The sequence below is a fragment of the Lacerta agilis genome, chromosome 8 (assembly GCF_009819535.1).
Source record: "Lacerta agilis isolate rLacAgi1 chromosome 8, rLacAgi1.pri, whole genome shotgun sequence".
Lineage (NCBI taxonomy): Eukaryota > Metazoa > Chordata > Lepidosauria > Squamata > Lacertidae > Lacerta > Lacerta agilis.
In genome coordinates, this window is record NC_046319.1 from 55139702 (window position 1) to 55428059 (window position 288358).

Sequence of the window (288358 nt, forward strand, 5' to 3'; positions counted from 1 at the left end):
CTCATAATAAGTGGGCTTAAATAAGGCCGCTGCCACCACCCCAGCCAGAATCTCACCTTTCCTTCCTGGAGCTCTGGGTAAAATCAGGGCCAGCCCTGGCATTAGGCAGAGTGAGGCAGCTGCCTCAGGAGGCAGGAAGTGGCAAAGAGGATGGCATGCCTCCTTAGCTAGTGCACTGCCCCATTGACAGTGCTGTGGTGAGATTCAGTGGCCAGGCAAGCCAGCTTCCATGTGTGGAATGGAGGAGCCACACCCTGTCTTTGCCTCAGGCAGCAAAAAGTCTTGGGGTGCCTTCCTTCCCCACACCTCAATGCAAGGTAGGTCAGGCTGGAAGAGAAAGGCTGGCTTGAGTTTGCCCAACAACCTTGATTGAGTTACAGGTGGGTAGCCGTGTTGGTCTGCCTTAGTCGAAACAAAATAGAAAATTCTTTCCAGTAGCACCTTAGAGACCAACTGAGTTTGTTCTTGGTATGAGCTTTCGTGTGCATGCTCATACCAAGAACAAACTCAGTTGGTCTCTAAGGTGCTATTGGAAAGAATTTTCTATTTTGTTTCAAGCTTGATTGACTGATTGCATTTCTATCCCACCCCTCCTCCAAGGAGCTCACGGTAGCGTACAGTTTTCTCTTCCTCTCCATTTTTATTCTCACGACAACTCCTGGCAGGTATGCTAGGCTGAGAGAGAGTGACCTGAAGTCACCCAGTGAGCTTCCTGGCAGAGTGGGGATTTGAACCCTCCTCTTCGCCAAGTCTTAATTCAACTCTAACCAATACAGTACTCTACATTGACTCTCTTGATGGCTGTGTGGGGATTTTGTCTAAGTCCAACATGCTGCCCAGACTGCCACCTCCGAAGTATCTGGATTTGGCAGTACAAGGTTGCTTGGAGTCTCCTGCCCTTCTCCAAGCTAAGGGTTAAAGTCACAATGCTTGGAGTTGTTCCTCTCCAGCCTACACCCTGCAGGGTCATTTTGCTGTTGTTCCTCTGGATACAACAATGTTATCTGTATTTTCTTTTGAGCTAGCAAATTGTCCTGTTGGTTAAACATTACAGAAGAGGAGGAGAGAGGAACAGCTCCAATCATTTATTTCCTTGTTTGCCAAAGAAGGTACTTCTTCACTCCAGGCAGAATAATGAGCTTATGGAATTCACTGCCACAAGTTGAGCTGCCAGGTATGGAGATGAGAAAAGGCCTTGGAGGCATTTGTAAGAGGAAAGGACTTTCACTAGAGCAGCCGTTACCAAGCTGGTGCCCTCCAGATGTGTTGGACTACAACTCCCATCAGTCTCAGCCACCACAGCTGTGCCGATGGGGTGAGAGTTGGGACTCTCAACATTCCTGCCAAGTGAAGAGCAGGGACGAGTCCCAAGGGCCAGGTAGGAAGGTCTGGAGGGCCACCCTGTTCCTGCTCCAGCAACATACAACAGAGGGAGTGACCATGTGTCGTTCATGTTCTGTGCCTGGGGGTGGCCGCACATCCTGTTACTGTGCACAGCAGCCACCCTGGCCCCTGCCTTTGCATGTGCTCAGTAAGTATAGGAAGGGTGCATTTGCAGCACGTACCAATGTAGTTGAATGTTAAAACCTGGATTAAAACATGCTCCTTGTGCACTGACAAAACAGGCAGCTCTTCCCCAGGGCTGGGTTTTGCATATAATTTGCATTAATACATTAACAGTAGTCTCCAGTCGCACGTAGCTTTGCTCAAAAATCACCTCTCCCGCATAGGTTTCATTGGCAAAAAAGGAAGCTTTCTGCCTGGGTATGTTTCCACATACTTCACTGTGCTCGTTCTGCCTCTCCCTTCCCTCCCATGTCTTTACTGTTCTGTTACCCCTACCCCATCCTTTTCCTGTTGTTGCTGTCCTGAAGGTGGGCAGTTAGATTGTAATCTCCTTGGGGCAGGAACCTGTCAAAACACAGCCTCCTCCAACCTGCTTCCCCCTAGATGTTTTGGACAGCAACATCCATCAGCCCCGGACAGCGATACATTATTTAATTGTTAATTATCTATTTGGCGATTGCGAATTGCTAACCCAAATGTAGAAGCAGCTCAAGTCCACCCTTCCATAAATCTCAAGAAAGGTATTTCGATAACTGAATACATCTGAGCTCTCGAATATTGTCCTCACTTCTCCAATCTTCCCTCTGTGTGTAACTGATGCTCTCCTGCATACTCATACTCTTTGGCATTTCATAAATGAAAATAGGGACACATTTCTGGCCCCATTGCTTCCCTGATCCCTTTCATTACGCATTGCTGAAGGCACTGTTGTCTGCTGCAGGCATTGTGCATTGCCTCTGCAACAGCCTCATCTCACACTGATTTTTTAAAAAACCAGGAAGTTTTTTCATCCATTCGGTTATTGATATGCAATCATTGTCTTACAACCTGTTATTGAAGAGATTCACAAGCTTGTAAAATGGCGGCATCTAATGTCCACACATTCATTGTCCGTGCACGAGCATTTACGTTCATGCGTTCTAGAGATAAAAATATAACCTCCTCCATCACCCTCAGCAACTCAGGTATTTAATTTCTATAGATCTGGGGGTAGGATTGAAGAATGGCAAGTCTGGAAACAACTCACACCAAAAACATTTTAATAATGTGTTTGTTTGCTTATAGCCCAAAAGGCTCTCAGGGCAGCTGACAAGATCAGTAGTGAGACAGTCTCTGCCTTCAGGTTCACCAACAAAAGCACATGGCACACAAAGAAAGGGGGATGGGATGGGAGGAGGAAAAAAGCAAGCTCAAGGACCAGTTTTTAAAGTTAGTCTTCTGGCAAATACTGACTGGGATGGAACAGTTCCGATAGCCAGATGGAATCTGCCACTAACTGACAGCTGAGCGGGGAGCAAAGGCAGCTGTTCTCTCAGGAATTGCCCTGCTTCTTTCCTCTCCCTCTGCTCTGCAGCCTGATGGAATGGCTGCTAGTGCCTTTAGGTGACAACAACCTTCACCTGCCTTTTGGCTTACCCCCCCCCCCAACTAGAAATAGGATTTACCAGAGACAGAGGCCAGAAAAGAGGGATTGCCCCTGATAAATAGGGACAGTTGCCCCATGTGGACCCACCACCAGGAATGTTTTCTGCATATACCCCAGCCCACTTTCAGCAGACAACTTGCCTTCTTCCTGCCTTCATGATGTGCAAAGGAGATGTTCCCAGAGGATAAGGACATCAGAAAAGCATGGCTATAGGATCAGACCAGAGGCCCAACTTGTCTAGCATCCTCTTCTCACAGTAGCCAGCCAGATGCTGACGGAAAGCCCAAAAGCAGAACCTGAGCTCAAGAAGCCTCTCTCCACTGATGCTGGGTCTTGCCTATGCCTCCTTAGGGTGCCTGTGTGTCCTGTTGAGGAGAATCCTCAGTTTGAAGGCCAGTCTGTCCAAATTAAGTTTAAAGAGCCCTAAGAAGGGACAGCAGTTGAAGTCAGCCATCTACAATTTGTACCTGGACAGCAGACTGAGCAGCCACACATGTCTCATGAGGAAACCACTAAGGTGAGATATACAGTAGTTAAATTAATGTGGGGAACTGTGGGCCATCTCTTCTCGTGTGTGCAGGCTCCTGGGGGTGCATGCCAGTTGTGGGAGGGGCCAGGGACAAACATGGGCGGAGAAATGGACCTTTGAACAGTAGGTTCAATACATTTTGGCACCTGAGGTGAACCATAAAATGTGCTCTTCCTGACCAGGAATGAAGGGGTGAGTGAAGATCTGCATCTGGGAGGAGACCAGCAGCACATCCTATTCGCCAAGAGGCTGGGGTGGAGGGTGCTGCTGAGGAGACAACAAACCCAGCCTCCCAGGAGTGTGCCACAGTTGTCATTGCGATGGGGGGCAGCAGCAGCAGCAACAACAACAACAGGCAATGCATTCCTTGGAAGCTGGACCAGCTGCCCCTGTGGATCTTGATGCCTAAGGTGGTCACCTCACTATGCCTCATAGGTAGGCTGGTCCTGAGTAGGCTACATCCCTGCCACACAAGTCAAAAGTTTTTACACTCACCCCCACCCCCTCTCCATTCTGCTTCCACGCTTGCAAGAAGCCTTATCACACTTCAAGGATACATTCCAGGCGGGCAAAAGCAGGGTCAGTGAGAGGGATGTTATGGGGAGAGTCTTGAGGGCCAGAGAGATAGAGATAGAGAGACTCAGAGAACAGCATTTGGCCCCTGGGACGAATGTTCCTCACCCCTGACTGAAATTATAGTAATTTCTGCATTTCCACCTATACATATGAATTAGATTCTGTTAAGTAGCCACCCAATTCCTGTTATTCTGCGTGGCTGTAATTTTCCAGTGCTAAAGCTCATGTTTTAAAATACAGGGAATCCTTCCTAGCGTAAGGCTATTACCACCCTGTTCTTCATTCACCAGGCCTTCGATGGCCCACTAGCTCCGTTCTCATGTGATCATTCCTCTTCTCCCTGCAATCTCACTCCCAGGGTCACAGCATGCAACGCAGCCTCCGTATTTATAGTACTGGCTCTCCCTGCTGGAATAGAAGATACCAGATGGGGCCTCCCTTTAGCACATGCTCTGTGCCTAATGGAAGCAGCCACCCCCTGGGCTGCAGCGAGGTTGGTTCTGTCCGTGATGCTTGTCGCCAGCTTTTTTATTTATTTACTTTCTGTGTGCTGTTAGATGCCCAATAAACTCAGATTATCTGGGCATCATACAATGAATGCAACACAAGATAAAAGGAAAGGGCAAAAATACAATCGAATAGGGACACAAGAACAAATTAAAACGGTGCTGAAAATTAATGGCAAGTGGCAATTCTACCATCTGAAACATTTCCAGAGACTGTCCAGAATTCTTTGAGGAAAAGAATGTGCTTCTGATGTGCTTTAAAAATCTAGTGTGTACACAGCCTATAGGTATGTGTCCACACAAATAAAATAGCTGCCCTGGCACCCCCAAAACACCATAAACATCTGTTCTAAAATTAGTTAAATCTGGGCTGCAGAGGTGGTCAGGAGTCTTAGTCTCATCAAACTGAGAGGCAGGCCAACAGCCTGTGGGGAACATGCTGCAGATGTGGTGCCACCACTCACCACTGATTTCCCTGGTCCTCATGCATTTGATCTTTGGGCAAGTGCTTCTGCAAAAAACAGATTCAAATTTTCATTTTGTGGGGTTTCTTTTCTCCCTAGAAAATACTCCTTTGCCCACTTCTTGTGCAAATTCGCATTGGATTTTCCTGCGTCACAGGGAACAATAATGAATCGAAGTGAGTTTGGTTGGTGACTCAGTAGTGTGGTCTACACAGAAACAGGCATCATTTAAGGGAATATGTCAAAAGACAGGGAAGTGCTGTGGATCTATGCCTTTGTTCCTCAGGTTCAATCCCTGTGGCATCTCTGAGTAGGGATAGGGAAGGTTCAGATCCTGGAGAGTCACTGCCAGTATCTCAATGGCACAGCACTAAATGGACCAATGGTCTAATCTCAGTATTCAGTATGTCTGACTCTTCGTGACCCCATGGACCAGAGCACACCAAGCATGCCTGTCTTTCACTGCCTCCCGCAGTTTGGTCAGACTCATATTGGTAGCTTCAAGAACACTTTCCAACCATCTGTCGCCCCCTTCTCCTTGTGCCCTCAATCTTTCCCAACATCAGGGTCTTTTCTAGGGAGCCTTCTCTTCTCATGAGGTGGCCAAAGTGTTGGAGCCTCAGCTTCAGGACCTGTCCTTCCAGTGAGCACTCAGGGATGACCCCTCCAGCACCATAATTCAAAAGCATCAATTCTTCGCCGATCAGCCTTCTTCTCTTTACTACTATACACACACACACACACACACACACACACACATTCTAATTAACATTTCAAAATATTCATTCAAACAACCTTAAATCAATGACTTCCCTTCTTCTCTTTCTGTGGTTCATTTTGCATACCATCCATCCCTGCATATTTTACATGAACGAAACCATTCAGTAATCCATTGTTACATCCATCAAAACTTATTTTCACTGTTGGATTTATCTTAATGCTACCAGGGGGCACTTCTTACAAAGCCAGTTTTATTGTAAGTGTCGGTAATTGAGTCATAACAAAACTTAACTGAAAAAAACACACATAAATGTTGAGCAATGTTTGTAGGGTGTGGGCAGGCAGGCAGGAAGGCACGCGTGTGTACACACACACACACACACACACACACACACACACGGCTAGTCTCTATAAGCGCATCAATTCCCCCCCAAGCAAATTGTGTGCCCTTGAAGCCTCTCAAGGTTCCTTCTTCCCAGCCAGCTGGAAAAAAGCAGAGGCTTCTATCTCTGCCAGGGCGCTTCCTTCAGATGGTTGTATCTAGTAGCCACCAGCCATTAACCACCATTAAACAAGCACTGTGGCCCATTGAAGGAACATTGTTTACAATTTGCTGGACTCCCATAGCCAAAGACCAATTATTCTGTAGACAGGGCTCCCCTAAACTGAGCAATCTTTATAATTTATGACAGCTGTGGGGGGCTCTGGGGGGCTGGAGGGAAGAGGGCCCAGCCTTTCACCTCCACTTTTCTCCAGCCTGGCCTCGCAGTGCCCATGAGTTGTAGCCATCTGTTTGAATGGCAGTTGGTCGGCTAGCAAGGAAGTCTGAGCAGTTGGTTGCCACCCAGTTCCTAGTGGGCAAATGTCCACCTGACAGAATCTACCACCCTAATTGGCACTAATTGGCATTCCTTGTGACAGACTTGGCTTTGCGGAACAGACGCCTCAGGGCAGTGCCAGGCAGTCTCCATCCTCATGTGTGAACGCAAATTGGCCAAGCGAAAAGGTAAGGCAGGAGGGGGGGGCTCATTCACACTTTTGCTTGATCCGTATTTTGATCGCATTGTGCACCAATTAATCTTCACGGGTCTGAGAGCGCTTCTTGTTGTTCCGTGGCTGTGCCTTGGAAAAATCTGATCTTACCTGCTGAATCAGAAGCTGTGGTTAAACAAAAGCTCTCTTTGGATTTTCCGCACATCTGGTAAGATCCAATTCAGTAGGTAAGATCTGATTTTTGCAAGGAACAGCTGCAGAATCACAAGAAAAATTCTTGGACCCTGGGGAATTAATCAGTATGCAATAAAATGAAAATAAGGCTCCAGTAAAAGTGTGGATGAGACAAGTGAGAGTTCTTAAGGGCTGCCCCCAAATCCGGGTTGCCCATACAGAGATTGAAGCCTCTGACACTCGAGAAGCAAAGTCCCAATTGATAAGTTGCCGGTTGACAATAAGTAAAAGAAGGCATGTATTTTTCTTTTTCCCTTGCATCACAAACCGGTAGAACTCATTGCCACAAGATGCTGAAAAGGCCACTGCCCTTCTTTTAAAGTACAGAATATATAAAAATACATGGAGGTAATGTCTGTTGGTGGCTACCAGCCATAACAAGATGCATACTTGTAAATTCAGAGGCAATTGAGAAGGGGTGGGGGGAAGAAAGGCTATCATTCTTGCACTTGCTGTGTGCAAACATCCTCCTCTATGGACAGTGTGGTTCTTAATAGCACCTTATAATGCTTAGTCTCAAAAGTACATTTTCTCATAATTTCCTCATTCATACAGTGGTTAAGTATCTGCCTGTCACGTGAGAGACTTGGGCTTGATTCCCCAGTGGGGATCCATTTAATTTTGAGAGCCGGTGTAGTGTAGGGGTTAGAGTGCTGGACTAGGACCTGGGAGACCAGAGTTCAAACCCTCACTCAGCTGTAAAACTCATTGGGTGACCTTGGGCCAGTCACAGTCTCTCACCCTAACCTACCATGCAGATTGTTGTAACTTACAACCATTTGTAAGGATAAAAAAATGGAGATGAGAAGAATCATCTAAGTCACCTTGAGCATCTTGGGGGAAAGGTGGGGGTATAAGTGTGTGTGTGTGTGTTTATTAATTCCTTACATCAGCCCTCCCAGGCAGGCCGGTGTTGTGATCCCTACCTTGCAGAAAGAGCAGGGGTGCTGTGGTGGAGGAGAGCGGCTTGCTTTTGTGAGATTCGAATCTGGGATGTCTGGCTCACGCTCTGCACTGCTATCTTACATTGACTCTTTTCTCCCTTCACTAGAGTTCACCGTAGAAATGACTTCATATTTATTTTCTCTCCCAAGGATATGAGGAGGATATGAGGAGTGGACTTGGTGCTGGAACCTGTTGGGCAACTTTCTTTTGCGTCTCCAGCAGAAGAAGAAGAAAGGAGCAAAGGGGAGGAAGAAAACAAGCACAGAGACACCTATGAGAGTGCAGGCCTCTTACAGCCCTAGCCCGTTCCTTTGCTACCCTCATCTTCATCTTCATCTTCATCTTCCTCCCCCTCCCCATTCTTAATCCACCTTCCTAATTTGAGGTCAAGAAAAAGGAAAAAACACCCTGAGCAACAACAGGTAACTTCCTTTATATTCAGGGACAATGTCAGGAATTTGTCCAGCTATAACAACCAGATCATGAGGTCCAGAAACTTGTTCCTTAAAAGAAATGAAAGCTGTAATTCTCACTCCTTATTCCTTTTAGGCTTATGTTCCTAGCGTTACTGTGTTTTGTTCTCTTGCAAATCTCCCTGGAAATGGTTACTAATGATGCTATATTTGTGGAGTTTTGAATGTCTATTTTGTACAATTTTTGCTTGTAATGCTTTTTTGTGTTTTGTTTTGTTTCAGATTGTAATTTGTTTTTCCTGTTAATGTTGCTGCTCTAAGCGTGGATCTTTCTTGCAGTTTGTTTTTGGCCTTTATCTGTGATGTTTTATTTTGATATTTTGTAATGTTCTGTTTGACATTGTGAGTTACGTTGCAAAGGATTTGGAGATTTGTTTATTTTGTTATTTAAACATGAAGCGGTCTAGAAATGTACACTGGAGGGAAATCTGCAAAATAAGTCAATGTCTGCTTCTGCCGTGCGCTGTGACTGCTGGGAAATGTCTTATTTGGTTATTTTGAGACAGCAAGCTCTGCTTTCCCCTTCTGTTTCCATTCTCCAGGAGACTGTTAAAGGCCAGACCTGTACTGTGTCTCTTTGCCCTCTGCATCTCAAAAAGTAGCAAAGGTGCGACTCCTCTGATGCATCTGGGGCTCAGCTCTGGTGCTCAGCTCAAGAGGCCACAGTGGGTTAGGGCTGCCAATTATTTCGCCAGCTCCTGCTCTTTCGTTGCCTCTAATATATTCAAAACAGTATGCCAGGCTGTTTCTTTCAGCCTGGTCAGTTGGCAACTCAAGTCGCAGCACGCACCTTCTCTTCCTGCTGCTCACCAAAACCCTGGACTTAGAAGGACCCCCTTGGCTTGGCATGGTGTGCATGTGTGAAATCAGATCTACACCCAACTTCCCAAATCCAGTTTATCTGCCTCCTCCTGGCCTGGCGAGGGTGGCTTGTTTTGGAAGGCAAGTGCTGCAGTCTGAAGAACCGCTGCTGGCTGAAGGCCCCCCGCCCCTATTTGCATAGCTCCTAGACAGACATGCGCCTCTGTTTTTGCACCGCGTTGTGACCTTCCCCCCTCCCCATTTTTCAAGGCAACACCCAGGGGACCCGCCAAGGCCACACAAAGGCCCTTCCTCTCAGCTGAGCTCCTTGCTTCAGCGCAGTTGCCATAGCAACCCAGGAGGGAACAGGCCTGCTCATCTCCAAGGCCCTGCAATCTCAAACTGTGTTTAGAGAGGGGGATATTTCAGAGGCCTTGGCCACAGGGAGATGCTGACCTTGGCCCATTCACACATTATTTCCTGAACTTGGAGGCAACGTAGCAAAGTATAAACAGTTCATCATCATTTGTGTACGGCAGCTTGGTTGCCGACACTTCCAACGGTGGAGGCAGAACATAGCCATCATATAGCTGATGAAAGCCTTATTTTCCATGAATTTGTCTAAATCTCTTTTAAAGCTATCCAATTTGGTGGCCATCACAAGAGTAGCGTTCTTCTGCCATTGCTGCATCTTGTGGGAATGAATTCCATGGTTTAACTATTTGCTGTGTCCATTAGGAGATGATAATCTTCCTGTTTTGATTTGCGTGGCTCAAGCTGCTGTTACGGGCACAAGAGCTGGTCAGAATGATTCTTCCCCTGGTTAGTTGGCAACTCTGGGAGGCACATGCTTAATCAGATGGCTACCCTGCAATAAACAAGTGGAGCCCTGAGCCTTTCACCCAAGGAGCTGCCACTTTTAAACTTGGCAAATTACGGGCTGCCACTCCACCCTCCAACTTGAGAGAGCAAAACAAATAGGACGTCAAGGGGCCTATATAGTGACCACGGTATAATCATTGGTGTCTGGTCGCATTGTTTTAATTATTTTAATTATGGAAATGCAGAGTTGGTTAAACAGGCCACAAATGCACAGCAGCCATTATAATCTTTTATTATACCACAGAGCAATTGCATTTTCCAAAGTGGTGGCTCAGGAACATAATTGTTTGTGTAAACTCCTTACAATACAGCGGCACTTCCTTTTGTAGCTAATACATATGTTATGGTTAAAGGACCTTCCTTTTGGTTTATTTCAGTGCATTCCCCTCTGCACTAGGTCATAATGCCTCAGCAGAAGTTGTCAAATTGCTCTCCACAACCTCAGTTCCTTCTACAGCCATTAATCTATCATCAAGAGGCAGCCTTCTTAATGGCATGCCATCCAAAGGGCATTGGAGTTAGTTGACACACATGAAAGTGCACTCAGGTACATTATACAGGTTGGGCATGTATCCTAGTTTACAGAGGATAGTCCTCTACAGTGGTACCCCGCAAGACGAATGCCTTGCACAACGAAAAACTCGCAAAATGAAAGGGTTTTGCGAGTTTTTAGTTGACTCGCGAGATGAATTCGTCTATGGCTGTTTTTCGCAAGACGAATTTGTCTGGCGAGGTACCACTGTAAGCCGGCACCAGGCCGCGCCACGTTTTAAGCTGTTTGCTCGCTGTGATCTTGGATGGGGGGGCGCGATCCGACCTGCCTCTCCCGACTGGAGCCGCGCGGCGCCGCGTTTTGAGGCTGCAGCGAGCGAACAGCGCTGCTGTTCGCTCGCTGCAGCCTTAAAACGCGGCGCCGCGCGGCTCCGGTGCCGGTCGGAAGGGGCCCCCGGACTTCCCCCCCATAGGAACGCATTAATTAAATTTTAATGCGTTCCTATGGGAAACGGTGCCTCGCAAGACGAAAAGTCTTGCGGAACTAATTAATTTCGTCTTGCGAGGCACCACTGTATTTGAAGACTCATAGAATCATTGAGTTGGAATAAAGCCCTCTTGTAGCATCCAGTCTCTACTGAAGAAGAACCCACCATTTCCGAAGGTACCTCCACTATTCCACTCTCAAAGAGCTCATAATCACATACCAACTGGAATTTCTTCCTCATGTTTAGTCTACATTGCTTTTATTGTAATTTAAATCCATCGGTTCAGGTCCTACCCTCCGGAACAAAAGAAAACATATTTGTGTCTTCTTGTACACGGCAGCCCATCAAGCAGACTGAGATGGCACAAAAGTCATATGCACACAGTCTTCCTTAATATGCTGAGAAGCATTGGGCACTTTTCTATTTAAATTATAGCAATGGCTTCTACATATACGTATATGTTGGCATATGCAATGTTCATTAAGGGGAAGGGTCGTAGCTCAGTGGAAGAGCCTCGTCTTTGTCTGCAGAAGGTCCCAGGTTCAATCTGTGGTACCTGCAGGCAGGGCTGGGAATATCCTGTCTGAAATCCTGGAAATCTACTAGACAGTGTGGGTGAATGATTCCATGTGGTTGGAATTGACAGCGATTAGAAAGAAGGGCATAAACTCTGGGCAAGTGGTTCAAACCCCCGTCAGACCCCAAAGACTGGCACTGCCAGGAAGCATTGGCAGACTCCCCATGTGATGGACCCAGGCATAGAGTGGCCATGTGCCCTATTTTACAGTCTTCTATTTAGAGGTGTCCTCTATTTAACAGGCTATCCAGTCCATGCCTGAGATTAAGGGCTCATCCAGCCTTCCTTTTGTGCTATATTTCTAGGCACAGGCCTGCACCTTAAAGTCTGAGTGGAAACTCACTCTTCAATGCTGAATCAGAGCAAACGGCAATCTGTTAAAGGCTGAGTTTTCATGGGGAAAGTACCAGGGGGTGGGGGAGCACTCAGACACAGCACTTTAAAGCATGGACCGGTCCCTAGAAAGCACAGGGGGAAAGGTAAGTGTGGATGAGCCCTAAGATAAAGAACACAAAACACAAGGGCACCATCTTCCCCACTAGGGTGATGCAGGAACATAGAAACTCCCTTATCTTGAGTCAGACCAATGATATTGGCAGCTCAGTACACTGAGTGGTAGTGGCTTTCCAGAAGGTTTTCCCAGCCCTACCAGGAGATGGTGGGAATTGAACTTGGGAGTCTTCTGTTGCCCCACCACTGAAATCTGGCGCAGTATTTATATTTAAATTACAACATTTCTTTAGAAATTAGGACATGCACATATAAATTAGTATATGTAAACTTTATCAGTGTCCATGATTGCTTTCCTTTTTGGTGATGCACAATGGGTCACCCTTTGCGTGGTTGTGATCTGTAACAAGGCAGATGCAGAGATGTCAATTTATTTTAATGCCAAGGAAAGGGAGGAGCTGTTCATGCGCTGCAGCCCTTTTAAATGTGCTAAAAAGGTTTCATGCTGAGATGTATAGAGACGGTACCAGCCTGTCAGTTAATGGAAGCGAAATAAGAAGCAGCGCCCTAACGGGCAGGACTTTTCCAACTGCAGTTGCTAAGAGTACTGGCCCCATGGCCCATGCCCCCAGCCCACTGCCCACCCTGCTTACCTTTGCCCTGGCTGGGTGGGATTGGTATGTGAGGAGCCAGATGAGCAGAAGAGATGTCTCAGCAGCAGGGATAGCCACTATGTGTGCATTCCGCCATGCGCTAATGCCCACACAATAGGAGAGTGTTAATGTAGCTCTCGTCATTTGCCAGTTCACTGGACACCACTCAGTCACTGTCTGGGCTCGCTATCAGATCTGGATACCTGCCAAAAGCTAGGTTTGCGGGAGGGGGAGATTCAGAATTTGGGGGTGGGGATGGTCGGGGTTTAAGGAGACTGGGTCATAAGCACAGTTAAAACCACATGGACACCTTCCTCTGTGATGGACTTCCTGGACTGAGGGATGCAGAGGGGAGTCAGAGAGAAAAGTCAATCACTTTCAGTTCCCCATCCCTAAGTCCTGATGGTAAGGCCAAGCAAACATATTGGGAAAAATCACATCTGTGAAATGGGGCTACCAATGACCTGCTTTCTAGGATTGCTGTGAGACTGAACGCAGTCAAGACTGCAAAAGTATTTTGGAAATGATTACGGGTTTATGCTAAAAAAAAAAAAAACTATCCACAGATTAATAGTGAGAGATCTACACGTGAGACTCAATGGCATGTAAAAAACCATCATGTTTATTGTGGCATGAGGCCACTCGAGGGGCCTCCTCTGCTGCCACTTCATCATCATGTTTGCTTCCTGTCTGACGCGAGGAAAGAAGTGACGTGGCTTGCCACAGGGAGTCGTGGAGGTCACAGGCAGCAAAATAGGAAGCAAAAACTTCCCAGGAAAACACCTGCAGCAGGCAAGGTGGGGTCAAAGTGATGCATCTTGGCCCAGACAAAGGAGATTCCTAGGAAATGGAGGCCTGCTCTAGGCTGCTCCAGGGAGTAACCCAGGGATTCATTAGGCTATTGTTTTGATTCATTTATTGCACCTTCATTGTGTAATTCTTTTGTATTAGGAAGTGTTGCTGTTATTTCTTAATCCTCTGCTATTGCTGTGAGCCACTTTGAGCTCAACTTGGCTGAAAAAGCAGCATACAAATACAGTGGTGCCCCGCTAGACGAAAATAATTCGTTCTGCGAGTATTTTCGTCTAGCGAGTTTTTCGTCTAGCGAGGCATTCGTCTAGCGGGGCACCACTGTATTAAACTACTAGTGTTGCTGCTTGCTAACCACACCTACTCTTGGCTTCATGTAAATGAAGGATTCTAATATGGCACTAAGGGACGCAGGTGGTGCTGTGGGTTAAACCACTGAGCCTAGGGCTTGCTGATCAGAAGGTCGGCGGTTCAAATCCCTGCAATGGGGTGAGCTCCCGTTGCTTGGTCCCAGCTCCTGCCCACCTAGCAGTTTGAAAGCACATTAAAAGTGCAAATAGATAAATAGGTACGTTTCCGTGCGCTGCTCTGGTTTGCCAGAAGCGGCTTTGTCATGCTGGCCACATGACCCAGAAGCTGTACGCCGGCTCCCTCGGCCAGTAACGTGAGATGAGCGCCGCAACCCCAGAGTCGGATGTGACTGGACCTAATGGTCAGGGGTCCTTTTACCTTTAATCTGGCACTACAAATTCTCCAATGAGGGCTGTGTGATGATAGCATAATTTTTTATGTATATAGTAAGAAATTAAATAGCAAAAAAGGGCAATTATGGGTCCCCCTCAACTCCTCACAAGACCACCTTTAGCCATTGGTGGTGGAAAACAGATACCTTATTTACAGAAAGATATTGCATGTACAAAACCTGGCTGTGTCCTCACAACCACAACTGTGCAAGCCTTGCAAGTCAGCACACAAAACCCACTGGCCTGTAGAAATTTTCACCAGCCTGTACCACGGATGTTGTTACAGGATGGAGTAGGGGATCTGAGCATCAGATCTTTGTTATGGGCCCTCCCCACTTTAAAGGGCTCCTTCAGGTGCCCTTTTTATGGTGCATTCATGATTATTTGTGCTCATGATGCATTGAAACAGTCTCATGTGATCCCACTTTAAAAACTATTCACATCTGCAAAAGATTTGGGGGCAGTTATAGTGCTTCATTTCCAATCAGTGCATATCCTTGAATTTCCTGCCCAAATCCCACACCTTTGCATAGCACATGTGTTCTGGTGTGGTGCTGTGGTTTTTTTGTTTGTTTGTTTGTTCCACTTCTGTTGTGTTCTAGCCCCCCTGGACCCATCTGGACCTCACAAATGTGGTAGCATTGGGGAAGCATCACAAAACAACTAATAAAGCAGAATAAATCCGCTACTAACTCACTAGTATTGTCTCAAGCACATGTTGTAGAATACACTCACCACCAAAGAGCAGTCTGCAGGAGCCCTTAAAATGGTTTAGAAACATACACACACAACTGTGCTTCTAGGGTGTCTGGGTGCATTGCGAGACCCGAGTCACCCAAAATCTTAATTTTCCAGAGACATCTATTCATAAAAAAACAGCCAATGGCCATTTTATGAAAATATGTGCCAGGTAAAAGGTGCCAGGAAAGTTTCCTTTAAGAAATTAGCCATGCCATTGTTTTATATTGGCTGTTTGTGGCTCATCAATACAGCATGGAAGGTGGGGAGGGGGGGGGAGCCTGCTGAAGTGCACTGCAGTCCATGAAAGCTTAAGCCATCATCTTCAAGGTGCCACAATGCTTTCTTGTTCTTTTCTCTTTACAATGCTTCCTCCACCTGGCAACCTGGAGAAGATTCTTACTCACTGCAGGTACCCAGGCAAACTGCCCAATGTTCATTTAAATGATGCCCTGCACAGGAGAATGTCCAAGTCAGGTGGACCATCCTGCTTGGGATTGGAGTGCCAGTTCAATTGTCCATCCCAGGTGTTAAAATGGCTTGAAGAGCTGGGAGAACTGGGGGAACATTTGGTGCCTTGGTTGTTTTGAACTGGCTTCACAGAGAGTTTTAGGAGCAGAGGCTTGGGAGGTGTCAAGTAGACAGCTGTGCTTTGTCTCGCTGGACTCTGGTATTGCGTTGACTCTGCCTTGAGACTAGGACCACTCATGGACATACGCTGGGAGATGTAGTTTGCAAAGATCTCTCTAACACCTATCTGTACCCTTTAAAAACTACAGTTCCCAGGATTCTTTGGGGGGTGGGGAGCCCCAACTGCTAAAGTGGTATAAAAGGTAAGAGTAAAGGGGTCCCTGACCATTAGGTCCAGTTGTGTCCAACTCTGGCGTTGCAGTGCTCATCTTGCTTTACTGGCCGAGGGAATCGGCGTACAGCTTGCGGGTCATGTGGCCAGCATGACTAAGCCGCTTCTGACGAACCAGAGCAGCACACGGAAACGCCGTTTACCTTCCCGCCGGAGTGGTACCTATTTATCTACTTGCACTTTGACGTGCTTTCGAACTGCTAGGTGGGCAGGAGCTGGGACCGAACAACAGGAGCTCACCCCATCACGGGGATTCGAACCGCCGACCTTCTGATCAGCAAGTCAGCACAAGGCTCTAGCAGTTGGCTCTTGTTTAACTGCACAGGCTGCTCCCAGGTAGGAAAGAAGAAGCAGAGGGGGAAAGCAAAGATGTTCCAATCATTTTATTAGAGCTACAAATAACACAGAGCCAGGCAGGGCCCAGGGAGAAAGAACAGTATCAAATGAGAAGCATCGTCCTTAGCAGAAAAGGTTGAATCATGAAATCCAAGGAATTACCAAAGAATCCAGGCAAGCAAATTAGGTGGGTACAGCAGGCTCCTTTGGAGTCCACCTTGAAGCTGAAACGGGAAAAAGAAGAAAAAGCCAAGTCAGTTCCAACTGTTGCCAACTGTGCCAGTATTTCCCCCCATATCCGCCCTGGTTTGGCATAATGTTGGAGCCTTTAAACGACAACGGTTGCTTTGAGAATCACGACACTAAAAAAAAAGGAACAAAAGTCTGGAATTTTAGCTTCACTCAAAGAGAATTTGAAGGTATGAACAGTAGTTCCTTCACAAAATAGCTTGAATCTGTATTAAGTGCAATTCAGGGGCGACAGGGTCCTACCTTCAGCCCCTCCCTCCTGCATCAATGTGAGAATCTCCTTTAAAGTGGGCTTCCTGCACATCATGGTCTGATCCATCCCTGCCAAGCCCTTCCTCAAGCTCTCTTGTACCTGGCCCAATCCGGGTCAGGGAGGGACCTGAATGCAAAGATGGTTCCTCCAGGCAGAGAGAGCAGGCTTGCAAAAGAAACGGCTCACTGTCCCTTTAAGCCCCCATCCTCTGTCTGATGGAGCTCCCATGAATGGGGAATTGAGTGAGCCAGTGGCAGCTGTTCTGCTTGGAACGGCCTGAGACATTTCCTTTGTGCTGCGGACATGTGGTCCTGCAGTGCTGAGCGGGAGGGAGGGGCTCCACTAGGAGAGCACTGGGGTTATGCCGCCTTTCGTGTGTAGATGCACCTACGCGTTAAATGCGCAGGCACTGCTGCCCTTTTTAAATTTTTCACTTTTCTGGAAATAGGTGCCTTTGCAAATGCCCACTCGTGCATTTGTACGTATGCAGCTTTGTATGTAAGCAACATGTGTATCTTGAGGGGGTTTCAGGAATGCGTTTGCAGCTGTATCAATGTAGACACACGGATGCACACAAATACACCCAGCGGCTGGTTCCTATTAACAGAAGTGCTGTGTTTGGAAAGAGACCAGGAGTCCTTAACAAACTCCAATCCCGAGATACGATGCTGATTAATAACTATCATTCTTGTTGGTAGCACAGGAAATGCTGGGGCTCAGAAGTCTCTGCTGTTCCTCATTATTATGGCTGATCCCACACATCTCCTCTTCTCTCGCTTATGGCAGTGGTCAGTGCCCTAATCCTCCTGGATGTGATGATTCCTTTGGATATCCTTAGGCAGCTTTCAAAAGTACTGTGGCAGGCATAAGGACTAGAAACTTGATTCTCATGAAGCTGGATTCTACACACAAGGCCACCTTTAGTACTTTGTTGTTGTTGCTCTCTGACAGCAGTGTAGCAGATATCCAGCCCTGCTTGTAATGTAGTTTATGCTGATAGGGATCAATACATATAATCCCCTCCCAGCTTTCTCATGCACTCCTCCACTTTTCAGTGTATCCCTGGCTCTTTTCTAGGCTTGGTCTTCCAGGCACAGCTAGGAATGTCAGTCTCTGGAGTCACACTGCAGCTGCCAGTGCCCCAGAGGCAGGGTAGAATTTCAGGCTGGGGGACAAGCTACATGAGCCTCGCCTTCTCCTCAAGTGCCTGATCCAGGATTTTACAGCATTTCTCACAGATGAGGAGGAAGGACATTACGTCAGCGGCTGTGCACTCTCACACACGCTGCTAAACGTAGCAGTTCCTGCTGGAAGGGCAGTTCACAACCCTTGCGATCACAGCATTTAACCCTGCCTTAGTCCAAGCCAGATTCTGGCTGTTACGAACGGCAAAATATATACACGCCCCACTTCTAAGACTGAACTCACAATTCAGTTATTACTGGCTAAAATGAGAGGTGCCAAAGCCTGAAGCTGCCAAGTGCCCAATTTCTAAAAACGTGAAAAAGGAAGGTGCACTCTGTACATGCTCAGAGGCTTTCAAATGGGGCTTGCACAAAATAATTTCTCAATGAGTTGTGCTGCAGGTTTACAAGCGGTGGCAACGGGGAAGTGTTTGGGTGTTCCACCTTAGGCAGCAAAATTACTTGCATCAGCCCTGCCTGAAAACGTAGAAAGAGCAACAAGAAGACTCGAAGTTAAACTGAAATCAGCTTAAAATCTCATGATTTCCCAAACTTCTCTGGATTTTATAAGGTATCTTAAAGGTGGATTCATTAACACTTTCCACATGTCCTGAATAATGCTGTTCACTCCATACTGCTGTGTACTTTGCCAGGGTGTCAGCAAGCAGGCTTTGGGGGGGAAATGCTTATCACCTAGGATTTGAGCAAATATTTGCTTCTCTGCAGGAGCCAGGATATGCAGCTCCTGTCTGCAGCCTCTGCATGAACAAGCAGTGGCACAGAGGGCCTGCTATTATTTGAGAGACCAGAGTAGATCAGAATACAGACTAACTAGAGAGCCTAGGAGTCCCCGTTTCATAGAACCATAGAATCATAGAGTTGGAAGGACCCCAATGAATCATCTAGTCTACCCCCTGCAATGCAGGAATCACAGGTGTCACTGCTTATGGTTTTGGGGGGGAGGGGGGCATTGGCTGCTGAGCTTGGAAGCTTCATTTACAGTGTTCCAGCCCTGGGACTTGAGGAAAACAGCACAAATGATACCTCTGAGCATGTGTAGAGTACCTTTCCTTTATTGCTAGTTCCCATAAGGCAGGAAATTGACAAAAAAAGAGCCTACTAGGTTTGAAGGAATTGCTGTTAAGGTCCTGATCCACAAGAGGTCTCTGGCCTGAATCTCACATCTGCCCCAAACACAGCAGGTGACCTTTAACCCAGTTATTTCTTAGCTGCATTTCTGCAATATGGGGGTAATACTGACCTACCTTGCAGGGTGGTCGTTCATGATGAATAAAACCATGCATGCAAAGCTTTCTGAACTTTCTTATTGTGTCACTATCGGGGCCCCTCTGCTTCAGCATTCAGCCTCCCTTTAGGGGGGGTCACGGCCCACTTCAATTTCCTTTCATTCATTCGTGGTCTTGAGGCCACAGCTGCTGTTGGGTGGAGAAGGGGGCACAGGAAAGCTCTCTCCCAGCAGACAAGGAAGAGGGGCCTGGCTGGTTGGTGGCTTCCGACGGGGGCGGAGGAAGCCGAGGAAGGAAACGGAAGCTGCTTTCCTCGAGGCTGACGCGCTTTGGCATGGCTGAGCCAGAAATGCGCTCACAGCTCAGTTGCGCCAAGCATTGCAGCCCCTTGAGTCCCCCTTCCTGACCGGAAGCCAGGAACAGAGAGCTGGGCTGGCCTCTGCTTCTGAGGGGCATGTCTGCACTGGCCTGCATTTTGCCATCCCAGGCTTGCGGGGTGAGTCACCCTCTGAGTCACCAAGGCATCTCACCCAGTCCCTGCTTAGCGTAAAGAGGGGCGGGGGGGGGGGGGGAGCGAGAAACTGTTGACACAGTAAATAAAACAAGATTGGCACACTCTGAACTGGACGGACAACCGTCAGGAAAGACGGGGTCAAAACAAGGAGTGGATTCCCGGGCAGAGAAGCTGGACTCCTTGTTCACATGCACTATGGGCCACAAGGGTCTCTAACATAGGTGGTGCTCTCTTCCGCTCAGTGTGGTTGTGGAAGCTGCTGCCCAGAGCGAGGGGGGAGGTGAGGCAGTGGCTACTCCTTCCTGGATCCGTCCTGCTCGGTGCTGTGCCAGGCTGCACTGAGGATGCCTCCCCACTTCTATCCTCACCCAGATAGAGAAACAAGCTAAGCAGCGCCCCCACCCCTCTACTTCTAACGCTTCCCTCCTGCCCAGCGGGCAACTGGTGATGCCCAGAGGGAGGGAGGATGCACAGCGCTGCTCCTCCTTGCCATTGCAGATCACTTGCTGGCCTGAGCGGGCAAGCGGAAGATGCCAGCTGGGATAACTTCCACCACCGCTGCCGCTCTCTCTCCTGCTTAAGAGGATTATGTACTTTGAACTTAGGGAAAACACAGGCATGGTGTAAAGTGCCTGATGAAGCCACTCTCTGTACACATCAGAAAAACACTTAGGAAGTCCCCAGCTCAGTCATAATAAGCATCCTAGATGATCTTAGGCAAGCCACCATCTCTATTCCACAACTGCTCCACTTTGGGGGTGTTCTCTTGACACCAACTGGTCATCCTTTGGTGCCAGGCGAATACAATTGGGGGGGGGGCATTTGGGCAGCACATGATATTATTAAATCTGTTTTTAATATGCTTTTGTAATTGCAATGTTGTTTTGTTGTTGTTGTTCAGTCGTTCAGTCGTGTCCGACTCTTCATGACCCCATGGACCAGAGCACGCAAGGCACGCCTATCCTTCACTGCCTCCCGCAGTTTGGCCAAACTCATGTTAGTAGCTTCGAGAACACTGTCCAACCATCTCATCCTCTGTCGTCCCCTTCTCCTTGTGCCCTCCATCTTTCCCAACATCAGGGTCTTTTCTAGGGAGTCTTCTCTTCTCATGAGGTGGCCAAAGTACTGGAGCCTCAGCTTCAGGATCTGTCCTTCTAGTGAGCACTCAGGGCTGATTTCTTTGAGAATGGATAGGTTTGATCTTCTTGCAGTCCATGGGACTCAGTCTCAAGAGTCTCCTCCAGCACCATAATTCAAAAGCATCAATTCTTCGGCGATCAGCCTTCTTGATGGTCCAGCTCTCACTTCCGTACATTACTACTGGGAAAACCATGTTGTTTACTGGCTTGTAAATCACTCCAGAAATTTTCCGTGGGAAGTAATATACAGTATACATGGAATAACCCTAGCCCTAACCCTGGTTTCATTCCCCATGTCTGTAACAGAATAGCAAAGACCAAGTTTGTTCAGAGTTGTTGTGACTGAGGCAGCCTTCCTCAATGTGGTGCCTTTCAAGTGTCTTTGGACTAACTCCCATCAGCCTCAGCCAGCATGGCCAATGAGCAGGGATAATCGTAGCTGTAGTTCAGCAGCATCTGCAGGACCACAGGCTTCCCACCCCAGCTGCACACACACACTATTGCCTTTTAAAGACCTTTTGAAGCATATCCTTTTCCTCTAAGAATTCTGGGCACTGTCGTTCCTTAAGGCTGCTAAGAGTTGGAACTCTGTGAGGAGTAAACTACAGTACCCAGAATTCATTGAGGGTAAGAATGCTCTTCAAAAGTGCTTTAAAGGTTTTGTGTGTATGTAGCTTTACTATTTTAAGCAGGACAGAATCAGAACAACTGCTGGGGTGGGTGGAACTTGGGAGTCCAACAGCACCTGAGGATCCTCACGGGCTCCTCAGCCCTGCATTAGATTTTTAAAAATAGGCTACTTAAACAAGTAAACATGGATTTAATATGTAGTTTATTAGCAGCTGCAAAATTATCGCCTGCTGACCCTTGCCCTGAAAATTCTCCATTAGAGCTCAGTGCACTCACCAAGCTACAATCTCCAGGAAGCTTTGGGGAAGTCACGGCATTAAATTAAATTGACAGAAGTGCTCTGAAAGGTATAGGGCGATATGGCAAAAGCAACAGAGGGAAGTTGACTGGTTGATGGGATGTGAAGAGTGGAGGGCCCAGTTTCCTCCTAGCAAGTTCCCTCATTGCTGCTGTTTACACTGCAGAGCCTATTCCCCACACCCTGATGTAACCAGTTTGCTAGAGCCATTCCTTACTCTCTCCCAAAATCTGCAGGACCAAACAAGAGGGAGAGGGCAGGGCAGAGAGAGGATACCCGCCAAAGGCGCTGTAATGATTTTAGGATGAGGACAGCGGCAAAGGAAGTGGGGAATAAATCAAAGCGCTGCATTGGCACAGGACCCTTACAGGCAGGAAACTGATGAGAGGGGAAGGAAGAGGGACAGATTGGGGTCAGGAAAGCAGCTTGAAACATTCCAAGGTCAGCAGGAAGGCCTGGGAATCCAAGCGGAGATGGGGAAGAGGAAGTAATGAGGAGGAATGGGCCAGGGGGCCAGCAGGCCCTTATCTCCCTGAGCCACGCATGTGCTCCAGGTTAGCGGGGTGGGGGGATGAAGCTGAAGGGCTGGCAATGGACCAAGGCAAGCTCCACAAGGGCAGGCAGGAGGCTGTCACTTAATATAAGATGTGGGTAATGAAAGCCATTTAAGAGCATATATAAAAACATAAGATGAGCCTGCTGGATCAGGCCAAGGGCCCATCTAGTCCAGCATCCTGTTCTCACAGGGGCCAACTAAGTGCTTATGGGAAGCCTGCAATCAAGACATGAGCACAGCAGCCACTCTGCCCATCTGCGACCCCCTGCAATTAGTAGTCAGAGGCACAGAGGCAGACTTGCTTTGGGTCTTTCCGAACTAGCAACCAGGTCATGGGTTCTTGCCCATAAGCCTACAAGGATGTTCTGTTCACAACAGTCAAAGGAGCACAGATGCATGGACAGGAAAAGAAAAATTCTGAGCGAACCACTTTTTAATATCAATTTTTAATTTGTGCTCATGTGCCTTTTTGTTTAGGCACTATTTCACCCCCAAAATCTTGGCTTGCTTGTTTGTTTTTAAAAAGTAGGCACAAAAGTATTAGCAGATATTTTTAAAAGTGGGGGAGGGACATGCTTCAAAAATGATGCCAACCTTGGGGCAATGTTTTTAAAAATATTTTAAAATTTTTATGTTTCCTTTAAGTGCTGTTGCATGGATATTTGAATACTTAATATGTGTGCGTGCAGAACAGATGCTTTAGGGCAAACTAAACAATCAATTTTAAAATTAGGCAAAAATAAATTATCATGCTGACAAAATGGTGCTGAATGGAACCTTATGGGTTGTGGAAGTGGTCTGTGGATTTTCCTGGATTCGGAAAATCTAAGTAACTACCACCCAGTGGCCAATCTCCCCTTCTTGGGCAAGGTTCTTGAGCGGGTGGTCTGATTGGAGGAAACTGATTTTCTAGATCCATTTCAATCAGGGTTTAGGCCTGGTTTGGGCACAGAAACTGATTTGATTGCCCGTACGACAACCTCTGTCAAAAAGAGAGAGGCGAAATGTGTCCCTGTTGATTCTTCTCAACTTCTCAGAGGCTTTCTGTACCATCGACCATGGTATTCTCCTGGAGCGGCTGTTTGAATTAGGGGTGGGTGGCAACAGTGAGGGGTGTGGCCTAGGGAAAAGAGGTGCAGCCTTTGCAGTCTCCCAAGGGCAAGAAGGAGAGAACATGGGATCACAGCAAGCTTTCTCCAACCAAGTTCCTGGGATAGCTCAGCTCTTAATCTCAGGGTTGTGGGTTTGAGCCCCACTTTGGGGAAAAGACTCCTGCATTGCAGGGGGTTGGACAAGATCATGGGTAGGCAAACTAAGGCCCAGGGCCTGGATCTGGCCCAATCGCCTTCTAAATCAGGCCCATGGACGGTCTGGGAATCAGCGTGTTTTTATATGAGTAGAATGTGTCCTTTTATTTAAAATGCATCTCTGGGTTATTTGTGGGGCCTGCCTGGTGTTTTTACAGGAGTAGAATGTGTCCTTTTATTTAAAATGCATCTCTGGGTTATTTGTGGGGCCTGCCTGGTGTTTTTACAGGAGTAGAATGTTTGCTTTTATTTAAAATGCATCTCTGGGTTATTGTGGGGCACAGAAATTCGTTCACCCCCAAAAAAATATAGTCCAGCCCCCCACAAGGTCTGAGGGACAGTGGACTGGCCCCCTGCTGAAAAGTTTGCTGACCCCTGGACAAGATGATCCCTGTGGTGGCTTCCAACTCTTCTGGGATTCTGTTCTACCTAGCTCTGTTCTGCCTACACAGACTGGCAGCAGCTCTTCAGGATTTCAGGTAGAGGTCTCTTCCAGCCCTACCTGGGACCTTCTGCATGTAAAGCAGATGCTCTGCTACTGAGCTGCAGCCCATACATGGCCTGTTTGCGGGGGGGGGGGGCATGTTCCCTGCCTGTGTCCCTATCTCCACCAGGCCTGAGGTAACCCACTCTTGCAGTAAACTGATACTTTCATGCACTGCTTTGGGGGGCTTCTCGAGGGGGGCATGTGAGCGGCAGCTGCTACCACATGGGGTGTCTCGGTGGCTGCTTTGGTCTGATCTGGCAGGGCTCTGCTTCTGCGTCGTGGACCTCTCCCACCAGCCACAGTGAGGGAAAACACGCCTTTCAGCCTGCTGCCTGTTAGCCAGCGTGGAAGCTGAGGCCCAGGCCTCTCTCCCCTCCGCCAGGCCTGTGCATCTGTGTGAGAGAGCAGCAAGGCCAGCCGCACCTGCTCTGCCTTTGCTCCCTCCCTCCATCAGCTCCCAGCAGGTGCAGCTGCAAGGGAGGAATGATCAAACATAGCAATGGTGGGTGGCACAAGTGTAAAATAACAGTGTGGCAAAAGTGGTGTTGGTGGGGAGAGGGGAGAGGGGAGGGAAGGGGAGAGGAAGGAGGTCCGGCTGAGCATAATGCAGCCATTCATAAGTTGCGACAGTAAGCATGCAGGGTCTAACAGCTGCTGGCGCATGGCGCATGGCATGGTAATAACTTGCAAGGGACTCCCTGAATTGCTCCAGGGTGGCTTGAGAAGGAGGAGACTGGGGGCAGGGGTTGGGGTTGGATGGTGATGTTTATGCTCCTGTTTAGTTCGACTTTTTAATGTAAAGTGTTTGTTTTTGTATTCTGAAACTATTATGAGCTGCCTTGAAAGAGCTTTTTGGCCCTGAAAGAGGGCATTAAAAAAAAAAAGAAATAAAAGAAAGTATACTCTCTCTCTCTGTTTTAGAATATGCACAGAATTGTAGGGAAAGGTCTATGGAACTGCAGGTTTGGTTTTGAGAACAATAGAGATTGAAAGAGAAGAGGAAAGAAGGTTTTTAGAAATATTTCTGAATGTTTTAAATTGCTGATTTTAACTGTTTTATTATTTTTGTAAACCACTTTGAGTTGTGTTCTTTTAAACAACCAGAAGTACCGGTATGTAAATTTTGTTTAAAAGTAAATAAAAAGCCTGCCAATTTTTGTTGCCAAATCTTCTGAAAAATGAACCGATAGTTGAGCGGATGTGCATAATTTTGGGTTGGATGCCAGGAAGCGTGTGTATCTGACAAATATCTGGCCCATTACAAAGCACGCCTTCCCTGAAGGGTCCAGGAAGAGACTCACCTGCAAACTCCAGAATGCCCCCTTGTGTTTCATACAAACTCTCATCACCAGATGCTTTGCTCAGCATCACAAAGACAGAATAAATCCGATCTTCTTGCCAATGCTTGATTATGGCCAAAAAGGTAGGAGGAACTTTAAAAAGGAAACGTGCAAAACTCATCCTTCATGCCGTTCTATAAACCACAGCTGTTGGGGGCGGATGGGAAGTGATTTCACAAAAGGTAAGAGGGGTCTCTGCCCTGGCAGATTCACAAAAATACAAATGCCAGCTCTCTCACTTTCATTCATTTTTTAATGTTTGTGTGGGTTGTTTTCTTTGAGGTTGTTTTTAATGGTTTGAATCGAGATGTTATTGTGGTTTTACATCCTCTATCTGCCTATCTGCCTTGTTAATTCCTGTAATTATGGAGCAGAACGCGAATGTTCTAAGTAGTTGGGTAGGTCTGTGCATATTCTTGATTGTTCATATACAAAGGAAGGGCCCCTTTGCACCTTCACGGCAGCCAGCAGGTGGAAGAGGTGGCTCTGTCCCCTTTGACCTCCTAGTTCTCCCAGGCAATTTACACCAGAGATTTCTCTGGCACCATCTGTTCCCTGGTGTGTGTTATAATTGAATTTGGAGGCCTTCGCTACTTACCTCTGAGTGCATGGCCCTGGGGCCAGAGTTCAGAAGTTCAGCTACAGGAAGTGGCGTTCTCTCTTTCCCAGGTAATAATGGTTCAGGTACTGCCAGCGCTTTTTCCATCTGCAAAAGAGATATCACCCTAGATCAGGGCTAGGTTGCCAAATGATGGGGAGAGACTGTCTTGTCCTGCTCCTAGTGCCTTTGCCAGGGCTTGTCTCCCTACTGTGAAAAACTCCAGCGGCTGTAAAAAGGCCCAGGAGCAGAGTCCAATAGAAATGTTGACAACCTTATCCCTATAGATGAGGTAATTAAACAGAAATTTGAGGGTAATAGGCACTATGCATGGTGTGTGTGGTGAACGATCCTGATTTGGGACTTTTTTTTTGCCTATATAAGCTTTGGATACCTTCTAGCAACAGAAATCAAGTGAATTAAACTAGTCCCAAGCAGAGCTGATAAGCTGGGCCAGGCTTCGTCAACCTCGGTCCTCCAACTCCCATGATCCCTAACTAGCAGGACCAGTGGTCAGGGATGATGGGAATTGTAGTCTCAAAACATCATAGAGGGCCAAGGTTGAGGAAGTCTGAGCTGGGCCATGGGTAGGCAAACTAAGGCCCGGGGGCCAGATCCGGCCCAATCACCTTATAAATCCGGCCTGCGGACGGTCCAGGAATCAGCATGTTTTTACATGAGTAGAATGTGTCCTTTTATTTAAAATCCATCTCTGGGTTATTTGTGGGGCATAGGAATTCATTCACCCCCCCCCAAAAAAATATAGTCCGCCCCCTCCACATGTCTGAGGGACAGTGGACTGGCCTCCTGTTGAAAATTTTTTGCTGCTCCCTGGCTATGGGCACCTGACAGCCAAGTATGTTTGGCAAGTGAAACTGCATTGAATGTGTTATAATATTGCAATCCAAGTCAAATGTGTGAGAGGGGAGATGGTGGAAAGGAAGGTGTCCCTGGTGCAGGAGGGAAGGATGAAGTGGGAAAAGAAAAAATAGCCCCAAATTATTCTGTTAAGGAACAAAGCTGAACCAGTTATTCTCCCACATCCCGTTGGTTGAGCACCAGAGCTGCTATATGAGCTCCGCTTATTTTCTGCCTGTCCTTTAGAAGGTGTTTTGATATTCAAAGTCAGTGGTGTGCCTGAGTACCGTAATTTAATTATTTGAGTGAAGACTGAGTAATCACGTATTCTGGAGAAAGTGACTAGTAATGTAGGTTACAAGGTTCAGTCCTCAGCCAGGAATAGAATGGATTACGCAAGCGCAAGAGAAGACGGGTGAGGCCCAAGGGATTAACACCGAGACCCGCAAGTGGTGAGAATGAAGCCACCTTTGAATGGCTGTTGCTGGGAATCCAGAACTGGAAAGAGCGGCACAAAGGCTGCCTTTTCATGACATGCTGATGGCCTCTTAATTCGGTTTGTGCTTAAACCGACACACAGTTAAGTCCCACCTACCCAAATGAGCATTTAGAGATTTTTTCTTCCCAAACTTGCTTGGGATCACTGCCATGGCTGCAGCTGTCCCTAGGTAAGTGGTCAGTTCACACAAGAATTTCTTCATGTGGTTGTATTCCTCAAGGACACTGATCACATGGAGATAATGTGTGTCCTTCTTAAAATTGTTTGTGTGCATGAACTGCCCCTTAGATCCAAAATGGACTTTGGACTGGGGCACACCTTTATGCTCATCCCTTGAAATAACTGCAGGGTTAAATGGTTGTTTGCATGAATCGGCCATCACACAGGTTCACCCCAGATAGGATTGCCTGGGGCTTGGCTCTTACAATTTTAACTGAGTATGTCCATGAGCCCCCCTATGCCACAGAAACAGGGAACCTGAGGACCAAATTTCCTGAGGGCCACATGACAGTGGGAGCAGGGCATTGGCAGAATAATGGGTGTGACTCTTAACTTTGTACAGTACTGCATTCCTGCCATGCAAAAGCAAGTAGCTTGTACACTGACACCGCCGCTATATCTAGGCAAGCAAAGGGCATGATCAGAGTTGAAGGACACATTCCAGCCAGGCAAAGCTACTTGAGGAGGGTGCAGAGCAGGGCCCGTGGCCTAGGAAGAGTGCCAAGGACCAGATAGAGAAGCCTGGAGGGTCACATTTGACCCCCAGTCCTGCATTTCCCCACCCCTGCCTTAAAGATAAAGCTTGTTGTGAACCTATTACCACCCATCTTGACATCTCTTTGCTTCCTTTCCTACCGAAATAGTGCCCCCCAAATTGCAAGCAGGTGCTTTTAAACTAATGGGTTTCAGTCTCGGACCAGGATCAATCACGGAGCCGTTCACCCAAGGAAGAAACAGAAGAGCTGCTTCTTGGTTGCTGGATGGGCTTCCCTCCCTTTCTCTCACGGAGCTGAAGGCAGTTTAACGAATTCAGTTTCATAACAGGAGAAAGCTTGGAGGTTGTTAAGTATTTATAGGAAGCGTCAGGAGCTGGCTTAGCGAAGTTCCCTCTCTGTTTATGAGTCTCCCCCTCAAGTCCATCTGCTCTCCTTGAGCCACGCCTGGTGCGGTAATTCGGTAAAGAGCCATCTGCTCTCGGCAGGCGATCTGTTTGCTCTTGCGTTGCTTTGTGGTGGAAATGGCAGCGGCTGCTGTGGCTACGCCTGTTCCCTTCCTAGGCTGAAGAGTCCCGGTGTCTCTTCCCTGTGTGCTGCTCCGTGTCCCAAGGCACACGGCACTGCACGGCTTGCTGAGTTTGATGGAGCGAAGCAGGTGCGCATGGGCCTGGCGCTGAAGGACCAGGCTAAAATATGCAGGCGGCTTTATTGCGGTCCAGCGGCACGTGCTGCCAGGCAAGCTCCAAATCTTAGCATACAAATGTACATCTCCCCACAACCTGCAAAGCCCATTTTCACCTTTAGATGTCAGGCCTTTTGCACATTTTTCAGGGGCTCCCAGGGCCTCTTTTTAAAGCGTACACCTAGAATTGCCAAGTGTGAATTTCATTGGATGCCTGTGAATTCTGGTGTTATGAGAAAGGGAGAAAAACTTCCCTCTCCCCGTGACATGCATATTTTTTATAAACGTCTACCATGCCACCTCTTACTTGCATTTTCTCTAGACTGAAAAGTCCCAAATGCTGCCACTTTCCCAAGTGGCAAGCAGTACCTTTGGGCAGCATGAATGGCAGAAGAGTGAGAGACAGATGAATGGGATCCCTCAGGGAAGTTCTCCCTCGATCACTGGCCAGGCAAGAGACTCTCTGCCTGTGGAATGCTGAAAAGAAGAAGCAGCTCTTCCTTCTCAGCCCTGGCTGTGCTATGTGGTCTCCCCTTCCCAGTGCCCCTCTCCTCACTGCCTGCTGCTGCTATTTCAAAGGCAGGTGGCTGTTCACATCTCCCGCTTTGATCTGCTCCCTTCCTTCTAACCTGGAGGGACCACCTGCTCGCTCCTTCATAAAGCTGCTGTTAGTCTTCCTGCTGGCCCAGACTTGGGGGCCTCCCCATCAAGAAAGAGGAAAATTCTCCAATTAATGTCATTTACCTGCCTCAGGAGCTTGACTCCACATGCTCTGTCTGCATGCTGCTGAATCAGCAGGGAGCTAGCACCTCCGGTTGGCTAGCAGGAGCCCCCTGAGGCCTGTTTGGCCTGAAAAGGGATTTTTGGCATCCTCTTGAGGTTTACCATCAGCCACAGCAATTAAGTGGTACCTCCAAGTGCTGCAGCACTATACCTTTGAGGACTAGATGCTGGAGAAAAGCCATAGACACTTGCCTGCTTTGTGGGCTTCCACAGGGCTCACCTGGCCAGCCACTGTTCTTGGTAACCTTCCTAGATAGCTCAGTTGGTTAGAGTGTGGTGCTGACAGCACCAAGGTTACAGGTTCGATCCTCGTATGGGACAGTTGCATATTCCTACATTGCATGGGGTTGGACTAGATGATCCTCAGGGTCCCTTCCAACCCTACAATTCTATGATTCCTTTGTGCTGCATCTGCCTAACCACAAGCTTAACATGTGTCAACAGTGTAATGTAGCAGTAAAAAAAGTTAATGCTAATTCTAGGCTGCATCAAGACGTATAGTGTCCAGATCAAGGGAAGTGATTGTTCCACTCTATTCTGCCTTTGTTAGACCACACGTAGAGTACTGTGTCCAGTTCTGGGCATCACAATTTAAGAAGTATATTGAGAAGTTGGAAGGTGTGCAGAGGAGGGTGACCAAGACGATCAAGGGTCTGGAAAGCTAGCCTTATGAGGAACGGTTGAAGGAGCTGGGTATGTTTAGGCTGGAAAAGAGGGAGACGAGGCGAGATACGACAGCCATCTACAAATATCTAAAGGGCTGTCACATAAAAGATGGAGCAAGCTTGTTTTCTCCTCTGGAGGCCAAGACACGAACTAGGGGCTTCATGTTACAAGAAAGGAGATTCTGACTAAACATATGGAAAAACTTCCTGAAAGTAAGAGCCGTTTGACATTGGAATGGACTCCCTTGGAAGGTGGTGGGCTCTCTTTTCTTGGAGGTTTTTGGCCATCTGATCAAGTTGAAACTCCTACATTGCAGGGGATGAACTAGATGACCCTCTGAGTCCCTTCCAACTCTACAATTCTGTGAATCCATGATTTTATAAGGCAGAAAGTCCACATGGCACCCCTTCCCCAGGTTGCTATACTCCTAGGATCGGTGCTTTCTTTTCTGGGGGGGACGCATACGCGTATCCCTTAACATTTTGTGAATCTAAGTTTGGCCTTATTGAGGGGTAGTATTTCAATATGAGTTGGAAAATGAGAGTACCCCTAAACATTTACTTAGAAAAAAGCACTGCCTAGGAGACTCACCTGAAGTCTCCAGGTTTGCCTCCCAACCACCTGGTGGCAAAGGGAGGTCTTTAATCTCCAGGTGGGCAAGAACACCTTCCTAACCTAGACTCCCTAAGTAGGTGAGAAGGAATTATCCCTTCACTTCAACTGAACCTGGGAACACCCCTTAATTTCCAACTGGTGACATATTTGCTCATTTGTCACATTTTGTGTTTTTTTGTTTTGATGTGGCATGCTTAATACCACCCATGCCCCCAGGTCTCAGGTATTGGGTCCTAACAGCTCAGGATCCAGGATGCTCCTGACGTGACAATCTTAACCCAGCTGCAATAACCTCCACGCTGGCTACTTTGAGGCGCAGCCTCGTGGGGGTGTACTCCTGTGGCAGAGCATGCGACTCAATCTGAGGGTCATGGGTTTGAGCCCCACATTGGGCAAAACATTCCTGCATTGCTGGGGTGGATGAATGACCCTGGTGGCCCCTTCCAACTCCACAATTCTACAGCTCTATGAATGGGAGGCAGTTTTTTATTTTTTGCAAGGCACCCAGGAGAAAATCCTGGCAGGTGGCGTGCCTTGGGTCAGGTTGTTCCACCTCCCACCCGGAGGCTCTTGCCCTGCCCCTGCCACCTCTGGGCTGCCAATGGGCCACCAGGCTCTCTGGGTACCTCTCTTCAGCTTTCTTTCTCTCTCCTCCTCCTGCACCCCATCCTCTTTCTGGACCTGGCAGCTTCTCAAGGCTCCATGAAAGGCGGGACAGATGGAGACAGAGGAGCAGAGGAGCTCATCTGGGACAAGGAAGCATGAAAGCAGCAGCAGCAGCAGGAAAAAGAGGCCAAGGCTCCTGTTGGGGGGGGGAGATAGAGGAGCATAGGAAAAAGCGGAGAAAAGGGGGAGACCCAAAAAATAAGAGAGCAGCAAAAGGGCGGGGGCAAGGGAGGGGTGTGGTAGTGTGGACTGAAAGCCAGAGCAAGAAGGGGCAGAAAAGCACTTAGAAAGACCAGAGGAGAAGGCTGAGAAGGAAGTGGGGGGCCACCTGGCTTTTCCCTTGGGCTCCCCAGCCCTGCCAACCGCCAGTCAGGCCGGACACCTGCCAATGGGGGCTTTCTTATTAGCTCATTTTCTTTCCATCCATTTTTGAATTGTGGTGGCAAAGGGATCAGGAATGATCAAACAAACCAATACCTCCTCACACTGGCCCTCGTACTCATCTAAGGGGACAAGCACCTCTCACTCTCCTGGGTGAAAAAAGGGGGGGGGTGAATGAAAGAAAGAAAGAAAGAAAGAAAGAAAGAAAGAAAGAAAGAAAGAAAGAAAGAAAGGGATAAGAATGGGGGAATAAGGGGGGAGGAATTCGGTGGGATGGGAACAGACATGCCAGGCAGACTTTGAAGGCAAGGTGCAAACTCACTTCAATATATTCTGACAGGCTGGTTAAAAAAGCATTTCCTGTTGATTAAGCATCAGGCTTCTAATGGTTTGATCAATCAATTTAAACGTCAGTTTGCACATGATCAACACATCATGTCTTTTTTTTTAATGTGGAAAGAATGTTGAATAAAGTCATGGCTGATAGTAATCTAGAAGAAAAGGCCATTCCGAATACTTTTGGAAGATGAACAAAGGTGCCTGCCTATAATCCTCAGGGCTACCTATTGAAATTGGCTCCCAGAGACCAGTGGATTCACTTTCATTGCTTGATCTGCCAATTAAGCTTGGCTCCCACTTCTATTTACCTGAAATACAGACCTGTCAATCCATAATTTGAGGAGCCCTTCTGAGCCCTGGGAATGACATTTCTGTTTGCTTGTTTGTAAAATGCTAAATCTCTGGACGACCGATATGCTAAAATGAAATGTGAGATGCACATTTACAGCATAATTCAATGTTTTAATTCCTTGTTTTCTCCTGCACTCTTTTTCATGGGAAGGAGGAGGAGAATACATCTGATCCTTCAGAATGATCTCTGATTATCTCCTTTCCACAGTGAAACCCCCATGAAAGATAGAGTCCATTCAGCACTTCAGGCTGAAACCTCAGCCAGGGGCCAGGAAATGTACAAAGCACAGTGCAATGCAATCTCTCATTTGAAGACTGGCTGTGCTTTACTAATATCTCTGTTTGCTTGTGGGCACATATGTCTGGACTGACTCCTATATGTGCTCTTCTTTCAGGAGGTTTCAGTTCTTTCCCATGGGAGGACACAGAGATGCAACACCTCCTCCTCCAATCTGGAGGCAACAGGATCAGTCCAGCAAATACAAAACTTCTCCCAGGTAACCATCCTGGCAGAATATTAAAAGGCAAGCCTTGCTCTGGCCAATGACACATGAGCTAGGAGCATGACATCACCAGGACAAACACTCATTGGCTTAAAGACCATGGAAGGCAGGATGCGGTTACCCAGCAACTGCTAACAGCTAATTAACACTTTAGTGGGATGGCAGGCATTAAAACAGGCAAGGAGAGAGGGATGGGTTTATTTCTTGCAATGGAGCGACTGCCAGGAGTATGAGACCCACAAAAATGGTGTGTTGGAGGGGGGAGCATGTCTGTCTTTTTTCTGTGACACTGCTTGTATCTGAAAGAGCCTTCCCTCAAGTCCTGTCCACCTTGGGTTTTAAATACTCAGAAAAGATCGTTTTTGTACACCTTTCCTGCTCTGTCACAAATAAAATCTCTCATCTGCTTGTTGCATTTAATCTCTAAAGGGGTAGCATTTCAGGGGGTGGGGTGTGTGTGTGTGTGTGTGTGTGTGTGTGTGTTTGTCTCTCTGTGTGTTGCTAGCAGAGAGATCACAGTACTAAACGGGATCGGAAGGGAATTATTTGACCAGCACAGACTTCCCTAAGCTGGTGCCCTCTAGATATTTTGGACCACAACACCCAGTTGCAATGGATGTGCTGGCTGGGGCTGATGGAAGATGTAGTCCTAAACATCTGGAGGGTGCCAGGTTATGGAGCACTGGACTAGCTGCTTGCCCCCTTTGACTGTTTCCCAGAACAAGTGATACAGGAGTCATTTCAACAAGTGGGCAACTTGAAAGCCATGCTGCTGCCACCAAACTCATCCCGGGAGAAATGTAACCCTGATGGGAATGAATGATGCAGGCTGGTGGCCAAGTGCTCAGTTACAATGCTCCCCTGTGCTCCATACTCACATGAGATTGTGCCTGTATTGGCCTGCATTTGGCCAGTGAACGGACTCCACTTCTGAAACACCAGTGTTCCCAGGGAGGATCAAGAGTTGCTTGTGGGGGGTGTGCCACGCACTGCCAGCTGGGTAGCGCCTCTGGGGGCTGATCCAGTAATCCTGCAGGCTGCGGTGGCTGGAGTAGTGAGCAGGGTGCAGGCTGACCAGCCTCTTCCAGGGCATATCCACTATGACCCGGCGAGGAGAAGGCGCCCGTGGCCTCCTGCAGCAACAAGAATGGGAGAGAGACTCAGAAGAGGCCAAATGCTTTCTTCAGTTAGGCGTTGCTGAGAAGCATTAATTAAATTGCTATCACTTACATAGAATACAGGGTTGCATCCAGCTTAGTTTTACTCTGAGTACTCCTGTTGAATTAATGGGCCAGGCTTGGTCCTGTTCATTAATTTCAATTACCCTACCTGGTAGGCCCCATTCTAGGAGACTGTGGCCAAGTGAGCTGTGTGCTTCCTTGCTCAGTCTGTGGCGTGGCTCCCTGGGAATGGGCAGTCCTCCCTCTTCTCTCGTTTCTTAAGGTTCTCTCTCTTTTATTTTATTTTTAATATAATTGTTATTAAATTTTCTGTTTTACACTTTACAATGTTCATTTAAACAACCTTAAAATGTCAGTGACTTCCCTTCTTCTCTTTCCATGGTTCATTTTGCACATCATAAATCCCTGCATATTTTACATATTTTACATAAACTAAACCAGGGGTGGTCAACTTGCAAGAGACGGCGATCTACTCGCAGAGTTAAAAACTGGCAGTGATCTACCCCCTGTTTTGGAGGCTTCAGGGCAAAGATGTAGAGTTTTTTTTAAGGGGAGCCAAAGTTGCTGAGCTTCTTTGGGGGGAGCCAGTGATCTACCAGTGATCTACCACAGACGTCCAGTGATCTACCAGTAGATCACGATCTACCTGTTGGACATGCCTGAACTAAACCATTCTGTTTTCCATTATTACATCCAACAACACTTGTTTACACTGTTGAATTTATCTTAATGCTGCCAACGTTTTCAAGTGTACACAATTTCCCCCCATATATTTGATAAACATTTCCCAATCTTCTTTAAATGTATGTTCTTCTTGTTCTCCTATTCTATATGTTAGGTCTGCAAGCTGCACATATTCTGTCAGTTTAAGTTGCCATTCTTCTTTAATTGGGACCTCGCTCGTTTTCCATTTTTGGGCTAACAAAACATGGGCCGCAGTGGTGGCATACATAAATAACCTTTTTTGACACCTGGGAATTTCCGTCTGAATTATCCCCAACAAAAAGGACTCTAGTTTTTTTTTTTTAAGTACTTCTAAACATTCCCCCCCCCAATTCGTTCTCTCTCGTTAAACCAGACAGCCCATCAAACAGGGAACTCTTTCAAATACAGAGGACTAGATAGTTCACTTGATTAAATCATGGTGCTGATAATGCCAGCATTGCAAGTTTGATCCCCATATGAGACGGCTGCATATTCCTGCTCTTGCCAGGGTTGGATTAGATGATCCTCAGGGTCCCTTCCAACTCTATGATTCTATGACTGTCTTCTGTAAAGTAGGGCACTTGGCCACCAGACTTCACACACAATGAAACTGCCACAGAGGCATCATGTGCAATGGCCACAGCGCTCCAAGGACAAATCTCATATGTAAGGGAGGACAGGGGTGGTGGCAGCAGCAGCAGCAATGGGGAAATCTGGTCCCTCTGACTATACACCGGTTTCATTGCTAGAAATATTTTTGTCAAAAGAATATTGTGCCTGCCCAAGGTGGCATTTTCATACCTATCAGTTTAAGGGAGGAAATGAAATAATGTCATTTAAAGAAGAATAGTATATATCTCCCCAGAGTGGGGAAGGCTGTGCCTGGGTGACCTTCAAGGCCTCTCCTGCTCTCCCTTCTTAGAGGTCTTTCTCTTTAAACTGGACTTGGTTCGTCCTTCAAAGAGGGGACACTTTAAAATAGCAGACTGACCTCTGTAAAACGGCAACCTTGTCAACAGTCCCTACTTATACACAGACTGCCTGGACCACTAAATTACTACAGCCAGCCCAGAACAAGGGGGAAAGGGCAGCGAGAGAGCAAGCAAATTGGGCACTTGGCATGGCGCGCGGGGCGGGGCCCCGGCTTTGGGGGCGGGGCCAGCCGGGCAAGACACTCTGCAGGGCCTCTGAGGAGTCTGCCTGCCTCCTCCCACTCAGCCGCCCGTGGACCGTTTGGGGCAGTGTGGAGTGTGCAGGCGCCTAAGCCACTGCGTCACTCCCAGAAGAGACGCGTGGCTCGGGCATGCTGCAGGCCCCGCAGTGAATGCCACCCGGTATTTTGTCACCCCCCCCTCAGTGGTGACTCCCTGGGCGGACCGCTCCCACCGCACCCCCTACCCCCACCCCTGGGAAAGGCTTCTCTCCAAAGATGCCCTGGTACTTCTCATTTTAGAAATTCGCTACAATGCTCCAGATTCTGTAACGTATTTGTTTCTATCCTTGAAAATGTATAAAGGCAACTTTGTGGGGGCAGGTGGATAGTAGTGGCTGGAAGAGCCCTCAAGGTGGTGGCTCACCAAAGATGCTAGAAATACTGGTTTTAAAACAATGGCAATAAATTAATATCAAAATAGCACAGTAGTATAAAGATGCACAGTCAGTCACAAGTCCAAGGGACAATTTGACCAGGGGGAACAATTCCAATCACCCTGAAGGCCTATTGGAATAAGATGTTAAACGTAAGAACCTAAGGAGAGCCCTCTGGATCAGGCCAATGGCCCATCTAGCCCTGCATCCTTTCTCACAGCAGCCAGCCAGATGCCTGTGGGAATTCAAGCACTAAAGTATTCACCCCTCCTGCGGTTTCCGGCAACTGGTATTCAGAAGCATTGCTGCCTCCAGTTGTGAGGGCAGAGCACAGCCATCACGGCCAGTAACCATCCATGTTCGTTATCATCTGTTTTTCTTTTCTTTTCTTTAAGTTAACAGGGAAGGGTGGGCTTCCCATGCAAGGCTGGTCCAAAACATTTGGCTGCTGTTAACTCTTCTCAAACAGTCTGAAAATCCAGCCTCTGACTGAATATGGCTGTTCTACTAAGCAAAGGCACTTCTGCCTTCTCCTGTATTAAATCTCAGCTTACCCTCCCATGTTTTGCTGTGTCTGCAGCAGGGACCTTGTTTATTTTCTCCACCTAAGACCTCCCTAACCTGGCTCTCCCCAGAAGCTTTGGGCTACATACAACTCCCACCACCCCTAAGCAAAACAGTAGTCCAATACAACTGGTGGTGGTTGTAGGTACAGCTAAAAATTCAAAATAGGCTTAGGAGAAAGAAAAAGGCTGGCCAGGGACTTTTTCTGGCTATTAGGTCCAAGGCAAAAGACTCCAGCGAGGGTGTTTTGTGGAGTCCGCCCCACCTTGTTCTGATTGGTGGGTGTTTGTCCAGCCACCCTCCCCCTGCCCCAATGATAAGTATAGCAAGGATACATACCGAGCAAGGATATAATTCACCACAAAGAGGGCTGTTTCAGGAAACATCATTTTCCTGCTTATCTGCTGGTGGTTCTTGAGATACAACCAAACCTCCTATCCTTCAATGACTCCCAAGTCCAGGTTGTAACCTATCTTTAAATGCACTGGATAGGACTTCAAGAATAGCCGCTGCCTCTGGGGTCTGGCCTCGTGCTGTTTGAAAGGCTATACTCCCTCAGGTCTCAGGCCCCACATCCAGGAGAGAGGAATCTACCCAGCTCTTGAAGGCAGAGGAGCCCTGAGAAGTGTATGATGTGTATCACCATCAGTGCGGATATAGCTAAGTTCACTCTGTTTATCTGAGCAAGGAGAAGTTCCAGGGGACATAGCCCTCCTCTGCTGTTGCTCCAGACCTCAGCAACCGGTGTTCAGGCACCTAGAGTTGCCTGATCCCCAAGTCTGGCCACCAGTCTCCAGGTTTGCCTGGCCTGTCCAGGTGGCAGGTTGAGGGCTTGAATGGTGGGAGAGAGTGCCTTTAATCTTCTTTTTTTAAAAAAATACTAATAAGGCCCAGGCATGCAGCTTGCAAGCTTCAGCCCAGCATGAGCTGGCTGCAAATTGTTCCATACAGTGAGTGCATGGTGGTGGTGGTGGGGAGTCTTCTCTCCTCCACTCCTCTCTTCCAATTAAACTCCCAGGTCCTGCCATATGACTTCACCAGGAGATGCCCCAATGACATCACCAGGGACTGCCCCTTGGTGTCAGGTCAGATCTGGGCCCTGAAATCTTTGGATCTGGGATGCTCTTGACCTGGCAATGCTATCTATACCTGAAGATGCCAAAGAGCCACTGTGACTAGTAGCCGCTGATAATTCTCCCCATTAAACTGGCACAGCTGATTCATTCATCCCCAGATTCTATTCCTCTGAACCAGGAAGTTCATGGCTGAAATCTCACAGCTACTGTATGAACTCAATGGGTATCCTTAGGCCAGACCCTGATTTTTCAGCCTCAGCCTCCCAGCAGCAATATGATGGTGATTAATTCAGTAGTAGTAGTAGTAGTAGTAGTAGTAATGACTACCTTATATGGCTGTGATGAGATAATGTAGGCCAAGTGCTTTGAACACTCAAAATGTACTATAATGCCAAGTATTATTACTTTTCTGCCCATGTGGCTGCATAATGAGACTTGAGAAGAATGCTCCAGATTCCTTTTCCAAGGTCACTTCAGGCTTGTGGGATCTACTGTGTTTTTTACTTAGAAGATCCACCAACTGTATCCTTGGTGTAATACATGTAACACACTAAGCATTAAAGAATTATGAGCCCAGAAATCATCCCATAAGTGAATGGAGTTCAAAGCCCACTCCTGGTTCTGCTTTCTTGATTTCAGCAGCTTTGGCACGCAGTGGAGGGGGGATTTTGTTCCTAGCACTGCTGCCAGAAATTCTTACCAATCTGTTTCAAATCACCCAGAGATTTCCCAGAAGATCCATGCTCTGCCTAAAGCATTGCTTGGGTTGCTTGTGCAGCTGAGAAAACTGACCTTGCCGGAGCACTCCAGCACCTCTCCCACTGCTCAAAGAATGTGTGAGGGGGGGTCTCCTGGTCCCTCCTTCCCTGAACATGCGAGGGGTTGTCTCCTGGTCCCTCTTTCCCTGCTGTCCCCTCCTTCCACAACCAGGTGCCTGTCTCTCCCTACTCTCAGATGCATGCAGGCTGGCTCCTAGTCCTAGCCACCCCAGGTTGGGCACAGGTGCAGGATTAGCAGTAATTGGCTGCACTTTGAGGTCCATAACCTCCCTCTGATTACCTGCAGCAAACTTGCACCTGCCATTCAGCCACTAATCCACGGGATTAGAGGGACCCCAGCAGATGGCTGGCAGCCAAAGATGCCCCGTTTACTTCTCCAGCAGTTCCCTCTCCATGGGAAGATGACGATGCCCAGTCTTTATTGAGCATTTATTCTGATTCGTTCGAAGGAGCGTCGCATGACAATGAGCAGCCATATTGCAGTCATCCTCTACAATTCTATGATTTGTTCATCCCATGCATTTCCTCATCACTTTCTAAACTGCAAAAAGTCCTTTTTTAAAAAGTGGATTTGTTTTGCCAGGTTGAGAGGATGTTTTAACCCATCCTAATTGCACAAACCTAAAAATAAAGCGAGATGAGCACCGCAACCCCAGAGTCGTCCGTGACTGGACCTAATGGTCAGGAGTCCCTTTACCTTTAAAAGTTCCAGTAGGGACAAAATATTGAGTCTGGTGGCACTCTGGGCCTGTGCTTGGCCCTGTATCTCATAATGAACACTCAACACCAAATTATTTGCCTTCTGCTGGGGTCCCCGCCATCCCAATGCTCTGCAACTACCCCCCCCAACCTTCCCCAACCTGGTGCCCTGCAGATGTTTGTGACAACAACCCAGCAATGCTGGATGGGGCTGATGGGAGTTGTAGTCTGAAACATCTGGAGGGCACCAGGTTGGGGAAGGTTACACTTGAACTCCTTGGCTCCTTGACTGCCCTGTCCAGCTCCTCACACCGGGACTGCTTTCATCTTCCCCAACACTTGCTCAGCTTTTCCTTTGGCCCCTGCCTGGTTTGGTGCACTGCTAAGAAAATGAAAGACTCCTCCTTTCCTTGGCAGCACTGCCCCGAACGCCCCCTCCTAGCACCAAAAGTGCAGTTCCAGGCAGCTTTGCAGGGAGCCTGACGCTGCAGATCCTTCTTCCTTCGGCATTTACACATTTTGGGACCCTCTGAAGTTATCTGGTAATGAAAATGAAACTGGGGAATTCCCCAAAGGGAGCCCCCCCCCAACCCCTCATCCAGAGGCAGCCGCAAAAGCTGGAACTGGGGCAGTTTTCAGTAAAAACAGCTGAGCAACTGAAGGGAAAAAACCCAGTAAAAGGAAACTGGAGACCAAGCAGAAGAGGAAGGGGAAAACCCCTTTTTCGGAAACCCAGCGATCAAGTTGCATTTCCTCTTCTGTGTTGCAGGGAATCCTCTTGCGCAGCACAGCCTCCAAGGGCAGGACCACCGTGGCCAGGCTTTGTTCATGCCAGACAGGTCTCAATCCCATCGTCCAATTTTCAGGAATAACAGTTATGATTACTCCATACATGCTAGGCCTCAGGATGCTGGGTCTGAGCTCTGGGCATGGCTTGGCCACTGCTGAAACAGCCTTGAAGTCTGTGATAAAGGACCCTGGTACCCTAGTTTTCACATGTGTAGGAATCTTCTTCTGTGAGGGAACATTTCATTAGATGATCCTGTAACCTGCAGAATTACCTGAGACACTGACTTCCTTAGTCCAGGTAACAAACCCTCGCTTGCAGTGGGGCAGTCCAGGGCTTTGCCACATTTGAGGATTGTTTTGCTCTTAATTCACTTTTTTACCATTTGCAAAAAGGAAATTGTACAGTTTTTGCAGTTTTCAGGTTTTGTAGAAATCTGAGGGATCAAATACACACACACACCACACACACACACCACACCACACACACACAGAAACGTTCTTGACATGCCTTGACTAGCATGCTTGGAAAAGAAGTGAAAGCAATGATAAATTCTCAGCACACTCTTGTCTGACTGTGTCCCAATATATCTGGTGTAGATATTTTTAATCTGGTTTGCTTGTGTCATTTTCTGGTTTTGTGCGATTTGGAGGGAATTAATCCACCCACCCCAAAACTGAAACAAATTGTCTGTGACCCTGAGTGGTGTGGTTTGGAGCCCAATTTCCCTCAATTTAGTGGATTATTTCCACATCCCCAAATTCACAGAGGGAAAGAATCAAGACTGGTGTTGTTTGAAGACAACGTCATAAAATTCAGACTGGTCTCACACGGTCCTTAACCAAGCATTTTGTGTACGGACTGTTTTGAAATTTGAGTTTTTCCATGGCTGTCTCCCCTTTATTTATCAGGAATATCTCTGCCTCCAACTCTACCTCTAACCCCATCTCCATGGAAACCGCTCCTACCTGATTTGCGATGGAACCATTGCACAGATGAAATTATGTTAACAATTTGTACTTTTATGTTTAAAATGAGTATTTATTTACATAAATCATATACATTTTAACAAGGTAACACCCCAGCGGAAGTGGCAGCGATTTACTATTTTTTGTGAGTTTTTCTTAACAGAAAAGGACAAGTGCAAAGATGGAAATGTGCTGTGTCCATACTACAATAAGGCAGACATAGTCGAGAAAAACCAGTGACTAGGGGCAGACAAACTGGAAGGAGTTGGAGTGAAAATGCCTGCACTGGGAAAACCAATGCAAGGGTTATGTGTTTTACAATGTGGGCTACATCCATGGGGCAGCCACAGGGACGAAACAAGGTCGGAAAAGGCCACGGTTGGAAAAAGGTTGGGAAACACTGGTTTAAACAGAAGTTTGGTGGCCACCTGTCATGCATGATCTAGATCAGTGTTTTTCAACCTTTTTTGGGCAAAGGCACACTTGTTTCATGAAAAAAATCACGAGGCACACCACCATTAGAAAATGTTAAAAATTTTAACTCTGTGCCTATATTGACTATATATAAAGTAATTCTCTTGAATTTTTCAATTTTTCCCACGGCACACCAGGCAACATCTCGCGGCACACTAGTGTGCCACGGAACAGTGGTTGAAAAACACTGATCTAGATGAGATTCCTGCATTGCAGGAGGTTGAACTAGATGGCCCTTTTGGTCCCTACCAACTCTCTGATTCTATGAGTCTATGAAAGAACAGGGCCATCCATGGTGGCAGGGAGAGCATTCAAAGGCTCACTTCAACTTGGGAGATTTTACCTCCTGTCAAGCCACAGACCTTTGAGGAGAGGCCTTTCCTTTGTGGGACTGGCTCTTCTGATCCACCCGTCTCCAGGAGAAGCTGTCCATTTCTGTCCTTGATGTTGTGAGATTCCTGTCCTGATGGGCGTGACAGCCACATGCCTGTTGTTCTCACCTCGAGCTGGCTGTATAGGGGATGTGCCTTTGAGCTGAACACCGCAGGGACTGGGAACACCATGTCCATGAGCCCAGAAAGAGGCCAAAACCTCAGAGAAAGAGAATGTGCCCGGCCGAAGAGCGAGCCTCGAGTTCCTTGGAGCAGCTGCCTGTCTCAGTTTCCCACCTCCATCCCCTGGGAGCCAAGGAGGTCCAAGGCCCTGAGTAAGAAGGCCATCTTTGCATTGCGAGCTTGGCTTTATTTCTAGGTTTGAACCAAAGAAGCTGGCCAGGGGACAGAAGAGACTTGGATGCCAGCGGCTCAGCTGAATTCAGAGGATGATCTGTGCAGGAGCCAGTCGAAATGGGTGGAGAGAACAGCAAGAGGCAGGTCGGTGCAAGGCAGCCTTCTCCAACCTTGCGCTCTCCAGATGTTTTGGACTACAATGTCCATCAACCTCAGCCAAGTGCCTGATGCTCTTTGGCCCTCAGGTGTCAGGATTGGGAAAGACCTTTCCTTGTCAGCTGGATTATAAAGTGCTGTCACAAGGCTAGGCAGACCAGGATAAAGAAGCTTCTGGTGGTCCTTATATCCCTGCCTGATCACTGGGATCTTCCAGGGATCCTGTTAATGGTCCGCCTTGGCTCAGATACACAGCTTGTATTCAGAAGGAGCAGCGCAGTCCATACTGGGGGCCCGATGCTGTGGAACTCCCTCCCAGCTGACATCAGACAGACCCCATCCTGGCACTTGACAAAGTCCTTTCTATGCTGGTAGGAAGTTTAAGTGAGTTGCGCTAAGTTTTTACCTATGATTTTGTTTGTTTGTTCCAAACAACGTATTATCCGATTGGGGAATTATTTCAGTAATTATTCTGAAGAAGAAGAAGAAGAGTTTGGATTTGATATCCCGCTTTTCACTACCCGAAGGAGTCTCAAAGCGGCTAACATTCTCCTTTCCCTTCCTCCCCCACAACAAACACTCTGTGAGGTGAGTGGGGCTGAGAGACTTCAGAGAAGTGTGACTAGCCCAAGGTCACCCAGCAGCTGCATGTGGAGGAGCGGAGATGCGAACCCGGTTCCCCAGATAACGAGTCTACCGCTCTTAACCACTACACCACACTGGCTCTCACTGCAAACCTCTTTGTGATCTATAGGGGAAAGCATTTGATAAATATTGGCAGAACCGTGCTTGTTTGTTTGTAAATATAATTATATACCACTGCATCCTAAAGATATATCACAGCAACAGGAAAACATACACCAAACCGCAACGAGTTAAAAGCTAAAAAAACAAATTCAGAACAAACACCAACAGACCATTTGGAAGGCATTGTTAGTACCATTAACAGCAGCAGTAATATATCAGGGTATTTGCACATTTCTGCAGCCCACCCTTGGTGTGGCACCGAAAACAAGCGAGCGAGCAACTGTCTTCCTGAAAAAGGGCCACGTTATACAGGTGCCTGTTGTGTTGCGCAAAGGATGGTCTGCTTCCCTCCGTGTGGCCCAGAATGGCATGTGTTGTGCAAGAGAGAAAGGGAGAGATGGAGAGTTGTGAATGGAGCTCCTGGCCCACTATGCCCCCCCCCTCTCATGCAGAAAAGCCACATCCCCAGCCTCATATAACCATGGTTTCCGCAGCTAGAGCAGTTCCTGCCCGGAATATCAACAAGGCTGCTGGGTGTGTGTGTATGCGCTGGGTCTGGGGAGGAGAATATCTCCTCCGGCGGCTCATGCTGTGAGCTGCCTGCTCTTTCAATACTTCTCCACATCCTCCCTGCCCCCCCCCCCGCCCATTTCAGACATTTTTCTCTCTGCTCTGCTGCACAGGAAGATGTGCCCAGCCTGACAAATGAGACGGCCGCCCCCCACCCCTCCCTCACACATACCCAATGCCGGAGAATGAATACGAGGCAGGCAGGATTCCTGCAGTCAATGGGTCTGCAAACTGCCAATCACCGATTGCGGCCAGCCAGGGACAGGACACCTCATGGCAGCTTGGGCGGGTTTGTGTGTGTGTGTGTGCATGGCAATTGTCATGTGTGGCGATCAGAAGGCAAAGGGGCCAGGCAGCCTCTGAACGTATCACACCCAGGACCTCTTCTGTACAAAAAATGGGTTGCAGGAGCCAAAAACAGAGTCTGCTCCCCTCTTCTGAGAGGGCCCTCCATACAGCCAGCCCGGCCTTGCGATGCCAATATCTGTCCCACAGGTGCATTTCGTTTCTTCAAGCTTTGTGAAATTGCCTGAATCTGACTATTGTTAGGATCGCCTGCCTGCGTGGCTCTCATTCCTGTCTTTTGTGGTGGGTGGGAGACGAGAGAGACAGAGAGGAGAGAGACAGAGAGAGAGAGAGATGCTAGTTATTTTGGAGAGTGAAAAAAAGGTGTGGGAAGAAACATCAGGCCCATGGGGTGCCCCCTTTGCCCCACTGCACCCTGTGGCCAAACAGGTTTGGCAGGTTCCTGTTGTGGCCCTGCAAGGTGTGCAGAAAAACAGCCAAGTCATTGCTTTCATCTTCCCTTTTCATCTTGTTTCAACTATTGTCATTCGTGCCAGGTGACCAGCGTATTCTACTCCCTTACTCAGGATACATGCACATGGAAACAACAGGTCTGCACCTACAGGACAGGGTGCAGAGTCATGATGACAAACATTTCACAGCAACATCACGAGAGACCCCCCAACGCCCCTGAGCCTGCTTAAGCTGCCTGCCTGCCCAGCGCAGGTACAGTAAACTGTTAAATCAAGATGATTCGAAATTGCCAAGGGGAATAGAAACAGCATTTAAATCATTAATCTTAAACCAAGTTCCCTTTTTGTAATTCATACATTTCCAGAATGTATGTAAGCGGACATAATAAATGGTCGATAAAACAACGAAAACCTTGTGGAGGTGTGCTCCTACCAGGACACATTGAGTTTTTGCAGATTTTCCATGAATCCTTTGGCAACAAACCACCACTCTCAGGATTCTGGAAACTGTAGCTTACCCTTCACAGAGCTACAATACCCAGTACCACTTAACCAACTTCAGTTCCCAGAATTCTTGGGAGAAATGTATGGTGTGTGTGAGAGAGTAAGCACAATGATGCATCACCTGAAAATAACAGCATAGTCTTCCCTTATCTGTGTGTGGCACCGTTCCCCTCATTTTTTTCTGATGTCAAATTTAGATTGTAAGGACCTTGGGCCAGAGACCTACCAGGGCCTGTTTCATGTACAGCATGATGCATACAGCTGGGGCATAGCTGTCACTTTCCCTTTTTTGCGGGAAATTCCCTTATTCCAGTGCTGTTTCCCATTGCAAAAAAAGGGAAAGTTGACAGATATGGCCATTTCCCAATGCAAAAAAGGGAAAGTTGAAAGCTATGGCTGTTTCCCCAATGCAAAAAAAAAAAAGGAAGGTTGACAGCTCTGAGCTGGGGTAATATGACTACCAGCGAACAGAGCCTAGAATTCAGGAGCACACTCCAGACCATTGGTTACACAACGACAAGCCCTGTGTCTTCTGCACAACAGTTTATATAGCTGCTTGGCCAGCATTTCTCAAATTAACTTGTTTCTTTTTAGTTCTGTGTACTCTTAGCAACAGTACACCAAGCAAAGTTGCTTCCTTGTAGAGTGGCTGGCTGGCCACTTATGCTTGCTTAAAAAAAGAGGGAGAGCATCACAAAAAGAGAGGGCACATTTGCATAACACACACACACACACACACACACACACACACACACACACACATCAGCTTTGGACTGGATAGTCCTTCAGACAGAGGATGCCTTTGTGAGGCCAATGCCAGGGAGCCCAAGAAAAAGTGCAGGAGGTGAGATGGTTAGGTGCGAGAACAACGTGTGAGTAAGTGGGAGCATGCAGCATCTGCTTCCATGACAAGAAAAAAACCACACAACCTTTGTGCAGGAGTATTATCCACACTGGCGGAGGGTTTTGGAATGGGTGCAGGAAACGGCTAATGTGATACAACATTTCAGGGAGTCAAGCAAAATCAGAAACTTCCTGAATCTTCCTGAACCCAAACAGAACACGAAGCCATTATTTGGAAGTTTCTGTTGAACTGGAATACTAGAACAAAAAACACCACAAACCTGTAAATAATAAGAACTTTAAAACTGTCAGTTTGTTATTTAAAATAAAGGTACAGATCAAATAAACTGGTGTGATGGTATACTCACTCACCCAGGCAGAATGAATCATGGCCAGTTGTCTGAAAGGATCTTTACTCTGCCAGGGTTGGTCTTGGCATCTGTTCAAACGTCCTCTTAAAGAGCTGAGAAGGAGGCAGCAGTCAAAAAGATAGCTGGTTGTGTTTAGGGTGAAATCCACTGTTATTATACAGAAGGCACTAAAAAACACATTTGCTAGTCAGTGGTCTAGTTATTTTTACTTAATGCATGCCTTATAATGCTTATAGATTATGGCTGACACGTAGTTCTATCCAGTTACACCCGTTAGGTTTCTCCACCCCATTTTGCAAACTGCACTACGGTGTGAATCATATTCAAGATTTCTCACACGAACCAGGACTCTGCAGATGCTCTTCCCAGCTCACCACTATCAAGCACCTTCTAAAATCTGTCAAGAGCCAGCAGCTTCCTCTGGAGCTTGGAGAGGAGTGGAGCCTTTCCATCAGGGCCACCTCAGGACATTTTTGCTGCCTGAGGCAAAGGCCAAAATGGCACCTCTCAACCTACAAATACAGTAGCTAGTGTGGTGTAGTGGTTAGAGGACTTGGGAGACTATGGTTCTAATCCTCACACAGCCATGTAGCTCACTGGGTGACCTTCAGCCAATCACCACCTCTCAGACTAACCTACCTCACAGGGTTGTTGTGTGGATTAAATGAGGAGTGGAAGAGCCATGTATGCCACCTTGAGCTACTTGGAGGAAAAGGTAGGATTTAAATGCAATAAATGATAGCAACAACAATAACAGCATCATTTAAAAAAAAAAAACCATTTTCAATGGCACAACGACTATCTGTGACTTTCCACCCTGAAGGTAAAAATTGCTTTGATGACGATGGCAGTTGTAGATTACTGGCTGCCATGTTAGGTCTGCTTTCCTTTGGAACAGTGTAAAAAGAAAAAGAAAACTGGTGGCTTAACTGTGCCAACTGCACATTTGTTATACCAGCCTTCCTGGTGCTTCTCAGATCCCATCATCCCTAGCCACTGGCTGTGCTGGCAGGGGATGATGGGAGCTGCAGTCCAACAACATTTCAGTGGGCCACAGATTCCCCATCCCCCTTGCATCAGCCCCAGCCAGCACAGCTCTCTAGTATCTGGAAAGCTTGGGAAACAATGTGCAAATTCAGACATCAGCAGTGCATGCAGAGTGCAACAGTGACAGCACTAAGCGAGGTTGGCCACTGGTAGAACACTGATCCTTGCCGGATCCAAGCCAGGCTCACTTACTCCAGCAAGGCAATTCCTCTGTTTGCCAAGTAAAGAAAAAGGTGACTTGAGTTTGGACTGCCAGCACTCAGGAAGATGGAAATATTGGTAGAAGTCCATTTCTAGTGCCCACACATCCTTACCCATGGGGGTGATGAGTAGGTTCCCCATGTCAGGAGCATCCCAGACCCTGAGATTTCAGGGCTCAAACCTGATCCCTAGGAGCAGCAGTCCCTGGTGATGTCACTGGGGGACAGGCCCCAGTTCTTCCTCTCATCACTGAATCTTAGAGATGGGGGTTAATTGGGAAAGGGGAGAGCAGAGAAGAGCAGCGATCCCTTCCCCAGAAAGTCTATGCAATAATTTGCCGCTGGCTCCTGCCATACTGAAGCTTGAAAGCTGCAGACACAGTCTTCTTAATGTTGTTACAGGCACTCTCACCCACATGGAGATTCAAGGCCTCCCCTTGCCACCTGGAGTGGGGCAGGCAAACCTGGAGACTTCAGGTCAGCCCTGGAGGACTGGCAACCCGAGTTTTAAGGGAACATTTCCCACAGGGGTTCCTCTGTGAGAATCGTTCCAAAAAGCCCTTCCAATACGTGGGCATCACACAGAGAGGGGTGAATAGACTTCTTGAGAAATCGCACAGCCTCTGCCTGCGACCCAAACGTTTGCTCGGAGGAAACTTCTTAAGGAGAGGCAAAGGGCAGAGTTCCCCACAGGAGCTGCCGGTGGCCATGGTGACTCTGAAAGGGATTTGCTTTGCAGAGGAAGCTGAAGTATCGCTCAGATGGGGCAGCCCCCCACCCCTGCCCTCGCACCCTGCAAGCGCCAAGACAGTGGGCCCAGCCAGGAGTCACTTTCGGTCAACTCCCAGGGTGAAGCAGGTTGTTTGTGGAAAGAGGTTTTCCCAGCCAAGGAGGAAATGGAGCAGAGGATGGGAAGCACCCTTGCTTTGCAGGGTTGTGGAGTTTTCTGAGCATTCAGAAGAGAAGAAAGAGGAAATGTGAAAGGCTGATGGTGGCTGGGATGGTGGGGGGTGGGCAAGCTAATGCCTGGCATCCAAGATTTGACAAAGGCATCGGGAAGTCCAGCGTGCTGACTGTTCCCATCCCGTCCCACCACTCAGCTCACGGAAAGAGGCAAACGCAAGCCAGGGAGCCAGCTTAGTGGGGTCAGCTGCCAGCTTCTTCAGAGGGCAGAGGAAGTCACCAGTGGGAAAAAATCTGATGCTCTGAGTTGAGGACAGGACTTCTCAAAGGGCAGCAGCACATTCAAGATAGACAAGTTTGCTATTATGGCCTAATCCCGGGATTCCCAATGTGGCACCACAATACACTTGGTGGCCACCAAGCCTCCCTGCCCCTCCCAATTGTATAGTTTTATTTTGGGGAGTAGGGGGTGCACAGTAGGGTTTGAACCTTTGAACTGTGCCTGAGAATGAACCAGGGCCATGTTCTCATAGCAGGGGTTGGGCAGCTGCAGCCCTCCAAATGTGGTTGGACTACAACTCCCATTCTCCTTGACCACTGGCCATGCTGATGGGAGCTGGAGTCCAACAGCATTTGGAGGGCCACAGGGGTTCCCCAGCCCTGGTTTAAGCCTCCCCCCGTTGATATGTCCTGTACATTTTGTACATGTAATGTACATGGAAGATTCTGTCACTGCTGCCTTTAAAGACCAAGCATGGTTGACACTGGGGTGGTGGGGGTGGTGGGAGGTCTCTTAGTTCAACTCGCACAGATTCTCTAGCGTGCAAACCATTATTTTCTCAGCCTCCCATCTTCAGTTGTCCCAGTGGTGGCTGATGCCCATTGGGACTGGAAGGGAGGGAGGCCAAATGCTACTTTTGCCCCCTCCCTGCTGACTTCTACAAGGGCAATGCTGAGAGTAAGGAGGAGGAAGGGGACAGCCAGTGGCTCTCTGACAAGCAGGGAGGACCATGGGTCAGGGGCAGAGCATACCAAAGGTCCCAGGTTCAATCCGTGGCACAATTTCCAGGTGGGGGTTGGGAATGTTCTCTGCGTGAAATATTGGAGAGCTGCTGCCTGCCAGTGTAGTCTATACTGAGCTACATGGACCAAGGGTCTGACTCTTGTGTCCCTATGCCCACCCAGGCATCAAATGCATGGACAAGGGTTTCAGGAAAGGATTCCTAGTCAATCCAAAGACCAGGCTGATTTGGCGTCCATTTGGGGACTGAGGAATACTTGAAAGACAAGCAAAAAGATTCTGCCCTTGCCCAGTTCCCTTCGGATGGTTGAGCTCTGGGCATAGCTGTCAACTTTCCCCCCTTTTTAAGGGAAATTCCCTTATTCCAAATAGGATTCCTCGCAAGAAAAGGGGAAAATTGACAGCTATGGCTCTGGGAGGACCTGGCTTGGCCCTGCTTTGCTCCATGTGGGCCCTGCCCTTTTGCCCCAAACGTGACCCATGCTGAAGGCTCCCTCCGTCTTTCTTTGCAAGCTGCAGAGACTGTGGGTTCCCCACCCCTCCATGACGACACCTGAGGTGAAAGGAAGCCACGGCGCCTGCCCTATAATCTCCCAAGAGAGGATCAGTGGCTCAGATTATGCTGGCTGGGAAATGGGGTTGATTGAGACGGAGAGAAGAGAGGTGCGTTAGTCACTTTTGAGTCAACCCCACTTGGTTGGATTCCCAGGCCATGAGTCGGATTTGGCCTCCTCCAGGGTGGGGGATAAGTCTCAGGGATCACCTGCCGTTTGCCCTGCATTTCATAACGAAAGCAGAAAAGGAGAGTGAGTGTCTGGGAACCAAGGAAGAAGGAAGTAAGGGAAATGGAATTCCAGGGCAGCCTTGTGCAACCTGATGCCCTCCAGGCATTCTAAACTACAACTCCCATCAGCCCCAGTCAGCACTGTGAAAGTATGTGGAATAGCAGGGGTTGCCTTGGAACCAGATTAGGTGGTATCCTAAGGGGGTGCAGTTGCTGGAAAGACAGACCGTCCGCCCAATTTGCCTCCCCCCCCCCCGTTATATCACAATGGCCAACTTTTGACTGCCGCCCCCCCCATCTCCCGCCTTTCAGCCTCGCTGTTTGTCAGTGATGGGGTTGCAGGGTCAGGAGAATGCACAATGCTGTTACATTGCACCCCTGCCAACCTGGTGTCTTCCAGGTGTCCTTGCACAAAGTAAGTGTCACTCTCCGCCTGCATTTGTCTCTGGCCCCGCCCAGCAGTGGCATCTGGCCCTTGGAAGGTTGCTCAGGAGGGAATGTGGCCCTTAGGCCAAAGTGAGTTCCCCAACCCTGTGGTGTAAGGCTGCTGCCTAGATTGTGGTTCGGAATGTATGGACTGGGCAAAGAAAGGCTTTGAAAGCTGTTTCGTTTCTCCTGGGCTGTGTTGTGTTTTTTCCCTATATTTCCCAGGGAAATTCAATCTGGTTAAACTTTCCTCACCCTGTTGCCCTTCCCCTTTAGCAGGTTGGGCAATGTGAAGAAGGGAAATGAGTCAGCAGCCTGCGTCCCACAGACCGGGCTGCTGCTGAGTCAGCTTGCATGCCGTCTTGGTGAAAGTTGAAGAAGAAAAGGAGAGACCTCCTGATCTGGGCGGGCAGGGTGTGAAAAAGCCAAGGTGAGCAAAGCTCAGTTGCTTGCTGTGATGATGTTCTCAGTCTTCTACTTATGAGATAGACTGCAACTGAATAGGAGGGCTCCATTTAGCAAGCATTGGTAACAGCTGTCAACACTGGCGCCAACTCCAGGGAGCTCTGGGTGTGTGGGCACCCACATTTTTTGATGTGGGTGCCTGACCTCCACCCCTGCCGCTGCTGCCCATCAGTCACCTGGTTTTACCTCTGGTGCTCCGGTGCTGTGGCAGCGACACTGGACAGGGGCCTGTGCCTCCGCTGAGGGGCCTCTATTGAGGCCCATTGAAGTTACATATGTGCTTCTGGGGTGTGTCTGTGGCCACAGCAGGCCTCAACAGAGGCCCCACGATGGAGACGCAGGCCACAGCCTAGGGCCAGGGCACGTGCAACATGATGTTTCGTTGCACCAATGTCATGATGGGTGGTGTGGTGTGGCATGCGCATGCTGGTCACCCACAGTGTGGCTGGCTGTCGATGGACCACCACTTCTTCGTTTGACCTTTTAAAGCTACCTAAGCTTTGTGGCCAGGACCAACCCACACAAGAGGGAACTCCACAGGCGGGGGCGTAGCAAGGGGGGCGGGCTGCCCCGTGTTCCATAATGGAGGGTGACAAATTATCAAGGAAAAGTTTTTCATTGGGTGATTCCAAAGCCTGGAACCATGAGGGAAAACAAAGTCCCATTCTCCGCGCCAATCATAATCTTTATTAATGTCCATCATGTTTCCCTTGAGTCGCCTTCTCCCCTTCCATTAAAAGCCCCAGACATTTTCATTGCAGAAAGGTGCTTGGTCACTGTAATTTCATTCTAAATATTCCATTATAATTTGTCTCTCTCCCCTGCCCCATTATTTCATGCAACGCAGCCCCTAGAGAGATCGCCGCCCTGTCCCTGACTGCGCTTCTGTCTGGAGCGGATGCCGCTGGTGATATATAATATTTCCTAGAGCTTTGTGTCCGAGAGCCTTGTTGAGCATCACGCCGCTAAGCCCTTTCCCTTGTTGAGTCCTGTTGCATTTAGACAAAAGAAAATTAACTGGGAGCAACAGAGACTGCTTGGATCAAGGGCTTTTCTGGGTCAGAGGACCAGAAGAGCAAAGCAGGCAGGAGGGAAAGAAGAGAGAGTGTGTGTGTGTTTTGTCAGGCAAGCAGGGAAGAGAATGTGGAAATGTCTCCTCCAAAGGAGAGCCTAAAGGTGCGCGGATTCTCCAGTGTAAAGTGGGAGGGAAACAGGGATCTGAATTAAAGGCTTAGGGCCTGTTTGTTTAACTGAGAAACACGATTTATTCACAGGGGATAATAAGCAGCACCGGGCTCAGATCACAAGTCCCCTGAGCTGGGTTCAACAACCGGAGAATGCGCACAGACCAGATGAGCCAGTCGAGGGCGTGGAGCAGGACCCAAAAGGCAGGATGCACCTGGTCTCCTCTCCAATGGACTGGGTGGACGCGGAGCCTGTTTAAGGAAGGCAGACAGCACTGGGCAACCCATCCCTGCCGCTTCACAAACACTTGAACCCGTTTTTCTAAAATGGAACTTCCACACCAAACCAAGGATCTCGCTAAGTCAGCCTTAGGCAACTTGATGCCCTCCAGATGTTCTAGGCTGCAACTTCTATCAGCCCCAGCCAGTGTGGCTGGTGGGAGTTCAAGTCCATAACATCTCGTAGGGTTGCCACCTGTCCTGTATAATTCAGGATTGCCTCGTATTTCAATGTAAAATGCTATGTCCTGCGTTGATATCTGTCCAGGATACCGCTGGTGTTTTCACAGTTGCTGTGGTTCCTGAGGTTGTTGTTTTTAACTCTCCACTTTATTCCGCAAGTTGCCTAGAGGCAACTAATAAATAAAATAATAATAATAATAATAATAATAATAATAATAATAATAATGGCAATCGCAACTGCCCTGCATGATAAGTCGTGCATGCCAGAATTCCAGTCTTTGCTACGCAGCTTTGAAAGACCCAGGAGCCAACTGCCCTCCCTCCAGGTAATCTGATTGCCCTCCTGCTCCCCATTCATCATCCCATGATGTTCAGGAACTAGCTTTGGCACTCTGCACAAGCTCAGGGACACTGTCGTTCTCTGCACAGGCCGGGATGTATTATTCATCTTGTATGGCTCCCGCAGCCATTCCCTGGTTCAAAGGAGGCATTGGAATCTAGGGTCACACTTCTGCCCCAGTGCTGCACATCCTCTGCCAGCCCAGGTCTCACCTGAAATCACAAGTGTTCCAGGACCCCTTTCCCACTCCCCACCCCCTCCTCTTCATGAGGGAATCTTTCGCCTCTCTATCTCTGTCTCTCTCGTTGCCTCCCCCCTCCCCTATTTACATGATGGAGAAAGAGGGGTGGGATATTGGCGGCCATGACGACAGTCGTTCCCATGGGGACCGCGGTAACCTTTTTTCCTCCGGTTTCTATGGCAACCATTCAGGGGCTTAGAAAGCTCGGTTGTCCGCTATCCCCCTACCCTCCCTAACAAATAGGGCATCAATACGCGGATGCAGAAATGGCGGCTGCGCTTGGGAGCAGGGCCTCGCCTGGCACGGATGTTTGGGCCTTGTAGCCAGAGTCAGATTCTAAAAGGAAATCAGAGAGGGAGGCCATCGCTGCTTAGCAGGGCAGGAAGGTTCGGGCAGCTTGGTGCATGCCAAAAAAAACGAACCAGTCGATCTGTACTCCCTCACTCATTTGAGCATTCTGGGAATTTTGCAAGCAATGCAGCGCAGATGGATGCCATTCTTGCAGTTGCATTCTTGCAACGTGGTGCTTCAATAATGCTTTCTTACATGTTCATGAGCTGTGCGCTACATTGAGAGTGAGCTTCTACTGATATATTATTCTATAATTTGTTAAAAGCAAGAAAGAGTGCTCGTGGCACTTGAAAGATCTGTTTAATCTTTCAGGCGCCACAACCTTCTTTTTAACATACTTAACTGAAAATATTTTCAACCTGCCCTTCATAGCAGGCAATTCCATCGTGGGCTACAAAAGAACCCCGTTTAAAAAAACAGAAAACATCCATTCGCGTAATCGTGGCAAATGAGAGCAGATAAAGATGGAAGGCAGAACGGCAGTGCCAAGACTGGTTTCTCTGCAACAGGGTGATGTGGCTCCACCTCCAGAAATTATGTGTTGCTATTCATCTTCTTAATGTGTTAATTGCCAGCCAGCCACACTCTCATATCCCCCCCCCCCCGTTTCAAGAGGGCAAATCGGGGCACCTCCACATCCCACTGACCCCGTCATTTGCCCATTCGCCGCCCCCTCCCCCTCCTACCTTTGTTCACTGGTCTCTGCCTCTGCCTCGGCCCCCTTGGGAGATGCTGCACTGACTGGTGCAGCCTAGGGCAGGGGTCTGCAACCTTTAAGACCAAAGGAGCCACTTGGACCCGTTTCCGAAGGGGAAAAAAAAACTGGGAGCCGCAAAACCATTGCGACATTTAAAACAAATATAACACTGCATTTTATTTTTAAAAATCCGATTTAAATTTAAAAAAATCCGATTTAAATTTAAAAAATCCGATTTAAATTTAAAAAATCCGATTTAAATTTAAAAAATCCGATTTAAATTTAAAAAATCCATTAAAAAAAATCATTCATTTTTATCCACCCTGGGGACCACTACCAGGTCACAGCTTGATCCAAGGTGGGTTGCAACAGCATACAAATATTTGATTTGTTATTGTTTTTTTAAAAAAATGAGTCCTCAACTGCACACTTGTGTTAAATGTTTGTCCCATGTCTTATTGAAGACTGCTGGCTTTTACAATAATCTGAGTGTCTTTTACCCTTAATATTCCAGACCAGAGGCTATGTTCACCTCTTCCAACCTCCTCTCTTGCTAAATAAAGCACAGAATTGCACCAGAGAAGCCTGTGATGTTTGTGCTGACTTGCATACAGGTGGCTGTAGTAGTTCGTAGTGTTCAAACCTTTTTAGGGGAGTTCCCTGCCCCCTTAATGACAATGGAGATAGATTTTGCACATGAACACAGATCCAAGTTAGGACTCCTCTCTTCCACGCCAACAGGTGCTTTGTCAAGGCTCCCCTAACACACACTCAGGACAGAGCTGCCCCGCTGTTCAAGGCCAGGTGATCCTGGTTACGCCCCTGAGCAGCGCCCTCAGCCTCCGGAGGGTGGGCCGCCGGCCAGCTGGAGGGCGGTCGCTGCTAGCTGGAGAAGTGGGCGGGCGTATCCGCCCCGGAGCCGCGGCAGCCATGTAAAAGAGCCGCATGCGGCTCCGGAGCCGCAGGTTGCTGACCCCCGGCCTAGGGCAAGGCTGCCCTGTTTATGTACGAAACAACAGTGGCTTGGATCTGATTAGCCCCAGAATGGAAAGTGAGAGAGGTCCCTAGTAAGGAAGATTGGCAATTTAAGATGATAGAATATGCAGAATTAGCAGGTCTTACAAGTTGAATAAGAGAAGAAGAAGAAGAAGAAGAAGAAGAAGAAGAAGAAGAAGAAGAAGAAGAAGAAGAAGAAGAAGAACAACAACAACAACAACAACAACAACAACAACAACAGGTATTTAAAGAGGTATTTTTGTCGAGTATATTGAAAATAATTGTGCAGTTAAAAACGCTGTTCTGGATAGCTCACTGCAGAGAGCATTTAATGGGCATGGAATTATAATTTGATTAGGGTAGCAAAGAACTCTGGCAAACTCGCCCTCATTTCCATGGATGTGTGTTCAGGATTGCACACCCCTAACCCTAATAAACACAAGCCAAGAGCCACCTGCTCTTTCACTGAAATGTCAACACAAAGTCCAAAAGCCTCTCCTTGAAACCCAAAGAGAAACTTCTTGTGTGCTCATGTCTGCCATGCCGAGCCAGGCAGGATCCACTTGCAGGCTGGTGGCTCCAGTAGCTACAGCTGGGCCTTTTTGCTGACTGAGTGACAGGAAAGCAACATTTAGACTGCACCTGAACTGCTTTCCCCATTGCTCCTGTGAGCTATTTTTAGCTGGCTGGCAGGAAGGTAGGAGTAGAGAGGCTAGACTGCGAGATGCCTGCGCTGTTGTGCCACTCTGTGACGCTTGGAGCAACACTGCAGTGCCACCTTCATGCCTCTGTTCCAAGAGAAGGGAAGGGCTGGGAACCCAACAATTGTAGAGACGTGGCAGAAAGAGGGTTGCCAAAATCTCAACCCGCTACTGTGCTTTTAGTTGCCACTCTTTCTGCAAATCTTATCAAGCAATAAGAGCTGCATGCTGAGCAAAGCTTCAGCTGTTGATTTCGACATATTGCCGACCCTCCACACACCCCGTCTAGTGGCTTTGCAATCTGAGGTGGAAAGGGCCCACTCACTTGTTGCCTGCTGCATTCCTCTCCTACCCTGTCTTTGCTCACTTAGAGCCTGTTTAGGCTGGCAGAATGTGAACTGGACTTGGCAAGACTGGCTGTAATGGGTCAGGCTCCCTTATGGGGGCCACACCACAAAGACACACACTAGAGAATAGTGCAGGGAGGTGGCCTATCTGCCTATGATTTGCCCCCTACTACCTTAGTGGTTGGGATGTGGGTGGCACTGTGGTCTAAACCACTGAGCCTAGGGCTTGCCGATTAGAAGGTCGGCGGTTCGAATCCCCGTGATGGGGTGAGCTCCCGTTGTTCGGTCCCAGCTCCTGCCAACCTAGCAGTTCGAAAGCACCTCAAAGTGCAAGTAGATAAATAGGTACCGCTCCAGTGGGAATGTAAACGGCGTTTCCATGCGCTGCTCTGGTTCATCAGAAGCGGCTTAGTCATGCTGGCCACATGACCCGGAAGCTGTCTGCGGACAAACACCGGCTCCCTCGGTCTATAGAGCGAGATGAGCGCTGCAACTCCAGAGTCGTTCGCGACTGGACCTAACGGTCAGGGGTACCTTTACCTTTACCTTTAACCTTAGTGGTTAGTCTAATCTGCAGTAATAGCGCAGGATATTCACAAATATTCTAGTCCAGGGGTCCCCAAACTAAGGCCCGGGGGCTGGATGCGGCCCAATTGCCTTCTAAATGTGGCCCACGGACGGTCTGGAAATCAGTGTGTTTTTATATGAGTAGAATGTGTGCTTTTATTTAAAATGCATCTCTGGGTTATTTGTGGGGCATAGGAATTAGTTCCCCCCCCAAAAAAAAATATAGTCCGGCCCCCCACAAGGTCTGACGGACAGTGGACCAGCCCCCTGCTGAAAAAGTTTGCTGACCCCTGTTTTTGTCACTTTAATAAGCAGTGCAGTTCTCCAAGAGAAGAAAACAGAGGTGGGAGGGATGGAGAATCAGGAAGGATGGGAACCAGAATGCGTGTTGACAAGAAAGTAGGGAACTGGCAAGAAAGACTGGAAGGTCGTGGCCCAGAAAGCCCAGGGAGGAGTGGAGTCAAAGGTGCTGTCCACATCAACCCTAGAACCCAAATCTCCCATCCCATGGCCTCTAGCCGGGGGGGGGGGGCATGGTGGCTAGATGGAGAGCCCGTCCCAGGCCTCTGGGTATTGAGCGGGTTTTTCAGCTGGGATAGCTCAGTTGGTAGGACATAATCTCAGGGTTGTGGGTTTGAGCCCCAACATTGGGGGAAAGATTCCTGCATCACAGCAGGTTGGACTAGATGACCCCTGACCCCCATGGCCCCTTCCAACTCTACAATTCTATGATTCCAGGAGTAGATGTGGATCCCAAAGCAAGTCTCACCCCGCCCCAATCTCTTGATGGAAACAAAGCTCTGTCAGCAAAGAGCCAGTTGGTGATAGTCTTGGAACAGAAATGAATTCTGCCTTGGGAAGGCCCCTTTGGCATAGGTGTTTTATGAATGGATGGATTGATGATCTAGCACAAGCTATAGTGCAAGTGCAGAATTGATGCAGCCCTAGCGTTTGAGGAGTACAGGCTGCCCTCCTTAAAAGCCTCTCCTTACAGCAGCCCCCACCGCATAACAGAGTACCCTCCAGATGTTTTAGACTACAACTCCCATCAACCCCTTCTGATGCCATCAATGCACAAGTCGGATGATTTTGCTGCATCAGGTCAGCCAGGCAGGCAGAGTCATGTAGCAGATGGAGCTACATCACCCTGGTTTCAGAACCTTCGACTGGTCCAGTCAAAATTATATTGGATCATCCTACAAAGATACGGAATGTTTTGGGGATTTTTTTTGTGAGGTGCGTTTGTGTGTCTAAGGCTTGCAATTCATTTCCAGCTCACAGTTCAATACAGTTGATATTAAACCTTCTTCCCCCCCCAAGCAGAGACTATAAAATAACTCTTCCCTCTGGGTTTTCCCACAGCCTGTCCCTACGCTGCAAATCCAAGCATGTGGGGCCACGTTCAGGAAGAGAGAAAAAAATCCCAGATGTGGCGAGCATAGAGTTGAAGAACGAGTCTGCTCACTCGAACGGAGAGGAGACAAGGAACTTTTCTCCCCCAAACCTTGGCCTAGCACCAGGGATCCTGATAAAAGCTTTAATTACAAATTCAGAAGCTCTCTCTCTTGTCTGGGAAAAGATGCCTGCAGCAAGAGGGGAAATCCTTGGACAGAAACTGGCAGCCAGCTCCTGTGAGTGCCTGTGGGGTTTGCCATCATGAGGCCGACGTGCCAGATCAAGTGCAAGGTGGGCTGACAAGTCCCTCTGGAAATGAGGCGCAGCAAGCAGCCACCAAGAGAGGCTGCTCCCATCCAGACACAGGTAGCATCGCAAGTCCAGAGGGTGAGTGGGCAACCAGAGGGCACAGCCCTCCCAGCAGTGGGCAGTGAATTCAGCACTGAATCCACATCTTGTTACCTGGAGGCTCAGCCCCTTAGTGTTGCCGGGTGGGGAACTTCAGGAGCCGGATGCAGCCCTCCAGGCCTTTCAATCTGGCCCAATCTCAACCTCTCCAGGTTGCACCCCTAACTATCCCTGCTTCGCAGGCCTGGCTTAAAAGTGTCCTCAAACCCCTGCATTTTACAGAGGCGGCCTGACTCGCCTCCACTAGAAGCCAGGCACACAGTTCTGCTGGACCCATGGTGTAGAACGCTCTCCCAGCAGGTTCAGCAGGCAGCCTCGCTTTTGACTTCAAGGTGTCTAAATTCCATTCTATGCCAACAGGTCTATGCAGCTGTTTATTTTATTTAGCCAGTCACTTTAATAAATATTTGCATTGTTTTTAATGACATTTTATAGAATTTTGTAGGGTTGGGAGGGACCACAAGGGTCATCTAGTCCAACCTCCTGCAGTGATGGAATATTTTGTCCATTTTTGGACTCTAACCCATGACCCTGGTGTTAAGAGTCTCATGTTCTACCAATGGAGCTATTTGTAGGCTGCCCTGAATTTTTATGACATGGCAGCATGGAAATCGTTGTATAAATACATAAAATATCAATAGAGGTGTGTGTGTGTGTGTGTGTGTGTGTGTGTGTTTGTGTGTGTGTGTAGAAATTAGCCTGTTGTCCAGCACACTGTATATACTCATAGACACCCTCTTCCCCACATATCCATCTGCTCAGTTCTGAGCATTGAAAACAAATCAGGGGAGCTCAGTCCTGATGAGCTGAGCACCAGTGGAAGCCCACTGCTTCCCCTTCTCTGCTGGATTGCTTGACGATGAGGGAAAGGAAGTGATGACAACTTTCGCATGCCTGCCACCTGTCACTTCTAAACCCAACCTTAGCCCTTGGCTGATCTGGAATGATACATTCACAAATATTTAACTGCTCTGTAGCAAACTGTCAGCAGTAGCATATGGACAATAGGGAGAAGGGGATAATGCAGGGTGGATGGAACTAGGATCCCAGGAATTCCCCCTGCGTTCACTGCATTTCCCTGGGCTCTGTGTGCAGAGGGGGCTTTCCTCCAGGCTCAGCCAAAGTCATTTTGATGCCAGAGGCAGCATAGCAAGTGATGCCTGCTCTCCCCCCTTCTCCTTCCCCACTGCAAAGTCAATGTGCACCGTACCAAAGGCAAGCTGTTTTGGCATTTGAGGCAGAAAATTCCACAAGCACCCCTTGCTGGCAGTAAGAAAACAACAATAATACAATCAATAACAATCAATCAGCTGCCTAATAGCAGAGGTGGTTGTGGCTTCTCACATGGTGTAGTATTGCCCATATTTCCTTCCTCCAACCCCACCTTTTCCCACTGCCATTCTCCCTGCACTGCCCAACTATTCCTTCTCTGCTCTTCATTGCCTTTGGGGAACACACCCCATTTCTCTGTGCTGTTGCAGGTTTGACAGAATGATGCCACCTTCATGACTCTGTCTCCTAGCAGAGGCAGGAGCAGTGCTCTGGTGCCCACTAGTGCCTGCATCCAGGAGCAACTTTCGACTGGCAGGAATAGCTGGGCCAGTCCGGGCACCTCTGTCTGCCCGTAACTCTTCCCCACCACCTGCCTGTGTGCAAGGAGAACATCCCAGGGAATTGGGACGCTGAGGCAGAATTGTGGGACAACACCCCCAAGGTTCCAATGACAAAGATCCCTTTTCCTTTTGTTAAATAGAGGTATGTCATTTTTAAATGCTCATATCAGGTTTTTAAACAGACCAAGCTTCCTGAAGCTGGTGTCTCTCCCCCCCCCCCGATATTTCACACTACAATCCCTATCAGCCACAGTTTTGGGAAGCCTGGACTAGATATTGCTGTGGTCCCACACATACACACTGCCTAGTTTTCTCTTGAAAACACATACACCCATACAGAAAAGTAGACGGCTTTTGCCTTCACGCCCTGGCTACCTCAAAAATAGTGCACAAAAAGAATATTGAAACAATCCTATATATAACCACATCAAAGTTGCTTTTCTTTTTCTTTTTCTGGCAGAGGTTTATCCATGTTCATGTGAGCAAAGGGGGAGATGCCTATGAACTGAGAGCAAGGGGGAACTCCATGTGCTCCAAATCCAGAATGAATTCTATGAACTCTTTTAGTTAAATCGGAACAAGAAGAAGAGTGAGATGTTCAGCATAAACTTCTGGAATGATAAAAGGAACCAAACTGGGCAGGGTGAGCGAGTTCTGATTCACACGTACATGGATATTACACGAGTTCTCTACACTTCGTGTTCTGCTGCGCCGCACTGCACCCAACTACAAGCAAAATGACCATGATTGAAATAATTATCTCTTGAGGTACTAAATCTGGGACCGACTATCCATGCATTTGAAGAAGAGGAAGAGTTTGGATTTGATATCCCGCTTTATCACTACCCGAAGGAGTCTCAAAGCGGCTAACATTCTCCTTTCCCTTCCTCCCCCACAACAAACACTCTGTGAGGTGAGTGGGGCTGAGAGACTTCAGAGAAGTGTGACTAGCCCAAGGTCACCCAGCAGCTGCATGTGGAGGAGCGGAGACGCGAACCCGGTTCCTCAGATTACGAGTCTACCGCTCTTAACCACTACACCACACTGGCTGCTTGGTCGAGGGATGGACACAGGTGTGCAAATCAAGCCCACCCATGAGAAACTTCTTTCCAAAATAACACTGTCCTCAAAAAACCACCACCCTGTAAACAGGCACTAACTTTTTCTCTTGGTGAAGGAGTGCTGCTAGTTCAGGAATTGGCTTTCCATGTCAGGATCCAGTCCTCAAGTGTTTCAAAGTAATAACAGAGATGAGCGTGGCTCTGGGCGCATGGCATCTCAGCCATCACCAAGAAACCCAAGCATGCCTCACAATCCATCTGGATGCGGGAGAAGGGCTTCCACACACAGAGCGGGCAGTTTCTAGGTAGTAATGTTTATTTTGGCCCAGGCTGGCGGATGGCATGAAGAACTCCAATGAAGCAGCTGAAAGTGTTGAAGGGCCTCAATGTTGGATCGCAAGTGTGTCTGCCACAAGCTGTTTGTTTTAAAAGCAAAAACAGGACACTGCTAAATGTTCAGGACACTTTTGGGAAGTTACGTATCTCTTACCACACTTTTAAACTGGCAATCCTCCCAGCAAAGTTGTGTAGACTTTTCACCTGCAAATTTTCAGTGGACCAGGCTTGCCTCCATCCTCATTAATAGGTGGCAAGGTTCAGCCTCAGAAACGCCGTCAGCAGCAGGCTGCAAGCTGAGCAATGAGTGTGGCAATTGAATTGCTTCTGAGCATGCACGGAGTCCGATTCCCTTGCCAAAGAGGCTAACCAGCTGTGCCTGCCCATTCACACCTGGGATTGGAGGACAGTGTTTCCCCACAGGCTTGAGCCCAGCACCTGTTATGATAGAAGTGAACCATTTGCGATGGCAGAGCAGAGGAACTAGGCTGGCATCATTATGGAAAAACAGTGTGCTCAATGTTTGAGAGCCCCATCCCTCTGCTTTATAGGCATTTCCTTCCTGGCCTGGCATAGCAGCAAAGCTTAAAAGCTGCAATAGGAAGCTACCAACAAGTACATCTACCTCAGTACTGTTTACACTGACTGGCAGCTGCTCGCCAAGGAACTCCCCAAAATTAATTTTGCCTGTAGATTTATATACATTGCACCATCACTTGAGACAGCTGATGTCACGGGGAGAGTAACAAAGCCTACTCCTATGCACATTTACAAAGAAGCAAGCTTGACTAGGTTCAATGGCACCTACTCCCAAGAAAGTGAATACGGGAAGCTGCCTTATACAGACTCAGACTGTTGGGTCCATCTAGCTGGGTATTATCTGGGTATTATGCTCCAGGATTTCAGGTAGCGAATTTCTCACAGCTCTGGAGATGCTGGGGACTGAACCAGCAGATGCTCTGTCACTGAGCTCTGGCTCTTTCTCCACCCTCCTGCTTGGCCTGCTGGGGCAAGTGTGAAAGGCCAGCCCAAGGAAAGTGCTGAGGGCAACCAGCCAGCTCCCTTCTTGGAAGGGCAGTCTTCTCTGTGGAGCAAACATGTCTATTAAATATTTTAATCTGTGGGCTAAGACTTTTCTTATTTCATTTGCAATAATCTTGCTAGGGACAGATGGTGCCCTGGTGGCCTAGATAGCCAGCGGGAGTCCTCTGAGCTGCAGTGGGAAAGGGGCTTTGCGAAGCAGAAGCACCAGCACCAAGTCTTCCTCCTCCTCCTCCCAATCCCTTGGAACAAGGCAGGGACTCGTGGAAGCCTGAGGTGGGGCTGAAAAGAACTCTTGTCTTGTGAGATTTCTGACGAAGCAGGAGCAGGCAACAACAGGAACGAATGGGGCAATGGCCGAGCAGCTGGATCTATACGCAAAACCAGGTTGAAGATCCAGGCACAGCAAGGAAGAGGCTCCAGTTTTACTTGCACCGGCTGAAAGCATCACCCACTAGCTGTTGGCCTGATAACTTTGCGCATCTACAGTAGGTGAAGGCAAGAGGGAACCAGCCAAGCAGCAGCCTCCAGGCCAAAGACAGCCGGATGGGAAGCATCAAAGGACACAAAGTGGTGGTGGTGGGGACACAAAGAGGAAAAGGTGGGAGAGGGGGGAGGATGTTCCCACACCAGCTCTTCACAGCATTGGTCAGTTATCCCCAGTCCTCGGCTTAACAAGCAAGTTGTTAACCAACTATTGTCCAGTGGTGAATATCCCTCTTTTGGGGAAGGTGCTCAAAAAGGTGAAGGCAGTTCAGCTTCAGACATGCCCGGAGGGAACGGATGACTTGGAGCTATTCCAGTTTGGCTTCAAGACTGGCCATGGCACTAAAATTGCCTTGGTCACCCTAATTAATGACATTTAATTAATTTGTTGGGAGAGAGATGGGGGAATGCAGCCCTGCTGGTTCTCCTTGTTCTCTTGGTGGCTTTTGATACTGACCGCAGTATCCTTTTGAAGCATCACACTTTCAGAAAGAAGTTAAGGGAGGCTCTGGGAGTTGACCTGGGGTGTTCCCGCTGGGTTCTTTCTTGTCCCTCATGTCCTTTGACATCTATATGAAGCCTTTGGGAGCTCTCATCAGGAGATCTGAAATACCATTAATATGCAGATGACACCCATCTCTCTCTGTGTTCTATCTGAATCAGGAGAGGTGATTGAGGTGTTAGAAGAATGCTTGGAGGTGGCGATGAGCTGGATTTGGGCCAATACAATAAAGCTGAATCCTGGAAAGACAGAGGTTTTACGTGCCCCAAGTTCTCACGTCCAAGTGGTGGGGAGATGACCCACTCTGGAAAGATCTACCTCTCCATTCCTGTGCAAAGACTAACCACAACTGCTTTCTAGTCCCTCTATTGCTCTTGAATGCTGTACCTCAAGGATGAAGGTAATTATGTTTGAAGGCCATGCAACACCCCACTCCCCTGCTTTTTGGAAAGTAAGCATCAGACAGGAGCCCCAGGGAGTGGAGGTGTAACTGCTGTTTAAAGAAGGGCTGCTTGCCACTTCAGTTGGCAAAATATGCAGCGAAAACAACAGCCCCCTTGCTTCTGGGATAGAAAATGGTGAGAGCCCTAGCAACAAGTCACCAAAGAGAGAGACATTGCAGCAACTGCCACCTGGTGGCCATTTGCTCCTGCTGTGCAAGCCACGCTCTGTACGGAAAGCGCCAATCCAATCAGACTGGAGGGTCATGGCAGCCTGCCGCTGGTTGGCCTTGTAGGCCTTTGCTTGCGCCGTGCACCTGCTGCTGGCAGATGCAGCTCCCTCTGGAACTGCAAAAAGTGTGCCACCGCAAACAAAAACAATGAAAGCGAATTTGGCCTATCCTGTGGGTAGCAGAGAAAGGCGATGGCATACGGGTGGGGGGGGGGGAAGAGGCTGTAGCTCTGAGGATGGAGAGGCACAGTATGCCGACTGATGGGGCCTCCTTTAGCTGTCCAGCTTGTCTGTGCCCAGCAACTGCTAAGAGCAGGCTTCCCATCAGTGCTAGCCAGCCCAAAACAGCTGGAGGGTTCCAGGTTTGGAAAACTTGTATTAGTCCCTGGCAACTCTAGAAGCCATTTCCATGTGCCACCTACACATTCAGGAACTTAGCACTGAGAATGTGCACACACCATTTTTCTCCATTCATTTGCTTTGCACCAATTGCAGGGGGTTGGACTAGATGACCCTGGGAGTCCCTTCCAACTCTACAATTCTACGATTCGAGTTGTAATCCTACAAACCTGCTTCAGTTCTCACCGCAATAATCTTTTATTAGCTCCACATGCCCTGCCCTTTCTAATTGCTTTCTTTCTTCCTAAAGATCATCTTAACGCCCCCCCCCCACGCCCCCATAAAATCCTTAATCAGTTTAGTGGTCCTTTTCTCTAGCTCCTCGAGTTTCATTACATTTGGGCAGGCAACTGTCATGCTTGCTAATATTACTGCACAAAGAGCCACAAATGTCCAGGGTGCTAGATAAGGGAGAAAAACTCCCAAGCATTAAGAGGGTTTATCCCAACAATTTCAAACTGCTTCAACTTCCATTGATTCAGTAATCCTCACAACTGCCTTGCAAGGCGGGCCAGCAGTACTTCATACTGCAGACTGGGGCCCATGGAGGGTGGGGAGCTGAGGAAAGAAGAGTGGCCTAAGTCCACCTACCAAGTTTGTAGCAGAGGCAAGATTTGAACAGGGGACTTTTGCTTGGCTAACAGGTCAGGCTTTTCGCCACTTCTCTAGACCAGCTCTGAGATTTAAACCAAGGACCTGCTGCTTTGCTCTTGCTACTGGACAAACCAGGCTGACAACAGCTGGGAGTATAAAAATAAGATATTTACCTCATCGTATCAGTTATCAAAGAAAAACAAAACAAAACAAAAGGACAAAAAGCAGTGTAAAAAAACGAACATACAAAGCTCAGGGCCGGCCTGACTGCTGCACACTGCCGTCCAAGCACCGCCCTCCTGCGCCCTTGTGGTGGCAGCCTCCTTCTCAAACAGGGAGGAGCAGGTGCCCGGGGCGGCAGAAGCATCTCCGGCTCCTCCTGACAAAGTGGCAGAGTTGGTTTGCCTGCTTGTGCGAGGCTTTCAGTTGAGCTTCTGATCAGTGTCTCTGGTGGCGGAGTACGAGTAAGCTTTGCCCAGCACCAGCCGGTCCCGCAGGAGCTTGAAGAAGGCATAGTAGTTGCTGAAGAGGATCAGAGCCAGTGAGATGGTCTGGTGCCACTTCTCTGACACGATCAGCGAGTAGAGCTGATAGAAGATGACGGCTCCTTCGAGGAGAATCAGGATGTTTAAGATCCGCAGGGGTTTGCTGAAAAAGAACTGGACAGCCCAGAGACGGGTGAGGCATCGGCGATTTCCTGGGAACTGCCCAGGCTGGCCTTCCCCAACCTGGTGCCCTTCCAGACTCCCAAGTTCCCATAATCCTTATGGACTCCAAGCTCCCATAATCTTGACCACTGGCTGTGCTGACTGGGCCTGATGGGAGCTGTAGTCCAAAATATCTGGAGGGCACCAAGTTGATGAAGGCTGGCCTAGACTTTTGTCTGCAAGACAACTGGAACCTTGCTTTTTTGTTAAAACAATTCAATCTATTTAAGTGTATTCTAAAATAAATGCAGGTGTGCACATTTGAATCTGGAGACTACCTTCCAACCTTTATTGCAGTGATTCTCAAACAGTTCATCAGGGGTTCAGCAATGGTGGACAAATGTCCTTAACTCCAGCCACTACTGATCATTCCCTGTAACCTGCAGCCATAGAAGAGTGTTGGGTGTTTTATAGGGTGACCCTCTATCCACAGGAGACAAATTGTGCTGGTATTAACTTTTGAAGCCCTAAAGGGGATGTGAACAGGTTGTCTTCACCTTATGAGCTTGCCAGAGCATTAATACTGGCCTCAGACGCCCTTCTCTCTCCCTTCTTTGGTGCCTGGGCAACTGGCAGTGGGTACAGACACAGCCTTCCTTGGTTGAGGTTAAGACACACTCCCTCTCTCTCCATCTTGAATTCTCCATGCTGAATTTTCTGTTCTTTGAATTAAACAGGCATCAGTTTAATTTCAGGGTATCAGTTCTTCTATGCTAGCTGTTGCACTGCTACGATTTCTCCTTGGTATAGTAACATTTTTTTCTTATTCTTTCTTTCTTTCTTTCTTTCTTTCCCTTCCTTCCTTCCTTCCTTCCTTCCTTCCTTCCTTCCTTCCTTTCCCTTCCTTCCTTCCTTCCTTCCTTCCTTCCTTCCTTCCTTCCTATTGACTCCTCTTCAGACATTCTTCTTTCCACATTATGTGAGCAGGCTGGGGCAGGGGAATCAGAGGGAAATGTGCCAGTTCCTCCACCACCCTAGTATCTGTGCTCGCGCCAAGAGGCTGGACAGTAAACTGTACTCAGAGAGGCTTCCTGGGTATTTCAGAACTCTGGAAAAACAAGCCTCTGTGTGCACTGGGGACCTGCTGATTCACAGAGGGTGAAAAAAACAGAAAGACAATCACGGGATGCAAATAACCAAGGAAAAAAAGTATCAAATACTCAGCCATGACTAATCCCTAAAACAAGGGAAAGGTATAATAGTATAATAAAAACCCTCAAAACCCTCAGTTGAGTAGTGTGTGTGTGTGTGTGTGTGTGTATGTATATGTATATGTATATGTGTGTATATATATATATATATATATATATATATATATATATATATATGTCTAATTTCACTAAGTTGTTTGGGGACCCTCACCCCATTTTTTGGAGTTGAGTTGAGTTAAGTTTGAGTTATTTCTTTATCTCTTTATTATACTATTATACCTTTCCCTTGTTTTAGGGATTAGTCACGGCTGAGTATTTGATACTTTTTTCCCTTCATTCACAGAGGGTGGCAGGAATGGCCATGAGAGCACAGCTTAGCGCCCTCATCCCTGCAGACCCCTTCACATGCTTACTTAGGCCAGAAAGAAATGCCTGAAGAGCCATGGTGGCTATGTTCTATGTTGGAGGTGGCATGACTCCAAATACCAGTTGCTGAGAATCACTGGTAAGGAAAAGTGCTGTTGTGCTCAAGTTCTGCTGGTGGGTTTCTCACAGGCAACTGGTTGGCCTTTGGTCTGATCTAGCAGCAAGGTCCTTCATATGTTCTTAAAAGCACCGGTCTGGCAACCAGGCAAATTTATGCATTTGTGCCTGCTCCCTAAAGATCTGTAGAGTTCTGGCAGCACAATGTGGCTCCTTTAGATAGCCCACCAGACAGAATGCATAAGAGTGCCAACACAGCATAGCGATTAGTGTGTCTATGCTCAAAACTCTTTGATCCAATCACTCTCTCTGTCTCAGATTAGCCTACCTCACATAGGGGTTGCTGTGAGGATAAACGGGAAGAGGTTCTACCTTGAACCGCACACCACTGGGCTCCTTAGAAGGATGTCAGCTCACTCAGTCATGCATTCATCATTCTGTATTGGAAAAGAGCAAAAGCTTACATGAAACCGGAAGTGGGAGACATCTGAAGGCACAGCCACGTTGTAGTGGCCGACGGCTTTATAAACATTTTTGCTGTGTTTCACTAGCACCCCTTGGGGCCACATGCATTCCTCGGTCCACCTGAAAAATAAATTAAGAGGCACCTGAGATGGGAGGAGAGAGATGGGAAAACTTCATAGACTCAGTCCCACTGTGTGTAATGGTGAATAGTCCCAAGAAAGCACTCAGAGAAATGCAGAGCAAGTCACTGGTGTTTTGGACTATAATTCCTACCAGTCAGTAAACAAGGGCACCAGCTTAGAGAAGGCTGTTCTAACCCATCTACCCAGACATGAAATTGCAGACATGAGCTACTCCTGATAGTGCTATTTCAGGTGTGGGCGTGCACGTTGTGTGTGGAGAACATCTTCCTAGGGCTGCCAGCTATTTACTTTTATGCAAAAGGTGTTGAAATCTCTTATCATCAACCTCCCTTTTAAAGCCTTTGAAGCCAGAGTCCAACAAGGACTATGCCTGCCACAAAAGCTCCCCAGGCTAAGGAATGGCAGGCTTTGAGTACCAGAGCTGGGGGTCAATGAACAGTGGAGATCTGCTGCCTTCATGCACGGCTGGTTGGGCTCAAAGTAATATCTGGTAGCTTGACAAAAATAGGAAAAAAGGCACCCATATGCACAGGATTTGGGCCAGATCAAATGCTGGCAACCCAATATTTTCACCCTACCTGCTTCTGCTATTGCTTCATGTGACCAGGTATGCCACAATGAAAAGGGAAGCACTAATTTTTACTAGTGTGTGTATGTTTCTGTCTTTTGATCTGATTCAGCTTCTGATACACACCTTAAAGAAGGCATGGATGGAAGAGCAAAGGGGCAGTTGTCCAAGGATACCCAATGGTGTCAACCGGTGCCTTTCAAGCGGTGTTCTTTAGAAACCGATTAAGGCTCAGTGAGAGCAGGAACTCACACAAGAGGCAGCTTGCTCATCACACCCTCTCAGTTTACTCAGACCAATGTTGAGGTTGCACATAAGCTACCTGCATCCTGCCCCAGGATGCAGGTAGCTACCTACCAGCCCCAGACATGTTTTTAGAAAGAGTATGGGAGCCACGATCAGAAATCTGCTTACTGATGCTGTAGCACGTTGGAGCAGAGTGCGGGGTCAACCTTCTGCCAGCAGCCCAGGTGGGCTGCAGCCTTGTGGAGGAGGTCACAGTAGCGGGCAGGCAGCAAATGCTGCATGAGGATGACAGAGGTGCTTATGGAGACCAAGAGGAACAGCTCACACGACCATCGCTTGTCGTAATATTGGGTATTCTGTAGGAAAGCAAGGTGGGAGAGACAGCATGCACAGATGTTAGACGGAGGCATGGCATCTTTAGAGCTGGCCTTTCACCTCCACAAAATAAACCAATCCAATCCGCATGCACCAAGAGAACTGCTTTTGTAGGTGCAAGGCAGTAAGACTGTGAGAATGTTCTACAGCAGGGATGGCCAACTCCTGGGCCACTCTATTTCACAGGTGGTGGCAGAGGAGGCCAGAATGTACAAAATTTCAAAGAGTTGCTAGCTATTGACACCATTTGCTGCCTTTGCCTAAACAAAACACACTCATGCAAATCATCTGTGTCCCAACAGGAACGAAGACCACACATGTACAAAAACAGAAACCCCAACTTCTGAAAAGCTGCCAAACCTGACTACCTGCTTTAAAGAAGAGCAAGTAAATAACGGGAAATTCAAAGGCAACAATATCCACTTTTGTTTCCTTCCAGGTTGCCACCCATAAAAGAAATGTTTGTGTTAATTTATGTGCTTGTTTCTTACATTGTCTGTTTTGTCAGTATTTCATTGTGTGTAGAAACTAGCTTGCTGTACAAAGGTAAAATTTGCATTTATTGCTCGCCCACTTTTGCCTCTGGCCCCGGCCACCACTGGCACGAAGCCTCTGAAAGGTTCCTCAGAAGGAAGTGCGGTCCCTGGGTTGAAAAAGTCCCCCCTCAATTAGATTTTGTGCTGCAGAGTCAACTCACCAATTGTTCACATACCTTCACAAACCAGACGGGCACAAAGGCCACATAGTATGCGCTGAGCATGGAGCTCACCAGCACCTCCTTCATGCGCCAGTTGAAGTCCATCTTCAAGTACTCCACCTCGTTGCGGATCAGGTCCGGGGAGAGACAACAGGCGTGGGTGGGCATGGCTTCCATGCCATACAACTGCCGGGTGTGCTGCTTCCAGGTCTCCTTCAGAACAGATAGGTAATCCTTGCCCCTCGAGCTGACCTCACCTGTGTCACGGGGGCCAATGTTGGCCACTTGGGAGAAGAGGCCAGTCTTGCGGAAGTCGCAGTTCAGCTGCAGGAAGGGGACGTACATGCCAAACCTGGGAAGGACAGAAAGAGAGGGGCCCTGAAATTTCTCACTGTTATTATTTCTTTGCCCAAGGCAAACCAAAGCAACTTATAATCATATGAGAAGGGTTTTCTGGTACTTACGGATAGCACAAGAACAAGAGGTTGAGGAGTGAGTATGTCCTGAAGAGGTGGATTATGGATCGGCACAAACTCCAACCTGCCCCAGTAAGGACAGCAAAACGAGTGATCACCAGGAAAACAGAGCGTGGAAGAGAAACTTTGCCAGTATGAGAAGCCTGGGAGGAGGAAGAGGAAGATAAGATGGGTTTGGCTTGCTGGATCAGGCCAAAGGCCCATGTAGTCCAGCATTATGTTTCAACATTGGCAGCCAGATGCCTGTGAGAAGCCCACAAGCAGGACACAAGTTCAGCAGCACTCTCATGTTCCCCAGTTGGAATTTCAAGGCATCCCACCTCCAATACTGAAGGCCATCGTCATGACTAGCAGCCACTGATAGCCTTATTCTCAATGAATTTGTCCAATTCTCTTTTAAAGTCTCCCAAAGTGGCAAACATCACCCCATCTCGTGGGCATATATTCCCTCTCCCTTTTGGGAAAAATCAGCAGTGCTTCAGAATTCCCAGTTCCAGGGTTGCAGACTCTAAGAATATTCACTAAGTCTCAATGAATTCAAAGGGACTTAGTTCTGAATAAACATGCTTGGGATTGCACTGTTATGTGCCTTAAGCCAAACATCCACCAAGGACTGCTTTACTCCATCTGTGGTCTCTCTGAACCCATTAAGACAGTCAAGGAAGGCCATGCTTTACAGACTGGGGTGAAAGGACATAGTGGGTCTTGTTTTTTTGGAACTCCCTCGCTACAGAAGCTCACCAGTGCTAATCCCTGCTTGCTTGTGGGAAGCCAGTCAGGGGCGTACCCAGGATCAAAACTAGGGGGGGGGGCAAGCCATGGTCATTCAGGTTGTGACATTTCAGCACAGAAAAGGTGAATGAAACCAAAATTTTAAGAAAATTATATATAATTATAGCAGTGCTTTATTACAGTAGTTATTACAATGATTTGCTTGAAAAAAATTTTTTTATTCTAGTTACATGTCTTATACTAATATCATTTTTCTTGGATTTGAAGAAAACTTGTTCAAAACTTTCGTTTCAATCCAGACCCCATCCACATCCATTATTAAAAAAATAAAGGAAAAACGCACAGATTACCTGAACAGCTGGCAGCAGGCTGGGGAATGGGCAGCTGCTGCAAATGGCGCTGAGCCAGCTGAGGCCAGCCCTCTTCCTGCTCTCAGCCATGCAGAGCTGCATCCCCCATATGTTGTTGCACTCCAGCTCCCATCATCCCTAATCACAGGCCACACTGGCTGGGGCTGATGGAAGCTGGGGGGTTTTGCGCCCTAGGCGAGATCACCTTCTGGTGCCCCCCATCGTTCTGCATACTTCGCGCATGCGCAGGAGCACTCCATTGCGTCATGTGCACGCACAGAAGCAGTGCTCTACTTACAGACTTTTCGGGGTGCAAACAGCACCCCGGAATGGGTTGTGTCCATAAGTAGAGGTACCACTGTATTTAAAATATTTATGCACCTGCCCTTACATTCAAAATTCCCAAGACAGTTTATAAGAACTAATACAAATTATTTTAAAAACTGTAATAGGCAGTACTGAAAACGATCTATGTGCAGGGGGTTAGGCAGAGGTTAATAAAGCCTGGGGAGATAAAAAGGTCTTTAGAAGGTAAAGGATGGATGAGTAAAAGCTTATTTATTTGGCACAGAGAGCATTGCCATACTCAACTGTGAAATAAGCAGTGATGCTCCTTCCCTGCCTGCTCCACAGAGCTGTGAGTGCCATGCAGCCTGCTCTGTGCCCACTAGGCCAACCTGTTGCAGCGATGGACTCTGTTTTGTTAGCAGTGAAGTTTCACCTGCCAGTCTGGTGGGCCTCTGTAGTGTGGTCTAGTGGTTAGAGGATCAAGATGAGCAGTGTTCAAAGCCACTCATAGACCCAGTCTCTTAGCTTAACCCAGGGGTCAGCAAACATTTTCAGCAGCAAACTGTCCCTCAGACCTTGTGGGGGGCCAGATTATATTTTGGAAAAAAAAAATCAACTAATTCCTATGCCCCACAAATAATCCAGAGATGCATTTTAAATAAAAACACACATTCTACTCATGTAAAAACAACAGGCAGACCCCACAAATAACATAGAGATGCATTTTAAATAAAAGGACACATTCTACTCATGTAAAAACACGCTGATTCCCAGACCGTCTGTGGGCCAGATTTAAAGGCGATTGGGCCAGATCCAGCCCTGGGCCTTATTTTGCCTACCCATGGCCTAACCTCTTCTGTAGGCCAGTTGCACAGATAATGGGGGAAAGAGAAATGTATGGGGAAAGATGAGATAGAAACCTAACAAATTACTAAATGCATAGGATGGGAAGGGTGAACTCTCATCCTTGGCCTCAGGCAGCAAAATGTCCTTCACTAGCCCTCAGGGGAACAGCTCAGCTGGTAGAGTAGGAGACTTTCAATCTCAGGCTTGTGGGCTTGAGCCCCATGCTGGATAAAAGATTTCTTCGTTGCAGGGGGGTACTTGGACCAACTCTACAATTCCATGAAATGCACAAGCCCCATTGATTGTTACCACCACCCCAGTTTTCACCAAAGAAGCTTCCTTACTGCTTTCAGAAAGCAGTAGCCAAGGGAAGTGTCATTGACTGGGTCCCCTCTCTGGGTCTCTGCCTGGGGGCCAAGGAGATGGGAAAGGGGAATGAAGGGGCAGCAGACGACAGGCTGAAGACAATAAAAGGCAAGAAAGCGACAAAGGAATGAGGGGAGGGGAGAAAAGAAAAGTTGAGTGAGGAAAATGGCAATGGTGCAAGAAAGGAGGTAAAGTATGATGGGTGGAGTGGAGAAGGCTGAAGGAAATATATCTGGGGCTGGGGTGGAAGAAATGGAAAGGACGCAAAGAGGAGCAGGAAAGGAGGAAGGGAAAGGGACAGAAAGCGAAAGAGAATCAGGAGGTGGCTGAAGGAGACCGGCAGCGCAAAAGGAAGGGAATATGAGGAGCGAGGGGAGAGAAAAGGGGCAAGAAGGGGAAGGGGTGAAGGCATGCAGGCACCCGATGGAGGGGCAAGGGGGGGAGAGAAAGAGAGAGAGAGAGAGAGAGACGGAGACGGCCGGGCGGGGAGGGAGGGAGGCTGAGGGAGGCGCGAGAGGGAAGAGCGAAGCCTGACGCAGCAGCAGCTCAGTGAACAGGAGCTGCCTTGGGCAAGGGGGGGGGCAAAGGGAGGAACTTGGGTGGCGGGGACAGCAGCCTCCTCCTTCTCCACTGCCTCCCCTTCTTCTCCGCTCCTCTCCTCATGCCTAAATGGACGCACCGGGCAGCCCAGGCTGAGGCTCCTCTCGCCCAGCGCCAATCATTTTTGCTTCTGGGGGGGCAGCTGGCTTCTAGGGGGGGGCAGCTGCCCCCGCCTGCCCCCCTCTCGGTACGCCCATGAAGCCAGTAATAGACATATCCACTGGAATGAATGGAGGCTGCCACAGAGCACAGCTGCTCTTTACATAATAAAGAAAAGCTGACAACAAGTACAGGCTTAAATACAGGAAGCGAGTAACCCCCCAGATAGGGTGGGGGGCTCCAGGCCTCTACCTCCTTCACCTCCTTCACGATAGCACCAATCAACCTCCTTCCCAGAACAATGCTTGTCACTGCCAGGACGTTGAAGTCGATGAGATGAAAATTCTGTAGGAAGAAGCAGAAACAGAAAAAGAGGACCTGATTGGTCCACAAGCTTATAGAAAAATGAAAATGGAGAGGCTTCCATGGGCCACTGGGAAACATATGAGTAGTTATAGCAGAAAAAAAGAACCCACCAAAGCTCCAACTTCATGAAGACTAAGGGAAGGTTCACTCACTCCCAAATTTACTGCTTCTTTGAGCTGAATCCCACCTGTTGTTGGTTTTTTTTTTGCCTTAATTCTAACTCATACAGGTGAATGTTCTATGACCACAGAACTGGAGAGGTTTGCCTCACAATACCAACAGCATTAGGATACTGCCCGCCACCACCCGCAGTCAAGGAACCTTTGTGGACCTGCCTAATCTGAAAGAGGTTGGGAGTACAATCCTAGAATTCACAGAACGAACCTGACCTTCTTGGCTATTCAATGCAAAGTGTGTTCCATGATGCTTCTGGGCACTGGCAAATGCCTGATCAGATCTCTGAAGCCAGCTTTGCTACTAGTCATAAATATGAAATGAAGCAGCTGTTTTCAGTTTCTGATTATTTAATGCACATCTTTTACAGCAAAACTTGTCCTGTCAATAGGTGTCACTGTAGAGCCCTGTTCAAGGAAGCGGTGCAAGGTCTTCCTCTTTATGAAAACTTTTAGAGAATAATAAAAAAGCTTCAGTGTTATTTTGCATATATATGTCTATACTTTTCTTGACCTTATCAATGTGATTTTGTGATCTTGCAAGTGAGCAGCAAGATATCAAGATACTCACCAACGAGGTATGGGATGGAGGGTGTGATGGTGGGTACCACCACACTGTTTTGTAGATGTTGATGTAGTGGACAAAGAGGGCGACAAGGTGGCAGAAGAAGAGCTGTAGTTCAAACAAGATGCTCCTCTCAATGGGCAGCTCTGGGATCTTGCAGTGCTGGAGGGGAACCACTGTCTGGGTTGCCAGAGGAGGACTGGAAAGGCCCGTCCCTGAGCCACTCCTACAGGGGAAGAGGGGCAGAAGGAAAAAAGACAGCTCAGAAAAACGTCCGAATGCGAGCATTCAGATCCATCCACCTAACAATTAGGCCTGAAATTGCTAACATGAATGTTCCACTTTTTGTACCAATGTATTGCGTTCTCCAAATTTCCCCTCCTCTGTGCCATAAGCGCCCCCCACTCCATGCCCCCTACTCCATGCGTCTTGCCTTCCCTTCAATGCCACTATGGTGCACTTTCCCAAGGCAAGAAAGGGTGATGTGCCTGCATTGCCAAGGTCTTAGAGCAATAATAATAATGATACTATTAAGTTCTGTAAATCATTTGCAACGCCTTTTTGAAACTCATGGAAGCTCAAGACAAAATAATTAAAAACAACAGAATCAGTCAGAGCAGCATACAGTATCCCAGACTGGACTATTGTAATGCTTTCTGCAAAGGGGTACTTCTAAAGGGAGCCTGAAACTTCCAGAAATTCAGCCACCAGATTGCTTGTGGGCATAGGTGGCGTCTGCAGTAGTTACACATTCAACACGGAATTTAGAGCACCAGTAGCCATAAATTGCTGGATTGTAACTACCACCATCCATGAGCACTGACCACACACACAGGCTGGGGTTGATAAGGAGTTGGAAGTCTAACAACATCTCAAGCACCAGAGAAAGATGCCTCAGCCCTGGCTTAGATGCACAGCATTAGAAGGCTGCCCTGCAGCTATATAAGCACGGCCAGGCTCTTAAGGCATCAGCCTCCTCATTCTCTAGCCTCCCACTAAGGTCAGTCAGGCTGGTGGGTGCCATGTAGACCTCCAGTTTCATATGGCAAAAATTCTCATATTGCACAACAAAGGGGTTTAGAGTAGGGCCTGATCTAAATGGGACGCAGTGAAAGTGCTCTCACTGGGAGTTGTGGTCTCCATGAAATCCCAAGCATTTGCAGTGCTTTTTCAAAGCTGACAGTATTTCATACTTGAAAAACCCTAACAGTCCTGCAAGTTAGGTCAGTATTGCTACCAACATACTGTAGGTGGAGGCAGTGGTTGATGGATACAGCTAGCGTATTTGTGGCTGGGTTGAGATTTGACTCAGCATTTCCCTTTTAGAGAAAGGGTCATAGCTCAGCGCTAGAGCATCTGCTTTGTTGTACAGAAGGTCCCAGGGTTTGATCCCTGGCATCTCCAGGTAGTGCTGGGAGAGACCTGTCTGAAATTCTGGAGAGCTGCTGTCAGCCAGTGCAGACAGCACTGAGCTGGTTGGACCAATGCTCTTACTTGGTTTATGGCAGTTTCCTATCAACTTTTCTAAGCCACTGTATACAGGAGAAAAGAAGTAGCTAAGTTTGATGAGCTGTACTGGGTCAACTCTGGGTGCTGGAGAAGCAAGAGAGAATTCAGATAGGACAGAACTCTTTATCAGACAGAATGATCCAACAGTCTCTGGAGGTTCATGCCCACCTGGTACGGGAGCGCACGCTGGTGACTGAAGAACTGGTGGAATGGCCAGCGCCCCCAGTGGCTCCAGTTTCACAGAGAGGATTGCGGCAGTAGGACGTCCGGTTAGGGCCCCTTCTTCCCCCTGCCATAACCACCGATAGTCAAAGAGGGTTGAACTCTCTCATCAAACGATTACTTTGGTTTGAAGAACTGGAAATGCTAGGTCTGGGTAGTCATAGCAATTCCTTAGGTATCTGCAAAACATCATAGAGTTCTAAAATTTCCAGAGGAATTTGGTACACACACTGACACCAACCCTTAGTGTGTGAACCCTTAGGCTTCACAAAGATTCTCCTAGTAATCATTACAACAGCCCTGAAAGGTGGATCAGTAACATTACTCATATATTGCGGATGATACCCAACTCTAACCCTCTTTCAATCAAATCAGAACCAGTGAAGGCGGTGAAGGTCCTGTGTGAGTGCCTGGAGGCGGTTGGAGGATGGATGGCGATTAACAGATTGAGGTTGAATCCTGACAAGACAGAAGTACTGTTTTGGGGGGATAGGGGGCGGGTGGGTGTGGGGGACTCCCTGGTCCTGAATGGGGCAACTGTGCCCCTGAAGGACCAGGTGCGCAGCCTGGGAGTCATTTTGGACTCACAGCTGTCCATGGAGGCACAGGTTAATTTGTGTCCAGGGCGGCTGTCTACCAGCTTCATCTGGTACGCAGGCTGAGACCCTACCTGCTCGCAGACTGTCTTGCCAGAGTGGTACATGCTCTAGTTATCTCCCGCTTGGACTACTGCAATGCGCTCTATGTGGGGCTACCTTTGAAGGTGACCCAGAAACTGCAATTAATCCAGAATGCAGCAGCTAGACTGGTGACTGGGAGTGGCTGCCGGGACCACATAACACCAGTCCTGAGAGGTCTACATTGGCTCCCAGTATGTTTCTGAGCACAATTCAAAGTGTTGGTGCTGACCTTTAAAGCCCTAAATGGCCTTGGTCCTGTATACCTGAAGGAGCGTCTCCACCCCCATCGTTCAGCCCGGACACTGAGATCCAGCGCCGAGGGCCTTCTGGCGGTTCCCTCACTGCGAGAAGCAAAGCTACAGGGAACCAGGCAGAGGGCCTTCTCGGTAGTGGCGCCCGCCCTGTGGAACACCCTCCCATCAGAGGTCAAGGAGATAAACAACTACCTGACATTCAGAAAATACCTGAAGGCAGTCCTGTTTAGGGAAGTGTTTATCTGTGATATTTTAATGTATTTTAATATTTGTTGGAAGCCGCCCAGAGTGGCTGGGGAGACCCAGCCAGATTGGCGGGGTACAAATAATAAATTATTATTATTATTATTATTATTATTATTATTATTATTATTATTATTATTGCAGATTCAGGGCTGAGAGTCAGTGGCACACCCAAAATTGCTTAGTGTCTTCATAATAGAGGAAAGACTGGAAGGAGGAGCTTGAGCTTTATGTTACACCAACACTCTTCACGTATACCGGCAATCATTTCAATAGCTAGTTCTAGTATAACTAAGCCCTTTAGAAATATTAGGATGTCTTCATGTAAAAGAGCACATGCCATGGGGATCCACGGCGGCCAAACAGGTGCTCTACTGTAGTGTGTCCCCTTCTCACAGACGTGTCTGCCTGCCTGTCTATTAGAACACAAATATTTTTAGCGTGCACAATGCACTCCCTAGGAATGAGAAGCTGGTGTCTAGACATCAGAGCTGTGTCTAAAAATTCAATGTTGGCTCCTAAGAATATCACTTTCTTTTCCTAGCCCTAGTTATTATGGAAGGGAAGGTTGAGCAAAAGCGGCAGTGGTGTAATGGAGGACGTTTCTTGATCCTGGGCTCAAATCCTCGCTCAACCATTGAAACAAACAGTGATCTTGAACTAGACCCTATTGGGTAACCTATTTCACAGAATGGTTGTGAGAATACAATGGGAGAAAGGGTGGTTATGGTGGAGGAGGAGGGAAAAGATGTATGCATGCTGCCTTGAGTTCCTTGGGTGGGGAAATGTGATATAAAAATGACAATAAATATAATCCATTTCCAAGTACTTTCCCATTTGTAAGAAAAATCACGAAAGCAGCTTAGAATTTTAAAATAATTAGCGCAGTACAAAAGTGTCCGTGGCAATAAACATTTACAACAATTACAGTAAAGTAATTTTAATGCTCAGCAGTGATACAATGAAACAAAACGTCCATGAAAAAAGCTTTCTAAAAGCACAATGAGATGAAACATATTTTTGCTGCTTGCCAAAAGGTAGGCACAGATGGAGCCAACCAAACCTCCTTTTAAGACAGCATTTGATACTCTTGTGTCATCAACCCACCTGCCATACCCTTAGTGACAGAAGACCTCAGCAAAATACTCATCATTGTTTTCTGAGGGCACTCTACAAGCCCCCCTCCCCAGATCCACTTGGCATCTGGGCAGATTTCGCCCCTACTACAAGCTAACACCCAATGTTGTCATTCCATTCTTTGAGAGGAAGTTACAGAAGAGCACCCAGGGACACACTGGGAGAGAGGCTAACTCTACTTTCTAGTAACCCCTAGCCATTAAGAACCAAGCCCTCTCCTACCTATGTAGCCCCACCCTGAACTCCACTCTTTGGTGACATCAAGAGTATGGAAATGCAGTGGGCACTGGTTTCTATTTATGGAAGGAATAAAAGAGGGAGGGTCACAGTTTTTGGTGAAAATGTGCTTTTGCGTGCAGAAGTCCCAATTTCAACCTCTGGCATTTCCAGAGAGGGCTGGGAACGGCCTCTGCCTGAAGTCCTAGAGAGCCTCTGTCTGTCAGTGTATATCAGTGTTTCCCAACCGGGGGCCATAGAGCCCCCTGGGGGACCCCAGGATTTCTCAAGGGGGGCACAGGTGAAAATCACATAAATGGGAGAGACACAGCATGAGGCTAGGAGGCCACAGAGGGATGTGAGAATTGAAGAAAAAAAATCCTGATTGGCTGGCTATCTGCCTGGCCAATCACAAGTGGGTAAGAGGGAGACCCACCAGGGCCTAGAGCTCCTTTTTGCCATGTGTGCTTTCTTGGAGCAGTTCTGGTTTGTTTCCAGCAGAAGAGGGTGATCGCTGAGGCTCCTGTTTTGACCAATAGAGTCTGCGATCCAAAAACCCCAGGTCAGGTAAGTGCGATGGTTGAGTGGCAATGGGTAGGGCTGGGAGAGCTGGAGCTGCTTGTTGCTGCCGTCAGTGCTGTGCCCAGTGGCAGCCTGAGCCTGACTCTGCATGGTGCAAGCCACCCCAGTGCCTAGCTGAGTGGGGTCGTCTGGTGCTACTGACTTGCATCTTGTAAATACTGTAACTAAGTGTCTACTGAGTTCAGTTGGCCTTACTCCCAGGTAAGGGTGTGGGGGGGCTATAGTGTTTTATCTAGGCAGCCAGGGCTCCTTCAGATGATAAGATACTTTTGCACCAGGTCAGGGAGAGCCACTTGCTTTTTAAAATTCTCCCATATATACAGAACTCCCTGTGCACCTTTCCTACATTGCAGGGGGTTGCACTAGAAAGATGATCCTTGGGGTCCCTTCCAGTTCCATGATTCTATGTTTTTCTGCTTCAACAATATTTCATTATGTTCCTACCATTTTATGTAATTGTATTTTGTATAAATTAGAACATGTTTTGTTTATAATTTTTATATTTATAAACAAAACATTTAAATAGCTACCTTTCTGCCAGTAGGACGGGAGAAGGGGATAGCCAGGATTTTTGTTAGGGCTCAAGCTTTTGTTGGGGGGAGGGCAGAACTTCAGATTTGCATTGATTTTTACTTATTGGGGGGGGCAACTGCCCCCTGCCTCGTCTTGGCTATGCCTATGAGGGGTCATAGGAAGGAAACAAGGTCAGAACGGGGCCACGGTTAGAAAAAGGTTGGGAAACACTGGTGTACACCACTGGGCTTCAACTGGTGCATAAGGACCCACTGGTGGGTTATGGCCTGGCCTAAGTCATACTTATTCTATTTATAGATGTATTCATATACTATCTTTTATATGCTGAAATATAAGGGTGGGGTACAGCAATAAGACTTCATTGGAGCAGTGCAAAATAATCATTAAAATGACCGGCAAGTCAAAAACAGCTTCCAATAGCTGCATTACGACTAAGTAGTCTTAAAAAGACACCTAAAAATCAAAAGGAAGTATGCTTGCTGAATCTCTGCTGGAAGAGTGTTCTGCAGCATGGGACCAACAATGCAAAACGCCTGACTTCTAATGGAGGCCAATTGGGCCTCTGTAACATGGTGAATGGCAGCAGCAGCAGCAACACTATCCCTGTACAAATTGGTAGCATAAAATGAAAATGTGGGTTCTCAAACACAGGGACTGAAGAGGTTGAGAGCTATTGGTGTCAATATAACAAGAGCTGGATGGACAAACAGAATCAAAGACGTAGAATTGGATGGTACCCCAAAGGTTATCTAGCCCCCAGCAATGCAGAAATCACAATGAAAGAATCCCTGACAGATGGCTATCCAACCTGGAGAGTCCACCATCTTCTGAGGTTGCCCATTTAACAGTAGTTTGAGACTCAGAACTAGGTAGCTCCAGTGTGTTCCTAATGTTATACATCAGGTCTGTGCAACCAGTGATTCTCCAAGCCAAACTCAGCCCACAAGCCATGTATTGTTGCCTGCCAGGAGATCACATGCACCCACATGCACCCCAGACAGGCATCAAACCCTCGAGGTTTTATCACACCCCTCATTTGATAGCTGCACACAGCTAAGGAGCTGGGTTTGGCTTGGTGGGCCAAAGCTTATGTGCAGGCCTGTCAGTTAGTGTAGACAACACTAAGTTAGGCGGACCAGCTTCTGGCTCTGCCTAAGGCATCTTCGTGTGACAATAACAATAAACTAACAGCTGCTGCTGACAAGCAGGGACAGTTTGGCAATTACCCTGAACAGCACCTGGCTTGTGCTGGCAACACGGGACAAAATGGCAAAGAGCAGCAGGTCTAAAATAAGAAAGAATCAGAGGAGTGTACAAAGAAAAGTAAAATGTTTGAGAGGTGAGGGGGGGGGGAGAGCAATGGGAGCCCCTGCCAATAAAGGGACAGACCTCCTGGTCCCTGTAAACACACAAGACCAAAACTTCGAGTAACCACTGTAAAGGAGAGAGAAAGCAGGAGAAATGCTTGTGTCATTTTCCTTCTCCCTTTTGTGCTAAGCCATTTAGTTCTTAAAAGACCGAGGACAGGGTCCAGGGCAGGTGACAGGTCTTATCTCGAACACTTGTAAGCCACAAGGGGGAACCTCCCCCGCCTCCCCACCCAGCTAAAGAACGAGCGTAAAAAACTAAGAAACACAGATTCTGGGGGTGGGGCGGGGAAGTTCAGGCTATGTGGGGGGTCGGCACCCAGGGGGCGCAGATGGGCCGGGCGTCAAGGGGGCGAGAGGGGGCCGCGCGCGGCGGGAGGGAAGCCTGCGGACATCCCCCTCCTTCTCCCCGCCGCCTTACCCATCTCCCGCAGGCGGAGCTCGGTCGGAACCGGGTGGCGGCGGCAGCACCACAAGCAGCGAGGAAGAAGATGGCGGGCGGAGCCTCGCGTTCTCTACTAGGGAAGACGACGGCATCCGACGAAGGACAAAAGGGGAGGTGGGGAAAAAGCATTGGCGGAGGGGGCGGAGTCAGTCACGTGGCTCGTTGGGCGGGAAGAGCGGCGGGGGCCTCAGGCCGCGTCTTACTTGGGCGGCGGATAACGCGCGGGTTGATGAAGGGAGGCGGCCCTTCAAGCGCGCAAAGAGCCGCTGTCAGTTCAGATAATGGTTAAATGTCCGTCTCTAGGAGCCCGGCGCCAGCCACGTGGGGCTGGACTACAACTCCCATCATGCCTCATCGCTGGCCGCTGGTGAAACACTTCTGATGAAGCCCGGAGACCAGTTCGCCCCTGCGGGGATCCCAATGGGCGACTGCTGGAAGCCCTCAAGTACCAGCCACACACATGCGCGCACCCCGCTTTCCCCCGGGGCTGTTGTGTACTCGCCACATGCTACGTGTGTGAGGCAAGGATGTGCATGGACCTCTAGCTGCCACTGGCCAACACGGACAAAAGCCACGTATGATAGGAGTTGAAGCCCAGTATCGAGTCACCGCTCCTGGCTTACTGCCACCGACTGCGGGATCTCCTCAGCCGAACCTACATGCCAGAGCTATTGTGGGGCTTAACTGTGGAGCGGGAGAATAACGGACACCACCTTGATCTCCTCTGTGGAATACTGATGCAACAGTCAACCTGGTCCCTACTGCCCACTAGTGGGCGTTTCAGGATTCCAGGTGGGCGGTAGGGGTTCTAGTTACTGCAGCACTGGTGGGCGGTAAGGAAATTCTGCCATCAAGTAAGATGCATGATGTGCATGTTCAAAAGCACATCAAAGTGCAAGTAGATAAATAAGTACTGCTCCAGCGGGAAGGTAAATGGTGTTTCCGTGCGCTGCTCTGGTTCACCAGAAGCGGCTTAGTCATGCTGGCCACGACCCGGAAGCTGTCTGTGGACAAAACGCCGGCTCCCTCGGCTTATAGAGCGAGATGAGCACCACAACCCCAGTCATCTGTGACTGGACCTAATGGTCAGGGGTCCCTTTACCTTTACTTAAGATGCATTAGTGGGTGGTAGGTAGAAAAAGGTTTACTACCCCTGATCTAAAGAGTACTTCACACTTGTATTTTTCTCAGGCCTTTTAAAACCCCCACCCTAGTGCTGACAATTAAGATTGTACTGTACACTCCACTGACTCAACACCCTTCCCCTCATGTCATCTAAGCACACACACAGAGTGGGTTTTTTTGGGGGGGGGGGTACAAAATAATGCCCCCCCTTTTTTGCTGCCCGGTTGTGAGATGTGAGAATGGAAAGTGCCTCGAACCTCAATAACAGAATATGCCACGTAAAAGCTGGCTGAAGAGAAACCACAATAGAAAAACGGTTGAGTTGGTGGTCAGACAGTCAGAGCAGCTTCAGTACCCCTCATCCTGTTGCTTTTGCAAGCAAGCACTTCCTTCTAGATGTGCAAACCAGGCAAGCTTATATTCTATATAAGGAAATAGTCTAAAATGGTTAGTGTAGATTGGCTATGTATTAGAAATGTGTCTTTCTCTGATAGATTGTAAGCCAAGCCTCTAAGGAGGGGCGGCAGCTAGGGCATAAATATTGAGCACACCTTGTGCTCGAAGCTCTTCGCACCACCTTGGTCGGGGAGCCCGCCTTTGCAAACGCGTTACAATAAAGAGGAAGTGGTAAGCCTTACTTCGGTGTCTCCTTGTCTAATTGCAAGTCCACGTAAGGGACTTCTCACAATTTTGGCGCCCAACGTGGGGCCCTCGACGGTCTGCGCGGCGGGGTACTGGAAGAGGGTCAGCCGGCACTCCGGTCTTTTCGGAGAGATCCGCTGTCCGGACCCCGTGGTGACAGATTCCGAGGGCTGAACGACGGAGAACCGACTTAAGTGTACTAGGAGAACTAGCGGTCTGGGACCGCTGCAGTCAGGGACTGCCTTGCCCTGCAGGGACGCCTGCCAGTTCACCAGCCAAAGGGAAAGAGTGGCACTGAGCTGAAAGGGGTGAGTATTGAGAGGGTGTGAGAAACACCAGGGTGAGTGAGTGTGCTGTCTCTGAGGTGAAAGAGAGGTTCCATACGGACGCGTGTGTGTGGACCGGGGCCCGGGACCCGGCGAGAGGATTAGCTTGCGGTACCGTCCTCCCGCGAGGGAAACGGCCAGGCGATTCCGTGCGGTTGTGTGAGTGCCTGAGAGACGTTATCATGGGAAAGGCACAAAGTACTTGTAGGAGGACTTCGGAAGCGAAGGATAAAGATCCCATTGACCCCAATAGTCCTCTGGGGCAGGTATTATTGCAGTGGGATGAGAGAGAAATTAAACCCTATAGCCGGGGGCTGTCCAAAGTAGTACTTTTGCCGGGTAATATGGCCAGAATATCCTATAGGGCCAGGAGGAGAATATCGCTGGAATCCTAATGTTCCGGCCCATAGAGAACAGGAAATGATTCTGGAAGGGATCAAGGGAGCGGTGCCACAGAGCATCAATTTGACTAAAGCGTTTGAGGTAAATCAACAGAAAGAGGAGTCCCCTGGTGACTTTGTACAAAGGATTAGGGACCATCTGACTAAATACTCCGGAGTAGCACCGGATTCGCCAGCCTTTGACAATCTGCTAAAAATGCAGTTTGTCACCAAGGCATGGCCAGACATCCAGAAAAAGTTGCAGAAGATGAATTGGCAGGATGCAACCATAAGTGAATTAGTAAGGAACGGCACAACAGGTCTTTGTAAATAGGAACGTAGTAAAGCAGAAACAGAAATGTCAGATGATGGTGACAGCATTACAGAAGGTAGGAGAAGAGTCTAAGGGGATTGAGACTCGCCAGACCTCGACGGGGAGAGGAGGAAATACAGTGGGGAGAAGAGGACAGGCAACGATGGGAGGAGATAAAAAGAACTTTGATGGCAAGCCCAGTCCTGGCACTACCGAATTTGCAAAAGCCTTTCCATTTATATGTGACAGTAGCATCTCAGACAGCAGTGGGGGTGTTGGCCCAGAAGAGAGGGGGCCGATACCAGCCCGTGGCATATTTAAGCAGAACCTTGGAGCCGGCTGGGTAAGGAATGGCCTTCTCTATTGGGAGAAGATGGGAGAGCTGATCACTCTCCAGCGTGGTGCCAGTACCCAATGATAAGAGGTTCGTTGGGGAACCCACACGCATAGGTTGCGATGTCAGTAATCAGTGGTAAGAGGTCCACTGATGAAAACAGCGCATAGGTAGGAGGAAAAGGGAAAAAGGGAGGTAGCGTTTGGTTTGGTGTGAAAGGACTGAATAATTGGGAAATTTAGCTGTGTGATGAAGTGGTGTGTGATGAATGTGGATGACTAAAGAACACACACAAAAAAAAGGGTTGGTGAAAAGCACTACATGGGACATAATGGGTTTGGGGTTGCTCTACAGCAAATACTCCATTTGAAGGTACTATTGGAAATAGGTTCCAAAATAATGGCTGAGGTTATCTTTTGAGTTGTTGCAGAGTGCTGTGTTACCCAGAAGCACAGGCCAAATGTAGGTGTGTGTAATGGTGAGGGTTGCAGGGTAGCAACCTCCCCCCCACCTTTTGTTGTTTTATGCTGGTCCCTTTCTCGTTTCTGGTCGTTGCACCACAACGGGGCAACTCCCTTGTACTTCCTTATTTGCTACTGCATCTTTTCTGGATTTATTCAAGGAATTCTGAAAAGTGTGCCTGCGAAGAGGCAGGGGTTTTAGAGAACGTAAGACCTTTAAGGTCCTTTAGAGTCATGGTTTTTTTTGAAGATATAACTACACAGTCCTATACTCTCCTTTTTTTACCTATGTAGCTCTCTCTGGAGGAATTGGTGTTGAAACTCTCTTCCTCTTTAGCAAAAAGGCTGAGAGAAAGAGGGCTGTGTGGGTGTTTTTGCAAACGGTCGCTTTTTAGTGTGTGTTGCATCGAGGCTTGTGTTTTCTCCAACTGGATTGGAGGGGGCTGTGGGAAACCACAACTTTTTCTTCCCCTTCTTTGCCTAACTTTGTCATCTGTGGTCTTCAGACTTTTATTCTGTTTCCCTCCAATAAGTAACCCTCCTAGCCTTTTGAAAGTGGGTGATTTAGAGTATTTGCATTTCATGCTGCTCAGCCTGGCAAAAGGGGGGGGGGGCAAAGGGCAAAGCAAAGGTAGCCCCGAGTCCAGGCATTTGCATTGAAAGGCAATCCTGCTATCCTGAGAGTTAAGGTACGTTGTAAAAGGGTGTGGGTTACAGGTAATTATTGCTAAGTAATTGAATTATGGTGCTGGAGAGGACTCTCGAGAGTCCTATGGACTGCAAGAAGATCAAGCCTGTCCATTCTGGGGGAGGTAAGCCTTGGATTGATCACTGGAAGGACAGATCCTGAGGCTGAGGCTCCAGTGCTTTGGCTACCTCATGAGAGGAGAGGACTCCCTGGAGGAGACCCTGATGTTGGAAAAGATTGAGGGAAGATGGAGAGACAATAGAGAGTGGAGCTCTCCCTAGCACTTGGTCGGCCCAGAAGTGTGAAGTGATGGCTCTGACTCGGGCGCTGGAATTGGCTGAGGGTCTGGATGTGACTATCTGGACTGACTCCAGATATGTATGGGGAGTAGTGCACACCTTTGGCAGGACATGGAGGGAAAGAGGCTTCATAAAAGCGGATGGGAAACAGATTGAGCATGTTGCTTTACTCGAGCGGCTACTAGAGTCCCTGATGGGGCCCCGGAAGATAGGCATTGTGCATATCCTAGCTCATACCAAGGGACACAGCCCAGAGGAACAGGGAAATGCGTGGGCTGACCTCCGAGCGCGAGAAGCGGCGGAGGGAGAACCAAGAGAGGAAGTAATTAGGCAGTGTGTTTTGCAGATACCAGTGGTGGATCCGCAGGATTTGAAGGATCTAGTGTTCACTCCAAAAGAAAAAGAGTACATGGAGAAGGAGGGATGGAAAAGGAAAGGAGATGGTTGGGAAACCCCAGAGAGACAGATGGTTCTCCCTAAATCAGCAATGTTGAATGTTTTAGAGAAAATACACGAGGGGAGCCATCTAGGCACTGAAGGGATGGTGAACTTGGTGAAACCCCTGTATTGGAGTCGGGATATGTGGCCCATGGCACACGCCATTGCATGGAAATGTCTGATATGCCAAAAAGTTAACAAGGCAAGGGCAAGGAAAACTGAGAGGGGCGGACGGCCCCTGGCGGTGTGGCCTTTCCAGAGAGTACAGGTAGATTTTACCGAGTTGCCAGAAAGAGGGGGGCAGAAATATTTGTTGGTGTTCAAAGATCATCTCACAGGATGGGTTGAAGCCTTTCCCAGTCGCAGAGCCACAGCTCAGGTGGTTGGCAAAGCCATTCTGGAACACATCCTTCCCCGCTATGGAATAGTAGAGGCAATAGACTCAGATAGGGGGACTCACTTCACCCAAATGGCAATGCAGGAGGTGATGAAAGCTGTAGGGATCACGTGGAATTTTCACACCCCCTGGCACCCTGAGAGTAGCGGAAAAGTGGAACGGGCAAATGGGGAAATAAAGAAGCACTTGACCAAGTTGTATCTAGAAAATGGGCTGCCCTGGACAAAGAACCTTCCATTGGCATTATTAAGAATGAGGGTGGCCCCCCGGAAAGACACCGGCCTGTCCCCGTTTGAAATGATGATAGGTCACCCTTATTTGGCTGCCCTAGGAAGCCCTCAGATTGAATTCAGGGACCAGTTTACTAGGAAATATCTGCAGTCGCTGTCCCAGTCTCTGTTATCTTTCCACAGACAAGGCATACTAGCACAGCGGCCCCCGCTCTGGGAGCAACAGCATAATTTCCAACCTGGGGATCTGGTCCTGATAAAGGCTTGGCGGACGGAGAAACTCAGCCCGAGTTGGGAGGGCCCATACCAGGTCCTGCTCACAACTGAATCAGCAGTGCGGACCAGAGAACATGGATGGACCCATTACCACCGGGTAAAAAGAGCTCCACCTGAAAGTTGGACGGCAACGACTAGTCCAGACAACCCGCTGAAAGTGACACTCACTAAATCAGGAACCAGGATCCAGCAGGACACACCGAGACTGTAAAGCAAATGTGTTTGTTCTGTACTTGTGTGTGCTTTTTCGAATGCTGTTGCTGTCAACATTGTGAGGGGTGTGTGCTGTGTGTGCATTGTACAGAAGAGTGTAGCATGGTCCTCATTGAAGACTTAATACTCCAACATTGTGAGGTAAAATTAGGAGAAGAAGTAAGGTGTAAGTTAGTAGAAACCCCCACGGTCAGGCAGGCCCTTAGTTATTCGAATACAGACCATGAGGGGCAGCTTAAAAATAATAGTAATTCTGATAATAGGATGTGCCCCCTCATGGGCTGCCCAGTCGGAACCTCAATGTACTGAATGCATCCAAACAACCCGAACAGGCAATAAGGTCACGCAAACTCTGATGTATTATAACGTTGCCCCAGAGTGTGTTCAGCAATTAAGTCCCTGTGTTCACAACCAAACGCAATACTATAGATGCAAGGTGAAAGGGAACAAGACGGAATGCTACGAGCCTTAGCAGTAGGACCTATAACGTCTAGTATATATGTGTATGGGTATAAAGGTGGAACCGCCAACAAAGCCAGTGAGAGGAGTAACATGTTTTCATTGGCCCAGAACCGACAGGGATACATAGCACACAATATAACAAGAGGAGAGGGTAAGATCATGGTTTGTTTTGATGCCTGTACTGCAATAGATAAGGGACAGGGACCAAATGGGGGAGCCGGAGTCTGGTGTGGAAGTCATGGATGGGAGCAATCCTATTTACAAGAAAGGAAACACCTGTTCAGGCACATAAAGGGAGGAAATGTGGGGGCTGGAAGAGGCACCTATAATTATTGGTACACAGAGGGGGTTAATACGCAGCCCACTTATAGAGGACCAGGGGGGGATAAACCTCACCCGAGGGATAGCCTCTACCGATTGCCCATCAGGAAAATGCAACCCTGTATGCCTATGGGCAAAGGAGATGCCCTCCACCTCGCCTAAACTTGTGCATGTAGGCATAGGAATAGATGGGACCGGGAAGGATCCTTATGGATATCTCATCATACAGATACACACAACTAAGGTAACGAGACAACCCATATCAGTATTCGAGAACTTTGAGGAAGAAATACAACACTTAAATACTCTTCCCCTACCCCCTAAGGCTCATAACATGTTTTTGAGTCTGGCGGAGACCATTGCCAAAGAATTGACGATCACAAATTGTTTCGTATGTGGGGGAACGAACATGGGGGATCAATGGCCCTGGGTGGCCCATGAGGTAAACTATACAGAGGTATATAGGTCTCAGTAAGATATACTGAAGCACCTACCGAAGAAGAAGGAGAGTGTCATGAATTATTATGTGAGTTCAAGACAAGATACAAGAAGGAGGGCGGGGTCTGCGGAAAGTTCAACCTCGCCAATTGTTGTATTGAAATAGATGATAGTGGAAAGGTAGTAAAGGATATAGCTGATAGAATGGTCAAACTCGCGCACGTCCCAGTACAGACTTGGGATGGGCTAAATTTTAAGGAAATGTTTGGCTCTTGGTTCCCAAAATTACCGGGACTACAGGCAATTGTAGCCCTGATTGGTCTCATTGCAGCTGGATGTGTATTAATCCCTTGTGTGTTACCCATATTTGTTAGGACAATCAACAATTCCTTATCTTTACTCGCACAAAAGCATGTTAGTCACCAAACGATGTTGATGAGATATGAGCCTGTGTCAAAGGAAGAGGGGGGTGAAGAAATGAGTTTAGAGTTACTCTGTGAGTTCGAGGCAAGTATGAAGAAGAGGGGGGATTGTGAGATGTGAGAATGGAAAGTGCCTCGAACCTCAATAACAGAATATGCCACGTAAAAGCTGGCTGAAGAGAAACCACAATAGAAAAACGGTTGAGTTGGTGGTCAGACAGTCAGAGCAGCTTCAGTACCCCTCATCCTGTTGCTTTTGCAAGCAAGCACTTCCTTCTAGATGTGCAAACCAGGCAAGCTTATATTCTATATAAGGAAATAGTCTAAAATGGTTAGTGTAGATTGGCTATGTATTAGAAATGTGTCTTTCTCTGATAGATAGATTGTAAGCCAAGCCTCTAAGGAGGGGCGGCAGCTAGGGCATAAATATTGAGCACACCTTGTGCTCGAAGCTCTTCGCACCACCTTGGTCGGGGAGCCCGCCTTTGCAAACGCGTTACAATAAAGAGGAAGTGGTAAGCCTTACTTCGGTGTCTCCTTGTCTAATTGCAAGTCCACGTAAGGGACTTCTCACACGGTCACAACACTGCAATACAGTGCTGATGCACGACAATTTATGGAGGGGCCTTTGCTTGCTTACCACTATCAACTGCAGCATGACAATACATAGATACATGAGAGGCCAGTATAGGACTGCTGGAGGGGGAAGGGTCAGCTAGAGAGAGAAGGCAGTCATTTGATAAAGGCTAAGCATGCCTAAGAAACAGGCTTCTTTTGGCTGAGGGCCATTCTAGTAGACTTCATAGGCTCCACCACTCCAGAACTTGGAAGGATAACTGCCTTAATGAGCTATGTACTTCTAATATGAGAGAACAGCCTGCAAGGCAATTAACACACCCACCACTGAGCTCTTACACCTTTTTGTAGACACGGGTGGCACTATCGTCTAAACCAACAAGCCTGTTAGGCTTGCTGATTGGAAGGCCACCAGTTTGAATCCCTGCGACAAAGTGAGCTCCTGTTGCTCTACCCCAGCTCCTAGAAACCTAGCAGTTTGAAAGCACGCCAGTGCGAGTAGATAAATAGGTACCGCTGCAACGGGCAGGTAAACGGCGTTTCCGTGCGCTCTGGCTTCCATCATGGTGTTCCATTGCGCCAGAAGTGGCTTATAGACGCTGGCCACATGACCCAGAAAGCTGTCTGTGGACAAACGTCGGCTCCCTCAGCCAGAAGTGATATGAGTGCCGCAACCCCGTCGCCTTTGACTAGATTTTAAGCATCCAGGGGTCCTTCACTTTTCTTATACCTTTATTCAACTAAAGAGCTGTCAGTGCTGTCAACAGGTTGGTCTGAGGGCCCTTTGTATTCATCTCAAATTTTACCACTTGCATAATCCTCCTTTCAATGTTTCACTTAACACATCTGATGAAGTAGGCGTCTGTGGATAGGTCACACTGCAGCAACAGACACAAAATGGTACCACAGCAACACATATAACTTGTGTACAATGTCCACCAAGGGGCATAGACTCTTCCTTCAATTTCTAAACTGAGATGCTGAAGCTCCAGATCCCATCACCATACCTTCCACACCAAAGCACTCCTGATTTAGATATATGCATCTAGGAGCTGGGGCAGAGCAACAGGAGCATTCTGTGTGTAGTCAGAAGCACTGTATTCCATGCTGCAGAATTGGGCACTCCTATACCTTACGGTTGCTGACTGGAACAAATTAAATCCTGCTTTGCCTTCTCTCGTTACCCTTCACCGTCCAGATGTTTTGTACTGTAACACCAATAACCCCCGACTACTGGCAATGTTGGCTGATACTAATTAGAGTTGTAGTACAGAAAATAAATAAGTGAATAAAAAAATCAATCAATCTGGAGTGCTCCAGGCTGGGGAAGGCTGCTGTATGTTAACCCTCTCTAGAAGACTGCTCCCTTGATAGATTGTTTTGGTAAATAATTTCAAGGTAAGGTTAAATTCAAAGTTGATTTTAATCTAGGGTTTAGGTGGTAACCAGTTATGATGTGACTGCTACTGTTTCCCCCAAAATAAGCTTGCAACCTTTTGTATTTTTAAAGAAGCTCATTTTTTAAAGAGTAGATTTTTCCCCAAGGGTGTAAACTTCACTTTCAAGATTAAGACAGGGATTTTTAAATTATCAAGTTTTACATTAGAACTAGATGTTTATAGTCTGGCAACTATTGTAACTCCTAACTGTGGTAGTGTGGGGAAGAAAAACAGGAGAAAATAAGCTTATTTCTAGCCCTTAAGGTTGCAGAGAAAAGCAGGGATTTCTCCAGCTAATCAGTGTCAGAAGGCTTCCATGAAAAAATTAAATTAATTTCAGACAAGAAAATTAAAGACCAAACATTTCTGTAACACACCATATATACAGTTATTTCCCCAAACTTCAGTGTTTGAGCATATTAAAAACTTCAACTGAATTACCTGTACAATTACAATTCAACCTTGGTATGTATCAAAAGAGTTGGGAGGTTCTAGTGTTGGGAGATTAAGAAATAAAACAAATTTACTAAAATGATTTAACATGAAATCACTTTTTTTTACAAATGGAGTACCTTTATTAAAATGTACTCAATACCACAGCACACTCAAATAATGTATCTGGGGCTCATCTACTTCACGGTCCAGCAATAAACAGATGTACACTGCCATGTTTGCCTGTAATGAAAGTTGTAGTGAAATTGTGCCAGCACAAAATGTACCCTGTATTCTACATGTTCTTTCACAAGCACTTCCAAGTTTTAGGATTAGTATGAGGATTATTTAAGCTGATCCCAGACTCAAAACTGAATCAACTGAAAACAGGTCTTTGAAGCCCCAGTACACATATAGTTTACAGAGATTAGAAGTTCTCCAAAGAGCACTTCCTGGTAAAAATGAGCCTCATAATGTTGCCTCTTCTTCTTGTATTTGATGATTCCATCTATTAGAGAAAAATAGGAGAGAATTATTGAAACTCAGGATGTAACCAGTAAATTATGCTGCAAAAGTTATGTCAATGGTTCTCATATTGTAGTCCCTTTAGGTCAGGGTTTCCAGGGCCCCTAAATTTACAGCAAATATGGAGGGCAATGCTGAAGACCTATAGGTTTGTAATACACCTACATGCTGAAGAGACAACACTTCTAGCGACATATTATTCCCATGTTCACATATAGTCTTGCTGGGTTGCAACCTCAAGAGAAGAACTGCAAGTTAATTTGGAAATCTTTCAAGAATCATGCTGGGTCTCGGAAAAAAAGTACCCAATCAATGTGATGTAATGGTTAGAGCTTCCAACTGCAGAGATTCAGCTTTAAATCTTTGCTCAGCAATGGGTGATTTTAGGTCACACACACTATCCCACAGTGCAGTCTTCCCAAACCTGGGGCCCTGGACTACATCACTGATTGTCCCCATGGCCATGCTGGCTTGGGATGATGAGTTGTGATCCAAAACATGAGGGGCACCAGGTTGGAGAAGGCAGATTCAAGCATTCTGTTTGCCCAGTTTATTGTAATGGAAAAGTTAGGGTTTGGGGCACATAATCCCCCCCCCCTTCCCATGATAAACCCTGGCCTGATTTGGGGCCTGCATTCTAGATTTGGGGAGTTCGTCTTTTGGGTACGTTGCTCAGAAAGGTCCAGAATCGACTCACTGTGGTCCTGCCTGTTAAACAGTTTCACTCAGTAGTTTTATCAATAGTTTCTTCCCAGCTTGGAGTGTTGTTTTCTTTGGATCTGAGCAGGAAGAAACAAGCTAAATAGTTAAGTGATCATTCTGAAGCCACTAGAGGGAGCTCTTCCATTAGTCAATGGTTCACATCCTAACATATGAAACTACATACATATGCTTTCAACTCTACAATTCTATGAAAACAGTAATTTATATAATTTTTGTAGCATGTAAAATGCTTTACTAGCTTAAGTTCTCTGCTAGGTCATTATTGGTCAGTGAGGGGGCCACTGTGGTTGAATGACTTATTCATAACATCATCTAGCTTAGCTGGGAAGTGTGGGCTCTCTGCCAAGTTCAAGATGCTAATTAATCAGCTGAGAAGATGCAGAGGTTCGGCAGTAGGTAATTGGTGACCTCACAACAGTATACTGTGGCAATTTCTCTCCTATTTTCTGTTCCGGCACTTTCCTTTGGCCAGCACAGGCTTCATTTCCTAACTGCCACAATTTTTTCAGACAAGGGAGACCCACTGGTGCCCCTACTTCAAACACTGCAGGATTACAAACATCACCCATGATTGTTAGGCATGGAAGCTGGGGCTGATGCGAGTCCAGCATCACCTGGCGAGTCAACAAATTCCCCACACCTGTCTTAGGAGAACCTGCCAATTGCTTTAAAGGCAAAGGGAGAAGGAATCAAGTGTCAACTGGGGTTGGCAACATTCACATGAACAAACAGCTCTAAAGCAGTTCCTGAAGGGCAGGCTGTATTTGTGTTCTGTGTGGCATAATCCCACAGGTACTTAGAAACAAGCAGAAGGTGCAAATAATTTAGCTTCCTGAAGATTTCAAAGTATGCTTGAAGTGCCTGCTACAGTTTCAGAAGCCAGAGAGGTGAATAAGATGTCCGATATTTTGGGCTGGGGCTTCAGCGACTGACCCTCCCCAGACTAGAATGAACTATGCAAAATATGCAATGTTTATGCATTTTGACACTTCCCAGTGTCAAAACTGAATATTTGTTTTTAAACCATTGCGTACACAGCCTTGCCCATCCTTCTGTCTTGATTTTTGGCCTGTTTTGACTAAATGACAAGTTAAGCGCCAGAACAGCCTTATTGAACCGAAGTGACTGGTCATGCAAATGTAGCTTATATGAGATACAAGAGTTCTTTGTTCCAAAACCAGACAAGTAGAAACAACCAAATAGCATACCCAACTCGTCCTCAGCAAAAGTCATTTTCACCCCAACAGCAGAGCACCTCCTGCAAACAGAGAAGAGTAGTAAGCATCTTCATAACGACTCACAAATCAAAATAAATGTTGAAACACCCTTGGCATGCAATTTAAAATCTCTAGGGCAGTGGTTCCCAATAAGTACTGTGGATCCCCTGTTTTTCAAAAGCTAAGCCATGGATCCCTTACTTTTGAATTTTTTGTTATCTCCAGGGTAGTTTTGTTATGTGAACGGTGCCATGGACCCCCTGGATGGGTTACGCAGACCCTGGGGTCCATGGACCACCAATTAGGAACCACTGCTCTAGGGGGGGAAAACCAACACATGCAACTTAATACCTAAGTACTAAATGTTTTAATATAGTGAACAGCAATACTGGGTCAATAAGGGCCAGAGTTTTACTTGAATAACTGAGTAGATTTTGTTGGTAAACACAGAGGACTAGCTACATCCATTTTTGATATTTAAAGTTCGATTCTTTTTGCTTTTTTTTTGCCCAAGGTTACGGTCCATTGCAAATGACAAAGGGCACAAGTATTAAAACATTATTGCTAATTTATGCATAAGCAAGTGGATGTATTTTAAGTATCTATTTTTAAACCATTTTTTTAAACAAGATTTTACATTTAAAATTAACATTTGAAGAACTTCTTCAGTAATAAAAGTTTATGCAAGTTGCCGTCACATTTTATGTAAAAGAAATGTGCCATTAAAATCAGACATTTAGGTTACCTTTTGAGTTTTTCGGTGCATGTTAGCTTTAAGACATCCTGAATTCTCCTGCGATAATTTTCCTTTAAAAGGGGGGTTTTGGGCGTTCTTTTCATCAAGCAAGACATTAAGCCCTGAAAGCTGACTCCAAACCATTGTGGAAAATTCAGTTATTTACATTTTTTTAAAATAACAATCTACAAATACAACTCTTTTTGGCTTTTAAAAGTAGCTTCCCTCAATCATGCACTGCTATGAGCAATTTGACAGTAACAGTGGACTTTTTTTCACCCCCAAGCAGTTCTTTCCCAGTGAATACTCGATTTTAAATTTTGCCAAGAAGGGAGAGTAAGTACAAGCCACCAGCTCTTCACAGCAGTCAGTTCTGCTATCATGCCAGGCTTGTCAACAGCTGTTCAACCTGGTCATCTGCAGTGAGTGAGACTTTCCTCCAGACAACCAGGCCGAGAAGCTGATTTTCTTTGAAGGCAGCAAATCACTAACGTGGGGATGTGTGGACAGGTGGGCAGTTAGCAAAGCTGCATTATGTGCCTTTCCTAACGGGCTATTGAGAACAATCTGCCTGCTCCCTACATAAGCCACCACTTTGCAATTGCTTTGGAACCCAAGGAATGCCGCCCTGAAAAGCAGGCAGTCTGAGGAGAGGGAAATCTGTGGATGCAGCAAAAGGAAGAAGTCTCCTTTTCTATCTGTGAAAAAGGCTTTTGGAGTCACGCTGCTTTGATGAAACATCTACTTTTGGATCAACAATTTCTGCCTCTCTGCAGAGGGCACAATCCCCTGGGGACATTCCTTGCGCAAGTGTCAACAGAATGAATGGGGCTTGTGAAAGAAGGCCACTCTGCCCTTTTGAAATCAATAGCAGCTACAAAGGGGCTGGTGCAGAAGCAGCTGTCCGCAGACTAAAGATAAAAAGCCAGCAGATGTCTCAACCCTTCAGTGAAACAGAACACTGAGGCTGCCACTTGAAGCCCCGTTTCTGGCACAACTGCTCAACTTCCAGGGGGTGAAAAACAATTTTGTTTTAAAATTAAGCTTACTCAGCTTGGTAAAGTTTTAAAACTTTCAGAACATACCATTTTAAAAACGTCTTCGGATTTTAAGAGAACTTCTTTTTAAAAAACAGACCAAGTACTTTAGCATTAATTTAAATTAATTGAAAGAGGACAATCTATTTTACTGCTTGACCAAAATTAAAAAAATGACAATTCATCACATTTACTTTGATTAAAAAAGGACTAAACTTTATTGACAAACTGCTGCAGACATCTTGACAAATTTTAGCTACCTATTTAGGCAGGCTTACACAAGTAGTAGCATTTAATCTTCCAAGAACAAAATGGGAGAACAGTGTACAAATCTATGTACAAAATGAAGCTCCTTGCTTTTTTCAGCTACAATGTCCCTTTTTAACATAAAGCTAGTGTTGAGACGCACTTGAACATGTCATTGGAATGGCTAAAAGCTTTACAGTTTTGCCAATTCTAAGCCTGAGCTATATTATGTACTGCAAACACTCAAGTGTTCAGCTTTTCCTTTAAGAAAAAAAGAAAAGAAAAAAGAGAGAGACACAATGCACAGCTATTCATTTAATACTTCCTAATATCAAAACACTGGGCAGTTAGAGCAATATAAAAATTACAGAGCAGCTAGATGTCCACTTCTCTTAAAAATTCTTCATGCAGAATTAAGCCAAGAACACCTTTTGCTGGAGAACGTCCATCACTAGCATCTCAGCACTGGGGCTAGATTTCAAAACCCACATGGTCAATGTTACAAACCTAATTTTTTTAAAAAGTTAAACTGATTGAGGAAAAAAAAATACTGTTTTATCTGTTAAGGAGAATTCTTTCTATTAACATTTAAACTTAAGATTAATCAAGCAATCTGCTTTTAAGGGCAAAGTGTTGACATTTGAGCTTACTTTTTAAACTGCGGCAGTTGCTACCATTACATTATGATTTTAAGTCATTAAAAGCCAACCCTGAATTTTGAAATGTAGCCTACTTTTGGGATTCTGCAACTACAACTTTTATGGGTTGCCTAAAGAACAAAAAAATACTTAAAGTAACAAACTTTAATTTCATAACTGTTAAGCAAGCATGTCACTTTGGAAACTAACATTTTTACCTCAACTTTTTCTTTTTAAAGGTACAGTTGTGTTTATATATCTAAACAGAGAAAGAAAAGCCATCTACACACTTAAAAATTGAATTCAGTCTTCTAAATCTAAATTATTTTAAAATACTACATACAGAAGCCAGAATGCAAGGTCAGTGGTGGGGGAGGATGGAGGTGGGAGAAAAAGGGAGCCAGAGAAAAATCAGGGAGACAATTACTTGTCTGTTGTGGGTAAAGCAACAGGAATCCTGGGAGATACAAGAATCAGAAACAACTGTTTGCTCAAAAGTGTTATTTCCCCCTCATGTATGCTTTAGTAGCGTCCGTATGGGTGCTCTCTGTACGCTCCCTTCACTGGCCTAGTCGGAGGGGCCTTGAGCGAGGGCCTTGTTCCATTCCAATCATCTTGACCTGCAGGAAAGAAAACAGTGCATGTAGGCAGCAGAGAAAGGATAGCTGTTTTGCTTTTCATGAATCATGGTGTTAGCAAATAACCCTGAAAAGAGACCTAGGCAGAGATTTCAGTGTGCTACTAAATGTGCTTTGGAAGGAACTGGAGTGTATGTGAAGTGCAATTCAGAGCTGGCAAGACACAGAAGTCTTGCACAAATCATCAAGAGTCCAAATGGCTCATTGCAGGTAATCAAAACACAGAATTGGCCAAAGTTTTGCTGCACACAACTCCACTCCTAATAGTTTATTAATGGAACTTATCTTCTTAAAGGACGCATGCTTCTCTACAAGTGGACAGCTTCAACTGAGGGGTTTAGTTGTCTGCTCTCATGTGTTATCACCATAGCCTTTGTTGCCCTGAGAAAGTACTTTTAAAATTTAGTATCGCCTCTGTTTCATCACAGAGCTCAAGGTGGCATTGGGGTTTCCAAGATGTCTTCCCATCCAAGGACTGACCAGACCAGACTTCAGCAAGAGAGCTGCATCATGTGCAATTAGAACATACCCTCCTTGCACATGCCCAACAGATGACAATATAGTCCTCAGGTGCAGGTGCAGTAGGAAATTATTTTTTTCACTAAACATAGAAGGCATAATAAGGAGTAATATTAACAGTTTTGGGGGAAATAAAACATCAGAAAAACACCAGGTTCCTTAAAAAAAAAAAGACGAAATTAGTTTTGTTGAAATCCATCCTCTTCTGACTAGGTAAAACTTCACACTTCTAATTCAACATGGCTGGCTCACACAAGTTATTTTTCTCATTTTGTCCACAGGAAAGCAGGCACACACTAAAATTACTGTAGTAACAACTGAACTAATTAAGAGAAGCATTGTTGTGCCCGGTGGCCCAAAGGGACTTTGGTCCCTTCGGTCAGGAAAATCAGAGGATGCAACAGTAATACTAAAGAGGCAGAGAAGTAATGCTTAGAGCAGGGGTAGGCAGCCCATGGGCCAGATGCGGCCCAATCGCCTTCCCAATCCAGCCCACGGACAGTCTGGGAATCAGCATGTTTTTACATGAGTAGAATGTGTCCTTTTATTTAAAATGCATCTCTGGGTTATTTGTGGGGCATAGGGATTTGTTCATCCCCCCCTCAAAAAAATATAGTGGGGCCCACCACATGGTCTGAGAGACGGTGGACTGGCCCACAGCTGAAAAAGGTTGCTGACCCCTGGCTTAGTCACCCAAAGGAAGAGGACAGATAAATGGAGACACTGACAATCTTTCACAAAGATTGTCAAGACCAGAAAACGGTTTCCATAGTTGCCAATATCTCAGTGTAGAGGGGGGACACACCTTCTTAAGAGTTGTAAGGGGCTCTCAGTTTTATCTTCTTCATACTCATCTTAGACTTCTTTGGCAGCTAAATACCTTTTGTCTCATACTGGTGATATTTAAAGCTTCATGGATTTCATGACTGTACTGTGCCAATGTGGAATGGAATTATTGGCAAAGAATTCAGCACCCTGAGAAATCCAACCTTTCCTTTACAAAGATACACACATACAGCCCTAAGCTTTAAGCATTTAAAATGGTCTAGAATGTGTTGCAAAATGTCAGATGAAATCTTGCAAGTTAAAAATGAGAGAGAGGAGAAGACCACTGGGCTTTATTATTCCCTGCTGAGTGTCTTCCACTTTCTAATGGCTAGCAGAACAATAACAGCTCTGTTTTTTGTTTTTGATGCAGAATGAAAACTTGGGATAAAACTCATTGCTTTCTAGTAAACCTTTTCATTGCACTAATATAATCAGTATATTCTTAAGATTACTGGACACTTTCAGAGTAACATCAGCTAAAGGCAAGCTCTCCAGATTTGTTCTCAGCTGAAAAGACTGGTTATATCCTACATACTGCCTCTCAAAAAACTTAGATCATGATAACTTTTTTATCTTTTGCATTCAAGGCAAAAAATAACTGACTGAAATACATTGAACACAGAGTTCTGCTATGGCAACAGAGCATGCAGACGTACCATACGCTTCATAAGATTCCTGTGCTTCACCATGTCCATAGTCATAATATTCTGTTTCCCTGCAATAACAAGACGGAGTATTATTATTATTATTATTATTATTATTCCTTGAGGTGGTGTATCTTTCTAATCATAATGCTGTTATTATTTAGGATGGTCCAAATGACCATCTCACAGAGAGGGTAATGCGGATGTGATGCTTCTTTGCAATACTGTCCATTAGCTAAAGTTGCAAGGGAAGAAGGAGCCCAGGCCCAGCTATCTTCACAAACAGTAAAGTCCAAGCCAATGTGAACAAGGCTCAGTGGATGTGATGGGGCCCTTTACCTGACTTTTGGGGAACAGAGTGCTTTGCTGAGGCTGTAGTTACCCAATCACTCAAGGCCCAGGGAATGCTGGACAGTGCTGATCCTTGTAACACAGATACTCACGGTATAGATGCAGAAGCGCACACAAGCACAATATGCTTTTGTTCTGCTGGAGATACAGGGCAATTAAGAACTAATGTGGCTCAGTTGGTTAGAACGTGGTACTAAAAATGCCAAGGTTGTGGATTGGATCCCCGTATGAGCAAATTGCATATTTCTGCATTGTAGGGGGTTGGACAACACTACCTACAAGTCCTATTCCAACTTGATTCTAAGTAATCAAAAGGAAGCACTTACTGTTGACCCTGGCTGTAGTAGCCTTCATATCCTTCATAACTTTGATCTGCATAAGCATCGTCATAGCCCTGGAATAGACAAAGAGGCAAGGGTGGAGTCAGCTATTGAAAAAACCCAAAAAACCAAGCAAAGTACCATCTATAAAAGTCCAAATCACAAAAGTGATACACAGGTACCCCCTTCAAACACAATTACTTTATCTTGCAGTTATCAAAACAATGTCCTTTGAAATATTTCACACACTAAAAAAATACAATTGCCGAGTGTAGATAGAACAATCTTGGTTTAATAAATGGAATAGACCACTTTCCCAACCTGTTGTCTTCCAGATATTTTGGACTACAACTTACATCACCCCAGTCAGCATGGCAAAACCTGGTTTGCTACTACAAAGTTTGTGAAATTTCTTTAAGAACTGGTACAATCACCCTCCCTCCATACTTCCAAGCAACCAAGGTCGCCTGGACTATGCAAGCAGTCCTTTGCCAAGCGGTCCTTCACCAGGATCTGTGATCAATGCTTATTTCTGTGCATCAGAAAGCATTAAAGATGCAGTGTAAGGAGGATGAGGCTAGCAGGGAGGAAAACCTCAAGAAAACAACTGCTAAGCAGACACAATTTCTGTCTCTGCTTGGTGCTACTTTCTCCATTGAAGACAAGGCATATTCATTCTTAAGGGCCATTACTTTTTAAGGTAGCCAGGTCCAAAGGCTGGCCAATCCGTGCTATTATCAAACTCTGCTGTACAGTACCAAGCAAGCATGCCTTTCCCCTGTACTTATCAAATGACATCTGTTATATTCTTTCAAAGTCGTGTGTGTGCACAAGAGAGGAAGACCCCACCATATACAGTGGTACCTCAGGTTAAGAACTTAATTCGTTCTGGAGGTCTGTTCTTAACCTGAAATTGTTCTTAACCTGAGGTACCACTTTAGCTAATGGGGCATGCCGTTGTGATTTCTGTTTTCATCCTGAAGCAAAGTTCTTTACCCAAGGTACTATTTCTGGGTTAGCGGAGTCTGTAACCTGAAGCGTCTGTATCCCAAGGTACCACTGTATTTAAAACAGTATGATTTCACTTTAAACAGTCATAGTTTGCAGTCAATCACTGCTGACAATACTGTGCTAGACAGACCAGTCATCTGACTCTGACAAAGGCTGCTCTCTATGTTCTTACATATGTATAATCTTGGTGTTGTGGATAAATGAAAGTTTTTAGGCACAAGTCATCTGTTATCAGACTCTCTCCCTCCCCTCAGAAGGTTAAGAATTGCTTACATAATCTTCATAGGTCTCTGGTGCAGGAGGGGGAGGAAGAGGTATTCTTTGAATACCGGCTGCCCGAGCTCTTGGTGCAGGGGCACCTCTCACTGCTGGAAGAGGGGGAACGCCACGGGCCACAGCTGCTCCTCTTGCAATGGCACCTCTTACTGGGGCCCCCCGCACAAGAGCTCCACGTGGAGGTGGTGGTGGAGGTCCCACGCCACGTCCCCTATAAAGAGGGGACAGAAGAGTTAGCAGGCACACACAATCTGCACACAACCATGCTTTGGACACCCACTACATCTAATCTGTTGTCTATTCAGAAGCTCAATTTGCAGAGGCCTAGCAGCAGAGATGAATGACAAAATTAAATCTAGTAAAATTTGCTGTGTGATGTACGGAGACAGCTAGATATGCCCAAATATGAAACTTGGATTGAGCAAGTAGCAAAGATTTAAGTACCTACCAGAATCACTTCAAAAATAAGCCAAACTAGCAGCATCAGCTGTCAATGCAAAAGACCCAAGACATCTCAAAACAGAAATGGGCCTTTATAGACTTCTAACTTTAGCACAAAGTAGTTTTGGAAGGAAAGAAGAGAGGGAACATTATCACTTCATGTTCATACAGCCCAGTCATACATATAAAGATGTGTATGAAAAAACCTATATAACTGAGGCTGCTTCTGTTATTTGAATTTTTGAATATTAAGGACAGGAGTTGCCAAAGGGAAACATAGTAAAGGAAATACATGAAGTAAGAGGCAGATGCACAGATGTAGGTAAGCAGATTAGCCATTTTATGGAGCAGTGATGTCTAGATGAGGAAGAGTTAAGATAAAGTAGCAAAGAGCAGAGCAAAGGCAACTGTGAAGGGCATTTAAAGCTATATCCACCTGGCCTGAGAGACTTGGAAAACCTGGCCTGAGAGACTTGGAAAACATTCAACTGTTTCTCTGAAACAAGGGCTGGAAACTTTCTTAAATGAAAACCAAAGTTTCAAAAGTCTCAGGTTATCCTTGCTTAGTGCAGAATGCATTGGCAGGACCGTGGAGTTTAGGAAAAATTAAAGATGGTCTACAATTAATAGGCCACCACCTTATTGAATAATTCATGAACCCCCTCAAAGATCTGGTATTGTCAACATGCTGAACAAGAAAAAGTTTGCAATTGCGAGAGTAAACTAAGACTCAAAACCCACCACCTATGGGAAATATGACTGAGTGCCTTTTCTATTGCCTCTCACCTGTTCAGCAAGGCTGCCCCACTCCACACACTAAAAAAAAAATTGAAACAGCCATTAAGCCCATATCGCTTCCCCACCTCCCCAAACCATCAGAAGCACAATCTTACTGCTTAAAGATGCAACTGCAACCAGCAAGAGCCCATCTACAGCAACATTTCCATTTGTTACCTAGGAACAGGTGGAGGTGGGGGAACAGCTCCCCTTCCTCGTACAGGAATCCCTCGACCTCGTGTTGGCTCTGGCACACCATTGAGATAAGACAGCTCCAGAAACTGCTCCTGGCAGATGTCATCCATCATATCCTAAGCAAAAACAGAGGGAATTAATTTCTAGGCCATACAAAAAAAATCTTGCTCATTTTATTTAAAATGGGTTTTTGTGCTGCTAACAACAGCTCTGTTTGGAAAGGCATAGGTGAGTACTATGGGCAGGAGCTGCTTAAGTCACAACAGCTGCCACAAAACATCCTCTGCACCCTTGTAGAACAGCTGGCCTTCCTGCCTGTCAAATGCTCAGAGAAGTGGGCTCCCTTAGCAACCTAAATTTCTTGTTCCCATTCAGAGGAGGCAGGAAATGGTTTCAGTCCAAAGAGCAAATGCTCACCAGTAACTCTAAGCTGTCTCTTTCCACTTCAGTCCCTGCTCTGTGCATTCTGCACTCTCCAGGGGGTACAATTTCAGGCAATCTGTGGAGGGATTAGCAGCAGAGCAAAAGCATTTCACTCCCTAAATCCAGTAGGGAATCCAGTCACTTATGCCAATCTGTTGGAGGGGTGCAACAGTAACACAGTAAAGTGTTTAAAGATAGGTGGTTTTGGCAGACCAAAAGGAACAGATGGCTTCAAAGAAGAGTGACCACTTTTGTATCCTTTTGGATATGTGGAAGCCTTCAAAGCTTCACAAACCTTACATGCAGTGTCCATGTAGCTCTACCCCTTTGTGCACCATATTCAAAACTGAGGCAGTCTCAGTCATTTTGTGTTGTGCATTAGAACAAGAACAAATATATCAGAAGTCCATTGTTATCCACAGTAGGGCAGACATGGAACTCTTGTTCTGCTTTAGCTGCACAGCTATGCCTGTCCAAGAGGCTTCTACAATTCCCTGCCTAGAAGCTCAGCTCAACAGGGGTAACTAAGACAACCCCACCCCCAAATTCCTGTGTACTCTCCACAATGTGTGCACATACACACCTCACACCTTTAGAACATGAGATCCAACTATTTCCTCTGCTGATGAATAATGAAAGCTTGTCATTTCTGAATATTTCTAGAAAGGTCTTTCTGCTTTTCAAGACAGATATTAAACCAGAGGTGAAAACCCCCCAGCTAGTCTTAAAATGGTATTAGAGCTAAAGTTCCCTTCTCTAGTTGAGCTGAAACCTCAATAGGAGTTTCTGTTTCAGAGAGCTCAACTGCACCTAAAATTCATGTAACAAATTTCGGAAGGCAAAACCAAACCAGCAATCCAAATATTAGAATCCTTGGTTCTCTAAAATGAATAAAAGACCAGGTGGCCCCCACCCCCCGCCCCGCAAAAAAAACATTTGCAGGTGTTAGCAAATAAAATTCATGTCCTGACAACTTTTGGAGCAGCCAATCTCTTGGTCTTATCTTCCCCAGAGTCCAATCTTTTGACCCTTTAATAGCCTTTAGGTTCTTAAGTAAATGTTGCAAAATCTCTAACATTATCATTTTTATATGTCAACCCAACACTTTTTTCAAAATAGGACAAGGTCTTTCATATCTATGGCTGTTTGGGAGTCATTTTGGCAGAAAGATATCCAACTGCACAGGTGGGTTGGCTGCAATTAAGTTTTGGAATGAAACATTTGTTCAGCTCCGGTGATTGAATTGTCAGTACTTAGTACTGCCTTATTCAAAACATTATCTCCTATTTCTCTCTGGCTGAGCTTATTCTATGTATTATGCTTTGCCACAATTTGTTCTACTTGAATGCCCCTTGCAAAAACCAAACATGTCATTATGCAGAACATTTTAGAAAAAGGTGATATGTACCGGAACAAGGAACTTTTTGACTTCTTCCATGGCATGGGCCATAAGAGCATAAGCCTCACAGGGTGGCCCGAAAACTTCAATGAAAACATGCAGGTCCATATTTAAATGAGCATACTTTGGGTCACCCCCCTTGCGCAGTTCTTCCTCCTGAAAAACAAACAACTGTTATTGTAGATGGCTAGAGGTTTTAAAAGAGAACACAAGCCTTCCTGTTGCTCACATAAAGAGACAAGTGTTGCTTTGCCACATCTGCAAATAGACGCCACCAACCTCTCAGAATTTTTACCCAGGAAGCAGAGACAAATTCTATGTTGCTTAAAGGAATGAAGTGTTGGGATTATGTCTCACATCTTTCCCTAGTTCTCAAAGAAAAAAAATGATCATCCTTATCTGTTCGCTGTAAGGTAATTTTACTGCTGCTTCCAGTTTGCATGTGTGAAACTGGATTCAACACCTTACTGAAGGGCTCCCTATGTTCATGGCAGAACTAACTACGAAGGCTTAGGAGTCAGTTGCTGCAGCTCTGGACCTTTAAATCCATTAGTATTTTACTGAACTTATAATGACTTTCACTAATGTTTGACCTAGGTGAATTTTACTGCCATTTGGAGAGGCCCGTGTAATTATGGCAGCACATGCTGTACTGGCCAGTGGTTCTTATATTTTGGTGCACAATTAACTGCCCACCCATACTTTTAATCTGGAAACTGTGGGGTTTTTTTAAGCTGAGACTGCTCTGTGCTTGGACACGGACACACAAGTGGATTCCTTAAGCCGAATGACTGCAACAGCAACTGCTCACCAATTTGCAAATAAAGGTTGCAGGATAAAACACAAGTATAGGACTAGACATTTTTGTAGAAATCTGACAGTCTTTCATTTATGCCTCCCAGTACATAATTCTAAATACAAGAATCAAAACAAAGTCTAACATTAGTTTTACTTAAAAGATTATTTACCTGTGCCAACCCTAAACTAGTTATCCCCAGATGTTCCTGGCCCTAAACTTTTGCTTGCTTATATTGACTCAAAACAATTTTGCCAACTGATATTCCAAAAAATATGAAAAGTGGGCTTCCAATAAGATTCATTTATTTCTCTTCTCACTTACTTGGCAATGAAAAATCCTGACTAGCATAAACTCAAGATTTACTTACTTGGCTTTAAACAATCTAGAGGCTTAACAGTAGCCTTCACAAGTACAATTTTAAAAAGTTAAGAAAACGTGAGAAGAGCTCAACCTTGATGAATCTCTTTTCTTTACATAGCCTAGATACAACAAACACTTGACATTAGTTGTATTAGAAAAGACTATTGAATTCTGTTAATCAGCTGCCTGCTCATTCTGTGATTAATGGCAAAGCAACAAGTACTCACTCCTGGGGATTTTGCAGTTCCAAGTCATCAATGCATTTTTAAAAGGTACGTAACCCAACACTTTTACTTAAAGGCAGTGTGCTGCCAACAAACGGGGAGAGGATGCAACAGCCAACCCAACCATCTATGAAAAAACACAGTTCTAAAACATACAAAAGTACTTGTAATTTGAGCCCAGTGCCCCTACCTTTGCCTTGTCTCTCATTGACCCCTTCCCCAGTACAGATATCTTTGCTCCAGTTTCTTCCTGCAGTCGCTTGATGGTGTTGCCTTGGGGTCCCAGGATCTTCCCAACAAAGTTAAACTAAAAAGAGAGAAACAGATATTTTCTTAGTTTCAAAAACTGAATTAAGCTACTTTAAAATTTATACTACAATGACTAGGATCAGCAATTATAAGTTTCCCTAAATTTTAAACTGTACTCATTTTGGCCTTCTAGGAAAAAAACAAAGGGTGAATGATCCAAATTCTGGTATGTTAGCAATCAAGCATATCAAAGTTTGCATAGTGAAAGTGTTTGCATTTTAAAAGGACACACTGGAGGGAAAGGTGGCTTGGAGGCAAAATTTGGTATCACAGATTCACATCAGGGGGCTTGTGGAAATGCTCGGTAAACTTACATGTATAAGATATGTTGTTTAAAAAGATGGACTAATTAGGGGGCATTAGGGACACCCCCCCCCCCAAAGAAAATCTTTTGACATCACAATGGGGAACCTAGAGAAACTGCTAGTTAAAAAATATCTTGAAATTGTTATTTTAAAAAAGTTGGTAACCCCAACAAAAGCCTTTTGACATCACAGCAGGATCAGTCAAGATGGTTTCCCCATCTATTTTTAAAGAAAATGACAGACTTGGGGGGGGGGCACAAAAAGCCCTGACCTATGCAATGCCACTTCTGTGGCACAACTCTAATTCTCATATCTTACTACCTAACTGTAACTGAAATATGGCCCCTTTCCCCCATGTATATCACTGTCTCCCCTCCTCTCTTTTTTCTTGCTATGGCAAATTTAGACTGTAACGTCCTCAGGGCAGGGACCGTCCTCTTATATTTTGTGACATGCCATATGCACAAAGAATATTTTTTATTTTGCCAAAAAAAAAATCAAGTACAAGAAATATCCTTCATAAGCCTATGCTCTGGCCTGCTACAAACACACAAAGGAAATACAGCAAACGCTTTGGAAATATTTAACAGCAGCAATAAATGCATTGGCATAAATCAAGACAGCTCAAAGCAAACAGCTGCTGTGAGTGGAACTTGTCATAAACATCTCTTTACAGGACATTAATGAGGCATTTGCTGGCCTTCACCTTAGGGTATTGCTTGACTGGGATGAGAACTCGTTCTTTCAGCTTCATGTTCTTATGAGAAAACAAGTCCAGGTAAGTCTCTTCTTCATCTTTCTTTGATTCACCTTTCTGAATTTTGTCAATTTCTAAACAAGACAAAGCATACAATTGAGACAGAACTTCAAACTTTTTTTTTTTAAAAAAAGAAAAACCCAACAGGATGCACATGTAAAAGCAGGTACAAGAGGCAGCTTGTCTAGAATCATCCCCTCCCCATTCAAGGTACATGACTGTGCAAGTGAGCCCCAAACTCACAGTTTTTCGCAACCTTGCCAATAGGCTTACCAAATAAATAAACAAACATCATTGTCTTATATGCACTTGTGTTACCTGTTTCTAAACGAAAGTGGAAGGGGGAGAGAGCTGCTTCTGTAAAGTTTTGCTACATTGTAGCTTTTCTCATTTGCTCACAGCAACATCTTAACTATTGCATTTTGTTAAGGCAGTAGCCATATGGGAGCCAGTTATTACAGTACCCAGTTCTCCCCCAAACATTACTAAGAAAACTCTACAGAGCCATGCCACACCAGAACGCCCCCAATTCTGAGCCTAACCACGTCTGCTGTAATGGAAAACATTCTGGAGCAAGACCCTTTCTTTCTTTCTTTCTTTCCTGACTGTCTTTACACCAGGCAATTTTGTAACAGGACTATCCCTTTCTGCCCTGGTTGTGACATCAAATATTTGAAGATATGTGTATTTGCACTAAAAGGAAGCCCAAGAATGTAACTGGCAAGCTCTCAATTTGCAAGTGAAATGACTAGGCTGCTTGCCAAGTTCCAAGGCCTTCCCTAAGACAGGCTGAAGGAAATATAGGAATATCAAGAAGATAATACCACTTTTTGGGTAGGCCTTTTCCAAACAAAGCCCAAAGTTTTCCAAGGATGCAAGAAGGAAAATGCCTAAGTCACAGAAGCTCTAAGACATGGGTAGGCAAACTAAGGCCCGGGGGCTGGATCTGGCCCAACCGCCTTCTAAATCCAGTCTGCGGATGGTCCAGGAACCAGCGTGTTTTTACATGAGTAGAATGTGTCCTTTTATTTAAAATGCATCTCTGGGTTATTTGTGGGGCATAAGAATTTATTCATTCTTTCTTTCAAAATATAGTCCGGCCCCCTGCTGAAAAAGTTTGCTGATCCCTGCTCTAAGAGTTTACTCAGCAACTATGGAACAAAAGTCAGTCCAATAGAAAAAATACTAGGACCAATAGGTATCTTCAGGTTGAATGCAAGATGCCCACCCACCGTAAAAAAACCCAAAAACTTTCAAGATAAAAAGACAGAAATTGATCAGTAGGTTTTACTTTTTCCCCTTTCATTTAAATGACCTTGAAGAGCCCTTCTAACCCATATTTCAGGCTCTTTGAATATTAAATTGATTTTCATAGAAGTCACCGAAGCATGCTAAAAATTCTTGATTTTTTTTTTTGCATGAAGAATAAAGGTTTTAAACTACAAGCTGTTCAACACTGCTAAGAGAATTACTCAAGCACAGAAACCAATTTATTCTGTTAAGAACTACATTTTAGAAAAAAATTGCCTTCACCAGGAGAAACAGAGTTTCATGCATCAATGTGCACGAACAATATAAATTCTATTTTAAGGAATAACTAGCCTTGCTGTAACATTTTGACCTCAAACTCCATAATGAAGTATGGGTGAGTTAGGTTATTTACCAAAAGGCTGATAATTGATTTGCCAAAAGCCTCCAGACCTGGTTGAGGGCTGCAGAAGACTGCAGCCACCATCTTACTCCACCGTAGACATGCATGTGCAGATGTGGACGAGTGTCTCACCAACAGAAACAAGTTCCTTTTGTTTCTCAACAAACTTGCTTGGAAATAACCTGTTCTCAAAGAAAAGCTTCCAGAAAGCATCAGAGAATGTCCATCTATACCTATTACTTTCCTAAGCCAAAAAGCGACACTTTTAGATTTCCGCCTGCTGCTGCTGTGATGGCACTGCTGACCCTGCCAAGAAACCACCCAGAACTTCTCAGAGGTTCACAAGCCCATGAAAACAGCGTAACTAGCTCCACATGCTCAAAATATTATACTGGTACCTGAAATTGCAGTTTGCAGCCACTCCAAACATGATACATTTCTTATGTTAACAAGGCTTTTGTATATGAAAGTGTTTACATACTCTTAGGATCCTCATACACTCCTATTCTTCTGCATTTAACAGGAGTGGGAAACTTTTTGCCCTTCATATATTGCTGAACTTAACTATCATCAGCCGTAGCAAGCACAGCAAAGGGTCAGGGATGGTGGGAGTTGTAGTTTAGCAGCATCTGGAAGGCAAAAGGTTCCCAAACCCGGCATGAATGTTCACCAGTGCTGAAGGCTATGGCCAACTGCAGTGCAGCAGTGTGCGAGCACCTACCTTTTAGGCAAAGTCCAAATGTTAAGGAAAATATGGCACCTCCATTTGTTTCATGTAACTAAATACAAGGCCTAGTCTAGTCTTTAATGCACAAAACAATCAACACATTGCAGATACTTTGCCACCTGGACAAATGGATTTTTACTCCTACCTTTTAAAAAAAGCAAATATCCAGCCAGAAGGCTATTTGGCAGATGTAATAATATTTTATTTCGGCTCCCACTCATACACCAAGCACTCTGCTAAACAAGGTCAGAACACCATTCTCTGTGAATGAATTAGCAAGGTTATACTTCACTCATATGGCTCCATCAAGAGGATTCTAAAAAGGCCCTGAATAAGGGACTGCCAGAGGGCAGTGCTGATGAAAGATTAAAAGCTACAGTATATGCTAGACTGGACAAATTCTAAGAGCTAGTCTTGCATAGTTTCAAGGAAGCACAATAGGTGCTTAGGTAAATATTTATGAGTACCATAATTTAACCAGAAATACTGTAGACTTATTGATTTATGGCCCTTTTGGTTTATTGTTTTATAAAAAATTATAAATTTATATTGTCCAATCTCTCAATCAACTTAAAATAACTGAATTACAGTATAACTTTTGCACAGAAAGTAAAAGCTGTAAACTTGGCTAGAATCAGAACTTCATTTAGGGAGAATAAGGACTAAGCATACTCCCTTGCATATAGGGGACATAGGGGAACTAAGAGACAAGGAAATGAGAAGCAAGTTGCTGAAAGAAGAGAGAGCAGTGTATTTGGAAAGAATGCAATAGAAAAACAGGTGAAAGACTAGACATGAGAGGGCTCCAAAGAAACTTCACATTGTATACAGAAGGGGTTGTATATTATTGGGAAAGGGAAAGAAGAGGAGTTTGGCTAAGAGGCAGGATGGCAAAAAGTAGGACAGAGCAGGTGGTAGGGATTGAATTTTTTTACTGCTTTATTTCCCCCCCCCCCCAGAAAATGGTTTGCTTTATAAGCTGGTTAGTAAGAGTGAATGGAAGCCAACTGAAAATACAATATTATTAGGCAACCTTGGCTGTTTTAAAGTTTTAAACTTTGTTTACTAAATAGAAGTAAACTAAACATGCTTAATTAGATCACCTTTAGGGCAACAGTTTTCTGATGCAAATTACTCACCACACAGAGGTCATAGAGACAGAAGGGACTGTACACTACTAACAGGAAGAAATCATGTTGGTAAAAAGAGGAGGCTAGGAAGTACAAGTCTAAAGCAGGGCTTCCCAACTTCTCTGACCCCTGATCTTTTCAACTCCACTGACACACTGGGAACTTTAAAAGTGTGTGGTGGTGACCACCACAAAATGGCTGCCATGGGGGGGGGGATGTCATCAAATTATAAAATGGCTGCCACAAAGGCATAGAGTCAGATCTAGTAAATGAAAAAATGAATACTGAAACTACATGTTTCTTAGTTGGGAACTGGCCCACTAAACAACAATCAAATAAAATTTTACACAGGTGTTGTTACTGAGCAGTTCTATAAAAACCAGTCTGGTGTTTTCAAGTATTACCATGGCACAAGAACACTTATGCAAGTCATGGGTCCTCATGGAGTTACAATGGATGCAAACAATGTATCAATTTATTTAAGCTAGGGTAGCATTTGTCCTACTCATTGTGCTATTGGAAGAGCATTTTAAGGACCCCCCCCCCCCGTCACTCTGCTCTCCTCCCTGCCTCCCATCCCAGACCCCTGGGTCTGTTGGCTGGGTCATTGCCCATGAAAGCTGTGTGAGAGCGAGTGTGGTGTAGTGGTTAAGAGCGGTAGACTTATAATCTGGTGGACCGGGTTCGTGTCTCCGCTCCTCCACTTGCAGCTGCTGGGTGACCTTGGGCTAGTCACACTTCTTTGAAGTCTCTCAGCCTCACTCACCTCACAGAGTGTTTGTTGTGGGGGAGGAAGGAAGAAGGAGAATGTTAGCCGCTTTGAGACTCCTTCGGGTAGAGATAAAGCGGGATATCAAATCCAAACGCCTCCTCCTCTTCTTCCTTGTGCCTGGGAGTCTGGCTTCAATCTCAGCCTTAAAAAGTACATACAGCCAAAGGAAGAAGTGGGAAGAGCTTTGCTCCATCATTACTTTGATGTAAAGGCTGAGACTGGTGTAAAACAGGCTTCCTCAAACTTGGCCCTCCAGATGTTTTGAGACTACAGTTCCCATCATCCCTGTCCACTGGTCCTGCTAGCTTAGGGATCATGGGAGTTGTATGCCAAGAACATCTGGAGCGCCAAGGTTGAGGAAGCTTGGTGTAAGAGGAGGAAGGGACTGCAGGGATTTCATAGGTTCTTTGGAGGTCCCTCCATTGGTATTGCACCTGTGGCTGCCACATAGAGACTTATGGTCTAAAGCAGGAGTGGGCAACTTTTTTCTGTTGAGAGTTGCATTCTCCTAAGGGTTTGGGACCACATGCTGGTTGGCAGTGGATGCAGCTAAAGCCAATGATGGGCAGAAGGAAATAAATAAGTATCCTGGTTTAACTAAATCTGGAATAAAAAGCACCTTGCATCAACTTTCACCATGTTCCCCTCAGTTTAGAAGTTCCAACCTTATCAGATCTATTCATAAGGAAGCCATAATATATGTGATAGGGCTATTCTCTAGTATAGATGATTTTTATTTTACTAATTTCTTCAGTGTGTTATGGCTACACACATATAATTCTACCAATCTGTTCTCAAATAGCTGAGGAAAATAACTTTTTCTCCCATCAGACAACCAGTAAAAAGAAAAAAAAACTCCAATCAATTAATTCTAATCAAGTACCGGTACTGCCCTTTCCAGTTTTTTTGAAACTACATAGAAAGGGGGGAAGCACTTTTTAAAAAACTAACAGGAAGGAACTTAGAAGAGATGGAAGAATGAGGTAGCAAAAAATGGCCAGGTGACCCAAGGGGACAACAAGGGCCAAGAAACAGCAGGAGGTTGCAAAGCAACTTTCACATATTGATTTTAATTCTCCAGCTGTGAGGCTTCTGCTTGCTCACATATAATTTGTCTAGGATTTTATAAAATGTTTGGAACATAAAAATATAGGACAACTAGAACAATGACTCTTGCAATTAATAAATTAGTTATATACCTATAAGTTATTTGTGGAATAAAGGAAGGGTCTAGAAGGCTCTTCTGCCTGTGGTTACTGTATAAATGTTTTGGTAACAGCAGAATTTACTGTTTGGGGTGTTTGACTTCATTCTCAAATTAAAATTCTTTACTGATACAATTTCTTTACTTTTAATGTTCTTGCCAGTGCTTTAAAAAAGAAAAAAATGATGTCGGTACTCACCATAAAGTTGTTACAGTAAGTGCAACACTTTTAACATTTAGGGTGCCAATACTGAGTACCCTTGAGTACCCCAGAAAAAAGCACTGCTTCTTGCATAACAATACAACATGAAGCTTCTCATTCGCAGAGAAATAAAGCAATGAAGCAGGCCTGACATCTAGCAAGATTAAATCAGAGCACCTCTGAACTGTTTCAAAAAGCAAAGAAATTTGCCTTAATCACATGAACTCTGCTTTAAAAAGTTAATTAGTTCTTAGATCAAGAACGTTCCTCACCTTACTCACAAGTCAAAAATCTAGCATTCCCCTTTGTTCTAAATTCTGACTGGTTATTTCCAAGCAGTTGTTGTTCTCTTGATATAGTGAAAGCCTGAAAGCACAGCAGCTGCACTGTGGTGATACGGCTACAGCAGGCAATTAGACACTGTCAAGATGGGGAAGGAGGGTGCTAGCAAGACAAAGACTGCCATTTCCACTCTATTTAGTAGTTTCACTGGAAACAAGGACAAATACAGATATGCATAGCAATGAGATTACAAAGCCCTCTGTCTCAGCAAGAGGGAAAGGGGAGAGATACACAGAATGCTCTGCTTGAAACCTCCTGGAATTAAAAAAAAAGAAAAATCCCAATACTTGGGTGGAAATTCTAGGGTCCAATTCTCCAAGTCTACCTCTGACCACCAACTTAGATGGCATTTCTGTACCCACTATCACCTTATAAAGGCTAATAGTGCCACTATTAGTACCGATCTTCATAACAGATACACTAGAGCCACTATAGACTTCACTGAGCAGAAAACCACTGTAAATTCTCCAGCTTGACCAGGGTAAGAGGTGACCGACACTACATGCAAATTACCGTAACTTGGTTTTTTTTTTTAACCATTACCGCCTGACTAGTAAGACAGCGACACTAAGCAGAAGTGCTGGAGCTCAGTGGTAGAGCACATACTCAGACTGGATGGCCACCATTTCCATCTGAAACCCTGAAGAGCTGCTGCCAGTCAGTGTAGGCAATACTGAACCAGAGGGGCCAAAGATCTGACACGTGAGGCAGCTTCTCAAATTCCCCTTCCTTGTCCACAACTTCCAGATCCAAGAGAGGATGGCAGAGAATTGACACAGCCAGCCAACTACCTAAACGAGCCTTTCCCAACAGATGTAAAGTGGTGTAGGATATTTTCAGCAGGTACAGCTTGAGCTTGTTGTGTCACCAAGAAAAACTGCACTATTAGAAGAACAGGAGCCCTGAACTCTACTTCTACCTTGATGATCACTCGTATAGTTCTCATCCCCATTTCTGTCATTCCTAAGTACTTTCACACCTCCATTTGAAAACATGTCTTCCCTTTCTCAGAACCACTTATATGGATAAACAAGATTCTGGACGTAAGGTCCACCTTTCCACCACTACACGAAAGATTACATGCCTCAGACTCCATGTTAAGAAACTTCTAATGTCCTGCTTTACTACACTCTCTGCCACTCATAGGCATGCTCTCCAAGGCAGTGTTAGAAACTTGGATAGAAAAGCTAGGAGCCAAATGGCACCTAGGACTTGTGTTGTGGGCGCCAAAACAGAATGTCTAGTCACCATTTTGGGAGGTTTGCAACACTTTTTGTTATTTTGATCTCACATTTTTAACTTAAATTGTTAATACATGTTTAATTTGATGTTTACAACAAAAATATTGGTACCATACGCCAGTTTTCTAAACACTCTACTCTTTATTGTTAAACTCCTTAACATATTGTCAATCCTTAACATATACCTCGGGCTTCAAAGCACATACATTTCAGTAATCCTTGAGTGTCAGCCAGGTGCAAAAAATGACACCCAGACTTTTTGAGGTGCTTGCAAATGGAGAATCTTTAGGAGTGAAATGCACCTGGCGCCCTGAAAATTTCAAACCCTGCTCCAAGGGTATAACAGTCACTTGCCTATGGAAAATAGGAATTACCACCAGGCAAGAAGGATTCTCTAAACTAGAAAAGCAGCTTCTGTTCAGTATTCCTTTATTCAGGCCATCAACATGCCACACCTACCATATGCAAATATATGTAAGCAGATAGGTTACATGGGGGTGGGAGTTTATTTAAAATGGCAAAGGAGCCCAGTTTTACCACCTTGACAAGAAGAACACAGGATGGGGGTTTGGGGGCGGGGAAGAGGAAGAGGAAGAGGAACAGACAACGAATTTGCTCAGCTAACTGGGGTATAAACTGTCTGAGTTCTCCCAACCTGTTAAGTCTGATCAACAAACAGGATCAGCACCAGATCAAATGGGTTCTAGCCTACCAAAGCTTATACTGGGGGGGAAAGTTAGGGCACATATGGCCTTCTTCATACACCTTTATACTTGATTACATTTTAAAGTATATGCCTGGAAAAGTAAAGATTGTCAGTCTAACAATGATTGGCAGGGGGGCTTATTAATTTGTACTACAGTGTTCCAGTGGATAGGATTCAGGCACTCCACCTTTTCTATTACTATTACTCTACAGGAGGCTGGGACTCGTCTCCCCACCCCACCCCCAAATCAGCCAAGTAGCCGCCAGTCTCGGCGGCCCCTCTCCCCTCCCCTCCCCCGCGGCAGGGGCGTTTACCGGCTTGCAGGAGCTGCATGGCGTGTGTGAAGGAAGGGTCCAGGCTGTCCTTCTCGGCCATAAGCTCGGGCAGGTACTTGTTCTCGGGCTCGGCCTTTGCCGCGGACCCGGCGCCGGGTATCAGCGGGGTAGGGACGACGCTGGGGGCCGGCGGAGCCGAGCCGGTGGCCGAGGGCGGCAGCAGGGGCGGAGGCTGGGGCCCGCGCACCCCGCCACCTCCGCCCCGTGGAGGCCTCCTCGGAGAAGCGGCGGCCTGAGGCGACTGGAGGCGGCCCGGGGGAGCCGCCGGGCCCGGGGCCCTGCCCAGGCGGCCGGGGGCGGCGAGGTCCTCGCGGCGCTGCATCCGCGGCCGAAGGAGCGGCAAAGGCGCGCGAGGGAACAGGGTTGCCACGCCGACTGAGCGCCGGGGCCGCCGAGACAGGAAGCGGAGGGAGGGCCGGAGCGGAAACGCCTCGTGCGCGCGGGAACTGCTTCTGCTTTTTCGCCTCTTTCTTTCTTCCTCTGCCTCGCGCCCAAAGTACGGCCGCCTCCAACCGTTCTTCTCGACTCAAGCCACGAATGCGCGTGCGCAGACCTCGCGAGGGCGCCTACTGCGCACGCGCGAGCCTAAGGCCTCTTCGCCACGAACAAAAAAATGAAGCGCCGGGATGAGCGGCGCAGGCGCAGCATTCCATTGAAGAGACGGCCCTCTTTCCTATCAGCTCGCCGTGCGCACACGCCCTGCGCATGCGTCTTAGATGTAATTCAGGGCTCATGCGTGGTTCGTAGACTACATATATAGAGAGAAAATACATTGGAAGTAAGCCTTAAGGCTTCTCTGTACAAATTCCCTCCTACTTCGCTCTCTCCTTTTTTTTCCATAAGAAAAAAGTGAGCGCTGCTCATGAAGAACAATAGAAAGTAGCTTTTAGCTGGATTCGGAAAGCAGAGTGGCCTCCCCGAAACGAAATGAAAGCAGCGGTAAAAAGAAGTTAATGCTCTTCAGTTTTATTCCGTGGGAAAATATGATTTAAGAAACTTTTTCAAAACTTGAGCCAGGAGTACCGACGCTGCAGCAGTGTGTGCAGTAGAGCGCAGCCTTAAGCTGTTGTAAGAACTGCAGTCACGTTTCTTTGCACGAAATAAGATCAATCCCCGAGCCATAAGAAGGAGCAGTTGCCTTTCTCGCTAGCTTTGTTAGCGAAGGAAACTCGCTCATGTCGCCTAATGGATGCTAAAAAGCGTGCCAAACTCTCGTTGTCCTCCATGGGCAACTTTCCTCGTTTCAAGCAAGGGAACGCCTCCGTCTCCGAACTTGTCGCTGTCTAGGTGAACCCGGAAGCTGTGCTCTGGCCGAGTCTACCTTCGTGTGTCTAATTCTCGTGACAAGCTCCTTCTTCGCCGAGGACAAAGCTGAGAGCGAGAGGCCGAGCGCGGGAGCGCGCGCGCCCTCATGGCGAAGCGAGGAGGACAATGCACAGCCGCGTGCGCAGGAATCATGGAGGGCGCGGGAGCGCGCCCCCGCATGAGTCTCCCCACCGCCGCCTCAGTGAATAATTTTCTTAGAAGTTTACAGAAAGACAAAATGCAAATGATTTCCCAACAGTTACCGTACGATAGCCATGTGCGTTGTTAAATGCCGAGTTGCATAATAGCAGTGTTTAATCTCGCATGTGCCAGACCAGAAGCGCCCTAATGAGCGCACACCTTAAGCAGCAGCAAAAATCCGGGGCATTCGAATAAGAATGTAAGAAGAATTCAGCTGGATGAGGCCATCACTGATCCAATGGCCCTTCCACTCCAGCCCAGCATCCTCTTCTTACAGTGGCCCACCAGGTGCCTGTGGGAAACCTGCAAGCAGGATTTGAGCACAAGAGCACTCTGCCCTCCTATGGTTTCCAGCAACTGGTACTGAGAGGGATTGCTTCCTCTGGTGGTGGCGGCAGTGCATGGGCATTGTGGCTAGTAGCCGTTGATTGCTGCCTCCTCCATCTTTTGAAGACATCCAAGTTGGTGGCAGCCATAGTTTAACTATGTACTGTGTGAAGAAGTATTTTCTTTTATGTGCCATGAGTCTTCCAACATTCAGCTCCATTGGATTTTGTCCACGAGTTCCAGAGTTATGATAAGCAGAGAAAAACTTTTCTCTGTCCGCTTCCTCCATGCCATGCCTGCTTTTATAAACTTCTGTCATGTAACCTCTGACTTACCTTTACTCTAAACCAAAAGATAGCAAATGCTACCACCTTTCTTAAGTTTATCCATCTTGATCATGTAGACTGGCCTTTTCTGAACCTTTTCTAACTCCATAATATTGCACGCTGCCCCAATCTCCAAGTGGTGCGAGATTCCAAGAGTTCTAGACACTTGACCAAGGTTCAGTTCCCTTGGAGTGAAGAACTGCGGAGGCAGTGGTGTCTTTATGGTATATTTTTTATTTACACATGTATACAACCGGAGCTTAACAATGGAGGGGCCCACAGCATTGACACCCCAAGAGGGTCTTACTTCTATGGCTACAGCTTTGGGTCCCAGCAGAAATCAGACATGACTCTCTCATACAGCTTACCCACCCCCCAACTCAACCAGAACTGTACACAGTATTCCAAATGCAGTCGCAGCATAATTTGTAAAACTGCATTTTGATACTGGAAGATTGGAGGCTCCTCTCTTTCTACTCTTCCCATGCAGGTATGTCTGCCTACAGTGCAAGCTGAGTAGTATTCCAACACCTCCAACGTAGTGGAGCATAAATTCGCACCATGGTTCTCAGCCTTGTGCCCTATGCTGGGAAGTTGCCACTTCTGTTAAGGAACCCAGCCTGCTCAAATGGAGCAAGGGTGGCTCTGGGCCAGTGTGCCTTTAACAGCAGGCAGAAATAATGTGAGACAAAGGTTTTTCTGTGCTAGAGAAAGAAACCAGCACCTGTGGAAAGCCTGCCATTTACCCAACTGTTTAAAGCACAGGGTCCTGGCTGTAGCTGCCGCAGCACACGCAAAGGGAATTTGTGGTAACAGGAGTGGGGGAATGCCACTCCAAGAAGCACAAAATGGTTCAGCAATGCCAGCTGCATCATCAGCATCCATGGCAACACCACTGATGCCATCTTCAGTCACAGATTGCATGGCAATGGTGCTGTTGTGAAAAGCCGCTACAGAACAAGCCAGTCTACAGATGGTGATACACCCACACAATATCTCCCGGCATAGCCATGCCTGCCTCAAAGAAGAGAAAGAATGCTACCCCCCAACCTCTGCTAAGAAGTTAGATTTCACCCTCCATTAAATGTTGCCTGGCAATCAGCGTGTTTTTACATGAGTGGAATGTGTCCTTTTATTTAAAATGCATCTCTGGGTTATTTGCGGGACATAGGAATTTGTTCATTTCCCCCCCCAAAAAAAATATATTCGGCCCCCCACAAGGTCTGAGGGACAGTGGACCGGCCCCCTGCTGAAAGTTTGCTGACCCCTGCCCCGGAGATTCTTAATTCTTTTTTTAACACTCCTCATAGATGTTGCTCCCCATTAGATTAGAACACTACTCCCCTGCAAGCATATGTTAATGCAATGTGTTAATGCAATGGTGGGGAACTGAGGGCCCTCCAGATGTTTTGATAGACTACATCTCCCATCACCCCTGGCCATTGTGGCCGGGGCTGATGAAACAGAGCCAGTGTGGTGTAGTGGTTAGAGTGTCGGACTAAGACCTGGGAGACCAGGGTTCAAATCCCCACTCGGCCATGAAGCGCACTGGGTGACCTTGGGCTAGTCACTGCCTCCCAGCCTAACCTACCTCACAAGGTTTTTGTAAGGAGGGGTAGAACTGTGAACGCCACCTTCAGCTCCTTGGACAAAAAGGTGGGATATAAATGCAATGAATCAATAATAAATAAGTTATAAGCCTACAACATAAGGACCTGATTTCCCTTCACTGTTTAAATGGCTGCTCCGTTAACACAGCAATTTGATGGTCATGGCAGTAGAATTATAAAAAGTCCCACCTAGTTCAATAAAGTGACTCCAGATAACAGGTGTTCACAGAGCCCTGTGCTAATCTTTCTAAACACAAAACATGATGACCATATAACAGTGTGTATTACTACTCAATCATTCCTTCCCATCATGGGAGAGCAGGCTTTCTCTGCAACTGGAATGTTGATTCCTGCTGCTCTCTAGTGGCGAAAACTGAAATATGTTGCATTTCAAATGGAAAAGCAGCTTCCCCCTCAAGTTTGAAAAACAAAATTAAGCAGACCTCGCAGGATTGTTGTGAGGACAGTGTGTGTGTGTGTGCATTGGAGGAAGGATGGGATAGAAAGCGATAGAAAGATAAATATTGCTCCCTGTCCTCTTCCTTCAGCAAAGCCTTTTGTTAACTACTCTAGCCTCATCTTACATTCCAAGTGCAATGGTCACTGATATTAGAAGCAATCCTGTGCACTTATCTGAGAGAAAGCCACAGTGAATACAGGAAAGAGGGATGTCTCAACAAAATGCCTCTCTGCCCCCTGCCAGTGTTAGGGAGTGGCAGCAGTTTCAAACAAAGGTCAGATGGCAAGCCACCATTTTAATTTTTCACAATGAGAAATGTCAACGGCAGGCCTCCAGGGCAGTCTGAGGCCTGTCATTTTAATGTCCTACAAAGTCCTGGACCAAGGTTACATTGGAGTCATTATAGGAAATTAAAATATCAGCTCCCTAGACTGGATGGAGCAGGAGTGGGCTCTACTGTGGTGCTGGGGCCCCAACAGCTGCCCAAGAGTGCCACATGCTAATACCAGTCCTGGCAGTGGGACTTACTTCTGAGTAAACTCGCACAGGGTTGTATAGTTAGATACCTTCACCAACCTCAAGATGTTTTGGTGTGCAATTCCCATCAGCCCCAGCCCTGGGAATTGGTAGTTCAAAACATATGGAGTGTACCAGTTTGGGTAAACTCAGTCCAATCTGCCCCAGGGGTGGGACCAGTGTTGCAACCTGCCTACCATTGGCCAAATAGGCAGGCAAGCTGCAATCCACCTCCTGGGTCTGGTCGTCTTCAGCAAGACCACCGGATTCAGGGGAGGTGTTGTTGCCATCCCGCAATGGCACCCGACTTGGCAGTAAGCATGATTACACAACAGATGAGACGTGTACTAATGGTTTTTTTTAAATAAAAAAATCTCTTCTTTCTTTATGTTTCCCCCAGCCCCTTATTTTTATTCAAGGCCCTCCCAATAGCACCCGATGCTACTACTGCCCCTCTGGATCATTCCAGTGCCCCTGAGGGGGTGGTATCGGCCACTTTGGGAAACACTGATCTATAGTATAGAAGCACTAACACATTGGCTTTCTGCAACAAGGGTGAAAGCAATTTGGTTTGGTTTTTAAACAGTTTGATAACCACGGTGGATTAAAATCTGTATGCATCAATGCATTAAGGAAGAGTATTCTAGTCATCTTCTTTTTGGCAAGCTGCCTTTTTTTTTTTTTACTCTGTAGTATATTTATGCCAAACTACTACTTGGAACTTTCACTTTAAAACTCAGTTATTAAATTCATCTTCTGTAGTTGTAATCCATCAAATTTAAATGAGATTATACGCATGCAGGGAGAACCACTCACTCATTCTCACTGGGGAATTCTTTGAAAATTACACTACTGGAAAGGCAAGCAGAGCAGGATCACAGCTTAGTGGCAGAGCATCTGCTTTGGATGCAAAAGGTCCCAGGCTGAAGCCCTAGCCTAGCATCTCCTGGTAGGAGTGGGGATGTCCTGCCTGAAACTTAAGAGCTGGTGCCTGTGATGCAGGCCAAACTACTTAATGGTTTGACTTCGTATAAGGCCGTTTCCCATGCTCAGTCTAGGTGTTCCATGCACCTAGTTTAAACTGAATAGCAGACCACTTTTGCTTGTAGTTGGCATGCAGCTTTAAACACCGGCATTTCCCTGTATTAAATTAATTGTGATTACCTGAGCATTTTATGCATTTTGTATTTTTGTTTTTATCTTTTCTGGTTGTAAATGGCTTTCCTGTCTTTAGGCTTTATTATATTTAAAGCAACATTAAATAAAATGCTCTTGGACAGTGGTGGATTCAAAAGTACCCCCCAAGCTACCGGTATGTACCTTCTTCAATTGCTACATAGTTGCCATCAAAAGCAGGCAGCCACTCAGCCATCCGGTCTAGGGAACCACCCACTAACAGGGCCTCAGCCTTATCTGGATTGAGCTTCATTATGTTGGCTCTCGTCCAGTCCATTATCGAGCGAAGGCAACGGTCTAGCAAATCAACCGCCACACTTGCAGATGTGAGTAGTGCTTGCGCGCTTTCTTTTCCGAGCAGGCCGTACCACTCTAGGTCACGGCGGGGCGGGAACTGCGCGCGCCGTATCCATTCTCCTGAAAGGGGGCGGCGTGGACCATTCTCAAAGGGAGGGGCAGCGTCATTTGTGCGTCAGGCCATCGCAAATGGACGAGGAGCCGGAGAAGAACGGCGCCGCCGCTACCTAAGCCTGTACCATCACCGGCCGCGGTGCAGGGGGGGAGGGTGGCGTGAGGTGAGCGGGTCAGTACCATTTTGGCAGAGCGCGCGACGGGGACGGGAGGTGCCTCGTGCGCTTGCGCGAGGGCGGCAGGCGGGGCCTTTCTCCCGGCGGGCCTTGTGGTTGGCGGGTGGCCGCCTGTCTGTCTTGTGTGGCTGGCTGAGGGGGAATCGCGCGTCGCGTCGGCTGCCGGTCAGGTCCGGTTTGGGAGGCTTCGATTACGCGGCGGTGGCGACGACGACGACGACGCGGCGGCGTTCCCTTCTTCCTCTTCCCCCTCCGCGGCTCTGGCCCGCTTCCGTGCGTTGACGCAGGTAGAGGGGCCCTCCCTGCCCCGGCCGTGTGGGAGGCGCCCGGTCTGCTCCGCGCCTGGACGTTCAATGCTCTCGGTGGGTGAGAGGACGACGACGGGGAGGCGGTGGCCGGGGCCTTTGCGGGTGGAGTGGATGAAGGCGCGCGGGGGGGGGGGGAGAATGGGGGGGGGAGGCTGAAGCACGAGGGGGAGGCCCGCACAGGCGTAGGGAGGGGAGGGAACGCCGCTTTGAGATCCTTTACTTCGATGGGGGTGTCCCGGTATTTGCGGACTGGGGAGCTGCTCAGTGGGGTGGGGGACAAAGGGTGGGGAGGGAGGTCAAGACATTATGGGGGTGAGCGTTGAGGGTCATCAGCGGATCTGCACCGGGCCCTTTCGGGCCCTTCAGTTTTCTTTTGATGGTGCTGTGAATTTTCCTGAGTGAAGAGTGGGCGAGAGAGAGGGAGAGCTTGGGACTTTCGAGTTAGGAGGTTTCCGTGATGATGAGTGGGTTTAAGGGGAAGAATGGGAGACAGGCTGGCAGGGAAAGGAGGATGCGAAATTTAAAAGGGCTTAGTGATTGGGAAATGGCCGTTTTCATACGCTACTTCCTCTGGTGGTTGTGCGACTTGCAGTGAGTGGGGCCACGCTTGAAATTTGGAGTAGGAGGAAGTGGCGTCGGAAGGAGAGAGCGGCTAAGCCTAAAACAGACACTGGAAGGCAGGCTGGGGTGCTGGCAAAGGCGGGATATCTGGGTCTGGGACTGGGTTTGAGAAGCTGAACTGGAGGAGGGGCCTGGCCTGTTCGAGTGTGGGGAGAGAGATGTCCAACGTAGTCATATATTTCTTCTTGTCGTTTGTAAGCCTTTTTTTGGAGTGGTTGCTTATAATGTGGGATGGAAGATTGATTGTATGGTTCAGGGGAGGATTGCTAAGGGGATGCAGTGAGGAAAAAATGAGGATACCACAGGAAGGTTTGCAGAAATGGGATAGGCCAAAGGGAAGAGAAGGCTTGATTTGGTAGAGGGAAGAATAGTCTTTTCAGACTCTCGGTTACTCTTATTTATTTATTTTTACATTTATATCCCACCTTTCGTCCACGAAGCTCAGAGTGGCTTGCATGGTTCTCCTTAATTCATCCTCACAACAACCCTGTGAGGTAGGTTAGGCTGAAGTGACTGGCCCAAGAACCCCCAGCGAGCTTCATTGCTCAGTTGTGAAGGAGGATGGGCAAAGTTGTTGATCTGCGGAGGAGTGGTGAAGCTGGCTTGGCCTAGCCTAGGGGCAGTACTTTGTTTTACAATATTACCTTTAAAACAGTGGTCATCATGGAAAGGAAATGTACTGGAACAGTGTAGAGCTTTAGCAACATGTGAAGGGAGGAGACCTGAAGGAGCATAAACTTTGGATTTGGAAATAATGCAAGTCCTCCAAGGAACCTAAGAGGTGACAAATAAACCATTATAGAGTTTTAAATAAATATTATAGCCCAATAGATGATAAACATTTCTAAATAATAATCTTTTGAATTATTTGCTTTTTGTTTCTTGTTCTTATGGGATAATTTTTTTTGAGTGGCCCAGAAAAACATATAAACTTGGTAAAGGAGGGTCATGGTGTTGCGAGGGATACTTAGACAAAAAGTGGAGGCTTAAGGAAGTATTCGTAATTTGGAGGGGGGAAAGGGAGGGGCTGCTAGACCACAAGGAATCAGTAAATGTTATGATGGGGAAATGCTACAAGGAAAATTGCAGGTTAGGTAGGAGCAGTAAAAGAGTAGCAACATAAAACTGAGCCTTGGGATCAGACCTGTGGAAGAATGGAGGAAGTGGGTGTGTACTGAAGAAGGTCTCCCAGGAGGACCTACAGGTCTCTAGAAAGGAGGAGAGATTATGCAAGTGAACATCAAGGCTGGAGCTGCAAAGATGTACCTATAGCTTGGGGAAATAATTTGGAAGCTAAGTGGAGGTTTATGGAAGGACTATGTAGGAAAGACAGATGTTGAGGAAGGTATTTACAGGAACTGACAGTGTTGAAAGACCAAGGAGAAGAATGAGTGTGTGTAGGAAGAGGTGGTGGTGTATTGGAATGGTATAACTTCACCTGGAGTGCAGGACAAAACCTGGAGAATACATGCCACAGCTTGGTGTAGAGGTTTATCAAGGGAAGGCAGGAGCAGATTTGAAAGAAAGAAACAGAGGCAGAGGTTGCTGGGGAAATAAATGGGGAGTGAGGTTGCATTGAGTAGTCAAACCTAGAGTGAAGGTGTACAATAAGGAAGTGTTAGGTGATGAAAGACCAAGATAGTGTAAGGAAGCATAGTCTAGTTAAATCATTAAAAGGGGAATCTCTGTGCTGGAAATAAGTTTGATGTTGTGTGTGTGTGTGTGTGAGAGAGAGAGAGAGAGAGAAAAGCACAGGACAACCCTTGACATTTGAAATCTGCTGGCATCCCCTGTGTTTCATTGGCTGTGGTTTGTTACAAACCACTTTTCCCGTGTGAAATAACTATATGTGTAATTTTGGGTACCTATGAACAGACTAGCAATTTTCACAAGTTGTAGTATGAACATTCTCTCTGCTTGTTGAATGAACAGGGAAGGTTGTGACTCAGAACTGCAGTAGTAAGGGAAAAAAGGCACCTCCCTCTGTGACTCAAAGTGCAGAAATGTTACCTTCACTTAGCCCTTGATGGGAAGAGCTTCTGTGGAGTTAGAAAGTACAAGAGGTGGGAGTTGAGGTCTCAAACTAATAGATGATTTTATTTGTGGTAGTGGGGAGGCATCTTTTGAGCATACAGTGGTATAAGCATACAGTAGTTTAGCTATAGAATGTCTAAATACGACTAAATTGAAACAGTTTTCACTAACACTTTGTGAATAACTTTAAGTTTACTTCCACATTTTGAACTTTGTCCTTCCATAGAACACTGCACTAGTTATCTGTTGAGGGGCCTTATTAAGGAATAGAGCTGATACGATTGTAGTGTTGCTTGTAATTTTTTTAAAATAACCCCTTCAGGCTCCTGCTTCTTTTAGCATCAGAATCAGAAGAATCTTTATTTGCATCAGCCACTAGCCATAGCAATAAAATGTACTGATTCTTTCTGTATCTTTTCTGATAGTGTGGCATAGTTTTACTAAAAAAAAAAGTGGTGTCTTTGACATAGACACTTTACTGATAAATGCTTTATAACAGGGTGGACAAAAAATGATAGACCAATTTAGGTGAAACAAATCTGATTTTACCAAATTTAGTTATCAGCTACAATGTTTTATTTTACATATACTCTGGTCTAAACTTAAATCTGAATTTAAATTGCAAAAATATTTCTTAACTGGATTTTTGACTCATAAGAAGCTGCTTTTCTTTGTAAAAAGAGAATGGTGGGGAAAACATACTCAGTTATCATACAACACTATTGTTCATCTCCTTATATTTTTATATTGCAAGGAGATGACTGCAATCCTCTATGCTTTCTTGGGAGTAAGAAGCTCCTCTGAAATTGTGGGATTTAACATCAGAACTAAAGTAACATGGGATCAGGCAGCAGCACAAATCTAAACGGACAGGGGACAGACTATAATTCAGTTTTAGGACACATGTTTGGCCTGTAGATGTAACAAGTTCAATTTGGCATCTCCAGATGGGGCTGGGAAAGACCTCCCTGAAACTCTGGAGAGCTACTGCCAGCCAGAATGCTGTATAGAGCTAGATGAAAGAGAAGTCTTTCTTGCAATAAGACAGCTTCATATGTTTCTGAAGTGAAGAAAAATTAATTTTTTTAACAAGTGCATTCTCAAGAAACAACTTTTATGCTTTCTAAATCCCCATAATTGCTCTGTGGCAGTATATAGTGTGTCCACATTTAGATAATTTTATGGGACTACCAATAGTGATAGCCAGAAGTGCAGATTGTGTTGTGTGTGTGGTTTTTTCTTTAAAGTATCTCTAACTGCCAGATGTTGTAGGCTAATAGAGTGGATATTGATTGTGCTATGGTATGTGGCTGGCCATTTCTGATCAATTGACTTAGTCTATTAGTGGATGCAGTCTGGTCTAACATAGTACTTTGTTAAATAGCACCATTCTATAAAAAAAAAATATTCCTTAAAATCGTATTTTGGGTTTGATCTCCCTGCTATAAGCTCCTTATAGTAATCTTGCTTTCTGAAAATAAATTGAAGTAACTTAATTTTCCGTGTGACCTGGAGGACATCAAATAATTAGTCATTTGGGTAAACAAAACTGCTGTTGACATAGGTTATAGAAGCTTGTGGGTGGGTCATCAAGTTGCTAGAAGCTGACATCTGGCTTTGGATGTTGACTATGGAAAGACTGGCTATTTATAAAAACAACACTTTCTATCCACCTACATATTCTACCCTCCAATTGGAAATGTAACTGGGAACACATTCACATAATTGGAAACTTAAAATTGGGAATCCATCAGCTATCTTCTAATGATTTTAAATTTAATTTACTTTTGAGAATTATTTGCTTTAGTTTTTCTTATTTTTAAATTCTGGAAAGTACTGAACATTTCAGTTTATGAAATAAATGCAGCAAGTGCTTCCCAATTGTCCCAACTTGCTGCCCCTGTCTGTAAGAGAGTTTTGTCAATTAACCTAAAAAGTGTAACTAAATTATTTTCTATGTCGTCACTTAGGTATAAATACTGGAGTTCTCCAAAAGGCATGTTGTTTACATAGTGCTTTGAATCAGAGAGAGAGAGAGAGAGAGCAAGAATCATGTGGCACTTCATAAATACTAACAAAATTTGGATCTCAGACCACTTCAGAATTGGCCTTTTTAGGGAATCTGAGAAAAATAGTGCTTGTCAGCATGACACCTGTGGACACAACATAGGTGACACAGATGCTTTTCCTGGTGCCTGAAAGGACCATTGAAATGTGAAAGAAGCATTTTACTGTAGCCAGTTGATTAAGCTGAGGTGTGTGCATAGTGCCCATTGCAGTTTCTAAGGTTTGTAAATGTACCCACAATTCCAAAAGGGGTGAACTCTGATGTAGAAAGAGCATGTCTATACAGTATAAATAATGTTTCTTTGTCACTCTAGATTACTCATGTTATAAGTATTTAAGGGGTAGACTGAAGTGGACAGTAACCTGGCCAGTTCCAGTCACTGAGACTGTTAGAAATATTGCGGAGTTTGCACAGAATATGGCTTGTAAAGGTGAATGAGGAGTTTGTGATACAGTCAAACCTCGGTTGTCAAATGTAATACGTTTCGGAAGCCCGTTCGGCTTCTGAAATGTTCATCAACCGAGGTGTGGCTTCTGGTTGGTTACAGGAACTTGCTGCACTCAAGCGGAAGCCGCATTAGATGTTTGGCTTCCGAAAACCAGAGCATTTACTTCTGGGTTTTTGGCATTCGGGAGCCGAAATGTTCCAAAACGGGGGTGTTTGGGAGCCGAGGTTTGACTGTAATGGGAAGGAAGTGGACACAGTGACTGAGGGATAGGAAATTTAAGGTGAGATGGTGAGTTTCCAGTAGAAAATGTTCTTGTGCACATTCTCCTTTGCTCCATCTACTGTGGATATCTACTTAGTTCCATTGATGAACTTGGTAGCAGTTGGGAATGAAATGTTTGTCCAAGAACTCATCCATGATAATGGGCTTACATGCCCTTGTTACTAAGCTTTCAATAGCCTGCCAGTTTTTGTTTAACTCCCCTGTTTTTTATTTATCAAAGTAACTGACATTCCTTCTAGGCAGGTGAAGTATGGAAGATTGTTGCTCTTTGCTAGCCTGGTCAGCTTCACTTCCTCTGTAGTCAGTATGGGAACCAATCATGGTGGTAAAGCAGAAAGACTGTTCAGCTTTGCCAGTCAAATCTATTGAAGGAAAGCACCAATGTTGGCCAAGCGAATGGTTAAAGACAAGGCTGTGCTTAATGTGTATGTGTTTTGTATACAGGCATACCAGTATATCTCTGGGCCTGGAAACTTGAAAAATTCAGGGCACTTGGTTATCAAAACCTAGAAATTTGATAGCACTGCCTGGAAACCTCAGGCAGATCTAGCCACAGCTGGAAAACATTTATTTGCATCTGGTCATTTGTGACAACTTTGCTTTCCATTTCCAGCCCTTCAGTTATATTTGTTTGTAATTGCTTTCAGGCTGTTAATCCTTAAACCCTCTGTGCAGTGCTAGGATTAGGTATTTGCATCTTGGATTGACCAGATTAAAGCTTGCAGTTCTATGAAAAAAATATAAATATATTTTATGTAGAACAATTTTAATTACTGGCACCAAAATGAACATATGTGTGTTTTAGGCTGCTTTGGTTCCGAGGTTGTAAAAAGGAATGAACAAGAATGGTACTTTTTCTGGGGGTACTCAATGGTATGCACTGCTGGCACCTTTCCCCCTAGAATAAAAGCCCTGTTTAAAAGTGTGGCACTTACTGTAACAACTTCATGGTGAGTACCAGCACCCTTTTTTTTCTAGAAGAAAAGCACTGAACAATAACCAAGCAAATAACAGTAACTTTTGTTAAAAAGGTAAAGGGACCCCTGACCATTAGGTCCAGTCAAGTCCGACCCTGGAGTTGCAGCACTCATCTCGCATTACTGGCCGAGGGAGCTGGCAGCTTCCGGGTCATGTGGCCAGCATGACAAAGCCGCTTCTGGCGAACCAGAACAGCGCATGGAAACGCCGTTTACCTTCTCGGCGGAGCGGTACCTATTTATCTACTTGCAATTTCATGTGCTTTCGAACTGCTAGGTTGGTGGGAGCTCACTCCATCGTGGGGATTTGAACCGCCGACCTTCTGATCAGCAAGCCCTAGGCTCTGTGGTTTAACCCACAGTGCCACCCGCGTCCCTTTTCTTAAGTTGTTGCAAAAGGGCTTCTTTGTTAAGATTTGGGTAGTATTTGGTTAGCAGATTTCTACAGAGTGCACTGTTAGAAAAGTAGAAAGGGAGGTTGTTCAGGATTACATCAAACCACAAAATTATATTGAAATTGGTGTTAGTTGAGTTTCTCAAGGGCATAGGCCTGCAGCTTTGTAACCCATGTCCACACAAAGGGCAGGAAGTTGTTGGACCTCTGGAGAGAAGAACAGAGAAAATATAAATTTGTTCCCAAATGTGAGCAAACTGCATTATAAAAGGCATATAAAAGAACTTCGGAGGAGGAAGTGCATTGTTGCATGAATGGACAAAGAGCAGGCACCTCTGTCCATGATAACCAGCGCCATGAAACTGTTGAAAAGCTGGCTGCTGCTCAGAATCTTGGCAGACTCTGGAGTGTATTTATTATTGGCTTGCTGAGATGTGACAGTATTTGATCATGGTAAAATTATATCTAACAACATTCCAAGACCTGTTCTCTTATTTCTGTGCTATTACAAGTTTAGTTTTAAGAAGCAAGGAACTTCTGGAGATTTGTCTCTCAAATAATTTTTGCTGCCTTGAGAATTATTTTTTTTACACTACTCTTCATGGCAGTTCATTCTAAGCATACGAAAAATAATCAAGTGTAGAATTCAGCTAGAAGTAAAATGAGTTCAGATAAGCTAATCTTACAAGAGGTTGCTTGCCTATGCTGGAGGGTAATCTGTGATGACTGTCTGACAAATTAGCAGGTTTTGCTTTGTACTATGTTGTTGTGCTATGCTATGTTGAAAGGTGATCCAAATAACCTTTTCCAAAGTATGTCTCTTGCAGTCCTGGAAAGGTACAGCTGGTGCAGTCCGTCTTATGGCCTCAGTCCTGAAGGCAACAAGCTGAAATGCAAGCTGCAAGGGGGTCTTCAAAGGCAGGGAGTATTTTTGGACTAGTTCTGTTTGCAGTAGGAAACTGAACTAAAAGTTGGGTAAATCAGAAATGTAGGCATCTAGTACAGATGAATATGTTACTTTTAAAAGTTTATGGGTCAGCTAGATGCCATTGTAGTGATCCTGGTTAATCTCTCCTGGACAGCTGTAAGCCCACTGCCAGGCTGTTGGCAGGTTGCTTTATCTCGGACTGTACTATCTGATTCATGAGATGAGACTAATGGCCTGCCAGGCCAAGTTTATGTAAAGTTTCAGTCAGTGTGTAAAAATTATTCAGGTCCCCTCCCAAGCTTCTCTGGGTTCCCTAAATCACAGTTTACAGAACTTCATTGTGTTCACCCCCACGCTGCTTGTTAGTGTTACAGAACTCTAGCTGTTCTGAAACTTTGTGCGATATCTTCCTTTGGCCTATATTATCATTTGCCATTTATGTATAGCTTCACTACATGCTGTTCTTTAATTGCTACTTCTCAGGCAGCAAAAGTCTCTCATGTGCACATAAATTTATTGTGTACAAACCAGTCTACAAAGAGTAAAGCCCTATTTTAGGCTTCATTTGTTCTAGGGCACAATAGGGATGAAACCTGGAATCTGCTTTGCATTCCTGGACTTATTATTATTATTATTAAGAATAATAATTTATTATTTATACCCCGCCCATCTGGCTGGGTTTCCCCAGCCACTCTGTTTTTTTTTTTATAAGATTTTATTATTTTCCAATAAAACACCAAAGAACAAAATTAAACAACAACACAAGGCATAAAAACAACAATAAAAACAATAACAATAACAATACCAATAAACATAAAAAGAAAAAAGAACATATACATACCTTAACCATTACCTATCTTTGTACTTTCCTTGTTACTAACTTCTTAATTTGGGGACTTCCCCCATTCCCTCCACTGTCTTCAAAGTCAAAAACATCTTAAAGGTAGCTTTATATCTTGTTCATTTAACAATTGCTCGAATTTTTGATATGCTTAACTTTACACAATCGAAATCTTAATCAACTATAAATCTTATCTTAATATCAAAACTTAACTCCTATTTAACATATAAATCATTCATTCAAAAATTTTCTTTTGCCAGTTTTATCAAATATAACCCTACTAAAGCCTCTAATTTATCTCTGCTCAAATATTCAATTTTACTGATTTAACTAAATAGTCTTTAAATTTTTTCCACTCTCGTGACACCGTCTCCTCCCTCTGGTCCCGGATTCTGCCGGTCAGTTCTGCGAGTTCCATGTATTCCATCATCTTCATCTGCCATTCTTCCACCGTTGGTATCTCTTCCCCTTTCCATGTTCTTGCCAATAATATTCTAGCTGCTGTTGTGGCATACATAAAAAACACTCTGTCCTGACTGGGTATCTCTTCGTTGGTCATGCTCAGAAGGAATGCCTCTGGTTTCTTGCAAAAGGTAACTCTGGGCGGCTTCCAACAGAATACTGGACTCCGCAGAAGGTGCCTTTGTGCATGTTGAGAACACATTTTCCTGTCTCTGAACTACAGGTTATTTGCTCTCTTCCCACACTTGGAGAGCACGTGGCATGACTGTTGCAGAGGCCAGAGATCTAGCACCATTTTCTCCTTAAAAATTAAACACCCCACCCCATATAACGTGCAACCTGGTCCTTTACCACAAAATTCACTTCTGGTTCTGTTCAATCATCCTTTTAAAGCTTCTTTCTAAACATATTCCCTCCCACCTCACAATCAAACGAACTTCTTATTCTCTTCCCTTGTCCCAAGCTTAGTCCTAGAATTCAATAGTAGGACTGATCCCAGATTTGTAACTTGCCTTGGGGTCTTTGGGATAATAAAGCAAAATAAATCTCTCTTTATCCTTGGGAGACTGTGGCAGGGTTGCCAGTTCCCTTCAGTTTCATCAGTAGGACAGTAAGTTAAAGCATTAGTTAATTTATCATGGTCAGTTTTAATTGGTGGATAAATTAAGATGTTGAGTTAATTTTGTGACTTTTCTGATACATTCCTATAGTAAGGTATGGGCATGTATATAATAGCTGTATGTTAAGTAGTTGTTACCTTACATTTGATATAAAAAGGTTTTGATTTTTAATAAGTGGGTAGAATTAACAATTTGACTTGACAAGCATATGTGAATTATTTTATGTCACTTTAAGATGTTCTGTGGTTTTGGCAGGAAAGAGAATTAACTTCAGATGCTCTTAAGCAGCTGCAAATATTTTTTCTCTGGATGAATACCTTTGGAATGCCTCTTGCTCTTAAAGTTGGCTTGATAATCCAGGATGGTAGTCAAGGAACACTTTGTCATCAGGAACTTAAAACCTTAAAACCTTCATTGCCAGGGAGTTGATACCCACATACAGATTTTCAGTTGTGCAATCGCTTGCTCAATAGCTATACCTTGGGAGTAAATTCCCATTTATTTGGGAGAACTTTGCCTGGAGTGCAGAAATAAGGAAGCAGGTCTAGTAACTTTCCCTTGATGTAAGCGACTTACCAGTATCCTCTCCATTCAGTTTTGTATGACTTCACACAAAACTACTGGTTTTTTCATTGTTAAAAAGGAAAGAAAAATGGATCTCTTCCTCTTAAGTATTACACAAAACGTCCAAAGTTCTTTGGTACCTGTTTATTTTAGCTGGAAGAAAAGAGGGGCCAAGCTCCCAACAGCTTTTGTTCTTCTGCTTAATGGGCACACCAGACTGTTTTTTGTTTCCATATTCTGTAGCTGCAGGGCTAGTGATGGTTTTGAAGTAGTGATAATGCTAAGATTCTAGTGAAGCATTCTGTAGGAGAAGATTTCACAGTTGAATCCATTTAATATTCCAGAGCTCCACTCACACATTTGGGTTTCAAAAAGGGGGGGGGGGGCTAGACCTCAGTTAGGTGATTGAGCACACCTCTGTCCTTGCCCCTGACAACTTAACTAAAATGTTGTCTTGTTTTGGAGCATCACTTAATGGAGGCAATTAAGAACCTGCAAAGGAGTGACTAAGGGCATGCCAGTGGCCCACTGTTACCTGAGCTAATTTTTTAAATTGTATTTTATTAAAATTCTATGAACAGTGAATAAAGGCACACATGAAAACTGGGAGAATCTTTTCTGTGATTTGCCCTCCTGCTTTTGAGTACATAATGTAGAATTCTTCTACTTGGTAACATGTTGCCTGGTCACCACTGGTTACTAGAAACTGCCCCCTCCCCTGGAGACCAGTTGTTAACTCAGAGCCCCAGATTTGCAAACAAACTTTTGGACATGGTTTATTCTGTATTGATTGGATTTTGGTCAGTTCTTAGGCCTAGTACATCTGGACCAGAAGCCACCTTTGTTTTGCAAAGCTCTGCTGTTTTTATCATCTTAACATTGATTAAGATCCAGTAAATGAAGACAGAACCTCAGTCAGTAGATTTGTCTGTATTGTGTGACTGTAGTCTTTGTTTTTGGAAGGAGATTCTACCTCTTGCTGTGTACATTTTCCTTTCCTTAAGGCTGTCAGACGGTAAGGTGTGAAATAACTCTAGCTGGCTGTTACTTTTGCTTCTGCCATGTGAAATCTATTTGAGGGCTAGCTCATAGTTACTCAATGGTCTGGTCTGGGCTGTTATTTAAGGCTTCATAAACCATGGTTGATGAAACAAAGGTCAAGGCTGAGCCCTCCTGCCTTCTCATGCTGACTTTGGTGCAAAGATGCTAGCTTGTATTGAGCCAGAGTATCCTGTTGTGTTTGAAATGGGCAGCTCTGGCTTAATATATGTTAACAAATCAGGAATCCTGGCTTATTTTTTCTAGTTTATCAGATACTAAACCAGAGTTCCCTAGTTACAATGTAATAAGAAGCCTTCAAATTAATGCCACACACTCAGCCTCATAAACCATGAATGACCATCTGTCAAGCCAAGGAATAAAAATACAATTGATTGCTTCTTAGAAACACCTTTACTTCACAAGTTTGTGGACTGAGCTCTGCCAGTGAAAACACATTCTGGCCTCAGTTCTAGCAAACACAAGCTTAGTTTGAAAGCGGAAGGGAAGAGTTGAGAACTGAATGTTCATTAGACAAAACTATGAAGAGTAAGTTGGTGACAATTTGAGCCAAAAAAGGTTTTGGTCAGATAGGATCTGTGCAAGGGAGCCAGTAATGAAGTTACTGTGTTTGTGGCACTGAACTTTTTGTATACTCCTGTGAACATCCATCTATGTATACTTAAAAAAAAAACAACACACCAAAAAAAACCCCAACAATCTGTAATTCTGGAACATTTGATTTTTTCAAATTTCATTTTCTAAAGTTTGAGATTCCTCACTTGCCCCCCCCCCCCAAAGTGGTTTTTTGATTTGTATGTGTTAGTAGACAGTTTACTAAAATATAGCAACCTTTGTGAATTCCTCTAAAAGCCTGGTTTGAACAATACATTTTTTCATGTTAAATCTGTGCCTCTAGATAGTCCACACTCAATTTCTTAAAATGTTTCTACCTTTGTGTTCTTTTCCTTACCTAGCTTGTAAGAGTTCTATAGTAGTTGGACCATGATACCTGATAAAGTCTCATGTAAAAATAAAAAAGTATTACAACTAACAAAATTGTAAGTTTTTCTGGTGGTTCTTCACATAGCTGCAGGTGGGTTTGCATTCATTTTTGCAGAACATCTTGCTTAGCACTCCACAGGTGAATTTTTTGCTGTCATATGTTGGAAAGGCACAGGTGAGGAAACTGAAGAGTAGATGTATAGTCTAGGCTTGGTTGCTACCCATGAGAAATCTCATCCCCATGGAGACTACAGAAGAGAATCACAGCAAGCGTGTTTATATGCAGGCTTCAGTGTCTTCTGTGAACAGCAGCAGTTACACTAATTCCTTCCCTCTTGCATCAAGTTTACATAATTGAATCCCCAGTGCTAAATTGACAAATAGATGCTTTGCATTCCATACTCTTTAAATTAGGATGTTTTCCTACTATAGTGCAGGCTATATGTCTCTGTACAACTTCAGGACCTGGTAGCATTGAGACTTCGTAGGTTGATGGACTGTGTTTTGTTGTCTGTGATTTGTTCCTTGACTTATAAGAAGAAGAGGAGTTTGGATTTGATATCCCGCTTTAGCACTCCTCGAAGGAGTCTCAAAGCGGCTAACATTCTCCTTTCCCTTCCTCCCCCACAACAAACACCCTGTGAGGTGAGTGGGGCTGAGAGACTTCAAAGAAGTGTGACTAGCCCAAGGTGACCCAGCAGCTGCATGTGGAGGAGCGGAGACGCGAACCCGGTTCACCACATTAGGAGTCTACCACTCTTAACCACTGCACCACACTGAACTCTGTTTTTATTTGCTTTTGCACTAATGATTTACTGGTTTATGCTACATTTTTGTTTTAATTATGTGTATTGTTTTAGGTTGTACGCCACTTAAGGGATTTTTAAAGTGCTAAGTGGCTTCTAAATAATATGGACACTGAGTGTGGGACTCTGCCTTACTCCCTGCCTTGGAAGTAGGCTTTGAGACAGAAAGATGCATATGCATATGCAGCCTCCATCATACAGCATGGGTTTCTTGTATTGGAGCTGCTTGTTGGAAATCTTCCTTTCAGCATTGAAAACCAGTCATTCTTTAAGGTTAGAAGGGAAAGACCCACACAGTTCTGTTTCTGCAACAGGTGGACATGAGATTAGGCTTCTTTCAGCCTTTCTGAAATTTATATTTGGAATTCCCATGTTGTGAGGACTAACATAATTTTCACATGTAATAAGTTTTGTAATTTGATGTGAATGCTGGGTAGCCCTTTCCAGGACAAAACTCATCTGTATTAACCATGCAGAATAGTGTGGAGAAGGATACTGTTTGAATGTTTAACTGGAATATGTAACCAGGCTACAAAAAATCCTTTCCTTGGTGCATTGTCTTAGCTGATATACGTCATAACCTTGGTAAGGATCAACACTGAAGTGAGCAGGTTAGAATTTCCTGGTATTTGTTTTATACTGTGCGTCACGGAACAATTTGCCTTGTGAAAATGTGAACTGGACTGCTCTTGGCTTTCAAGTTCCTTTTGGCACAACTTGTGTGCATGTGGTTGAGGCAAACAGAGCACTTTATGAAACTTTCAGCTCACATGTTTGAGTTGAAACCGAATCTTCCACAAGCAGTTTATGAAAGGTAAAAGATTTTTATGGATAGCATTTGTTTCTTGATATGTATTAAGGGTCATATTTGCCATACTTAAGGACTAGTTCAAACTAAGTTGTGATAATTGCTTGAATCTGTATGCAGGGGAAGTATTGCTGTGTGTGATTTGGAAGCCCTAGGATTGCAATCACAGACAAGGTAAAAGGATCAGATAGTAATATGAGCACTGGCCTTGATTAATCGGAATGAGCATACAGATCACAGGAATGTTGTTTCACTGCATTAATATATAGTGTTCACTATGTCTAAAGCAATTTCAGATACTTGTTTGCTGTTTGAAATCTTAATGCTGTAGGTGTTTTGATGCTTCTGTACATATAATCTGCACAGCTGTCTCTAAGCATGAATATTTCCCCCTCTCTTAGGTTTTCCATTCGAATCCACGTCACACATTTATGGCGATTCTGAGTGTCAGGGCAGATTTCTGCCGGGCCCAGCACAGCACCCTGGCTGACAAGTGAGCTGGGGGCCAGGGTCCTACGTGCCATAACGAGACTTTGCCTTGAAGACTCCAGACACCGAGACATAAGCCTCAAATATATGGGGATATTTTCTGCACATTGGACACCTTTTCCTCTTGGTGACGCTAGAGAAGCAAAGCTTGGCCAAACACAAGTGGAAAGAAGATCTGCCCTTAAATTTTCTTTGTGCCTCACCAGTGCCTAAATGTAATAAAGGCTGCCTATTTTGTGCATGTAGGGCAGAGTCTTGAGGAGAACCGCCTGTAGTAATTGAGGCTGAAGTTGAAGTGCAGCACGTTTAAGCAAACCTGCTTTTCTTGAAGTGAAGAATCATCTTACAGAACTTAACAAGGAAAGCTCTGACCTATTCCCAGACACTTTAGTGATTTTTTTAAATGTTTTCTGCTGTGAAACGTTGCAAGGTTTGATTTTTTTTTTTTTTTGGCCCCATCACTCCTCCTGCCACTATGAACCGTCCTGCTCCAGTGGAGATTACTTATGAGAGTATGCGCTTCCTAATTACCCACAACCCAACCAATGCAACCCTCAACAAATTCACAGAGGTAAGGAGGCTATCTGTATTGTATGTTTGAACAGGCATGCAAAAGAGTGCACGAAAGATGCAGGCCAATGTAGTAGTTTACCTAGATGAGTGGTTTTTGAATTTTCTTCCTGGAAGCCTAGTGGAGGTGGGAAGCTTATCAAGGACTCTTCAGTGAAAAGATCAGTAATGTTAGACAACTGTATCCTGCAGTTATTGAGACCAGATTCCAACAGATGATAGCTAAAAGGTAACTTGCCCAATATTGCCAAACTCCCCTGGCAATATACAGACATAGAAATTGCTGGGTGAGTTCTAAGGTAAGTTCTCGATTAATGTGGGACTAAAGTAGGGCCTAGTAGAGAAATTCTCTAGAATGCTTATCCAAAACCTTCAGTCCCAAGATTTCTGGAGTGTAAAGCTGCAGTGACTCATACCTTGCATGGCCTACTTCTTTCTGGAATCCCCATGCACTAGGTCTGCTTGCTAGTCTTTCTCCCCTTTCACCTCTGTTCCTGTAGGGTTCCCTCCAAGAAAAGGCACTCGTGCAAGCAGACCACCTTGCTTGGAGCCCACAACATTATGCGGGTTGAAACAAGTTAACACATGAAGTATGAAATATGAAAGCAGGGAAGGCCAGAATATAAATACAGTGTTCACACCTAGACCAGGGATAGTCCGGCCATTGATACGCCATGTCTGTAACTTTGTTACCTCAGTCAACAAAGCAACAGGGTCAGCAGGAATCATGAGAGAAACGATGACCGGCTTCGTGGTCTTTCATGATTGTTTACATAGCACAGACACAAACATTGTAATTCTCAGTATATCACCATGTTGAATATTATGAAACCGTTACCACGATGTGGACTTCAAACTGATACATCATCCAGCCCTAGGAAGGCACAAGACTGCACTTACAAAATTGACCTACAAAGTGTCCTCTCTCTTTTCATTCATCCTGTGATAGCCTCTACACCAGATACTGGTATTAATCAGTGAGACTTAATTGAGGAATCATTCAAATTCGGGGTAGCTAATCACCTGAGAGTTCTTCAGGGTGATGTCACAACTGGAGAATTTTGTTAAAAGTAAATTAAGGGATTTTGAATTTCAGCTTGTTTTTTTCATGTTTTGCAACTAAACCCGAGTTGTGTTTGTGTGCCTCAGAATTTCTACTTGTAATGCATTTCCAGGAAGCCAGAAAACAAGGCTCTCCTTTAGACCAGAAATGTCTGAGGCTACATAACCCAGACAACCACATGCTTCCATTTAAAGAAGACTGGGGTGCTAACTTTGCTGTTCCACTTTGCCTTTGTGTTCCTTTTTCTTGCTTGGGCCACTTTACAAGTAATACTTTTCAGTACTTACCTCTCCTCTAGCTTGAAAAGTGTTAAATTTGTTTTCTTTTATGCTACCATATGTTCTCTCTCTTGTTTTGAATAACTCGCTTCCAGTTTAAGGACAAGGGTGCTACTTAAACATACGGGATGGTGTCCAACTAAGTCTTACTTGGAGTGAACACACTTAAATCAATGGTCATGACTAACTTGGGTCCATTAATTTCTGTGGATTTACTCTGAGCAGAACTTAGTTGGATACAAACTAGTATGATTAATGTTGGATATCACCCACTATGCTTTAGATTATGTTTTAGATGATTTTGTGCTGCACATTAAAACTTTTTGAAATAAATACTATTATTCAAAGATTTTCAAAATATACAGATAACAACCATGGTAACAAATATTAACAATAAATGGATCCACAATACCACTGTTGCAATAGTGTGCAATGCAAAGTCAATTACATTAACCTAAAGAGTATCCAAAATTTGCACACTTAAACTTAACCAGTTGTCATGTGTTTCTGCACTGTTGTGCCAGATACAGTATATGTAGTTCTGCATTTTTAACTTTTACCTGGGACCTGTGTGATAATTCTAGCCATGGACCAAAAAGAAGCATTTGTGATTTATCAGGTTGATGTTACTAGTTAATCATCCTTTATCCCTTCATTGTCCAACTATGCCTTTCCTCTTTCCTTGATTTTCCTTTTAGTTAGGAACCATACTCCTTCAAGGTGCTGTGCATAAGTGCTTAATGTGAATTAAATAATGGAGAAAGGAACAGGCTTTGTGTAGCTCCCAAGGCCTTTAAGAGCTCTGTTCCAGCTGTTTTAAGAGAAGACGCTCGTTGACTTCTCAGTCTGTCACACCCATTGCTTCATTGTGGAGCCTTCCATTGGCAGGTCATCCTTTCTGCTTAACCTCCTTTACACCCTGCTGTTTCTGGACAGTTGAAGTATGTGCAGCCGTAATTCAAGGAAGAGATAGTTTTCCTTGGAAGGCTGCCCCTGGCTGTCACCTGTCACCAGTTATTCATAAAGCTTTGCATACCTCTGGAAGCAAAGGTATTTTTTTCACTTGGTCTGAAAAGTTTATTTGACTTTGTTTGTTCTAAAAGGAGCTGAAGAAGTATGGAGTGACAACCTTGGTGCGTGTCTGTGATGCTACCTATGATAAAGCACCAGTTGAAAAAGAAGGAATTCAAGTTCTGGTGAGTATAAAGTTCTGAGAGGGAATTATGATTCAGCAGAAAATGGTGCGTTTTTTTGAACTGCCTAGTGGTCTTGCTTCTCAGTGAGATGGCACTGTCTGGGCTAGCCTGCAGCTGTGGAACTGTGCAGCAGTTGGGCATGATTTCTGGGTCACTGAGCAATCTACAGTCCTGCCATATCAGGTGCATTCAAGTATTTGGTTAATCAGTTTGGGGGATTGAGTTCCAATGTCTCTGTGTTTCTTTAAAGATAGATGTTTGTGAGTGTTAACTAGATAAACCTTGCCAGTGGGGATAGCCATCTGCCTTCAGCTTTAAAGCCAGGAACAAGTGTGTGTGTGCATGAGAAAGTGAGTGCCACGGCATAGCACTATGTTTCTTGGCTGGAAAATGATTTTGTCCTGGGAGAAGGAGAGAGAGAGAGAGAGAGAGAGAGAGAGAGAGAGAGAGAGAGAGAGAGTGTAAATTCCTGTAGTTCAGGGCTGGGGGAGCTACAGAGGCAGCAAAGTAAGCCTCCTTTGGTGCCTTCACTATCACCAGCTTGTTTCCTTGACTTAAGCTATGTAGTATAGCAGGGAGCCAAGTGGGCTCCAATAAGCAGGAGAGGGCATTCAGGAGCAATTGTGTCAATGGCCCGCACCATTTGGATGTTCCAGATGTTGGCAAGGAGTTTGATTGGAGCACCAGTCATATCAGCCAGAAACTCTCCCGAGCTGTCTGGAAACCCACTGGGTCCATCAGGCCGCTGCCTGTGCAGAGGGGGAAAGGTGCTGAAAGACTAAATCTCAGCAGCAAGTGATCTGACCTTGACAAGGGACTGATGCAAATATCTCCCATTTTCAGATTATCGTCTTCCTATCCAATTGAGAAAAAAGGTCCAGAGTGTTACCTGTCACATGCATTGGTCCGGTGACATGTTGAGACAGTCCCATGGTTGTCTTGGCAGCCATGAAATCCTGAGCCACCCCAGAGCCAGGCAATTTAGCATAGATGTTGAAGTCTTCCCCAACCCCCGAACCAGCAGTCTGGGAGTCCTCAACACCACCTCTGATACCAGTTCTTTTGGCTCAGACAGAGAAACGGCTAGGGCAGCAAGGTGGGCAGAATCCCAGATCTGTCCCAGTTGCCCAATGCCAGGAACCCACACTCTGGACCCCCCTCCAACTCAAGAGAGTCTGGAGAAAGAGAGAGATGGAGTCTCTGTTGGCTACAGTAACTCCCCTTCTCTGACCCTCAAGTCTGCCCTATTGCTTCACTGGTGGGTGCAGCTTGTGGGTGCAGCTTGGTGAGACCAGCTCCTTCCTGCTCACCCACCCAAGTATTAGTGATACAAACCAGATTGGCCACCTCATCCATAATCAGATCATGGGTGAGGGAGATCTTATTTAGAGCTGACCTGGCATTCAACAATAGCAGCTGCAGACCTGAGGGCTGGCTGATAGGACAACCACAATTCCCCAGATTGGCATCATCATTAATTGGCAGATGGCACCGTCATTAACTGTCTGTGTCATGTGCTCCTTACCCAGTCACACGTGGTTAAAACATTTTAAAATTCTTTAAACAATTAGGACAATAATAACAGCAACAGAATCCACCAACAACCACCCCCTAAACAATACCCCAACCCAAGTTTCTGTTCATCTACCTCAGCTTTTGTGACTGGAGTCAGTCAGGGCCAGACCCTCCCAGGCCAGGTGGCAAAAGCCTGCAAGGGAGCAGGTCCTCCAGAAGTCACAGCCAAGATCATCTCTCATGTCAAGCAATGCCTGGAAAATAATCTCTGCTGCAGCATGAAAAGGTAGTGATGAGAGAGATCTGTGTGGCCTGATACTCAGACTACTCTCTCCTAGAGGTCAACAACATCATCTTGTGACTGTAGGCCAGCCCTTCCTCTTGCCCTTGTTTTCTCTCTGGGTTTTACTATTAATTGCAGTAAACTCAAAGCAGCAAATCCTACAGTAAAAAGCACGTGCTTCCTATCTAGTGTGACAGAAGGATTGCCACTTATGGTGTCCTTGATCTGAGCAATTGCAACAAATAGTTTGCTATGTATACATCATTCCCCCACCCTTGCCTCCACTCCCTGCAGCAGTAGTTCAGTCCATTCTGAGCGGACTATCTCTGAACCAGTTCCACAGGATAAGGAACTACCCAGATCTTTCCGATGCCTTGACTTACCTCTAGGCTCTTACCGGTAATTTGCCAGCAAAACCTGAAAAAACTGTTAGAAGAAAATGGAAATAAAAAAAAAGCTGTCCACCAAGATGTTCTAGTCTCCCAACATTTGTGTCACAACCATCCTGTGAGATAGGTTTGGCTGAGGGATAGCTACACTACCTGAAAGGATGGTTATAAAGATAAAATGTTTGTCCAGACTTTGCTTCTAGGGATGTTTAAGAGATGGGACACACAAAGCAATTGCTTATTCTGCCCTAACAAATGGTAATACGTCATCAGAATTCAACATAAGCTGATTGAACTGGTAGTGTTCAATACATTTAATGCAGGAAAAGGCAAGGGAGGTGGGGTGGATAATGCTGGCATTGTTCCATGCCAGCTGCTGACACTTCACAGGTTCATGTGTCTGATTTTAAAAATAGCTTGTCTGAACAGCAGACATGGCTTAGGAAAGACAAGGTTGAATTATATTCTGAAAATGTTTCTGCATTATAATGCCTGCAGAAAAGCAGGTGTACTTTTGAAAAACAGTAGACTTTTCTGAGGCTGCTGTGAGATCAGGATTGGCCCAAAATGCATGTTTGCTGTCATTAGGTAGTGAGCGATAACAAGCTGAGAGCAGAGTATAAGCTGAATGATTTGGTTGAACAAGCTGAAGTTGGATCTAGGAGACTCATTGTGTGGCCTTTGGCAAATCCTTCTGGCTCACCATCAGTTCCCTCATATGTAAAATTAGGATAATTGGGGCCAGCTTCACAGGCTTGTTGTGAAGGCAAATAAACATGAAACAATGTAGCACAATATACCGGTAAATATTACTGCCAGTAGCAATGAATGGCAGTGTCTATGCTTCTAGACTCTGTTAGGGGTTGTTAATCTAAAGGGTTGATCTTTTGAGTTGTGGAATTTCCTCAGCGCCACTTGGCTTGTTAAAAGAAGCACTCAGTGTTTTCCTGGATGAGGCCATGCTTAATCAAATTTAGCAGAATGTCTGCTGGGGGAACTTTTCATTTCAGTGATTTCACCACTGAACGTCAGTTCTTATACTTCCTTTCATCTGCCCATTAGAAGTCCCCCTGGTGCTGGCATCTGGCCTGATAAGCTGCTGCAGTGGCAGCCTTGTTTAGCTGTTAACCTGTGAAAAACCCCAGGCTTTGCAGTCTGAGCATTGGTAGTCTTATTGTGGGGCTTGAGGTCTATTCTGGGAACTGTGATCAGTGGCTGACAGTTTCATGCTGATAACGTGGTGTTCTGTTGAGCAGGCATCTCGGCAGAAGAGATACAATGAAGGATTTGCTCTTTCCTTTCAGCTCTCAATGAATCTTTCCTTAGGGTGCTCAAAGGAAGACAAGTTTTATCTTTCTGCCCTATTTGGGGTCATATCTTTTGTCTATGGCCTTGGCTGCTCCAAGCCTGCCACCTCTTAAGTTTCCTGTTTTCTAAGATGACTCTACCCATTCTGTCTCTGCCCCTCCTGCTCAAAACACCTTTGTAGGGTGTTCTTCTTCCCCTTCCCCCCAAATCCTGAAAAGACACCTTTGCATTAAACATTTGGCTTAACCTGTTTGGTCCTCATCTCCAGCTTGAAACAGAACCTAAGCATTTGCTCGTATGGATTACTCCTCCTTCCTCTTTTTTAAAAAAAATGTTTTGGTTTCCATTTTCTAATAAACCAAAAGCAATAATGGCAACTATAAAAAGTAAGAGAAGAAATCAAAGCAAGAAAAGTGGGATATGAAGAGAGAGGAAGGAGCAGTAATAATATATAATAATTGTAATAGCATTATAATTCTGGGCAATTGTGCTTCATAAACATAATATCCAATAATGTTTTTTCATAGGAATCCATGAGAAGAAGGGGGCTGCCAATCATGTTCCTTAACTTACACTGCACTTAAACGGATAACATATTAAATATTTTGTTATGGCTAAAACAATAAAACTTAACTAATTACTAGAACTTGAAATGCTATTTTAGAGAGATAAGTTCAGTTTTGTTCCTGCAGTTCATGTAGTAATTAAAGCGGAAGATGTAGTTGCTACAAAATCAGGGTAGTGGTTTAACCTTCCATCTAATTAGCTGAGTTTACTTGCATACACTGAACTGACAGTTTGCTTGAAAGATTAATTGGTATACTGATACATTTTATTCAAAGTGGATTAGTCTGCAGAAAAATTCATGAAACTTCTCCCTTCGCAGCATTGCAAAAAATGGCCCGCTTTTTGTGTTTCCTTGGCAAAAGCTTTGATTAAGGCCCTGGTCATTGCTTACCTAGATTATTCCCTGCTCTCCATATTCCTCTGTTCACTGGTCCCCTCACATCTGTCCAGCAGTTTGGTGGAAAAATCATTTACCTCTTGTCTTGTCATTCTGATTATGTTGCTCTCCCCAAAATCCTTATGCGACTGACTGCTCTAAGATTCATCACAAGCTCTTCATGGCTCCCCTTCCCCCCAATTCTTTGCTCTTTTATGTTGATATACATTCCTGCTGGTTACCTTTGCTCTCCAACTCCCTCACCCATGTGAACATTGTCTCCTGTCCCTCAAAAGATACCAGCCTTTTCTCTTTACTGCCCTGTACTGTTTGGAACTACCTCATGGAGGTGTGCTTATGATCATCAAATCAGTCCTAAAAGCTCACCTTTTCCTTGAAGCTTTTGGCACAGCCCTTTCATTCCAACATTGTACTGTAACCCAGCCTAAACATGTGCAACTGAAACAACTGCATATTGCTTCCCTGTTTATCCCTGCCTCCCCTTCCATGTGTTTTATTTCCCCCTGTGCTGAATTTAAGATCATAAGCTTCTTGAGGCAGGAATCTTTCCTCATGTATTTTGTAAAGTGCTGTACACACTAAAGGTACTATAAATAATAATTTTAAAAATATAATATATGAACCAAATTAGCATCAAAACAGTGTATTGATGCCACAATAAAATGCAGACCATAAAATCTTACAACTGATATCCCTCCCAGATACCATATACAGTATTCATGGTATTGCTGTCATACACATGAAAGTGAGAGTGGCAATAACAAGAGGAAAAAGCATAAAGTGGTATAATTAGTTGTCAAATTTGTTTTGTTTATTGTAAAACAGATTTATATCACTCTTCATTTAGAAATTCAGACACAACACATGGAAAGTCAATTAAAATCTGATAAATACAGGTTGCAGGTACAACAATTTAGTGGAAGCAGTGTCCAGAGTGGGAGGGGGAAAAGGAAGGTGCAATGATTCAGGGAGACTTAAGTTGCATCTGCCCGAGAAATGGGATGGTTACGGGTCTTCCGAAAAGAAGTGGGGTGGCATTCCACCATGCTTTGAGTACTGAGAGGAAGTAACATGTTTTGTCTCCTTCTTCCAAAGGACTGGCCATTTGATGATGGAGCACCACCTCCAAGTGAAATTGTGGATGACTGGCTTAACCTTTTGAAAACAAAATTTCGTGAGGAACCTGGCTGCTGCGTTGCTGTACACTGTGTTGCAGGGCTTGGAAGGTAAACTTCCTGTTCTCTGATTGGAGAGGTTGATTTCAGGATTTCCTTTTTTCTTGCAGCTGAACCTGTGATTTGAGGTCTGTAGCACAACAAACCCAGCAGTATATTGAGACACATTTGGTTGTCTGCTAGGATGCTGACTCATTGGTTTCAAACACTGCTGTCGTCCTCCCCCAGCAGTTTTTTCAAGACTCCTAAATCAACAGGGATAGTTCTCATCTAACACCAACCCCATGCTGCATTGTAAAGCACTGCAATTAAATTTAAGTTTTTTACACCATGAAGAAGAATAGGCCCTTGGGTTTTTAAGAGGAGACCTTTTAAATCACTTAGTTTGGCTTAGGCACTCTTGAAGCAAGCTGCCCACAACTAGGACAGCTGCAAAGTAGTAAATGGGTAGATAGTTCCTTCCCTTGCATGCATGCTTATGCACAAGGTAAGAATTGTAATCTGCTGGTGCGTGCGGTGGCTCTTGATGATTTGATCTCTCCAGTGACCAGTCATTTTTAAGTTGCTTATGATAGCTGCTGGCACTCCCTTCTTAATTGCAATGGCATTCCTCAACATGATCAATATTGTGAAACAATGCACTTGCTAAAATTGGAGTGCCAGGAACTGCTGCCCTGAGCTACTTTGTGCCACTTGCCAGCAGGACTGTTAACATTTGGTCAATGGATCAGTTTATCAAAACATTTTGACCTTAAATATTCCCTTGGTTAATTGGAAAATCTTTAAAATAAATATTTTAAAGTATTTTTAAAAACTGCAGGTGGCAGGTACTTTAACACGTATCGCCCATCTAGTCTCAATTATAGTTGATAAACTTTTTAACTGAAATGTGCAAACAGTGTTGCTGTCCTATATTGGGCATCCATAAAGCTATTGATTTCATACTGCACCCAGTATTAAACAAAGCAGGCCAATATTGTTCTGTAGCTGAGAGAGGGAGAGAGAGAGGGAGAGGGAGAAGCAGTCTTGGGCCCATGGCTGCACTAATTGGATCTATTTTTGAGAGGTTTACTGGACCTAGTTTAAATTTGTATTGATTTCTCTTCTCCTTCCAGAGCCCCAGTTCTGGTTGCCCTAGCACTCATTGAATGTGGAATGAAGTATGAGGACGCTGTGCAGTTTATAAGACAGTAAGTGTTGCCCCTCTTCTCACTTTCTATAGCATTCTTTGCATTGAGCAATCTTCTGTCACAAGGTTGGTTAGCAGCTGCTGCTTCCTCATAGCATTGCTGAACTTGTGACATACAAAAATGTTTGAGGCCTAGGCACAGTCCCTCCTTCTGGGTGGTGATTAGACAGAATTAGCTAGGCTTGTGACTTGGGCCACTTGGATATAAAGTTCACCTAAGAACAAGCAAGCTACAGAACTCCCCTCCCCCTTTTTTTCTTTATTGGGGAACTGACCGAATCTTTTGGAATACAGAATAAGTGTAGCCCTATCTTGGCTGGCACTGCTGATCTTAGGCATTGCTTTGCTACAACCCAGCTAGTAGAAATCCGTCATTCCAAAGGAATCCAGAATGGAGGGGCTAGCAGGTAATGGAGCCCCCCTCCTTCTACTTTTAAAATAAGAGGCAGATAGCTTTTAGGCACACCATGCTTTTCTTTATTTTAATGAGACACTTTGCTCCACATGTTCTGTAGCCTGATGAGTTCACCTCAGAGCAGAGATAGGCATGTCAATACAGCCTGTGTTTATAATATTCCTTTGTGCTGAAAGGAGGAAGAAGGGGAGTGCATAAGCCTAAGGTACACTGGAGTGTGTTCCCATCTCAGCAAATCATAGATTTATCATGTCTGACACTGGTGAATGGCCCAAAGTCACATAATGAGTTTCATAAACTGAGTAGGATTTTGAACCTGAATATTATTATTTTTCCTCATGGATTAGAATTTGGCCGTCACTATTTAGGCTGGTTTCCCTTGATAGTGTAGGAGCAATATCTTTCCAACACCACTGGGTAACATGATAAGCCTGGGGCCATATGAGTTCCTTAAGGCTCAGTATAGGGTCTTGGGGGGGGGGGTGGAATCTCATCAGAATGAAAAATGCACCTGTGTATGGCAAGCAAGTTTGTGGACCTCCATCCCAGTGTTTAACGCATTTTTCAAAGACTGACACTAGCATGGGGAGGAGTTGCAGAGTGAGCCTTTCCTTTGTGGTTTGAGGGCTAACATTCCAGAAAAGAAAGAGTGACAGTAATGTAATAACTCTGTCTTAATTAACTAAAGCTTTGTTGATCAACCTATTAAACTGATCAAAGCTTGCAGTTTAATGATAATTTATAGATCCAGTTTCATCTGCACATGCACCTCATGTTTTCTTTCTCTTGGCTTCTGCCAAGCTTGAAATGAAGCAGAGGTACCATATAGGAAGTTAGGTGTGAGCTGTGCAGGCCTGGAGGTCTGTGCAGGTCTGTTAAGAATGTCAGACAAACTTGCTGGATGATGCCAGGATCCTATTATCATAGTGCCTCAACAGTTGCCTGTAGAAAACCAGCAAGCAGGATTCAAGCACCAGAGCAACTGGTATTCAGAAGCATTGCTGCCTCCAGCTGGAGAAATGCATTTAGTGTTTGTGCTTGAGATCTAATGTCTTGGATGTGCTTCTGTTTCAGGAAGAGGAGGGGAGCTTTCAATTCCAAACAACTGCTCTACCTTGAGAAATACCGACCGAAGATGCGATTACGCTTCAGAGATGCCAACGGCCACTGCATTATGCAGTAAGGGGGAGGCCCTCCATGAAGTCTTGACGCTATCATGGCTGTCTTTTTGGACTCGTGGAACCTGGAAATGTAATTCTGGAGTTGAACGACATATTTACCATAGCGGAGTGGGTGCTCCTCTGCCTTTGTCCCAATGATGATGATTGTGATAAAAAATAAAAGTAAAAGTAAACATTTCAGTGAAGGATTGTCTTCTCATGTTGCAGTCTGAACATCTGCCAAGAGACGAGCATTCTTTGAACCTTCTGTATTTTTAACTTTTTGGAGAGAGATAAATTAATAAAATCAATTCTATGTCTCAAGGAAAACCAGACTATCAGACTGTGCAGAAACCATTGGAGCAGGACAGCATCCCTCACTTAGGTCCTAGCCCAAATTTATTTTTTAGTTTTGTACTAGTTATTCCTCTTACTGGTGAAAGATGGCAGACAGAATTTAAGGAGCGCCTGTATAGCTAGTATGTGGTTGGCAGCCTTAATGCCAAGTGGGTGTTCCAAGAAGTGCTGTACAATGAGTTTGCAGCTGATAGGCATTTGGGGAGAGTTGCTTTTGGTAAACCTATCACAATGGGTGAAAGTCCTTTTCTTAACTGAACATCTTCAGTTATCATTCAGTTAACATGTAAACAGTCATTAGAAATGAGGGATGGCCTACTTTGTAACCCTTGGGACGCTGTTTGTAATTGAGGATCTGATCCCTCTAAAAAGAGTGATGTGTGGATGTCCAAATCACATGCATTAAGGCAGGAATTTCAGATGGGATCCTCTGTGCTGAAATGTTGCCCACCATTTGGCTGCAAATAGATGTCTCTAAATAATTTGGAAGTTAGCTTCCTGCCATTTGGGCAGAAAAACTGACGCAGCATAGGAAGAGAACAGGCATGTGTGTGTGTTTAAGGTTAAAACAACTCCTGTTATAAAGTCTGGATGGGAAGGCTGTGTGCTTCTTGTCTGAATGATCCTTGCTTCTCTGAAAGGAATAAACTTGAATGAAGTCTAGTTCTAATAGGGCTTTGGTGCCCATTGGCATCTCTTGATCTTGAGTTCTCAATGCCTGTATTTTTCCAGACTGGGCTCATGTATAGTTTACTGTAACCACTGATTGCCTTGTTTCTGACTTTTCATCAGGTTCTTAAGGGAGCCTTGCTGGTTGCACACAACCAATGCCTCATAGGCATATGCTGTATTCAGAGCGTAATAAATACAGAGAATGTGTCCTGAATTTTGGTCAGAAGAGCATTGCTTGTGCTTAGCCAGTTTTAGGTGACCTCTCTAGGAAATTGCTTTGGCTAGGCTGGGTCCACAGTTGCAGTGCCAACAGAACCCATGTCCCTTTCTTCCGTTTTAAAATTTCTTTGGCTACTTAAAATTTTGAATTAGCTTGCAATTTAGTCTCTTGCACAGTGTCAAAGGCTTTGGTAAGTCACTCTCAGCAGCTCTTTCAGTGGGTATAGACAAGGCCTTACAGACCTTCTAAACAGGGCACTATTTCTGCATTGTGTCTGATCACTTAACATTCCCCTTAAATATTTTGAGTGCAGAAAGTGGATCACAGTCTTTAAAGCTCCATACAGACTTAAATCAATCTAATTGTGATGGTACCATGCCAATAAGTTTAATTTGTGGGTGGCTTAATAGACTTAAGTCTGAAACTGTTGGCCACAAATGCCATCTTTCCTCTAAAATATGGCATGTATTTGGGGTGGGTGTTGGCATTATATTTAAAACATGCAAGTGATCATAGTGCCATGGACTGTGCGTTAAAAAAGAGTGCTTATCTGGAACAATGATTATAGGTTGGGAAATGTGGAAAATAACAGGTTGTTGAATTTTCCTCTTCTTCTTTCCCATTTTGCCCTCGTGCACATAAAGGCACAAATTGTCCTTGTAACTAGTCTCACTTCTACAACACGTGTAAGAGTTTTTTGCTTAAAAGCTACAACTTAAGATGTTGTAGCCAAATATAAAACAGCCCCAGACTTGTAGAACAAGTGGATTACTTTTGTTTTTCCTATGTATAGTTTTGTTTCCCCTTTTAATTTCACATCGATGTATTACAGTATATTAGCTTGTATTGCAACCTTAACAGAACTGAGAAGGTGGGGCGGTTAAGCGCACAGGGATGCACGTTCTGTCATAGAGTAGAAATGCTAGAGCTTCATTGTGAGTTGGGCTCACCAGGCACAAACATTTCTGGTTCAGCACTTGGAACACAGTGCAATAAAGTTCTTACTGTATAAAGTCTCCTCCCTGGTTCTCAGTGAATTTTGTTTACAACTACTAGCTCTGGTGGTATGTCAAGGCAAGTATTGAGGGTGGTGGTCCTGTGAATCGGATAGAGGGGGTTTGTATGCACCACTTTAGTAGAATAACCATGCCAAACTGGTACAAGATACTTTCTTCAGACAAATAGCTGTGTGTGTCAGGTATGCAGTCCAACAAAAATTGATCCAGGAATGAACACTTATGTTTTGCTGTGCCTCTTGGTCTCTGGGAAGCTAGGAATGAAATGCACTATGATCAACATCAGATTTTTCTCAGGTCCAAGCTTTGGCCTCATGCAGGGCTGTCAGGAGCAAGAGCCCAATGATCCCCTGTACTGACAGAACCAGTGTGATGTAGTGGGCAGACTTGAGTTTGGGGAGGCCAGGATTGATTCATATTGCCAAGTTATTCTGGTAATATGATGTTAAGATGATGGTTGTGATAAAGGACAGTCACATGAATGGTGCCCCTGGCGCCTTGCATGAAGAGCAGTGTGCAAATGTGATAATGGGCTGTGGAAGCATCTTTTTCCTGGATGTGGTGAGCTGTGGCCATCACATGCATCGACATCCACAAGACAATTGCCGTGCTAAAAATACAGTTGTTATCAGCTGGTAAGATTGCTCAGTAGAACAGTTGTTAAAAGTGAGATCCTTGGCTGGATTTCACTGCATATGCGATATAAAACCTGGCAATTCACTAATTACACTTGGGCCCAGCTCTGTTATTATGGGAAACTATGATTTCCTGCAATGTGAATGAGTTATGATGAATTTTGTACACTCCAACCCTTTTTGTGCACCAAAGGAGGAAATCGGAAGCATATACTTTAAAAAAAAACAGGATTTGAAACCACCATAGCTCAGTTGGTAGAGCATGAGATTCTTAATCTCAGGGTTGTGCACCACATTGGGTGTAAGATTCCTGCATTGCAGGGGGTTGGACTGATGACCCTCGTGGTCTCTTTCAACTAATTATGTGATTTGATCCAGGCTTGTTCTCACTGATTTGAGTTTAAGCCTGCTGCAATTTTGCAGTATGACTGTCATGGGGAACTATAGCTTGTTTAAAAAATGTAAGCAAATGCTTCTAAACTAATCACGTACAAATCATGAAGGAAATACACAGCCCCAAGTCTCTCTGCAACTTATCCAGGAAACCATGGTTTTACACTAGGTGAACATTAACTGATATTACAGATCGCTACCTCAATATCTGCTGCTTTCAGAAAACAACAACTGAGCTTTGAGAAGGTGGAGCCTTCCGACTCTATAAAGGCTGATTCATAGAAACTTATTTTTAGGTACCGGTAGATGAAATTCTGAAGTTGCTCCTTATCTTGGCTTAGAATACAATCAGTAAGCAGGAAGTACTGAAGTAGTTTGAGATTGGATCTCCTGCAAGGATTGGGAGAGGTATTTGCAAGCTTATTCAGTGCTGGAGCTTGCATGTGAGTACTCCTCATCAGCTTACAAGACTAGTAGTGTTCATCTAAATAGAAAATCCTTAAAGGGAGATGTTGAAGTTCCTTTTCCAAAGTATCAGCAATCTATTGTTTCCAATCATGCCCCCAGTCTACAAGATAATCATTTTTAAAAATTCATACATTTATGTGGGTATATTGACAAGTCAATAACCCAACTTTCATAAGAAAGCCATTGTTCTGCCATGGGCAGGGTTCTTTCTGGATCTGGAGTCAATAAGCATGCCGGTGGGTGAAAGAAAAGCAATGTTTTATTTGCATAAGGTCAACAAATAAACAGCAGGTATGCAAAACACAAACATACCAGACAGGAGCTACACAATCTCTTCAGCTGCCCGGAGCCACAGGTAGAGCAGCGAGAGAGACCCCGGCCATCAGTCTCACAGCATCGAGTACCTCAATCTATGAAGAAGCTCCTTGAGTTCCTCCAGCCTACAGCTTTTATAGCCAACTTTCATGTAATTGGGTAAATCTGGTTAACAGGTATTACTCATGGTCAGCCCAGGACCCTGGGTGCAACTAATGCAGAGCAGCTGAGAGTCTCCCACTCACTGCAACTGGGTATCCAATCAGCACTTACAACACAGGAGACCCAAGAAATTCCTGACAGGTGTGTGAAACACAAATTATACTATAACTCAGCAGATCTTAAACCAGGGATGTTAAAGGGAAATTACAATGGTCTTCTGCATTTCCTCTACAGCCATAGTAGCTATACATTCCACCATTTCTTTCCGTCTCTCTAATAACATGATACCCTATTGCTTATCAATATAATTGTGGGTTAACTCTGGAAAGAGACTGAGACTGCAGATCATAATGAACTGGATTTAAATACAGTACATTTGTAAAATACATGAAAAGCAGACTATCCCCCGAACAGGTTCCAGCTGGATAGTGGCAGTTCACCCTCCTCAGGTGTGGCCTGCAAGAAATCTTTTCTGACCCTGGGCTATCAGGGTTTATAGTGGTACTTAACTGCCTTCTCCACCCAGCAGTTTAAATTGTTTGATTTTTTTTTAAGGTGGGTCATTGCTTCAACACTGGCTTATAACACCTGGCATGCAAGTTTTCATTGAAAGGAATGGCTTCAATTGTCTATGCTTGGATAACTTACAGGTTAGGCTATTGCAGTGTGCTGGATGTTGGGACTGTCTTTGAAGATGGTTTGGAAACAACAGCTAGTGCAGAATATGGCTAGAACAAGAATAAATGAACATAAAACTGGTTCTGGTCTGGCTGCACTGGTTGCCAATTTGTTTTTAGAGCAATTTAAAGTGCTTTAGAGCCCTACGCGGTTCAGGACCGCTATACTGAAGAGAACTGCCTTTCCCCCATATGAACCTTGGACTCTTGAGATCAGCATCTGAAGGAAGGTGACAAGGAAAGTTTCCTCCCCAGAGCCAATTTGTCTTTGTACTGCCCCCCCCTCTTTTTACATGTTGGTTCTTGTGGGGTGGAGGCATCTTCACATACCTTTTAACTGCACTTTCTAGTAGTTTGTTTTGTTTTGTTTTTTTTAAAGAAGAAAAGTAACTCAAAGCAACTTACCAAATAAAAAGAACATACATGAAAACCAACTGAAAAACAGAGTCAAAGGTAAAAACATGTTTATATCTATAAAGACAGACCTAGGGCATCCCACCCACGGAAGGATGCTGCAGATAAGTAAAGGCCAATGGCTTGGTGGAGGAGGAACATTTTTGCCTGGGGCCTAAAAGACAGTAATGGTGCCAAGTGTGTCTCCCAGGGGAGAATGTTGTCTTAAGTTGAAAGCCACCCCCAAGAAAGCCCATTGTGAGTGTCAACACCCTCTGCAGCCCCCTTGTTAGGGAAAACGTGGTAAATGAAAAAGTTCACTTGTGTCAGGTGACTTTTCACCCCCTCTCTGATGTGACCTGTGAAAATGCAGCATTTAAGCGTTGATTTTTTAAAATGCTGAATTATTTATTAATAGTTGTTTTAAACTGTTTTTACTGATAATTTGCGCTCATCTCCCGGAGACGGGCGGGTGCCAACACGCACGTTAATACCGGTACTGTAATTTTGTGTTACTCTTTTTTGTAAACGGCTTTCGGAGGCAGGGAGGAATCCGCTCCGAAGGGGGGGAAGAACCCCCATTTTTAAACACTCCTCCTCGCCCTCCTCCTGCTTTTCTGTCAATTTTGCCCAGGCAGGCCCCGCCCACACAACTTAACAGCCAACGGCTTTTCCTTTTCAAACCCCAAGCCTCGCCTCCTCCTCTTTGTGACGTGCGTCTAGGAAAAGAATCTGCAAGTTTCCCGCTTGATCCAAGGTCACGTGGCGCAGTTTCCTATTTATCCCCGCCCCGTCTTCGTGTCGCACGCTGGCGTAGGCGGCGCTGCCGGTGGAGCACGAGGGTGCGTAAGAAGAAGCCAGCCCCCGGCTCGTCGTGTGGCAATCGTTAAGGGAGAAGCGCGTGCTTGTTGACTCTGCATTTCCCCTCCCCCGTCTCGTTTTTTTGAATCGTTTGTAAGGAAGGGAGAGGGGTGTTCTAGAATCGCCCTGGAATCTAGAAGGTGCTAGGAGGGAGAGACGGGTCAGCTCTGGAGGGAAATTGGGGTTATGAATATCTCCTCTTTAGGTTCCATCGAACCAAGCCAGGCTACCCTCTTCCCAGAACAATATATATTATTTTACTGACGCTGGAAGTCTGGGCAGCTTTAAAAAACAAAAGTAGATTAAACCTGCCTTTCTGGGCATGCTGGCCTTTCAAGGCAGCTTACAATACCCTTAAAAACATGGAAATTATTTAAATAGGGAAAAACGTAGTTATATGTGTGTATTTTGTATACACACACATATGTATAAGTATATATATTATTATATATATTTAAGTGCAACACAATTCTGCCAAACAGGCTTGAGTAAGCATGCTTTCATTGGTGTTGTTTTTTTTTTTAAGTGATGAGGCTGTACCTGTGGAGGGAGTTCCAAAGTGTGTATGATGGTGATATTACCGGTAGTTGTTAGGCTGATAAGAACATGTATTCCATGTGGATAGTAGCATCACAACATCTGGTATGAGGGAACACCTGTAGATATGCTGGGCTTATCTGTTAATGTGAACGTGTAACATTCTGCACATGTGTGGCTTCTGTTGAGCATGTGCAAAGCTGATTTTTTAAAATGTTAATTTTGGTTCAGCCTATATATTTTGAGTGTACATAGGGTACATTACAGACATCTGGGGGGGGGGGTTAGGAGGCAGAGCTGATGCTGTGTCTTACACCACACCACAACCATAATGAAAACCTTTTCTTTCCTACCACAGAGTTTGCAGCATTTTCAGGAATAGGCAGGTTGCAGTCAAGGTGGAGAAAACAACATGGGTCAATGAGCACCTTGCAGGGAAAGAACAGTACAAGCAACAGTTAGCTCTTACTCTGAAAGACATTGCAAATAAGGTCTCAGAAAAGGAACCTACCATCTGAAAAAACCTCACACAGTCTGTTGTCCTCTGAAACTTTGTCAGAACCTTGCCCGAGCAGAATGAAAGGTATAGCAACAAAATTAACAAAGCCTTGCTATGTGCTTTTGAAAGACACTAACCAGCAAAGAAAACAAAAACATTGTTTAATGCATCCGAATCCAAAGAAATCTCCACAGAAAATGCAAAACAAAAGGAAGGATGGTATTTATGGAAAACTAAAGGTTGTCCTGTTTGACTTGTTGGATAAAAATTGTACTAAAAAGCTAAAGACATCCCCCAAGATTAAGAATGCTGAGGGACAACTGGAATATGAAAAAGTGAACAAGGGGGGAAGTGGCTTGAAACTCAACACTTATGCTCAAGTGCTAAGTTCTGGAGAATCAGACACTGGGGAAACAAATAATGATTTTGACATTAAAGCTGAAAGAGCAATATCTAAAGAGATATCGGCCCTATGTGATGAAGGCATTTTTGCAAGATTTTCTTCTAAGGAATCATGCCATGATAATTCCATTATCCATCATTGTCATGAAGAAATTGAAAAAGAGAAAGAGTGTTTAGATACTTCTCCAATTCATGAGACGCAAAAGCCAAAGATTAAGTATCAAGATCTGGACACATCACCTAGCTTTTTAGGAGAAACATCAGGCAGTGATACTAGTCAAAATCTGATAGCTACTTTTCATACAGAAGCTTTACAGACTCACAAAATTTATTCCTCTTTTTCATCTGAAAGTTCATTTAGTGAAACTAAGGTCTCCAAAATATCTAGAAGAATGGGTGCTTCTTCTCTGTTGCCTGATACAACAGTTAAGAAAGGAGACATATGTCAGGCAAACTCTGAATTTGAACATAACTTTGTTTCAGGGGCCAATCTTAAATTAGACTTTGACACAATTTCTGACATAACGAAAAGTGAGGTGTCCATAGGAGAAAGATTTGTTTCAGATTCTATGGATGCATTGGCTGAAGAATTTCTCAAAGAACAAGTGGGTGTGGAAGAACATGAGACTCTAAACCCAAACAATACCTTGTCTGGGAACAAGAATATGGATAGTTGCTGGTTTCTTCTGAAAATTGATGAAGTTATAGATCAGGAAGATTCTGTGTGTGCCACAGATGAAGAAAACAAATTCAGAGACCCGGAGTGTGGAGATGCTATTTTAGATCATGGTCTTGACTTTCCACAGTTGGAGAGCAAATCGGGGTATCAGTCATTCACAGATGGCACTGCAGTTACCAAGCTCAGTGAGAAAAGAAGAATGTCAAGTGATCACCAAGAGGGCTTTGATGGTGAAATCAACAATGTAGAAGAAAATGTGAATACTCAACCAGCCGAAGAAAACAGTCCTGTGCAGGTGTGGTTGTAGTACTAAGTTCACTGTAGGCTGGTGCAAACACTACTGTAAGTTAAGGGACCAAGAGTAAGCCAATTAGGATGGCATATTCCCCCCTCCTATTCCATTTGCTTTTTATTGTCAATTCTTCCTACCTGGCCTTAGTAGCAGTTAAGTAATACCCATGTTTGTCATATGTATCTTTCATTTACATCCCAAACAGGAAGCTCAAGGAGGCTGGCAGTCCTGGTAAAATGTATCAATTAAAATAGTCTAAAAATGTAAGTCCCAAATAACCTGGCCAGGGGCGTTTCTAGCCCCTTGGCTGCCAGGGGCGGCAAGCCAAGAGGCACCCCTGGGGGCGGGGCATTGCGGCATGTGCAGACGTCATGACGCACGTGCACAGCGCGATGCCACGCCCCTGAGGATGCCCCCGCAGGGGGAAAAAAGGAAAGCAAAGCGGGCGCTTGAACGCGCCAGCTTTGCTTCCTTTTCTCTCCCTTTTGGCGCCGAAAGGGGCGGCCGAAAGGGGGGGGGGAGAAGCAAACAGGCGCATTTAAGCGGCCGAAAGGGGGGGGAAGCGCCCGTTTGCTTCCCCCCTTTCCCTTTTGGACGCTTCTTTCGGTGCTGGCTGGGCTGCGGCTCTGCAGCCCAGCCAGCATTGAAAGAAGCGTCCGAAAGGGGAGAAAAGCGCCCGATTGCTTCCCCCCCTTTTCCCTTTCGTCCAAAAGGGAAAAGGGGGAGCAAACGGGCGCTTTCCCCCCCTTTCGGCCGCTTAAACGCGCCTGTTTGCTTCTCCCCCCCCCTTTTGGCCGCCCCTTTCGGCTCCGCAGCCCAGCCAGCGCCGAAAGGGGCGGCCGAAAGGGGGGGGGGGAGAAGCAAAGCTGGCGCGTTTAAGCGGCCGAAAGGAGGGAAGCGCCCGTTTGCTCCCCCCTTTCCCTTTTGCCGCTGTTCGTTCCGTCGCCCCAGGAGCAGCAGCACCGCACACACTGTGCGCTGCTGCTCCCACGGCGACGGAGCGAGCGGCGGTGCGTGGGGGTGACAAGCGGCGGCCCCTCCCACCACTCCCCACGCACCACCGGTCACCCCGGGAGGAGCACCGCTGCACGGACGGGGTGCTCGCTCAGACGGAGGGAGCGGCGGTGCATGGGAGTGGCGGGAGGGGCTGCCGCTTGTCACCCCCACCCGCCGCTGCTCACCCTGTCACTGGGGGTGTACCGCCCCTACCGCCCCTCCCCAGCGACGCCCCTGGCTTCCCACTTCACCAGTGATTTCTAATTAGCTTCAAACTTAATATAGAATAGGGAAAATCTGTGGACTGTTTTAAAAATTATTGTAAACGACAAGTCATTAGCAGGATCGACATAAAAACGTGCAGTTACAATTTAAAGGATACAAAAGGAAAATTTAGTAAACAGGTTTGAATTGGATATGCAGTGGTAAAAGATACACCATAAGTAACAGCAGAAAGGGGGAGGGGGTCATTAAGATTTGGCACATTGACTGTAAACTTTGTCAAAATATTTGTAAAATGGAAAAATAAAAAATAATTTAAAAAATTCTTATTAGCTGCAAACCTGGGTTAAGAATATTGGTGAAGTAGGAAACCTGAATATTTGTATTTTTTAAAAAAATAGGATTTGTTATTTTATCCTATCTCAAATTTTCAGGACTATTTATAACATAAAAATATCACCTACAAAAACTGGCCCTAAAATGAGACCTCTACAGAATTTCATGATAAAATCCCCAGCCAATCCCGCCAGAGTAAGAAATGTAATTCCTCCTGCCATACTTGGCAAACTTCAGAGAACACTTGTACACTCTTTAAAAATTATCTGGATTTTGAACACTGATGGTTGGAAAGCTGTTCTTTGCTAATCTTGATGGCAAACAGTAAGTGTGGGGGAATGGGTGATCTGTTAGATATTTCTCTTAATCAGCCAACTGAAAAACATTGCTTTTAAAAGTTGGTTTATAATTGGTGTGTTCTCTTTCTGTCCAAGGAGGAAGAAAGCCTGCGACAACATCAATCTCACGGTGTAAAAATGGTCTTATACGTATGTCATCTTCTTACTGTCCTCATTGCTTTATGGTTATTGTTTGGTGAGGATTAAGTAATACATCTGATTTTAATGCAGTATTTGAACTCTGGGCTTTACCACCTTATCTCTCAAGTAGCAGTATGATTATGCAACATAGCTTCTTTGAATTTAATAATAAAGAGGATGGAAATAAGCTGACTGATTAATTATCCCCTTGAATAACCATTAATTACCTACCATAGATGCCTTGTTCCAGGTTAAAACTGGCCAGCTTTAGGGTGCTAATTGTAATTTAAGTTTGCATTCTTCTCAGAAGTCCCATTAAGTTGGGAGTAAGTAGGGCTGCAGCTTCAATTATTAGCCCTTTGGGCATGTTAACATCAGAAGGGCTGTAGCTCAGCATGCAGAAGGTAAGGCCCAATGTTTGTTTAATTTCATTTCATAAAATGTATACATGTGATTATAAAAAAGGTCAAAGTGGTTTCATTTGTGACATCTCCCAAGTAGGGCTGAGAATGTCCCCATGAGAGCCTGTGCCAACCATTATAGGCAGCACTAAGCTAGATTGACACTTCTTCCAGTATTCTCTGGAAATATACCGAATAAAAGATTGTGAGGTTATCAGGCTGGACGCGAAGAGTCATATTCCCCTGAATCACACTAATGCCTAAAGCTGGGCCTGTTTTCTGAAAGTTAATAAGTAGTTCTGTCTCAGTGTTCTGAACTACGTAGCCATTTGGTTATGTACACAACTATGAATTTGTAAACTGATGCAGATTAACTTTGAGCTTGTGATGCCACTTAAAATCTGATAATGGGGCAGTTTGCACAGCACCACTTTTGAACCCCAGTGTGTGTTTGTGGTGGCCTGCAGAGCAGTCTGCTGCTGCTTCTTTTTGTGGATTTACTGAACAGAGAGGTGTACATCAGCTGTTGCAAACACAGGTTAATCTGCGCCAGCCCAGAGTAATTGCTTGCAACCCAGCCTCTCTCTGCAGCTATATTTGTGCCTATCTTGTCGATGTGTCTATGCAAGAGCCAGCTCATATGTAGGACTATTTGATTTGCCCTACCCACAGCCAAATGGAAGGTAGAGGAAAGCAAGAAGCTATAGACTTTCCAAGAGGATCAGTTTTGTAATTATGAAGTGAAATGAGGTGTAAAAATGATCCTAATTATAGTAATGAGTTGACAAATATCAGTATTGCAGAACAGAGGAATCAGATTCTTCTAGTGGACTCTTCTTCCCTTGAGATTTGTCTCCGGGATGTTGAGATACCACAGTTTTTTTTATCTCTCTTCTTTCTCTTAATTACATCTTTCTGTGTATGTGGATTCTTGCCTCTTGCGTCTCTGCCTCCCTAGGGCTTGCGTGGCTGTTTGTTGCAGCAGGCCTGGCTACAAGCTTCCCCTAGCGAATGGTGCCTCTGGGGCTGTCCAGGGGGTGCTGGTTGCCAGGAGCTGAGGCAGCCTTGGAGTAAGCAAGCAAGTGGGTGAGGGAGCCCAGCCAGCTAGTCTACTAGTCCTTGCTGTGGCTGGATAGACAAGTGGGGAGTGAAGAGGCACCTCTCTTTGGGGCAAAGGGTAAAGGGCTGTGGACTCTGCAGGCAAGGGATGACATAACTGGGCTTGTGAGGCTTGGAGCGCATTTCCCCACAGGGAAGCCACAGAAAGAATGTAGTTGGTCAAGGGAGCTGGGTCCCCAAAAGGTTGAAAACCTCTGCTTTAGATAGTTGGCACTTCTGAAATCAGAAGTGGTTCAGTGTGGGACGGCCAGGCACTGACTGGATGAATTTAACACTCGTATCCTGGTGCTTTTGGTTGAAGCCTTGCGGGAAGTGGAATTAGAATGGTAGTTCTACACCAGGGGGCAGCAACCTTTTGCAACCGTGGGCCGGTCCACCATCCCTCAGACCTTGTGGTGGGCCAGACTATATTTTGGGTGGAAAAAATGAATGAATTCCTATGGCCCACAAATAACCCAGAGATGCATTTTAAATAAAAGGACACATTCTACTCATGTAAAAACACGCTGATTCCTGGACCATCTGCGGGCTGGATTGAGAAGGCAATTGGGCCGCATCCGACCCCCGGGCCTTAGGTTGCCTACCCCTGTTCTACACAGCACTTAATGTAGCCCAAGCAATGTCTATTCCTAACACCTATTCCTAACACCAAGATCCTCCTATAATGTTTAGCAAAGGTATACATCAACATTAGTTAAACACTTGTACCCTCTGACTCTAATATTGTTCCTTTGAGGTAACAGAAGATGCACGGAAGATGTTTTTAATTTAAGGTGTAAAGTTCTGAAAAGTCTTAATGGAACTTTGCCACCATTTGCTCATGCAGCAGTTGGGCCTGATGCCATCACATGATGATAGAGAGGCTGACGAGATCTAGCAGGTCAGGTCAGCCCTTCCCCATTCCCATAATGCCCTGTTTTAGGGTTTTCTGCAAGCTGCTACTTGGGGTGGAGGGGATCCCACTTTTATCATTTCTACCCAACAGGCAAATTGGGAGCTCTGTTACCTGTGGAGTGACCACCTCTTAAACCAGCTCCTCCCCAGCCCAGTGCAGAGGGGGTTGGGGTTACAGTGTTAGTTGATTAATCAATGAGTTTCAGTAAAAAAATTTGTGAGACGGCTAGTGAAGGACACACGTGCTTATTAACTGGTACAAAAAAAGTACATGATCAACAAATTTTTCAGGTTGCAGTCATTGGGGGAGTAAGCTCCACTGAATACAATGGGTTTTATTTCTGAATAGGATTCTGCTGCATATTGATTGACAGCTGTCATTTGTTGCTAGGATGATTTTTTCTACATAATACTAAAACTTCCCTCAACCTTCCTTTTTACTATAATGACAAAGTGAAATAAGGAGCTGTGCATAATTTTAAAAAATAAAATAAAATTGTGTGACCATGTAAATATTAATGTGAGGTAGCAAGTACAGTCACTTTAAATTGTGTGTACAGTCTGCCCACTTTAGATTTTACATCTGCATTACAGATACAAAAAATGGCAAAAAAACACTATAAGGGTTAAAGTGTCTTTGAGCCTCTCTCTTGTCCTGCTGCTTTATTGTCCAAAGAGAAATCAGAGAAGAGGCATTTGTAATGGAAATGAGCACTTTGATCAGTTTATTATACCTACATTACAAACCCAAATGTGTCGATTAATGCCTTTTAGCCTCATGTATGTATTCCTGTTCCTGGATCGAATAAAGCAGCAAGCTTAGCTGCCAAATAACCATTTTAGGATCATGGTGGAATTTATGACAGTTCCCACTCCTCCCCCATACTCTCCTAGTCTTATAGTTAAAACCATTTTCTGTTTGATTCTACTGTATTTGTTCTATAATTTACTTCTTTTAGGAATTGTCTGGGTCAACAGTCAAACTCCTCGGAACTCAGACTCGCAGTGATGAAATGTTCACTTTGGGGAAGCTCATAGAACTGGAGGATTCGTCAGATGATGAGGTGCACATTACTAGATCCCATTCAGTAGATATTTCCCTCTTACATTGCAGCATGATGAAATAACAGTAGAATGATTAGTAGCTGACAGCAATAAAGGCTAAGATAGTTGAGGAAGCTCCTTTTTAATGAAGATGATTGGATAGGAGTTTGCAATAAGTTTCAGGCCTCTTTCTGCTTCGTAGTGATGTTAAGAGCTTATTAATTTGTTGGAAGTCGAACTTGTCTCTGGTGCCAATCATGCTGCAGAGGCTGTGTGAAAGGAGAATGTGACTGATACCTCTCAGCACTGAGCTGGCTAAAGGGAGTATTTGTTCATCCATCCCTTTGTTCATTGTTGCGTTTTTTTTAAATCTTGCCTCTGGTGTCAAGTGGATTGCCTTGTTGAAAAATCCAGCAAAACAAATGTCATGCAACAAAAATACCCCCTTTCAAAGCTTCCTTTCTTGCTATCCTTGCTGCTGAAATACTATTATTCCTTGAAATCTGCATGCAGCCCTTCAGCCATAGATCTCAGGGAAGTTCACAACACAAAAACACAATATAAAATCCACAAAATAATTAATATAAATAAGAACGAAAACCAACCAAGTATCTTCCCAACACATTTAAAACGGTATCATATGTTAATCAACTAAAGGCTTGATTGAAGAGGAACGTTTTTGTCTGGCATCTAAAGGTGTATAATGAAGGGGCCAGCCATATCTCCCCGGGGAGAACATTCCACCAAATGGAGAGCCACAGCAGAAAAGACCTGTTCTCATATTGCTACCCTCTGGATCTCATGAAGGAGGCACAGGATGATGATCTCAGGGTTTGGGTAGGTACATCTGGAGAAAGGTAGTTCTTGGGATATTGCGGTTCTGAGCCATTTAAGGCTTTATAGGTCCAAACCAGCACTTTGAATTGGACTCGGAAGCTAATTGGCAGCCAGTGCTGAAACCATCTTGCCCCAGTGAGCAACCTGGTTGCCAGATTCTGCTCCAGCTGAAGTTTCTGAATCGTCTTCAGAAGCAGCCCCATGTGTCACACACATTGCAGTAATCCAGGCTAAAGGTTATCAGAGCACAGACAACAAAACTTAGGCTAAGTGGATGGGAAGGATCACAAGGGGAGAAACCCATCCCTGCACTTCTCCCCCTTAGAAACTTACAAACCATTCAGAGTGGAAAGCTATAGACCAGCAATATTATTGTAAGATTGATTTAGGAATGCCAAGTAAGGCACCAAGTTGTCAATTACTGTCATAGACAGAAGATATCATCAAAATAAAAAATTAAAAAAAAATTCCTTCCAGTAGCACCTTAGAGACCAATTAAGTTTGTTCTTGGTATGAGCTTTCGTGTGCATGCACACTTCTTCAGAAGATATCCTGTTGGTGAGATGGGTAAAGAGAATATGAAGTATTGTACCATTTCTATTTTGTCAGTTTGATTACTTATTTGTGCAGCACTCACACTGCTTTATCTGAAAAGAGAAATTTAACATAATGAGCAGATCAAGAATCCATTTATTTATTTTCAATTTTTAATTAAGAGAATTTCAGTTGTACAGGAGAAAGTGAAAAAAGAAATGAAAAGTGCAAAGAAAAATAAAAAAGAATAAAAGTTTTACACACACACACACACACACTGTAGATATATAGAGATGGGTATAGCACACTAAATATAATCAGTTACACTTCTATGCATTATTTTATAGAAATGTAAGTACTGTTATTGTTACAACATATATATGATTGTTGATAGCCTACTATATCCTGTATAAATTATTTCCAAATGTCAATATATTTCTCCAAATGAAGTGTGTCAATAAGCAATTGGTTCATATGTTGCGAGCGCTGTTATGTCTTCAATCTATCGATTAAAGGGGACTATATCTTTATTCTTCCAGTTCATCAATACCAGTCTTGGCCATGGTTAGGGCGCGTAGAAGGAATCCATTTATGGTTATTCAGCAAAAGGTCTCTTATTTTATCAATTTTTCCTGATTAAAGGTCCAAAGAAACCAGTAACTTAGTTCCATTTTTCTTCCAACCATCCTCACTGCAATTCCCACAGCACAAGGAAAGCCAAGGCAACTGTGCTCTTCTGCTGCTGCTGTTGTTCAGTCGTTCAGTCGTGTCCGACTCTTCGTGACCCCATGGACCAGAGCACGCCGGCACGCCTATCCTTCACTGCCTCCCGCAGTTTGGCCAAACTCACGTTAGTAGCTTCGAGAACACTGTCCAACCATCTCATCCTCTATCGTCCCCTTCTCCTTGTGCCCTCCATCTTTCCCAACATCAGGGTCTTTTCTAGGGAGTCTTCTCTTCTCATGAGGTGGCCAAAGTACTGGAGTCTCAGCTTCAGGATCTGTCCTTCTAGTGAGCACTCAGGGCTGATTTCTTTGAGAATGGATAGGTTTGATCATCTTGCAGTCCATGGGACTCTCAAGAGTCTCCTCCAGCACCATAATTCAAAAGCATCAATTCTTCGGCAATCAGCCTTCTTGATGGTCCAGCTCTCACTTCCGTACATTACTACTGGGAAAACCATAGCTTTAACTATACGGACCTTTGTCGGCAAGGTGATGTCTTTGCTGTTTAAGATGCTGTCTAGGTTTGTCATTGCTTTTCTCCCAAGAAGCAGGCGTCTTCTAATTTCGTGACTGCTGTCACCATCTGCAGTGATCATGGAACCCAAGAAAGTGAAGTATCTCACTGCCTCCATTTCTTCCCCTTCTATTTGCCAGGAGGTGATGGGACCAGTGGCCATGATCTTAGGTTTTTTTGATGTTGAGCTTCAGACCATATTTTGCACTCTCCTCTTTCACCCTCATTAAAAGGTTCTTCAATTCCTCCTCACTTTCTGCCATCAAGGTTGTATCATCAGCATATCTGAGGTTGTTGATATTTTTCCCAGCAATCTTAATTCCGGTTTGGGATTCATCCAGCCCAGCCTTTCGCATGATGAATTCTGCATATAAGTTAAATAAGCAGGGAGACAATACAGCTTTGTCGTACTCCTTTCCCAATTTTGAACCAATCAGTTATTCCATATCCAGTTCTAACTGTAGCTTCTTGTCCCACATAGAGATTTCTTCTGCTACCAAATAGTAAAAATGAAGGGAAGCTGTATTCAGAAACTGTCGTTCAGCACAAACCTTTGAATTTAGGTAAGTTGCTGCTTATTTACTGAACATGTATTGGGGCTTTCAGCCATCAGTCCCCAGGGATGGACAAAAGGTAAAATCGACAGGTAGACATCTGGGTGCTTTACAGTAGATCCATAAATTCCAACTAAAAATAATTCTGTATCATGGCTGGGCTTTTGCTAGTTGCTTATCGGTTTCTGTGTTCCTCTTTTGTAAAATAGGAATATTGATTTGCTAACAATGTACTGGTATTTAAGAGTTCTTTATTAAGATACCTGATTTGTCACGACACAGGTTCAGATCTATATTCCTATATGCAGGTTATTCTAGTGTATGGCCTTTGAGACACAATAGATAATTGACTCAATACACTCAGCCACAATTTTACACCTGACTCTGGTTGGTGGATATTGGAGTTCTAGCAAAAATACAGAATAGAGCTCACAAGACTGAAGTCTTCGCTCTTATCAGTGTTACAAATAATGAATGAATGAGGAAGACACACATCTATGGAGAATAAAAGCTATGTAGCCAGGATGTATTATGTTCGCCCTCCACTGTCAGAGGCAGTATGCCTCTGAATGCTAGTGGTTGGGAATCACATGAAGCGAATGCAGTTGCACTCAGGCCTTTGGACTTCCCATAGGACCTTTGGTCTGATCCATTGGGACTCATAGGTAAAAAAGGTAAAGGTAATGGGACCCCTGGACGGTTAAGTCGAGTCAAAGGCGACTATAGAGTGCAGCGCTCATCTCGCTTTCAGGCCAAGGGAGCCAGCATTTGTCCACAGACAGCTTTCCAGGTCATGTTGCCAGCATGACTAAACCCCTTCTGGCGCAACGGAACACCTTGACAGAAACCAGAGCACATGGAAACACCGTTTACCTTCCCGCCGCAGCGGTACCTATTTATCTACTTGCACTGGTGTGCTTTCAAACTGCTAGGTTGGCAGGAGGGGGCTCATAGTACCATCACTGTGCACAGTGCTTTATGTGGTATAAAGCTGTGCACACAAAATGTATTAAAAAACACAACTCACAACTTCCCCAAAGGATCCTGGGTACTGCAGTTGTAACAGAGAGCTGCAGTTCCCAGCACCCTTAAACTACAGTTCTCTGGATTGTTTTTTTTTTGGGGGGGGGAGTCATGTCCTTTAAATGTGCATTAAATATATGCTTTATATGCAGCCCTAGAGGATAGGGCCCTGCAATCATAACTTCTAGAAGGGTCCCTGGCCTTGCTCAGTTAGAGCTCACTAGCTACATATTTGTGTGTTCTACATAGCTCAAACATTTCAGTAACCAGTTCAATATTGAATTGGTATTTGGTAAATCGCAGGATATTTTCAGACCGATGAAGGGCTTCTTGAGTCCACGAAGTGTTACAAAACCACCTGTTGGTGCCCTAGAGTCAGAAGATTTTCTCAGGGCAGAATGTTCTTTTCTTTTTTAAAAAGCGGCAACTGAAAAATGCTTATAGTACACCTTGTCTGAAGCAGTTAAGGGTTGTGGGCTTAAATTGTTTCAGCTCTAATGCTTTTCCAAGTGTAGAGAAAGCTGTTGGCATTGTGGCTTCCCTGGGGGAAGGAACTGTGAAGAGGGCAAGTTCTTTATTTCTTGAACGTTTTATCACAACACTGGCAGTAACCAAAGCAAGCCCATCATGGGTACCAAACTGTTGAGAGTCCTGCTATACCCAGAAGAACAACTGCCAAGACACATTGTGGCTCACACTTTTTTTCATTCTGTGGGTATTTTAAAATTTACTCTAGGAGTGAGGCTAGTACTTTGGAGGGAAATAAACCCAAATTTTGATTTTAAAATGCTGCAGTTCAGCAGCTGGAGTACATTAGGCAAATTAGACAGTGTTGATAAAAACACCGAATTTGCATTTTTGCTGTGGTAGCAAAATGTTCCTTTTTATCCCATGGCGGTTCCAAGTACTGTGGAATGAAAGCAACAGCATTTCACAAGATCTTCACAGCTCTAGACTCCAGGCCCTGCTTGTGCTGGCTACTTCCCCCTCCTTTTTGTAGGTTATATCAATGAATGTTCAGATGTTAAAAATAGGGAAGCGCTCACCCTTTAAAAAACTCAAAAACAAATAACAGAATAGCACAGGCATGGTGGGGCAGGAAAATTTCCTCTTGTCAACAGCAGGTGTAGTTGACCATCATGCAATCATCTTCTAGCGTCTAAGTGGCAACAGAGGTGTTAGCTTGAGGGTGAATTGCATTTAACCAGCAATAAAAACAAGCACAGCCTGGGGCGGCAGTGGGGGAAAATAATATTTGCGCCTTGAAACAAAATTGTGGGGCCATAACTCCCCAAAAAGAATTGTTTATACAAGTTCTAATTATCTAGTACTATGATACATTTTGCTTTTGGCTGCTGATTACTAGAGAGTAGTCTTCAGCTGGGGGGGGGGGGAATGAGTGTTGGCTGTTTTGAGTGCATGTGTGTTTCTCACTTCTGTAACAGAATGTAGCCATTGATTTTTCAGAAAAGCTTAACAACAGCGTAACCCCTTAAACAGGTGGGGAACAGTTTTTGTTCCATTCTAGGCAATGTTCTGAAGGCCACATGCCAGTGGTAGGTGGAGCCGGAGGCAAAACTGGGCAGAGCAACAAATAGAAATCTTACCTTTGTACTGTAGACTACTTTCTCCACACACATACCCCCCATCAAGAAAAACAAGGGGCACATAGTTCAAGCATGAGGCAAAAATGCTCTTGTTTTAAAGTAAGGCCAGTGATGGGTGTGGTCTGGAGAGTTCCAAGGGTCATACAGAGAGGTCTGAAAGGCTACATTTGGCCCCCAGGCCTGAGGTTCCATACTCCTGCCTTAAAAGCAGGCAGTACTGAGTCTTCATATAATTTCTGTTATGTAAGAAGAAGGAGAGTTTGGATTTGATACCCCACTTTTCACTACCCGAAGGAGTCTCAAAGCGGCTATCATTCTCCTTTCCCTTCCTCCCCCACAACAAACACTCTGTGAGGTGAGTGGGGCTGAGAGACTTCAAAGAAGCGTGACTAGCCCAAGGTCACCCAGCAGCTGCATGTGGAGGAGCGGAGACACGAACCCGGTTCCCCAGATTACGAGTCTACCACTCTTAACCATTACACCACACTGGCTCCTTTCGGAGAATGTTGGAAGATCTGAAAGTTCTTTCTTTTGTTCTAAGATGATAGTAGGACAAAGAAGAATAAGAGACGTCAGGGACCTAACAAGGCACCAGCTCCACTTCACAGTTTTCAGCTGACTCAGGAACAAAGTCGTCGTAAGGTTGTGGATGCCTTGAGGGAAGCTCTTTTGAAAAGGTAAAAATTCCTGGACATCTCACTCTACGCAGAAGAGGAACTTATGTATGAGTCTTGATTGTAAGGTGGTAAAGGTAATCTGAAACATTTGTAGCATTATTACTCTCTTTATCCCACCATTCCTTCAAAAAGTTCAAGACATGATACATAGCTTCTCCCATGATATCCTCACAATGGCCCAAGTCAATAACTCTAGCAGTTTATACCACACTGGCATTACCACACATTTATCTGTTGCATTGAGAAGTTGTGGACTCTGGGCTTGGCCACTGACCAGTTTATTTGTGTAAGAGCAGGCATGTTTGCAGATCAGCCCTTGTGTGGATGCCCTGTCTAGGTAAATCAGCACATCCCTTGCCTTCTGTGTTTCAGGTTGGATGATTTGTCTGACTTGGGTGTACAGAAAAACACAGTCTTGAAGATAGCAAAGAAAGTGGAGCAGGAGATTTTCAAACGGTTTTGCTGTGTTGAACAAAACTACAAGAACAAGTACCGCAGTCTGCTCTTCAATTTAAAATCTGCAGAAAACCAGGTCAGAACAACAAAATGAAAAAGCACACAAAATTCTTTATTTGCCTCATGACTTTTTTTTAATGGGCAGTGTGACTCTCCTTATTAAGCAAAGATTGTAAATCGCAGTGAAAGAGAGAATCCCCCCCCTATGTTTTGTTAACTTGTACCCTTCGTTACACTTGCCATCCAGTAATCTTTATTCCCTCTCTAGGCTTGAAAGATGTGTCTCACCATCACTGTTATTTTTTTAAATTGGCTGTGCTAGTAAGATATCCTTGACTATACAAAATGGCTCGCTCTCTCAGCCTTTTTTTAAACAACCTGCAAAAGGTTGCTGGTGTGGATTGATTTATTGTTATTCTAATAGTCTTTCTAATGAGGACTGCTTGTTTCACTTATTTCAGTGCCTCTGCCGCAAATTAATACTTGGGGAGATTACCCCCAAGAGACTAGTTCAGATGAGCTCCCTTGAGATGGCACCCCCGGAACTAGCAGAGTGGAGAGCCAAAGAGCACAAACGTGTAAGTAATCATTTAATGCCCAGGAGAAGGCAATGCAGAGCAAATTGGTTTCCAACTTGGACCCCGAAGTTGTTTCTGAGTCAGCAGTTTGCTCTATGCTTATCTGATGGCAATTTACTTTCTAGAGAAAAAATATGTCCTAATAGAAGCCGAGCCGTGGGAGATGTTTGGCTTTATTTTTCCATTGTATCCTAGCCTTAGGACTCTTTCACACATAAATGGTGGCAAACCTGTGCCACTGAGTGTATGCTTCAGGTCATGGCCAACCCTGGTTCCATAACAAGTGTATGTGTATGATACTATGTTGGTAAACACGTGTTTATTGCATTATCAGGTGTAAACCCAAAAGCATTATATGTGAAGTGCCCCCCCCCCCAAATACATATTTAGAGCCATGTCTACATCACTGTGCTATTTGCAGGTGCTGGAAATAATAGAGAGAGAGGAACAAGAAGCACCAAGGTGCTGCTCTGCAAAATTCAACCACAAAGGAATTGTAGAGATAGAGAGAGAAGCAGAAGAGGACTTGATGTTCCTAGAAATATTTGTGAGTAGATAGTGATGTTCAGACAAGCACAACCAACTGAGCATACACTGTGCAAATCATTTGGTGCTCAGGGAAAAATATATAGGTGCCTGAGATCAAGCAGGCATTTGAGCTGCATATGAGGAATTTCTGACACAGGTTTCTGTGCAGTAGAGAACTACTTAACTGCACCACTGCCTTGAGTCCAACCAGGTGCAGCAAAAACTGAGCCTAAATGTGGCCCTAGACCTTTGCCCTGCTTGTTGTTAAAATTTCCTTTAATTGCTATAAAAGAAGAGCAGTGGGTTGCACTTGCCTGTACTGTGGAACCTGCGTAGGGACGCTGGGGGTGGAGGACTGAAAGCTAATGGTGCACCTCACACTACAGTCCCTTTGACTTTTTGTTAGTGACTTTGATTATGCTTTCAGTAGTGCTTTGGTCAGAGCCTGTTCTGGGTAGGATAAGAGAGCCACATAATTCGCCAGATGCTGTAAAGGAGTCAACATTTGCTCTTACAAGTTCTGCAAACTTTTAATTGGCTCCCCCCCCCCCCAATATTAATTGACTGTTCAGTTGCTTAACTTAGGAGACTAATTGTAGTCAGTGAAACCAAAAGTTAAGGGCACAGTAACTTGCCACTTTGCATTATTTTTAGGGATCACGGTCACCTAAGGAGGTGAACCGTAGTTCTGAGCTTCCTAGAGTATCTGTAAGAGACCCAGATGATGTTCAGCGGAATCGTTCTGAGGATCCTAACTATCTTAGTTGTTTTGGTAAGTTATTTTTGGCAACGTAGAAACTTACCAAACTTGATAAGATTCTGCAGCAAAAAGAAGGACTGCTTTTTTGGACCATTGAATTAAAGCTTCCAGCCATTCTTTGACCTTCTGAGTTTGTGAGTTTTTATTTATTATTTCTTCAAATACAAAACTCCAAAGTCAATCTTCAAATCCAAGTTGCAGTAGAAAAATCTGGGGCCTGCCAATTAAATTTGACCACGGAGAAAAAGGATTCTTGAAAATTGATTCAGAGTTTTTTAATGTGGGGGGAAAATAGCACTGTTCCTTCTGGCTTTCTAGGACAAATTACTGCCGGCAGTGAGCGGGGATTTAAGGCACCTATGTACAAGCACACTTTAAAAGAGAAAGCAAATGCCACCAAACATTGGCACCTAAGCACCATGTACTCAGAGGAAGGAGAAAGGCTTCTGCATGCGGACAGGTCTGTATAATTCATACTTCTCAGCCCCCAGAACTTTAATATTGAAGACAGAAACCCTATAAATAACACAACACTTTTAAAAATGTGATACGTTAAACCTTAAAAGAAATAAGTCAGTCTGAGATGCGTGAAGCTTTGTTCATATAAACACAGTTACTTTTAAGATGTAGCAGTAACTCAGGCATGCATTGCCATTTTCCCTTCATACAAGGGTAAGAGGAAAATTTCCATTGGATAGCCTGTTAGGTCCAAGAGAGAAATGAGATAATAAAGCACAGCACATCTAGATTTATAGGGGAAATGTGATTCTTACTCTTCTACCACCCATCCAACAGACAGAAGAAGAAAAATTCTGAGACTTAGTCTGGTGTTTTTGGAACCTTTGTAGTCGTTGGCTGTTGTATTTGGTATCAGTACGTCCTCTGTTATTGGCTGAGTCGTTGAGGAATAGTTCTGAACGTTCTTACTTATCAGAAGTTTAAAAAACAATGATCCACAGAAACAGATGGCTTCCATTGCAACAACTTCCAGAGGGGTACTTATGTTAGTCTCTTGCAAAAGAAAAGAAAAGCAGCACTTTAAAAACTAATAAATTTATTATGGTGTTAGTTTTCATGGATTAGAGTCCACTTCATCAGATGCATTGCAATACCCCTTAGTTTGTATGTGTGTAAGGGGGGGGGGAGAAGTGGGGGAGTATAAAAACGAGTTCATTGGTAAGGAAGTACAAAAAGTACAGCCTGTGCCAATTTCATTAGAGCTTAACTGTATGCAAAGTAAACACTATGAAACATTACAACAATTGGTGATAACAGAATCGGCTTAACATTGCTGAGTAAAATAACACCTGTAGTTGGACAGGAAACAATTGTCTCTATTCAGGCCTGAATGACTAGAATCAAATTTCTTGATAAATTGTAACTCGGCCGTTCTTTTGTTCAGGGATTGCTACCTTAAGTTCCACAACAGAGTGTCCCGATAGCTTGAAATGTTCTTCCCCAGCCTTGCCGATCCTGCTTTGAATAGCCAATAGCTGCACTCTTTGGGATAGCTAGCAGCGATAGAAGGAGGAGGAGTAGCAGGCTCCATTTACCACATTCCTTTGTGTCTGTTTGGATTGGACCCAATAAAACAAGCAGTTGAAAAGAATGACATTTAAAAACAATTTTTAAAACAGTAAAACCAGAAGTTCAGTTCAGGGGAATGCTTGTGTAAACAGGTGTGTCTTCAAGAGCTTGCAGAATGCCAACATTAGGAGACATTTCCTAATAGCTATTTGATGGTGGAACAGTGCATCCGAAAGTGGCGAGTTCTTCTTTTCTGAAGGTATTTAAGCACAGTGGATAGCCATCTGTTAGGGATGTTGTAGTTGCAAGATCCTGTATTGCAGATCCTACATTGAGCCTCAGGGGTTGGACTAGATGGTCTTTGAGGTTTCTTCCAGTTCTACAGTTCTGAACAACAGAACTGGATTTGCATATTTTCTCATCTCTTTTAGCCCTGTCTCACCGCACATTCCAAAGAAACATCGACGAGTGGAGAAGCAGTCCAGGAGCTCGGCCATCTGGGAAGGAGTCATTCACATGTTCAGTGTGAAGCAGTTTGTGGCAAAAGCATATCCAGTTTCTGGATCCAGCTGTAATCTGTCACGGGTATGAGCAGTGGTGGTTGGTAACACTTAGACTTGGTAGTGCTGTGTCATATTCCCGTTGCCAAGCAACAGCGTGCAGCGCTCGGTGGAGTGTGAGGCCAAACAAACAGAAGATAAGAGTCTTTGAGATGCACCTGGCGGAGTCAGCATACAAAGTCAAGTCCGTTCCAAGGGTCGGGCAAACATAGTCAGACAATCCAGAGGTTGAATCAGATGATCACGAAGCCAAGGGTCCAGACGAAGAGCAGGAAGCAGCAGGGTAGGGCCAGGATCCACAGGCTTTGTTTCCAGCCTCTAACTGCTGCTGAGAGCTCTGTTTAAGACGGCTGGAGCCAGCTGGTTCTCATCAGTGCCTTCTCTGTGATCTTGAAGGCTGATCAGGTGGAGTCACTCTGCCTTCTCCCCCTTCAGGCTGCTGTTCAGCAGGCGAAGCTGACTCCTGGCCCATGACTGGTTGCAATTTTTAACCTTGCTTCATCACAATAGGACTCATATAACACTTATTTAAGAAAGTGTGCCATTACAGATGTGCAGACTGCCACCGTCCCCTTGGTGGAAAACACCCATTATACTTTGCACATCTATGGACAGGGGAAGAGCTGCTAAGCAAGAGGGCTCAAGTATCATTTTCAGACAATATTGACTGCATATCTCTTATTTAGAAATTAAGGCAGACCCCACAGCATAAGTTTGTGAATCTGTGTATTGATTACAGCTACATATCCATTGCCAGAAAACTAAAGAAACATGCAAAAACTTTTAAAATGTGAGGAGCACTTGCTTCCAGTTGCATGCAGTTATCCTCACCCCAAATCAATTTTTACTTTTCATTATCCAGAACACGTTTCTCTAAATTAAAAGACAGCTTACCAACACCAGCTGCAGCTTTTAATGAGTGAGTACAGGGAAATGGTTAATGCACAGTTCATTGCAACACATACACAAGCTATCCACCATTCTCCCAGTAAATTCACAAAAATAAATGCAAAGTGACTAAATAAAAAAATAGATATTTTTTAAGGAAAGCGACTCACACTGTGCCTGCTATTGCTTGCTTGGTCACTCTCTAGCAAAGTCACAAAACAAAATACTAAAGTAAAAAAGGCTCTTTGGGGAAGGGAACATGTTAATTCTCTGGTTACTAAAGTCCAAGGTTTTTTTTTAGCAGGAACTTGGTTCCCTTACCTTTTTAATAATAATAATAATAATAATAATAATAATAATAATAATTTATACCCCGCTCGTCTGGCTGGGTTTTAAAATTAATTAATTTTGGTCCAGGGGTGGGGCCTGAAACAGATATACACCCAATGCCTGAGCCAAAAATCCGCCTATATCTGTAATCAATAAACTTCTGGCCATTTCTAATCCATATCATTGTTTGCTTGAGTTTATTAATCACATCTTACATTTAGCCACTGCCCATGTGTGTGTGGCACTGTGACTGGATCCCGCATTAAACAAACAAACAAAAACAAACAAACAGACAAGCTTTGTGTTGAGTTCCCCCACATTTTTTCCAGAAAAAAGTACTGCTAAAACCTATGAGGAGATCTGGACTTCAAGGAAACAGCTCTGAGTTTGCTCAGAACAGTTGTTATGATTTGATAAGGCTGGAACGGTCTGGGTCCTCTCTATTCAATGTAGATTGCCTTCATAACAGGAAGGAGGGGAAACTGTTCAGCCAGGGCTCAAAAACTGGCAGTTCTCCTTGAGGAACATGGGAGGGACCTCTTTACTATCCAATACTTTAGGATTAAGTGTGGCTAAGTGATACAGAGAGCAGATTGGCCAGAGAAAAGGAGATGGACAGAAATATCTCCTGAGCTTCTCTTGAGTTCAAATGGAAGTATAAAATGTGTGTGGGACAGGAAAGAATGGGTGGCTTTGGAACTGGGGCGGGGGGGGGGGGGTCCTTAAAAATGTGTTTGACATTCTCCTTGGAAGGGTTGTGCCCCAGTAGTCCAAGTGTAAGAGCCTCTACTGGGTATGAGCAGGGCTAGATTAGGCACAGAGCAACACCTCCACATTCCCTCCACCCATTTAAGAAATGTCAGCAAGTTTGCCACTACTCTTATCAGAGCACCACTTTTATGTTGCTTCTTGGGTGGGATGTGCTGACCAAGTCCTAATAGCTCTGGAGGAGGGATAAGCAACTGCTAAACAAGCCTTGCTGTCTCTGTTAGAGCAGCAGGGTAAAAAGAGAGGACAAAATAAGGTATCTTTCTACTCTTCCCTGGTTAAGTTGAAACTGGTGTTTTAGGGATTCTGATATTGCAACAATACTCATAAAGCTGGTGTAGCGTACTAAGACAGTAAATTATGAGATGGAAAATCCACACTTCAAATCATATTCCTGCCACGAAAGTTTTAGGAAGCCTCCCCTCACTCCCCATCTTCAGCAAGGAGAGAACTGCCCTTAAAACGGCCCTAGAAGGATTGCTAAAATAATCTGAAGAAGTGTGCATGCACACGAAAGCTCATACCAGGAACAAACTCAGTTGGTCTCTAAGGTGCTACTGGAAAGAATTTTTGCTAAGATAATGTTCATTCTAGATCTGTTTCCACTAGATCAGTGTATTGTTGGAAAACCAAATTCAGTCACAGACATGTGGATTTCTCTTATGATAGTGATCTTCCTTTATGCTCTTGTGATTCATCCAGGCCTTACCACATCTTCTACAGGGAAGGGGCTGTATTCTCCCGGAGGATGTCTGGGCCTATCTAGACAGCATATGGCCAGCAAACAGCAAGGTATCTCTCTGAAAGGTTCTTAGTTTAATCAGGCTCTGTTGCTTATTTGGTACCACAGTTGACTTTGAAGGTTCCCACAGCCCCATCAGGAACATCCAATGCAGATTTGTGCCTCCTCAGGATCCTTCTTTGTAAAGAGTGGGATTTGGAGCCAAATTACATGTTACATAGCATCAGCTACGTAGCAGATTTTTTGCTTCTGTAATTACCATAGGTAATTCTGCAGGTGCATGTGTGCATCATCTGTATAGGGAAGGTAGCACAGATGCAGCTCTGAACGAAAGTTCTCTCATCCAGACTTTGCTTTTCTGCTGCTTGATATTTCCACTGAGTTCTCGGGTCCAGGGAAAATTCAAGGATTGTAGTTTTCCTCTGAACTGTTTTAGGGCTGTAGCTTAATGACATTGTTTTAAGGTGTTTGTGTTAGGGCTGGGAGATAACTGGTTTTCAAAATCGCGATATGTTGTGATATACCAATATATCACGGTGTCTGAAATAAGGATGGAAAAGCGATATCTGCTTTTCAACTTTGTGAAATATACTGATATTGCAATATACAATGTCTGAAATAAGGGTGGAGCTCTTTAGAGGCATTAGCTGGTTTTACGGTTTTCACCATATTGTGATTTTTGCATAGCATACAGACACACACACACACACACACACACACACACACATTGTGATTCAAAATACATTGTCAGGTCAAAAATTATAAAACCAATATCATGATATGGTCTTGAAACTGGTTTTGGATTATATATTGCCTAGCCCTAACACACATCATGATTCATGACATATTGCCAGGTCAAAAACTATGAAACCGAAATAACGCTATAGATTTCAAACTGGTTTTGGATGATATATCATCATATTGCCCAGCCCCTGTGTGTGTGTGTGTGTGTGTAAGTAAGTAAGTAAGTAAGTAAGTAAGTAACACCCAGTATACTGCAACACCAGATGCTCAGCATCAATCAAAGAACAGTATGAGCCCTTGTAGCTAGATTGGAAGGTGAATAACATTGCTCCTAGCAATCTAGGGCCTCCTGATAGTTACATCTGTAATTTGTTAGCTAAAGAATAAATTTAGTAATTACTTCTTGCCTTTCCCACACATGCAAATCTGTTTCATCACACAGATGGTGTGGGGCATTTATAAGGAAAGAAAACCATAGAAGAAATACAGGGATTTTACCTTACTCTGTTGATAGCTCCCAGTAAAAAAAAATTATGTCAGCACCATCCAGAACTCTCTTCTGTTATGCTTTCCTGTTTTCAGAAGTGTTGCAGTTGCAGATAGTAAAGGACCAGACTGTGGGCTGGAGTAGGTAGGGCTAACAAACACTTTCTGAGGAGGCGGGATCTTTCTTGAACTCCTGTCATATTCCTGCCTTGATTCCCTCTCTGGAGTGGACAGCACTTGGGAACTCCCAGATATCTTGTGCAGCATCTGATGCCCCCCACCCCACCCCCAGTTGCTGCCAGATGTGGCAACCTAGAAGTTACCAACAACTATAAAGTGGTAGCAGGGAGCCAGACAAGACACTCAGCCTCAGGCCCTGCCTTCTGGCTTTGAGTCAGACTGCAGCTAGAAACAGTCCAGCATGACCTAACCTTACAGGAGGGGATGTGATTTCCAGGACTTGATGAGCCATTCTCTGCTATCACCCTTATTCTTGATTGAAGAAATTTTCATCCTGACCTGACCTGATCTGTAGGGTGGCTTGAGGCCACAGTGGTGCACCAGCGGCAATAAGTCCGATGGCAGAAGGGAGGTGTTAGGCTTTCTTCCAAAGGAAGTGTGAAAAGCTCTTCACCCACAGAGCCCCTCCTGATCTGGCGGCTGTGCTGTGTGGGGCCCTCCCTGAGCTGAATGCCCTAATACTTACAAGAAGAGCAGGTGCTCAATAGGCAAAATGTTCCATTTCATAGGAGCTCTGTACTCCCTGGTAATAGCTTCCTGTCTTCTTCTTCTTCTTCCCTTGTTTGTGCAGGAGATGGGAGTGATAAGATTCCACCCCAGCTTACCCAAAGGCTTCGACCCTTATAACACACTGTATTCCTACTTGAACAATAAACAGAGATATGGCATCGTGGACAGCAACCAGATGGAGATATTCATGGTGCCTTTAGCAGCTTACCAGCCTGTGCCTTCTAAACTGCACGCATTTGGTGGTCCAGGTAGGGACTGGGAACAAATCTTTCTCCTTTTCTTGAAGTTCATGGAAGTGGAGTTGAACAATTATCATAGGTATCTTTCTGGAGAACACACTTTGTGCCACATTCAGTCAATGCTCAGTTTTTCCTTTCCACTGTAAACTAATACAGCTATTCTACTACAATTTCTTTTCTGCATGAGTTTTGTTTGCATAAGCAGTTTTGTTAGATTGGGGGTGGGGAAGACTGAGGAGGGAAGGACATGATAGAGGTTTATAAGATTATTTGTACCGTGGCACAGAGAGGGTAAACAAAAGAAATTTTACTTCTCAGCATACAGAAGCTTGTAGAAATCTAATGACACTGATAGGCAGAAGGTGTAAAGGCAAACAAGAGGACTTTTTTTCTCAAAAAAAGTTTTATATTAAAGATTTTCTGGGGTTACAAAAGTACATACATCACCTCTATTCTCTATTTTCAGATCATAAAGTTCTTTCTACAGATCAGTTATATTGGATGTAAGACTTCGATGTATACAGGATATAGCTGGGGGAGAAGAGAGTTGGGGAGAAAGCGGGGTGGGGAGAGAGAAGGGGCTAGTAAACTTTAATTCTTTCAGTCACGTGGGTAGGTTTTCTTTCCATTCATTTATTATTTTCATTGAGTCACCAGAGACAACGTACTGGATGGTGTAAAGAATGACATTTCCCTTGGAGTAACTCAGTGGAAAATACCCAGGCCATGTGCTAATGGCAAGAGTGCCAAGGCTCTGTATATTTGCTACTAAAACAAATCCAAATTTTGGAACTAGGAAACAGATGGTTAGCATATATTATTACAAAATATCTGCCAGAGAATACAGGCCATGGAAAGAAAATAAGGAGTACACTGAAGGATTCTGGGGCTTCTGAGTCCTCCCTAGATGTTGGCCCTGACTCCAGTATGTGCATGGAGCTGGTTTGTGTAGCAGATTGAATCATTACTGATTTTTTGGAGCTGCCTGTACTCATTGGAACCCCTGTATGCATATTGGAGCTTCTGGAGTGATGGAGCTTCCCAGAGTTTGAAAATGAATCTTGAATGTTTGGCGTATGAGGCAGATATGCGTATGACCCCCCTGAGCAGAATCCTTCAATTACTGGTCATCTTAAAAAGTCCACTTTTCTGAATCCCTCTCCCACTGGCCTTTTTCATCTTGTTATCTGATATGACCTTTGTATGCCTATTCTGAGACAGCACAGAATTTGATCATCTGGCTGGAGCAGGATATTAAAATGTATTTGTTGACATTTGGAAGTGGTAGTATCCTTTTATTTCTCATTGCAAAGCGCTAGGGAATCATGTGTCCATTTATCAAGAATGCTATTTCCTAGGACTGATGTGAGGGGATGAAGAGAGGCAGGCAGGGCAGTGGGAAGCACGAAATGGATTGAAGTGATTCCATCATGTAAATGAAGTTTCATAATAAGGATTATTCTACTACATCACTTTGGTCTTGTCTGGTGTTAAACTCTTAGAAACACACCATAAATTTCTAAAGCAGTACACGTCTGTTTTTTTCTAAACAGAGGTTAGATCAGGGGTCAGCAAACTTTTTCAGCAGGGGGCCGGTCCACTGTCCCTCAGACCTTGTGGGGGGGGGGCAGACTATATTTTGGAAAAAAAATGAACGAATTCCTATGCCCCACAAATAACCCAGAGATGCATTTTAAATAAAAGGACACATTCTACTCATGTAAAAACAAGCCGATTCCTGGACCGTCCGTGGGCTGGATTTAGAAGGCGATTGGGCCGCATCCGTTCCTGAGGCCTTAGTTTGGGGACCCCTGGGTTAGATGATTGCTTGTGGGTTTAAGAACTTGACTTTTTTAAATTATTGAATGATTTGCCCCTCCCCCCAGTTTGCTTTTAAAATGTCAGGATGCATGCTGCAGTCAAATTATTGTAGTTTTCTAGGAGCTAAGGCACCTGTTTTAAAAACAGCTGAGATTCTTATGCTTTTGTCACTAGAGTTACAGAAACATGTCATTTTGTTTATTTGCTTTCTTTCTTTCCATAGGGCTTGAGCCATGCCACCCTTCATTGTTGCTGGGACTAATTCTGCCCAAGAGAACATGTACAGCCAGTTTGGAAACAATGTCTAATCCTTTACCAAAAGCCAGGCAAAAGAATACCACTTTAAAGGACAGGATTGGAGCTGATGGCTTTTCTCTTCCACAAGTGGACACTTGCCAGACATGGCCACCACAACAATTGTCCATAGATAGCCTTCTCTGTGGAAATGAGGAGCCCTTGCTAGTCCTTCCAAGACAAGAGCCTTTAGCAGCTGATGCTGTCTTTGTTCACCCTGAAGAGCTTGGTGGAGAGACATTTCATAGAGATCCTTCCTCTTTGCGGCATGAAGAGGCAAGAAATGAAGCCAACCACTTTCCTGTAGGTGATACTCTCCAGTCACTAAGTAGTTCTCCTTGGGCAGTGGAACAGTGGAGCAACTTGAGTCTGGGAATCTTGGGAGCACAGCCACATCAGGACAGGGATCATGTGCAGCTCTCTGGTGATTCTGATCAATCACATGTCTGGAAGACTATTGAGCTTCTTTTGTCTTCTGAGCCTGTGTGCCCAGATCAGCATGAAGCAGATGGAGCAAACATATTAGATTACCCATTCTTACAGAGCATCCTTTGTGCTGATGCTGTGCCACCTTGCGAAGTGTCGCAGGTTCTATCTTCGCCCCAGATTCCCTGCATTCCATATGTTGCTGGAGAACCCAGCTCATTGTTGCAGGAAACTTTATCCCTCATCCAGCATGTTGAGTCCCATCTCCATACCCAGGGGCCTAATACACAGAGGCCCTAAGAGCCTTGTGGCCCTCAAGGACTAAACTGTAGTTGTTTAAATACAAAATGCAAAGAAAGGGAAATGTGGCTTTAAAGATTGTGGTGAGGCATGGCAGCCATCTTCTAATGCAATTAAGAATTTATCTTGGGGGGGGGGGAAGGGGGGAGGAAACCTAATATTGGATTTGTGCTTTTACTTTTCCAACATTTTTTTTAAAAATATATTTGCTTTTGTTGTTGTTCACGACTCTCATAATCCTTGTCCTCTGGCAAGATTGGATCAATATTCAGAATATGCTGGTGGTGAAAAAGACATTATGACCACTGGTGATGATTTTGCAAGCCACCAAGAGGTGAATACTGATGACCAATTTCACTAAGCATTCACGTAGCAATTTGGTAAGCCAGTCAGCTGTATTGTCCTTCCAAGGAGAATCTTGTCATGCTTCTGTACCTGGCCAGAAAACTGGAAAACCAGTGGGAGAGATAATGTGATCTTCACCTCTTGTTAGGAAGATGATACCACATGGACTGGTTTGCCAAGTAATGTTTGCACACCACTTGTTAAAGGGCCACATCTATTTTCCTGGAAAGCTTTCTTGCTACCAAATTGGAGGCAACATTTGCAGGTCAATGTATTGAGACTTTGATCTCTGCCAACCATATTGTAAGCAGCAGCTGGGAATTCTAATGGCAACAACAGCATTCAGGTAGGGGGAAATCACATTGGGGAACTGACTGTAAGCTGCAAGTGGTGGAAGGTTTGTCATCCTCAGTTACCCTTCAAATTGGAATCCCTCGTTTCTAAGTGATCAGAGCAGATCTGGGTTTTAAAATAATGCATTTGCCACTGTGGTTCGTCTTGATTGGTTCTGTAAATGGTGTGAGCCTTGGCATGCAAAATCTCAACCAGTGTCTGTGGCAAAGCTGACTGGCACACCACAAGCACATTTTCAGTATAGCCTGAAAACAAGCATTCTCCATTATGACCATGCAAATTCATGCTCAATAACTTCCTGAACAAAAGGGTTTGATGGTGAGAGATACAAGTGAATAAAGTTCCACTATTTCTGGTTTTTTTTGTATTTAGATGTGGTTGTGTGGGGTAAGAGAGAGTGACCCTAGTGGTAAAAAAACTGATGTTATAAGATGAAAGTTGGGTCGGTACTGGTGTTACCTGCATACAGAATGCTAGCATGACAGATTTTTCTGTTTTTCTGTCAAGCTGTTCATAGCAATAAAAGCATTGTTAATTGTTATAAGAGGAATTGTCTAGATGTATTGTGTATGAAGAGGTTCAAGGTAGACCCGAAGCTTCATTGAGGTTGCGAAAAGTTACTAAACTTAGTTTTCCAACAACCTGTATCCTGCAGAGTTGATTGATAGCATTATGCTAGTAAAATGCAATAGAACCACAAGATTGGGAAGGAATATCTGATCCAGAGTCTTCTTTCTAGCAGCAGGCCTCTCCATCCCCTCCAAAATCAGCTTGTAGCATGCAAAAGCAAATGTTTCTTCATTAACTACAGAAAGGCACCTGCAAAACCAATAGTCCCAAATGCTTCAGCTCAAATGCATTTCTTTCAGAATAGTTGTCGCATGCTCGTGGTGTAAGGCATTCCAGCTAACAACCTAGCTGCTGCATTCTGCACTAGCTGCAGCTTCCAAACCAAGTTCAAGGGCAGCCCCATACAGAATGGATTGCACTAGCCCAGGGGTCAGCAACCTTTTTCAGCTGTGGGCCGGTCCACCGTCCCTCAGACCATGTGGTGGGCCGGACTATATTTTGAAAAATAAATAAATCCCATGCCCCACAAATAACCCAGAGATGCATTTTAAATAAAAGCACACATCATTCTACTCATGTAAAAACACCAGGCAGGCCCCACAAATAACCCAGAGATGCATTTTAAATAAAAGGACACATTCCACTCATGTAAAAACACGCTGATTCCCGGACCATGCGCGGGCTGCATTTAGAAGGTGATTGGGCCACATCTGGCCCCCGGGCCTTAGTTTGGGGACCCCTGCTCTGGGGTCACTCCATCTCTAGCTATCTAGCATAGGCCCTCCAGACCAATGTCTTCAGAAAAAGTAAGCTCTGACCTATGAAACAAGAAGCGGCCTTAGGTTGCCTACCCCTGCACTAGCCCAACCTTGAAGTTAACAGTGCATGGGTCATTTCACCAGGTTCTCCCTGTGAAGGGATGGCTATAGCTGGCAAACGAGCCATAGCTGGAAAATGATGCTCCTTGATGTGCAAGCAATAATAGCAAATCAAGGAGAACTTACAGACTGGGCTTGTCCACAGTTTTTGTCCCACTTCTAGAAAGCATGGGTCTGAGCTTTCTGTTTGCCCTTCCGCTTTCCCTGGAAAAACCACTCTTCAGAGCACAGGTGAGGAAACTTTTGGGTCTAACAGCCCAGATCCTTGATGGGTGGGTGGGGCAACTCACCTGTAAAGATTCTTACACAGCACTTCTCAAGCACCCAAAAGCCAGCTGATTGTTGAGTGCTTGGAAGCTGCAGCTGAAGGGGCTTTGCCAGCCTGCTCGGTGCTTTCCAAGTCCCAAGCATAGGGCGGAGAAAGCTTTCTGCAAGGATCAGCTGCATGTTAAGAGTTCCACATGGGACATTAGGTGCGAAGCTGGTGAGTTTAGGCCATATTGGGACCTGTCCTGGTCCAAATTTGACCCGTTGGCCGGCGGTTCCATTCCCTTGTTGCAGACAGAGTTCACTCCCATCCTTTTCAGGTAACCTATCCAAGCCACACACTCAGTCCATTTTATTGAGATTCACCTTCAGCTTATTGGCCCTCATGCAACCTACCGCTGCATTCAGTCATTGCTCCAGGACCTATGGAGCTTCACTTGACTCATGGTATAAAGAAATAGAGCAAGACCCTCCTGCTGTTGTTGGTGCCAATAGGAAAGGGAGGCAAAATTGCAAAAGTGAGCAAAAATAATAGATCTTCCAGTTGCAAACATTGTTTCATAATGCATATATTTGATTTGCTGGAAACAATCTTTAAATATAGCTGCATAACTTTCCTTTAAGTGGCCCTGTATTGTACAACATGGATTTATTTTTATGGCAATAAAAAACAGACTTATAATCTTCAAGCTTGATGGGTAGCCTTAATTGCAAAAGCAAGTCATTTAATGGAGTTATTTTTAACATAAGGCACATGGAACAATGACTATATTTTTAAACACTCCCCCCCACTGCCATTATTGCTTATTATTATGGCAATCTGTAATTTGGCTTTTAATGCATGTGGTATCTATTTCAAAATTGTGCAGTGCCTCCCACTCCCCCACATTTTTCCTGATGAGTTAAGATGAAGGTGCCATTTTCTGGAGGCATACAGATCAGCCACACATAGATAAAATAAAAGTGAGCTCTCAAGGACCTTTGATGTTGCAGAATAGAGTAGCTGCTAAAGGATTGCTTTGTGAGCTTCTCCAGTTTCTTAGAACAGATCGTTTGGTTGAGTAGCTGCTCTAGGTAGCTTCACACGGCAGGCAGAAGCTGTAGGAATCCAAGATTTAGAGATGTGCTTCTAAGACATGTCAGTAACAGTCGGCAGCATCCTTGATCATATGTAACAAGTCCATCCACCAGCACCAGGGCAACTCCACAAGCACTTAAAGAGGAGGGTCCCTTGGGACAGCTGTGTTCAAGGAGCGTAAGTGTAGCATCCATGTGTGATCTGAGAGGTATGCCCCGAGGATCTTGTCCATGATGTGATGCATGCAGGTGACCCAAGAGTTGTCTTCCACTGTGGAACTCAAGCCTTTGCCTGTAGATTCTCCACAACTCTTTAGAGATGGTTGTGAGCAACTTTGCAGTCTGCCTTTCATTGTTCTGTTGGGTTGTGCACTTTCCCTATAGCACCACCTGGGACCTTCCCCGCAGGAAGGACTGAAGTCTCCATGAAACTGCTTCCTAGAACCATCTTGGCTAGTTGGTGCAGAAGGATACCATGGCCAATGGAATGAAAAGCTGCTGACAGATTCAGGAGAACCAACAGAGTTGCACTTCCCTAGTCATCCTCCTCCTAGGGCAGGTCATTTACTAGGGCAGCCTTCCTCAACCTGATGCCCTTTTAGATATTTTGGACTCCCATCAGTCCCACCCTATACCATAACAGGGAAGACTGCATTAGGGCAAACAAAGCTCTTTTCAAGTCATCCTCTGGATTTAGTGCCTGTGGCCTGTGTAGACCAGTACCCTGTGCTAACCCCCCCTCCCCCGATTAGTTTCTGAATACCGTTACAAAGAGGTGTTTTAAACTCAAATGCCTTTAGTTACTGTCCGAATCACCTAAGGGGTGAGGATTAGTTACCGGTACTTATGTGGGATGTGTTTGCCTGCATACAGCGATCTTAGTGGTAGGGTCATCGCTTTGTAATCAATTCCCAGGAAGCTCTGGCAGACTAAGCCCACCCTCGCCTTCCAAAAAGCAGCAGAGGATGCATTTTCATTCTCGTCTTCTTAATGCAAGAAGGGGCCTGCTTTTAGCTGAACTATATATCATTTTACTGCTTATGGATTGCTGGTGTTTAACTAGTATAAATGGTAATTATTCTAGAGATAGTCTAATGGCAGTTTTTCTTGTTGATTTGTAAGCCATCCTGAGAACCTTTTGGGCAAATGCACGGGGTAGGTGCTTTAAATAAATTAATAAGGGGAGGGGGAGGGAGAGAGAGTGCTTTTAACGGCTGCTGCTAAAAGCTAACTTTACAATCCCCAGTTGCCCAATAGTCGTGTCTGGTAATTAGAGTATCTCTATTACCCCATTTGATGGAGGGAGATAATTGCTCTTTAAAAATGATGCTTGTTTGTTACTAGCCTTGAAACCCACCGTTCTGCTTTCCATAGGCTGCATTTGCTGTTGGCGGGAGTAATGATCAAGTTCCACATTATATGGTGAGGCACAGGTGTGCCTAAATTAAAACTTTATTAACATAGCCAACATATGCTACCAATTCCACTTTGCATATAGTACCTAGGAAGGAAGGATGGTAGCCTGAGAGAATCCTCCATTTCAAGAGAATGTAATCTTTCAATTCCAGCTGGTCATTATGAAAACTATTTAACTTTAAGAACTGGTTCCTGGGTTTTCTCTCTCCCCCCGCCCCCGCCCCCCGCCCCCCGCTTCACCCTTCATCCCTTTTTCCTTTTATGTTGCGGCTTTTAGTTGCAAATATTTCAGTTTGTTTTAATCTATTGTAAATCATCCACACTGGAAGCCTTTCTGACCCTGAGGTTGTTGTTGTTGTTGTTCAGTCGTTCAGTCGTGTCCGACTCTTCGTGACCCCATGGAACAGAGCACGCCAGGCACGCCTATCCTTCATTGCCTCTCACAGTTTGGCCAAACTCATGTTAGTAGCTTCGAGAACACTGTCCAACCATCTCATCTTCTGTCGTCCCCTTCTCCTTGTGCCCTCCATCTTTCCCAACATCAGGGTCTTTTCCAGGGAGTCTTCTCTTCTCATGAGGTGGCCAAAGTACTGGAGCCTCAACTTCAGGTTCTGTCCTTCTAGTGAGCACTCAGGGCCAATTTCCTTGAGAATGGATAGGTTTGATCTTCTTGCAGTCCATGGGACTCTCAAGAGTCTCCTCCAGCACCATAATTCAAAAGCATCAATTCTTCGGCGATCAGCCTTCTTGATGGTCCAGCTCTCACTTCCGTACATTACTACTGGGAAAACCGTAGCTTTAACTATACGGACCTTTGTCGGCAAGGTGATGTCTTTGCTTTTTAAGATGCTGTCTAGGTTTGTCATTGCTTTTCTCCCAAGAAGCAGGCGTCTTCTAATTTCGTGACTGCTGTCACCATCTGCAGTGATCATGGAACCCAAGAAAGTGAAATCTCTCACTGCCTCCATTTCTTCCCCTTCTATTTGCCAGGAGGTGATGGGACCAGTGGCCATGATCTTAGTTTTTTTGATGTTGAGCTTCAAAAAAAAAGAAAAAGAAAAAAAAAGGAGCAGGGCACAAATGCTCTTCTCAATAAATAAATAAATCTGCAAATAAAGTTGCCTGGCTAGGGCTGATGGGAGCTGTAGTCCGAAGCCTATGGAGGGCACCACTTTTGCAAAGGCTGCCTTACAGCATAAACATTCGCAGACTAGAGATCACTTCGTGAGATCCATGCCATGTAATCCTCAGCTTGGTGAAAGCTGCACTACCATTCATTCATTCATTCATTTAATAAACAAAACAAAAAAACAACAACCCTGCCCTTTATTTTAAAAAATCCCAGGGCGGCGTGCAACATTAAAAACACATCACAGAACATCAATAATAAAAACATGATGAAAACATAATAAAAAGCATTTTTTAATTTATTTTTTATTTTAAAGCCTAATAATAAAATAGTCGTTATAAATGTTAAAAGTTTGCTTAAATGAGCAATTTAAAAAGTGCTTCCAGATATGAAAATAAAATCTAATAGGTCTCTCCAAGGAGGGCATTCTGCAATTTCTATATGACCTGAAAAAGTCCTTTCTCACACTTCACCTCTGTTGCTCCAAGGAAAGGGTCCAGAGCAGGCAGTGTCAGCTCTCTGAAATGTTGCAGGTACCCTGTTGGCACCCCAGGTAAGTCAGGTGAACTCCACTGCTTCCCAGACCCACTTTTGTGTGCCCTTGTGTTGGCTCTCCTTTGGACTGCCTTCAGGGGTTGGTGTTGCTAGGCAGCCTTCATGCCTCAGCAGTGTCCCCATCTACTGATAAGCGGACCTCTCCTTGCCACCGCTGCCGCCCCTATTGTCTCTTCTGCCTCACACTGCTGCTCACTAATGTCTCTGAGGGTTAAACCACAGAGCCTAGGGCTTGCTGATCAGAAGGTCGGCGGTTTGAATCCCTGCGACGGGGTGAGCTCCCATTGCTCAGTCCCAGCTCCTGCCCACCTAGCAGTTCGAAAGCAAGCAAGTAGATAAATAGGTACCGCTCCGGCGGGAAGGTAAACGGCATTTTTGTGCGCTGCTCTGGTTCGCCAGATGCGGATTTGTCATGTTGGCCACATGACCCGGAAGCTGTACGCCGGCTCCCTCGGCCAGTAAAGCGAGATGAGTGCCACAACCCCAGAGTTGGACACGACTGGACCTAATGGTCAGGGGTCCCTTTACATTTACCTTTAACCTTCTCATCACAGGATTCCATGGCAGCCTACAAAAGGGTGAATAAAATTAATTTGCAGAACATACAAGTGTGATTTGAAACCAACAAATAAACATAATAAAGCACAAGACAATTAAACAACACCAACACCCAAATGCAAAACAGCACAATCCCAACAATTATCTAGAATCTTAAAATTCCTGGGCAACTAGAAATGTCTCTTCACCGCAGGACACTGCTTCACTGCGGACTTTGTAAGGAATAAGCCTTCTATAATTCTGGCCAACGTTCCCTGGGACACCCCCATCGTGCCTCCCTGGGACACCCCCTTCAAGGCACATGAGAGGAATCAGAAAAGGAACGCTATCTCTAAAGAATACGGGAATCCCTCCCTTCCCAAATGATCAATCCCACCTCAGTTGCCCATCCCTTGACCATGCAACACTTTGTGCCCAGAGGACAGCTCTATGAAGACAGAACAGGGCACTGCAACCCCCGAAAGTATTGCGCTGGCCCTGCAGCCTTGTTTTAAGGGCAGAAGTTCAGGGCCCCAAGCAGCAAAATGAGCATGAACAGGGCTAGCTTAGTACATTTGGAACGAAGGTAAACAACACACAATTGATGCCTGAAAAGACTGCCCCTCCCAGCCCTGGTAAGATATTAAGTCCAGAGTCTAAACCTACCCTAACTATGTCATTCTTTGCAGCTTCTCTGGAACAGGAGCTGCTTTTTTCCTGCTTCTTTCTCTCCACCCCCACCCCTCTGACCTCCTACCCAGTTTAAACACAAACTGAGTTTGTTTTCCCCTTGCCGTCTTATTTCCAGCCACTGATCTTTGCTGCTTTTCAAACAGGCAACCAAAGCTTTTTTGGCTTCAGGGTGGCATATGTGACAGTCAGAAGCAGCAAAGGGCTGGGGCTCATCCGCAGAACTTCCAAGTGTCGGAGGAGGGAGCTCCTTTGCCCCCAGCATGTGCTAGCCCTGGGACAGCAAACAAAGCAAGGGGGGTAGTGGTGGTGGGTCCTGCTGATAACCAGGAAACTTTCTCTTTCAACACTAAGTGCAGCCTTAACTGATGGTGTTGCTCCTGTCTGCTTAGTAGGGCAAAAGGTTCTGGAGGGCCAGGAAGAAGGCAGCTTCCAGACACAGCAGGGATTGTGCAAAGGAGGGACTGGGAAGGTATCATACCCTCCAACATTTCTGTGGTGAAAATAGGGACGTCCCATTCCATAACGATAATTTTACTGTTTATACCCCACACATCTGACTGGGTTGCCCACCCAGCCACTCTGGGCAGCTTCCAACATACCGTATATACCCGAATATAAGCCGACCCGAATATAAACCGAGGCACCTAATTTTCCCACAAAAACCTGGGAAAGCTTATTGACTCGAGTATAAGCCGGTTCACCTTTGCCGCTGTGGAGGAGGAGGAGGAGGAACGAGCAGCCCAAAAGCAGCCCTTTGGGCTGCTCCTTCCTCTTCCTCCTTTGCCAAGTTTGCATTTATGCGAGCAGTTCAGGAATGGAACAAGCTGCCTGGGGAGAGTAAAGAACCGCCGTTCTTGTACGCTTCTTAAGGAATGGTTGACTGGGGAGAGCGGGTGGCGGCACGAGCGGAGAGAAAGGGCTTCTTTATCGCCGCCCCCACCGCCCGCCTCACTCAAGTATAAGCCAAGGGCAGCTTTTACAGCACAAAAAATGTGCTGAAAAACTAGGCTTATACTCAAGTATATAAGTATATAAAAACATAATAAAACATTTTTAAAAACTTCCCTATACAGGCTCTCTTTCAAGCGGCTAAGGGGTCTGAATGTTGGAAGATTCAGGAGGGGGTAAAGGAACGTACTTCACAATGCATTGTTAAACTATGGAACTCACTCCCACAGGACACAGTGATGGCCACCCAATTCACAAAGGAGAATCTTGCTTGCTGGTTTCCCACGGGCATCTGTTCAGCCACTGTGAGAACAGGGTGCAGGACTAGATAGGACATTGGCCTGATTCTGCAGGGCTTTGCTTATGTTCTTATGGCACAGGCTCCTCATCCGTGTTGCAAAGATGACCGAGCTAGAGGGAAACAACCGTGGGACTGGATCTGTTTGGAGCTGGTTGAAAAGCTACTTTAGCTTTGCAGAAGGATGTGTGAAAACCAGAGTGCTAGACAAAGACCAGGAAGAGACCAGGGTTCAAATCCCCACTCAGCCATGAAGCTCCCTGGGTGTCTTTGGGTCTGTCAGTGTCTCTCGGACTAATCTACCTCACAGGGTTGTTGTTGTTGTTGTTGTAAGGATAAAATGGAGGGGATGGGCACAAGGGAGATGTTCCTTCAGTTAGTTCAGCCTTTGCAAACACCTCGAGGGTGCCAGGCTGTTGAAAGCTGATGTGTTAATTCCTCCTAATGAGGTTCCCTGTGAACAGCTTCTATCTGCTCCCTGCAAGAAAGCAGCGGCGGAGATATTCAAGCCTGATCTGGCTGGGAAATGGTGCTAAAGTGCATTGTTTTATTATTCTACCTTCAGTTCCTGCAGGGCTTTGGAAAGAGGTCTCTCTGCTGCCCCCTATTGGGCAGACCACACCAGGGCACCTCAGTGTCCCCTTCTGCTCAGCGTGTAGCAAGATGTTTCATGACGCACTTTCAGACAGTTGCTGTTTTCGGATGGGATTCAGTCACAGGCCAGCAAATTAAGGCTGCTCATGAGCCACCTTTGGCAGCAACAGCAGCAGATATATTCTACATTTAAGACAATATCTTCTCCAGCCCTCTACAAATGTTAATATATATATCTTCAAGCTTAGTATAGGCATGGCTGGGCAAATACTGAGAACATGATAACAATAGGGAGAAAATGACCCCCACAGCACTTAAATCTCTCAGCTGCATTAATGGATTTTGCGGATGGCAGTTCAAAGCAACTCTTGCTATAGGATGCTTGGTAAGTTTTATTAAGCAGGAAAATTTCATAGATGTGGATGAGCAGAAGAGAGGATGGCTGCTGGCAGATGCAGCCAAGAGTTGTTTGGCCCCTTCAAATGTGTATTTAAACATCAACCTAGAAATAAAGGATGGATTTTCAAAGGCAGTTCTGTCATGCGGAAGAGTTCCCCAGTCCCCAGGAGACACGTCCTGCCAAATTCCTGGTACTGTCCAGTGGGGACAGTACAGATGTTGCTGCATTGTAAACAAAACAAATTAATTAAAGGAAAATTAGAACATCGGCACATTCATAATTGGCTAATCCACAAGCCCCTAATATAATTAATTATGTTAATGCAGGTGGCAGCTGCCATGGAAGGAAATATGTTGCTGACGAATGCTGCCGGCAGAGCACGGGGTGTCAGAAGGGAGCCATCGCTCCTGGGTAGGGGGCTAACTGGAATTGCCTGTCTCTTGTCCATCCAACAGAGCGTGAGCAGGAGACATTCCCATTAGTCCTTTGCTGAGACAGGAAAACAGAAGACACTTTCCCGTGAAGCAGGTGGAAACAACAAAAACTGGAGGAACATAGGAAGCTGCCTGATGCTGAGTCTGGCTGCACTGGTCCATCTAGCTCAGTACTGTCTGTGCTGACTGGCAGTAGCTCCTCAGGCTTTTCCCACCCTGCCTGGAGGTGCCAGGAACCGAACTTGGGATTTGCATGCAAAGCAGATGCCCCACTGCTGACCTGTAGCCCTTCTCCTTAAGAGTCCAGTTGCACCTTAAAGGCTAATAGATTTCCATAGAGCAGCACTCTTCCCCAGGCTGGTGGTGCTTTCTGGATGTTTTGCATGACAGCTCCCATCAGGGGGCTGGACTAGATGACCCTTGGGGATCCCTTCCAACTCTACAATTCTATGTTCTATTATTTCTATGTTCTGGAGGGCATCACCAGCCTGGGAAAGGCTAACCTGTAGCCTAAGCTTTCATGAACACATGATCCTCAGGATTTAGTGCGCGTCATTAGGAGCAAATGCAGGCCCAGATCCAATTCCTGGGCTGCATACGCAGAAACAATCTGCAAGTGGATTCATAATGGGAGTGGGGACAGGAGACCATTTGGATGTTCTACCACCTGGACTCCCAAATCCTGGAGAAATAATCGGCAACCAAGTGGAGATGGCCGTGCACATGGCATGAGAGAGAGATGAGGAAGGGTAGAAATTTGCTGGAGCATTCTGGCTAGGCTGAAATGAAGCCCCGCTCTCGAAAACTACTTCATATTCCCTGTGCAGAGCAGCAGGGGGCAGCAAAGCTCCAGCGAAGCCTCTGGCAGCAGCATCATGTCATGGCAGCTGAGCCACACAGAGAGAGCAGGCTGATTGTGTATGTAGTGAGAGTACAACATGAAAACAAACCTTTTAAGGTGTATCAGCCAAGATACCACCCCCACACCCTACTCTCCCTGTTCCAAAGCTCAGAATGTAACACAGAAGGTCCATCTTTTAGGAGAGCAAAACATTTTCAGCCTGGCAGCCATAGAACCACGGAATCGTAGTCGGAAGGGACCCCAAGGGCCATCTAGACCAACCCCCTGCAATGCAGGAATCACAGCTAAAGAATCCCTGACAGATGGCCATCCAGCCTCTGTTTAAAAACCTTCAAGGAAGGAGAGTCCACCACCTTCTGAGGGAGTCCATTCAACTGTTGAACATCACTTACTATCAGAAAAGGGATGCGGGTAGCGCTGTGGTCTAAACCACTGAGCCTCTCGGGTTTTCCGATCGGAAGGTCGGTAGTTTGAATCTGCGCGATGGGGAGAGGTCCTGTTGCTCTGTCCCAGCTCCTGCCAACCTAGCAGTTTGAAAGCACACCAGTGCAAGTAGATAGATAGGTACTGCTGTGGCAGGAAGGTAAACGGCGTTTCCATGTGCTCTGATTTCCGTCACTGTGTCCCGTTGTGCCAGAAGCAGTTTGTGAGACCCCTATTCCCCTCATGGAGTTACAATTTCCAGAATTTTCTGGGGAAAGGGACTGACTGTTAAACCACTCTGCTAACTGTGAGGGGAATAAGGGTCTCACAACGACTCTCGTCACCCTACAGTTTTCAGGATTCTTTGCGGGAAGTCATGACTGTTTAAAGTGGCATGATACTGCTTTAAATGTATAGTGCAGATGGGGAGCAAAACTAGAATGAGCTGGATCTGCCCGTTGTTTGCTCTGGTGCCACCTACTGTTGGGCTCCTTGCTTTTCACCCCACCAGTCCCAATGGGCACCAGCCACAACTGCCAGCGACAGGCATTTATATGGAGCAATGGAGACATGACTGCATGCTCTCTATGTATTACAGAGTAGACCATTCACTCTCCACCTACTTAAATACCCAGGGAAGGACCTCTGAATGGTATTTGGCCTATTTCCTGGCAGGCATGAACAGAATAATAACATAATCAGTTGCTAAGATTTCTTTTTTTTCTGCTGCAAGGACTGGTAAAAGGATTTTTGTTAATATAATTGGTTAGATTCTGTGCTTTATTTATATAAGTACCATATATTTTAACTCAGCGTATGTTACTAATGGCATGGTTTTGGAGTTTTAATTTGTTTTACTGGGTCTGTGACCTTATAATAACATTTGCTTGTTGCTATTTATCTAAATATTTTTATATTAAAAAACAAACAAACCCTGCTCTTACACCAAAATAAAAGCCTGCTAGAGCAGCTTATAAATCTCTCTCTCACAAACAAAAAAATGCAGTATCTTCCCCCAGACTTACTGAAAAGGCATGATACTAAACGAAAATAAATTAGGAGGCAGGAGCAAACCAGCAAACCCAGGTAGGTTCAAGTTCCTAGTTACAAATGGGGTAGAAAACTCAAGGAGAGGAGCCACCAAAAGTAGCTGGTGCAGTGGCAATGGGTCTTGTCAGCAGAGGGATGATTTTGCCTTTGCCACATCACATTCTTCCAACCCGCCTTCCAAGTAGCCAAATGGCAATGCTAGTTGCCAACCAGGGCTATGCATGGACGGTGCTGCTGGAACTCTGCGCTGTGCACTCTCCTTCTGATCCATCCTGTAGCTGCTGAAAAAGCCTGCACAAAATCCATTCCTGCCCTCTAATGCCCTATTACACCATGCAGAGCCACGGCCAATTCGAAACACTTAATTACCAGACAATTGAAGTCGTCTCTCTCTCTCCCCCCTCTCTTTCTCTTTTTCCATCCTCCTTTCTCTCCTTCCCTGCCACTTTTGCTCTGCAAAGCTTGGAGGAAATTCTTCCTGGGATTGTGATGGAGAAGAGACTAGTCAATAAATCTCCCGGCCTGCGCAGACGTGATCAGAATAATCCTGTTGCTCAGGCAAGAAGTGTATGCTGAGCACCTCCAGACTCAACAGGGATGCTGTTCACTGGCCCAGTTCCCAGGGAATTGCCCTCTCTCCTGGGTGAGACGGATTCCCCTTTGGCCCCCCCACTGGACACTGATTCCCATGGAATCTCCCTGCCTCCCTCAAGGCTAGCCTTTGCCAACCTGGTGCCCGCCATAAATTTTGGACTACAACTTCCAGGAGTCCCAGCCAGCTGTGGCTCATGGGAGTTGTAGTTCCAATGTATCAGGAAGGCACCAGGTTGGTGAAGGCAGCTGTAGGCACTCCCCATCCTAACATTCTGGACCAACTCAGTGCATCAGAGAGAAACTCATTCCTTTCAGTCTGAAATCTCTCCCGGACTCTGGATGGCAAAGCAGTGCATCACTGGTTTTGGCCAAGAGGTGAGTTTGGGCCTTGCAGCTGTTTCTGGTTTTATCTGGACAAGTCTGTTCCCTTCGTGTGTGTGTGTGTGTGTGTGTGTGTGTTGTAGGAGGGCATCTGGGACCTCCTTTCGCCTCCTTGCCAGATCTCCCAGCTCACCCACCCTCTTTTTAGGTGTTGCTTGACACCTAATTCCAGGTAGGAATTTTTCCACTTGGGAAATTGGCACCAGCCATTTGGTTTTCACCTACCTTGTAGCAATCATCACAACTTTGTAAGGTTAGGCATTGGGTAGGCCTTGTTTATGGGAGGGGATGTTATTGCCTCCACCTGCCCCTCTACATTTTGTTGTTATTGTTGTTGTTCAGTCGTTCAGCCGTGTCCAACTCTTCGTGACCCCATGGACCAGAGCACGCCAGGCACGCCTATCCATCACTGCCTCCCGCAGTTTGGCCAAACTCATGTTAGTAGCTTCGAGAACACTGTCCAACCATCTCATCCTCTGTCGTCCCCTTCTCCTTGTGCCCTCCATCTTTCCCAACATCAGGGCCTTTTCCAGGGACCCCTCTACATTAAGGACTGTCAGTTTGGTTGCCACCTTATTGTGATCTTCAATAGCAGCCAGACAAGCATTTAACTGGTGATGTCTTCCTTGGAGAAGAGTGCCAGGGAAAACCTCTTATTTAATGCCTCTGGGTTGGGCTGTTAAAGGCACAGGGGGAGGTCCAGTAAGGGAGGAGAAAGAACTAGTCATGTTCCATCTTTAAAGTGAGAATCATGATTTCGGCAGTGTTAGAGCTGCCCGAGGGCTGCATTCTCTTCTGTCAGTGGTGGGCAGGGCCAGAGCAATGACATGTACCATATTGGCCCGAATATAAGCCACACCTTTAAAATTCAAGGGGGAAGTAGATAAAAAAGACAATACCCGAATATAAGCCGCTCCCTGAAAATTCTGCAGGCACTCACACCCGTTCCGTTTTACCGTTTTTCTGTTTCAGCAGCGATATCGTAAAAGCCAGTTTTTGTAACGTCACGAATTTAAGCCACACTTTAACTTTTCACGGTCGGAATTTGGAAAAAAAAAGTGTGGCTTATATTCAGGCCAATATGGTAAATGTTCCATTTGTGCAGTAGGCTACTCACCCCCCCCTCCATTCTCCATTGATAAAAGCAAGGGACTTTAAGAAGAGTCAACCATGAAAGGACTGAAGGCAGAACAAAAAGCATGCTCTAATTGTTTGAACCAAGAAAGTTTTAAACCATCAAGGGAGTTCTGAGTGCTAAGAATTTAATTTTTTTTAATTCTCTGTTTTCCCGATGAAAGTGTTGCCTTGAAATTGAAATGTTGCTACTTCATATTTCCTCTGTGGGAAAGGAATTTGTTTTGATAAGAGAGAACACTGTGAAGATCCTAAGGTGGAGATGGGAGATTGAAGATCTTAAGGTGGAGACGGACTTGTGAATAAGATGAAGAATGTTTAGTATGGCAGATATACATTGTTGGACATTCCATTCACTGTTGGCATGCTTTAGCAATTGTTTGATGAGCAAATAAAAGTTATTAGAGCAGAGATTAATATAATGGTGAATGAAAGCGGACCAGAGAAGGATGAAATGGAAAATGCAATTAAAGAGGGCACAGTGACTTCAGAGAACAATATGAACAGAAGGTGAAAATCAAAGGGCATGATCAGAGTTCAAGGGCACATCCCAGACAAGCAAGAACAGTCAGAGAGGGTGCAGAGCAGGGCTGGTGAGGGGTGTGGCCTAGGGAGAAGGGGCGTGGCTAGGAGGGCAAGGTGGAGAGGCCTGGAGGGCTTCTCCACAGATCTCTTGCACTGAGCAAAAACCTTTTCTCAATGAATAACTCACACTCCTGTCAACGCTGCTGAATGCAGCCTTGGCTTTAAAAGCACCTCTGCATGTACACACATTCCTTAGAGGGAGGGAGGGTGGATGAGTCATGTTCCAGGCATTTAGCCTTGGACTGTTTCTAAGCCACCCAGTGCAGCTGGGGTGCTAACGCTAAGCAGAACCCAGACATAGGGGGTGGGCAGTTCAAGACATGGCCCAAGCACTTAGTGCAGTTTCACTTGTTTTTTCCAAATTACACCAACAGAAACCACCCTATGCTGGAAGCCATCATACCCCGTGTCCTGAACCACAAGGTGTCTGGCAACTAGTCCCACTGGAGTGCATGATCCCATGGCAGATGCTAGCACACAGTCCAGCAGGCCAACAGGGCCAGAGAGGCCAGGTTCCCACCTCTGCAGTCAATCCAGGGGTTGAGGCACTTGGAAGTCAATCCCACACTAGCACAGTCCCAAAGAGCTCCCTGGAACACCCAAGTCATGGTCCAACCATCAAGGGCAGTTGAGCTGACTGCAGCACCTGCGATTGACAAGGCATGGGACCCTCACCTGTTCCTACTCCAGCTGAGGAATCACATCCCTCCTCCCAGATCTAGTGAGCCCCACCTTGCCTGCCTCAGCCTCATAGAGTGCCCCTCCCACTGCTCCCTATGTTGCAGAGCCCACTGTGTTCATGGAGACAGGGGCCCCTCTGCCTCTGGTGATGTGTCCTGCTGCTCTGGTTCCTGTGCACTGACCCCCCCACATGGGCATAGCCAGCGGGGGCAGGGGGGCAGCTGTCCCCTCAAATCAAGTAAATAAAGAAAAACGCTTAACTCACTGATCACAGATAACTCAGTTCTGCTCCCACAACATAAAACCTGCCCCCGTAAAATAAATCCTGACTACGCTCATGGACCCCCATCCCCTCACCAGCTTCCATCACCCTGTGAGTATTTCCTACAGCACCCACTGCTTCCCCTTCCCCAGCTTGCCCCAGTGTGTCCCAGTCCTGGCTACACCCCTCAGCAGGATCCCCTTCCTCCTCCCTGTGGCTCTGCCAGTTCATGACACCCAACAAGTGAGCAGGGGAGGTGACTGCTGAAAATAAGCTGGGTTTGTGCTTTGCATCATTTGCTATTTAACACATTTCCTTACCTCAGATATCTTTGCAAGAACTTAAAGCCCAGCTGGGGATTGGGGAGGGCAGGAAATTAAAAAAGGGAAAGGTGGCTTCCATAAGCAGGATTCTAGTTGTGCACCAAAGTTCAGTGGCTACACATCCATGCATGGAGACCCAGAGCTGTGGCAGGCACATGCAAAGCAAAAGCAAGTCTAGAGTAGGAACTTTTTAGGGCAGGTGTATGTGGCTAACCTTTGTTTGCCTCAAAGGCAGCAGTGCCTCCTAGCAAGCCTTTCACAGGCCTACAGGTGGGAAGGCCTGAAAACCCCCCGGAAAATTTGAACCCCCCCGTTCCCCCCAAGCCGTTTCCCCCTCAGAAAAATCGAAACAAAAAGTGTGTGGAATATTTGAACTATATGAAACTGCCCCCCCCCATTTTTCTGGGGGGGAAATGGCGTTGGAAAAAAAATGGGGGATGGGGACGGGGAAAGGGAAAAACAGGAAAAAACCCTGCCCCCCCAATTTCGCCCCATTTCCCCCCCGAGGCCTTCCTATCTTTACACAGGCCCTATGCCAGTTAGCCAAAGCCATACCTGCCAAATGCCCTGAAAACCCCCAGACCTCTTGTTTTTTCGCATGAGATTGTAATGGCCACTTTGGGTTCTGAATTTTCGTGCCCTGTCATGCCAACCCCCCCCCCCCTTTTTCAGTGCATGAACGAGGCATGGGTCACGCGACTCACCCTGGAAGTCACTTTTGTCCAGGTTTGGGGCTTGAAAAAGTTGGACAGTAGGCCAATCTGCCCCCTGCTCCCTACTGCCTCTTTTCAGGTCACCACACACTCACCTACATCAGAGCATGACCCCCAGAGCCCCCTTGAGGCCTTTGCCAAAGATGTCAACACGGGCCCCCCCCCACCTAAGGAGCGGCCAACTCCCAAGAGCCTGGTCCTCATTGATGAGGGGAACGCACAAGATCAAGAGCAACCTTTAATTAGCACCCTGGGCAGCTTCTGAGTGGTAGACAGTTATTGTCATTGAACTCCAATCAATGGCTGGCTGAGGGACCAGTGGGATAATTAGGGGAGAATAGAGCAGGTTAGCTGGATGTCAATAGGGGGATGACTAATTTTCTCTCTTTACCGTTCAGGCAGAAGGAGGGGGCTCTGGCCTCCAAAGGCTTGGGGTGGCAAGGCAGAGGCAGCTGCTTTCTGTGGTCTGCTTCCCTAGCAGGGGACCCCCCACCCACCTCAAACCAGATTCCCCCCGGGGGCAACCAGCCACTGTCCCACCTGCATTTGCTAATCTCCACCCTCTGCTTCTTGTCCGCTTCTTGCTTAGGTATCTATTTCTGGACAGGATCGCTTCAGATTCAGGTTTTTTTTTGGGGGGGGGGGTTGATTGGGTATTCACACTTGCAAAGCTAGCATGTTTGGAGAGGAGGCTTGCTGAGAACCAGACTCTCCCTCATAGGGTAGTTCTGAATGGGCAGGGAGAATCAGCTGGTGGTTGTTGTTGCTGGCTGCTGTTGTTGCTGGTTGTTGTTTAGACATGGCAGAGCAGTCAAACATTTGCCCCTGCACCCTCCACCCCTGAAAGCCGAAGTGCTTGCACAGGGCACAATCCTGGCTCTGGGTCCCTTGAAAAGGGGCCACATGCTCTGATGCTTCTTCAACATCTAGTCTATAATGTGTTATTAATAGTCCTAGTATGAGCAACAGAGGCGAGGGAATCTTTCCATTTTGGTTTCTCATCTCTCAGTCTTTTGCATCTCCACAAACTTTTTTTTTTTTTTAAGTCTTCATGAAATTTCAGAAGCATTTTATTCTGAATCCCCCCTTAATATACACAACTTTTGGTCTAGGGTATTTTTTTTTTTATCTTGGATGCATGCAAGGTTTTCCCTGAGCATCTTGGTCTGACTATCCCTTCCCCAAAATCTCAAATAGTGCACCTGGCGGAAGGGAGGCGAGATGGCAAATGCTGCTGTACGCTAGCCCCACATTGGTTTCAAACAAAACTCTGTGATTCCAGAGAGTTGACTCCCCTCCCTCTGTCCCCTCATGGCTGGCTGATGCCCCTTTCCCCACTAGTTGGGCCAGTGGGCTAGTTTTGCTGCAAGCCTAGATTGTTGTGATCACCCTCCAGCCTGCTTGTGGAAGGAGTCCAGTGGGGTGTGTGTATGTGTGTGTGTGCGTGTGTGTGCGTGTGTGTGTGTGTGTGTGCCCCTGCTGAGCCATGTGCTGCAGAAGCAGGTGTCCAACCCTGGCAAGCTCACAGAGGTGGGGCGAGTGATGGCAAGGAAGGGAAATGGCAGAAGCAGGTCTGCGCAATGAGTTGAGAGAGAGAGAGAGAGAGAGAGAGAGAGAGAATGAATGAGTGAATGTCGATCTGGCTGGGCACACCACACAAGCCCTATCGAGCCAGATTGGTGGTGGTGGGGGAAGCTCTTAGGGAAATGAACTTCATGAAATAGCACCCTGCTATGAATGGAGTTTTAATGAGCAGGGGACATGGGTCTAAGTGGGCAAATGAATAAGCCTATTAAAGGCAGATGAACGGTGATGTTTTTTCATGATGCAATGAGCACTGATTAAAAGGGCAGTGTCAGTCACTTCTAGTGGGAATAGATGATAGCGCTTTTCCTTCCTGGGAGGCTTTTTTTTTTTCTTGGAAAAGGCCTGTTTGATTACAGGCAACTGCACAAGGACATATGAAGAGCCTTGCTGGGGGATGCGACGAATCCCCGACGCTTTCAATAAATTTGAAACAAATTTAAAATTTTAATAAATTTGAAAGACAAAGGAAGTCCAGGGGTGAAGCAATTCACCCTCAAATCCTTCCGTCCTTATTTTAAGCAGCTGTATATTTCTGGACTTCTTAGCTTTAGTGGCCGATTATCATAACCCACCAAGGCTATTTGAATGAACAACCTCTTACCTACAGTAAAGGGCCTCCCTCAGCACGGATCCCCACTGTATCAGTTTGCCTTGTCACCCTGGCAAATTTGTGGCACTCTAGGTTTTCACCCCCCTTGACCCTTCGGTGTGACTCTAGGACACAAACCATCCTCTTTTTCCTTAGGCAAGTTTTACCCTCTCTTGAGTCTTCACCTCTTTGAGTTTTGATACACTGCTAGAACCACTAAGACGATTTTTCTTGGCACAACAAGGATGAATTTTTTTTTTTTTTTGGCAAACATCGTTTTTAAAGAATCATAAGGTTACAATCTTAGTTGCATTTATACATCAATTCCATCAAACTTTTACTTCAAGTTACCCTAATCCTAACCAAAACACCCACTATCCTGGCCCCACACTCTACGCTCTCCACTTTCTCCCCTTCCAACTGCCAAAACGGCTGTTCCCTCCTTTTTTAAACCGGGAACCATCCCGCCCCTAAAGGACACGCTGTCAGTTAAGTTGGAGGTGGATTAACTCTTACTAAGCCAGAGTGTAATGTACCTTCCATTTTAGGGCTAATCTGTTACAGGGGACGAGCCCCGTGGCCAGGGGTGGCCTGCCCTGTTTCAGTGCCTGAGGCAAAATGGGAAGGTGACACAGTCACTGCCTTCCACCAGAGCATCACTTGCAGGAGTTCTGCTGTTGCTGTTGCTGCTGCTGCTGTTACTGCTGCTGCGGCCTCCAGCAAGATTGTGTGAGGTATTGCAGGATTCTTGCAAGATCTCTCCAGAAGCCACAGCCATGCAATCCTAGCAATGGCAGCAGGGTGTGTGTGTGCGGAATATCCATGGGTACAGCGCATCATGGGATTCTCCTGCCCAAGGTGGCTGCTTCACTCCACCTCATCTGTGGACCAGACCAGTGGGAGGGACATGATGACTATTGTGTGCTCCAGTGCTTTTTTTCTAGAAAAAAAGATACCTGTACTCACCAGGTTCGTGGCGATCTACCATACTGCGACAAGCTCCCCTCCTGCCTGATCTCCCAGTACCCATAAAGGCATGAAGCGGGAGGGGAAAAGGCAGGCAGGCAGGCAGGCAGGCAGGCACAGTCTCAGATTGCTTGGGAAAAACTCTGAAGAGGAGGGGACTTAGGCAACTGTGGGAAGGTGGAAATCTCCAGTCTCCAAAACTGCCTCATAGGGGCAAGACGTACCAGAGATGAGATGCTGTGCTCATTAGGCCTTGCACTCCTGTGCAGATCCTGTTTTCTCTAATAACAACCCCCTGCAAAATTGATGATTTGATACTATATTTTATTCTTTAAACAAGAATTAAAGTTTTCATTGCTTTGTTTGAAATAAAATAAAAGAAATAAAAGAAATAAAATAAAGAGTTATCTTCATTCACACAGTGTGATTTACTGCTGGCTCACTCCTGACACTCCTCCTCTGCCCCCCTGATGCCAGCTTCTCCTTCTCCCCCTGCCCCACTGCCTTCGGTGCCCCAAGCTGCCTCCAGTTGCCTCAAGTAGCAGTGGAGGAGGAGGCAATGGCAGCAAGGGTGGGGGGGCACAAAGGAGGTATCGGAGGCGGGGGCATTTTGTGTTTTGTCTCAAGTGGGCCGGCCCTGCCTGCTATATAAGCTCCTTTACTCCTCCCTCTGTGCCGTATTCTCTTGAAGGGGCTTCCCCCTTGTCTTACCCCTGAAGGTTGCCAGATGGATTCAAAGACTTGGTCTTATTAAGCCTCCGGTCAGCATTTGTGCTGTTCCTGAGAAATCATCTTTCGATGATGAAAAGGGAAGGTGATCTGACTGCCCTGCTCTCTCCAGTGAGTGCATCTTGTATGAACCTGTGTGGCGAGAATTTGTTTAGCCTAATGAAAACATCAGATCAATTTAGTTGCCATTAAATCAATAGCACACGATCCCTATTACAGCAGTGGTTGACAGGGAGGCCTCTTGGAGACCCCTTCTAAATCGCCCAGCTCTGACAGTCGCTAAGGCCTGGTTTCCCCTGATCGAGGGCACTGGCAGCCAGGGGAGGGGGATGGGGGAGAAATGCCGCTCGGTTCACATTTCAGTGTGTGAACTGGCCTCATTTGCACTTCCTAAAGGAACACACAAAGTACATTGTGTCTCCCCTTTGCTGTTCACACTTCTTTGAATTTTGCAACAGGTGTTCTCCAGCCAAAACACGTACCAAAATGTGTACATGGGGGGGGGGAGTGTGCATGTAAATGCATATATTTGTGAAAACAACATACAGCAATGCATTCTTTAGGGTTGCCATATTTTGAAGAGCAGAAAAGAGGACACATGTGCTAACTTCTACTTTTAACTATGGATCACTATGACGATTCTACCCATGAAAAAGAGGATGTGTCCTGGAAAAGGGGGGCATATGGCAGCCTTAGCATGCATCTTAGGCAAAATGGCATGCCAAAAATGTGCATAATTGGAGAAATATACACTGAATTGTTTTCAAAACACACATATACACATACACATATGTATGTATGTATGTATGTATGTATAAGGGATGTGGGTGGCACTGTGGTCTAAACCACTGAGCCTCTTGGGCTTGCCTATCAGAAGGTTGGCGGTTCAAATCCACTCAACGGGATGAGGTCCCGTTTCTCTGTGCCAGCTCCTGCCTACTTAGCAGTTCGAAAGCACGCCAGTACAAGTAGATAAATAGGTACCACTGTGGCTGGAAGGTAAACAGCCTTTCTGTGAGCTCTGGCACTCATCATGGTGTCCCGTTGCACCAGAAGCGGTTCAGTCCTGCTGGCCACATGACCCGGAAAGCTGTCTGTGGACAAACACCGGCTCCCTCGGCCTGAAGCGAGATGAGCGCCATAACCCCATAGTCATCTTTGACTGGACTTAACCAGGGTCCTTTACCTTTTACCTATGTATGTATGTATGTATGTATGTATGTATTGCAAACTGATTCAGGAATGAAGTGAACTGAATTTAGGACTGGAAAAATGAGACACTGAGAGAAGCCAAAAGTGTTACAGCCCAAAGTCCTGCCATGTTGCGGCAACCTCTGCCCCAAGGTGTCTGCAACTGGCGGAGCAACCCCAGCTGGTCAACAAGGCTCCCTGAGCGGCAAAGCTGGATCCATGGAACCATCGACTCCCTACTTAATCATCTTCTTGTGACTGAACTCCAGCTTATTGTCTCTCCTCCAGCCTCTCAAGGGTTCAGGACTCTGGCCCTGAGCCCCACTACGCCTGAGGAAGTGGCCTAAGGGCAGGCCACGAGAGCCGGGTCTCCTTGTTATCCCCTCCACCTCCGTGCTCTTCCGAAGGCAGCAAATGGCAGTCACGTCTCATCAGGGAAATGTGAAGCAAATTCTGCCTGAGCAGAAGGCGCACCCCGGCTTCTCTTCCTCCCTTTACAATTTAAATGTCAAAATCATTATCTGCAGCAGAGCACAGCCGTCAACTGCTTGGAAGGGAGGTGGATGGCAGTGGGAGGGGGGCAGGGAATTGTAGGGGAAATGGCATATCCTGCTGAAAGGCTAACGGAGGGATGGGAGCAACAGGAAGCCGAGGAATGTAAAAGGCTGCGCCAACGGTGAGATCCTTACAAGTAAACATTATATAGAGTCATAGGAATGTAGAGTTGGAAGGGATCCCAAGGGTCATCTGACCCAACCCCCTGCAACGTGTGCCTTCCTGCGGAACACACAGCTTGGCTCACTTGTTAAGAGCCGCACGAAATGGCAGGATCCATTCCTTGTACAGTTAGTTCAGAACGCACAGCTGCCATGTGGCTAACTGGGACTAGCTGAAACCTTGCCAGTCCTTGAAGAACACCATTGCCAGCTGCTGCTCTGTTTCTGGGCACAATTCACATGCTGGCATCGCCTTCGGGGAGAACTATGGGAAGGTGTCCCTTCTTCAACACGACTCTGCCCACATGTGTAGCCTCAGACCCACTTCTGGCTGCCTGAAGCGTGGGAGGTGGTTGGGTCAGCCCTTCCATTAGGCAGAGAGAAGCATTCACCTCAGCGCATGGGCACCACTGCCCCCCCCCCCAGATCAAGTAAAACAATAAAAATGCTTAACTAACTGATCAATCTCATTGGTCCTACGCCCCTAACAAAAATCTTGGCTACGCCCATGCCTCAGGGAGGTGGTGGAACAATGGCATGGGGTTGGGGGACACCACTGTTTGTGCTAGATGGCCAGCCCTGGGCCCCCTGAGCTAACCTGCCCTTGGAGGCAGTGGACAACACTGTCATCCCATCATCACAAGCACTGAAGTAAGACCCACCTACCAGTCTGGTTGGATTCTGTAGGTGGAACAGGAAGGGGCCTGCCGTTATTATTCTTACTACCAGCCCAAGGTCCCAGGACATGCTACTATGGTGTAAAACTACAACACTGAACTCAGTTAAAATAATTTATGATCAAAAGATTTGTGTGGGCCCTAAAATATATATCTCAGGTGTCAAAGGCCTGGTAAAGATGTGCTTCTTAAGTGCACCCTGCCCTTTAAGTCGTAAAATGTCTTGGACCGGCTCTGGTGGGTGGCAGTGGGGGAAGACGCCTTGCACAGCAGGGAGTGGCATGCCACTTGGGGGATGTTTTCCTCATGGAAGTGCATTGATGTCCTTTGGGCACTTGCACAAGACCTTTGGAAATTATTTTTTCAGGCTTTAAAACTTTTGCATTGTTTTAATTGTGTCGGTGTGTCTTGTTTTATGATTTTTAACTCGGAAGCTGCTCTGGAAATAGTATATATATTTCCTAAGCGTTCTTTAAATCAATGAGCTTTGCTAGAACCGACCAAAGAGCTGATCCCATCCAGCCTCCTTTGTCCAAAGCAGGCAGCCAGCTCTTCTTGGGGGTGCCTTAAACTACCTCGACTCCTGAGTGCCTCTGGCTGCTCATGGCAGTAGAAGTGAATGAATGAATGAATGAATGAATGAATGCATCTCTCTTTGGAGTTACCAAAGGCATACCATGGGCTTGCTATGGCCAATAGCCACAAATATTCCATGAATCCATTTAAGTTAGATCAGTGTTTTTCAACCTTTTTTGGGCAAAGGCACACTTGTTTCATGAAAAAAATCACGAGGCACACCACCATTAGAAAATGTTAAAAAAAAATAACTCTGTGCCTATATTGACTATATATAAAGTAATTTTTCAATTTTTCCCACGGCACACCAGGCAATATCTCGCGGCACACTAGTGTGCCGCGGAACAGTGGTTGAAAAACACTGAGTTAGATAACCTGATCTGCCAATACCTTTGGGTCTCTTTGCATCCCTTCCCCAAAGAGGATTAGGGGCTCTTGACTCACTTCTCTTCCATCCAAGGCTACACAGTCATTGGATGGGCCTGTGTGTTTTATTTAAGGTTTGGGTCAGATATAGGTTACATGTCAGATTTCAATTTCTCAGAGATGTGGAACAGTCCTTACTTCTTCTGTACCCCAGATTCCACGCTGTGGAAACCTGAATTTCTGTGGCACAGGAGTGGGACATCACCATGATGCCAAGTGGCTTGTTTTCCCCTTGCAGCCTGGCTTGAACTTGAGCCACACTGCCAAGAAAGATGCCAGTTCATCCCAGCAGTACTGGGATGCTAGCTGCATGGCCATGGCTTCAAACCCCATTGGGGATTGGCTACACTCTGGGCTGCCTGGTTGGAAATCCCAGAGTGTAGCTGATCTCAACACACTTCCTTGAATGCACCTAGGCCTCCACTGATCTTGGGGCTCAATCCTGACCAGATTCAGTTGAAAGCAAACAGAGGCATGCTCAGTACATGCCATTTGTGTGTTCTGCCCTTGCAGGGTGACTGGCATGGGTTTGGGGATGGATGGAAGAATGGAGAAGACAGTGGTCAATCAAGAAGGCCTCTCAGGTTTTGCACATACTCATGAGATGGGGGCTGTCCATCCACAGGAATTAAGGCAGGAGAGGTGTAAACGCCAGGGGATATTTTCCTTGCTTGCCTGCCAGACAGGAGGAGAACATATTGTGTATTTAGGAGAGAAACAAAATAATAAAAAAGGCAGGAGTGAGAGGAGTGAAGGCAGCTCTTTCATTGCAACTGTCCTTGGTATCGTCAAAGTATCCTTGCAATTGGAACAGAGAGCCTTATGGCACATTCAAGACCAGCACATTTATTATGGCAGATGCTTTCGAGGACTACAGCCCACTTCATCAGATGCATGAAGTGTTATCCTGAGCTATATCTGATGAAGTGGCCCACAGTCCATGGAAGCTAATGCCATAATGAATGTGTTGGTCTTCAAGGTGCCATGAACCTCTGCTAAAGATCCACTGTTGCTACGCTTTTCAGAAAATAGTGGTTCTTATGCTCCCTAGCAGGGAGGGAGACACATAGCCTGCTTTCCTTCCTTCCTTCCTTCCTTCCTTCCTTCCTTCCTTCCTTCCTTCCTTCCTTCCGTCCTCCCTCCCTCCCTCCCTCCCTCCCTCCTCCCTGCCTCCCTCCCTCCCTTCCTTCTCACTCTAAAGCTTGGGACAGGTTAAAAGCAGTAACAGCAATACAAACACCAGCAAAATGGACAGCCTCTCCTCATATAAACTGACCTGAAACCTGCAAGTGTGTGCCTTTTTTGTGGTGGCTCCCCATTTGTGGAGTGCTCTCCCCAGGGACGCTCACGTGGTGCCTTCGTTACATATCTTACATGGCTAGCACAGGAGTTGTAGTTCAAAACTTCTGGAGGCCACCAGTTTGTAGAAGGATGCAGCCATTTTTTTTAACTTGCTCAAATCCTCCTTCCTATCCTCCCTTGGCCAGTGTCAAGTCTGGCTATGTGTTATTATCTTGTGAAAAGTAGACCCATGTATGCAGTCTTCCCGTGACTGCTGAGATTCCTGGCTTTGCCAGAGATAGGCAGATAAATCTGGAGAGGACGGTAGGCAAACACTCACAGAAACAGGATACTCTGCTCTCCTTCCTCCACCCTATTTACTTTTATCTCTAATTAAGCATCTCCTTGTCCCTGTTGCTCCACTTCAGTGGCCAGGGGAAGGTAAGCAGAAAGTCTGCCCTCTGGCCTCATATTTGGGAAGCTGCCGTAATTCTCCCCAGTCAGAGAGCCTAGATTAGAGGGGCAACATTTCACTGGATGAATGCAATAATACCAATAGCTGGGTGCTGCCAACACAGCCTCTTCCCCCATAGGTCCCCAGTGCGTGTTTATTTATTAGGAACATTTATAATCAAAGGTCCCAGGGCAGAATGAAAATCGCAAATGAAAAATATAAAACTAATAATAATACAAGAGTTTTTGTTTTTTTTTTTAAGACAGCAACAGCTCCACAATAAATCCAGAACCCAATAAAGTCCCAGGTAACTGGAGTGCAGGGAGCCCCCTCCTCCTCTCCCTTGCTCAAAAACCAGTACAAAGAGATGGATCTTCAGCAGCTGAAATAGCAAAAGCAAGATGCTGTAACAGGTCATGTTGGTTCAGGCGGGACATGACACCCACACAAAGCCCAATGTTAGCACTTCCCTCCTCCCACAGATTGCAACAGATCACAGAATCAAAGAGTTGGAAGGGACCCCCAAGGCTCATCTAGTCCAACCCCCACCTTGAAGGGATCTTAATTAAAGCATCCATGGAATGCAAAGAGTGATGTTGCCACTTTATGTCCGTCCCCCCCCCCCCCCGCAACTATACATTGCCAAAGAGATGCAGAAGGGAAGCATGTCCAGGGGCTGCCTGGAGACAAATTTGCTGCTTGAGGGGAAGGAGAAGAAAATAGCCACTTGATGAGGGCTGGAAGACCAGTTACAAATCTGAGAAGTGAATAAGTTGTCGTGCAATGGAAGCCACACAAGGTACCTGGTTTGATGGCATCATTATCATCTACTTATGTATAAACAATCACCCTGCATCTGAACAGAGAGGCATATGCAAAATTGTAAATTACAAGAACAGAACGGTGAGACTAAGCAGAATAAAGCTGTCCAACCAGCTGAAAACATGACCTAAAATGCCAGGGCAAACAAAAAGGTGTTAGCCTGAATGCAGTGCTTGTGCCAAGGGGAAGCACCTGCCTTGGGACAGAGGGCATTTCAGAGCTGGTGCACCACCTCTCCTTTGCTGGCATTCTTAATGCACGCTTTGGTACAGGAAGAAGGGATCCTTCAGGTATCTGGGCCCCATACCACTTAGGGCTTTCAGGCAAAGGACGATCACCTTGAACTGGGCTCAGGAGCATACAAGGAGACAACATAATTCCTTTAGAACTGATGTCACATAGAATCAAATGGCTCACATGGCTCCACCTTGGGAAGCCATTCCCAGGATGCAGGAGGAGAACAAGGGTTCATCCGCACTTCCCTTTGTCCCACAATTTCTTCCTTTTGGTCCATGGCTTCTAAGCACGGCTCCAAGACGTTTCTCTTTCGTCCCACTGGTCTCCCCGGGAAAACCAGCTATTCACCGCTGCATCAGAACAAACATCAGTTCTCAGAAAACTCTAATAGACATGTGCTCCAATTAAGCAGTAGATAGCGGGTTCCCCCTGGGAAACAAAGCAAAACCTCTCAGACCCATGCTCAGAAGTCATGGACCAAACGGAAGTTTGGACGAGGCCTAAGTCATTTTGTCCTCTCCTGCTCTGTTTGGATGTGAGAATCTCAACGGTGCTGCTCACCTCTTGCAAAGCTTATCTCAGTTCCCCGGCAGAGCTCTTCTAATCACCCGATGACTTGATTCAGCAGCTCAGCTCTTGCGATTCAGATCTTGCAAGAATTTGCACATGACTGCTGGCCTGATGGTTTCAGTGAAGAAGAGAGAGTTGCTCTACAGCAATTTAAATGGAGCGGAAATGAAAGCAAGTGACAAATTCGTCAGGAGGGTAGCTGAACAATTGTATCAATAATGTAATATCCAAAGAGGTCAGCTTAACAGGTCTCCCATACATAATACATTTTTCAGTGCCTGCGTGATTCTGGGATGCAAGCCGCAGCCTTGAAGAGAAAACCCTGAGGGAGAAGTTTCATGGCAGCTTTCTTAAAAGTGTGGCATTTGCGCAACCAGGAGCCTCCTCCTCTCTGCTCTGTTTAAATTAGTAGGAAGTAATTTAGAGTGAGGAAAATAAACCCTCTGGATGCTATAAATTAAGAACACAAGCGTTCCACATTTCCCAACATAACTTTAAATAAAAGCAAACCCTCCCTCAACCCCACACCAGTCTTTTGAGCACGTTGCCAAGAGATTTTAGCAGGAGAAGGACTTTATAGTCGAAAAACCCCATATAACGCACTCCAAATTACCTAGCACTCATTTAAAACAATTACAGTTTTTATGCTTGGATTTTTTTTTTTTTAAAAAAGATTGTTCACTGTGGTTTAAAGAAAAAACAAAACCTGGAGGCTTAGAAAAACCCACCGTTTAATTTTTATAGCTCTAAGGGGGAGAGTCTTGTTGCATGATATGGAACATTGACTATCTCAAAAAATGTGAGCAACGGAGAGGGTCTCAGCAAGTTCCACTGAACAGGAATTGGACCTGGGAACCTGGGTGTCCAGAGGGGGAGGCACCCCTAGAATAAATAATGTTCCCCAGATTTCCAGCTTAATTTCTTTTTTTTTCTTTTTTTCTTTAAAGAGTGAGTTTCTTAGCATTTGTAGAAGAAGTACCATATTCTTCTGGGGTCCCCCCCCCTTTTTGGTTGAGATACTAGCCAGCTTCCCCTTTCAGTATTTTCCCTTGCCCTCCCTCCCTGGGGAAATCCCTGCAGATGTCCAGAAATTCATCCATGGATCAGTTCAGCAACTGACACACATTATTTTATAAATTTGGCAACAACACTGTAGAGTAGAGCAGTGCTATTATTCTGCACAACAGGATTTGAAACAGGGATTTTCCAATTTGTGTAAGACTTTTAAATAATAATAATAATAATAATAATAATAATAATAATAATAATAATTTATTTTATACCCCGCCCATCTGACTGGCTCTGGGCGGCTTCCAACAAAATATTAAAATTCAATAGTGTGTCAAACATTAAAAGCTTCCCGAAACAGGGCTGCCTTCAGATGTCTTCTAAAAGACTTTTAGCCACCACACTAAAACTGTAGTTCACCAGTGCAATTTGGGGGTGCTTTTTTGATGTAAAACCATGAACATCTGGAGGGGACTGTACCAGGATCCTTTCCAAAGATACAGAATATGCAAGCTGGGGATTCACTTCTGGGATTTCCACTTTGGGTTAGATCAGCTTTCCTTAACCTGGTACCTTCTGGCTGTTCTGGAGTACAACTACAACCCAGCCTCAGACAGCACAGCTGATGGGAGCTCAAAACAGCGAGAGGGTTCTGGGTTGGGGAAGCCTGGCTTACACTTAGGGTGCCATATGACTCTCGGTAATTTCAGAACAGCGATGGGGAACCCCAGTCCTCAGGTGGAATGTGGTCCTCTAAGCCTCTCTATTTGACCCTTGGGTATATTTCTAGGTCACAACCCCTCCCAGGCCACCTCCTCTTGTCCTGCAGGCCCCACCCTTCACTGTCCCTTGCTTCACACCTTCTTTGCCTGTTTTTGCCTGGCTGGGATGTGGCCTTGAAGTCTGACAATGTCTCTTCATTGCCTGGATGGAGAGTGGAGAGGTGTGTATCTATCAATCCATCTACTGTACAAAGTTAAAACTCACACCCATTGCTCCACCCGTTTTGACTACTAACCCCGCCCGCCATGGCATGTAGCCCTTGGCCTGAAAAAGGGACCCCACCCCTGTTTTGGAGCAAGAGAGTCTAACAGCTGCATTTCAAGCACCAGCCTCCAACTGCACCACTTGGCTTCAGTGCCCTTTGACCGGGAGATCCATTTGGGTCTGGCTGCCCACTGCCTCACCCCGGAGAGCAGTGCTACCAGAGCCCTCCAATCCCGCTATTTGCCCATTCCCAGACGGCTTCTGTCCTGCCGGCTGTTACTCTTCTAATCTTGAGTAATTGGATTTACAGGGAGTGCTGTATCCAATTACGGAATCCTAATTAAAGGACCAAAGTTACAAGTGTGATGTGTCTTGCTTTCAGCAATTATGATTAATTTTGCCAGAATACACACGCAGACGTTGATTATGGGATCTGCAGGCAAACAGGAGCTGAATGCTGATAATTGAGCCATCAGCGGGGGGAAGAAAAGTACTCTGGCACCCAGGGGGATGATGGCATTTCTGTATAGGCCTCTGTTTCTGTGGGGCGGGAGGAGGAGGAAGAGAGCCCCCCCCCGATGCTGTCAACATGGATGGTGCAGAAGGACAAAGTGGTGGTGCGGCTCAAGCAGCTGCCTTCTTGAAACATCATGTCTCTTTTTCACAGACTTTGCAACGTGGCAACTGGAAAAGCCTGCAGGGAAAAGGGTCAAGGAAAAGAAGATTTGGCAAATGGGTTTTCCGCATGCTCACAGGCTGACAGCCTTCCACCATCTCAGTCTGGCTAATAGCTTTGGTATTTGGCGCTGTGGTTTTGTCTTCTTCTGCAGAGAAATGGAAAGGCCGTAGCTCAGTGGTAGAGCATCTACTTTGCATGCGGAAAGTCCCAGGTTGGGCTGGACTGTTCTCTTGTCTGCCCCATGGAGAGCCACTTCTATTCAGTGTGGACAGTACTGAGCTAGGTGGACTGTTGGTCTGACTCAGTATAAGGCAGCTTCCTATATTCCCATGCTAAACAGGCTTGGGATATTGGCATGAAGGATATAAGCAGAACCTTCCTGCTTATGACACATCCTGGAATGGACAGTGCAGGTGGTTATTGCAAAAGTCTGACTCCTATCTGCATCTTCAGTCCAGCAGTCTCCTCACATGTGATTCCTAGCAATTGTAAATGGTAACGCTTTTAGAGCATGTATTTCTAATGAAAAGCTAAAGGCTGCCTCAGAGATCTTCTCAAGCCCATTGTGCTTTACCAGTTGGACTTCTGCAGCCAGAAGAAAGGACCACTTATTCCCAGGAAACCGTGCATAACATTGCAGCCAATTTGGTTCTAATAAACTGGCTGTTGTGCTCTGTACAGCTGCTGTTTGGTGTGGATACCAACACAGCTGCTTTTCTGGCCTCTACTTGGAGACAGAGAGATAAGACTTGTCCTGATGAGCTCCTGCCCGTCAGAATTTGCCACTATAACCCTGCGATTCTGAAAGGAGCCATGTTGAACCAGCAGTTCCAAAGGTTGCATTTTTAGAGGTGGGAATGGAAGAGAAGAGACCATGGACAGCTCCCTTGTGTCAAAACAGTCTGGTGTTGCTCAGCATATTCTGCACCATTTCTTTCTAGGGTAAAAAGAGAGGCCTAGCACAGCAGCTTCCTCACCCTTGGTGCAAACCCAGCAACTCCTGACCACCATAATTTACATGTCAGGAAGGGAAAAAAAGCTGGTTCAGCCACCATTCTTGCCAGCTTGCCACCCCCCCCCATACTTCAGGCAGGCTGTCCATTCAAAAAAATATGCTTTTGGAAACAGCACATGAATTTTATCACCACCCACCATATGCATGTTAAAAAGAAACATTTTTTAAAGGAGATGCAAAAACTGATCCAGGGATTTCAAGGCGTATGGTTGGTTGGTGACATCATGGGCACCAGCCAGTTGGAACTGTTCACAGCCTCCTTCTGCTATAAACTTGCAGAACAGAAGGCATATTTGAAACAGTGAAGCTGCTTCCTAACCACCCCCAGATGTTACACCTGCCTTCTCCCGAGATGTACATGTAAGGCCAAACCTCTCCCTGCCATAATTGTACCTGTTTATATGTGCGTTTAGAGGGTTTTAGCCATCTGGCATTTACCTTTATTCTCTATGAAAAAAACCCAGCCTGCTTCTGAAACGGAAGGGTGGGTTGCAACATCTCAAAGCAATCATGTTTTCAAGAGCCCCCGTGGCCCCGATGGCATCTTCTCCCAGAACCAGTCCTGGGTATCGTGTGATCCTGGCAAAAGGATTACAAGTGAAGTGGGTTGCCGAGGGATTTCTGTGCTGGAGGAAGAAAGGGCAGTGCAGGCGTCGGGTGCCTTGAAACATTTGTCGGGGGCGGGGGGAAGGGGTAGGCATGCGAGATGGTTCACCAACGTCTCAATAATGGATGTAAAATATAAAGGGTGGGAGAGGAAGAACACGCTGGCATTTTATCTGTTTTCTCCTCCCCTTCCCCCTGTTTTCAAATAGACAATTTGATAGAAACAAAAGGAGCAGCCAGAGCCTTTGGATGCAGGCAGGTAATTATAGTTCTTGCCTGGTCTGATTTGGGTAAGCGCTGCCTTCATCAAAGGAAGGGAACTTTGGGGAGTTGGGGGAGAATCTTTTGTTCTTCATAGCAGGCTAGAATCAGGCAGGATGGGCTGTGGGGAGCAAACAGCAACACAAAGCAAAAGTAAGGCTCAAAACAATGTCTTCTGGCTCACAAAAGAAATAAGGAATGAAGTGGGGGTACCCAGAAAAAAAACACAAAAACCCAGGAACCTCAGTGGAATACAGAACAGCAGAGGACAGGATTCTGGCAGGAGAATGAGCAGCTCCTCAGAAGGTCTGAAATAGAAAACGAGGAGGTGAAGGTGGGGGAGAGTGTTTTAGAGCCCAGCTTCCACACAGTTTGAAGTACTGCAGTGTGGTGTAGTGGTTAGAGCAATCTGCCCCCAACGTAGTGTTTTGGACTACAGCTCCCACCAACCCCAGACAGCAAATGGGGAGTGGTCACCCGAAACATCTAGAAGACACCAGATTGGGGAGGGCTGGGTTAGAGTGTTGGATAAAGGCAAGGGAGAACCCTGTTCAGCTCTTTCCCAAACTCATCTACCTTGCAGGGTTGTTGTGAGATAATGTGCAGAAATTGTAGGAGAAAAAGGATAATAATATATACTTGGTTGTTGTCTCACAACCCAATCCTATGCATATTTACTCATAAGTTAAGACCAGCTGAATTCAATAGGGCTTACTCCATTGCAGCCTTGATGGCTGTTTCTGCCACCACCAATATCACTCCCTTGCAACATAACTTTGTTCCAACTCTCTGACTCCATATCTTATTATCTACTTACCTGTGACCTTTACTTACTCTTAGCCACCCAGGGGTCTCCTGCTCTAATAAATTACTCCATTCATTCCTCCTTATTGCTCCTACCTATTGCCCAAAATACTCTCCCAGTTTCTCGATGCAGTGCAAATCAGGTCACCCCCAGGAGTCATTTCACCTTCATACTCTCCGTCTGGTCAATTTCTTGCTGAATAAAGGCACAAGCTATCCCTTTGCCCTTCCTGCAGGGCCCGTCCTACCGTTAGTCAGAATGAGGTGGCAACGTGCCTTGGTCTGCCCCTGACTTTCAGACAGCTTGCCTGCCTGGCTCAATAGGGGAAGGGCCACACCTCTGGCATCTCTGTATAGGACTGAGAGAGACCCTTGTCTCAAATCCTGGAGGGTAGCTTGATGAACCAATGGTCTGACTCTGTATAAGGCAGCTTCCTAGATTCCTGCTCCTTTGCTCCACATATGAGCTGCTTTCCCAGAAACTGGAAAACTGGAGCGTGCCTGTATTTAGACCTGGACACTTACTGGAATACTTCACAGAAAACCATCCACACACACCCCAACCGAGCCTAGGAAAAATACACTTCAAGAAACAATTGATGCTACTTTTTATTTACTGAAACAATTGGTGCCTAATTTTATTTATTGAGACAATTGAGGCTTAATGTTATTTATTGAAACAATTGGTGCTTAATTTTATTTATTGATGTAAGATTGCATATAACCCCCTCCCTTCCTATTTGCAAAAGTCCCAGGGTGACTGTCAAATGGAAGATAAAACAATTACAAATACTGTAGAAATCCATACGGATAAACCAAAGAAACTGTAAAAATAGATCTGTAGGAGAAGCAGCGTAATCAATACAAACCACCAGCTAGATGATGTACCGGGAAGCCTGGACAGATAAGATACCTTCACTGGGCATCAGAAAGGCATTAGGTTCAGTGCCAGGTGAGCCACCCTGGGGAGGGCACTCGATTGCGTATGGTGTTTGTGTCACAAATTAGAAGCCCCCTCCCTGAGACCGCTTGCCTAACTTCAGAAAGCTTGAAATAGGCTCTCCAAAGACAAGTGTAACCTACAGACTGGATTCAGCAGCCTAGTGTTGAGGTTACCACTGTAAGCAAGACTGAGACCATGGGCTTGAGCAGCATTCCCCAAGCTGCTGCCCTCTAGGTGTTTTGGACTACAGTTCCCATCAGCTGTGACAACTGGGGCTGATGGGGATTGTAGTCCAAAACATCAGGAGGGCAGCAGCTTGGGGAAGGCTGCGTATGAGGTCTCTGAAGTTGTCGGTCCACACTGCAGTCTGGAATGTGTGAGTTGACCTGTGAGGCTTGGTGGAGATGACCTTAGCTTTGTGGGTGAGCAGACTGAGATAGATGGCCTTTTGGTCTCTATGAGTTCTTAGCAGTGGCAGCTGGTACCTGTTGGACTGAGCAGGGCTGCCAGGAAGTCATTAGGGCTTGGCCAGTTGTTTGGTTTTCTCTCCATCCTCTTCCCGTCCAAAGACAAAGTGGACACTTAATCACAGTGCTGTTGTACAAATACTTAGCACCTTAAAAACTCAACAAATCTATTATGACCTTAAAAACTCAACAAATTTATTATGACCTTAAAAACTCAACAAATTTATTATGACATATGGGCTACAGGTCGCTTCTCAGATGCATCATTCCTGCTAATCCATGAAATCTGATGTAATTATACATTGGTGGCACTGTGGGTTGAACCACAGAGCCTAGGGCTTGCCAATCAGAAGGTCAGCAGTTCGAATCCCCACGACAGGGTGAGCTCCTGTTGCTCGGTCCCTGTTCCTGCCAACCTAGCAGTTTGAAAGCACGTCAAAGTGCAAGTAGATAAATAGGTACCGCTCCAGCGGGAAGGTAAACAGCGTTTCCGTGTGCTGCTCTGGTTCACCAGAAGTGGTTTAGTCAATGCCGGCCACATGACCCGGAAGCTGTATGCCGGCTCCCTTGGCCAATAAAGCGAGATGAGCGCTGCAACCCCAGAGTCGTCTGCGACTGGACCTAATGGTCAGGGGTCCCTTTACCTTTACCTTTAATCATCATTTTGCTTCTGCTGTAAGCCATGGTTAGCTGGCTACCCCCTTGATTGAAAGTATACCACAGTAATATACCCAATACCATACAAGGAGACTGTGGCAGAGGGGAGGAATTTTCAATTGGGCCTCTAGATCTTCCAGTGGGCTGGTGTTTAAAAAAAATGTTAAAAGTAAAGACTTTTTCTGATTGGCATACCGAGAAGGAAAATGTGTAGACATGATTAGGAATTATGAACCTTGGAAATAAATTAGGGTTCTAGATCTTCTGGTGGGCTCCGATTTGTTTAAGGTCTAAAAGCAACTCATCCCCCTTGCGTCCTGCACATACACCCATGCAAGTGTTCCCAGGCAGTCCCCACTCAGTTATTGAGAAGTTTCAGACTCACCTTTCTCCACCATCCCATTGGCTTTTCCTTTTGTTCCTCCAGGTCTACTAAACTGGGTCAGCATATTTTCCTCATGAACCACATCCCATGTGTATTCTTCCCTGCTTGTCTTTCCTGTCAATCTCCTTCTCTCCCCTCTGGAGACTAGCTTTCCACCAGTTGAGCCTTGGACCTGTCACACGTGCAGACCACCACCTTGGGGTAGCCTTCATTGCACTGGCCAGCCCTTCAAGACTCCAGCTCCCAAAGGGAGGCTCTTTCCTCTGCCCAGGATAACATATTCTGCTTTTGACATCTGCTGCAACCCTCCGGGATGCCTGACACAAGAGGGAATGGTGGTTGTTGTTTTAACCTGCCTGGAGTGAATCTTAAACAGGCACCCTTTGGATGTGGTCCATGTGCAAAAAGGTTTGGAGGCTTAGAGAAGCTGAGCCCCTGCTGATGATACTTCCTTACATGCCCCGGCACACGGAGGGGGCCACCGAGCCGCTACCCTGAGGATTTTGGAGCTTCTCACCTCCGTTTTCCTAGAGCGAGGGCTTTAGAAAATACTCCGGCTTTTTCACAGCCTGCTTAGTGGTTTCCGATGATGCTCAGTACTGGAGCTTATAAGGCGATTAAACTCCTTGATTTATTTAATTCCACTTTGGAGTTTTAGTCAGGGAGATGAGCAACCAATTGCATGTGTCGACATAGGTGCAAATGGGATACATTCCCAGTGGAGGTGGCGGCTGTTGTATTAGCATTCAATGTTTTAGAGAACCAGGGAGTGTTGTTCAGAGATTCACAAGGACAGCCTCTGGCTTACTAGCATAACACTCAGGGCAGCAGTGGTAGCTCCTGGTCCGCTGCTACCTCCTTAAAAGTTTATGCTTTTGGTCAGGCTGGCAAAGGGTGCTCTAGACAATCAGGTGGGGGAAGCATGAAAAAAGTAAGTTCTTTGTAGGTGTCTTTAAAGCCAGAAATGGCAAACAGGTATACAGCAGTCCTGCAGGGCAGTAACTTATTCAGAGGCGGGCAGATTTCAGGTTTGCCAGATCAGCTAATCAGAGTGGGGTGCAGAAGACATATGACAGGGTGCCTCTGAGCCTGTTCTGAGCCTAGGAAATCCACAAGGATTAGAAGGAAGGAGCAATGGTCAGTGGGATTAATAAGACTTGGCAGCTTCTCTATCACATCTTCAACATATCCATCAACTATCCTGGGAAAACCAGGACATCCCATTTTTTTGTGCAAGAGCACAGCAGCCATTTCTTGCCCCAAGACCTTGCCCCCCCCCAAAGCTCTTTTTCCCAGGGCTATGACCTCACACAGTGTCCCAAACATGCATTTTCAGGTGCTGTGCTCTCGTGTCAGAGCATGCCCCTGAAAAAGCACTTTTATTCAGGGCTGCAATCTCACGGGGGTCATGTGACGCACCTGGGAGCATGGCCCAGAAGATGTGCATCCCAGTTTTTGACCTGCACATGTTGGACAGCATGCTCTCAGAAAGAAATGCTAATACCAAAACCAGAGGCAACTCCTCCATGCATTCTGAGACTTAAGATCCGGCATTGCAAATAGGGGCCTTGCCGTGAACTTCAGCAGATAGATGGATAGGTCTGTGAAAGAACCTGGTGAAGGCAATTGTATAGCTCTGATCCTCAGTCCTCATGCAAAAAACCACCTGCCTTTTCCTTGATCAGGCCCGTGCAGTTAATTTCCTTAATTTGCCCCCCTCCCCCCCAAAAGCTGGCAAGTGCCTACAAGGCTAAATAACTGTTTCCACACAGAGGAGAAAGGCAGGCAGGCAGGAAGGGCTTCCAAATTAGTGAAAATGGAGAGGGAGAGGATGCCTGGAGCTGATGGACTCACTTTTTCTAATAAGGCCACTTGATAGAATTGAGCAAGATTCTCCCTTTTGACTTTGACCTTTAACTCTCACTGGCTAATTAGTCTCCAAGATGACAAAACCTGACGAGGCGCGTTGCCTCCGTGGTCTTGCTCTGAGACAGCTCTTTGACAAATGTTGAAGCTAGACGGCACTGAAGGAAACAGGCAGAATGACCCCCTTGAGGTCTTGCCTGCCCCTCGCACTTCTCTTGATAGAAACAGAAATGCATTTAATTCACCCAGATTACTTTGGCTAATGCCGAGGTGGCCATTTTGTTCTCCCTCCTCCTTTGTGACTACTTTGGTTCCTTATCACACAATCCCAAATTGTGCCACTTCAGATATAAGCTGGCAGGCAAATGTTTTTTTTTTTTGCTGGGTGTGGGGGGCACCCTCTGTTCTCTTCACCGGTCCTCTGCTCATTGCTCCAGCTTCCATAACCTCAGATGGGTCTTGTTGTTGTTCAGTCGTTCAGCCGTGTCCGACTCTTTGTGACCCCATAGACCAGAGCACACCAGGCACCCCTATCCTCCACTGCCTCCCGCAGTTTGGCCAAACTTATACCAGTCGCTTCGAGAACACTGTCCAACCATCTCATCCTCTGTCGTCCCCTTCTCCTTCTGCCATCCATCTTTCCCAACATCAGGGTCTTTTCTAGGGAGTCTTCTCTTCTCACGAGGTGGCCAAAGTACTGGAGCCTCAACTTCAGGATCTGCCCTTCCAGTGAGCACTCAGGGCTGATTTCTTTAAGGATGGATAAGTTTGATCTTTTTGCAGTCCATGGGACTCTCAAGAGTCTCCTCCAGCACCATACAGTGGTGCCCCGCTAGACGAATGCCTCGCTAGACGAAAAACTCGCTAGACGAACGGCATTTGTCTAGCGGAAGCTGCCCCGCAAGACGAAAAAGTCTATGGGGCTGCTTCGCAAGACGAAAAAATTTCGTCTTTTTTTTTTGTTTGTTTAGCGGAGCGCGGCTGTCATTGCCGCTTCACTAGACGAAAAAACCGCAATACGAAAAAATTCGTAGAACGAATTATTTTCGTCTTGCGGGGCACCACTGTAATTCAAAAGCATCAATTCTTCGGCGATAAGTCTTCTTTATGGTCCAGCTCTCACTTCCATACATTACTACTGGGAAAACCATAGCTTTAACTATACAGACCTTTGTCGGCAGTTTGAGAGCCAGTTTGGTGTAGTGGTTAAGAGCGGCAGACTCGTAATCTGGGGAACCGGGTTCGTGTCTGCACTCCTCCACATGCAGCTGCTGGGTGACCTTGGGCTAGTCACACTTCTGTGAAGTCTCTCAGCCCCACTCACCTCACAGAGTGTTTGTTGTGGGGGAGGAAGGGAAAGGAGAATGTTAGCCGCTTTGAGACTCCTTCGGGTAGTGAAAAGCGGGATATCAAATCCAAACTCTTCTTCTTCTTCTTCTTCTTCTTCTTCTTCTTCTTCTTCTTCTTCTTCTTCTTCTTCTTCTTCTTCTAATGTCTCTGCTTTTTAAGATGCTGTCTAGGTTTGTCATTGCTTTCCTCCCAAGAAGCAGGCGTCTTTTAATTTCGTGACTGCTGTCACCATCTGCAGTGATCATGGAGTCCACATTGAACATGGCTGGGTTTCTGAGCCTTTGAAAACCCAGGACAGAAAGCTTATCCAAGCACACAGTCATTTAAAATAAAAATTAGATGCACCTTGTTTTTCTGAAGAAATAGCGTTTTCATCTGCAGATTTGTCTTATTTCCTGATGGGTGGCAAAACAGAGACTCCAGACCACATCCTGATTGAGATACCTTGTGAGTCCTGAAGTGGACGCATTTGTTCCTTGACTTCGGTGTGCTTCCCTCCTTCCGCACCCCTGGAAAATGCCAAAATCTGCATGAAATTGCTCTCCAAACAAGCCAGGGACGAAAATCTGTAGCTATCAGGCTTCTTGGATGGAAAGCATGGCATCCGTCAGCAGAGGAATGAAGGGAAGCAAAAGCAATCATGGCCTTTGTCAGCTCCAGCTTGCTAAAATGATGTTGCTTTGTAGCGTGTGATAGTTTGTTGGGATTGCTAGTGGAACTGTATGAGATTGTGTCGGAGTGAGTTTGCACAGAGCGGTAATGGAGCTGTGGAGGAGAGAGGAGGAGGAGAAGAACAAAAAGTACAGCAAGCGCAAGTTCCAACAACACAGATCTTCTCCTGGGTTGCCTCTGATGTTAGGGCTGCATAAGGAAAGCCACTGTGTGGTGCAATATAAGGGTAACCCGAGTTCAAGTCTCACCCCAGCCCTTAGACTCTGAAACAAGTGTCATGTTATGGTGAGCATACTTTGAAAGCAGCATGCTTGGAACATTCACTTCTATTTTGGAGAAAGAGAAGTTGTTTCTGGTGAGAAGAGATGACTGAGGAGTACACGGCAACCTTGCCTTCCTTCCTCTGCTCTGCAGCAGAGGCTGGAAAAGGGGTGGGGAGAGGGATCCCCTGACTGGAAGTTCTCTGGGCAGCACCTCCCACCAACCAGGCAGTGCATTGATCTAGGGTTAGGCTTAGGGCTTACTGAATTGGCAAATTGGTTCCCACATCAAAAAAGATCCTGAAGGGATTTACAAGATACAGTAGTAAAGACAGTAATAAAAATATTCAAAACATAGTCAGAATAAAAACATCCAATCACTGGTTGCCCAAATGCCCAGGCAAACAGGAGCATCTATGCCTGGCATCAGAATGATGACAAAGATGGCTCCCAGAGGACAGCATTCCACAGACAGGCAGCATCCCTACAACAGAGAAGGCTTGTTCTTTCACCACCACCCTCTAGAGGCAGAGAAGAACCTCAGGTGCTGATTTCAAGAGTCCAGGCAGGTTCATATGGGAGAAAGGCATTCCTGAGCTGCGTAGGATTTTAATTGGGCCCAGAAATGCATTTGCAGACACAATCATTCATGTTCTGCACTAGCTGTAGTTTCCGAATCAACTTCAAGGGCAGCCCCAGGTACAAAGCATTTCAGTAGTCTAACCTGGAGGCGTAGACAATGCAAGCCAGGTGGAGATTCAGCCCAGTGAGCCAAATCTTCCCTGCTGTGGCATGAGAGCGGGAGAGCTTCTTCCAGTCTTTCTTGTGCTGCTTGGGCAAGTGATGGTTGCCACTGTTCTTGGAGGCTCTCCTGCCGTCTCCCACCTCTGAACGACCCCCTTTGCTGTGCCTCCCACAGAAACAGGGTAGGTGACCAGGCAGAGGGGGCTGCTCATAATTTCTCTCCATGCAGCACCAGGGTCCCAATCCTTCCTTCTGCAGTGCCTAGAAAGGGTGAGCAAGAGAGAGGAGGAAGATGCAGCGTCTGCCTTCACTTTTTTTGCACCTTTTCCCTCCTCTCCCCGCAGCAGAGCTCAGAGGCAAAGGCTCCATTGGTCTTAACAAAACGTATTTGGCCTTCAGACTGGGTAAGATAACCCTGAGCAAATTTCTCTGAGGGCACTTCTAGCTGGCCCGTTTATTGAGCATTCGTCCTGATTTGTTTGTGGGGAGGTTATGCCATTCTTCCCCATGAGCTTGTCCCTATCACTTTCCTTATCACAAAATGTCCAGTCTTTTGAAGAAGCGAGTTTCTTTCACAAGACCTCCCAATCAGCCATAATTGCACAGCCTGAATCTGCTGGTATGTGACTGAATCCCTCTTGAAAATAGCTGTGGTCTAGGAGTGCCCTCAGTCCTATTTTTTGGTTGGTAAAATGAGAAGGATTGTGATTTGCATATTAGCAAAACATCAATATAGGTGCCCTACTGTGATATTGAAGCTGATTATCCAAATATGCAATTTCCCCATTTCTTTTTCAAGATGTTGCCATTGGTTGATTAGATGGGCAAACTATATATAATCCAAAAGGAAAAGGCTATATTTAACATTTTCATCCTTGTTACAGCGAGGGCTACTCTAGGCGGTTGCAGCTGCATGACTTTAAAAGTTTAAATGACATGTGGAATTGCCACAACCATGTCAAAGTTGGGCTTGACGAATTCCCTTTTAAAAGCAGAAGTGGCATGAAGAGGAAATGTGGCCAATGATATGGGGTGGAAATTCCGATGTTTTAAAGAGGCAAGCACAGCAGTGTCCCCTCCTCCCACAATTGGGACCTACCCCACACCAAGATAAAATCATAGCTTGGGGGGAGCAATTTGAACTAGCAAAAAAGTTATGGAAAAAAGTGCCCAAACCCTTCTCCCAAGCACTGCAGCCCCACACTTAAACCACCCTCCCTCTTTAAAAACAACAAACTTGTCTCTTGTCCAGTTTTTGTTCTGATTATAAAAGCTCTTGGAGAGAGGGGCTGAAGGAAGGTATGACTATGGCACTGCGGGGGGGGGGAGGGAGGAGGATTTAGCTCCCCTCCACATTACTCAGACCCAAACCTCTTCCCTCCAATGTGCTTGGAGCAGCTTCTGTGTTAAGCTACCAAGCCTAATCAGACCTCAATGCACCAGAAGCAAACAAGCCCCTGAAAACAAACACCTGCCCATTAATATTGGCTTTGTGGTGTAACCAACTAAAGCACAATCTGCCCCTTAAAGCCTGTGGCCCTATGACTGGTATCCAGGAGTTCTTTGAAGACAAAAGACAGCCAAGGGGAAGAAGAAGAAGAAGAAGAAGAAGAAGAAGAAGAAGAAGAAGAGGAGGAGGAGGAGGAGGAGGAGGAGGAGGAGGAGGAGGAGGAGGAGGAGGAGGAGTTTGGATTTGATACCCCGCTTTTCACTACCCGAAGGAGTCTCAAAGCGGCTAACATTCTCCTTTCCCTTCCTCCCCCACAACAAACACTCTGTGAGGTGAGTGGGGCTGAGAGACTTCAAAGAAGTGTGACTAGCCAAGGTCACCCAGCAGCTGCATGTGGAGGAACGGAGACACGAACCCGGTTCCCCAGATTACGAGTCTACCGCTCTTAACCACTACACCACACTGGCTCAAGCTGTACCTTTAAATGGACCTGCTGCAGAGCATAATGATGCATTGCATTTTTTAAATGTATACAGTACAGCGGTACCTCGGGTTACAAACAACTTGGGTCACAGACTCCACTAACCCGGAATTAGTACCTCAGGTTAAGAACTTTACCTCAGGATGAGAACAGAAATTGCGCAGCGGCAGAGGGAGGCCCCATTAGCTAAAGTGGTACCTCAGATTAAGAACAGTTTCAGGTTAAGGACGGACCTCTGGAAGAAATTAAGTTCTTAACATGAGGCACCACTGTATAGGGAGATAAAGCAGGGTTACTCACTTTTGAAGGCCCAGAACAGGAGGCTTCTTATTTATGAAAAGGCCAACACATACCGTATTTTTTGCTCCATAAGACACACTTTTTTCCTCCTAAAAAGTAAGGGGAAATGCCTGTGCGTCTTTTGGAGCGAATGGTGGTCCCTGGAGCTGAATTGCCCAGGGGCCAAAAGAGGATCATGCTTTTTATTTTGCAAAGAGAAAAGGGAGTGTTGAAAGGACCCCGCTCAGCAGCTGATCAGCAAGAGATCGGGAGAGAGATAAGAGTCCCGGCTCCCTTTCAGCCCCGCCCTCCTTTGTTGAATGTGCTGCAGAGGGAGGTTGTTTGTTTCCCCAGGACTTGTGACTGGCTGATTAGATTATCTGTCTGGAAACTGTAGAAATGGCTCCCTTTCCTTAAGATTTTTCAGAAATGTGAGTTAAACCTCATAAAAATGGGGCTTTTCCTCTTTGCTTTTCCCCCTTTGCAAAAAATGCTGCAAAACCTTTAGCTGATCCTCGGAAAAAAACCCCAGAGCTTTTCCCTTTGCAAAAAAAGCTGCAAAACTTTTAGCTGATCCTAAAAAAAAGCCAGGGCTTTTGCCTTTGCAAAAAAGCTGCAAAACTTTTAGCTGATCCTCAAAAAAAAAAAAACCACACACAAAAAAGGGCTTTTAGAGGAGGAAAACAAGAAAAATATTTTTTTCCCTTGTTTCCTCCTCTAAAAATGAGGTGCGCCCTATGGTCCGGTGCGTTCTATGGAGCGAAAAATACGGTAACTGCTTAGGAAAATGAAAGTACAGTAATCTCAAGAACAAGCTAGAAGGTGGTGTCTTAACTGCAACCTGTAATAAATGGAGACATTACTACAGTTGCTATGCCTGCCTCTGTATCAGCCACAAACACCAATGGCACTTAGTTCCCACTCCTGAAGGTTCCAAGAAAGGAATGCAGACTTGGGAGGGAAAAGTTCCCTGCCCTTGGTTTCAATAATTATTGTCTGAAAGCGAAAAAAGCAGAATGGAATTTTAACTGCTCTGGGAATAGGGGAAGTGCAATGTCTCGAGCATCAGCCAGTCAGGGCTGTGCACAGCCAGCCAGGCAGGCAGCTGCAGCATACTAGCAAAATGGGTTCCCCTAAACTCAACCATCAGGGAGATGAGGTACGCATGAGAATAAAGTGGGAATTACATTTCTGCTCAATTCATGTGTATCTGTACACATCATATAATATTTTGCATGTTAAAAATGTTGTACATAGGAATAGTATTGCTTTATATTTAAGAATAAAAGATGCGTACTAATAATCTTACAGCATTCACTGCTAGAATAGGACACAGCCTCTGCGTTGCTTAGCAACCCTCATTATAAGCAGGGTGGGGAGAGAGAGCGCCACAGTCTGTCTACAGTCGCCATTAAAAATGGACAAGTGCTGCAAACTCTTGTAATATTCCCATGATTCAGTGGGCCTAAATTTTGCCATTCATTTTGCCTCCAACTCCAGTCACTGAGGCCATACTGGAGCGAGGTTGCCAAATGACCGGGTAAAATTGATCTGGCTTGCTCTTGAGCTATAAAAATAGTTTGATTTGTGGAAACCAGAAGGCAAAGTTTGTTTTGTTGCCTGGAGATAAGCACTTTGTCCTGCTAATGTTGCAGCTCACTCTGCCATTAAAAGCAGAGGAGCAAAGAGCCAGCATAAAAGTTGGCAGCCCTAACCAGAGGGAGGAGAAGGTGTCACAGGATTGGAAAAAATTTAAAGATTATTTAGTTAAATCAGTTAAATTGAATATTTGAGCAGAATTAAATAGAGTCGGCTTTAGTAGACTTATGTTAGATAAAATTGCTAAGAGGAAATTTTTTATGTGAATGATGTATTTGGTAAAATGTGTTAAGATTTGATGCTAAGATAAGATTTATAGTTGATCAGGTATTTGATTAAGTAAAGTTAAGCATATTAAAAACTGGGGCAAATGTTAATGGAATAGGATATAAAGCTACCTAGAAGATATATATGATTTTGAAGACAGTGGAGGGAACGGGGGAAGTCCCCAAATAGAGAAGATAGAAACAAGGAAAGTATGAAGATTAGTGTTATCGTAAGGTTTGTATAAGTTTCTTTTTCTTTTTATTGTTATTGTTCGATGTGTTTATGTAGTGTGCTTTTATGGTGTTAATGTTGGTGTTTATGTTATGTTTTTCTTCTGTTTTAATGGAAAATAATAAAAATCTTATAAAAAAAAAAAAAAGTTGGCAGCCCTAAAGTGTAAGTTGTTGTTGTTCATTCGTTCAGTTGTGTCCGACTCTTCGTGAAAGTGTAAGTACATAAGCGTAAAATTATTCCAGTGAAATTTTCTTTGCCCTTTTAGGAGTGCTTGCTCTCACAGAATCATAGAATTGTAGAGTTGGAAGGGACCCCCAGGGCTCATCTAGTCCAGCCCCCTGTAATGCAGGCATCACAGCTAAGGCATCCCTCACAGATGCCCATCCATCCTCTACTTTAAAGCTTCCAATGAAGGACAGTCCACCACCTTCCAAGGGAGTCCGTTCCACTGTCAAACTGCTCTTGCTACCGGAAGGTTCTTCCTGATGTTTAGTCGGAATTTCCTTTCTTGCAGCTTGAAGCCATTGCTTCAGATCCTACCCTCCAGAGCAGGAGAAAACAAGCTTACTCCATCTTCCATGTGACAGCCCTTGAGATAGTTGAAGATGGCTAACATATCCTGTCTCATTCTCCTCTTATCCAGGTGAAGCATACTTAACTCCCTCAACCATTCCTCTCAAGGCTTGGTTTCCAGACCCTTGATCATCTTGGTTGCCCTCCTCTTCATCCCCTGCAACTTGTTGATATGCTTCCTAAATTGTGGTGTCAGGAACTGGACAGGTGATCCGTAAAAGCACCCTTTTCTTGTTGCTGTAAGCTCTGTTCCACCTGAGGCTGCCCACCCACTCTGTAAATGATCACATCTGTAAGTGGAAGCTATCAAGTGGGATACTGGCTGTTTGGTTCCCCAAGAAACTTTTGATGAGCACAGGAAAGAGCATCATTCAGAGTTCTTTGCCACATGTTGGGAGATGCCAGCACTCTTGCTCCTAAATCTGTGATGCTGATAACATGGTCAATCTCTCACATCCTCCTTTCTTCCTGTCCCCCTTCCCACACCCTCCCCAATCTCCCCACTTTCTCCCAGTTCCTGTAGTGTTCAAACAGGGACTTTGATCTCTTCTAGAAAGTCCCTAGCTCACTAGGGCTTGGTGATTTACTTGGGTGCTGACTTATTAAAATAGATGAAGGTTGTGCTTTGATCTTCCTCCATCTTCCCTAGGCTCACCACCCCCGCCCCCCGCCCCTGCAGCCAGCCACACTCCCACTGTGAGACTACTGGCAAAGGAAGCCTCCCTTCTCTGGGTTGGCGAGGGCAAATATTTTTGCTGTGACGCTGAGAGCGAACAGACCCTGTTATTGGCAGATGCTTTCAAGACAAGTGATTGAGGCACAGTGAGCTAGTGGTTCAGTGGTGCATGGAAAGAACTCTGCATGTGCTCAGAGGAACACTCATTTTATCTTCTAGGACTGACGTTCTTTACAACTAGGGACTGGGTTCAACTAAGCCAGAATGCTAGCAGAAGCCAGCGCAAGGGTAACAGGGCTTCTTCCATCTCCTCCCACTGTGTCCTCCTTTGCCCCCCCCCAAATCTGCTCTGGAGGGTGGGGGAGAAGCCCTGGAACAGCATGGGGTAGGAAAAAGAGGGGAGATTGTTCTGTCTGGCAAGCAGAAATGCTTCTGCAGACGCAACGATCATCGGAAGAGTGTGACATTGCATCCCTCCCTAGAATGAGATGTAGGTGCAGAATTCAGAGGTGTGAGAGTCTCAGCTTTCTTTGTTTCAAAGCAAGTTTCTAGTTCTCATGGCTATGAAGTGAAATCTTTAAAATGGGGGTTAGGGAAGTGGGCAGAGTCAATTTTCATTTGCTCAGGGGCAGAGCTCCAGTGGCAGTCTTGACTCTTGCTTCCTCCCCATGACTTAGCCCAGCCTCTACCAACTGGGGGCTCTCCAGATGTCTGGATCACAGTCAGCCCCAGCCAACACATCCATGCCCACTGGCACTGACAGAAGCTGTGGTCTGAAACATCTGGAGGGGACCATGTGGGTGGAGGCTGATGTAGCAGAACACATTATATAAACTATGCAAATATCTGCACACACACATATGTAGGTTTAATTGCAACCCTTAGATAGGCTGTGGGTTTTCTTGGTGTAGAATCTGGGATTAATTAGGTGCAGAATTTTGAGGTTTTTTTTATTTTAAAAAAGCTCAGATCATATACCCTGTCCTGTCCACACCAAAGTGCTGCAGTGAAAGGAAGAGGATGTTTTTAAAAAGCAGGAGGTGAAAATTAAATTAAAAGAAAAGCAGAAACAGGTTTGAAATGGGGGAGGGGGTAAAGGAAGGACCTGTGGTGAGGAACATCGCTCTGGGGACTGGAACAACTTGTTAGAACTTTAAATACGGCACACGTCTGGATTTGCTAAAATATGAATAATTAACCGGAACCCCTGTGGGCTGCGCACTTCATGTATTAGCGGCCAAGTGTGATCCTGCCGGGAGTGACCCCCTGCCTGGCTCATCTGATTAATCTCTGCTGCCGCCGCCGCCTTTGTACAGACTGCGCCATGAAAGAGGCTGGCGCTCTCCGCCAACGCTGGCGGGGCCCAAATCTGCCGTAAACGCCAGACAAAAGTGGCGGCAGAAGCTGCCTTCAAAGGGGGCCAAGGGCTCTTTCTTTGCTTTAGCTTTGAGCAACAATAAAATAAAATAAAACTGTTAATCAGCCACCGAGTGCAGCGGGGAGCCTGGATGGGTTTTGAGGCAGAACAAGAGGCTCTGCTGCAGTGGGAAGTCTAGACTGCTGCTCTAAGGCTTTGGCTGAGCAGGGGTGACAGTTTTTCAAAGGCTTGGATGAAGGGAGCATAGCAGGACCATTGTGGCCTGAGGGACACCCAGGGGTCTCCCCCTCAATCCTGCTGCAGTGTGTGGCTCTCAAAGAGATGTTGCAATGTTTTAAAGCAGCAGCAGCAGCAGCAGCAGCAGCAGCAGCAGCAGCAGCAGCAGCAATAAGAGCAAAGACAAAAACTCCTACAAAACCTGTTTGACCAGAGATCAAGATCCTGCTAGACCTGTTTGACCAGAGAAGACTAGGACAGAGAAGTCTGCATGTCAGTGCTGTGGGTAACCATGGTTCTCTGGAAGGAATTTTTTATATTTTGTTTTGTCTATGGCAGACCAACACGGCTACCTACCTGTAACATGGTTCTCTCACACCACTTTCATTCGCATTATCCCCACCCAGGAAAAACATCCTCCTTGTGCCCTGCCAGCCACACCGGAGCTGAGCCAAGGCAGGATGGGAACTGGATCTTGTCAGGTGAACAAGGATACTGAAAAACTGCTGGCTGGTGGAGACAAGTGGCGAGACCTCTTGAGTGTGAAGTTTCTCCACCCTCTTGTGCTGGAGAAGAAAAGTGGGGTGGGCGAAGGCCTGAGGGAACGTCGCCATGAGCCGACACCACGTTCTGAAGTCCACTGAAATGAATTGCCTTGATAGCCAGGAGGAGGCGAATCGTCCAAGTTACAGATGATTAACAGTTGGAAGGTCGTAATTTCCGTTTCCTGTAGAAAAGGCTGTGAGGTGCTTTGCAGAGTGTGACTTGGCAAGCTGGCTGCTCATAATCCCTGTGTGTTGCGGCGGGTTTTGGTTTCTGGGCTACACACGGCTGTCGTTGCCTTGACGGTGCTGCCCTCAACCTGCCCCTGAGCTGTGCAGGGGGCAGCAAGGAACACAGAGGTGTATGATGGCATGCGCAGAAGAAAAACTGAACTGAAGTGTCATCCATATGCAACTCTCTCTCTCTGTTCCACCTGAATCAGGAGAGGCAGCTGAGGTGTTAGACCACAGTGGCTTGGAGGCAGTGATGGGCTGGGTGTGGGCCAATAAACGGAAGCTGAATCCTGAAAAGAGAAAGGTGTTACATGTTCTGAATTCTCATGTCAGGGAAGTCGGTAGACAACCTGTTATGGATGGGAACATACCCTCCTGGGGGCTCCTGGATTCAGTGCTGTCGCAGAGGCTCAGGTGGTCTTGGTGGCCTATCTCTGGTTCCAGCTGCCTTGCCAGCCATGGCTCCTTTCGGACAGAATTGTCTTGGCCACTGTGCCCATACTTTGCCAACTTCCACACTGTGGATGTCATGCTCTTGGGCAAGTGTCTTTTTGTAGTAAGGAAAGTGATGGGAAAATGCACTGGGAAGTGTTGAGTAAATCATTTGAGGGAATGTGTAACAAATCAGGATGAACATTCAGTAAACAGGTTGGAAGTGACCTCTGTGTCTTGCAAATTGCTGATTTCATACCACACAAACACACCCACCTCTCCTTGAGCTTTTGATGGGTATCTCAAGCTAAAGCACCTCTCAGGAAACCATCTCCTAACAGCCATTGACAAGACAATCAGCTGATTATCTGGACTATTAACCAGCAATCTGCGTAACAAAGGAATGGTTGGCCATTACAATATACTTAATCCAGAGGGATCACCACATGGCTTTCCCCACAAATAGCCAGTATAGATGTATCCTTCATCCAGCTATTCTGCTACTGGTGGAGGTTGTTTATGCCTCCTTACACACTGCCCAAGTTCTACACATTCAAGGCCACTTCAGGGCCCTGTGAGCATGTATTCCAATAAGTGTAAACTCTGAATATGGGATCTAAACTGTGGAAAAATTCAGCACACAAACGCGTGTTCACACACACACATGAACACACATGGCAATCCTGCCTGTTGATCAGCTTCAGAGGCTCTGCCTTTTGGCCCCCCATTAAGAGAGATGTGATTGGACCCAGCACTTCCAGCCTTCCAAAGAGATCTGAAGACTCATCTCTTTCAAATGGCTTTTGGTTTAGATGATTATATTAAGGAAGCTGCTGGTTTGCAGATAACAGACTTTTAGACTGTTAGGTTTGGGATTCTTATGTGAGCTGGTTGATTAGCCATTAATGTGTCAAAGTTCCACCTTGGTCTTCTCTGTGATATGCTAGATTTCTCAATGCAATGATTCAACTTCTGTCCTCCCCATCATCTGTGGACTGAAATGGAACAGTCCAGGAACAGTTTTACCACCTTTGTGTAGTTGATGTGAATTGTTGTTGAAAAGATTCTAGGGTTGAGGGCTGCCTCTATTTAAACTCTCAGTTGAGACCCCCCCCACCCTGCACCAGGCAAATCCTTCAGTTAGACTAGATCAGGCATAGGCAAACTCGGCCCTCCAGATGTTTTGAGACTACAATTCCCATCATCCCTGACCACTGGTCCTGTTAGCTAGGGATGATGACCGTTGTAGTCCCAAAACATCTGGAGGGCCGAGCTTGCCTATGCCTGGACTAGCTGACGCTCATGGCCCCTTCCAACTCTGCAATACTATAATTCCGCACACCTCTTTTTCTTCAGCACCCTCATGACCCTGATATTATTCACAGCACTTTGGAGATGGCAATGCCTCCTTGTGCTGATAGACGGCTTTTCTGTAGACATCTAAGGAGCAGTGTGCTCTGCTGTGTGCAGGTGGGGGCCCTGAGAACTGTGCTTTCCTTTAACCACAGAGAAGCCTGCTCTGGGATACTCAAAGGTCAGGGCTCTGCAGCTGGAAGCATCTCTGCATTTAAGGAGACAGACTGTTGCCTGTTTGACAGTTGCCTTTGTTCCATGAAAAAAAGGGAGAGAAAGAAGCACGCACAAATAACAGGCAACAGGGTGGCTCATTCCTGCCATGTGTTGCCCCTCCTTCCTCTCTCCTTCAGTCTCCTTTGATGCACCCTGTTGCAGGAGGCCTTGTTGACCCCAAAATGGAGATGATAGAGGGAGAGGCAAAACACGCCTTTAACTCAACAGAGCAAGTGAAGTTTGGGAAGAAATGCTTCTGCTTATTAGCTGGATTACCCTACTGGGCTTTTATTGTCTGCTCTGCTTGGGGGCTGCTGTGTTTTGGAGGAGGCTTGGCTGGAGATGCTCTGGATCTGCTGCATACAAAGCCTTTCAGGAGTCTGTTTTGGGCGGATACATTGGCTGACTATATATGCGGGTGAGCTGCTCACCCAACAGTTCAACCTTAGCGCTGTGAGCCTCACAAGCAGTGGGGATGGCCGCTTTCAACTCTGTCAGCTGGCAGCATTGTGCCAGGCTGACCCTCCATCGTGGAAGCCCAATGGGCAGGTTCCCCCACCATGCTACATCTCCAAGGAGGAAGTGGGTGTATTTTCTGTCACATTTCCCCCCCTTGCATGTGCCACAGTTCTGAACAATTTGCAAACTCTGTGGGGTCCAGCACCACCCGATTTGTGTGGGGATGCTGTTTGCTTTGCCACTGCGTTGTGGTTCCCTTCTCCCTTTCCTGGTGCCTTTTGTCATGCATGATGCTAGAAGTTTATAAAATTATATACAGTATAGCATGGAGAAAGAGGGTAGAGAAAAGTCGCTCCTTCTCACAACGCTAGTGAACATCAAATATAAAAGCTGAATGTTGGAAGATTCAGGAGACACAAAAACAAGTCCTCCTTCACACGGTGCACCACCATGAATGTCTTTAAAAGAGGATTAGACAAATTCACGGAGAACTATCAATGGCTACTAGCTTTGACAGCTATGCCCTGACTCCATGGTTGGGGGAAGAAATGCTTCTGAATACCAGCTGCTGGAAGCCGCATGAGTTGAGAGTGCTCTTGTGCTTGGATCCTGCTTGCAGGTTTCCCACAGGCATCTGGATGGCCACTGTGAGAACAGGATGCTGGATTCATATGTTCTTATGCAAGTGTAGGACCTGAATTACCATCAGAAACTTTGCATAGAGTGTACCCCTTCCACCCTGTGAACACAGCTTTAAAAAACCCTGATGGTAGGTATCAATTGTTTAGTAAGATGTAACTAATGCCCCTGTGGGAAAAAAGTGGTCTGTTGTTGAATGCTGCAGAGAACTTGAATACCTTAAAACAAATGTCAGGAGACAGCTGGTTGTTTTTTTGTTTTTGTTTTTTAAAGGTGATTAAACTCATGGCCTCCCCTGCTGGACTCTGAAGGGTCTGCCTATCTTTGAGAACTTTCAGGCCACATTCACAACCCATGTGGGACCACGAGGAAGCTGATGTAAGGTGATGTAATGTGGCAAGAAGTTGTCTGAAATTGTGTGAGTCAGGCTTGAACCCCTCTAGCAGGCAAAACTCTCTGGGTACCAGGGAAAGGCTACAGGTAAGCCGATGGCAAAGGGCACTCTTTTCCTGCATGGACAGATGGTTTCTTCCAACTTCTACCTCCCTCACGTGTGTCTCTCTGTGTGCCACCCACAAACATTTGGACTACTGTCATTTTGTTCAGTTAACATTCCTGCTTCTTCTGAACATTTTTTGCTGCTTTATGTGCATTCACAGGCAAATGCCTCACTGGTTTATTGCCTTACAGCAAATGCAAGTGAGCTGGTGTTTGCATGCAGAAAGTGCTCTGGCACCACTGAGGCCAAGCTTGTTAAACCCACTAGTAAATTTTGCTACCATATATTATGCCTAAATAGGTGTGTTTTCTATGGATGAGCACAGGTGCCCTGTATCTGTGCATTAAAACACACACGCATATGCACACACAAACACACCCCAATCTGTTTCTGCATCCCTCTGTGCTGTCTCTGCTTTCACCTGAGCTGCTCAGTATAAAAAGAAGCCCTGGTTTCCCCACTCACTATACCAAGGAATCTAAAAATGGTTATAACTCCCCCCCCTTTTGACCAAAGTGGATGAAATATACAGGCAAAGTTGCTCCTCCAGAGTGGATTAAGCTTGCCAAACTGCTGACAAATAGGTACAGGGGCTTTCTGAGGGGGAAGTGAAAGGGATTAGCTTTCCTCCACAATCCTGCCATGACTCCAGAGTCCAGCAGCGATCAAGATTGCAGAGGCTGCAAAGTCTCCATCTGAGGAGCCAGACAAGGCACCAGGCCAAGTCAAGGGCTCTGAGCTTGCCGGTGGAGTTTGTGGCTTGAGTAGGCTACCTCAAAGCAATTATGAGGTGGTACATATTTTTGCTTGTGCATTTTAAAACTTTGCAGCTGCACACCAACTTCCCTTTGCAGTGCTTGTCTCTTCCGATGTGCCTTAAGCACGAGAAGCAGCATGCTCCCTTCCTGACCAATTTCGGAAATGGATAAAGTTGCACCGTATCAAGGAAAAACATCTCAGGCTTTCCTTCTCCCTTTAATGTTATTATTTAATGAGTTAATTTTTCAGCAGTGGCTATTTTGCACACGTTTTTGTAGCGATGCTTTGATCTCCAAGCTCTGTAATGCTTTTCCAACTTTGGGTAATCAAAAGACGTGCTTCTGTCAAAGGCTTCTTGACAGGAGCCAATACCCCCACGAGGGATCTCTGATCCATTCCCCCCCCCCCCCCCGGTGAAGGAACCTGTCAGGGCTGGTAGAAGGTCACCGTCTTTGATCTTCTCCATCCGCTAAGTCAGCTGCTGGTACCTTCAGTGACTCCCCTTTCCTGAGGACAGGAAAGTTATTTTCCTTGCCAAAATGATGCCACATTACCCTAAATTGTCTCTCCCTTCTCCAGCCATTGAAAACTGTTCGCATCACTTCACAAGCTATTGACAAAAGCATCTTCAACCCATCCACTCTTCTTCCCCACAATGAATAAAGCAAAAAGCTAAAATGCTTCCCTTCCCAGAGGATGATAGAAAGAAAGTCTAAATGGTAAATGATGGCTGTAGGTTCTAAAAAAAGAAAGAAGAAGCAATGGTACATTCTGCAGTGCTTTCTAAATAATTTTTCTGGGAATAATAAAAACCTTTTTTTGGGGGGGGGATAAAATTATTTCCCAATCAAAATTCAGCATAAGTAAAGCTGTATTCAGAATCTCATTTCCCACCCATGGAGGGTGTCTTCAGTCTTTTGCAAAGAGGGTGCCATAAATTCCCCTCATTTTTGTCACTGCCTTGTTCTCTCTTAATTTCATTAAATTTTGAAGTTCCGAGAGCTATCCCCAAATCCACTTCCACACTTGGAGCCATTTTCATTCTTCAATTTATGGCAGTCCAGAATTTATGGCACACAGGTGGGCAGGGGCTGTTGCTGGAAGTGAGTGATTTATGACAGTTCACAGAGAATATTGCAGGTCAGGCTTTAACTGGTTTATAATAACCCTCCAGTGCTGCCCAGAAGTGTTAGAGCCCCTATTGCAGGCTGGGGCTTAGGCTGAAGCTGAAAGTGTAAGTTAAAACAACCCTGAGGCGTTATCCACTGCTTTTATTGCAGCTTGGGTTCAGAGAGCAGCATAGTACAGTCCTGCAGGATGGTTTGCTATTATACTCCTATGCAGACCAGGCAGCTGCACAAAGAAAACGTGTTGTACAGCAGCTCTGCAAGTTAGTCTACTGTTAATACTATAAGTTGGAAGTGAGGTTGAGTCTGGCCCAAAAAAAATAAAATTAACCCCCCCATACATAAAATGCCCTCTTGGGCTCCCAGGCAAAATCATGCATGCAAAAGCCTCATGGTTTCAGGCAGACTGGCTGCATGTTTAAGTGTTCAAAAACTAACTAAAACAAAATTGCCCACGAAGTAAGATTTAAGTTAGAGGATGTTAGAACAGCCTTCATTGCTAACTCCCCCCCCCCCGAATTCATTCAACCACAGGCTCAGGTAAAGCACATGCAGCAGTGATATGCTGCAAATATTTATTGTAGCGCTCCAGTATTTTCCTTTGGTCATGGAGCTGGAGCCGAAACCACTCATGCACAGAAGGGAAACATTTGCAGACTTGGGCTCACCCTGAGGTTTGCAGATGCTCCACTAATCCACCCCCTCCCACAGACACTATAATAACTCAATGGCCCAGAAGTTTGAGGGGGGGGGAAAGCTGATAACCAGGGATGTGTGTGTGTGAAGAATAAAGTGAAGCAGCTGGAACAGGGACACAGGGATAAAGGACAGAAAGGACCATCTTTTTGCCTGGATAGGGCACTTCCTAGTTCTCACCGGGAAGCTATTTTTAAATGAAAAAGTATAGGGGTTTTGTCCGGTCTCCAGTCCATGCAGATGCTCCTATGCACATACAGCATTATGGGCCCCTTTTGGTGCATGCAGCCAAATTTGATGACTGGATCACCCTGGGAAGCTTCTGCCGTAATAAATGTGTTAATATCGGAGCGTCACAAGACTCTTTGTTGTGGGAATATGAGACTCAAAAAGCTGAATCACTGGCAGGGGTATTTTGCTCCTTTGCTTACCTGACAGAAGAGGGCACTTTAATCTCAAAGATTTAGCATTTTGAAGGGAAGACAGGAAATTAAGAATATGAACAAAGTAGAAATAGGAAGTGTTGAATATTCTGAAATATAGACACGATCTAACTTTAGCTAGGCAGAGTGTGGTACTACTGAATGGAAGGTTTAAGGTTCAGTCCTTGCGGGATGACAGCAAAGCTTGTTGGGTGGTGAAGATAAAGAGAAAAGGTGGATTAATATTAAGACAGCAAAATCTATACCTGCTGCTTTATCCTTAAACCATCTTCCCCCCCCATCCATTCTTCACATCCCGCCCCATTCCTCTGCAACAGCTTTGTTTATCTTATTCATTTATATTTATTTGTTGCATTTATATCCCACCTTATATCCCACCTTTTTCTCCAAGAAGCTCAAGGTGCGGCACATGGTTCTTCCCCTTCCTCATTTAATCCCCATAACAACCCTGTGAGGTAGATCAGGCTGAGAGGCAGTGACTTGGCACACAAGGTCACCCAGTGAGCTTACAAAAAGATGGAAGAGTTCCAGGGAGTTCAAAAACTTGCTCACTATTTCATTCATTTTGATTCATCCTAACAAAGATATTTATTTAAGCATGGATTTTTTTGATTCCCTTTCCCCCTGCAACAAACATGCCTTCCTTTAGCATACATTTTTTTCCCCTGTCCAGAAAGACTCCTTTCTGGAGTAACACAGGCAAAAAAAAACAAAACCCTGAATGTAGCATTAGATGGGAAGGGGCGGACTGCAAAGCAGTGAGGTTGACCCTGCTGTTCTGCAGGTTGAGGCAGCAGCTGTCTCAGTCAACTGGTTTTGCGTGACAACAAAAAGTTCATTATTTAATTTATTCTGGTTTGAGTTTTGCTTCTGAAAAGAGGCACTGTGAGCTGAGTGATAAAGCATTTGTTTGGCATGCAAAAGATCCCAGGTTCAGTCCCCAGCAATCCCTGGTAGGTCAGGGGAAAAATAAGTTGGCAGAGCACTGGGGTGATACCCATCACAGCTCTGATGGGGATGCAAATTGACATCTTAAAACAACAACTAAAAACTGAATATATCACAATGAAGCCATGCTTGAGAAGCACTTCAGTCCCAGCATAGCTCCTCAGGGGATGTGAAAGCATATCAGGCCACCATCTGGCTTAAGCTAAGCCGGTCTGGGTCTGGCTGGTGCCTGGAAGCACATGCATGATGCTTTAGGTTCTGTGATGGAAGAAAATAAACCAAATAAATAAAAGTCAGCTTTGTTAAAATCCTAAGATGTATGTGCTATCAGCCACACCTAGGGTGAACTTTTTTCTTTTGATCCCGGCTTGGCACACCTCTGAGGAAAAGTGTTGATATAAATTGCTGCTGATATTATCAGTGTTTTCATAAAACATTTTCTTGTGAAACTCCTTAGGAGATTCAGCCCCTGTGAGGGGTTTACTGCACATAGGAAGTAAATGGGCCTCTCTAAATCTCTTTTGTCATCATGGTGGTCTTTGACTGAAACGGTTCAAAGCTTTGTTCTCACCTTTACAGAAGCAAAATGAAGTTCTCTTTCCAATGGCTTTAAAGTTCCACCTGGTCCTGGGCCAAGGTTAAAGTAAAGGAAGAACAGCCCTGGGTTTTCCACATTGTAGAAAGTGAGGAGGAGGAGCCTGCACAAACTTTCCCCATTAACTAAATGGGTTTGAGGGAAGGGAAGATGTGAATAAAAGACAGGCATCCAGGAAGGAAGGAACAGGAAAATAACAGAGAGATATAGATAAAGACGGACCTGCAGAACAGCTGAAGAACAAACTGGTTGTGCCAAACAGGAATAAATAATCCCCAAAGAATTCTGCTGGGGGTTGCAGTGCAGAGGAACTGAGAGATGATAGAAGAGTCAACCAGGCATTTAAATTTTGAGGGAGAAAAAGAAAATGTGGACTTGCATAAATTTTACATATGATAATTTATAAGGACAGATGCAAATCTGCTGTATAACTTAAACAGAAAGGCAATGCATCTATCACCCTTGTGGGGAAGACCATGTGTTGCATGTGTTGTGCTTGTCTGCCTGCTCAAGCTGCTGCTGTCCAAGTGCTGAATGCAGATTGGCAACTCCAAGGCAACCTCCTGTTCTCCCCTCTTAGGACTCCTTATGTTTAAACCAGACATGGACTGGGCAGATGATTAAATAGAGGATGCCTCCAAATGGAGAACTGCCTTTGGTGAAGTAGGGCACATGGCCACTCTCTGACCGGGCCCATCACGTGGTGAGTCTGCTCGTGCTGCCCGGCAGTGCCAGTCTTGGAGGAAGAGGGAGAGTCTGCTGGGAATTTCAACCCCTTGAGCAGAGTTGATGCCATTGCCTGTCACCCTTTTCTAGCATCACCCCATGGAGCTCTTTCCCCCCACTATGCCAGACATCTTGCCAGCCCCCTGCCACGCCTTCTCTTTGCCAACCTGCTGGCAGGACGGCAAGTTAAGTGAGGCCTGTGTTGGGCCCTTAATAAGATGTGATTCACTCGTTCAGCTTAATTAGCAATTCAGCTAACGGTTTGTAATTCAGGCACGACCCTGATTGCATCCGAATGCTACTTTATTTCTTCGCTGCTGCTTGCATTCTGAGCACTAATTATGCTTCTCTGCCTGCTAATTGCTTTCCAGCCTTCTACTGCTGCCTCTTTCCAGTAACATTTATTTTTCATGCCTCTGTGTGTTTAAAGGTACGAGGGCGGAGGATGAGGGCATCCGGGTGGAGCTGAGCTCAAGCCAAGTTGAAAGGAAGACGGGGAGGACCTCCGACTGGGCCCCCGCTCTCCACTCCTCCTCTGCTCTGCCTCCAAACTCCAAATGTGTCAGGTGAAGGGTGTGTGTGTGTCAAACAATGCTCCTCTCTGCTTCCTTCAGACCAACTGTTAAGGAATTGTTGTCATTAACGCTGCTTGGAAAAATCCTGTTGTTCAAATAGTAAAATACAGTGGTACAGTACCTCGGTTTAAGAACAGCCCTGTTTACGAACTATTCAGTTTACGAACTCTGCAAAACTGGAAGTAGTGTCCAGGTTTGCGAACTTTACCTCGGTCTAAGAATGGAAGCCGAACGGTGGAAGGGCACTGGCGGCGGGAGGCCTCATTAGGGAAAGCGTGACTTGGTTTAAGAACGGTTTCAGTTTAAGAACGGACTTCTGGAACGGATTAAGGTACCATTGTATTACAATGTTAACTTCCTGGAAAGTGACTGTTGGGTATTCAGAAACGTCGAAGTTGTCTCCACCTCTTGTTCGGATTAGATTTATTACATATTCTTGCCACTTTTCATTCAAATGAATCTCAAAGCAGCTTACAAACAAAATAACAACAACAAGGTAGAACTTAATAGACCATCACAAACACAGCATAACTCATATAGAATAATTAACAAATCATCCGTGAAACAATTGCAACATATAAAGCACTGTCAACAAAGCCACGACTAAAAAAATAAGCTAAACACCACAATTAAAGCAAAAGTCATTTTGTAAGATGAATAAATCAATGCAGCATTTATAATCTATAAAAGAATATTAACAAACAAAATAGCAACCAAAAATAACACAAACTAAGCACTCTGCTGCCTCAACTGGGGGAAGTGAGGTCATAGTTTTCTTGCGCTACTGAACTACTACAAAAAACACCTCTGCTGATGCTCCCAGTTGGGGAGGGTGACCTTGTTAGGACTGCAGGTCCTCAGCTGTTCCTTTGTCCCTGGTATATGCTGAAGCAACTTTAAACAAGAAACAACAACCAAGAACACCCCAGGTTTATAAACAAAAAACAAATGGCTGAAAGTCTTGTTCCTTCACTCCTTTGCTCTCCACTTCAGTACAATGGAGAGTTCCTTGCAGGGTTGTTGTAAGGATTGCAACAAGCAAATGCATGTGAATCCTGTTGAGGGCCTGAAAGCACCATATCAAAGCAAGTACCGTATTAGTATTGATATTAGCACTACTGCAATACATTTTTCAGGGTTGTGGTCTGAAATAGGGCAAGGGGCTGAGCCCTGGCTAAAACCAAGTCTCATCTGGGGCAGATAGAGTAGGATTCTTTGCTTTGAAACTGAAGCAGTCAAGTTTATCCCCCTTTCTACCCATTTCCTGTGAATAAGTGGACATGGACAGATGGCAGAAAATGCATTCCCATTGCATAGCAACAGATTGGAAAATATAATTACTGTGTGGCGTAAGGGCTGTAACAGCTGTGACCCCCCCAAAAAAAAATTCCAGTGTGTGGATTGCAGGAAGCAAGAGGACACAAAACATATAATTCAGCCTGAACTGAAGGGAAAATTGAAAACAGCCAGGGGGCGGCTGTGTATTGATTCTCTGATCAGCCTGTAGGTTGTGCATAACAGGAGAAAAAGAGGGCAGCTGGTTCCCTGACATACATTATCATATTTGAAAAGACTGATTGTCTGTGGGACTAGTCTTGCAATATTGCTATCAGGGATCATTCTTCTGAGAACGGTTGGATCCCAGACTAAACTAGCTGAACTGAGGCCTCTCTTAAATCCATGAGACTTAAGCTGAGTCTCAACTAAATTGATCATTGATTTCAATGGGATTTAATTTAGGGCTCATCCAGACTTTCATTTAGTGCTGAGATTTGTAGTCACAGGCCTGTGATTTCCAGGTGTGGGTCTGGGCAGTTTTCCTTTTGTCCCTTTGCTTTCCCTGGAAAAACTTGATGTTTACTGCTGAATCAGAACAAATGGTTATCGGGTTTCCCTCAGATAGATATGTTCTGATTCAGTGGGTAAACAGTGGGTTTTTCCTGGGGAAAGTGGCAGGACCAAAAAACTACAAACAAAAACCTGCTCAGACCCGTGCCTGGAAATCATGGAGCTGTGCCTACAAATTGCAGCATGGACAGAAGTATGGGTGCTCTTCTGTCCCAGGGCAACACTGAGCTGCTGTGAAGTGTTATTTGTTTTATTATATTGCATTTTATCCACAGAGCAGAAGGTGACACACATAGTTCTCCCCTTCCTCATCTAATCTGTACAAAGTTAGGTTGAGAGGCAGTGACTAGCCCAAGGTCACCCAGGGAGCTTCATCACTGAGTGAAGATTCAAACCCTGATCTCCCAGGTCTTAGTATGAGATTGGAGCTGCTACACCACCCTGACTCAATAGCAGCACATGTGCGAAGCAAGTTTCTTCCAGCTGCTCCTTCTCTGGCAGCTGGATTTTAATTTAACCATGAACCAATTAACAGCTTTGGGCCCAGTGAAGACACACGGTATGCTGGTGGAGGTGGAGAGACAGGGGAAGCTGCCTGATATTGTCAGACCATTAATAGTGTGAAGTCATGGAAGTCATAGGCTTGTATGACCATCCATCCAGACTTGAGGATCATCCAGTCCAACTCCCTGCAATGCAGGAGTATGCAGCTAGCCCATAGGGGGATCAAACCTGCAACCTTGGTGTTATCAGCACCACATTCTAACCAACTGAGCTATCAAGGTCTACACAGGAGATGGAGAACCTGTGGCCCTCCAGATGTTGCCCATCATCCTTGAGCATTGGCCATGCGGGCTGAGACTGATGGAATTTAGGAGTCCAGCACCAGCTGGGGGGCCACAGGTTCCTTGTTTTTGGTCAACACTGACTGGCTCTTCAGGGTCTTAGAACCTGGGATGTTCTGCATGCAGATCATCCTGCTTGGCTGCTGCTGGCATTTCTTTTTTTTTTTTTTTTAAGAATTTATTGGTATTTTTCAAAACAAAGAATCCCACACCCACATCAACCTAAACCATCACCCACCCACATTAATATAAAACAAATACTAACACAAACATATACATAACAAGATTCTTTCCCTTATCCAAATTCATAAAAAAAAATTCTTATTTCGAATCTTTTACGGTGACTTCCCCTGCCTTTTCTGCTTCGGTTCCAAATACAAAAAACTATTTTAATAACTTCATCTCTCAAAAAAAAAAAAATTAAATTCTATAAAGCAAAAATCTAAACAAATCTCTTAAAATCTTGTTTTCACATTACGGTTATATCTCACTTCTTCTTATCTTGCATTTACGGTTATATCTTACCTCTTCTCTTGAGCAAAATCATGACAAATTGTGAACTTCATAGTAATTAATAACAATACATTCTTAAAATCTTAGTCTTATATCTTATCAAAGCTAACTTCTTTTTCCCATTAAACTGCTGCTAATAACAAACAAATTCCAAATATCCCCTTACTTCTTAAAACAAAAAGATCTTAATATCTTAACCCCCCTGATTTCAGTTCCATAACCAATCAATTATATTTTACCCTTAATACATTTCACCCTATCCCCCCTCTGTCCACTATCTTTCTCCGCCTTGCACTGGAACCACCTCTCCGAGTGTCCTTTTTTCTCAAAAGTCCATAGATCCAAACAAAGTCCATAGCAATCCTTGCCTCGAGCATCCGGGTACACAATCGATCTTCTTCCAGCTTCTCCAATTTAATATTGTATTCTTCTTCCATCTGTAGGTATCTAAATTTTCGGTCCCTCACTCCCGAGCTCTCACCTCGAGGGTTGGATATAGCAATTTTCCCCGTCCCGGGTCTGCCACCCCCAAGGGACGGTTCTTGTCGAAGCCGCCATGCCATCTCAGACAGTTCGTCTATCATCCCCTTCAGCTCTTTGCCAAGGCTTTCTTCAATAGAGTCCAACACCTGGAAGGTCTCCTCCGTAGGCAACACATCTTTTTTCATGCCCACACTCAAGACCCTCAATTTCTCATTAAGTAGTTCCAGATTCAGGAAAATAATCTTTTCCTCCTCTGTTAGTCCAGAGTTCAAAACAAGTTCAAAGACAAAACCCAACATGGTGGAGACGGGCATAGGTATCGAATTTCAGTTTCTATTTCAGTGTTCCTCCATCTTAATACCAGTAATTTTCCTCTCCATCTCAAAGTTTCATCGCCATTTTTCCCGAAACCGGGGCGTAAGAACCACAATTTTAAAGGGAGATATTTTCCATCCTCCTTCCCCGGAGGGAAATCTCAATAGTCTCACTTAGCAAAAAGTCAAAACTTTGTATCCATCATTGTAGCAACAGTCTATCAGTGAAGCGTTATTTTCTTATCTCCGAAGTGAAAGAGGCAGGCTTCCTTTGCCTATAATCTCCCGGGTCATTAAGTTGTTAAGTCCACAAATTAGTGCAATTAAGTACTCACAATCGCCGGGCTTCAAATCCTTTTAACTTCTGCAGGGAGAACGTTGTCGCTCGTCGCGTCCAGTGCATGCCGCTTCTCCGCCCGGTTGGGGCATTTCCCCTAATGGCCCAGCTCGCATTCCCTTCACCCCCACTCCCCCTTTACAGGGGGAGCGAGGGAAGGGCGCGGAGCTTAGCGGGCCTGCCGGGGAGCCCGAGGCGCGGGACGCTCTTCCCGCGCCTCACCGGAGCCCCGCTTAGCGGTAGCGGGGCTCCAACCCCCGGGCTGGACTGGTTCGTCTCGGACCAAGACGGAGCCGAGACGACCTACGACCGCCCGCGGCAGCGACCTCGCCGGAAGTCTGCTGCTGGCATTTCTTTCTGTATTCATGGAAGCTGGGAGGATAAAGAGGTATGCTCCAGGTGGCTCCAAGATTCCTCTGTGCCAAGCAGAGCATGAAATCACCAGTTAGCCCAAGACAATTAAGTCCTGATCTGATCAAAACGTCCATCATCCAATAACTCCCTCTGGAAATGGCCCAGTCTCCTCCTCTTTGTTTTGATCCATTTAGCTTCCCATAGGTGTCTGTTAGTGGGAGATGCACTCGCGGGGCTGCTCTCCAACAAACACCTTCTTCCTAGTTGATCAGGGAGAAGATTCGTATCAGAAAGAAGGAGAGAGAGAGAAAGAAAGGAAGGAAGAAAGAAAGAAATTGAGCAGGAGAAGCAAGCCCACCCAAGCCAATTATAATGCCGTAAAAAGAGCCAACTGGCGAGAGAAGCCCCAGGAAGCCAGCAGTCCCTATTGATCCTTCAAATCTCCTATCTTCAAACAGGGAGAGAGGTGTAATGGTCGGAGCAGGGACCGCTGGTGCTTCAAAACCAAAATTAGCATTGTAAACTCTCTCTCGCTTTTCAGCTTCAAAGACCTGCAATTCAAAACGTGGGAAGTGGAAGCTTGTTAAATGGAGGCAAACTTCAAGAGAATCCCTGGTTGAAACACTTCTTCTTTTTTTAAATGTTCCCAGAATAATTATATCTGATTCTACTTTTGTGGTAGCTTTCTCTGTTGTTCCTCTTTGACATATCTGCGCCATTTAATGGGGCATAGTGTTTTACAAGCGGCATTACTTTCATGCTTGCGATGCTCCTCTGAGGTAGACCGCTCTTGAGGGCTCATCCACACTTACCTTTTGCTCAGCACTTTCTAGGCATAGGCCTGTGGTTTAAAGTGTTGTATCTGAGTGCCTCTTCTTCTTCTTCTTCTTCTTCTTCTTCTTCTTCTTCTTCTTCTTGCCTCAGTGCTTTCCTTGCAAAAACCCACTCTTTAATATTGAATTGGAACAAACGGCAACTCAGATTTTCCACATATTGCTGATTGCTCCGATTCAGCTAACTTTTTAAAATTTTTGTTCCATTTATCCGTGGAAGGTGTTGCAGACAATTCTTTTCCCCACACATTTTTTTTTCCTTTACAACAATCCATTGAGGTAGGTGCGGTGGAGAGAGGTTGTAATTGGCTTAAGGTGACAGATGTAAATGCGAATATGACATCTATGTGTGCCGCAAGATCAAATGTGGGAGAAGCTTCATGATGTAGAATAGGATGTCCCCGATTTCATCAGAGAAATGTTGGAGGGTATGGAATGGGCCTATGCTGTAGGGGTGCAGGAAGCCAGATTCAGGTCTGGGCCTGCCTGTTGGCCACTCTAGTTCCACACCCAGATGCATCAGCAGTGCTTTTGGTGACACAGAGAGGACAGAAAGGGCTGACTTTGTGTAGGAACCTAAGAAGGCCCATCTAGCCCAGCATCCTCCTTCCAACACTGGCCGACCAGTCACCTATGGGAAGCATGCCAGCAGGACCTGAGCACACCAGCACACTTCCCACTTGTGAGTCCCAGTAACTGGCATTCAGAGACATAATGCCCCCAACACTGGAAATGGTATATAACAATTGAAAGCCTCATTCCCCATGATTGTGTCTGAAACCATCCAAGCTGAAGGCCGTCTGTGCCCAGGAACCCACTCCTTATCAATTGCCTATAATTATTGCCATATATTATGTTGTTGTTCCCTAAGCTGGTGCCCTTGAGATGTTCTGGAGGGTGACTCCCATCAGCCCCAGGATCATGCAGCTGTGCTGGCTGGGCCTGATGGGGTTTGTGGTCCATAACATCTGAAGGGCACAGCCTGGGTAAGGCTGGTCTATTTCTTTAAAGAGGATGATGCAGCTAAATGCTGGTGGCTACATGTTGAGACATGTTGAGCCACAAGCCAAATGCTGATGCCTGCGAGAGATGCTGTTGCTTCCCTGCCACCGCTACCCTCTTCAAAGGGAAGGACTGATTTATCAGTTGCCTCCCTCGGATGTCTCATCTGTGTCTCTGTAGGTGGAGGGAGCAGTAATGAAAGTAACAGGATTTGATTGGGCAGGTAATTGATTCAAGGCTGCCACCGTGGTGCCAGGTCTACCTCACCTGGGCAAATGAAGTAAAGAGGGTATGATCTCGGCCAAGAACACATGGTGTGTGTGTGTGTGTGTGTGTGTGTGTGTGTACAGTGTGCCAGGTGCTCTCCGCGCTGAAAGTGCAAATATTTTAGTTGGCAACTTGGTAGCGGCTCCCTTGGGAATGTCATCATGAAGGGTGTGATGTATGCAGTGGAGAGAATTGGATTCCACATGCCACCTGAATTATTGTGCCTGGGAAAACCCTCCGGAAAGCCTGTGATTGCAATTAATTATGTCACATGTAGTCTGTTAGGGATTTACTGGCTGTGCATAATTTACTCCAACCTGCCTCAATACACAGGGTTGCCAACAGGGGCGGAGGACGGCTCCGTGCTACCCGGGGCGGTGAAACAAGGCGCCCCTGGGGGCGGGGCGTCGTGACATCACATTGTGATGTCACGGCGGAGTGCGCCTGTGCAAAATGTCGCGCAGGGTCACTCCATTGGTGGGCCACCGCCGCTTCTGCAGCCCCCTTTTAAGCTGCAGAGCGAAAAGGCGGCTCGTGGGGCTGCTGAGCGCTATCGGCGGCTCCCCGCCGATTGTGCACGGCAGCCCCACGAGCTGCCTTTTTGCTCTGCGGCTCAAAAGGGGGCCACATAAGTGGCGGCCTGACGACGGAGTGCGCCTGCGTGAAATATCGTGCAGGCACACTCCATCGTCAGGCTGTGCGCTGCTGCTCCCGGGGTTATGGAGGGAGCAGCAGCGCGTGGGAGTGGCTGCCGCTTGTCACCCCCACCCGCCGCCGTTCACTCTGTCGCCCCGGGAGCAGCAGCACCGCACACGCCACGCGCTGCTGCTCCCGGGGTGACGGAGCAAGCGGCGATGCATGGGTGTGACAAACAGCGCCCCCCGCCACTCTCCACGTGCTGCCGCTCGCTCCATCGCCCCAGGAGCAGCAGTGCTGCACAGACAGGGTGCTGGGAGGCGGGGCTTCCCTTGGGGAGTGGCGGGAGGGGCCGCCACTTGTCACCCCCTCCTCTGGCACTCAGGGCGTACTGCCCCCCGCCCCCTAGCGACGCCCCTGGTTGCCAACTTTTCAGCAGACCATTGCAGCTGTGCCTTTAGTAGCAGTTTGATCTGCGCACCAAGCTGGTCAGTTGGCTGGGTCCTCTGGCAAAAGTAAATCCCCATAGATATTCTCTATGCTGCATCTCAAATTTCAGCAGTGACCTGCATGACTCCAAAATCCAGACCCCCCGCCTCTCACCCTCCATTGGCCTTCATTGTTGTGGCACCTGCTGTGGTGCCCCAGAAGCTCCATGCCCTGTGTGACTGAACCAGTTGGGCTCCCCATGGTCCACTTTTGACTGCCAACAGGCGAGTGCAGCAGCCACAGCGCCGCCACCACTTTGCTCTGTCTTTTGCTTCTCTGGCCCTTGTCTGGAACAAATCCCCCCCCCCCAACCCTGGTCCTCTTCCCCCCTTTACGATCTGAGCAATCAATAACCCGTCTTTCCAGTGTGCTCCCTCGCCAGCTTAAGAGGCCCATAATCACTACTTTGTTCACACACGGTGGCATCTCCTGCTAAAGGGGGAGCCAATTCGTTATTGCCTTATCTTTTTGTCTGGCAGAGAAGCCAAAAGGGTCACACTCCCGAGCAGCTACAAAACAGCTGGAATAAATCATTAGGAAAGAAGAGAAAACAGACAAGCATCTTAAGTGGATTGTGAATAAGGTGGCCAACTGACCAGGAAAAAAAAAACTTCATCCAGACTGCTCTTGTACCTTTATTTATATATTTAGAGGCATGTGTTTTATTACACTCCCCCGCTTCATCATGCAATTCCATGGCAGAGCACAGTACAATTAAAATATAAAATCAGTATGTTTTAACATCTACCGGATGTGCAGAAATCTGCACGGGAAGCTACTAACAGTATGGAGATAAGCACCAGCGCTACACTAGAATGCCAGCACTAGAACAGGCACACATCCAACGTTGCTGAATGTTGGAGGATTCGGGACGGATAAAAGTATTTCTTCTTCTAGCACATAGCTAAACTATGGAACTCGCTTCCACCAGAAGCAGTGATGGCTACCAGCCCGGATGGCTTTAAAAGTGATTGGCTCAATTCACGGAGGAGAGGGCTATCAATGGCTACTAGCCATGATGGCTATGCTCTTCCTCCATGGATGGAGGCAGCAATGCTTCTGGATGCCAATCTCTGGAAGCCACAGGAGGGGAGAGGGCTCTTGTGCTTGGATTCTGCTTGCTGGTTTCCCAACAGGCATCTGGTTGGCAACTGTGAGAACAGGATGCTGGACTAGATGGGCCATTGGCCTGAACCAGCAGGCTCTGTGTGATTAACAACAGGATGTGTCAGAGAACCAAAAACCTGGCAACCTTAGGTGCCCAGCTGCATCAATCCAGGGAAGACTCAGGACTCAGTTGCCCATCCCAGCCAGGTTAGCTGATGGGATCATGGCTTCCTTTCTTCCCCCTGCTCCTCCCCCCTCCCTATAAGAAGGCAGAAACTGAACCGGCCCAGCATTTTGAGCGGCTTTGGGCTTCAGTCACATACCAGCAAATTCAGGTTGTGCATTGAAAGCTGTTGCAGGGGCCTTGCACAACGAACCGGCTTCCCCAATGCATCAGACATATTTTTTGCAATAAGGTAAGCAACAAGGGAAAATCCCTGGGAAATGTGGGATACGACTTGCTTTGCTGCAATTGCCATCTAACCTCCCCACAAATGAAACAGAATGAATGCTCATTAAACAACCAGCTTCACCTTCTCTCCTTGCAAACAAAGCAGGATTCTCAGGAAACAGATGGTCTGGAAGCATCCCTGATCTCCATATCAGGAATAGCTTCACCTCCTTGATTTGGGTCCATTGGGAAGGGCAAGGAGAACAAAAGCCCTTTGCCATGGTTCGGTTTAGCTTGCAAACCAAACCCTCTGTCCTAGGAGAAGCCCTGTTCTCCTAATCTCAGGTCTGCAGTGTTTGGTTTTTTATTTTAAGAAATAGAGACAGCAGGGCTCAGCCCTGCCTGGAGATGAATATAGGTGCTTCCACACCACAGCTTATTGTGGATTTAGTTCTGCACTTGCATGAAAGTTTTGCATGCCACCACCATCAAAATTCAATCCCATGTCCCCCACTTTTAGACTGGATTTACTGTTTCCATGGAAAATCCATTAAGTAAAAAAGCCCAGAGAAACAGCAAATTCAGACTAAACGGTGGGGGTGGGCATGGAACAGCATTTTGATGAGCATTGTGTGGATGCTGCTGAGTCCACAATCAATTGTGGCGTGGAAGCAGAGCTGAGCACTTAGCACTGAAAACAAAGTACTGAAAAGGAGGCATGAGGGAGAAAATTGATTCAGTTTGCATTTACAGGCGAATCGATCAAATCTGCACTTTCTGAAACAATTTGAGCCAAAACACAGCTATCCTTCAAAATTCCGAATTTTGTGATGTATGTCTCCAACCAAAGAACATGCACAAAAATGCATATATTTGGGGAAAGTGTGTATGAAAATTAATATATTACTGAAAAGAACATACAGAATTACATTATATTAGGGGAAGCTGACTGCAAAAATGTGTACATTAGTGAAAGGTGCATATAAAAATGTGTATATTGGGAGAAATTCACACTGGGATGCTGATGAATTTTCATGTGAATTTATTTGTGTGTGTGTGTAAATTGCTACAAGATGTGAACTGGATTTAAGACTGGAAAAATGAGAAACCGAGAGAACAGAAATGGACATATGCTCCCATCCCTACTAAAAACAGAGGCCTGTTCAGACAGGTTTTTCTGTGGGGAGGGGATGCACTCTTTCTAGGCTGAAAGATTCAAGAGATATGCTCCCTGTGGGGGTTACAGAGTGTGCCAGGGGCATGCATGGGAGGAAGGGAGGGAGGTTGGCTGCCATTTGGATTTTCCATGGCAGGCAGTAAGAATATTGCAAGGCAGGATCTGTGAGGCTTGTCAGAGTGTGATCCTTGGTGGGGAGCTGTTTGTAACTACAGTCAAGAGCAGGTGCTTCACCTTCTTTGGGTCATCAAGGGGTTCAGAGGCCTCTTGCAGTGGTGCTAGCTCCACATTTTTGTCATGTGTTTTCAGAGAAGATGCCCTCCGAGGGTCCCTTCCCCTCTCTTTTTCCAAATAAGGGCAACAAGGGTGGGGCAGGGGTGGGGTTTGAGGTGGCCAGCCCCTGACACCAGCCTTTTCCCATGTACAAAGTAGGGCAAGAGGAGGTGTCTAATTCTGTGTGTGGGTGAGGGGCCATGGCCTCTTTCTCTCCTTGCCCCTTTATGGTCTATTGCTCTGAGCTGTTTTCTCCCAGAAGTGCAGGGAAGTAATGGCAGGAGGAGCAGGGAATGGCTCAGGTCGCTTCTCCTCTGCACTTCTTTGGATATGCAACATCCCCCCCCCCCCCCATGGGGCAGGTGTGTGATGAACCAGCAGGGCTCTTCCTGTCATGTCTGAAAACTGCCCCTCCTCTGTCCAGTCTCTCTATGGCTTGCTTCTTGCCACAAGGCCCAAGGCCATGAGCTTACAAAACTTTGAAAGAAGTTTAGTCAAATTCATGAGACCCATTGCTCCATTTCATTAAAGACACCCTGACATCTAGCCTACTTTCCAAGGAATTCAAGGCCACTAAGAAGCCAAAATGCCCAAAGAATTAGACTATTCTATGGTAGCTGTCTCCCCATCCCACCCAAAATAATTTTTCTTGCTCTCTTGTAGGATTCTGCTGCTTTAAAGAAACATTTCATGGTCTCCATTCTGGTGAGCAATGAGGAATTTCCATAAGTTGTCAGTTTTCTTGCAAAAAAGGCAGTGCTGGAGACGATTGTGTTTCTCCAACAGCTGCTTATTTACTAGTGTGCAGGTACAGTGGGTGGGAAGCCAAACAGTCACTTGGGTTTGGACATTGGTCCTAAAGCAGCAGCAGCAGCCTTCCCTGCACCCCCACCCTGGGAAGCACCCAAGGGTGCTATCTCTTCCTCTGTGCCCATCCTACTGATGGACGAGGGGGAAAGATGTGGATTGGGACAGATGGGCACAGTGAAAGGGAAAAGTTCCAGGGCTGAAAGAGGAGTGAGATTCTTGGAGACCCAATTCCACATCTGGCAGAACCTTGCAGTGATTTCCCCATGCAGGCCATTGAGTTGCTGTGGCTAACAAGGTTTCTCTTTAATGAGCACGGGAAGCTCCTTGCTTGCCCGGGGGAGTTTGTAATGAGGAAGGGATCGCATCCAACCTGCAGGTGTATTGTTCCTCCAGACCAAATGACTCCTCTCAAATATTACTTTCCAAATATGTTTGTTTTTGCAGATAATTAAACTGCAATTACCTTACAAATAACGCTAACGAAGCAATTAGACAGAGTGAGGGGGAGAAGGAGAGCAGGCAGGCGGGAGACTTGCTCTTAGCTTTTGCAGTAAATGCTTTGTTTGGGCACGTTCAGGTGTTCAGTTCTTCTAAAGCCTTGGAAACAACACAACCCTCTGGGTTTAAGCACTTTGGCGGTTCTGGAAAAACTGTTTACTGGGTTCTTCTTCATTCCTGAGCCCTCATGGGGGATCTACACTTCATTTCTGTAAACAGGGAATTCCATCGACAATAATTAAACATTTATGTAAGTATAGGGAAGGAGTTTCCCACTCTCATGTCGCCGGTTTTAAGTTTGTTACATGACTAATTATAAGGCTACATCAGCTGAATCTCATTCTGACATTATAATGAAAAATTTGGCAGCAGGGAGCAGGTTCTATAATATATAGTTAGGAAATGGTTCAGTTAACTGATTTGAAACTTGGCAGTGAAAGAGAAGAAGGTTTGAGGACAGTCCATGCCATGATTGGGGTAGAAAGGAGAAGAAGTGTTGGATGAGTTCAATGTTTGGTGAGAGACTCCGGCATGTGGACAAATGCTGTGTGTGTTTTCTTCATAGATTCTGCTGGGACGGTTTTTCTGGAAAGATGTATCTGTTTGTGCTGTCTGTTGTTTTTAGGTCAGTGGGAATATCCAGTAAGTGCTTCTACCATGAGTTCTTATTAAAAAGCCATTGTCCTGGTCATTGTAAGTCAATGGACTTGCTTATTCCACTGTTGCTAGACAAGACTTCCGGCCAATCTTAGCCACTTAGACAGCTAGGCAAGATTCTCACAGAGCAGGCATTAACCTTGAAGAATTTACAGTTGAGGTAGTAGGTAGGTGTGGAAGAAAACAGGAGGAAGAAATCACAAGAGATGAGTAAAATAGTGTATGAGTCATGGGCGGAGGGGGAATACATCTGAGTTGCATAGTGGCTGGATTTCAGACAGTTTTTGAAAAACGGGGGGTGGCGGTTAAAGTGGGAAGGAAGATTCACGAGTGCCCTCTTTTTCCACTGCAACCTTTGAAGACTAGGCTTGCCAATTGACCTGATAACCTCACCTAGGGCTGTTTCTGTACCTTTACCACCCATACAATGCACATGTCAAGAAAAAAAAAAGCCCCACCGTAATAGAAATGTAGAGTAAGAAGGGAACCGAAAGGTCATCAAATTCAACCCCCTGCAATGCAGGAATCGCCGCTAAAGTATGGTTGCAGCTTAATTTAATATGGCATACGCTTTCAAGCATTACAGTTCATTTCACCAGACGTGATCCTGACCTGCAGGTATATATAGTTGGCAGGGATAATAATAATAATTTATTTGTACCCCGCCCATCTGGCTGCGTCTCCCCAGCCACTCTGGGTGGCTTCCAACAAATATTTAAATACATCAGAATATCACAGATTAAAAACTTCCCTAAACAGGGCTGCCTTCAGGTATTTTCTAAATGTCAGGTAGTTGTTTATCTCCTTGACCTCTGATGGGAGGGCGTTCCACAGGGCGGGTGCCACTACCGAGAAGGCCCTCTGCCTGGTTCCCTGTAGCTTTGCTTCTCGCAGTGAGGGAACTGCCAGAAGGCCCTTGGCGCTGGATCTCAATGTCCGGGCTGAACGATGGGGGTGGAGATGCTCCTTCAGGTGTACAGGAACAAGGCCGTTTAGGGCTTTAAAGGTCAGCACCAACACTTTGAATTGTGCTTGGAAACATACTGGGAGCCAATGTACTGGTACATCTCTCAGGACCGGTGTTATGTGGTCCCGATGGCCACTCCCAGTCACCAGTCTAGCTGCCGCATTCTGGATTTATTGCAGTTTCCGGGTCACCTTCAAAGGTAGCCCCACGTAGAGCGCATTGCAGTAGTCCAAGCGGGAGATAACCAGAGCATGCACCACTTTGGCATGCACCACTTTGGCGAGCATGCACCACTTTGGCGAGACAGTCCGCGGGCAGGTAGGGTCTCAGCCTGAGTACCAGATGGAGCTGGTAGACAGCCGCCCTGGACACAGAATTAACCTGTGGCTCCATGGACAGCTGTGAGTCCAAAATGACTCCCAGGCTGTGCACCTGATCCTTCAGGGGCACAGATACCCCATTCAGGACCAGGGAGTCCCCCACCCCTGCCCACCCCCTGTCCCCTCAAAACAGTACTTCTGTCTTGTCAGGATTCAACCTCAATCTGTTAGCCGCCATCCATCCTCCAACAGCCTCCAGGCACTAAAGCTAATTGACACATGTACTTTGCTTTTCATTTGATTTAATGTTTGCATTCAGTTTTTCCAACCACAGTGCTGAGCTCAAAGTGACTCACAATCATAACAATAGCATTAAAATTTTACTAAAATTGAAATTGCTGCAACTGGAAAAAAAAACAACCCGCAATAGCATATTAAAAGGCTAAAACAAACGAATCAAACAATGAATTCCATTCAATACAAACTTATAATGATTCAAAATATCAGGAAGAGCTGCTCAGCACCAGTGCTGTGGCCCACTTGACCTCCTCTCTCTGTGAAGGGGAATCATCACCCAGTGGACCAGCATCAACACGCCCAGACAGCAAGTTCCCTCATATCATTTAATGTTGTCGTCTTTTTCACCCTCAAAGAGAAAAATCGACCACTTCTATGTTGTTTTTGGAGGAGCAGGGCAACAGGCTCCATCGAAGACCCACATTATCTACGGTGTCTTTTCCCCATGTGTTATATTTAAGATCACTCCTCCCCACAGTCCCTTTGGAGGAGTGTCCTGTGCTCTCTCCCCATTGGGGGAACAAGCCCTTTAGCTCTCCCCCTCCGTTCATGCCAATTCAATCCACACATGGCAGCACTGAATCTCTCAGATTGCAGTCTACCTTTGAAGCTCTTTTTCCCCCCATCATGGCCACCTTAAGGTCAGTTACAGAATGTCCTGGAAAGGTGAAATATTCTCTCACTGGGTTTTGGATATTGGTATTTTTCATCATGTCAGGTTTGTGTCCATTTATTCTGTCTTGAAAGGAGATGTAGTCATGCCACAAACAATACTAAAACTTGTTATCCTGTCTTTCATTTAGCCTCTGTTTAGTCTTGTGGTTAAAGTGGCTGCCGTGATGATCTTCTCCACGTCCAAATTGACCGCAATTCCACTGCTTCAGTCTCTGTGCGTACAGACCTGTGACATTTACACCAGCCTGTATTTCAATTCTGGCCAAAGAGACGCCTACTGGAGGGACCCTGATGAATTTCCGGGCCCTGAATCCTCGTGGACATCTTTACGGCTGCAACCAAAGCCTCGTTTTTCACGAATAATTATCCTAGGGGACGTGACTCTAATCTCATTGCCCTTGTGTTTGCTCAAGGAATCTCCAATGAGCTCAGCCTTTGTCTTGTGACTAATGAACACACCAAATCAAATTAGAAGCAAGACTAATTGTCTGGAAATGCACTGGGTCTGTAGGGCTCCTGGAATGAGTTGCAGAAAGGGTGAAGGACCTTCCAAAAAGGATCCTTCCTATTCCTTTTGCGAAAGAGGCACCAGCTACCCTTGGTCGACTTGCAGTTGCCTTCCTAATAAGTTGCAGGATGGATTGCTGTCAACGACTAAATTTGCTTCTGCAGAGTGCTGTGTCCCTGATTGATCCAGTCTTGGTCAGACAGATATTCTGCTGACTTTGAAAGCACCTTGGCTTGGCAGTCACCTTGTATCTGGAAATGCCAGGGATTGAATTTGGAACCTTCTGCATATGAACCATGGAGGTGTGGCTCAGCCATGGAGCTGTGGCTCAACCAGAGAGGTGTGGCTACAGCTTCACTCAACGGTACCTAAAGAGCGAAAGAGGAACTGCAAAAGATGGCAGGCAAGCATGAATGACAAATTAGATTTGCTGAGGACCATATGACTATTTTGTGATACAGCACCATCACCATCACCACTCCACCCTGCCAGCTGCATACAGAGGTACAAACTCACTTCATTTTCCTTTTGTGGCTTCTGCTTTAAGGTGATGCCTGTATTAAGTTATGATTTAGAAGCCAGTTGGTCTATGTTTTTTAACCATTAGCCCATGCCTGTAGTATAAATGATAGAGCAGTAGAGTTAGTTGAATACCACCAAGCTGCACTGAAAAGCATGAAGTGCAAAGCATCTAATCATCAGCAGGTGGAGCTCTTGCTTTACAGTAAAGACTAGGTGTTTGGTGTGTATTTTTCTTTCCTAGTCAGGACTCTGTAAAATTATGCATGGGAGTGAGGGGAAACCGCAACACTTGCCCATATATGCTATTTAGTTCTCTCCCAACAAAGTATACTACTCAAATAGAGAGTGCGTTAGACAAAGGAGAACTTTGCACCTGGAGGGAGTTTGGAAAAACAGTGAGTGAAGAAAATGGGAGGATGGGAGACTTTTATTATTTTATTTTGTAATATTGCCCATTAACCATGTCGTCTGAGCAGTTGACAAAAAATTAAAGTAATAAAATATGAAACAGTCAAATAGCTTAGAACTACATCAATACAAAAATCCACACAAACCCAATATAAATGGCATAAAATAATTCTTAAACAGCATTGGGACTTAGCTAATAATAATCTGACTAAAATATAATGAAGCATAGTTTTAAAATTCCTGATGGAATAAAGGTCTTCTTGACTGAGAAAGCCAAACCAAGAGTGTGTCTGGCCACATGGCATGTTGGGACCCTCTCACAGTTGCTGGGACTGCCATGAAATTGGGAGCCGCTCTAGGACTGATGGCTATGGAATATGTTGAAACACCCAAGAACAGCCAGATCAGAAATTCTCTCCACCACTCCTGAGATCATCTCCATCATGGAATCATAGAATTGGAAGGGATACCAAGGGTCATCTAATCCAACCCCCCTGCAGTGCATGAATCACAACTAAAGAATCCCTGACAGAAGGCCACTCAGCAAAAAATAAGAAACCATTCCCTCCTCTTGGAGGTAACCAGGGTGGCCCTCAGCCAGGAATCGATGAATCTTATCAACTTTGGTATCTCTCAGTTTCTGATCTTAAATCCACATTTCTGCAGCCATTTGCATTGAAAAAAACAAACAAAAAATGCTCACAAAAATTCGGCAGCGATTTAGTGCGAATTTCTCCTAGCGTACACATTTTTATTTGCCATTTGGACTAATACAAACATTTATGCAAGCATTTGCCCCTAATATTTTCCTGTATTGCTTTCTCTACAGTGTGAAGTTTCTCACACTCCCCCCCCCATATAACATATGCAATTCTGCATGCAATCCTGTTTGGAGAACTGCATTGCAAAATTCAGAGAAATGTGAAGTTCAAAGGATTCCTCTGTTTTGGTTCACTTATTGGTTTGAGAAGTGTGAATTATGTAGTTTCTTATTAAAATCCAAATGAAGCCAAATTTCTGCACCATCCCACCTCTCCCCCTTGTATTACTCCAAAGGTGGCAAAGGAGGAAATGTGTATCTTTTAAATCACTGGTCTTCAAATGTTGGGTTATGTACTTACCAAACTGGATTATATCAGAGGCAGTAACGACTGTCCTTTGGTGGCTGACAGAGAAACATTGTAGGAGAGGAAGAGGCACGGTGATGGATCTCATAGACAAACAGATATAGAAAATGCTGACAAACCGTCACTTGTATAAAAAAAATAACTAACTAACTGGGGCTCCTTTGTTTCCTGGGCCTGGAAAGGTTGATTGCCTGCATTATTCACTGCAAGTCTTTTAGATGGGTAGAAATAACATGAAATAATGCAGGGGAGCTGACTATCACAATGAAAGACACTAAACAACCTGCTGCAGAAAGACCACAGCGGGGGTTTCTGGAAATCAGAATCTGAAAATGCTTCACAGCACCAGGCTATGCAATAGATTTGAGCCTTTATTGCTCTACTCTTATCTAAGTGTCTGACAACAAAGTAAGCAAGAGGCACTTAGATCAGAACTTGACAACTGACAAGCTAAGGTCCTGCAATGCTCCCACATCAAACCTACATACCAGCTCAGGTTTAGCAACATTTGTCTTAATTTGCCTGCTGCAGTGTTGAAGCCTCAGAGAGAGCTGCTGCCACTTTGACGTGGCTGCTCCGATTCTGCTAGCTGAGCAGGACCAAGTCAGGATGGGAGAGCAAGATAAGGGATGGCAACCTGAGAATCTTACGTCTTCTACACACAGTGGGAGAGCTGGCCGGTGGGGGACAGACATCTTTCTTGGCCAAGCCCCTTGAACAGATGAAATAGCACGACTGGCCTCGAGCAAGCTGCGTCTTGCAGCCTGACCTAGCAGGGGTGCTCTTCCACTGACACTTGTCCCTTGCTTGATTTTTCCCCCTGTGGAGAGAATACAGAAACTGTCAAAGGCAGGAGATGGGTGAATAGCTATTGTCAACGTTGGGTGTGCATGTGAGCTGTCATTCCATCCCGGGGTTCCCTCTGGGGCCTAGTGAGGCTGAACTCAGTGGAAAGCTTCTTTCCATGGCTTGATAATTAGACTAGCTGAATTGGCTGAGCCATTTAGTGAAAACTCCCCCCTCCCCCCATGAAGCATGTTAAGGAATGAGGGGGAAAGTTTTGAACTAGATTCTTGTAAGAACGTTTTGAATCGCTCTCTGCTCCCCTGTCCCATTTTGAAGAGGAGATGTAGAAATAACCCTCCTTTCAGCTTTTTCTGGCCACATGTGTGTCAAGGGGAACAGAAAGCCCACAGCCCAGTGGGCCTTTCCACATGCTGCTACTGTGCTCGCCTCTGTTCTGAGGTAACTTCATGTGTCAATATTTTGACTGTGTAACAATGACCCATTTTCACACTTGTCCACTTATTTATTTTCATTTATTTGCTACATTTATACCCCACCTTTTACCTCAGGAGCTCAAGACTTCCCTTCTCCTTTCCCCCCATGCAACAACTCTGTGAGGTAGGTTAGCCTGAGAGGCAGTGATTGGCTCAAGGTCCACCAGTGAGCTTTGTGGCTGAGTGGGGATTTGAACCCGGGTCTCCCAGAATCTAGTCTGACAGTCTAACCACTCTAGGGACGAATGTGAATTATGTTTGTTGCTAAAGTTGTCTATCAGAGTGGTGTGGAAAATCCTTCTGTGCACCCCATGCCCTTAATTTTGAAGGAAACATGTCCAAAAATGTTCAGTGTCAAGACCTTTCTTGTAATCTATATCATGTAGAAACACACTGGCAATTTCTGTTTCCCTGTGAGAGAATGAGTGAGGTCCAATTCTTTCTTGGCTTTAGTGCAGAGACTCAACTTCTCTCTCTCTCTCTACTCCACTCTCCCCACCCCTCCAGCCTTCCAGTATCTCTATAGCAACTACTGCCTTCACTTGAGCCTGCTCGTCTTCCACATGGTGCACACAGAACTCAATAGACAGAAGGATTCCTCTTCGCTCTGTACTTAACATCCCTTGGGGAATAAACTCCAATATGTGTGGTCTCTGGCTTCTCCGGCATTAGAGATGATACAGCTCAACGAAAGCTGCACAAAGGAGGGACAGGCCTGAACTACAGAGGCTGTTGATTTCCATAAGGAGAATTGTGTGTCCTCCAGAGAAGCAACGTGCATATTCATTAAAGGGGTGAAATTCTGGCTCCATGGTGTGGCCTTGAATTGTGCCCTTTTCCCATTCTCCAGCTGGGATGCCGAGAAAAGCAAAGTGCCTCTGAGTCCCATTGGCAGGGATGGGTGAATCTGTCGATTTGGGTCTCTCTCAGGCCATATTCACACTATGCATTTAAAGCTCCCAGAATTCTTGGGGGGGAAGCCATGGCTGTTTGAATTGTTATTATAGTGTTTTAAATGGATGGTGTGAATGTGGCCTCAGTTTCCCCAGCCTTAAGTTCAGTTCATAACACTTCTGCAACAGTTTCAAATTACTTTTTGAAAGTTCCCAGAAAAAAATAATGCACATTTTAGGGCTCCTTTGTACTGATATACACACGTCTGGGTGCAGTTTTGCCTGTCGCACACAATTTTTTTGCAAGCAGTTTCCCAGTATAATAACCTTTTGTAGCTATTGTCATGAATACATGTGTTTTTATGCATGCTTCCCCCTAATAAATGCAAATTCTTTTTTTTGTAGGTGAACTTCATTGCAAAATTCAGAAAAGTGTGAATTCTGAAGGGTACCTGCATTTAGTTCAAATATTGTTTCAGGAAGTGCAAATGAGGTAGATACATGTTAACATGGCAGCCAACCCAAAATTCTCCCCCCTCCCTGCTCAACAGTGGGCTAATTGGGGGCTTAACTAGAGTGTGATGAGGCAGACAGGGGGAGGGACTCTTCTTCTTCTTCTTCTTCTTCTTCTTCTTCTTCTTCTTCTTCTTCTTCTTCTTCTTCTTCTTCAAATATTGCAGCTTTGTGCATGCTCTGAATCTGATTGGAGCAGCAATTGAGGGAGGAGACGTTTGATTGGGAAATGGGCTGTTTGGAAAGAATGACACCCCTCCCCTCCTATAGTTGATGCTCCAGTCTGATTCAGGGCCCCTCCTGCATGGCTGAAGGAAAGTGATAAGCAAACTAGGGAGCAGTGGTGGACCTTGGGGTCTCTAACTTCAGTGACGCCCTGTGTGCCCCCTGCCTCTTGCGCTCCACTCTATATCATAGCTGCTGTGTCCTCCTGCCCTGATACTCTGTGACCAGTGTGACCGAACCGGTCATGCTCCCCTAAACCCGTCTCTGTAGGGAGACACTCCTTCTATTGCCATTGTCCTATGCAGTTTGGATTCCTCTCTAGGAAAGTCCAAGGTGCTCTTTACAGTTCTGGAATCTGGCCACACTTTCTTCCATAAAGACCTACTTTTAGAGTGCCTGAGAAGAACTTCCTCCTTCAGAGGAGACCACTCGCTGTGCTTCTTTGTAAGCCACTGTTGTGTGTGTGTGTGTCTTCTCTGATGGATGGTGATCCTCCTGCAACTTGTGTGTCAGCGAGTGACTGTAGAATCCAAAATGACGCCGCCCCCAGTGAAGGCCATTGGGAATGAGGCAAGGTCAGAGTGATGACTCATACACAGAAGCAGTGGGCAGACTCCTTGGGGAGTGGCTAGTTCTGTAACAGAGGTGGGGAAACCTTGGCCTTATTATATGCTCCCGCCATCAATGTCTCCCATTCTCTCCTGTTCCTTCTATCTGTCTTGCAGTGATTTAGCTGTCAACATGTGGGGTAAGAGAGGCTGGCAGGTTGGCTTACATGTGAGGCACAACAATTGGAGTGCTGTGGCACCCATGATCTGGTCCATTCACACCCAACACTGATTATTAATCCCTAGTGAGCCTGATGGGAAAGGGTCAAGGCCAGGTCAGGGAATCATTCAGAGACACAGCAGGCCTCCTCCTTTGTGGGTCCTTGGCAGTTCACTCTGCCAGCTTTCTGAGAGGGGTCAAAAACAAACAAGTTGGAAGAATCCACTGGCTCTGTTGGGGCCAATTGTCACCTACACACACACACACACACACACACACACACTGAGATGTGGCAAGCCCAGGCCTCCTAATTGTGTAACTCAGCAGTGTCCCTCCTCTGATTGTGTTTGTTTCTAACGCACACCTCCCAATCTTCAGTCCTTGGAGCTCTTTACTAAATTGAATCGATTTCCTTTGAGCAGTGAGTTGAGTTTTATTTAAGGGCAATTAGGCAGGAGGGGAGAGGCGGCTTCGGCTTGATGACACGATCCCTGCCGACTCCTGGGGGAAGGTGGAGGGTCAAAACAGACGTAAAGAGGGAGATCTGCCTATGCTGGCATTTTTAGCAAAAATGAAGCCCCGGGGACACATTTTCATGTGCGCTGATTTTTATTGGAGCAGAAATGCCCAGGTAGGGTGGTGGGGTGTGGTGGTGGTGGGGGGTTTGAGGGTTTTTAACCTGCCCCTTTTGCACCACTTTTCAGATCTAAATCATCCCCCAAGGATCCTATGAGCACCTGCAGTGCCCCCCAAATAGGTTGCATGTTACAGATATCTCTATTTTTCCATTGGGTTGGGGACTATTGGCAGCACTGGGGGCACTTTAAATTGGGGAAATTTCACGGGGAAGTGGGGGCAGTTTAGATAGGGGGAAAGAGTAGCTCCCCTTTTTCTCCCAGTGCCACTGCTCTGGTCAGATTTGCAGTCCCCCTCACCCCACTGCTGTTTTGAGATAAACTTGAAAGCATGGGAGACCCACTCATGGATCTTCCACATCTCATCTGGTTTGGCCAAGAGAGAAGAGGGGGCTTATTTTAAAATAGGGTTGGGCAGACTTAAGGCTTTTGGGGTCTACTTAAAAAACAAAAAAAACCTGGAAACTGGCAGCTAGTGCAAATCCCACAACATGGTGTCCTATGACGACCTCCAAACTTCTGCAGCTGCAAAATAGAAAGTAATCAATCAATCAATTAATTTGTATACCACCCTTCATCCAAAGATCTCAAGGCAGTTCACAAAATAAAAACACAAAATACATAATAAAAACAAAAACAAACCAAACTAAACCAATAACTCCACTCCCACTAAACACAACTCCCTCTCGCACAGGCACAGCATTAAAAGCAGGGCTCCATATGACTGCCTCACTAGCAACACGAACACAAATCTTCATGAATACACAATTCAAAGGATGCCTGTAGGGCCCACAAGTTTCTACCGAGGCTCTTCAGTTTCCTTTCTGCCCTCCTCTCCACCTGTGCTGGTATTTATAAACTTTTTCTCCAGGGTGCCTCACCTCTCAGCTTTTTGAGCTGGCTGTGAGTAGCTCCAGTGCATGTACACACGCACACATGTGTATGAGAAGCTTGGTCTATCCAAAGCAAGATCTCTCCAATGCCAGAAAGGCAAACTGAGAGAGAGGTCAGAGAGAGGCCCTCTGAAGTTCCACAAGGATGTTTGATGGACAGCTGACATTCCAATCTGCCCTCACTGGCCTCCTTGTCCAGCTTGTCTCCACACCAGAGCAGGAGGGTCGAGGTCAGTGCAGGAGGTGATGCTTGCCCGGAACCTTTGTGTCAGTGAGGGATGGCAGAGACATAGAATGATGGGAGAACAGACTCAAGGTAGGTAAAGAGAAGGTGGTGGCACATTTGAACTGCATCTGCCCATGCAAAATTGAGGCATGCCACAGGTTGCTGCTGACTTCATGTGGTTTTAATACTCATTGCTTTTAAGGAACGTTTTGGTAGGATTGAATTAAATCCTAGCATCTTTGGGGAAACTTTTCAGACTGAAAATTGAAATTGGAAACCATTTGGCACAGCCCTTCGGACATCACTTGCCTGGAGACAAAGCTAGGAACAAGGTGATGGGACTGTGACTATTTCATTCTGTCGTAATACACAGTTACTGACTTACACTTGCATACATGCAAGGGTTAACTTGAGCTCAGGTTGCCAGTGAGGGGTGGTGGTGCATCTTAACAGGCTTCCTGCAGCATTTTGTTTCCTCCCTCCCATATTCTCTCTCTCTCTCTCTCTCTCTCTCTCTCTCTCTCTCTCTCTCTCTCTCTCTCTCTCTGCTTTCTGGAACAAGGAAGGAGCCACGTGGCTATGGCTCCCAACAACAAGAAAAACCAAGTGAACTGAATCTCCCCAAAAGGGAGGTTTCAAAGCATGCATCTTTGCTAACCTAAAGACTGCACGGTGCTTTTGGTAAGGAAACAAAGTTGTTTTTCGTTTTAAGTCATTTGGAAGCTTTTTTCATTTTCACTTTACAGTACTGCCAATGGATGGAAACTTGTTTGCTGTTACTTCTTGAAGCTCTTTAAGTAAAACATTCACTTACTTGCAAAGCTAAGTGCGTGATTTATTTTAGCTGAAGTATTTTCATGGGGAATGTTTGTTTAAAGTTGGATTAGGGCAGATGTAAATCTAACAAAGTTTTAACGTGCCTGGAGTAATCACCATTGTGTTAACTCTGCTAAGAAGAATCTCTTTTCCAAACCTCTCTCTGCAAACACACTCTGTGCTTTCCTGAACATTGTAGTTGAATTTCTATGGCATTTTGCCTGCATTTAGTTTAATCCAAGGTTTACCAGGGTTTGGCCCTAGAAGTTCTTTTCAGTGCCAAGTTGCATTCCTGGGATGCAGGGTGAGAATGAGAAAATGAAATAAAACAGGAACCTCTTTCAGGGAGGAAGAAAACTTTTGGGAAATTGGAGGACAGGGTTTGGCACATTACTAATCTGAATGGTGGAAGGAGAGACTGGTATAGGGGGAGCCCTACAGGCAGGCTGTGATCTCCATGTATCCTTCTCATTGTGAGCTGCCGAGAACCATCTAGCTGGGTGCTGGATCTGACCCAGCAGAACTCTTCTTGTGAGTGGTGTGTGTGTGTGGAAAGGAGAAGCCGGTGAGGACTGGACTGATCCCCCCACAGCTCCTTTCCCACATCTTTTCTGCTTGAGCTTTGCACATGTTAGAAGGCAGGTGGAGACGTTTGTCTTGCTGCAACATGCTGATGAATTTGATCTCTTCCTTACAAGGTCTCCCCTGCCTGTCTGCCTTTGTGTGCACACAAGCAGCCTTTCTCAAGGATTCTGGGAGTGATGAAGAAGAATGCAGGCATGGGAGGTGTGTGGGATGAGAGTGGGGACACATACAGCTGACAGGTCCCTTTTATCGCCCCCGTTAAATGACTGTTTCACTAACTGATGTTTAATTATCTCGCAGAGGCTTGTTAATGGGATTTCGGTGGCCTTGAGTTGCTTGCAATTCAAAGGCTTCTAAATGTGCGATTATCACTCTTGTATGAGGCATAAAAAGCAGCTGCCTCTCTTTGCTGCTGTTGCTACCATAGAAAAAAAATGGTTCTTGTTTGGACTGGCCTGGCTGTAACTTACAATTGCTATCCGCGTCCTCCATGCCATGCAGAATTTTATAAACTTCTATCACAGTACCAGGAAGACGGGGCTGGGGGAGAACCATAGCTCAATGGCAGAGCACCTGCTCTGCATGCTGAAGGTCCTGGGTGCAAATCCTCAACAGCATCTCCCATTAGAAAGGAACAGGGAGCAGGTGATGATGGGAAAGGTCAGCTTCCAGTCAGAGTAGACAAGTCTGGCTTTGTTGGACCTATAAGTTGGCTCCCTTTGTTCCTTACTTAAGCAGACCAAAACACCCAGGTCTCTGCCCCAGGGAGCTGATCATTTGAATTTGGCAGTGGAGGGAACAAGAGAGAAAGGAAGGACCTGATCCATGCTGTGTCATGGCATGCATGGAAGCCTCGACTAGCTGGTATGTGGGGATACCCAGAGGCCTCTAACTGTAAGGTCTGTCTCAGTGGAGAGGCCTTCAGAATATGGCAGAAGCCATGGAATTCTTGCACTCCTTTCAAAATGCGCCCCAGATTTTACAAAGCAGGTGTATGCATAAAGAACAAGGTGCGCTCAGAGCAAGAGGCAGGCAGCGGTAGCAATGTTAACTTTGCCCTCCAGGGGGCACCATGATGGGGATTACCCCTGCCAAGAGTGTCAGGTTCCCACTAGGGGACACTGCCATGCAAACGCAGAGGTGGTCTGTTTGATAATGCTGTTTTGAACACTGCAGAATATTAGAATGCAACAGTTGGCCTTTTCCTCGCCCGCCCCCACTTCCTTTTGCCACTTATCCTCTGAAGTTTCCTTTCACAAACTGAAACACTGTCAAAACCACCGTCTTTGTGGGTTGGTTTCTCTCCCAGGGGACTCCCCCCTCCCTTTGAAGAGGCTTCTCTGCTGATTTAACAGTAATTCTTTGTTTGCATTTTTCCTGAACTGCTCAACCGAGGCTCTCCAAACATTTTGCTGATGTTAATTAAGCCTCATGGCACCCCACTCTGTGAGGCCAGGTAAGGCTGACTGCCACAGGGGACCTGGGATCTCAAGGTTACTTGGAGTGCTGGGCTGGGGACAAAGCTTGGAAGGAGAGCCTTGTGGCATCTTGAGCTTCAGCGGCCCTGGCCCATGTTAAGAGTCCACCCTCACTTAGAGCAAGGAGAGCAGCATCCTTATCATTATAATTGTTGCTAGTATTGCACGATTTCCCCTTTTTGAAATGGTCCTGTGGTCTAAGATTTCAAGGCAGCCTTACAATAGAGTCTTATACCAACCCCATTCTCTAAGTGGCAAGAGAGTCGGAGAATCAAAAAGTTGGAAGGGACCACGCGGCCAGGAGTTTTTGCACTTACCCAGGGTTCAGGTTTTTGGAATGAAGGGCAATGGAGACTGTGGTGTCTTTAGAATATATGGTTGTATTTACACATAACTACAATCTGAGCATGGGATGGAGGGGGTCCAAAGCATGAATGTTTCAACAGCTCTTGCCTCTCCAGTAGGTTTTCGGGGAGGCCCCCGGCCATAGCTTTTTGTGTTGATGAAGACAGATTTTGCTCAGTACAGATGAAGAAACAACCAATATGCTTTTCCTGTATATGAAGAAAAAGAACACCCTTGTGGGGCATTAGAACTATTATTGCAGGTGTTGCCTCCTATCCTATCAATGTGAAACGTATGTTTGTGATTTTTTTTTGTCAAGGTAAAAAGTAAAGGTAAAGGATCCCTGCTCGTGTGTGTGTGTGTGTGTGTGTGTGTGTGGTTACCCCCTGGTGAGGGAAATATATTTTGCATATGCTCAAAACCACCCTTTTCTTCACAATTCCTGAAGGCCTTCCTAGTTGAGACCTAGCACTGAAATTAGGTTTTGGGGCTAAGCCCTGGTGGTGCTGACTCCAATGAAGCTCTGCTCTGCCCTAGTGCCAGAGACAGTGCTAGGAGGAGGGCACTCTTGTTTTCTCATGCAGGGACTTGAATGCTGCAGTGGGGATGGATGAAGAGAAGAGGACCAGAGGGAGGGAGGGAGGGAGGGAGGTGGCAACTGGCTTTGTGTTGCCTGTGGAATGTGCCCACCAGACTGTTCACTGCCAGGGCATAATTGTCTGAGAAACGCTTGAAATCTCCACTTAATAAGCCAGCAATCTGCCAAAGTAATTAGTATTTACATGTTAGCCTGGTGTATTCTATGAATAGTTAATGGGCCGGGTGCCCATCAAGAGACCCCCTCTGAGCCTCCACAATGCTGACACAAACATATGAATATTCATGCTGAGGGAACCCAAGTGCTTGAGCAGAGGAGATTGACAGGTGTCAGTCTCTCTCCGCTGGGGCATGGAGGTTGGCACAAGGGACTTTGCCCAGGGTTATTTTAGGTGTGTTTGGATTGACCCAGAGCACTATCCATAAAATCCTCAGCCTGACGTGCAAATGTTGATGTGGAGTGTCTGATGGATGGTGCCTCACCATGGCTGGGCTTGGACCATTCTTCTGTACAACAGAAATAGGTGATAATTTCTGATGTTCACACGGAGCTCCAGAGCAAGGTTTTCAAGAGGAGGCATGCAAACTAAGCTTCAAATCCGCATTAGGCCATGATGATGACTGGGCGGCCTTGAGCTAGTCACCAAAGCTCAGCCTAACCTTCCCCACAGGGTTGTTGTATGGATAAAAATGGTGAAGAGCAATTTGGAGGAAAGGTAGGATAGAAAAGTAACAGGAAGGAAGGAAGGAAGGAAGGAAGGAAGGAAGGAAGGAAGGAAGGAAGGAAGGAAAGAAAAGCTCTTTCTGATGCCTCTGAGCATCCCACGCAAAGTGGGAATGATGTTGGGACAGCTGGTTCACTTGCCAAGGGAATGGCAAAGCTTTCTGCTCTATGTAGCCAGTCTCTCCTTGAGTGCAGAGCAGTAATGTGAAGGAAAGGGTGCCTCTGAGCGGATGCAGGGTGCTTCGTTGCTCACCATGAAGTGGAACTGTTTGGGGTCTAAACCCAGGTGCACTCTGACTCCAGTGAGGCCTTGGAGCCCCCTGTTTCTAGCATCTCACACAGGCAGGAAAGAGCCCATTTCCCATCAGACTTGACCCTTCAGCTGTGGTGCTCCTGGTCTCAGAATTGTAGGGAGGGTCTGACCCTGAGGAAACAGGTGGGGCCCATGACCTCTGTGGGTGGATCTGGTGGCCCTCTTTACCCACGCTTTCCTGCTCCTTTTCTTTCTGTTCTGGAGAGTATTTGAAGCTTGACATCCAGGAAATAAATGGGAAATTACAGGCCTATCGACTGCTTCTGAGATGGAGCAGACAGCTCCTTTATTAAAGCAAAGCCAGCTGATGGATTCCTTGGCTTTGCACTGGGGGCCTGCTGCTTGCTGCCCTTGTGGACCTGATGGGACGTGCTCAACACCTTGCACCCTCCTCTTTCCTCATTTGCAGCTGGAATTATTGTCCATTGATTTCCTGGCTCTCATTGATGCTTCAGGCCACAGGATAGTGGGTTGCTTACTGGTGTGTGAGGGGCTATTTCTGCTCCCAGCACCAACAAGTTGCAGGAAACTGAGAAGTTTCTGGTGCTCAGGTCTAAGAGGTGACACACATGTGCCTGGGTACAGAAGCTGGGGCAGCCTTCTTCAGCCACGGATTGTTTCAACTGGGGAGGACAGCAGATCAAGAGGCTTTATAGCAGACAGTGCCACTAGATTGGTTCACTTGTGCCAGCTGATTCCTGGGACCAGGAAGATTCTGGGATGGCTTGCTAGTGTGGTAACTCAGAACCAGAAGGCTCCTGGGTAGACAGACTCACTACACCTGCTGCCACAGGGAGGCAGGATGAGTAACAGGGGAAGGGGGCTGATGCCCAGGTAGAAGGGAGTTAGAAGTCACAGTGGGTAATGCAGCATGGGGCAAAACCTCACCTAAGCAACAGGCTCACTAGGTGGTAAGGGGTACTCTTCTCCTTAATGATAATAATGCTATCCTGCTTTTGAGAGAATTTTAAAAATAATTGAGAATTTGTGAGCAATGGGCATTGCAAACTTGAAATGCTCTTCATCAGTGGTTCCCAGTTAGCTATGTACTGTGGGCCCCTGTTTTTCAAAAGCCAACCCGTGGACCCCCTACTTTTGAAATTGTTGATATCTCTATAGTAGTTTTTGTTATGTGAATGTTACCAAGGATTCCCTAGGTGGTTTACGTGAACCCCCTCGGGTCCATAGACCACCAGTTGGGGACCACTGCTCTATATCATGGGTGGGAAGCCTCCCATTGACCTCCATTTCCCATCGTTCCTGACCAATGACCGTTCTGCCTGGGGCTGATGGGAGTTGGAGTCCAACAACATCTAGAAGGCTGCAGGCTTGTCACATCTGCAAATTCTGATGGTAGATATTCTACAGCTGTTTTCTTGGTGTGCTCTTCTGTGAATATCAACTCTTTAGAACCGGCATTTGACACCCAATAGTTTTTGCACAGCGCTCGGTATTTGGCTTTTTTTTTGACAAGTGACGTATAGTGATGTCTGACATGCAGCAATGAAAATCTGATGGTATCTGACAGCAAGCTGAGATGCTTTGCATTACTCTCATATATTTAGCGAGCAAAACATTAAAAAAAATTATAGCAAATCCCAACAACAGTCTATAAATTTTGAAATTCCTTATGTCTCAAAGGTTTTTGAAATATTAATTTCATCTCTGATAGGAGCAGCTGAGCATCACCTTTTCAACCACTCCTTAGGCCAGTTCGAGGACTAACAGCATGCTCTGTTATGCAGCTCTTCCCCTTGTATTGTGTAGAAGAAAGGTCGCAAGAGGCACCTTGTCTTGAGGCACATCCTGGATTCCCACTGCCCAGGTTGCAACCCACTCCTTGTGATTGTCTGCCCCTCCCAACTGTGGGTGAGTTATCTGAGCTGGATCAATGTTGTTGTGAGGAACAAGAGGTTCATTGATCCTCAAGAATAATCCCCCCCTTAGAATGCAGCCAATTAAGTCCGTCTAATTAAAACAAACGGCCTAGTATGTTTCAATCTGAACAGCTCCCCTGAGAAGGTCAGTGACATCCGGAAAATGACTGTGGGTTATTTGGAGGGGTGGGGTGGGGTGGAGTGGAGGCAGCACAGATATTTGTCTCTGCAGGAGCTGAATTGGAAGGGCTGTGTGTTTACATGAAAAAGAGCTGAGCTGTCTGTTTATCTCGAGTCTAGGGGGTGAATCTGGGTGAAGATTCTCAAACCTGCCTCTTATAACTTGGTGCCCTCCAGATGTTTTGGACTATAAGTCCCAGCAGTCCCAACCAACTGCACCAACATTCAGTCCTGAAACCAACCAAGCTGGCTTTGACCTTACAGCAACCCCTGAGAACTTGGACTGGGAGGGACTCGTGAGTAATTCCGTGATGAATAATTTGGTGTGAGTGAGAACCCTTTCGGCACAAAAGGACCCTTGGAAGATCTCAAATATCCCCCTTTACATTTTTTAGTGCCCATTCAGTTATCTTTGCTGACCCCCTGTGTTATTTTAAAAGCCTTGTTGTTGTTGTTGTTGTTGTTGTTGTTGTTGTTTACCTTGGGTGTGTGTTAAACAAGGTCCTAGACAATCAGGGACGACCAGCATGTTTTTGTCACATTGCCAATCTATTGTGCCTCTGTAATGATGTCACTGGGGGCTAATGGAACCCTTGTAAAATTGCCCCCCTTTTTGAACTGGGTGGCGGGGGTGGGAAAGAGAAATGGAATATGTCAGCCCATTGCCCTTCCAACCCAAAATTATCTTGCTCAAGTCCAAGGAAAGATATCTGTATGCAAACCATGTGCTGTAGAGAGGAACCAATGGTTGTGAACCTCAACACACATGGGAGTGAGAATGATGTTTATCTGTGCTACATTGTATTCAAGGGGTGTGTGAATATGAACGCATCGGCCAAAGGAACATAAGAAGAGCCCTGCTGGATCATACCAATGGCTCCTCTAGTCCCGCATCCTGCCTTTGCAGTGGCCAACCAGATGCCTGTGGGAAACACACAAGTAGGCCCTGAGCCCCAGAACACTCTCCCCTCCCGCAGTTTCCTGCAACTGGTTTACAGAAGCATTATTGCCTCCGACCATGTAGGCAGGGCATAGCCATCATGGCTAGTAGCCATAGAACCATAGCCATCATAGGACCATAGAATCGTAGATTTTGAAGGTGCCCCATAAGTCATTTAGTCCATCCCCCTGCAATGCAGGAATCTCAACTAAAGCATCCGTGACAGACGGCCATCCAACCTCTGCTTAAAAATCTCCAATGAAGGAGAGTCCACAACTTCCTAAGGGAGTGTATTCCACTGTCACTGTTCCCGTGAGTATCCCCAGAATGTGGGCAGGACACACTTTGCTGCCTCAAACTGAGGACAATATGGCGGCCTCACCTGAACGCAACCAGAGGAGTTGTTGACTCATAATTTAATGCAGGCAAGGAGACAGCATCATCTACTGCACCTGAGGGCGCCATTCTAGTTTCGGGCAGCAGGGCAGGCTATAAGGTGTATACAGCCCTGTTCCCAACACCCCACTGCTCCTGCCTGCCTCGCAGGATCTCCCTCCTGAGGCTTCTTCCTCACTCTGCCTAATGGTAGAGCCAGCCCTGAATGGGGGAGAGCAGGCACAGATCAAAGTGCAGAGATCTCTTTAGTTCTTTTGCTGTGGTGGTGTTTTCATTGCCCACCCTTGCAGCCTGCCCAGGAGCTTAAGTTGAGATTTCCTGGCAATGGGTCAAGGCATAACCCTTCCACCTCAAATTTCCGAAGCATGTCCCTCCCTCCAAAAACAGCCCAAAGATAGGTGTTCCACTGCTCTGTCACAGAAAGCTTTGGTAAGCACTGATGTTCTCGTGTTTATTTAAGATATTTGGCAAGTTTCAGCAGACATATTCAACAATGCACTGGATTCTTACTCGATACCCCTCCTTTCCACTCTAGCAACAGCTCACCAATTAAATATCCATCAACAGTGAGGAAAACAAACTTGCAGAGCTGTTAATGTGCCACATTAAAAAGTTAATAATACCATCCAGCACCTGCGGCAAGCCGCACGAATTAAGAGCAACGGCAATGTAATCCAGCAAATAGAAGAGTCGTGTAATTAACACTCATAAAATGACCGAGCAACGGCTCTTTGGTGTGCCTGTGTATACAAACATGCAGGTACACAGGAACTTCAAAAAAAACCAGACCAAGAAGCAGCTGTGTGGGGTTTAATAACATCTCAGCTGCACTGAGGGGGTGGACAATTCTTCTCATCTTCATATTGTGCTCTCTCCTGGAAATGGATTTCAGAATATCTTGAGAAGCAAATAAGGCAGGGACTTATGTCAGATCTATTGTGTCTCTGATTAGGAAGGTGCGCGCCACATTTAGAGCAGAGTATTCATAGAGGTGATGGTTGAAGAGGCCACCAACTAAGATTCTGACAACTTCCCCAACCTGGTGCCCCAACCTGATGCCTTCCAGATGTTACCCCCTTTGAAACCCCTTATTATTTACCTACTAGTCAATGCCAGGCTAATCATCACCTCGGGTTGCAAAGATGCTTCATTTATCATTTGGGAAAGATGAGAAACCTACCCACCACCTCAGAGTCCTAAGGGATGTTGCTGAGCCAGAAGAATTTGCCAACCACACAAAAATCGTAACTGGCTGATAATTTAGTCTCAATTTTGCATCATTATTACATATAAACAGATGTAATATAGAACTAGAACATAATTATACATAGGTACAAACATTCAACCGAAAATTCTATGACATCAAATGTCAATACGTATCACAAGATCCACATAGTACAGATAAAGGTCCCACGGCACACAAAAGTTAGGCGTAAATGTGATTAATATAGTCTTGCCAGTCTGCAACATGAGAGTTGCCACAGGGGGTATGCTAGATGTTGTGGAGCATGACAAATGTTGTAGAGGCTGGTGATGGCACTGTAGCCAGAAGACTTTGCTGCATATAGGGAAGGGCCAAAGATCAGTGGCAGAGCATCTGTCTTATATGCAGAAGGTCCTGAAATTTTTTTATCACATGTGGTGGACTTGTAGTAAGGTAAAAGCTTACTGGGAAATGATCTATAATGAGTTAAAGAAAATGTTTAAAAATACATTTGTGAAAAAACCAGAGGCATTTCCATTAGGTATAGTAGGGAGTGAGATCCCAAAGAGAGATATAAAACTGTTTATGTATGCGACAACAGCAGCAAGAACTCTTTTAGCCCAAAAATGGAAGCAACAGGAAATTCGATCGCTAGAAGAGTGGTAGACGAAGATGATGGATTATGCAGAATTGGCAAGGCTGACTGGGAAAATCTGAAACCAGCATGATCAAGCTTTCCAAAAAGACTGGAGTAAATTTGTATAATATCAGAAGGACAATTGTAAACAATTAACAACACTAGCAGGGTTGTTGTAAGGAAACTTGTGATTTGTACCTTTTTATATTTATTTAAAAATTTGTGATTAACAGAAGGAGTGAAACGTAAATGGGAAAATGTATAAATGCTATGAAGTAATAATGATTTATGGAAACCATCCATGAGACAGGAAGGAGGGAAGTCGAAGCTTGATTGAGAAAATATGTAATGAGTATAATAAGGATTTGTTTAAATGTGACAAAATGGAAACTTAATAAATATTATCTGGTCCATGGGGTCATGAAGAGTCAGACACAACTAAACATCACCACCATCATCATCATCATCATCAACAACAACAACAACAACAACACACACACACACATATGCAGAAGGTCCCAAGTTCAATCCTCAATGGCATCTCCAGGTAGGGCTAGGAGAGAACCTTGTCTGAAACCCTGGAGAGCCACTGCAGTCAGCGGAGACAATATTGAGCTTTGGGGGACTGATGGTCTTGACTCCCTATAGGAAGCTTCTTCTGTTCCTTCCTGTACAACATCTCAGACCTTTAATTTTGCCTAAAAGCAAGTTTATTGGAGAGGCATGTCATTTCCTTTTGATGTCCTTGTCCACTTGGCTTCTCTCCTTGGCCTGAACAGACTTTCATCCTCATGTTGTTTTCTGTATAATTTTCCTTTGTCCTTGTCATCTTGCCCTTGCTTCTGACCTGCTTCTCTTTTGTTCACAGCCTCGATCTTTTCTTTGATCTTCCTTTTCAAATGGCTCATTCAGCGACTTGATGTATGTCAACTGCTGTTCATGTTTTTGTACCTGTTTTTCACTTAATCTTTTTTTTTTTAAACCAACAACAAATAAAAAAGAAGTCCCGACTAGAGGTCGACTTCAACATGCAAGTCACAGCAACGTGTGGCTCACAGTGGTGCAGTTGTCAATTGCCTCCACCCCTCAAGTGTCTATTTTGCATCTGGCTGGCTGCCTCTTCCCTCAACCATAGTTTTGCAGTGTTTTGCATGAGGTCTGGTTAGCAGAGCATGGAGTTGCAGCAAAGACAACATAGTTTACTCATTTATTTTCAGCAAGGGAGGCTTACATAAAGAAAAACAGCTCAGCCTCTGCCCTCAGGCTTACAGTCTTAAAAAAGAAGAAGGAAAAGGCACAAAGGGGAAAAGGGACAGGGAGGGAAGAGGAGAGGAGAGCAAGCAAACTCAGACATCCATCCCTAATGCTATATAGTTCTTATAATAGGCTTTGGTGGGCCTTCAAGAAATAACCTCATAACCTGTGATGCAGCTAGTAGTTGTTGCCCAAGCATGTTGGGATGGGGGCATAGAGGGAAGCCTTTAGAGGCCTAGGTGGCATCTGCTGGCTTCTTGTCAGGCCAGTGTGACAGTTAAGGTCCACAGGGGACCAGCTGATGCCATCACCTTCAGAGCAGAGGGTCCTCCTCCTTCTTTCTAATAGTGGACTTGAAACTAAGGGCCCGGTGAGGGAGGACCCCACCCTCCAGCACAGTTGGCAACAGCAGGGGTGAGTGGTCCAGTCAGCATGGAGAGTGGTGAAGGTTGATGTAAGTTGTAGTCCAACCACATCTAGATGGCCATGAGACCATCATCACAATCCTGCCTCAAAACGTCCTGTCATTCAGGAAAAGAGGGCAGGTCCCAGGGGCACCTCCAGATTAATGTTAAACCATCTGATATATATTTGGCACCTTGTAGACCTAACAAATGTATTGCCGTATTAGCTTTTATGGCTGATAGCTCACATTGTCAAATTCATGAAGTGTTCTTCTTGGATATAAAAATATACACAGTGAATGTAGGGCAAAAGGTTAAGGAAATTCAAGATGCCCCATTTCAAAAGGTGGAAACATTTTGCAGAGAAATGTCTCAGACATTCTTTCCAGCTCCTTTTGTTGCTTTTGTCCTCCTGATCCAACAATTGTTTCTCTTTGCCTGTGTGTGGGTGTGCAGGCATGTGTGCACATATATATCTGCAAATCAAGGCCAATGTTTCACACACCTGAAGAAGCTGCCTCTAGTGCATATATGTTTCTGCCACAATAGGAACATAGGAAGGTGCCTTATACAGAGTCAAACCAATCCTCCATCAAGCTCAGTATTGTCCATTCTGACTGGCAGTGGCTCTCCAGGGTTTCAGGCAGGGTTCTCTCCCAGCCCCAAGAGGGATTGAACCCTGGACCTTCTGCATGTAAAGCAAAAGCTCTACCACTGAGCTATGGCTCTTCCCACAAATGTATGTCCAGTCAGTAAGCCATAAAACCTTTTGTGGGTTTTGCTGCAACAGGCCCGCCCCTCTAGGATTTGACACATGCCAAAATTGCTGCCTCCAAGAAACTGAAAGTATTCAGAGGATTTTTTTCTCCAGCCTTCCTTCGGGCAAGAAGCCACTAAACTCACCAGCTGTCATCTCGGTCTCCCTGTCCCTCTTCTGTCCCTGTTCTGCCCCCTCTTTTCCCTACCTTGTATTGATTTGATGTATTAAGCCTTTCAATTATTTTGCTGTTTGAAGCCCAAGTCAATAAACTCTAAAGCTATCCAGCGGGATGACCTTTTCCAGGGGCCTTTGCCTTCAGTGGAAGAAAACTGCATTTCTATTGACCAGTGTGCAGCTTTCAAATATCATTCTGTGACCTGTCTCCCTGGCTTGTGAAATATTTGCCCTAGTGGGGAGGGAAGCAAAGGGCTGCTACCCACCAGCCCTTTCCTCCCCACTTGAGCCACAGAAATAAAATTGCAGTCTTTTATTCTAACAGAGCACCTCTTCTGCTTTGATGGTGTTTCCTGCTTGGCAGGGGGTTGGACTGGATGGCCCTTGTGGTCTCTTCCAGCTCTATGATTCTATGATTCTATGATTCTATGCTTCTTGAGGCCAGCCAGTCTCTTGGCTCTGTGAGAATGGGAGAACAATATCAGTCTACCTTATTGGGGTGTTGTAAGACAGGCTGAAGAAGCGTGCATGCACACGAAAGCTCATACCAAGAACAAACTTAGTTGGTCTCTAAGGTGCTACTGGAAGGATTTTCTGATTTTTGATTTTGTTTTGAGTATGTATTGTGTTAGATGTGTAGGTAATTCCATTATGTGAATTGGGGGGTAATTGGATGGGCACAGGAGAGAGTGTGCTTGGAAGCTTGGAAGTGAGTGGTGATTGGATGAGAGTTTTGAAAGAGAGTTTAAACACTGATGGGGGTGGCAGTTGGATGTGGATGTGGCAGAGGGTGTTTGGGGGGTTGTGGCAGGGTTAGTAAGACAGAGTAGGGTCAGTGTTGTTCTTGGTCATGGTTTAAGGATAAATGGTGAGGGAGGAATTAGCTTAGGTCAGTGGTTTTCAACCAGTGTGCTGTGGCACCCTGGGGTACCTTGAATGATGGTCAGGGGTGCTGCGGGCAACACTGGCCTCTGTTCCTCTTTCCTTCCCTCCTTCCTCTGCATCCCAAAAGCTTGTGCGGCTGGCTACAAGCTTCCTCCAGGTGAATGGTGCCTCTGGGGCTGGCCAGGGGGTGCTGGTTGCCAGGAGCTGAGGTGGCCTTGATGTAAGCAAGCAAGTGGGTGAGGGAGCCCAGCCAGCCAGTTCACCAGCCCTTGCTGTCGGGAATGGACAGACAAGTGGGAGGCTGGGCAGGCAGGCAGGCAGGTGCTGCACTGGCTTTTATTTTGCTTGCTGTGTGCAAGGCCTGCCTGGAAGCTGAGTGCCCAGTGCTGAAGGGGAGCCTTTCTGTCATGCAGGCCCAGTGGTGCCTGCCGCTGTCACTGCTGCCTCCCAAGGTAAGGTGCTGGCCTAATGTTCACCTTTGGCCATCTCCATTGGGCCACTAAGGCTGGGGGAACCTCTTCCCAGGCCCTTGTGGGGCTGTGGGAGGAGGCACCTCTCTTTGGGGTGTGTGTGTGTGTGTGTGTGTGCGTGTGCAGCTGAGACTAGGGGTGGCAGCAGCGGCTGCCCAGAGGACTCCCAAGGAGAGGGAAGAGGAGAGGAGGTCGAGGGAACCCTCCACAAAGGTGTTCAAAAAAGGGCAAGAAGCTGCCAGTACATAACTGAAAGTACATGCTTCTCTGCACTGAATCATCATAAAACCTTTCATTCCTTTTGCTACCAATGAAATCCCCAGCTCCTCACGGGACACTGTGGAACGACACTTTTGTTTGAGCTAGTCTTGTTGTATGGCATTACTTTAAGCCTTGATTCAAATGAATCGGATTATTCTTTAATGCTGTCTCTGTACTTGGGGAAGGGGCTGGGTTGGAAATAACTGTTATCGTTGTTTTCTTAATTTTGTTATACTTGAAAATCAATAGGTTTTTTTTAAGAATAAAATTTAAAAAATGTTGCCTTGTACACATGTGCCACTAGACTAGCTATGCTAGAGGTGGGAATCATTTAGCTACTGCAGGGACAGCAGACAGAGAGAGTTTAAAAGACCTAGTGGCATCCCAGATGAGGGCTGCACACCTTAAAGAAAGAGATAAGTTGTTACGCAGAAGCTGAGGTGGATCTGAGGGTGGTGCCAGAGAACCACATAGCTGAGGGGGACAGTGGGTGTGACACCCTATTTCTCACTCAGGGAAAGGGTGCGCCACACTGTCCTAATGGTATTATAGGAAGCATGATGTTATTATCTATTAATTACATTTTTATCCCAACTTTCCTCCAATAAGCTCAAGATGGCATACAATCTTCTCCCTGCTTTCCATTTTATCCTAATCCCCGTGAGATAGGTTAGTCTGAGACAGTGACTAACCTAAGGCTACTCATGGATGAATGGGGATTTGAATCCAGGCCTCCCATATGCTAGCCCAACACACTAATAGCTTTTATTAAAAGCTGCACAAGAGGCAGAAATTCATCTGGCATGCCTTCTCTTGGCATTGGGATGTGCTGAGGGGAAATGCTTTAATCAGATGAACCCTCCACATGATTGGAGACAACGCACCATTATGATCGCTGGATGTTGGGGGCAGACAATGGTGAATAGCAACTGCATCTTGTGACCTTCCCAGAAGCATCCTGGCTGGATCCTGCTGGACCAGATGGGTCCTTGGTCTGATGTAGCCCAGCAATTCTTCTAATTTATATTATATTATTTATTAAACTTACATCTCACACTTTCCTCCAAAGGACCCTAAGGTGGAAAACATGTCAATACTAGACCACAGTTCACCACAGTTCAAGAAGGATACTGACAAGCTGGAACGTGTCCAGAAGAGGGCAACCAAAATGGTCAAATGCCTGGAAACGATGCCTTATGAGGAACGGCTTAGGGAGCTGGGTATGTTTAGCCTGGAGAAGAGAAGGTTAAGGGGTGATATGATAGCCATGTTCAAATATATAAAAGGATGTCATATAGAGGAGGGTGAAAGGTTGTTTTCTGCTGCTCCAGAGAAGCGGACACGGGGCAATGGATTCAAACTACAAGAAAGAAGATTCCACCTAAACATTAGGAAGAACTTCCTGACAGTGAGAGCTGTTCGACAGTGGAATTTGATACCAAGGAGTGTGGTGGAGTCTCCTTCTTTGGAGGTCTTTAAGCAGAGGCTTGACAGCCATCTGTCAGGAACGCTTTGATGGTGTTTCCTGCTTGGCAGGGGGTTGGACTGGATGGCCCTTGTGGTCTCTTCCAACTCTATGATTCTATGATTCTATGAATACAGTTAAAATGGCTAGAAAGCAGCTAGTAACAGTCTTCTAAAAACAGTTTAAAACTCCTAAAAGCAATCATCTACTCTCAAACTAATAATTTCAGGAATGCCAGGGACAGAACTTTCAACCATCAAATGCCTGGGTAAATGGGAATAATATTAAATTTCTCCTAAAAGATAATAGTTTGGAGACATTCGTTTTTCTGTGACATTACTCACTGGTATGGAGTATTTTCACCTCTACTCTTTTCCTGCTTCCTATGGCAGCCATTTTGTGCTGGTACCCATAGCCCCTTTACGGGAATCAAACAGCCATGTGGGGATGATGAAGCAATTAATTTTGTTCAAATTTTAATGCAAAACTACCTAATTCACACTTTCCAAATAGATAAGGGAACTGAAACACAACTGCCTTTTTAAATGCAAATTTCTCTGAATAGCGAATGCATATGTTAGTGAAAATGATGCATTGTGTTAGGAAAAGCTACTTGCAAAATGCACATGAATTTCCAGACTTAATAAAAGAGAAAAATCTGTCCAGATTTCCAATATATCTGCACATCAGATGATCTTGAAATGATATTCAGCAAAAATATGAACATTCACAGGCTATGTGCTGAATATTTGACAAGGGAATAATTTGCAAGATGATGTTTTAGTAATTGTTTATTATTATTATTATTATTATTATTATTATTATTACTATTGATTTTCCCATAATACAGTAAGATTGCAACTACAGAAGATACAAATCAGATAAGTAAAATATGAAGTCCTCTCGTAAAAGTAATTATTGGCTCTTAGCATCCACAGAGCACAAAAGCTCCTCCCAGCTCTCACCTGGGATACCAGCATTTCCCCGTCTCTCACCCAAGGTCCTCAATCAATCCTCTATCTCCCCTATGAGTTTACAATCTCTGGACTCTAATAAAGGCCCAGACATAGGATTGCAAAAAAAAAAAAAAAAGAGAAAGGAGAAAAACAAAGAAGTGATCCACTTTGTCAATTTTTTTACGAAAGCTGAAGTCCAGTTTCACAGTCCTCCTGTTTTGCAAACAGCTTCTGCTTTCTGCTTTGGATTACCAAGGGCCGAGAAAGGAGAAGGGGGGAAGGGAGGGACAGAGCTCATGCTGAAGTCACTGTCAGACTCCTGAAGATGCCCAGATGCTCCTGCATGTCACTATCGATCGCCCTGTCCCCGACAGTTTGCTCCAGTGGAATCTCAGTCCCACACCACTAATTGGGGGAGACAGGCCTGTTTTTTCATTGCCAGTTCAGTTTATTGGCGCCATCAATTGTGGAAGGCCGCAGATGGGGAACGGCAGGAGGAGAGAACTCTGCATGGGTCCCGTCAGCGCAGTCAATTTGCATCCCAGCCCTGCCAATGGGATGCTAGAAAGCAACCAAAGCAGTGGCCCCCAAAGACTCTGAGCCACCTTTGGCTGAGAGGACGGTCTGTTGATTGTGGTTTTTACCAAATGTGAATGACTTTGTTAAGAGGAGAGAGGTCACTTGGGCAGTTCACAAAGGGAACAGCAAGGATGGCCCTACCATTAGGCCAAGGGAGGAAACCACCTCAGGGGATTATTCCTCCTGAAACCCCCAGACATTGCCTCTCCTGGGCCCTCTAATCTGTCCCACAGCCTCACATGTGGCAGAGGGTGCTGCTCTGAAGCCAACTGCTAGTTTAGTTGGCTTCAATATGTGCAACGGGGAGGGACTGCCATTTTGCCTTTTGTCTGTGGCAGCAAATTGTCTTGCGCCAGCCTTGAAGGTGAAGTTACTTGTGAATGCACCATGGTAACAGAGGAAGGCGAGACTATCAATGGCAGCTTGCCATTGTGCCTGTGTTCTACCTTCAGTATCAGAGGCAGTATGTCTCTGTACACCTGTTGCTGGGAAACACAAGCAAGGAGAGGGCTGTTTTGATCATGTCCTGCTTTCAGGTTTCCCAGAGGCACATCTGGCTGTCCATTATGAGAACAGGATGCTGGACCTGATGCAGGAGCCAGTCTCTTCTTATGTTCTTAGGAAAGGGCAAAATCCCTGCCTTTTGGCACTGAGAAGGGGCAGTGGAGGTGAGGTCGCCTTGTTCAAGTTCACAGCTGCTTGAATTGATGGATGGATGGATTGATGGGTGCTAATGTCAGCAGCTGCACCTATAGCAGAGCAATACTTTCAGCAAGCATCTACTGTACTTGCACAGCACTGAAGCACCCCCAATTCCTCATTCCCATGCCATGAAGGCAGGGGTGCTCTCCTGCCATCTCTTTTGGGCACAGGTTTGGCATAAAGAATTGCTTCAGCTGCCCCCAGTGGATAACAGTCCCATCAGAGCTCTGGACATCAACTGGGCACTCCTGAGGAAACCCCCCCTTTTTTCCTCTGCAAAATATCAACATTGCCTCTCCCTTTCTAACGCACCCAAATAAACCCACCAAGCAAGGTCTCAGGCAAACAAGACCCAACAAGGCACTGTTTTGAATATTAGGACTTGGTGGCTGTAATGTTCACTTGTTGGTGGGTGGCAGGAGTGCCAACTTGGCCCCGCAACTGTAAGTGCCCAAGGGCATGGGCGCAATGCAGCGTGCATGGCCCTGGCACTGAAATCTTTGGGTGCCCGGCCCCTGCATGGGGAATTTTGTGAGTGCTTGGGCACCCAGGGCCCCAGGGAGTTGGCACCCATGGTAGGTGCTGTGTATAAAGGGGCAGACACACACTCTGGGATTGCAGAGAAACAAAGAACACTCATTTCTGCTCTGATGATCAGCTCTAGGACTCTACTAAATCTATCAGTTAAAGCAAGAAACAAAAACACCAGATACTGATGCATCACAAAATGCAACTCCCTGCCCCATCTCATTACTTTGTTGCTTGTGATGAGTGTCCTGTTTTGCAAATGGCCCAGAGCTACAATCTCTCTCTCTCTCTCTCTCTCTCTCTCTCTCTCTCTCTCACACACACACACACACACACACACAGAGAGAGAGAGAGAGAGAGAGAGAGAATGGAGGGGGGTATGTATGTCTGGCAGCCACTTGCTACTGCATTTAGCTGGTCTCTCTGTGCTGTTGCTTACCTTTCCATTTGTGCCATTGCCAAGCCTACCATGTGACGGTTGCTTCAATTGGGTTGCCAGTAGCAGTTTGTTAGAAGCTTCATTCCCCCTGCCCATGGGTTATGCTCTTGCATTGAAGGCTCAGAGTGTGAGATAAATACATTTTTGTCTTTTTGCATTAACTCAGCAGAAAAGAGAGCTGATGATTCAACCTTTGACCTCCAACCAGCTTTCTGGAGTGAAAAACTTACCCGAGGCACACCTTTCATTATGCAGGTTACACACAAGTAGACTTACAAGGCAGTCCTAAATTGCCACCTGTACAAAACCCCAAATTTCAGCCAGTTAACACTTAATGTTGTCATTCTGGAAATGAAAAACCACATGTGACATAAAATACCCCAGAACTGCACTGGCTTTTGCCAGTGGGGTGTTTATTACCCCAGCCCATGTTAGTGGATTGGGATACTAATACCTCATCATTTTTCCATAGAAAAATGCTGAGGGAAAGGTCAAGAAACTGTGTGTGGTGTGTAAATAGACAGAACACAGATCTGATGGACTGCATTTGGGTTGCTGAGTGTGTGTGTGAACATAGCTGGAGAAAAAAGTAAATTAAAAAGAAGAGAATGTAGCCTGTAGGGTTTCAGTACAACTAGACTTTATTGAGTTATACTCACACAGGAGGGGCACCAGGTTGGTGAAAGCTGGCATCCTCTGACTCTGTCTTCATCATTACAAACTGGTGTAATCTGGCTATGAAACATGATGGACTGTACAGTGGTACCCCGCAAGACGAATGCCTCGCACAACGAAAAACTCGCAAAACGAAAGGGTTTTGCGAGTTTTTAGTTGACTCGCGAGACGAATTCGTCTATGGCTCTGTTTCGCAAGACGAATTCGTCTGGCGAGGTACCACTGTAAGCACCGGAGCCTCGCCCCGCCGTGTTTTAAAGCTGCAGGGAGTGTTGCTGTTCGCTCCTTGCAGCTTTAAAACGCTGCGCGACGCGGATCCGGTGCGCGGGGGGCGGCGTCGGATCGCGCACGGCCATCCAAAATGGCGGCGCGATCCCCCCCGCCCCCCAGAGCCTTGCCCCGCCGTGTTTTAAAGCTGCAGGGAGTGCTGCTGTTTGCTCCTTGCAGCTTTAAAACGCGGCGCGACGCGGATCCGGTGCGCGGGGGGGCGTCGTCGGATCGCGCACGGCCATCCAAAAGATCGCAGACATGCACAGTCGATCCAAGATGGATGCGATGCACAACACCCCTCCCGACCGGAGAAAAAGGTAAGCCTTTACAGCTCCCTGTAATGGCGCGGCACCGCGTTTTAAAGCTGCAGGGAGCGAACAGGAGTGCTGCTGTTGGCTCCCTGCAGCTTTAAAACACGGCGCGACGAGGCTCCGGTGCGCGGGGGGCGGAGTGGGATCGCGCCGCCATTTTGGATGGCCGTGCGCGATCCGACGCCGCCCCCGCGCACCGGATCCGCGTCGCGCCGCGTTTTAAAGCTGCAAGGAGCGAACAGCAGCACTCCCTGCAGCTTTAAAACACGGCGGGGCAAGGCTCCGGGGGGCGGGGGGGATCGCGCCGCCATTTTGGATGGCCGTGCGCGATCCGACGCCGCCCCCCACGCACCGGAGCCTCATCGCGCCGCGTTTTAAAGCTTCAGGGAGCGAACAGCAATTCATCTGTTCGCTCCCTGCAGCTTTAAAACACGGCACGGCGAGGCTCCGGTGCGCGGGGGGGGCGGCGGAGTGGGATCGCGCCGCCATTTTGGATGGCCGTGCGCGATCCGACGCCGCCTCTCCCCACCGGAGCCTCATCGTGCCACGTTTTAAAGCTGCAAGGAGCGAACAGCAGTGCTGCTGTTCGCTCCCTGTAGCTTTAAAACACGGCGCGGCGAGGCTCCGGTGACGGTCGGAAGGGGCCCCCGGACTTTTTTCCCATAGGAACGCATTAATTAAATTTTAATGCGTTCCTATGGGAAACGGTGCCTCGCAAGACGAAATTTCCGCAAGACGAAAAGTCTCGCGGAACGAATTAATTTCGTCTTGCGAGGCACCACTGTATTGTGAGATGGTGAATGCACTCAGATTCCCTGTGGTTTCCTTTCCCTCCAGTTCCCAGAATTTATTCCCAGGAAACGGGGGACCAGTGGAAGAGATAAATTAGAATTATTTTTAATAAAATGGAGATCATTTTTAATCATGTTTAAGTTATTTTTCTTTAGCCAGCTTGCATGGTGTAGATGTCCCTGAAAAATGGGGGACTTTCATCTCTTGCCGCGCAGAAATTAATTCCGACCTGTCAGCCATGGTGTTTAATGTAGATAATAACTATTAGCTCTATGCCAGACAGTCTACTCCATTCCATAGCTCTCCCCCCTCCCACTGCTGCCGCCACAGTCTGCTAACCCTCTACCAGGAACTAAAATTCTTCAGAGGTGGAAATGATTGGGTCTCTCTGTGTGGCAATGATGATGCATGGAAAGTACATTGTTATATATTATAAATGAAACAGATTTCCAGTCCCTAATCTGTAACAAAAATCTTGGAATCCTGGCCATTTGACCTAGAAGTACTTGCCTTCTGATCCTGTGTGTGTGTGTGTGTGTGTGTGTGTGTGTGTGTGAAAAAGGGAGGTGACTGCTTACTTCCAAAGCAGGGGCCTTTCACACTGGTGAGGAAGCTAAATTTTAAAGACAGTTCTAACCTCCCACCCTAAGTATTTCAGAATGGTGCTAAGGGCCTGTTGGCACTGAACCCAGTATTCTTTGATGGGACAATGCCCTTCTGCAGAGCATTAAGAGAGGCAATGGAGTTTGGATGCCGACAGATAAGGGCCCAGATGCAAGCAATCTCTCTCCCCTCCTGCAAAACTCCTTTCTGGCTTTCTGTGTTCCAACCTGTGGGAGCTGCTGTGAGCACATGGCTCAGCATTGTAATAGAGTCATTACAGAGCTGATAGAATTCCGAAGCGTGGATGGCCTGAGGTGGAAGGAGCTGGAGCATGAAACAGCGGCTCCTCCAGCTGCCTTGCCTGTATTCTTTGGGGATCTAGCATTTGTGACAGCAAAAAAATGGGCAGCGGCAGTAGCAGTGTAGGGGTGTGTATGCTGCACCGACCCCAGTATCCAGTGCGCAGACTGCAACTTTCAGAAACAAATTATGGTATCCATCTGAAGTGGGTTGGGAACACATTCCCACCCAAGCAAGCAGCAGTCTCTTTTCACTTTTTATATCTATCCTGGTCCAGTCAGTTCAGGGAGTAGGTTGAGTCCATACATTGATTTGAGACCATACAGCTGGGGATTACTAGGGAGTTGATGGCTCCATTGATGGAAGGACAAGTTGCTGGACCTGGGAGATGGGAAGGCTTGCTGGGCAGCAAGGGGGAAACCCTTCTTCCCAAGGCCTAAGGGTGACACACGTGACTGCCTCCTCCTAGGCTTCGAAATTGGACAATTGTGCACTCCTGAACAAAAAATAGAGAAATGCATATATAAATAGAGAAAGTGCATACAAAAATGCATTATATGCCAGAAAATTGCTTGCTAGAAGTGTTGTGTGAGGATCAAAATTGCATTAAAAACATGTACCGGTATGTGCAATAGGGAAAATGTGCACTGACTTTGAAAAAAATATATATATTGTAAACTGTTGTGGAAATGTGACAAACTGAATTTAAGCTTGGAAAAAAATGAGAAACTGAAATTGACATATTTGCCCATCCCTTTTTGAGGCAGATGCACATAGAGCAAGTCAGAAAATGAGGAAAGCGATCAAGCAGAGGCATGCTAGCAATTTAAATGGGAATACTTTTTGCAAGACCTTTTGCATTTCTGATGAAAAGCTAAAGGCTGCAGTTCAGCTGGCTGACAATTTTTTTTTGGTTAAAGCTCAGTGTGTCTTACCAGTTGAACTTTTGCAGCCAGAAGGAAGAACCACTTACTCCCAGGAAACAATGCATAACATTGCAGCCATTTTGATTCTAGTAAACTAGGTGTTGTGCCCTGTACTGCTGCTGTTTGGTATGGGTACCAACACAGCTGCTTTTCTAGACTGTCCTTGTGGGCAGAGATATGGGACTTGTCATGATGAGCTCCAGCACTTCAGAATTTACCACTGTGCCCCTGAGATTCTGAAGGGAGCCATGCTGAACCAGCAGATCCAAAGGGCGCATATTTAGAGATTGGAACTGAGGAGCCAGGACCATGGACAGCTCCCGCATGGCAATGTAATTGCTAGTCTAGCTTTGATCAACATTTGTTGTTGTTGTTCAGTCGTTCAGTCGTGTCCGACTCTTCGTGACCCCATGGACCAGAGCACGCCAGGCACGCCTATCCTTCACTGCCTCTCGCAGTTTGGCCAAACTCATGTTAGTAGCTTTGAGAACACTGTCCAACCATCTTGTCCTCTGTCGTCCCCTTCTCCTTGTGCCCTCCATCTTTCCCAACATCAGGGTCTTTTCTAGGGAGTCTTCTCTTCTCATGAGGTGGCCAAAGTACTGGAGCCTCAACTTCAGGATCTGTCCTTCTAGTGAGCACTCAGGGCTGATTTCTTTGAGAATGGATAGGTTTGATCTTCTTGCAGTCCATGGGATCAACATACAACGCACCATTTCTTTCTAGGGTAAAGAGGGGCTTATCGTATAAACAGGAGCTTTTTACAAGTTGAGCATATGCAGTCCGAAATAGGAGCTATATCAATGGTAGAACTGCTGCAGCTCAATGGGCCAATGAGCTTTTTACAGATTTTTATGCAGGAGTGACACAGCCAGCCAGAACATACTTCTTCCCCTCTCCTCCAAAACCAATATTTTTCCTAGTGCCACCACTGACAATTCAGAAAACACTTTCAGGCATTCAGACCTGAAACCAAATTTGGAGCTGCAATGACAGTTGAGACCTATTTGTGAGATCTGAAAGGCCTTTCCCGGCATACGCGGAGAGCTATGATAGTCCTTGGAGGTGCTTCAAGGCTGCCCTTTGCCAGAATGTCGTTTTTCACTTCCTAACAATGTACAATAAAACAGTTGCAGAGTTTACAGGTAAAAAAGAAAAAAATCTGCGGAGGGCTGTGTAAAATACTTTGCCATTTATTCGCAGTTACACAGCAGCAAGCGTAATTCAAGCCAGCCAGACAGCTCAGGAGCACCAAAGTTGTACTAGTCAGAGAGGAATGAAACTGGAAGTTTGGCTCTTAAGAGAAACAAGGCTTCCTAAAGGGGTTCAAGCTGTCTCCCAGCTTTGGTATATACTAAGCAACCTTTATGAAGTGAGAGATAACACTCAGGTAGAGTCATGTCAATAGCCTAAGCCACAGCTGCAACAGTTGTTCTCCAACTCCATATTCTGCCTCTGAAAATGGATGTTCCATAGCCATAATGATAATAAGATATAGAGAACATTGGGATGCTCGGGAATTCAATGGACTCCAAAATCAACAGACCTGGAGGTGCTCTGAGAGTACAGTTTCGTACAGCTTGCCTTT

At 45.7% G+C, this 288358-nt stretch overlaps 4 protein-coding genes across 9 annotated transcripts; 2 read left to right on the forward strand and 2 right to left on the reverse strand.

Moving 5' to 3' along the window:
- Positions 1 to 66008: 66008 nt before the first annotated feature.
- Positions 66009 to 82918, reverse strand: TMEM39B (transmembrane protein 39B). 3 transcript variants are annotated; one of them, XM_033157645.1, is made up of 9 exons: positions 82723 to 82821; positions 77235 to 77467; positions 75564 to 75783; positions 74715 to 74798; positions 71161 to 71315; positions 70712 to 71048; positions 69793 to 69980; positions 68667 to 68787; positions 66009 to 66520 (listed from the first exon to the last, which is right to left on the reverse strand). In XM_033157645.1, exons 2-9 carry the CDS (start codon positions 77360 to 77362, stop codon positions 66284 to 66286), a joined length of 1470 nt encoding a protein of 489 aa, XP_033013536.1. In that variant the 5' UTR covers positions 77363 to 77467; positions 82723 to 82821; the 3' UTR covers positions 66009 to 66283. The 3 variants fall into 3 exon arrangements, with proteins under 3 accessions (XP_033013536.1, XP_033013535.1, XP_033013537.1); XM_033157644.1 differs by having other exon boundaries at positions 74706 to 74798; XM_033157646.1 differs by lacking the exon at positions 77235 to 77467 and having other exon boundaries at positions 74706 to 74798; positions 82723 to 82918.
- Positions 82919 to 93061: 10143 nt separating this feature from the next.
- Positions 93062 to 117527, reverse strand: KHDRBS1 (KH RNA binding domain containing, signal transduction associated 1). Of its 4 annotated transcripts, none has more exons than XR_004427177.1 (12): positions 116946 to 117527; positions 108606 to 108730; positions 107476 to 107592; positions 105912 to 106058; positions 104063 to 104196; positions 103895 to 103924; positions 102665 to 102878; positions 101387 to 101454; positions 100722 to 100780; positions 98508 to 98700; positions 95415 to 95464; positions 93062 to 94262 (listed from the first exon to the last, which is right to left on the reverse strand). XR_004427177.1 is itself a non-coding variant. In XM_033157647.1 (10 exons), the coding sequence occupies exons 1-10, from the start codon at positions 117286 to 117288 to the stop codon at positions 98603 to 98605; spliced, it is 1335 nt and encodes a 444-aa protein (XP_033013538.1). In that variant the 5' UTR covers positions 117289 to 117527; the 3' UTR covers positions 97386 to 98602. The 4 variants fall into 4 exon arrangements, 2 of the variants coding, with proteins under 2 accessions (XP_033013538.1, XP_033013539.1); XR_004427176.1 differs by having other exon boundaries at positions 93453 to 93466; XM_033157647.1 differs by lacking the exons at positions 93062 to 94262; positions 95415 to 95464 and having other exon boundaries at positions 97386 to 98700.
- A 6051-nt stretch (positions 117528 to 123578) lies between these two features.
- On the forward strand, positions 123579 to 151939 carry PTP4A2 (protein tyrosine phosphatase 4A2). The gene is made up of 6 exons (XM_033157649.1): positions 123579 to 123836; positions 138080 to 138738; positions 141182 to 141274; positions 146829 to 146959; positions 148024 to 148098; positions 149587 to 151939. Exons 2-6 carry the CDS (start codon positions 138643 to 138645, stop codon positions 149693 to 149695), a joined length of 504 nt encoding a protein of 167 aa, XP_033013540.1. The 5' UTR covers positions 123579 to 123836; positions 138080 to 138642; the 3' UTR covers positions 149696 to 151939.
- A 5554-nt stretch (positions 151940 to 157493) lies between these two features.
- On the forward strand, positions 157494 to 182541 carry SPOCD1 (SPOC domain containing 1). The gene is made up of 16 exons (XM_033158688.1): positions 157494 to 158253; positions 160239 to 160292; positions 163657 to 163761; positions 165819 to 165844; positions 166838 to 166914; positions 170077 to 170212; positions 170585 to 170744; positions 171130 to 171246; positions 171668 to 171804; positions 172181 to 172211; positions 172429 to 172546; positions 172853 to 172994; positions 174493 to 174646; positions 177310 to 177399; positions 179391 to 179577; positions 181613 to 182541. Exons 1-16 carry the CDS (start codon positions 157672 to 157674, stop codon positions 182407 to 182409), a joined length of 2913 nt encoding a protein of 970 aa, XP_033014579.1. The 5' UTR covers positions 157494 to 157671; the 3' UTR covers positions 182410 to 182541.
- Positions 182542 to 288358: the final 105817 nt, after the last annotated feature.

Excerpts from the sequence above, each read along its gene's own strand:
- TMEM39B (XM_033157644.1), bottom strand. The coding sequence starts at position 77,362 with ATGGCAGGGGGAAGAAGGGGCCCTAACCGGACGTCCTACTGCCGCAAT. Across the intron at positions 71,049-71,160 it reads CTCTTGTTCTTGTGCTATCC|GTTTGGCATGTACGTCCCCT; the intron begins GTAAGTACCAGA and ends TGTCCTTCCCAG. Across the intron at positions 66,521-68,666 it reads TCTCCCACTTCCGGTTTCAT|TTCTTTTTCAGCAAACCCCT; the intron begins GTAAGCTTTTGC and ends TGGGCTGTCCAG.
- KHDRBS1 (XM_033157647.1), bottom strand. The coding sequence starts at position 117,288 with ATGCAGCGCCGCGAGGACCTCGCCGCCCCCGGCCGCCTGGGCAGGGCC. Across the intron at positions 104,197-105,911 it reads TCAAAAAGTTCCTTGTTCCG|GATATGATGGATGACATCTG; the intron begins GTACATATCACC and ends GTTTTTGCTTAG. Across the intron at positions 102,879-103,894 it reads GGGGCAGCCTTGCTGAACAG|GGGACGTGGCGTGGGACCTC; the intron begins GTGAGAGGCAAT and ends CCCTCTTTATAG.
- PTP4A2 (XM_033157649.1), top strand. The coding sequence starts at position 138,643 with ATGAACCGTCCTGCTCCAGTGGAGATTACTTATGAGAGTATGCGCTTC. Across the intron at positions 138,739-141,181 it reads CCCTCAACAAATTCACAGAG|GAGCTGAAGAAGTATGGAGT; the intron begins GTAAGGAGGCTA and ends TTGTTCTAAAAG. Across the intron at positions 148,099-149,586 it reads GCTGTGCAGTTTATAAGACA|GAAGAGGAGGGGAGCTTTCA; the intron begins GTAAGTGTTGCC and ends CTTCTGTTTCAG.
- SPOCD1 (XM_033158688.1), top strand. The coding sequence starts at position 157,672 with ATGGGTGCTTCTTCTCTGTTGCCTGATACAACAGTTAAGAAAGGAGAC. Across the intron at positions 163,762-165,818 it reads AGGATTCGTCAGATGATGAG|CACAAGGAAAGCCAAGGCAA; the intron begins GTGCACATTACT and ends CAATTCCCACAG. Across the intron at positions 174,647-177,309 it reads CCAGCTGTAATCTGTCACGG|GCCTTACCACATCTTCTACA; the intron begins GTATGAGCAGTG and ends TGATTCATCCAG.